The sequence below is a fragment of the Schistocerca serialis genome, chromosome 12 (genome assembly GCF_023864345.2).
Source record: "Schistocerca serialis cubense isolate TAMUIC-IGC-003099 chromosome 12, iqSchSeri2.2, whole genome shotgun sequence".
In the NCBI taxonomy this organism is placed as follows: domain Eukaryota; kingdom Metazoa; phylum Arthropoda; class Insecta; order Orthoptera; family Acrididae; genus Schistocerca; species Schistocerca serialis.
In genome coordinates this window covers 18803931-19024778 of record NC_064649.1, presented here as the reverse complement: position 1 = coordinate 19024778, position 220848 = coordinate 18803931, and the positions used below count along the sequence as shown (strand labels likewise).

The 220848-nt window shown below is 43.2% G+C and overlaps 1 protein-coding gene across 1 annotated transcript; it reads right to left on the bottom strand.

The window, feature by feature from the left end:
• Positions 1-40956: 40956 nt before the first annotated feature.
• On the bottom strand, positions 40957-206115 carry LOC126428258 (platelet endothelial aggregation receptor 1-like). The gene is made up of 10 exons (XM_050090170.1): positions 205901-206115; positions 188803-188881; positions 181137-181255; positions 168037-168173; positions 117223-117364; positions 95615-95944; positions 91666-91947; positions 80703-81271; positions 49158-49319; positions 40957-42316 (listed from the first exon to the last, which is right to left on the bottom strand). Exons 1-10 carry the CDS (start codon positions 205999-206001, stop codon positions 41235-41237), a joined length of 3003 nt encoding a protein of 1000 aa, XP_049946127.1. The 5' UTR covers positions 206002-206115; the 3' UTR covers positions 40957-41234.
• Positions 206116-220848: the final 14733 nt, after the last annotated feature.

The following is a 220848-nucleotide window of genomic DNA, read 5'->3' as shown; positions in this document are numbered from 1 at the left end:
AGTCAGTCTCATATTCCTTAGATCATTTTTCATGATAAATCATTACATGGAACAGCATTTATAGGTTAATTTGTTGACTTTATTTTCAGATGTGAGTTATTCCTATCCACTACATTTTACACACTACAATAATACAAATTATTCTGCAGAATAGGAGTTGTTAAGGAGAAGCTTTTTAAGTTTGTTTTCAAATTTTACTTTGCTCTCTGTCAGACTTTTTATATCCTTTGTAAATAACAAAAAATTTTTTTTGTTGCAGCATTGTGCTAAAGACAACCTTGATGTGAAGTAATGAATGTCATTTTTCTTTCTGTATTGTACTTATATACATAGCTGTTTCATTTGAGTTGAAGTGGATTATTTACAACAAACTTTGAGAGAAGCTGACAGAATACGTGTCGCCGAATGCTCGAACTTCAACAGTGCAAATTCTCAACGTTAATGCTTTTGAACTATCAAGTAGAAACAAACAAAATAAAAAGACATTTAAAACACTCTAATCCTAACAGAAGTGCCAAGCTTGTGTTCAATGATACTGATATCATCATAATCCAATACACTTCCAAAACATTCTATGTGCTGCAAAATATTTTCCTGTGCATACATTACATTGTTATGCAATTTAGTGATGATTCTACCGTACAGGAATACTTGAGCTGTTGTATGTATGTACTTACTTTGTCAAAACAGTTAAAAACTAATCTCCACACTAAACTTACTGCATTCTTTTGATAGTTAACCCTCATGGATGAATTTTTAGAAGGGGATACCCATCACAGGGACAATAGTCGGTAGGGTTTTTTGCCAATGTGTTAATTCAGGGTATAGGCTATCACCCTTCTGATGTTTGTCCAAATCCATCCAGCCAGTTCAGCGTGAAGGAGTAACAAACATACTAACTTGACAAAAAAAGAAAATAAGCAGTTTCTAGTCCCACAGCACAAATTTCATAATATCTGTATGTGAAACATAATCTGCCCTCGCATGTGCCTGATACCAGCAGGTACACTCCCATATGATCAAATCAAGACTTACTAAAACCCCATCACATTCTACATGTAAAGGCTTCACTTCTGTCTGTTCTACAGCATTTAAGTGACATCACTGTAGTGTCATAAAGTGTCTGGGAAGCTATAAGATCTGCCTGATGTTCAGCAGCTAAACTACAGTGGGCTTCATGGAAGTATAGAGAAACACGTTGAGCAGTGTATAGCCATTGTATTGATTATGTTGAATTATGTGACACACATTAAACAAGAAAAAAACATTCTCACAAATATGATACATTTAGATCAAAGAGTAAATAGCATTTTCTAAGAGTAATTATTGTTCCACATTTCGTGCTATATTTTTCAGATCAGTAAATATCTTGTGCTACACAAGTCCGTGTTAACTTAGGGTATAGGATACTTTTATTCCAAATTCTGTTAAAATCCATCCAACTATTTCAGTCTGAAGTAGTGACAAACATACAAGGGTAAGTCAATTATTTTCCACAATTTAGTTATATTTTTGTTTATTTTGGTATCAATATAATAGAGGGAAACATTCCACGTGGGAAAAATTATATATAAAAACAAAGATGAGGTGACTTACCGAACGAAAGCGATGGCAGGTCGATAGACACGCAAACAAACACAAACATACACACAAAATTCAAGCTTTCGCAACAAACTGTTGCCTCATCAGGAAAGAGGGAAGGAGAGGGGAAAACGAAAGGAAGTGGGTTTTAAGGGAGAGGGTAAGGAGTCATTCCAATCCCGGGAGCGGAAAGACTTACCTTAGGGGGAAAAAAGGACAGGTATACACTCGCACTCACGCACATATCCATCCACACATACAGACACAAGCTGTGTGGATGGATATGTGCGTGAGTGCGAGTGTATACCTGTCCTTTTTTCCCCCTAAGGTAAGTCTTTCCGCTCCCGGGATTGGAATGACTCCTTACCCTCTCCCTTAAAACCCACTTCCTTTCGTCTTCCCCTCTCCTTCCCTCTTTCCTGATGAGGCAACAGTTTGTTGCAAAAGCTTGAATTTTGTGTGTATGTTTGTGTTTGTTTGTGTGTCTATCGACCTGCCAGCGCTTTCGTTCGGTAAGTCACCTCATCTTTGTTTTTATGTTTATTTTGGTAGTTTCACATTGAAGATGATTCATGCTTTGTTTATCTGTTGTTATATCTTTGCAATTTTCAAGCTCCTAGGTTAGTTTCGTTATCGCTGCCGTGCTGTTAATCATGGCTGCTCCGCTGTCTATTTGCACCAAAGAAGAGCAACAGTCAGTGATCCGTTTTTTGTGGTCGGAAGGTGTATCAGGGGCCGAAATTCATCGAAGACTTTCGGTTCGGTACAGGAACAGTGTTTTACCGCAATAGAGTGTCTACGATTGGATTGAAAAATTCCGAAATGGTCCCACAATTGTTACGCATGGTGAAGCAGCCAGACGACCGTTTACCACCACAAATGAAGAAACTGTTGAACATTCACATAAAATGATTCTCTTAGATGATTAACTATTGACGAAGTGGCACATTGTCTGCAAATTAGTCAGGGTTCTGCCTATGAAATCGTCCACAACAGACTTGGGTTTCATAAAGTTTGTGCAACATGGGTCCCAAAACAACTCTCACACTTGCATACACAAATGTGCTTGGACAGCTGCAAAAAAACATTTGGATCGCTATGGTAATGAAGGGGACAACTTCTTAGGATCATCACTGGTGACAAAACGTGGATCCATCATTACGAGCCAGAGAGTAAATGGCAAGTATGGAATGGAAACATCCAAATTCGCCGTGCAAGGAAAAGTTGAAGACCCAACTGTCTACAGGAAAACTGATGCTTACGGTTTTTTTGGGACGCACAAGGTCCAGTACTGGAACATTATAGAGAAAAGGGCACAACAATATAAACAGTGTACGTTACAGTGAGATGCTTACTGCCAGGCTAGAGCCTGCCATTCAAGGCAAACGCCGAGGATTGCTGTCACAAGGTGTTGTGTTGTTACACGACAATGCCCGTCCGCATAGTGCTGCCCACATTGCTAAAATCGCATTCGGGAGGACGACGGTTCAATCTCGTCTCCAGCCATCCTGATTTAGGTTTTCCGTGGTTTCCCTAAATCGTTTCAGGCAAATGCCGGGATGGTTCCTTTGAAAGGGCACGGCCGATTTCCTTCCCTAACCCGAGCTTGTGCTCCGTCTCTAGTGACCTCGTTGTCGACGGGACGTTAAACACTAACCACCACCACCACACTGCTAGAACACTTCAGAAACTCAAATTTGAAGTACTGGATCATTCTCCATATAGTCCCGATCTTGCCCCTTCTATCACTTGTTTGGTCCAACCAAAGGGCCGTCGATTTGCCTCGGACGAAGCAGTGAAAGAAGCAGTGCATTCCTGCCTTGCAGCTCAACTGAGAACTTTCTTTTATGAGGGCATCAGAAGCTTGTACAATGATGGACCAAGTGGTGTTGACATGCAAGGAGACTATGTCGAAATATGATGTTCTTGCAAGTTTCCTATTTGATTACAATAAATTTTTATAACTGCTTTGCGGATAATAATTGACTTACCCTCGTACTTGCATACAAACTTTCACTTTTATAATATACTAGCTAGGAGTTTTCAGATGTCAATGTATATAGTGGTGTAGAGATGCACGAATAAAAAAACGTGCAGTGCTGCTCTCTTGGTACATAATAAATATGTTTCTATTATTTTGCTGTGTGTCAAATATGAAAGCAGGCATTATATTTTCTAATTCTATTTTTTTTTAAAAAAAGCCTCAATTCATTAAATTTCTGCAGAAGTAGTTTTTATGGGTCTCTCTGGTTCACTTAGCACTAGAGGGTAGATTTTGCCACCAGAACACCACCCCCTTTCATTTTAATGTGTTATGGCGCTCACATTTTTGAGGCAGTTCCCTGTGATGGCTAATTTATGATTAACATAGTTAATAGATCATAATAAAATGCAGCCTCGCTAAGATATTCCCACTTTCCCCATGTAAAGGAACGACGCTCTTTTGTCAAAGCCTTCAAATGGCGCCGTCGTTGAGTCTTCAGGTACCTTGGAAGATGTAAAAAACGCGTGAGGCTGAGCACCTAAAATGCGACGGGCTGTTCTAGTGTCTCTGTAGTTCTTAAGGAAGCCTGACGTTCTGCGGCCAAGTTCCGACGGACGGGAGTTTGCTGGATTCGAGTAAATTTCGAAGCCTCAGCTCTTGCAGAACTAGCCCCGGATCTATATTATTTCCACCAGACAAAAGCTGGATAGTGTCCCCCCCCCCCAAGCGTTTGAGAAAGGACGTCAAAAATTTAAAAAATTGATTTTTCAAAAATATATTAATTTTATAGCGCACATCTTTGAATTTGTTACGTAAAGCGTACATATTCGAGGAAATGCAAGACATGTTGTTTGATTGGTTGGCTGATTTGGGGGAGGAGACCAAACAGCGAGGTCAACGGTCCCATAGGATTACGGAAAGATGAAGTAAGTCGGCCGTGCCCTTTAGTAGGAACCATCGCGGCATTTGCCTAAAGCAATTTAAGGAAATCATGGAAAACTTATATCAAGATGGCCGGATGCGGGTTTGAACCGTCGTCCTCCCGAATGCGAGTCCATTGTGCGAACCACTGCGCCACCTCGGACGGTGTTATTGGCCTTAAGTGTACCAAAGGGCAGAGCTACGCCTCTTCACGTAGCACACTGTATTTTGCTCTGTGGAATTCAAACGTGTATATTTTATAACGGTAGGGATCAAACCTCTATTCAGGATATGGAAATTAAAACGTTTTGTGGTGCCTCTCCTGCTCCCTGTATGTCTGTTTGACATCCTACACCCCTTAAAAAATTAAGCTAATACTGGTTGGGATTATTTATTACCGGAAGAATAAGAAATCTTCAGAAAATCTGCACTCTCTATTGCCTATTAGTTAATAACTTTCTCGTTTGTTTGACATAAATTTAAATATAGGAAACACAAAAACAGTAAAGACAAGAGACAAACAACACAGTACACATTATTTTCTTCGACCATTAGGTCCCAGCAAAATTTTTTTCTCTCTAATCTTGCTACAGCTTTATACGGCACGGTTTCCTTTCTGCGAAAGAATCTATTATCTCATCGTCAAATGTTTTGCTCCAAGAAAAATCAAAATGTCGTTGTCTAATGCTGAAAAAGAATAGCACCCCAAGACTGGTGTGGTTTCTGGATTTGATTACGTCTGTTTTTCCACTGTCTGCTAGATAAAACGAAATAGGCCTTTCTGATATTGCAGAAATTGTACCACATGCCAAATAAGCGAAACTGTTTTGGCACAAATGGTCATTTTTATCTACCTCATTTACATTGATAACACGTCAGAATATAATTCACGAAGTACCAATATCAAATGCCTATTAGGCCTACTACAAGCAAAAAGTTATATGTTAGGAAATGTTTCACATTTCATTCATACGCTCCAGTTTCTAAAGCATGAGATCGAAGTGTAGTCGTCCGAAATTCTTATATAAATTTGGACTCCTCATATTCTTCCATATAATTTATGTGATGTCCCCGTTTCTTATCCTTTCTTGTTCTGAGAAACAATCATGTCTTCACTTATTCTGTAACTATTCCTGCCATTGTCAAAACTTATTCTGCGGTTAACTTCGCTAACCCTGCCAGAAACACCAGTTTAGTTACCGCACGTTTATTCTCCGGTTGGGCGTTATTACGTCTTCATACAATGCGTTTTCCGCTCTATTCCGAGAATAGAACTGAAGCGGGGATTGTACAACTGCCTCTTGATAGTGTAGCGATCTGCCAAAACTTTGCTGTCAAAATTGTCATTTTCTTGGATACAGCGAGAAGATTACATATTAGCCTTTTTTTACCTGTGATTCCTGTTACTCGTTTATTTCCACTCTGGTAGTCCGAATCTGTGGATTTCGCTAATAATTGTAACAGCACTGGTCATTCGCACACCCGATCAACCACATAAACAGCGATTGGAATTCAGCCGTTCGGATTTATTCGTCTCAGCTCGTGTAGCTCCGTCCCCTTTTGTCTGTGGGAAAGTTTTTTTTTTTATATATATATATAAATGCGATGGGGATTCCCCTGGCAGAGACATCGGTAGGCCTATACTGTGCACGCATTCAAAAAATCAACTTATGATTCGCTCAGGAATCAACTTAGAATGTGTCCAAAAATGTTCGAAGATCAACAGCGATGCGTTTCAAAATCATACGAATAGTTGAAAGACCAACGTGCACTGGACACTAGGTGTTTTGTGAAACAAGATTTTTTTCTTTCAAGAATATGAAGTTCGGTTTGCTCCCCCCCCCCCCCCCCCCCCCCCCCCCCCCCTGGTAGATCCGAGCCTGCATAGAACTATGCGCTAAATCTGACTTACATTTGCGAGGCTTATAGATCTAAGTATGATCCTTGGGCTTACCGTCCGCCAAAACTCTCCAATTATGGCCGGTGGAGTAGGAACGATATCATAAACCATGTGTGCAATAACATTAGATTTGCACTGTCACGGAGTAATCTGTAGACACTGAGTCGCCGGATATCCAGCGAGCGTCATCTGCATCTCACTCACGTAAAATAATACTCAAAAGACAGAAAGACAGAATCCTGTGGTCCTTCTCAGGATTCAAACCATCTCCATACCAAATTACATCAGATTCGATTCAGCGGTAGAGTTGTGAAAATATAAGTGACAGTTACTTTTGCAGTATGGATGACATGGATTAAACACGTTGAGGGTTGTATACTATGCTTAACTGTTACCAAAGGCTGCACACGCGTATCGGTAAAATGAAATGAAGCGTGCTTATAACTTTATTGGCCTGGAGACCCCGGTTGAGATGTTCGGGACGTTGATGCAAGTTTTTTTATTTGATGCCGCTTCAGCGAATTGCACTTCGATGATAAAATGGTGATGACAATGCACACATCCAGAAGCGAGCAGAAAAAAATAATCGGCGCGCGCGTGAATCGAGCCCGGGAACCCATTATTGTTAAACAGCAACGCTAACTGCATGACCACGGTCTGTTCAGGCAAATTTGAGCGTACCAAAAAAGTTAAAGAGATGCATGACGCTCAGCAGCTAAAATGTGACGGGTTTGTGACTGAATATTAAACAGAAGCGCCAAAGAAATTGGTATAGGCATGCGTATTGAAATACAGAGATATGTAAACAGGCACTGTGGTCGGCAACGCCTGTATAAGACAAGAGTCTGGCGCTGTTGTTTGATCGGTTACTGCTGCTACAATGGCAGGTTATCAAGATTTGAACGTGGTCCTACAGTCGGCGCACGAGCGATGGGACACAGCATCTGTGGGGTAGCGATGAAGTGGGGATTTTCCCGTACGATTATTTCATAAGTGTACCGTATCAGGAATCCGGTAAAAGATGAAATCTCTGCGGTTCGAAAAAGGTCCTGCAAGAAAAGGACCAACGACGACTGAAAAGAATGTTCAGCGTGACAGAAGTGCAACCCTTCCAGAAACTGCTGCAGATTTCAATGCTGGACCACCACAAGATCGCGAACCATTCAACGAAACGTCATCGATATGGGCTTTTGGAGGCGAAAGCCCACTCATGTATCCTTGATGACTGCACGACACAAAGTTTTACACCATACCTGGACCCATCAACACTTAATTTGGACTGTTGATGACTGGAACCATTTTGCCTGGTCGGACGAGTCTCGTTTCAAATTGTATCAAGCGATGGACGTGTATGGGTATGGAGACAACCTCATGAATCCATGGGCTCTCCATGTCAGGAGGGGACTATTCAAGCTGGTGGAGGCTCTGTAATGGTGTGGGGCGTTTGGAGCTGTGGTGATATGGTGTCCCTGATGCGTCTAGATACGACTGTGATAGGTGACGCGTACGTAAGTATCCTGTCTGATCACCTGTTTCCATTCATGTCCATTGTGCATTCCGGTGGACGTGGGCAATTCCAGCAGGACAATGCGACGTCCGGAATTGCTACAGAATGGTTCCGGGAACATTCTTCTGAGTTTAAACACTTCCGCTGGTCACCAAATTCCCCAGACAGGAACATTATTGAGCATATCTGGGACGCCTTGCGACGTGCTGTTAGAAGATATCTCCAGCCCCTGGTACTCTTACGGATTTATGGACAGCTCTGCGGGATTCACGGTGTCAGTTCCCTCCAGCGCTACTTCAGACATTAGTCGAGTCCATGCCGTGTTGCGGCACTTTTGCGTGCTCAAGGAAACTCTACACGATATTAAGCAGGTGTATCAGTTTCTTTGGCTCTTCAGTGTAGTATAGGAGAACAGATTCAACACAAGGATTGTATGAACATCGTATTCATAATGTTGAATCGTATTAGGTAGAACACATCAAACAATAAAAGCATTTTCACGAATATGATAAAGTTCTTAAGTCAAAGAGTAAATAGCTTTTTCAGAGAGTAATTATTATTCAATACTTTTTGGTTATATTCTTCAAATTGTTGTATTACAAACTTTCTAAAGTGTTCAGGATATGTCCACACCAAATTTTATCAATTCGTTTAATCTGTTTAGTCATGAAAGCGTATCAGACAGTTACTTTCGCATTTGTAATATTACTATGGGTATGGACTATCTTAGCGGCCGCTATTTCACTTAGGTAGACTGTATGGTCTGCACAGAATATTTGTTTTTCTTTAATCGAATATTCGTGTTGTTCACAAACTGTGACATCATCGAAACTTTGCGCGTCAATTAAGACCATAGAAGAATGGTTCCGTCCGGATATGCTTCTGACCAAAAAGCTATTTTGGTAGCTATACTCCGAAGGCTCTGTTAATTTTGCGTTTTGGGTTCGTGCGGTGATATTTCCATATAAACTTTCATCCCTTAACCCATACTTGAGTCATATGGAATTTTTTAAACTTTAGCTTTATACACTCCTGGAAATGGAAAAAAGAACACATTGACACCGGTGTGCCAGACCCACCATACTTGCTCCGGACACTGCGAGAGGGCTGTACAAGCAATGATCACACGCACGGCACAGCGGACACACCAGGAACCGCGGTGTTGGCCGTCGAATGGCGCTAGCTGCGCAGCATTTGTGCACCGCCGCCGTCAGTGTCAGCCAGTTTGCCGTGGCATACGGAGCTCCATCGCAGTCTTTAACACTGGTAGCATGCCGCGACAGCGTGGACGTGAACCGTATGTGCAGTTGACGGACTTTGAGCGAGGGCGTATAGTGGGCATGCGGGAGGCCGGGTGGACGTACCGCCGAATTGCTCAACACGTGGGGTGTGAGATCTCCACAGTACATCGATGTTGTCGCCAGTGGTCGGCGGAAGGTGCACGTGCCCGTCGACCTGGGACCGGACCGCAGCGACGCACGGATGCACGCCAAGACCGTAGGATCCTACGCAGTGCCGTAGGGGACCGCACCGCCACTTCCCAGCAAATTAGGGACACTGTTGCTCCTGGGGTATCGGCGAGGGCCATTCGCAACCGTCTCCATGAAGCTGGGCTACGGTCCCGCACACCGTTAGGCCGTCTTCCGCTCACGCCCCAACATCGTGCAGCCCGCCTCCAGTGGTGTCGCGACAGGCGTGAATGGAGGGACGAATGGAGACGTGTCGTCTTCAGCGATGAGAGTCGCTTCTGCCTTGGTGCCAATGATGGTCGTATGAGTGTTTGGCGCCGTGCAGGTGAGCGCCACAATCAGGACTGCATACGACCGAGGCACACAGGGCCAACACCCGGCATCATGGTGTGGGGAGCGATCTCCTACACTGGCCGTACACCACTGGTGATCGTCGAGGGGGCACTGAATAGTGCACGGTACATCCAAACCGTCATCGAACCCATTGTTCTACCATTCCTAGACCGGCAAGGGAACTTGCTGTTCCAACAGGACAATGCACGTCCGCATGTATCCCGTGCCACCCAACGTGCTCTAGAAGGTGTAAGTCAACTACCCTGGCCAGCAAGATCTCCGGATCTGTCCCCCATTGTGCATGTTTGGGACTGGATGAAGCGTCGTCTCACGCGGTCTGCACGTCCAGCACGAACGCTGGTCCAACTGAGGCGCCAGGTGGAAATGGCATGGCATGCCGTTCCACAGGACTACATCCAGCATCTCTACGATCGTCTCCATGGGAGAATAGCAGCCTGCATTGCTGCGAAAGGTGGATATACACTGTACTAGTGCCGACATTGTGCATGTTCTGTTGCCTGTGTCTATGTGCCTGTGGTTCTGTCAGTGTGATCATGTGATGTATCTGACCCCAGGAATGTGTCAATAAAGTTTCCCCTTCCTGGGACAATGAATTCACGGTGTTCTTATTTCAATTTCCAGGAGTGTAAATGCTTTCATAATGAAAGAAGGAAAACTTGCTATCTCTCTCTCTCTCTCTCTCTCTCTCTCTCTCTCTCACACACACACACACACACACACACACACACACACACACACACACACACACAAAAACCGACACTACCCCCACGAAAGCATACCACCTGCCACTGTCAGTCTAGCCTTAACCATGTAGGGGCGTAGGCGCGAACGTGCGTGCGTTTGTGTGTGTGTGTGTGTGTGTGTGTGTGTGTGTGTGTGTGTGTACTCTAGCTCGTCAAAGGATGAGTCCGAAAGCTAACAAGATTTCCTTCTTTAGTGTGTGCCTATCGATGACTCAACCCCTCTGGTTTTCTGTGAGTGGTCGCCTTAAATCTTAAAGTATTTACATTCTACAAGAACTTTCATAATGAAACATATTCATAACAATTTTCATTTCCTGTTTGCCCCACTTAGCAGTTGAATTTCCAAAAACAATGAAACACGTATTTTTTATTTCCAACAGAGAAGACAATTACCAATTGTAATAGGTGTAGCTTTAAAATGCTTTACTAGTACTTTAATAACGATTTAATAATAAAAAAAAAAAGCTTTCACTCACTATCTCACTCTGTAGGGCTTAAATAAAAAAAAAATGCTGAAACGTATTTATTTCTGACTGAAAAGCCAAATACTAATTTTACTAGTTCTGGTTTCAAATTTACTTTAATAGTGACATATTTTGAAAAAAAGCTTTTCGTTTCCTACTTCACCCCCTTAGAGGCGGGATTTCGAAAAACTCCTTGTTATACGATATCAACAGTATGAGATCAACATCGCCTCCTAATTTCAAGTATCTATCCTTAGCGGTTTTGGCTATATGGGCTATTGGATTTATATTACAAAATATGCAAATCTTTCTGATTATATTAACATACAGACCTTCCGAATCCTTAGTTTTCACAGAAGTGGTACTTATAACGCCTGTGATATTATTGCGCTTGTTACAACTGCATATTAAAGTATTTCTTAACACTGTAGTCACAAACCTTTTCGATTTAACGATCAGAAATGACGCCTTCATGTCGTTAAATGCAGCGTATTCAATGTATGAGGTAATGAAACTAGAAAATATTCACTAATGATATTTTTATTCATATATCAAGAATGTTAGTCTGACTCTGAACCTTAAAAATCCGAAACAGAAAAAAATATCAGACTGGAAAACCCTTTGTTGGACAATCAACAAAAATAACCATAAAATTAGCACTCTTCGAACCGGAAAAACAGAAAATAAACTTGAAAAAAAAAGTTTATTCAATTCTGATACACGATATAACACTGTTTGCTTACGAACTTCGCATCTGTTCATTTTAAGGGATTTGTTGGATTACTTGCGTGTATACCATTTTTTTCATGTTGAGTAGTAGAACTGAAACTGAATAAAATGTATTATGAAAGCTACGAGAGTGGATTGATAAGTCTGGCAAAAAAGTAAGAAAGTATGTTCGTTTCGTAAGCAACTCACCTTAATTCTTGACAGTTTCCTTTGAGGAATATACACTGGATCCAGCGATCCTCCAGCTTTTTCATTCACTCAGAAAAATACGTTGTGTCAAACTCTACAAAAAGCGCTTTGATTGCAACTGTCACTTCCTCATTTGATGAAAACTTCTTACCAGCAAATCAACGTTTCAAGTTAGCCCCAAGCGACTTCTTCCTATTCGGTAAGTCTGGTGAGCAGGGTGGCTTTGGAACCTGTTCAAAGCCCATGCAGGCACTGTCGCCATTGTTATCGCTGATGTTTGGGATGGTGCACTATCCTGATGAAACAGTAATATTTTGCGTGCCTTCCTTGGTCTTTTTTTCAGCCAAAGCAAGTTTCAAACGATTCAACAATGAAGGACATTGGGTTCCATTTATGGTTCTGCCTATTTCTAAGTAATCGTTGAGGATTATTCATTCCGTGCTCATCACCTCATTTCGGACTCTGTGGCAATGTTGGAATACGTGGGCAACACTGACCCTACGACGTATCTTAACAGATAGATTAAGGAAAGGCAAACCTACGTTTATAGCATTTGTAGACTTAGATGGATCCAGGTTTCATCAACAGTTACAAATGAGCGCAAAAAGTGTTGCGGATTACCATTAAACATCGATAGAGATGGTGCCGAAATGTTGTGCTGGATGCGCTTGTCGTGTGACTTGTCGACTGTGAGCAATCGTGGTACTCAACTTGCACACAGCTTCTTCACAGTCAATTCCCCGTACAGGAAATTATGCACTCACTCCGCTGAGATGGCTACAGTCTCACCATTCTTACGAATTTTTACTGGGCGAGGTTTCGTTACCATATCATGGATTTTGTCAATGGTTTCCTTTGTAGTGACCTGACTGGATGGGTTGGATCTCGTCCGACCACGTTTAAATTCATTTGTCCCAAAGTAAAGGGTCTTCAGCGACGGTAGAGAGTCTACATGAACTTCATCCCATTCTGTTCTGATCTGCGCGGCAGTCGAACACTTCAAATGAATATTTTCAATCTCAATCGACACATTGTCCAGTTCAGACGGTTGTCAACAATCAGTTGTGCGCTGTACATTTTTGAAATTGTTTATACGACCCTTGGAATAATCATGCTTACCAGCCATGAAGACGCAACATGGACACTGACTAGACCTATCACCACCCTCACACTCTTTATGGGTTGTTTTGGTAAGAGTAACTCACTCCCAGTATTCGAACCTTCCAAAACCACACTCAAATATCCGGTAAGCGACTCTTTAACAGTGTAGCACTGAGTCAAGAGAGTCTTCGGTGTGACACGTTATTGTGCTGCTGTGCGAGCAGGACTGGATTAATCCATAACTGTGTGGTAGTGTGATTGGGGGACCCATGGCCTAGGGCGCCGGCACCGTAGCTCAGCGTGTTCTCTGTAATGAAAAACTGAGTGAAAGGATCAACAATGAACTTCGACGGATATCATGTGACGTCCGCTTCCACCAAATACAACGAACAGTAACGAACAAACTGCAAAAAAAAAGGGGGGGTAGCGTTTCGGACTAGTAATCAAAACTTCGTGGGTCGCTGGTTCGAGCCTAGCCACTGCTTGAATTCTGAATAAAATAATCAGCCAAAGATTTTCAGCATCATAAGTCATCCTCGTTCTGCCAAATTCCTTGCTAAACAGGGCAGCCGAGAGGACTCTCTTGTCCTAGGGATTGGAAAATGCACTTGAAAGGCAGAAGGATCAGCAATGATCAGCGGCATGTGGATGCATAAGACAGTGGAAACCACTGCACTAAATCGCCATAATCTGTATCCATAGGAAATGTGTTCTGTAACTGAAAAACTGTCATGATGACTTCACCATTGATTCTGAGTTAGACCCCCATTCATATCTCCAAGTGGGAGGTGACCATGAGAAAAAGACGTAATACCAACACTGGGATAATATTCTACGAGTTGGAGCGTGGGATGTCAGAAGTTTGAACGTGGAAAGCTGGACAATTTGAAAATGTAAATGTAAAGGGTCAATCTGGGTGTTGTAGGGGTTAGTGAAGTGAAATGGAAAGATAAAGATTTCTGGTCAGACGAACATAGGGTAATATCAACAGCAGCAGAAAATGCTATAGTTGGAGTAGGATTGTGTAAGAATAAGAAAATCGGGCAGAGAGTGAGTAACTGCGAACACTACAGTGATAGGGTTGTTCTCACCAGATTCGACAACAGACCAACGCCTGCAACGATAGTTCAGGTACACATTCCGGCGTCACAAGCATCAGGTGAAGAGATATAGAGAAAGTATATGAGGATATTGAACAGGTAATTCAGAAAGTAAAGGGAGATAAAAATCTAATAGTCACAGGGATTGGAACGCGATTGTAGAAGAGGGAATAGAAGAAAGGGTTGCGGGAGAATATGGGTTTGGCGGTAGGAATGAGAGGGAAGAAAGACTAATTTAGGTCCGCAATAATTTTCAGATGGCAGTAGCGAATACTCTGTTCAAAAATCAGAAGAGAAGAAGGTATGTTTGGAAAAGACGGATAAACACTGGAAGGTTCCAGCTGGGTTACATTATGGTCAGACAGAGCCTCCAGAATTAGCGGATCGTATGGTGTACCCAGGTCCAGTGATGAAGAGTAGGCCGAAAGAATCAGTGTGGGCGGAAGAAGGACAGTGAAGTATTGAGGAACGGCGAGATGTGTTTGAAGCTCGGTGAGGATGTGGGTACTGCGATAAGGAAGACCAAAGCAGACAGTTCAGCTGAAAAGGGTAATCACAGCAGTTGTAGTGACAAGGAAGGTAACTGATGAATATTTCAATTGAACAAGGAAAGAAGGAAGTACACAAATGTTCAGGGAAAGACAGGAATACAGCCATATAAATCACTTAGGAAGGAAATAATAACAAGTGCATAGGAGCCAAGTCGAAATGGCTGCAGAAAGCATGTGAAGAAGTCTAAAAAGAAATGGTCGTCGGGAAGACTGTCTCAGCGTACAGAAAAGTTAAAACAACTATCGATGAAATTAAAAGTAAGTGTGGTAACATTAAGAGTGCAATGCTAATTCCACTGTCAAACACAGAGAATAAATCACATAGGTGGAAAGACTGAAGAAGAAAGAGGAGTCTATAGGGAAGAGATTGGGGAATCAGTATTAGAAACAGAATTTCAGAGAGCTTTGGAAGGCTTAAGATGCAATGAAGCAGAAGGGATAGTTAACATTCCATCTGAATTTTTAAAATCATTGGGGAAAGTGGAAACAATATGACTATTCCCGTTGGTGTGTAGAATCTATGAGACTGGCAGTATACCGTCAGACTTTTGGAAAAACATCATCCACACAATTTCGAAGGCAACAAGGGCAGATAATTGCGAAAACTGTAGCACAGTCAGTTTAACACCGCATGCATCCAAGCTGTGACAAGAAATTCCACAGCAGAATGAAAAAGAAAAATGAGGATGTGTTAGATGACGATTAGTTTGGTATAGGGAAAGATAAAGGCACTAGAGAGGCAGTTCTGATGTTGCACTTGATAATGGAAGCAAGACCGAAGACAAATCAAGACGTATTCATAGGATTTGTCCACCTAGAAAAAGCGTTTGACAGTGTAACATGGTGCAAGATGTTCGAAATTCTGACAAAAATAGGGGTAAGCTATAGGGAAAGAGGGGTAATATACAATACGTACAAGAACTAAGAGAGAATAATAAGACTGGAAGACCAAGAATTAAATGCTCGAAATACAAAGAGTGTAAGACAGGGTTGCAAGAAATAAAAGAAAGATTGAAGAGTGGGCTTAAAATTCAGTCTGAAAGGATTTCAGTGATAAGATTCGCTTATGACATTGCTACCCTCAGTTAAAATGAAGAAGAATTGCAGGATCTGTTGAACAGAATGAACAGTGTAATGAGTAAAGATCACTGTTTGAGAGTAAACTGGAAAAAGACAATAGTAATGAGATGCAGCAGGAAGGAGAATAGCGAGAAACTTAACATCAGAACTGGCGATAATGAAGAAGACGAAGTTAAGGGATTCTGCTACTTTCGAGGCACAGTAACATGTGACGGACAAAGCAAGGCAAAGAACGTATTCCGTCCACAAGAAATCTATTAGTCTGAAATAATGGCCTTAATTTGAGGAAGACATTTCTGAGAATGTCCGCTTGGAGATGTGATGCTACAGAGAAATGATGAGAATTAGGTGGACTGATAAAATAAAGAACGAGGAGATTCTCCACAGAATCCGAGAAGAAAAGAACGTAGGAAAATACTGCCAAGAAGACGGGACAGAATGATACGACTCTTGTGTGGCACCAGGGAATAACATCCATGGTCTTAGGCAGAGCTGTAGAGTGTAAGGAGTGAAGGGGAAGACAGAGATTTGGATAAATCAAACAAATAACTGAGTATGTAGGCAGCAAGTGCTACTCTGAGACGAATAGGTTAGCGAAATTGGGGATAAAAAAGAAATAGCCAGATGTGAGTAGTACTCGCGCTCTGAGCGCAGACTTAATTACGTATGCGGGGCGTTTGGAAACTCTCGTTACAGATGTGTAAGATTTGTAGAGGGGTGTGAGTACATGATATTTGTAATAGGAAACCAAGAACAAAACGTACCGTTTCCGTGCTGCAGCCATTTGAAATCATGTTGGTAATGCTACCATTTTTGCAAGTAATTTATTGGGCGGCACTCAGTACCGTTAACAATCAAGAAAACAAAAAGGAAACATAAGCAGTTTTCACAAATACTGTTTCACGTGACGCAGAGCGGTCTCTTCCACTTCGGGCGTGCGGCGTCTCCTCGTAGCACAACAGTCAGGTCTGCTGACAATCAAGGTATCCAATTCTCGAAGCAGTTGCGAATTATGGCGGGAAGTGTACTTCGTTCTACTCCTGCTTACCGGTCCGTTAATTGATATTCCGGCATCAAGCCTGCCTATAAATTAAGTAAACTTGCATGTAATAGACTTCCGCAGGCAAGCCACTGAAAGAAGTATGCGTAAAGAGAATAAAATATTGACTTTGCATATACTTTTTGTTGGCGGATTCACTTTTATCATACAAGGTGCCTAAACAGTTTGTATGTTCTAAGAGTCTTTCATTCGTAGTCAAGGCCAAAGCTGCTGTATCTAAAATATTGAATCAGTGCTTAACTGAATTACCATTCTTTGAAGAAGAATAACTCTTTGTGATTAAAAAGAGACTAATGGGAGAAAACGAAGAAGTTCGTGATTCTGGTAAGCAAGCGTTGTCTGTTTGTCCTAGATCTGAATTTCGTACTTTGCATACACTGTACAAAATATTTCCTTGTCTAACTGTATCTATTGCTACAGCGGAAAGAAGTTTTTCAACATTGCGGCATACAAAGACATGGCTGAAATCGACAATGAACATGTATTGTCTTAATGGCTTAGCTCTGTTGAACACTCACCCTGTCATTGATTGTCCTGTTGACGATGTAATTAAACAATTTGTCAAGAAGAATAGGTGTATAGAATCCATCATTTAAGGAAGAGAACCACAACTGTAACTTTTTTACATCATAAGATGGCATTGTCTTGCCTATGTGTATAACTAATTTAAATAAAACTTTCTTAAACCTTGCATGTGACTTGATTATTTCTTATTACAGTAAAAGTAAAGATAGCTCAAGATACCTTTAGCGCCCCCTCCTTGAGGATTTTCTGTATCCCCCACTGCCGCCACCTGATGTATACGGTAGTGTATATCACTGTCGTTGCTGGACAGCCGTTGTACTGCAGATTCATACCAACCCTATTTTCGAAATATTTTTTTTAATGAAGTGACGTTGCCGGCCGCTGTGGCCGAGCGGTTCTAGGCGCTTCAGTCCGGAACCACGCGGCTGCTACGATCGCAGGTTCGAATCTTGCCTCAGGCGTGGATGTGTGTGATGTCCTTAGGGTTAGTCAGGTTTAAGTAGTTCTAAGTCTAAGGGACTGATGACCTGAGATGTTAAGTCCCACAGTGCTCAGAGCCATTTCAACGATTTTCTTTTTTTTTTTTTTTTGAAGTGACTTTACAATTAACTACGATGCCTCATTTCCTTAAAAAGGTTAAAGCTTTGCCTGCCATTTCTATGAAAGAATAAAAGATGAACAAAATTATGGTAACAGTAACAAATCAAAAACTTAACAACAGTTGTCACAGCGTAGAATAAAAATAGAAAGTAACTAATTCGCTGCCTGTGTCCATACAGGGTGTTACAAAAAGATACGGCCAAACTTTCAGGAAACATTCCTCACACACAAATAAAGAAAAGATGTTATGTGGACATGTGTCCGGATACGCTTAATTTCTATGTTAGACCTCATTTTAGTTTCGTCAGTATGTACTATACTTCCTCGATGCACCGCCAGTTGGCCCAATTGGAGGAAGGTAATGTTGAATCCGCACGCAATTGTGCAATCACGTCATCAACACAGATTTTCTGTGAACGTTTGGGCAGGCATTGTTGGTGATGCCTTGATTGGGCCCCATGTTCTTCCACCTACGCTCAATGGAGCACGTTATCATGATTTCATTCGAGATACTCTACCTGTGCTGCTAGAACATGTGCCTTTACAAGTACGACACAACATGCGGCTCATGCACGATGGAGATCCTGCACATTTCAGTCGAAATGTTCGTACGCTTCTCAACAACAGATTCGGTGACCGATGGATTGGTAGAGGCGGACCAATTCCATGGCCTCCACGCTCTCCTGACCTCAACCCTCTTGACTTTCATTTATGGGGGCATTTGAAAGCTCTTGTCTACGCAACCCCGGTACCAAATGTAGAGAGACTCTTCGTGCTGGTATTGTGGACGGCTGTGATACAATACGCCATTCTCCAGGGCTGCATCAGCGCATCAGGGATTCCATGCGACGGAGGGTGGATGCATGTATCCTCGCTAACGGAGGACATTTTGAACATTTCCTGTAACAAAGTGTTTGAAGTCACGCTGGTACATTCTGTTGCTGTGTGTTTCCATTCCATGATTAATGTGATTTGAAGAGAAGTAATAAAATGAGCTCTAACATGGAAAGTAAGCGTTTCCGGACACATGTCCACATATTTTCTTTCTTTGTGTGTGAGGAATAATGTTTCCTGAAAGTTTGGCCGTACCTTTTTATAACACCCTGTATAATCTGCTTGTAGTCCTTGAAAACCTACAAATTAACACGAAAAATAGAGTTCTTCAACCTCAATTTTCACCCTTTACCACTGACTATTCGTGGTGCCGAAATACTGGTATGTTCTTCGTTCGATTACAACACGATTTCTGAGCAAAGTGTCAAAAAATTAGGACCATTAGGTGAATGCTTTTCGAGGAGCGAATGATGGAGAGGCGACGTCTTTTTTTTATTTATTTATCTGTTTAATTTAATATGTTGATTCTATGTGTCTTGAAGCAGATAAGAGTGAAACTTTTTGAATCTTTGTTCGATTTCTACGTTTCAGTAAAAAATAGGAATAAAAACCCAACAGCGTTCATCTCAGAACCTGGTTATTTTGAGCGGTTTTAACAGGCAGGTTAAACTGGCGTGAATAAAAAACGATATAACTGAAAACCGGTTGCTTCAGCGCGATAACCGCCGTCCCTAGGGATGACGGCGTTAGGGTTGGGCGCGAGGCGCCGCCGCTGTAGCCGCGTCCTGAAGCTGCCGGGGCCAGGGGTACAGCCGGTGCGAGGAGGTGGCGCGTAAGTCGGCGCTGGCGTGACCTGCGCAGTGCGGCGGAGACAGGCCGTCGCGCCACCTCCTAGCGGCGGCTGCTGCCCTGGCCGTAGCAGCCGCAGAACGCTAACGTGGAGCTGGAGATGCATGCGCGGGCAGCACAGCCGCGTCCAGAAGCTGCGGGGCCAGGGGTACAGCCGGTGCGAGGAGGTTGCGCGTAGGCCGGCCCTGGCGTGACCTGCGCAGTGCGGTGGAGACTGGCCGGCGCGCCACCTCCTAACGGCGGCTGCTGCCCTGGCCGTAGCAGCCGCAGGACGCTGACGTGGAGCGCAGCAGAGGCCGCCAGATTATTTTTTATTTAATGGACATCATCACACCATTTCAGTAAAACGGAATACAAGCAGTTCCAAAAATATGGTAGTGCTCTTTCTTCTTCATGTAGCCTACCCCCCAAAAGAACTTCTACACTTGCTTAAATTTTTGCTCCGAGCCCCCCCCCCCCCCCTCCCACTCATGCAGACGCCGAGAAGAACGAAAAAAAAAAAAAACACAGAAAATGCGCCGGCAACAATAATAAAATCATGATGTGACGTATAGTAAATAAGGTATTAAGAAATTATTCACGGAAACAATATTTGGAACTAAACAGTACACATACAAAAATGTTTTACAGTGCATTCTGCATGTTTTAGAATCAAAGAACTCACCACTGATGATGCCGACATTTGTTGCTGAAACTAGTTTCGGGGAATAACTAAAAAAATAACAAAAATCGAGGCCAATCCACAATCCCACATTGTTTTGCAACCTTTTTCTGTTATTCGTTACGCGTTGGGGATGGGAAGAACGGACCGCTTCAAATTTTATGATGCTGGCGGAAAAGGAACACAAAGTCAGTTCTGTTTACTCTTCGTCAAAAGTAATTAAAAAAACAACGTTTGTTGGTCTGGACGGCTTTGTTACTACGTTTCGTCTTCCACTGCTGCAACATCAACGACGTAGCATTGTGGCATTGTAGCAGCCCGGTAAGCGTGTTTTACTGCAAGTGGACTATCTCCAACTATTAAACATGAACGCCCATTGAATGCGATTTCATGAAACGTTGTTACTTCCCTGTCTCATTTTTACCATAGCTCCTGATCGATAGGCAGGGATAATTTTAGATCTTCACGTACTGGAAATTTTAATGTGTGATAAAGAAGGTATCATCAGAGTTACGTATGAATATGAAAGCATCTACTTCCTTTTACCGCTTGTAATCGTTACGTACACACAGTATTTGTTCTTTTTGCACATATATGGCGAAGTACCTTTTGAATCATATAAGTTTCCTTGGCCTCCTTCGACAACTCATATTAAAAATTGGTGCTTCAATTTTCGTGTTCATGTATTAATATTATGATGCACATCATCACACCTTACCAGTAAAACGGAATGAAAATAGTAGCATAAATTTCACAATGTTCATTTCTTCTCCATGTACTCCTAAGGGAACTACTAGCTTGCTGAACTTTGTGCTCCTAAGGAAGCTTTTTTATTCGTCAAGTGTTAATTGCACGTGCAACGGTTTAATACATAGCAATCTATTTGTCGGTTTTAAATAGTGAAAAGAAGAGTTAGTTCTTTACATGTTGTTGTTGTTGTGGTCTTCAGTCCTGAGACTGGTTTGATGCAGCTCTCCATGCTACTCTATCCTGTGCAAGCTTCTTCATCTCCCAGTACTTACTGCAACCTACATCCTTCTGAATCTGCTTAGCGTATTCATCTCTTGGTCTCCCTCTACGATTTTTACCCTCCACGCTGCCCTCCAGTGCTAAATTTGTGATCCCTTGATGCCTCAGAATATGTCCTACCAACCGGTCCCTTCTTCTTGTCAAGTTGTGCCACAGACTCCTCTTCTCCCCAATTCCATTCAATACCTCCTCATTAGTTACGTGATCTACCCATCTAATCATCAGCATTCTTCCGTAGCACCACATATCGAAAGCTTCTATTCTCTTCTTATCCAAACTATTTATCGTCCACGTTTCACTTCCATACGTGCCTACACTCCATACAAATACTTTCAGAAACGACTTCCCCACACTAACATCTATACTCGATGTTAACAAATTTCTCTTCTTTAGAAACGCTTTCCTTGCCATTGCCAGTCTACATTTTCTATCCTCTCTACTTCGACCATCATCAGTTATTTTACTCCCTAAATAGCAAAACTCCTTTACTACTTTAGGTGTCTCATTTCCTAATCTAATTCCCTCAGCATCACCTGACTTAATACAACTACATTCCATTATCCTCGTTTTGCTTTTGTTGATGTTCATCTTATATCCTCCTTTCAAGACACTGTCCATTCCGTTCAACTGCTCTTCCAGGTCCTTTGCTGTCTCTGACAGAATTACAATGTCATCGGCGAACCTCAAAGTTGTTTCTTCTCCATGGATTTTAATACCTACTCCGAATTTTTCTTTTGTTTCCTTTACTGCTTGCTCAATACACAGATTGAATAACATCGGGGAGAGGCTACAATCCTGTCTCACTCCCTTCCCAACCACTGCTTCCCTTTCATGCCCCTCGACTCTTAAACTGCCATCTGGTTTCTGGCTTGGCTCTGAGCACTATGCGACTTAACTTCTGAGGATGCGAACCTGCGACCGTAGTGGTCGCTCGGCTCCAGACTGCAGCGCCTAGAACCGCACGGCCATTCCGGTCGGCCCATCTGGTTTCTGTACAAATTGTAAATAGCCTTTCGCTCCCTGTATTTTACCCTTGCCTCCTTTAGAATTTGAAAGAGAGTATTCCACTCGACATTGTCAAAAGCTTTCTCTAACTCTATAAATGCTAGAAACGTAGGTTTGCCTTTCCTTAATCTTTCTTCTAAGATAAGTCGTAAGGTCAGTATTGCCTCACGTGTTCCGATATTTCTACGGAATCCAAAATGATCTTCCCCGAGGTCGGATTCTACCAGTTTTTCCATTCGTCTGTAAAGAATTCGCGTTAGTATTTTGAAGCTGTGACTTATTAAACTGATAGTTCGCTGCTTACTTTAACTTTCGGGTATCCACTGAAATGTCTACACATACACATGGGGTGATGGGGCTACCCTCAGATGGTATGTGTATACCCTGGTTTTTATTGCAATACCACTACTTTACACTGAGATGATAAAAGTGATGAGATTTCACCTAATATCGTATCAGACCTCCTTTTGCCCGGCATAATGCAGCAACTGGACGTGGAATGGACTCAACAAGTCATTGTAAGTTCTCTGCAGAACTATTGGGCCATGCTCCTGCTATAGCTGTCCATAATTGCGAAAGTGTTGCAAGTGCAGCAGTTTGTGCAGGGACTTTATGTCCCATAATTATTCGATGGGGTTGATGTCAGGCGATCCTGGAATCAGTCGCTCGAAATGTCCAGCAAACAAGTCGTGAGCAACTGTTAGCCAGTGACGTGGCGCAATTTCATCCATAAAAATTCATCGTCTTTTGGGAACGTAAAGTCCATAAATGGCTGCAAATGGTCTCCGAGTAACCAAACATAATCATTTTCAGTCAATGATCAGCTCAACTAGACCTGAGGACTCGGTCTATTCCATGTAAACACAGCCCAGAACATAATGGATCCACATCCAGCTTGGAAAATTCCTGGTTGACAACCTGGCTCCATGGCTTTGGGGGATATGCGCAACACTCGAATCCTACCATCAGCTCTTACCAACTGAAATCGCGATTCATCTGCGAGGCCACAGTTGAAGTCGTCTAGGGTCCAACTGATAGGATCACAGGCCCAAAAGAGGCGCTGCAGGCGATGTGGTGCTGTTAGCAAAGGCACTCGCGTCGGTCGTCTGCTGCCATAGCCCACTGTTGCCAAATTTCTCCCCACTGTCCCACATTGAATTCTGCAGTTATTTCACTCAGTATTGCTCGTCTGTTAGCACTGGCAGCTCTACGCAAGCGCCACAGTTGTTGGTCGTTAAGTGAAGGCCATCGGCCACAGCATGCTCCATGGAGAGAGGTAATTCCTGTAAACTGTGTGACGGCACGTCACATAAATATTGACATTTTTAGCGGTTGTAAATCGTAGTTTACGTATTTTATGAATATAATTAGTGTAAAAGATATAGTTAATGTTCTTGAAACAACTGATATGCAGCGATAGCATCTCTATTTAATGTCTATGAAAACAAAAAAGGATCGAAAGAGACGCGATTGTACGGCCAAGGAGGAAGGACGTACTTTATGGTACACACACTGTTTTGTTTCGCTATACGGAAGGTAGCCATTGAGCGGCTACACATATTTTATGTAAGTTATTCGTATTTATTGCTAAAATAAACTTGTTATTATTATTACAAAATGAATTTCTTTGTAGTAGTTGTCACCTCAAATGCTCGCAGTGGCTAATTATTTTTAATAAGCATTTTTTCAGTAATTTGCGCTGCGAGAAGCTCATCTTCCGATGCAGCCTCTGGTCGGCCATTACGCTCCGAAGTGTTAATTTATTTTTCAGTGTTAACAGTAACTGTAAATGCGAGAGATTTCGTTATAAGAACCTTTTTAAATTGCAACAGATAATTAATTTACGTTGAAGTTCATGTTTTTGAACTATACGGATTCCATGAGTTCGGCAAGTTTTATGTTGGCCGCTCCACGGCAACAATCAAAATTCTCTCAAGCCTTGCTTTGCAATCGATAAATAGAAATTAACAAAATTACATTCAATTCAGTTAACGGCAACTATATTTTAGTCATCACGTTCAAAATCTAAAGTTGGTACATGAATAACTGAGGCCCTTCAAGAACCCGTTTCATATTTACTTATGCACGTAAGTAAAAGTGATAAGAAAAGACAATATCCCTGAGAGAAAGAATCATGCTGACTAAAAATAAAAAAAAATATATAAAATATATATAGGTAATTTCCTTTGTACATAACGAATAACTTATCCCAATGGACGTCACAACTGGTATTCTCAGCACCTTCCTGACGCTGTGAATCTGGGAATATAAAACTCCCTAACGATTACCAAAGTGGAATGTCCTATGCGTCTACCTCCAACTACCATACCACATTGAAAATCTGTTAATTCCCGTCGTGCGGGCATCTACATGTCGGAAACCTTTCCACAAGACTCATCTGAGTACAAATTATAGCTTTACCAATGCTGCCCTTTTCTACCGTGTGTACGTGTTACTACCACCATCTCTATATCTGCATATCGCTGTCCCACGACTTTTGTCACCTCTATGTACTTTACCTAAAGGAAGGACTACAGACTGTTTTCTCTCGGAAGAATAACTGAATAACTCAGCCAGCTAAACCACTAAACAATGCTTTCAGTTGAATAAACGAATGGATACATGTTTCAACCCAAAGAAAAAGTAAAGACAGGTATAACGTGAAAAGAAAGAATAACTCAGTCTGTGTTTAAGACGTGGCCTTGTATTGCTCTCTGTCCTGAGACCGATATGCAGTCTAGTCTTTCGAAATAAGTGACTTATTTTGTCAGAAACGTGACCACAGTGTGGTAAGGATACAAAACTAATTTTTCCTACTTGCTTGCTCTTTTTCTAATGTAATCTGATTTCTACTCTTAATATCTTATTTCTCTTTTCTTTGTGTATAATCTCATAACTGGTTCTGGGTCATAGCCACAGTGAGATGGTACCTTCTCCAGTGCATGTAATTCAGCATTAATACTCTTCTTGTTTGATGGGTCAATTGTTGAGCTGAAATAAGCCTCTTTATGGGATCACGACCGGCAAGAACTGCTGTGATTTACGCAGTCAGATGTAGTGGGTTTACAGAATATATTGAAAAGGTTGATATCCCCTTGTCTTTTAATTGTCAGGTAAAAAGTTAATATTTCCATTTTCTTCATGTTCTATGTTGAAAGTGAGATTCTTTTGCAACTGATTAAGTCTTTGGTAACAAGTATTAGCTTCGTCAAAAGGGCGATCGAATATGACTGGTGTATGTCCTACATGATGACGACACTATATGAATTTCCAAGTTAGGTCATCGGAATTTTCAGAAAGTTTGTTTTCGATGAGCTGTTAATATATATTTGAAATACTTCCTGACAGGCAGCTTCCGAACTTATTCCAAATCAATAAAATTAGTCAAATAGAAATTGATGAGTTAGGTGACGTTATTGAATTAGTTCTGTCACACAACTATTTTACCTAGAATGGCCAGTTATATGAACGGAAAGAATGCCTAGCTATGGGAAACTGCCTGTCATTGCTATAGAAGTGCACAATGTAAGTATACTTCTGTTACTGCTATACATTTACAGTTATCATTTTGCAGAAACCGAAGAACACACAATTGTTTGTTCCTCTGCATAATATTCCACTGAGGATGGGTTATAATCCTGAAAAAACGGTTTTGGCGAATAAATCGTTACTAGTGCAGCTCATGGTGCATAGAAGATATCTTTTAATAACCATCTGAAAGTAGCAGAGCATTAATCTTCCAAGATTTTTTTACATCGAATATTGCAGAACATACTTCTATACATTCTTAAGATAGTCCTAGAATGCTTTAACAACGCTAAGAGAGAGAAAAAAGTATTTACATGTGGCGGGATGCGAACCTACATCTTTCAGCTTCTTACGGCACAACGCTATCTTTTTTTTTTTTTTTTTTTTAAAAAAAATTCACATTTAGTTCGTTGCATTTGCTCGGGGCGGACGTTGTAAGACATCCGTTTAAATTCGTTGTTGATCGATTAGCGCTATTGTTTTATTACAGAGGTCTACTAACTCTCTGACCGAACACGCTGAGCTACCGTGCCGGCTGTGTTATCTAGGCTGCGTTCACACTGCCGGCCGGGCCGGGCCGGACTGACGCGTACTGGCTCGGCTCGTGCCTAGCCAGCTCAGGCCGACGAATAGTGCATTCACATTGCGCGCCGCGCCGAGCCCGGACGGCGAAGAGGGGGAAAATCCACTTATCCGATTTTCATGTTTTAAAAATTCTTAGCGGTATATAAGACTTCGCCATATCGTTTTATGAACTTTTTTCCTTAAAAGCGTTACTTACGTCGTGAAAAAAGAAAGTCTACTTTTCGTTTCGCGTGATTTCTTAGTTTCGTAACGCTTCCCAACCGAATTTGAAGAAAGTATGCGGCTAAAAAATCTGATTTTTGTACACGTGATAGTGTAACATCTTAGCTTCGTATTGAAACAATTATCTTTCCATATTTCTTAACAGTCATTGTGAAATGATGCTATTTGTCAACGTTGTGCACTTGATTTACAAATCTTGTAGTGAAAAAGTTATGTAGCGGGTAGCTTACTGTTAGATCCGTTTTAGACCATACATTGTTGGGAATGAAATGTAGCTAAAAGTGCCAAAAAGTTTTTGGAATGGTAATGATACTGATATCTGTCTCTGGTCACAAGTAATGCGAGCTATTCAGTGGCGTCAGTGCCGCGTCCGCAAGCCACGGAGTTCGCGCGGTTAGAGCTTGGTTTAGTGTAGTCATATAATGCAGGACAGAAAAAAACTAATTACCAGTGATCAGCACAGACCCAGTGTCGGTCCCTAGTATCGTTTTAATGGTCTCATTGTCTACATAAATCCAAATGTATAAGAATTTTTCCCTCGGCTACTGGACAATCATCTGCTATGCTTTTATAATTGGCCACACGTTGCATCACGAAAGACAATCAATTACTTGTCATCAACACCCTACAGTTAGTATAATGTACATTTCGTATTTCGAACTAAAAGGTAAGAGTATATTAATCTAAGATGAGATCTTGCTCCTGATGCACTGTAATAAAAGCTTGCAACATTCTACGTGATTTCTTTCTAGTTGCATATAATAAACAGCAGATGTTAAAAAATATAAATACATTTACAGATGTTTCTAAGTTTGACTAAGGCGCAAAAAGTTCATTTTTTTGTATTATCGCTTTTGCAGTTCACGTAAGTGTAGTACTGCAAGCTGTAAATAATTACATTCTTTAGATCGACCCTATCTCCACTTAGAAAGATCTGTGCACAGCTCTTACAAGTAGTCTACTTTAGGAAATGAATGCAATGAAACCAAGGCTGAGTGGGACAGCGTTTCAATCAACGCTGTGCTGGATGATTTGACGACGAAATGATTAAGTTATCGTTTTCTGTAAGGTGCTGCCATTTCGACTTTTCTACTGTAACTGAAAGAAAATGCGCGGATTCAGCATGGCTCAAGCACAGCAGGACATGTAAATGAATTATTGTCGATTGATGTGTTGGATTCTCGTCTAGTTCAAAGCAGTGTAAAGGATGAGATGTGCGTGTCACTGCTTGCTTCTGTGTATTTTTTCCCCTTGGTGGTCTTGTCCCCAGCGGCAAAGGGATCTTAATTCATTAGCAGCTGAAGGTCGAAGATAACACAGGTGCAGCCAAACGTTGTTCACCACTATCCAATTAGAACCGCCGTAAGTAACAATGATGTCATCGTTATCTTAGTTATGTTTTCACATTATGGTGACTCGTCGAATTTTGAGCACATTGTAATAGGGTGGACATTGACTCTCCCTAAGAATATCGACTGGCATTAAGTAAAGGTTTTTAATTTCAATAAAAAAGAATGTTCCTGAAAAACTTTTATTTATATTGCAGATTGAGTAATAACATGCATCACTATCAAAGAACATTTCATGCAACAATTACAAAACGGAATACAGTTTCACATTAATATAATACAAAAAGCAAAGTTGTCTGTAATGAAGAAGTAAGTTGAATTAGCGCAGTCATTGTTTTGAAGAATCTGGCACTGCACTCACTGCCTCCAATTCATTATAAACAAGCTCTTGTATTTTAAGTTTCACAAACATTTGCCGCTGAACTGGAAGGTAGTTTATTGCACTCCTCAGACTCATCAGGAAGTGGTATGTATCATCGTTTTGGGTCATGTCTTGATGTGCCTTCATCACAGCTAATTTGTCCTTTTCGAGCTTTAAAAATTTTTCTTCAATATTTGGCCCACTACTTCTTTTTTTTTTCCCCTGTGCCTGCCAGTGGCGACGTTTCATCAACTGATAGCAAATTGACGGACACAAGTTAATGTCATGTGTGTTATTCTGCATTCATTAAAGTAAGAACATCGCAAAAAGATGTCACAGACAACAGCTTATAGTAACGTACCGCAGCATGACTTTACAATGCATTGTCATCTGGTAGGGACACATTTCCGTCCCTCAGTGACACATCTGTCTCCGTTTACAAGTAAATGCGAATTATTTAGTGGCGGCAATGCCGCGGTCGCTGGCAAGCTATTGTTCTAAATGCATGTAAATACGGTAGGTTAAATAAAAGAAATAAAAGTAATTTCGCATGTATCATTATAATGAACGTAATTCTTCCTCACTGATTGTGAAATGTGAGGTAACATCTTAAAATAAAAGACGTGTGCAGTCACACAGAAGGGAGACGAGTGATGCGTGTACTGCAGAAGCTGTAGTGCTGCTCCACAGGCTCGCGCCTGCGGTCGGCTCGCGCCGGCAATATTAAACACTCGGGATGTCGCCGGCTCGGCTCCGGGAGGCTCACGCCGTGTCGGCGCGGCCCGGCCGCCGGTGTGAACACCGCAATCCAAAACCATGTGTTTGATATCGAAGCGGGCGGCGGCCCGGCCAGGCTCGGCTCGGCCCGGCCGGCAGTGTGAACGCAGCCTTTTAACGCTCACACTTCATCTCATAAAATAATAGTCCTGTCTTGGTGATGATACTACTATTTCTTCAAAGCTTTGAGCCTATATTTTTGACTCGTTATTAACTTTTAATGATAATTGTAACGGATTTATGATAACACAAATATGCTTCATGCTTAATTTACCTAAGATATTGGCGATTACAACTCAATACTGAGAGAGCACTCTTATGTGAAAGCATCAACCATCGATAACTCATTATGTTTCGTTTTATTACAACAATGATTGTAATAAATCGTACCAAGAACAAGGTGTTTTTGTAAATCTCCAGTACACTTGCATGAAGTCTTTTTTTTATTTATTTACTCGTGCGACAACTACAAAGGCATTCATCACATAACGTATTAAGTAAAATATTCTAACATCTCTATCCTAAGTTACAATATTCTTTAAACGTGTTCTTATAATACTACACAGTATCAAAAATATTCTTGAGCTACTCTATGGATGAGACAAAGCGCCTGGGTATGTACTTCAAGTCAGCCTCATGGCCATGCACTGGACACACAAGTAAATGTTCCATTGATTGGATTTCCTGCGTTCACATTCAGGACTGTCCAATAAGTCCCAGGGATGCAAAAATGAACCGAAAGGATTATCATGTCATTCTCCAGCGACATGCTAAGACATCTGGTTTGCGTCTGATTGTGGAAGGGTTTGTCTTGCAGCAAGACAACGACCCGAAACATAGACTACGTCTCGCTTGTGTCAGAACTATGCGAAGTCTCTAGAGGTTCGTAAAATATTGAAAAATATGGAATGGCCGCCCCAATCCCCTGATTGTAACCCAATCGAGATGCTATGGGATGAAATGGACAGGAGGATCCGTATACGGGAAATCATGAGTGCGTGAAAATTTAATCGAAAATTTAATTGTTGAGGAATCGAAAATTTAATTGTTGTATCTTCCTGTGTATTATTTGAGCTGAATAAACGTTTGGAAAACAACAAAATGCATTTTTATGCTGTATTTCCTTTCCATTGTCTATAATTACTAGGTGTTTCCAAACTTATGGAGGGTAGTGTGCTAATGTACATGTCCTGTGAATATGAACGTCCTATCTTTAGTCGTTAAAGGTGTTCTGTTTTTTTTTTTTTTTTTTTTTTTTTTTCTGGACGTGAGTGTATTCTTAACACATTTACCTCTTAAAATTTATCGTACATTTCAGCCATTTTACACTTTATAGTAAATGTTGGACCATCCTACCGTCAGTCTCAGTGGATTTGTGCACTGTTGCGAGACCACATTGTGTGGGTTGTCTAAGTGCCTCTGCACGTTCCCTGATGAGGGCAGCAGCGTGCACGATGAGACCATCCCGCGTATTCACCTTTCTTTTTGTACACCTCAGACTTCATCCAACCCCATGGCTAATGGCGTAAGGTCCGAAGATCTCAGGCGCCAGTTAACTGCACTAGCACGACCAATCCGGCAATTAGGGCAAGACGCGTACGTGGGTACCACTAGCTCCTAAAGCAAATGTACATTATGGAAAATGTGTTGCGGTACGTCACATAAATGGACATTTGGAGAAAAGGAGAAAAAGGTTTTTGCTTGTGTCAAGTGTGAATTACAAATTATTTCAAGGCTGTGTACGTGTGCGAGATGTATAAGAAAGATTAAAAAAGTTAAACATTCTGCGTGGTGTCTGTTTGTTCTAAGTCGTGTCTCCCTACCACTTTCGTGCAACGACGCTATGAGCGTGTTTTTTTAGGGAATTACTAGCTTGAATCTGGGACCTGGTGCTGGTAAGGAGACGCCAGACCACACATGACATGCAAAGTTCAGAAGAGTTCAGTGAGACTAGCGATGATATAACCAAATACTTAGTGAGTTCAGCGTCAGCTGCACTGCACTCCCTGTAAAAGAATCTTAATACTAACTAAATTTAGTGGAAGGGGTTCAAGGCTTTCCTATCTTTAGTTTGCTGGTAAAATAACGTCGAAAAAGCAGTTAAGTTTACCACTGGAATTTTTATTCTACTTGCAAAACATTCTTTATAAATTGCGCTATTGATGAAAGAAAATACTTTAATACAGGATGATAAAAACGAACTACGTTCAACAAAAATGTGAACGAATATTCCCTGAATGGGTTTCCAACTTCTACAATGGATCGAAGGATGACCTATACCATATCACATCTATAATCTAGGTTTAAATTAAGTTTCATAAAAGACACACTCAAAGCACTCCGTCTTCAGGCCACAAGTGGCCCATCGGGACCATCCGACCGCCGTGTCATCCTCAGTTGAGGATGCGGATAGGAGGGGCGTGTGGTCAGCACACCGCTCTCCCAGTCGTTATGATGGGTTTCTTTGACCGGAGACGCTACTATTCGGTCGAGTAGCTCCTCAATTAGCATCACGAGGCTGAGTGCACCCCGAAAAATGGCAACAGCGCATGGCGGCTGGATTGACACCCATCCAAGTGCAAGCCACACCCGACAGCGCTTAACTTCGGTGATCTCACGGGAACCGGTGTATCCACTGCGGTAAGGTCGCTGCCTCATAAAAGACAAAATATGAAAAATGGTCTACAGTGACCATCAATTATCTTTAATTACTTATTTAACTTGTCGTAAATTACAGTGGCTGATGTGGTTTCTCAATAATTACGTAACAGAAAAATCACTGCGTTTCAGATTTTAACTTCTAATAGCAAATGTGAATACCACGAGCTTTAATTGACGATCGACACTAGTATTACGTAAAAAGGGGATGTAACAGATGAGACTTCTGTAGTTCTGAGTGAAGCCTTATGCGCTCAAAAGTGTGGCATCGCGTGTGTTCATTACCTTGTTGGTGTTTAGGCAGTGTCAGGGGGCGGTGGGCGGCGCAGCTCCACGCATCTCGCCGTCTCGGAAGCAACTCTCTCTAACTTCTCTTTACTACAATTTCCCGAAGTTGGTTTAAGAAAAACTATCGGGCTGTGTTTTCAGCTGACCAAGCAGGGTCTCAATGTTAACCTTAAGCTCCGCCTACAAAAATTCTGTCTATCCAATGAGTAACGTTATACTTTTTGTGGTGGGGCAATGTTTTTAACGTTTGCAACGTGACAGAGACGCGTATAGCCTCACGCTAAAACTTGCAGCTGGTGTGGCCCTTTTAGTGTTATCGTACGATCTGTACTGTTCTTCTGGAGGTCTCTATCTTTTAACATGGGCTGGGAGGGGGGTGGTCTTGGCGGTCGGCCGGAGATGTGGGTGTCCATCCCTTATCGTAGGGCCTTCTAGCTTAACACGGTTCTGCTCTCGGCTTCTGTTTTCGTTTCTTCCCTCGGAACTGTGTCTGTTTCACGGTGGGAAGGTATGAAATGCATTTAGGCGTTCTTATGTTTGTGGTATTCCATTTGCTCACTCGTTGATCGTATTACTTCGGTTAATTTAATGTCAGGATTTATTCGGAGCTATGTTACATACTGCCGGATTTGCTATCATGTCAGGGTTTTCATGGAAGGTGTTGGATATGCCTGACACCTTACAATAATACCACCAACAACCACAAACAGCGATGTGTTATAAAAATAAAAGAACACTCTTTTTATCTGTATAATGAAAATGAACATGACCAGAGACTACTGCTTTATTGAAAGCGCTCCTGTTTTTGTTTCGTCTACCGGTAGGCCGCCATTGTAGTGCTGCTTGATAATTAACGTAAGTTTTATCTGTATCTTTGAAAAATATAACAGAAATTGTTATTAGAAAGTGTGTATTATTGACTTACTTGTCACCTCTCATAATCGTAATCATTAATAATAATTAACAAAATTTTTACATAACTTCGTAGTGCAGGGAGCTCATGTCCCCTAGCAGGATTTAGTCGGCCATTACGCTGACTGTATTATTTAACTAAAATTTCATGTCATAATATTAAATGTAAATGCGAGAGACTTCTCAATTAGAATCTTTAATTAATTTCAAAGTTAAAAAAGTAGTGATACATTTCATTTGCTGAAATTCACAGCACTGAATGAGTTCAGTATGTTTCATTTTGGCCGCCTAACGGCAGACGAGATTCTCTCCAGCTTTACCTTGTAAAAAATGAACAAGAAATATTGAAAATCATTACACCCATTAAGCTCCGCAGTATCGCAGTTAATCTTTGTGACATTTGGTACATAAATAACCAGTAGCCCCTGAGATCCATATTGATAATTACAGTTTGCGTAAGAATACGCATATTTTCTTTTCTAAATAGCAGCGCTCACGCAAACTATTTATTAGAAGGCGGTGAGTCGCGCGTTGTGTTTAAAAAATATTATATCGTACGTACTTCGGGGCAGCCGATGTCCGTACGAGTGTTATCGCAGTATAAGTTAATTAAAAGTCTCATGCTAGCCCACAATATTTAAAGCCATCCCAACCAAAATCATAAAATATAATTATAAAATCAAAAATATATAATTGCCCCGTGATAAGTGCACACATACATATACACTTACACCGTGATAACACGTACGTTGGTACCACTAGGTCCTACAGCCAATGTACACTACTGGCCATTAAAATTGCTACACCAAGAAGATGACGTGCTACAGACGCGAAATTTAACCGACAGGAAGAAGATGCTGTGATATGCAAATGATTAGCTTTTCAGAGCATTCACACAAGGTTGGCGCCGGTGGCGACACCTACAACGTGCTGACATTAGGGAAGTTTCCAATCGATTTCTCATACACAAACAGCAGTTGACCGGCGTTGCCTGGTGAAACGTTGTTGTGATGCCTCGTGTAAGGAGGAGAAATGCGTACCATCACGTTTCCGAAGGTCGGATTGTAGCCTATCGTGATTGCGGTTTATCGTATCGTGACATTGCTGCTCGCGTCGGTCGAGATCCAATGACTGTTAGCAGAATATGGAATCAGTGGGTTCAGGAGGGTAATACTGAACGCCGTGCTGGATCCCAAGGGCCTCGTATCACTAGCAGTCGAGATGACAGGCATCTTATCCTCATGGCTGTAACGGATAGTGGAGCCACATCTGTATCCCTGAGTCAGCAGATGGCGACGTTTGCAAGACAACAACCATCTGCACGAACAGTTCGACGACTTTTGCAGCAGCATGGACTATCAGCTCGGAGACTGTGGCTGCATCACAGACAGGAGCGCCTGCGATGGTGTACTCAACGACGAACCTGGGTGCACGAATAGCAAAACGTCATTTTTTCAGGCGAATCCAGGTTCTGTTTACAGCATCATGATGGTCGCATCCGTTTTTGGCGACATCGCGGTGAACGCACATTGGAAGCGTGTATTCGTCATCGCTACACTGGCGTATCACCCGGCGTGATTGTATGGGATGCTATTGGTTACACGTCTCGGTCACCTCTTGTTCGCATTGACGGCACTTTGAACAGTGGACGTTACATTTCAGACGTGTTACGTCCCGTGGCTCTACCCTTTATTCGATCCCTGCGAAACCCTACATTTCAGAAGAATAATGCACGACCGCATGTTGCAGGTCCTGTACGGGCCTTTCTGGATACAGAAAATGTTCGACTGCTGCCCTGGCCAGCACATTCTTCAGATCTCTCTCCAATCGAAAACATCTGGACAATGGTGGCCGAGCAACTGGCTTGACACAATACGCCAGTCACTACTCTTGATGAACTGTGGTATCATGTTGAAGCTGCACGGGCAGCTGTACCTGTACACGCCATCCAAGCTCTGTTTGACTCAATGCCCAGGCGTACCAAGGCCGTCATTACGGCCAGAGGTGGTTGTTCTGTGTACTGATTTCTCAGGATCTATTCACCCAAATTGCATGAAAATGTAATCAAATGGTTCAAATGGCTCTGAGCACTATGAGACTTAACTTCTAAGGTCATCATTCCCCTAGAACTTAGAACTACTTAAACCTAAGTAACCTAAGGACATCACACACATCCATGCCCGAGGCAGGATTCGAACCTGCGACCGTAGCGGTCGCGCGGTTCCAGACTGTAGCGCCTAGAACCGCTCGGCGACAACGGCAGGCAAAATGTTATCACATGTCAGTTCTAGTATAATATATTTGTCCAATGAATACCCGTTTATCATCTGCATTTCTTCTTGGTGTAGCAATTTTAGCGGCCAGTAGTGTACGTTATGGAAAATGTGTTGCATCTCGGAAATCTTTCGGAATAGGCCATACGCATGTATGAGGGAATTTGCTTCAAATGAGCTTTCCTGTCTTAGGCCTGAATACTGAACATCCTCCCGGGATACCCCATGTAGAGCAAATGGCGCGCACTGTTCGGAGGTGCATCATGGGACACCTGCAGCATAATCGCCTCCTGCTGACTACCCCACTATCTTCCTGCTGACGACCTCACTATCGCTGGACACTGTATTTCTACTGGCCTTTCGGTTAAATACGTGGTCTAAACACATTAATATGACTAACGTCTGTGTTCGATGTCAATGTACAATAACCACTCACAAATGTCAGGTGGCAGCACGAGCAGTGGAGGGTGTATAGAGCAGGTAGGGAAGTCGCTGAAAACAGTGGAGTCGTCGTCGTAATGTGAGAACGGAAGGATTTATTTGGTGTCCCAATTGACTTACGGGCTACAGGTGGAAGCATTTTCGAAAAGGCCGTCGCTGTGGTTGAAGTATGCCGTGCATGGCAAAACGACGCTATCCAAATGGTTCAAATGGCTCTGAGCACTAAGGGACTTAACTTCTGAGGTCATCAGTCCCCTAGAACTTAGAACTACTTAAACCTAAGTAACCTAAGGACATCACACACATCCATGCCCGAGGCAGGATTCGAACCTGCGACCGCAGCGGTCGCGCGATTCCAGACTCAAGCGCCTAGAACCGCTCGGCCACTCCGGCCGACGACGATATCCAAAACCGGTGCCAAGGCAACTGTGGTGCACCGCGAGCCATAGACGACAGGGGTGAACGATGGCTGCAGAGACGTGTATGGGCCAACAGACGAGCAAGTGTTGAGCGAGTGTCCGCCCAGATGAACCAAGGAGTTACTAACAGCATCTCTTCGACGACTGCTCAGCGAACAGCTTATCAGCCTCCGTAGTGGGCACCTGGTTCATGCCCTGATACTGACTGCTGTTCACCGGCGACGAAGGTTGGATTCTGCACGCCAATTCCGCAACTGGACGTCCAGTGAGTAGGGACAGGGTTTGTGTTCCACTGGACGGATGGTTCTTGGTGTGTGCAGCGTGAAACGTCTGAAAGCAAACAACCTGCCATAACCTAGGGAGCTTTATGGTGACAGGAAGGTTGTTGTGGCATTCCCTGGATGGTCTTGTCATTGTGGCACAATGGTTCAACACAAGTATTGATCTATCCTTGGGGACCATGTCCACCCTTATATGCAGTATGTTTTACCTCAGCACGGTCATATCTTCGTGCAGAAGAATCCCACATGTAACACAGCTCTAACCATATGTGAGTGGTTCGAAGGGCACCAGGATGAGTTTACCACAGTCCCCTGGCTACCAAGCTCGTTGGATTTGACGGACCATCTGCACTGGGCTGTTCACACTGTGGATCCTCAACAGAGGAACCGAAAGCAGCTGGCCACAGCACTGGAATTGTCACAGCTCCACATCCCTCTCGGTATCTTCCAGAGCCTCAATGACTCTCTTCCTGCACGTTTCACAATGGTCTACTACTACTACTACTACTACTACGAGATCAGGCCCAGAGGACCGCACGCTTTTACAAGTTTCCTCCTCCACTGTATTCTGTCCATTGTTGCTATCCGCCATCCGTTCACATCTCTTGACACTTGGTTTAAATCTTCATGGAGGTCATCCCCCCAACACTTACTGGGTCTCCCTGGGGGTCTCATTCCAGTAGGTGTGAAATCCAGGAGATTCCGAGGCCATCTGTGATCCTCCATCCAGGCCACATGGCCGGCCCACTGCATCAGTTTGGCTTTAACAGTTCCTGCTATGTTGGGCTGCTGGTATCGTTCCTCAAGCTCTTGGTTGTATCTGATCCTCCATTACCCAGTATCTGCATCCAGAACCAGACCGGAGATCTTCCGAAGCTTCTCTCAAAAACCAGGAGCTTCTGGAAGTCCTGTTTCTGGATACTCTATGTCTCAAAGGCATATAGAACAAGATGGATCAGGGTTTTGTACAGTCGAATCTTGAACTGTCTGGAGAGATATCTGGACCGAAGCAGTTATGCTAGGCTGTGGTGAGATCGGTTTCCTGCTTCACATGACGAGTTCTCAGTGACAAGTGCCCCTAGGTATTTGAATTCATGCACTCTCTTGTAGGACTGGTCCCCAACCTGCAGTGATTGTAGATGACCAGCAGTCTGACAATGACTACGCGTCATAACAGTGGTCAGCATTGCAAAAGGTAGTTTTCCAGGCCTTTGACAGGCGGACACATTAATGTGACAGAAGGTCCAAACAGGCCCTGGAAGGCCTAACGGTACCGACCGGCCGCCGTCTCATTATATTATAGTAGAACTGACATGTGATTACATTTTCACGCAATTTGGGTGCATAGATCCTGAGAAATCAGTACCCACAACAATCACCTCTGGCCGTAATAACGGCCTTGATACGCCTGGGCATTGAGTCAAACAGAACTTGGATGGCGTGTACAGGTACAGCTGCCCATGCAGCTTCAACATGATACCACAGTTCATCAATAGTAGTGACTGGCGTATTGTGACGAGCCAGTTGCTCGGCCACCATTGAGCAGACGTTTTCAATTGGTGGAGATCTGGAGAATAATCTGGCCAGGGCAGCAGTCGAACATTTTCTGTATCCAGAAAGGCCCGTACAGGACCTGCAACATGCAGTCGTGCATTATCCTGCTGAAATGTAGGGTTTCGCAGGGATCGAATGAAGAGTAGAGCCATGGGTCGTAACACATCTGAAATGTTACGTCCACTGTCCCGTCAATGAGAACAAGAGGTGACGGAGACGTGTAACCAATGGCACCCCATACCATCACGCCAGGTGATACGCCAGTATGGCAATGACGAATACACGCTTCCAATGTGCGTTCACCGCGATGTCGCCAAACACGGATGCGACCATCACGATTCTGTAAACAGAACCTGGATTCATCCGAAAAAATGACGTTTTGCCATTCGTGCACCCAGGTTCGTCGTCGAGTACACCGTCGCAGGCGCTCCTATCTGTGACGCAGCGTCAAGAGTAACCGCAGACACGGTCTCCGAGCTGATAGTCCATGCTGTTGCAAGCGTCGTCGAACTTTTCTTGCAGATGGTAGTTTTCTTGCAAACGTCCCCATCTGTTGACTCAGGGATCGAGACGTGGCTGCACGATCCGTTTCAGGCATGCGGATAAGATGCCTGACATCTCGACAGCTAGTGATACGAGGTTGTTGGGATCCAGCACGGAGTTCCGTATTACCCTCCTGAACCCACCGATTCCATATTCTGCTAACAGTCATTGGATCTCGACCAACGCGAGCAGCAATGTCGCGATACTATAAACCGCAATCGCGATAGGCTACAATCCGACCTTTATCAAAGTCGGAAACGTGATGGTACGCATTTCTCCTCCTTACACGAGGCATCGCAACAACGTTTCACCAGGCAACGCCGGTCAACTGCTGTTTGTGTATGAGAAATCGGTTGGAAACTTTCCTCATGTCAGCACGTTGTAGGTGTCGCCACCGGCGCTAACGTTGTGTGAATGCTCTGAAAAGCTAATCATTTTCATATTACAGCATCTTATTCCTGTCGGTTAAATTTCGCGTCTGTAGCACGTCATCTTAGTGGTGTAGCAATTTTAATGGCCAGTAGGGTATCTTGACTGCAAGATATAGACATACAGCAGTTGGCCCACAGTGTCTTCAAACAATCTACGAGGGGCGTTCAGTAAGTAATGGAACACACTTTTCTATTTTCTGAAAGCACGTTGGTTTAATTCAGGATTCCAATACATCATCTTGCTCCCCCATTCATTTCGCCTCAAAACCCTATTTTTCAACATAAATTCTGTTCTATGCGACGGCCTTACGTCTCCTTACTTGGAGGTCGTGTGTGCCAACATGGTACCACTCAACTACTTGCTGCCTAAGTAACCTCCCCATCACGCACATACTGATCCCGCGGGAAGCATCTTTCAGTGGACCAAACAGATGGAAGTTGCGAGATCTGGGCTGTTGGGTGGGTGAGGAAGAACTGTCCAGTTAAGTTCTGTGAGCTTCTCTAGGGCGCGCAGACTTGTGAGAGCCCTTGCGTTGTCATGGAGAAGGAGATGAATCCTTTGTGGTAACGAACACTCTGAAGTCGTTTCTTCAGTTTCCTGAGGGTAGCACAACACACTTCAGAGTTGATCGTTGCACCATGAGGGAGGCCATCAAACAGAATAACCTCTTCAGAGTCACAGAAGACCATCTCCATTACTTTACCAGCTGAGTGTGCGGCTTTGAACCTTATCTTCGGACGAGAGGTCGTGTGGTGACACTCCACGGATTACCGTTTCGTTTCCACTTCGAAGTGATGACCTCATGTTATCACGATTAGCGTCGCAGCAGCACAGATGGTCCTTCATTGTTCTTTATGGTCTTCTGTTAGACGACGAGGATCCAAGTGGGCACACATCTTTGAGTGGTGGACGAGTGTGTCACCAGTATCAACGGATTACGTCCAGTTGAGCAGCGGGTTGTGTCACTGTGATCCTTCGATCGCCACGAATGAGAGTGTCCGCACGTTCCAACACTGCAGGAGTCAATACTGTGTGCGGTCGGCTGGCGTGCGGGATATCAGACAGGTTAGTGCGACGTTATTGCGACGATGAGAGATGCCGCGCCCAACAGCTCACTGTGCTTTTGTTCACTGACAGGTCTCCGTAGACGGAATGACGATTAATCGAAACCCGTAGCTGCCGACGGGCGTTGTTGATTTACCTCAGTCCGCAGCTCGTGGTCGTGCGGTAGCGTTCTCGCTTCCCGCTCCCGGGTTCCCGGGTTCGATTCCCGGCGGGGTCAGGGATTTTCTCTGCCTCGTGATGACTGGGTGTTGTGTGATGTCCTTAGGTTACTTAGGCTTAAGTAGTTCTAAGTTCTAGGGGATTGATGATCATAGATGTTAAGTCCCATAGTGCTCAGAGCCATTTGAACCATTTGATTTACCTCAATGAGGACAGTTGAAAATGTGTGCCCCGACCGGGAGTCGAACCCGGGATCTCATGCTTACATGGCAGACGCTCTATCCATCTGAGCCACTGAGGACACAGATGAACAGCGCGACTGCAGGGAATTATCCCTTGCACGCCTCCCGTGAGACCTACATTCCCAACTGTCCACAATCTACATACCTAATGTACCTAATAGATATTTGCCCATCCACTCATTACTGGCGCACACTAAGGTGACACTTCTCGTAAGAGCTCGGGCAACCTGTGCACATTCGCACAGACGATGGTCAATGGGTAGCCTTTAACTATATATATGAAGATAGTAACTGTTCTCTAAAGAATAGATACCATTGGTGACCGTGCAGCTTTTCTGTAGGCCTTCTGCAAGCTCCTATGAATGTATGCGATGCCTTGGTTTCTACCAAAATAAAATCAATAACAACTGCCTCGAACGCAGACGATATTTTGAAGGCTACATACAGTGCCGCCACCTTTCGGAACTTTATGAAACTATAGGGGCTGAAGTGGAGACATTCCATAATGTTCTTCAAAAAATTCTGCATTTTTTTCGATTGGATCTGGCCAAGAAAAAAATTTGTTGCATTACTTATTGAACGTCCGTCGTATACACTGAGAAAGTTTTAAATTCGACAGGCATAAAATGTATTGAATATTGAACAATGGTTTAATGTGTAGTACTCAGTCAACGTATATTTACATGCACAAACAGGTACAAATTACAAGTTACTGCCTTAACTAAACTGCATCAGTATAGTCCTCTGTCCTCTTCTTTCTCTCTCTCTCTCTCTCTCTCTCTGTCACACACACACACACACACACACACACACACACACACACACACACAGTCTGTCCCAGTCTCTCTATCTGAAGTAGGCACACATTACGCAGCAGTTTTTTGGCCAGCAGTTAAGCTTTCCTGAGTTTCACGACTTCTTATTTCCTTTCCTCTTCATTATCTTAGTATGTAGATAACGGTTTTTCTCCAGATCCGTGGCGTTCGAGCTGTACAAGTCATTCTGAATGATCTCGGTTCCCACACTGCACCCTCCACCACCACCGCCTGTTTGCGCATACAGGCTGTTCTCAACTATCTCACCTGGACTCCCGCCAGCTCTGTTGTCAATTTCCGCATAGTCCGCCTCCACCTCCTGGCGAACAGACTTAGCGTTCACACCACTACCAGAGTCTTTGTACAGATCATTATCGACTATTTCACTGAGCACTTCGGGTCGGGTATCGCCAATTTCTTCGTAATCCCGTTCTTCTTCCTGTTTAGCGAGCGCGTCCTTTCGGATCTCTCGCAGCTCCGCTGCACGTCCGAACTCGTCGGACACGTCTTCGTAATGCCCTTCCGGTTCCTGCGCGATCTGTTTCTGACGCAGAGCCCTGAGAGGCACATCACTCTCGACCACTTTCCCAAAAGTGTTCTCCTGTTCGTTTCTGCTGGGCTGGCCGTAGAAGTCATTGTCGACTAATTTAGCCGAATAACCCTTCTTACCCTTTTTAACGACTTTAGCGTACATTTGATCGAGATCCGTTTCAGTTAAAGTATTCCTCTCCGGTTGCTTGTCGTACGGCATGTACAAGTTGTTATCGATCACCTGTACGGAAGCTCGAGACCACTCTTTTCCACTGGGCTCCTCATACAACTCGTTTTCAGCCATTTGGGAGGCGAAGGGACTTACTCTTTTCGTCCCCGCTCCAGTGTTTGCATTATTTGGTTTCAGCTCACTGTAATGACTAGACGAGTTGTCGTCACCTATTTCGCCGTACACGGGGCTGCATCGCCCTCCACAGACTCCTTCGTACAGACCGTCCGCATCGTCGGTGATTTGGCCGCGTGCGACTTCAGTGTTTGGGACCCGTCGTTCGTTGACACGTTTGACTAGTTTCTTTGTGTCCGCTGCGAAGTAACCACTGACGTCATCGTACTCGTCTGACGTGGAATGCTTTGATGACGTTGGCTCAGAAGCCGCGGGCGACAGCCTTTGTGGTGGCACATTTCCTGGAACACAGCGAACAAAACACGAGTTTATTATTTATTTCTATTTATTGACCCGTGTCTAACAAGGGGGGGCCACGATGTTTGGAACGCGGATTTACTGCAAACTCCGTACACTCGTTGTACTCCATGACGACAACAAAATGTGTAAGCAGTAGCGCGTACTTCTCAAGCGTTACTGAGAAAATCGCAAGATAATTTCGGCCGTCGAATATACAAAAAGGTACGGCCAAACTTTCAGGAAACATTCCTCACACACAAATAAAATAAAGATGTTATGTGGACATGTGTCCGGAAACGCTTAATTTCCATGTTAGAGCTCATGTTAGTTTCGTCAGTATGTACTGTGCTTCCTCGATTCACCGCCAGTTGGCCCAATTGAAGGAAGGTAATGTTGACTTCGGTGCTTGTGTTGACATGCGACTCATTGCTCTACAGTACTAGCATCGAGCACATCAGTACGTAGCATCAACAGGTTAGTGTTCATCACGAACGTGGTTTTGCAGTCAGTGCAATGTTTACAAATGCGGAATTGGCAGATGCTCATTTGATGTATGGATTACCACGACGCAATAGCCGTGGCGCGGTACGTTTGTATCGAGGCAGATTTCCGGAACGAATGTGTCCCGACAGGAAGACTTTCGAAGCAGTTGATGGGCGTCTTACGGAGCACGGAAAAATTCCAGCCTATGACTCGCGACTGGGGAAGACCTAGAACGCCGAGGACACCTGCAATGGACGAGGCAATTCTTCGTGCAGTTGACGATAACCCTAATGTCAGCGTCAGAGAAGTTGCTGCTGTACAAGGTAACGTTGACCACGTCACTGTATAGAGAGTGCTACGGGAGAACCAGTTGTTTCCGTACCATGTTCAGCGTGTGCAGGCACTATCAGCAGCTGATTGGCCTCCACGGGTACACTTCTGCGAATGGTTCATCCAACAATGTGTCAATCCTCATTTCAGTGCAAATGTTCTCTTTACGGTTGAGGCTTCATTCCAACGTGATCAAATTGTAAATTTTCGCAAACAACATGTGTGGGCTGACGAGAATCCGCACGCAATTGTGCAATCACGTCATCAACACAGATTTTCTGCGAACGTTTGGGCAGGCACTGTTGGTGATGTCTTGATTGGCCCCATGTTCTCCCACCTACGCTCAATGGAGCACGTTATCATGATTTCATACGGGATACTCTACCTGTGCTGCTAGAACATCTGCCATTACAAGTATTGTGAACGGCTGTGGTACAATACGCCAATTTCCAGGGCTGCATTAGCGCATCAGGGATTCCATGCGACGGAGGGTGGATGCACGTATCCTCGCTAACGGAGGACATTTTGAACATTTCCTGTAACAATGTGTTTGAAGTCACGCTGGTACGTTCTGTTGCTGTGTGTTTACATTCCATGATTGATGTGATTTGAAGAGAAGTAATAAAATGAGCTCTAGCATGGAAAGTAAGCGTTTCCGGACACATGCCCACATAACATATTTTCTTTCTTTGTGTGTGAGGAATGTTTCCTGAAAGTTTGGCCGTACCTTTTTGTAACACCCTGTATATTTGTGCGTGGCCATTTTAATCATGAAGCGGCTGCCGCCTTGTGGTGATGGCACGGTAGCTCAGCGTGTTCGATCACAGCGTTAGCTTCCCTTTCTAATAAAGAAACTGAGCGAACGGATAAACGAACGAATTGAGCGGGTGTAATCGGATGTCCGCCCTGAACAAATTTAGCGAACAAGATAGAACAAAAAGTATTTTTAAAAAAAGAAAGTGGTTGACGTTCAAGCCGCTGGATCGCTGGATCGAGTTCCGTTCGTCAGTTGTTTTTTTTTTGTTATTTTCAGCACAGTCATTTTCTTTACTATTTATATTACAATTGATGTAATGGGAGAAATACGTGTAATCGGATGAACTTTTATTAAATTTACAATGTTATTTGGCAGTCTACTAATTTTTATTACCACAAATAATATAATATCCGTAACTATGGATTAGTAAACGACCAAACTCATACAGTGATACTGAAAATGTGTGCTTGTCCGTGTCTTCAAAACTGTTCGTATTTAATCGAAAGAGAACGAGAAATTGCTTCTCGGAAGACGCTATTAAAATACACTCGATACTGCATAACCAATTATCAGCGCCGATTTTTAGGGAAATACTGCGTTATGCATGGTTTGTTTCCAAACTATCGTCTGAAAGAGAGGTTTTTGAAAATGTTAACAAGGTTTGTTTTTCCACATAAAACGTCGAAAGACCTTGCGTATGCGGAAACACAGCATTTATTCGATGCAGCTGGTGCCGTTAAACTTTATGTTTTCCATGTTTATACGAAAAATACCATCCTGCAACTTCTACTCGTAATGTCGAAGGCGACGATTAATTGTACATCTTTCGAAAGCCGTCTGTGCCGGTCAAAACTTGGAGGTAACAAGTCGTTTCGGGCTCCTTCCAGGTATAAGGGATTTCTCAATACACGGACAAGCATTCACTTTCAGTATGACTTTATGCATTTGGTTGTTTACTAGTCGATAGTTATGAATATTACATCATTTGTGACAATAAAAATTGGCAGACTGCCAAATAACATTATAAATTTAATAAAATTTCATCCGATTACACGTATTTTCCCCATTATATCAATTGTAATATAAATACTAAAGAAAATGTGTCGAGAAAAATAAAAAAAAACTGACGAACGGAACTCGATTCAGCGATCCAGCGTCTTGAACGCCAACCACTTATTTTTATTTTATTTTATTTTTTTAAATACATATTGTTCTGTCTTGTTCACGGAATCTGTTCAGGGCAGACGTCCGATGACACCAGTTCAAGTTTGTTCGTTCATCCGTTCGCTCAGTTTCTTTATTATAAAGGGAAGCTAACGCTCTGACCGAACACGCTGAGCTAACGCGCCGACACAATTTTTTTTTTTTTTTTACTCATTATGTTCGGTTTTGTTCGTTGCATCTGCTCGGGGCGGACGTCATAAAACATCCGTTTAAGTTCGTTGTTGATCGATTTACTCAGTGTTTTTATTACAGTGGGAGCTAACCCTCTGACCGAACACGCTGAGCTACCGTGCAGGCGCACTCGGCTGTAACCGTTTCATGGTTAAAATGGCCACGCACAGTTATATATTGGACGACCGAAATTATCTTGCGGTTTTCTCAATAGCGCTTGGGAAGTACACGCTACTGCCTACACATTTTGTTGTCCTCATGGAGTACTACGAGTGTACGGAGTTTGAAATAAATCCGCGTTCCAAACGTCGTGGCCTCCCCTTGTAAGAATATGCAAATTTTAAAAATAACTTTTTCATTGGAAATATTCATGGTAGAGATTACAAGGTTACTTACTGTATAATACATACTGTACATGATATAAATAATTGTTTACAACACACCACAGCGGTGCAAAGGAAGTCGCGACAATGCTAGAACAAGTGAAGAAATGCTCCTGTTGGAGCACAAAATGGGCAGGGTCCGCCAAGAAAAACATACACACTTTCAGGAACGAAAAGTATTACACTACTGGCCATTAAAATTGCTACACCACGAAGATGGCGTGCTACAGACGCGAAAATTAATCGACAGGAAGAAGATGCTGTGATATGCAAATGATTAGCTTTTCAGAGCATTCACACAAGGTTGGCCCCGGTGGCGACACCTACAACGTGCTCACATGAGGAAAGTTTCCAACCGATTTCTCATACACAAACAGCAGTTGACCGGCGTTGCCTGGTGAAATGTTGTTGTGATGCCGCGTGTAAGGAGGAGAAATGCGTACCATCACGTTTCCGACTTTGATAAAGGTCGGATTGTAGCCTATCGCGATTGCGGTTTATCGTATCGCGACATTGCTGCTCGCGTTGGTCGAGATCCAATGACTGTTAGCAGAATATGGAATATGGAATATGGGTTCAGGAGGGTGATACGGAACGCCGTGCTGGATCCCAACAACCTCGTATCACTAGCAGTCGAGGTGACAGGCATCTTATCCGCATGGCTGTAACCGATCGTGCAGCCACGTCTCGATCCATGAGTCAACAGATGGGGACGTTTGCAAGACAACAACCATCTGCACGAACAGTTCGCCGACGCTTGCGACAGCATGGACTATCAGCTCAGAGATCGTGGCTGCGGTTACCATTGACGCTGCGTCACAGACAGGAGCGCCTGCGATTGTGTACTCGACGACGAACCTGGGTGCACGAATGGCAAAACGGTGAACGCACATTCGAAGCGTGTATTCGTCATCGCCATACTGGCGCATCACCTGGCGTGATGGTACGGAGTGTCATTGGTTACACGTCTCGGTCACCTCTTATTCGCATTGACGGCACTTTGAACAGTGGACGTTACATTTCAAATGTGTTACGACCCGTGGCTCTACCCTTCATTCGATCCCTGCGAAACCCTACATTTCAGCAGGATAATGCACGACCGCATGTTGCAGGTCCTGTACGGGCCTTTCTGGATACAGAAAATGTTCGACTGTTGTCCTGGCCAGCACATTCTCCAGATCTCTCACCAATTGAAAACGTCTGGTCATTGGCGGCCGAGCAACTTGCTCGACACAATACGCCAGTCACTACTCTTGATGAACTGTGGTATCGTGTTGAAGCTGCATGGGCAGCTGTACCTGTACACGCCATCCAAGCTCTGTTTGACTCAATGCCCAGGCGTATCAAGGTCGTTATTACGGCCAGAGGTGGTTGTTCTGGGTACTGATTTCTCAGGATCTATGCACCCAAATTGGGTGAAAATCTAATAACATTGTAAATTTAATAGATGTTCATCAGAGCACACTTATTTTTCTCATTACATCAATTGTAATATAAATAGTAAAGAAAATGACTGTGTTAGAAATAAAAAAAAAACTGACGAGCGGGACTTGACCCAGCGATTACAGGGATTGATCGCTAAACATTCTTTTCTTTTCTTTTCTTTTTTTTTTTAAAAAAAAAAGTATCATTTTGTTCATTTTCGTTTGTTGTATGTGCTAGGGGCGGACGTCAAAAATGGCTCTGAGCACTATGGGACTTAACAGCTGTGGTCATCAGTCCCCTAGAACGTAGAACTACTTAAACCTAACTGACCTAAGGACATCACACACATCCATGTCCGAGGCAGGATTCGAAGCCGCGACCGTAGCAGTCGCGCGGTTCCGGACTGCGCGCCTAAAACCGCGAGACCACCGCGGCCGGCGGCGGACGTCACAAGACACCCGTTTCAGTCCGTCGTTGATCCATTAACTCAGTTCTTTTTTATTGCGGAGAACAGCTAACCCTCTGACCGAACAAGCTTTTTTTTTTAATCTAATTTTGTTCGCTTTCATTCGTTGCATCTTCTCGGGGCTGACGTCATAAGAGGGCTGCTAACCCTCTGACCGAAAGCTGAGCTACCGTCCCAGCAAAGGACCGCTTCATGATAAACATGGCCACACACAGGTTTATATTTGACAAACGAAATTATTTTGCGATTTTCTCAATAGCGCTTGGGAAGTACACGCTACTGCCTACACATTTTGTTGTCCTAATGGAGTACTACGAGTGTACGGAGTTTGCAGTATATCCGCGTTCCAAATGTCTTTTTTTTCATTATTGAATTTCGATTCCCCCCAAAGGAGACGGGCTGGCAGCAGTTTAGTATGCCGCTCTTCAGCCTACAGACTTTGTTTTAAGAAGATGAAGATAATAAATAATAAAAACAGGCGATAAAATCGGGGACTTAAATGGTAACATGGCGAAAAAATCGTGGAACTTAAAATATAGAACAAAGGGATGATGGTGCTAATAAAATACATATGAAGCAGACAGGTAAAATAATACACAGACAATTAAAAGACATGGCGACAGTCTGGTTACCGTTTGCAAAAGACATAAAATTCACACCCAGCGACAGCACGGTTTCTGTTCACAACACGGGAAAAGACGAAACAACACTGAACATTCAATGGAACACTGCACGAAAATACGACATACCACAGCCGAGAGCAGGTGGGGAGGAAACTGGACGGATGATGGGAAAATAAAAAAGGGGGGAGGTGAGGAAAAGCGAAGGGGGGAAAGGAGCCAATGGAGGATGAGGACCCATAAGAGGGGTGGGGGGTGCTGGGCAGATGCGACAGGGAGTGGGGCAGGCAGAGGATGGGAATACAAAAGGACTCTGGGGGGGGGGAAGGGAGGTAGGGAGAGGTTAGGCGGGGAGAAACACAGGATGGAAGGGGGGAAGAGGGAGCACAGGGAAAGGATGGAGGAAAGGAGGGGCGAGTGTGAGGATCAGAGTTGATAGGAGGGATAAATGGAGGGGGAGAGGGAGTTGACGGAAGCCACCTTGGGGGAAAGGAGATGAAGGGTGTAGAGATGGAGGGTAGGGGGGACACAACAGTGAAGACGTGGGAGGGGGCAGGGATGGGAGAGGAGAGGAGCAACCAGGGGGTGAGGGGGATCAAGGCGGCGGGAGGTGTAGTGTATGGGGATATGTTCAAGGAACAGGAGCAGATGGGGGAAAGGAATGAGGTCATAGAGGATCTGCGTGGGGGACGGGAGGCGTATACGGAAGGCGAGGCAGAGTGCATGATGCTCAAGGGTCTGGAGGGACTTACAGAATTTGGGGGGGGGGATGTTCGGACAAGACTGGCATAACAGAGGATTCCAAACGTTGTGACCTCCCCTTGTTACAGTTGCTGAGCTATGCTATGCAAATGCAGATCCGACATGATATTAGGAAGTATTCCGCGACTTTTGTCACCTCAGTATAAAAGACGGGTTTACTATTCTCTGTTTTAGTGGTGTGCGGTGCGAATGCGGCCCCCGCTACTTTACAGTCATACGTACCAGTTGCTGACTTCCTCCGCCTGTTCCTGACGCAGAGGAACGCCGCCAGCGCCACAGCGGCCACTGCAGGAGGCAGAAGGAACAGCAGCAGCCAGGTAGCCTTGCCCCCGGTGGACGCTGGGGTCCTGCGCCCCTCACTGCTGCAGAGAGGGCGCTTCCTGCCTGCAACAACACGTGGGGCGAGCGAGTGGTTATTCACGGCTTGGGCTGCAGCCGCACTAGGCTGCATTCACGAGAATCGAAGGATCTGATGCAGGGTGACAATTATTCAACACATGCAGTTCAGAACTAGTTGTAAGATGGCAAGAACTATGACCCTTACCTGAAGTCATTAAAGATCACCTAATTCAAGTTGAGCGAACAGTAAGGCTGAACAAAAATGACTGATAAGGCACAATGCATCTTGTAGAGGGTATAGTATGGACATATTGGAATAATTAATGTCGGGTGATGGTTTTAAAGTAATTCACACGACATGAAAACTTTGTGGAAACGCATTGATTTACTGGAGGCTAGTTTATCCCAGGGAAGTATTCAGAGTTGACTGTGGCCAGCTGGGGAGCAGCGAAGGGAAGTGACAATAGGCAGCTTATGGCGACTCAAGCTCTGAGAAAGCGGTAATGGGGCGTGGCCTCCAGCTGCCTTAAGATGAGTGACAGTGAGCGGGTGGCTGACCCCATGCTGGTGTATCGGGAAGCAGATGGAGAACTTGTACACCTGTTGATAAATGTCCGTGGTCCCGTTTTCAGTGAAACATGCGAGTAAGCCGTACAAAGATACGGTGGAGCGGTCAACGGAGGGCAAAATATGCGTGTTCGTGACTATAGCAACTTCATACTGAATTCACGGTCCGCAGTGTCTGAAGTAAATCAGGTGAAGAGCGACAGAATGAAATACACTGGCCTCCGATGGGAACGTAGGACCGAGGAATTTGAAGTACTCTCCTGGGAGTCAGAATTCCGGAAAAATTGGTGTTTTTTGCAGACGATAACCTTGATGGATGGCCTGGGAGGAGCTAAATAGCAGAAGTTGAGAGGAAGGGAAATTTTGTGGGAATTTGTTCACTTCCCAGAGCAGGCATTGGTCAGCGCTAGGAAGCGACGCATAATTAACGCGACTTGCTCTGCAATTGGCGTAAGTGATTTTGCTGGAGGGAAAACCGAGGCGAAGAGCAGACTGGGAGAAGTCTCCATAGTAGTCTTCCGTTCCCAGCTTGCATAGAGTGCGGATGTGGTTTACTCAGCTTGCCTGAGAAAGAGTGAGCATCTCTGCAGTTTAGGACTTAGCAAATGGAACGATTGAGCTTGGAGATGGAAAGTTTTGGTTCAGCTATGTACTGAGCGAGATAGCTAGGAGTGAATAGACGAGCGCAGCCTTGCAGCACCAAGAGGTCAGCCGACATCCTCACAACGACGACGCTCCGCCACGATGAATTCGGTGATACTGTACCCGCTCCGGCTTGAATTAGGCCACTGATTAATTTGTTGGATCACGTCGGCAAAGTTTCCATGGGCCATGTATTGGAGAATTCTTCTCACACTTCGTATTATGCGTGGGTCAGTCGATAGGAATTAATTTTGATTTATCATGCTTTATTCCACGTAAACGCAATTTATTACCACTGACTGATAGGAGAGTCATGTAGTGTGATGATTGAAGGTTGGGAGTTAAAATAAATTTGTGCTAATCAACTGCATCTGTTTTCAATCAAGTAGTTGAAATCCCAAGTCACTTCCTTAATTCATTTTATGTTCAACATTTGCACCTGGTGTTCAATAGCTGAATATAACATCAATGTGCACCCCTTTTTAATTAAAAGTGATAAATTCTGAAGCAATTACTGTCAACACTGCCACCGATGTTCAATCAGGAGTCACAGGGCCTTATTACTTTCGTTGCGTTACCTGATATTGCGGCAGTTTTGCACTCTCTGTTGATCTGTTAGTCAATTAGCTGGGGTGAACACACGCCAAAACCAGATAAGTGACGGGTGGGGTTTTACATAGTAAGGGGTGTCGCACGAGTATATGCCAAACATACGATGACAAGCAGATAGAAGAAGTGGACAGTGTTATGTTCCTGGGATTACAGCTTGATAGTAAATTCAACTGGGAGGAGCACACCACAGAACTGCTGAAGCGTCTTAACAAATCTCTATTTGTAATGCGAATTGTGTCAGACATAGCGCATAGAAAAATGAAAAAGCTTGCATACTATGCTTACTTTCATTCCATAATGTCATATGGGATTATTTTTTGGGGCAATTCATCAAGCTAAGCTAAAGTTTTCCGGAGACAAAAATGTGCATTAAGAGTTATATGTGGTGTGAACTCAAGAAAAAATGGTTCAAATGGCTCTGAGCGCTATGGGACTTAACTGCTGTGGTCATCAGTCCCCTTCAACTTAGAACTACTTAAACCTAACTAAGGACATCACACACATCCATGCCAGAGGCAGGATTCGAACCGGCGACCGTAGTGGTCACGCGGTTCCAGACTGCAGCGCCTAGAACCGCATGGCCACTTCAGCCGGCGAACTGAAGAACATCTTGCAGAAGCCTGTTTAGGGAACTAGGGATACTAACTATTGCTTATTCCTTAATGAAATTTGTCATTAAAAATATATCACTTTTTCAAACCAACAGCTCATTTCATGGAATCAATACTAGAAATAAGAATAATCTTCACAACGATTTAAAGGCACTTACTCTTGTACAAAAAGGTGTGCATTATTCAGGAACACACATTTTCAATAACTTGCCAGCAGCCATATGAGGTTTAACAACCAATGAAATTCAGTTTAAGGGCAGCCTAAAGGATTTATTGGTGGCCAACTCCTGCTACTCCATTGATGAATTTCCCAGGAGAATCAACTGATTTGCACAATTTCAGTGCAGTAATGCGTTCATTGTAAATAAGTGTGTGTGTGTGCGTGTGTGTGTGTGTGTGTGTGTGTGTGTGTGTGTGTGTGTGTGAGTACAATCTAACTTCTGCACCAGTTCAGTGCAGTAATGTGTTCATTGTAAATAAGTATTTAGTACTTGTATTACACGTTTATTACCTTATAAATAAATAAATAAACTTTTTTTGTTTTAAATTCAGTGCATTAGTATTTGTAAAACGATTCTTTCATATAGCGTTCATTAAAAAATGACGACCATGCCACTTCGGACCTGTGCAATGGTACATTAGCTTATTTGTTTTAGTTGTAAATATTTGTCATGTATTGTTGTTTTTCTGACATGTTCTACATCCTGGAGGACCTCCTCACTACGGATCAATTGGAATGAAAGTAAATCTAATCTAATCAGCTACGCACATCAAAAAAAGTTTTGCAACCCCTTGTTTCCGAGTGTTCCGGGTAATTAGAACAGAGATCAACGTAAACATCATTTCCGTCCTTTTTTCTGCTCATGAAAACCACACATTGCATGTTATACCTCCATACAGTGAGACATTCAGAGGTGGCGGTCCAGATTGCTGTACACACCGGTACCTCTAATACCCAATAGCACGTCCTCTTGTATTGAGGCATGCTTGTATTCGTCGTGGTATACTATCCACAAGTTCATCAAGGCACAGTTGGTCCAGATTGTCCCACTCCTCAAGGGCCATTCGGCGTAGATCCCTCAGAGTTGTTGGTGGGCCACGTCGTCCATAAACAGGTCTTTCAATCTATCCCAGGCATGTTCGATAGGGGCCGGCCGGAGTGGCAGAGCGGTTCTAGGCGCTACAGTATGGAACCGCGCGAGCGCTACGGTCGCAGGTTCGAATCCTGCCTCGGGCATGGATGTGTGTGATGTCCTTAGGTTAGTTAGGTTTAAGTAGTTCTAAGTTCTAGGGACTGATGACCTCAGAAGTTAAGTCCCATAGTGCTCAGAGCCATTTGAACCATTTGATGTTCGATAGGGTTCATGTCTGGAGAAGATGCTGGCCACTCTAATCGAACGAAGTCGTTATCCTCAAGGAAGTCATTCACAAGATGTGCACGATGGGGGCACGAATTGTCGTCCATGAAGCCGAATGCCTCGCCAACATGTTGCCGATACGGTTGCGCTATCGATTGGAGGCTGGCATCCACGTATTGTACAGTCGTTACATCGCCTTCTACGACCATCAGCGGCGTTTGTGGGCCCCACGTAATGCCACCCCAAAACAGCGGGGAACCTCCACCTTGCTGCACTTGCTGGACAGTGTGCCTAAGGCGTTCAGGCTGACCAGGTTGCCTCCAAAAAGGTCTCAGACGATCGTCTGGTTGGAGGTATATGCGACAATCATCAGGGAAGAGAACGTGATGCCAAACCTGAGCGGTCCATTCGGCATATTGTTGGGCCCATGTGTACCACGCTGCATGGTGTCATGGTTGCAAAAACGTCGGAGTGAAGTTGTGCATCGTGGAGCCTATTGTGCACAGTTTGAGTCGTAACACGACGTCCTGTGGCTGCATGAAAAGCACGCCATCTCCTTCAGCACAGAGTTGTGAGGCTCCAAATTGGCATTCATTTCAAGTCTATACGTACGAGGGCGGTTCAGAAAGTAACCTCCGATTGGTCACAGTGCGGGTTGTGGGGGGAGTAGCGACGCCATCTGTGCGTTCACGCACTCAACAGGTCAGTCGGCATCAAGCCGTGGTCGAGTGAACGTCGTACCTGCGCTAGTTTAGTTTTTGTGGCAGTTTGAAATGTGTGCTGCAATAGAAAACCCCGCCAAATGTGAAGTGCGTGCTGTGATAAGGTTTTTTACAGCCAAAGGATATTCTGCAGCAGCTATTCATCGTGAGCTTTGTGCCGTGTACGGACCAAGAGTTATGAGTGAAGGAGTTGTCCGTGAATGGATACGTTTATTTAAAAGTGGACGAGAAAACGTTCATAATGAAGAGAGTGAGTGGTAGACCATCGTTGGTGACTGACGAACTCGTTCAGACACTTGATGCAAAAGTTCGTGAAAATCGACGTTTCTCAATGTCGGAGTTGTCTACCGGTTTTCCACAGATTTCTAAGACTCTCTTGTACGAGATAGTGACAGCAAGATTGGGTTACCGTAAGTTCTGTGCACGATGGGTGCCCAAAATTCTTACCGACCACCACAAAACTCAAAGAATGGCCTCTGCATTAGACTTTCTGTCACGTTATGAGGATGAAGGAGAACCATTGTTAAACAGAATCGTGACCGGTGACGAAATCTGGATTAAGTACGTGAACCCTGAGACAAAAGAACAATCAAAGATGTGGGCACATTCAAATTCGCCTACCAAACCAAGAAAAGCCTCGCAAGATTTTTCTGCCAGAAAACTGATGGCAACGGTGTTTTGGGATGCCAAAGGGGTGTTGTTGGTTGAATTCATGGAACCATTAATCAAGACGCGTACTGTGAAACAATAAAAAAGTTACGACGGGCTATACAGAACAAACGCCGTGGTATGCTGACTTCCGGTATCGTTTTTTTGCACGATAACGCCCGTCCTCACTCTGCTCGCAGAACAACGGCCCTTCTTGAGTCCTTCAAGTGGGACGTTATCAACCATCCACCTTACAGCCCAGACCTGGCGCCAAGTGATTATCACCTCTTCATGCATTTGAAGAAATGGCTCGGGTCACAGCGGTTTGATGACGACGAAGAGCTCAAAGATGCGGTCACAGGCTGGCTCCAGGCACAAGCGGGTGATTTTTATGCAGAAGGAATTACAAAGCTTGTGAAGAGATACGATAAGTGCCTCAATCGCTATGGAGACTATGTAGAAAAATAGTGCAAAGTTGTAGTTGTAAGATGTATATATTAAAATATTTTTATTTAACTTGGTGTATTTTTTTAAATCAACCGGAGGTTACTTTCTGAACGGCCCTCGTATATATGCCGTTCCTGAGCAACAACAAATTGAGAATCACTGGAAAACCCGTTGTTAACTGTGTAATTCGTTCCAACAAAATAATGAGTAACATCATATTCGTGGAAACAGAATTATTGCAACTTGCGTATTATGAGAGTATGCTATTTGAAGGCAGCAACGCACTGAAGATCCAACCAAAACCCATTGTTCTTGGTACAGTTTGTTGTAATTAAATTTCAATCAGTAACATATCTATGATTAAAGTTTTCAGCAACTGGGAATACGTTATGATTGGTCATCAGCAGAGCATTGTTGCTTTAATGACGCAGGCACGGTAGCTCAGCGTGTTCGGTCAGAGGGTTAGCTGCCCTCTGTAATAAGAAAACTGAGTTAACGGATCAACGACGAACTGAAACCAGTGTCTTACGACGTCCGCCCCGAGCAGATGAAACGAACAAAAGCGAACAAAATGAGATTTAATAAAAAAAAAAGAGGGTTAGCTGCCCTCTGTAATAAGAAAACTGAGTTAATGGATCAACGACGAACTGAAACGGGTGTCTTACGACGTCCGCCCCGAGCAGATGAAACGAACAAAAGCGAACAAAATGAGATTTAATAAAAAAAAAAGAGGGTTAGCTGCCCTCTGTAATAAGAAAACTGAGTTAATGGATCAACGACGAACTGAAACGGGTGTCTTACGACGTCCGCCCCGAGCAGATGAAACGAACAAAAGCGAACAAAATGAGATTTAATAAAAAAAAAAGAGGGTTAGCTGCCCTCTGTAATAAGAAAACTGAGTTAATGGATCAACGACGAACTGAAACGGGTGTCTTACGACGTCCGCCCCGAGCAGATGAAACGAACAAAAGCGAACAAAATGAGATTTAATAAAAAAAAAAGAGGGTTAGCTGCCCTCTGTAATAAGAAAACTGAGTTAATGGATCAACGACGAACTGAAACGGGTGTCTTGCGACGTCCGCCACGAGCAGATGCAACGAACGAAAACGAACAAAATAGGATTTTAAAAAAATAGGGTAATGAGTAACGTCACTGATATGTTTAAGGATTGAAATCTAGGGCGGCGATTCGCGTCCCGGAACTGTCGAATTTTTTTCCTAACATTTGCGTTTTTATTAGGTTCTGATACTTTCTTTTTAGTTTAATATAAGTGTATACTATAGTATTTGATGTTATGTAAATGTAAGTTCACCTTATTTTGACGAGTGAGTTTGTTCAATTGGCTTAATCTGCAGGACAGATATTTTTGCTCCTTTCTCTTTTACGCTTCGTAATTCACATGTTGTAAAGATTCTGCCACTGGGTAGGAACAGTGATCAAGTAAGACTGACCTTGGGGTTTTACTAAAATGTGGGAATGATGAAATAACGTTTACCTTGTGTGGAGAAGTATTCCAAATTTGTAATGGAACTTTTATAAGCCTGTGTCCTTATTGATTGGACATGGTACTTTCCTTTTCGTGGACAATGGAGGAAACGTGCGTTTTAGTAGAGCTAATTTGGGAATTTCACGCGCGCCCGTTTAGTAAACAGTGTGATTTACGAGGTAGAAACATCCCGCAACTGCCGCTGGAGTGCGTTGTGTTCGCGTATAAAACTTTGGGGCCGACGTACCGCATGCACAAGTCGCATCGTTCCTGAGCGTTCAGCAGCTCGTTCAATTCCGCACGCTCAACGTAGACGTTCGACAGCACGGGCCTTGTGCCGGTGGGTTAAGGCGGCCGGAAATAGCGTGTCGGCTGGCTAGCAGGCCCTCGTGCAAAGACATCTACATGGATACTCTGCAGACCACACTTAAGTGCCTGGAAGAGGGTTCATCGAACCACCTTCACAATAACGCTCTGTTATACCAATCTCGTACAGCGCGCGGAGCGAACGAACACCTATATCTTTCTGTGCAAGCTCTGATTTCCCTTAGTTTATTATGATGATCATTTCTCCCTATGTATGAGCGTCACTCCAAAACAAATGCACCCTATTTTTTTAAAAATCCATCTTTTATTCTTCATGTTTGAAAGTTTTACAGTGAGTAGATACAACCCTTAGGAATAATATTTTCATTTCTCCACATAATTTCCATCCCTCTCAACTGCCTTACGCCATCTTGGAACCAGCGCCTGTATACGCGCACGGTAAAATTCTGGACCAACCTGCTGGAGCCACTGTTTGGCAGCGTGCACAAGGAAGGCATCATCTTCAAGCCTTGTTCCACGAAGAGAGTCTTTCACTTTCCCAAAGAGGGGATAGTCACATGGAGCCAGGTCAGGACTGTAAGGTGGGTGTTTCACTGTCGTCCATCCGAGTTTTGTGATCGCTTCCATGGTTTTTTGACTGACATGTGGCCGTGCATTGTCGCGCAACAGTAAAACGTCCTGCTTTTGCCGATGTGGTTGAATACGACTCAGTCGAGCCGAAGTTTCTTCAGTGTCGTCACATATGCATCAGAATTTATGGTGCTTCCACTTGGCATGATGTCCACAAGCAACAGTCCTTCGGAATCGAAAAACACCGTATTCGTAACTTTTCCAGCAGAAGGTGTGGTTTTGTATTTTTTTTCTTGGCTGAATTTGCATGATGCCACTCCATTGATTGCCTCTTCGTTTCTGGTGAAAAATGAAGGAGCCATGTTTCATCACCTGTCACAATTCTTCCAAGAAATTCATCCCCACCATTTTCGTACTGTTCCAAAAGTTCGCTGCATACTGTTTTTCTTGTTTCTTTGTGAGCCACTGTCAAAGTCCTGGGAACCCACCTGGCACAAACCTTTTTTAACGCCAACACTTTCAGTATTCTGCAAACACATCCTTCCCATATCCCAACGTAGCGTGACAATTCGTCGCTATGGATCGGAGGAAATCCTCTCTGGCTTCCGGCGGCTATCTGATTTGGTGAAGACTGCCAGTCTCGCTAGCGGGATGAAAGCAGAGCTCACCATCTGCAGCATCGTCGACAGGACTGACTGCGGACCTTTGGTACAGAGCCGAGTGGAGGGTCTGAATCAGAGGCTGAGACGGTTCTGCGACCGTGTGGGCTGCAGATTCCTCGACTTGCGCCATAGGGTGGTGGGGTTTCGGGTTCCGCTGGATAGGTCAGGAGTCCACTACACGCAACAAGCGGCTACACGGGTAGCAGGGGTTGTGAGGCGTGGGCTGGGCGGTTTTTTAGGTTAGATGGCCTTGGGCAAGTACAGAAAGGGCAACAGCCTCAACGGGTGCGGGGCAAAGTCAGGACATGCGGGGACCAAGCAGCAATCGGTATTGTAATTGTCAACTGTCGAAGCTGCGTTGGCAAAGTACCGGAACTTCAAGCGGTGATAGAAAGCACCGAAGTTGAAATCGTTATAGGTACAGAAAGCTGGCTTAAGCCAGAGATAAATTCTGCCGAAATTTTTACAAAGGTACAGACGGTGTTTAGAAAGGATAGATTGCATGCAACCGGTGGTGGAGTGTTCGTCGCTGTTAGTAGTAATTTATCCTGTAGTGAAGTAGAAGTGGATAGTTCCTGTGAATTATTATGGGTGGAGGTTACACTAAACAACCGAACTAGGTTAATAATTGGCTCCTTTTACCGACCTCCCGACTCAGCAGCATTAGTGGCAGAACAACTGAGAGAAAATTTGGAATACATTTCACATAAATTTTCTCAGCATGTTATAGTCTTAGGTGGAGATTTCAATTTACCAGATATAGACTGGGACACTCAGATGTTTAGGACGGGTGGTAGGGACAGAGCATCGAGTGACATTATACTGAGTGCACTATCCGAAAATTACCTCGAGCAATTAAACAGAGAACCGACTCGTGGAGATAACATCTTGGACCTACTGATAACAAACAGACCCGAACTTTTCGACTCTGTATGTACAGAACAGGGAATCAGTGATCATAAGGCCGTTGCAGCATCCCTGAATATGGAAGTTAATAGGAATATAAAAAAAGGGAGGAAGGTTTATCTGTTTAGCAAGAGTAATAGAAGGCAGATTTCAGACTACCTAACAGATCAAAACGAAAATTTCTGTTCCGACACTGACAATGTTGAGTGTTTATGGAAAAAGTTCAAGGCAATCGTAAAATGCGTTTTAGACAGGTACGTGCCGAGTAAAACTGTGAGGGACGGGAAAAATCCACCGTGGTACAACAACAAAGTTAGGAAACTACTGCGAAAGCAAAGAGAGCTCCACTCCAAGTTTAAACGCAGCCAAAACCTCTCAGACAAACAGAAGCTAAACGATGTCAAAGTTAGCGTAAGGAGGCCTATGCGTGAAGCGTTCATTGAATTCGAAAGTAAAATTCTATGTACCGACTTGACAGAAAATCCTAGGAAGTTCTGGTCTTACGTTAAATCAGTAAGTGGCTCGAAACAGCATATCCAGACACTACGGGATGATGATGGCATTGAAACAGAGGATGACACGCGTAAAGCTGAAATACTAAACACCTTTTTCCAAAGCTGTTTCACAGAGGAAGACCGCACTGCAGTTCCTTCTCTAAATCCTCGCACAAATGAAAAAATGGCTGACATCGAAATAAGTGTCCAAGGAATAGAAAAGCAACTGGAATCACTCAATAGAGGAAAGTCCACTGGACCTGACGGGATACCAATTCGATTCTACACAGAGTACGCGAAAGAACTTGCCCCCCTTCTAACAGCCGTGTACCGCAAGTCCCTAGAGGAACGGAGGGTTCCAAATGATTGGAAAAGAGCACAGATAGTCCCAGTCTTCAAGAAGGGTCGTCGAGCAGATGCGCAAAACTATAGACCTATATCTCTTACGTCGATCTCTTGTAGAATTTTAGAACATGTTTTTTGCTCGCGTATCATGTCATTTCTGGAAACCCAGAATCTACTATGTAGGAATCAACATGGATTCCGGAAACAGCGATCGTGTGAGACCCAACTCGCCTTATTTGTTCATGAGACCCAGAAAATATTAGATACAGGCTCCCAGGTAGATGCTATTTTTCTTGACTTCCGGAAGGCGTTCGATACAGTTCCGCACTGTCGCCTGATAAACAAAGTAAGAGCCTACGGAATATCAGACCAGCTGTGTGGCTGGATTGAAGAGTTTTTAGCAAACAGAACACAGCATGTTGTTATCAATGGAGAGACGTCTACAGACGTTAAAGTAACCTCTGGCGTGCCACAGGGGAGTGTTATGGGACCATTGCTTTTCACAATATATATAAATGACCTAGTAGATAGTGTCGGAAGTTCCATGCGGCTTTTCGCGGATGATGCTGTAGTATACAGAGAGGTTGCTGCATTAGAAAATTGTAGCGAAATACAGGAAGATCTGCAGCGGATAGGCACTTGGTGCAGGGAGTGGCAACTGACCCTTAACATAGACAAATGTAATGTATTGCGAATACATAGAAAGAAGGATCCTTTATTGTATGATTATATGATAGCGGGACAAACACTGGTAGCAGTTACTTCTGTAAAATATCTGGGAGTGTGCGTACGGAACGATTTGAAGTGGAATGATCATATAAAATTAATTGTTGGTAAGGCGGGTACCAGGTTGAGATTCATTGGGAGAGTGCTTAGAAAATGTAGTCCATCAACAAAGGAGGTGGCTTACAAAACACTCGTTAGACCTATACTTGAGTATTGCTCATCAGTGTGGGATCTGTACCAGGTCGGGTTGACGGAGGAGATAGAGAAGATCCAAAGAAGAGGGGCGCGTTTTGTCACCGGGTTATTTGGTAACCGTGATAGCGTTACGGAGATGTTTAATAAACTCAAGTGGCAGACTCTGCAAGAGAGGCGCTCTGCATCGCAGTGTAGCTTGCTCGCCAGGTTTCGAGAGGGTGCGTTTCTGGATGAGGTATCGAATATATTGCTTCCCCCTACTTATACCTCCCGAGGAGATCACGAATGTAAAATTAGAGAGATTCGAGCGCGCACGGAGGCTTTCAGACAGTCGTTCTTCCCGCGAACCATACGCGACTGGAACAGGAAAGGGAGGTAATGACAGTGGCACGTAAAGTGCCCTCCGCCACACACCGTTGGGTGGCTTGCGGAGTATCAATGTAGATGTAGATGTAGATGATGCGTCTGTCAGCAGTCGCCAGTTCGTTAACCCTCTGCACATTGTCTGGAGTGTGTGCAGTACGAGGCCCGCCGCTGCGAGGACAATCCTCAATATTGCCGTGCCCGCTTTCATCATGTAACCTGCTTGCCCATCGACTAACTGTACTCCGATCGACAGCAACATCTCCGTACACCTTTTTCAACCTCTTGTGGATGTTTCCCACTGTCTCGTTTTCACAGCACAGGAATTCTATGACAGAACGTTGCTTTTGACGAACGCCAAGTGTAGCAGCCATCTTGATGACTTGCTGTGACGGCGCCACTCACGGGAACATGTTGAACTAAGTTTGAAAACAAACGGGAAGGATGTATCTATACACTGTAAAACTTTCACACATGTAGAATGAAAACTATTTTTACAAAAATAGTGTGCATTTCTTTTAGTGACCCTCGTAAACAACGTCAACAAAATATTAACGCATTCGGAGGAGAAAGTTGGTAATCGAAATTCCGTGAGAAGATTCCGCCGCAACGGAAAACGCCATTGTTTTAATGATGTCCACCCCAAATCCTATATCATTTCAGTGACACTCTCTCTCCTATTTCGCGATAATACAAAACGTGCTGTCCTTCTGTGAACTTACTCGTTGCACCCTTCAGTCTTATCTGGTAAAGATCCCACACCGCGCGGCAGCATTCTAAAAGAGAACGGACAAGCGTAGTGTAGGCAGTCTCTTTAGTAGACCTGTTATACTTTTCTAAGTGTCCTACCAATAAAACGCAGTCTTTGGTTCGCTATCCCCTCAACATTTTCTATGTGTTCCTTTCAATTGAAGTTGTTCGTAATTCTAATTCCTAGGTATTTAGTTGAATGTAAGGCCCTCAGATTTGGTTGATTTCTCGTATAACCCAAATTTAACGGTCTCGTTTTAGCACCCATGTTAATGACCTCACACTTATCGCTAGTTACGTTCAACTGCCACATTTTGCGCCATTCAGGTATCATTTCTAAATCTTTTGAAATTTGTTTACATCTTCTGATGACTTTACTAATCGATAAACGACAGCATCAGCTGCAAACTACCTAAGACAGCTGCTGAGATTATCTCCAACATCGTTTATACAGGTAGGGTAAGGAAAAGGGCCTATAATACTACGCTACTTGGCCATTAAACTGGCTACACCACGAAGATGACGTGCTACAGACGCAAAATTTAACCGACAGGAAGAAGATGCTATGATACGCAAATGAATAGCTTTCCAGAGCATTCACACAAGGTTGGCTCCAGTGGCGACACCTACAACGTGCTGACATGAGTAAAGTTTCCAACCGATTTCTCATACACAAACAGCAGTTGACCGGCGTTGCCTGGTGAAACGTTGTTCTGATGCCTCGTGTAAGGAGGAGAAATGCGTACCATCATGTTTCCGACTTTGATAAAGGTCGGATTGCAGCCTATCGCGATTCCAGTTTATCGTATCGCGACATTGCTGCTCGCGTTGGTCGACATGCAATGACTGTTAGCAGAATATGGAATCGGTGGGTTCAGGAGGGTAATACGGAACGCCGTGCTGGATCCCAACGGCGTCGTATCACTAGCAGTCGAGATGACAGGCATCTTATCCGCATGGCTGTAACGGATCTTGCAGCCACGTCTCGATCCCTGAGTCAACAGATGGGGACGTTTGCAAGACAACAACCATCTGCACGAACAGTTCGACGACGTTTGCAGCAGCATGGACTATCAGCTCGGAGACCATGGCTGCGATTACCCCTGACTAAGCATCACAGACAGCAGCGTCTGCTATGGTGTACTCAACCACGAACCTGGCTGTACGAATGGCAAAACGTAATTTTTTCGGATGAATCCAGATTCTGTTTACAGCATCACGATGGTCGCATCCGTGTTTGGCGACATCGCGGTGAACGCACATTGGAAATGTGTATTCGTCATCGCCATACTGGCGTATCATCCGGCGTGATGGTATGGGGTGCCATTGGTTATACATCTCGGTCACCTCCTGTTCGCATTGACGGATCTTTGAACAGTGGACGTTACATTTCAGATGTGTTACGACCCGTGGCTCAACCCTTCATTCGATCCCTGTGAAACCCTACATTTCAGCAGGATAATGTACGAACGCCTGTTGCAGGTCCTGTATGGGCCTTTCTGGATACAGAGAATGTTCTACTGCTGCCCTGGCCAGCACAGATCTCTCACTAACTGAAAATTTCTGGTCAATGGTGGCCGAGCAACTGGCTCGTCACAATACGCCAGTCACTACTCTTGATGAACTGTGGTATCGTGTTGAAGCAGCATGGGCAGCTGTACCTGTACACGCCATCCAAGCTCTGACTCAATGCCCAGGCATATCAAGGCCGTTATTACGGCCAGAGGTGATTGTTGTGGGTACTGATTTCTCAGGATCTATGCACCCAAATTGCGTGAAAATGTAATCAAATGTCGGTTCTAGTATAATATATTTGCCCAATGAATACCCGTTTATCATCTGCATTTCTTCTCGGTGTAGCAATTTTAATGGCCAGTAGTGTACCTTGGGGAACGCCAGAAATCACTTCTGTTTTACTCAATGACTTTCCTCAATTGCTACAAACTGTGACCTCTTTGACAGGTAACCACGAATCCAGTCACATAACTGTGACGACATTCCATAATCAGGCAATTTGACTAAAGGCTGCCTTTGTGGTGTAGTGTCAAAAGCCTTCCGGAAATCCAGAAATATGGAATCAATATGAAATCCCTTGTGAATAGCACTCAACACTTCGTGTGAGTAAAGGCCTTGTTGTGTTTCACAAGAACGATGATTTCTAAATCCGTGTTGACTGTGTGTCAATAGACCATTTTCTTCGAGGTAATTCATAACGTTGAACACAACATATTTTTCAAAATCCTGGTGCATATCGACGTTAAGAATACAGGCCTGTAATATAGAGGATTACTCCTACTACCTTTCTTGAATACTGGTGTGACCTGTGCAACTTTTCAGTCTTTGGGTACGGATCTTTCGCCGAGCGAACAGTTGTATATGATTAAGTATAAGCATATTCTGAAAGGAACCTAATTGGTATACAGTCTGGACCGGAAGACTTTTTTTTGTTAAGCGAAGGAAAAGAGGACGCAGTGGTTACGCGAAGAAATGTCTTCTTTACTTTAAAAAAAAAGCGGCAGTTGGAATCTTCTCCGGAAACTGAAAGACGCGGCGTCTCAAAGGGTGCTTTGGAACCTGGCTAAGAAGACACCTAGTTTCTGTCCTTGTCCCCGTTTAAAAATAAAACAAAAGGTCCCCCCCTCTTGCAACGCTCTGTCGAAATCTTGAAATTTCGTTGGGCTAGCGGTCGCAGTCTCGACAAAACCTGGCTGGAGACTGGACGATGCTCAGAATCATTAGTGTACTTGGTGGATAACTTGGAACTAGAGAGAAGTTATAACTTTGGTAAAGACGCACTCAGCCACTTTGCTCCGAGAATGCCGGTCTTGCTACAGCCTCTCGGGCCGTAATGCTAAAATGGGTCCCCGAACGCTGTTATCTGCCTTATGCAACTTCCGCGTACGAATACTTGAACTTATTTGGTGAGATTCGGGCAGCAATGACTTTCCGTGGTCTAACTGAAGTGGCGCAGTATTTGTTAACTCTGCAGAGTTAGTGATTCCGGTAACTGATGACTGCAGTTAGTTGCTTGATTTGCAGGAAGCATTCACTTATCATTAGCACTTTTCGAAATGTTTTTTGTCAGACGACAGACAGTGTTCATTACGCAATCCAAAAACTGGTACCAATATTAAACATTATTGTTTCTTTAACTTTACATTCGCTGTCACCTTGTTGAAGGTCCTTGTGGTGTCACCGCCAGACACCACACTTGCTAGGTGGTAGCCTTTAAATCGGCCGCGGTCCGTCAGTATACGTCGGACCCGCGTGTCGCCACTATCAGTGATTGCAGACCGAGCGCCACCACACGGCAGGTCTAAAGAGACTTCCTAGCACTCGCCCCAGTTGTACAGCCGACTTTGCTAGCGAAGCTACACTGACAAATACGCTCTCATTTGCCGAGACGATAGTTAGCATAGCCTTCAGCTACGTCATTTGCTACGACCTAGCAAGGCGCCATAGCATTTGATATTTATCTTGTGCAACATGTACAGTCAAGAGAGATGTACACCAATTATGGATTAAAGTTAAGTATTCCAAGATCTTCGTACTTTATTTGCAATTCTCAAGACATTGTCCTGTTCCAGACCTCACGCCAGTCTGCGTGAGCTAAACGCGTGCCTTTCGGCTACCTCCGAGTGGCTTGGCTGTCTTGCCAAGTCACTACAGTCCTCCCACTTGAACGCACATGGAAGCAAATGGCATCCTGTGGAAGCATGCATTTTCATTCAGTAGTCAGATGCCTCCATTAACCTATGTACTTCATGCATGACTATTGATTTTTAAAGGTGGGCCCACCCATGTTAAATTCATATTTAATTAGACGTTATATGATGCGCATCTTGTTTCATTATCTTTTAAAAGTAAAATCACGTCACTGTATAGGGAGCTTCACTCCATTTTACGAACACAGTGACTTTTAATGTTAAATATCTCAAAGGCATGCACTACAACAATCACAGCCTCCCCATCTCATAACATTCCCGATATTATGCAGCCTCTATGTTGGAAAAGTAAATTGAGGATATTAACAGATGACGATCAGTTTGTGTTTGGGAAAGGTAAAGCCAGCAGGGTAACATACCAACAGTTACAACAGGGTACTTGGTAATGTGGGCAAGGCTTAACAAAAATCAAGCAACATTCATGGGACTTGTCGACCTAGAGAAAGCGTTCGACAATACAAAAGGGTGCAACACGTTTGTGATTCTAAGGAAATTAGATGTAATTTGTATGTAAAGATAGATAACAGACATATTCTACTGGGTACTTACTAATGGTGGAAAAATCGAAATTTGTTTATGACTTTATAAAATTCTAAAGCCTTTCCTGATGACATTGATATATACATTATAGGGTTTCAAGTGAAAAATGACGTATATATTCCAAAGTCTTGTATGCTGCACGCCTCCTTTATTTCTGTTACAGAAACCAGTATTATTTCGAAAAGAAATATTTATCGTGATACCTTGGTAATAAAACTGAATTGTTGTGTACATGCTCAAAAGAGGATGGGTGCTAGACTGAGGAAGCTATCAAGAGAAATGAAAGGAAAGTTGCTATCTGAAGCAAAAGTCTCTGTCCTGCCGAGGCAGATTGACAGAAACTGAAATAGACCTCATTCAGAGTTATTATGAATGGGCCATTAGACGAACTGCACCTCTGAATGATGTTACATCAATGAGTAAAGCTGTATGAACCAACTACTTCCATCAGTTGTCGACAGATGACCACCCTGTTCACGGACTTTGCCCTAAAGGAGCAAATTCTTGGAGTGGTTACCAGAAAGCAAAAGAAAGTGGTCAAATACACCATCATAAGCATTCTCTTCCTGAACCTGTTATGAATGAAATAAAACCAATTTTTAGAGACCTGAGTGGCCCTGTTTTGCTTCGTAAATGTCATCTTGGGGGCACCCAGAACACAAATGAAAGTTTCAACCATTGCATATGGGGAACTTTGCGCAAGAATATTTTTGTAGGACTAAGTACATTAAAAGTTGGTGTACTAGTGCAATGATATGTTTCAGTGATGGAGTGATAGGAAGGTTGGAAGTCCTGAGAAATTTAGGCATAAAATGTGGCTCTAATATGGAAGATCAATTATTTGTGTGTGGCAGACAACGAGTGCGTGAACCTGAAAGATTCGCTATTCAAGCAAGAAGTGCTAAAAGGAATGCCAAGAGGAAGCCTGAAGATGAAGAAATGCTGCAGGATGAAGACTATGGTTCAGGAATGTTCTGAGGCACAGTTTAATTGGAGTTATATCTTAATTCGCAATTTCCCGCATGTAGTATTTTTCAGAATTCAGGTACAAATATTTCCTAAAATTTATAATGCATTGCTCTAATTTTTTTCTGTAACTTGCAATACTCCATATATATGTAGTAGACCTAAGCTTTATTCCAGAATCAACTAAATTATAGAAAAAATAACATTTTGATTAGGAAAAAAATTATAAAAATTAAAATGTAAAATGCGATATTTTTTATACTTGTAATATACGTAATAGCTGGAATTAAATAGGTCTAGTACGTTAGCCATCATGTCATGAATATCTGGTAAAAATGTGGTCTCCTTCAAATGTATAACATTGGATTAAATGGTACCTCTATTTGAGGAACCATTTTGGAAAAAAAAATTGCATCGGTATCTTTGTAATTTTTTTAAATAACCCTAAGCAGGTTCAAGAATATTCAAAATACCTCTAATTTGTTTAGAATGTGTGCTGCATTACCTGATATCAACAAAAAATCTGTAAAACATATACATTATAAACAATGCCTGGGCCGGCTGGTGTGGCCGAGCAGTTCTAGGCGCTACAGTCTGGAACCGCGCGACCGCTACGGTCGCAGGTTCGAATCCTGCCTCGGGCATGGATGTGTTTGATGTCCTTAGGTTAGTTAGGTATACGTAGTTCTATGTTCTAGGGGACTGATGACCTTACAAGCTAAGTCCCATACTGCTCAGAGCCATTTGAACCAATTTGAAACAGTGCCTGAAAAAAATAGGTGTTGATTTTTACGTAATATTGAGCCGGAAAAGTGCCCTGTATCCTTAATGCGACCACCGCCCATGTTAGACATCACCGGGCAATAACCGCTCACAGACAGTAGGTGGTAGCACTAGCGGAGGAGGGTGTATAATGCGTGTCGTGGAAAACAGTGTAGTCGGCGTCGTAATGTGGAAATTGGGCGACTTATGTAATGTCCAAGAGGGGTTGGCTTTTGGGCCTAAGCTGGAAGCATTCCGAAACGACTATGTTTCTAAACAGTTCGAGTGTCACTGTTGTTCAAGTACAGGGTGGTCAAAAAGTCAGTATAAATTTGAAAACTTAATAAACCACGGAATAATGTAGATAGAGAGGTAAAAAATGACACACATGCTTCGAATGACATGGGGTTTTATTAGAACCACCATCATCATCATCATCATCATCATCATCATCATCATCATCATCATCATTTAAGACTGGTTATGCTTTTCAGCGTTCAGTCTGGAGCATAGCCCCCACATAAAATTCCTCCATGATCCCCTATTCAGTGCTAACATTGGTGCCTCTTCTGACGTTAAACCTATTACCTCAAAATCATTCTTAACCGAATCCAGGTACCTTCTCCTTGGTCTGCCCCGACTCCTCCTACACTCTACTGCTGAACCCATGAGTATCTTGGGTAACCTTGCTTCTCCCATGTGTGTAACATGACCCCACCATCTAAGCCTGTTCGCCCTGACTGCTACATCTATAGAGTTCATTCCCAGTTTTTCTTTGATTTCCTCATTGTGGACACCCTCCTGCCATTGTTCCCATCTACTAGTACCTGCAATCATCTTGGCTGCTTTCATATCCGTAGCCTCAACCTTATTGATAAGGTAACCTGAATCCACCCAGCTTTCGCTCCCATACAACAAAGTTGGTCGAAAGATTGAACGGTGCACAGATAACTTAGTCTTGGTACTGACTTCCTTCTTGCAGAAGAGAGTAGATCGTAGCTGAGCGCTCACTGCATTAGCTTTGCTTCACCTCGCTTCCAGTTCTTTCACTATGTTGCCATCCTGTGAGAATATGCATCCTAAGTACTTGAAACCGTCCACCTGTTCTAACTTTGTTCCTCCTATTTGGCACTCAATCCGTTTATATTTCTTTCCCACTGACATTACTTTCGTTTTGGAGATGCTAATCTTCAGACCATAGTCCTTACATTTCTGATCTAGCTCTGAAATATTACTTTGCAAACTTTCAATCGAATCTGCCATCACAACTAAGTCATCCGCATATGCAAGACTGCTTATTTTGTGTTCACATACCTTAATCTCACCCAGCCAGCCTATTGTTTTCAACATATGATCCATAAATAATATGAACAACAGTGGAGACAGGTCTTGTCTTACCCCTGAAACTACTCTGAACCATGAACTCAATTTACCGTCAACTCTAACTGCTGCCTGACTATCCATGTAAAGACCTTTAATTGCTTGCAAAAGTTTGCCTCCTATTCCATAATCTCGTAGAACAGACAATAACTTCCTCCTAGGAACCCGGTCATATGCCTTTTCTGGATCTATAAAGCATAGATACAATTCCCTGTTCCACTCATAACACTTCTCCATTATTTGCCGTAAGCTAAAGATCTGGTCCTGACAACCTCTAAGAGGCCTAAACTCACACTGATTTTCATCCAATTGGTCCTCAACCAATACTCACACTTTCCTTTCAACAATACCTGAGAAGATTTTACCCACAACGCTGATTAAAGAGATACCTCTGTAGTTGTTATGATATTTTCTGTTCCCATGTTTAAAGATTGGTGTGATTACTGCTTTTGTCCAGTCTGATGGAACCTGTCCCGACTCCCAGGCCATTTCAGTTATCCTGTGTAGCCATTTAAGACCTGACATTCCACTGTATTTGATGAGTTCCGACTTAATTTCATCCACCCCAGCTGCTTTATTGCACTGCAATCTATTGACCATTTTCTCCACTTCCTCAAATGTGATCCTATTTCCATCATCATTCCTACCCCATTGTACCTCGAAATCTGAAACATTACTGATCGTATTTTCACCTACATTGAGCAACTCTTCAAAATATTCCCTCCATCTGCCCAAGGCATCCACAGGATTCGCCAGCAGTTTTCCTGACCTGTCCAAAATACTTGTCATTTCCTTCTTACCTCCCTTTCGAAGACTGCTAATTACACTCCAGAATGGTTTCCCAGCAGCTTGACCCATAGTCTCCAACCTGTTTCCAAAGTCTTCCCAAGATTTCTTCTTGGATGCTGTAATTATCTGTTTGGCTTTGTTTCTTTCTTCAACATAACTTTCTCTGTCTACCTGAGTTCTAGTATGTAGCCATTTTTGATACGCCTTCTTTTTCCTTTTACAGGCTGCCTTGACTGTGTCATTCCACCAAGCTGTTTGCTTCATTCTACTTTTACACACTACTGTTCCAAGAAATTCTTTAGCCACTTCTAGTACTGTGTTTCTGTACCTCGTCCATTCCTTTTCCAATGACTGTAATTGACTACATTCAACTAACTGGTACCTTTCTGAGATCGCTGTTATGTACTTGTGCCTGATTTCCTTATCCTGAAGTTTCTCCACTCTTATCCTCCTACATATGGACCTGACCTCCTGCACTTTCGGCCTCACAATACCAATTTCGCTGCAGATTAAATAATGATCAGTGTCATCAAAGAATCCCCTGAATGCACGTGTGTCCCTCACAGCCTTCCTGAATTCCTGATCTGTTATTATATAGTCAATGACAGATCTGGTTCCCCTGCCTTTCTAAGTATACCGGTGAATGTTCTTATGCTTAAAAAAGGAATTTGTGATTACTAAGCCCATACTGGCACAGAAATCCAAGAGTTGTTTCCCGTTCCTGTTGGCCTCCATATCCTCTCCAAATTTACCCATAACGTTTTCATACCCTTCTGTTCGATTTCCAATCCTGGCGTTAAAATCACCCATGAGCAGAACACTGTCCTTGTCCTTTACTCTAACAACTACATCACTGAGTGCCTCATAAAAACTATCCATATTATCTTGACCTGTCCCTTCACAATGCGAATATACTGACACAATCCTAATTTTCTTGCTAGACACTGTCATATCTATCCACATCAGTCGTTCGTTTACATACCTTATTGCAACTACGCTGGGTTCCATTTCTTTCCTGATGTAAAGCCCTACACCCCATTGTGCTATTCCTGCTTTGACTCCTGACAGGTAGACCTTGTATTCTCCCACTTCCTCTTCTTTCTCACCCCTTACCCGAATGTCCAGCCCCATCTTACTTGCAGCCTCTGCCAGCTCTACCTTCTTCCCACAGTAGCCCCCATTGATATTAATTGCTCCCCATCTCATTACCATTTGTTTGCCAAGACGTATCTTAGGAGTCCCTGGTTTGTCAGTTCGAGGTGGGACTCCGTCACCTCCAAAGGTCCGAGGCATTTTGCTCTGATTGTTGCCAGCATCATATTTAAAGTACCAGGGAAGCAGGTTGCTAGCCTTACTTGCCCCGAGTCCCATTGGGTTTTACCCCTAACGGTTGAGGGACTAACTGGTGGATTTGGTAGTCTTTGCCGTATGAGCACAAAGGTGACCACAACTCAGAATATGTCCGAGATGCCCAGCCTTCTTCCAAAATAACTGGTATCCCGACTGTCGGGACCACTGACTTGGCCACTCATACGTTGCCCGTGGTTCATGAACTAGGACATGACTACAGGAACCCACACCATGAACCAAAAACAAAACAGAATGTCCGACAGATGGCGCTGGACAGCAAAAGTGCTACCGTGACGGGTGAGAGGTACGCCGATATGTTACAGAATCGCATCATCCCCACCCTGGCTGATAAACACCTGCTGGAACGTACGATGTTTATGCGGGATGGTGGTCCACCCCATATTGCTAGACGCGTGAAAGATCTCTTGCACGCGTCGTTTGGTGATGATCGTGTGCTTAGCCGCCACTTTCGTCATGCTTGGCCTCCCAGGTCCCCAGAACTCAGTCTGTGCGATTATTGGCTTTGGGGTTACCTGAAGTCGCGAGTGTATCGTGATCGACCGACATCTGTAGGGATGCTGAAAGACAACATCCGACATCTGTGCCTCACCATAACTCCGGATATGCTTTACAGTGCTGTTCACAACATTATTCCTCGACTACAGCTATTGTTGAGGAATGGTGGTGGACATACTGAGCATTTCCTATAAAGAACATCATCTTTGCTTTGTCTTACTTTGTTATGCTAATTACTGCTATTCTGATCAGATGAAGCGCCATCTGTCGGACTTTTTTGAACGTTTGTATTTTTTGGTTCTAATAAAACCCCATGTCATTCCAAGCATGTGCGTCAATTTGTACCTCTCTATCTACATTATTCCGTGATTTATTCAGTTTTCAGATTTATACTGACTTTTTGATCACCCAGTATATTGTGCATGGCGAAACGGTGCTATCCAAAACCAGCACTGAAGCAGCCATGATGCACCATGGGCCATAGATGACAGGGGTGTACGATGCTTGTGAAGATGTGTACCGTAGAACAGATTTGCAACTGTTGAGCAACTGACCACCCAGATGAACCTAAGGGCTACCAACATAGTGTCTCCTCAACGAACTGTTCAGCGAACGTTGTTATGTATTGGTCTCTGCAGATGGTACCTGGTTCATGTACCAATTCTGACTGCTTTTCATCGGCGGCGGTGGCTGGAATTTGTCCGCAAGTATGGTAACTGGATGTTCACTGTGTGACGACAGGTGGCCTTTTAAGATGAATCACATGTCCTGAAAGAAAATACCCTGCAACAATCGTCAGAAGGGTACAGGTCGGAGGATGGAGTGTCTGGGGAATGTTTTTGTGGCGTTCCCTGGATGATCTCGTCATTCTAGATGGCACAGTGGATCAACAACAAGCACGCATCTAGCCTTGGGGACCATGTCCACCCCTACATGCAGTTTCTTTTTCCTCGTCAGGATGGCAACTACCAGCGGGACAATACATCGTATCTCACAGCTCGCCCTGTACGTGCGTGGTTCTACGAGATCAAGACGAGTTTACCATACTCCCCTGACCACCAAACTCCCCGGATTTAAACCCAAGTTAGAACCTATGGAACCACCTCGATCGGGCAGTTCGCGCCATGGATCCTCCACCAAAAACCCAGCTGGCCGCTGCACTGGACTCGGTATGGCTCCACATCCATGTTGGTACTTACCGGAACGTCACTGACTCAATTCCTGTACGTCTCACCCTGCAATACACGGTTATTTTGCTTCTGACGTGTGGCCACAGTAACGTGACTGGACAGAGCACATTATGTACAGGAACAAAGAGAGGAAAATGAGAATGGAGACCAAGGAGGCGCTCTGATGAGGCAGGAAGTAAAAGAAGGGTTTAGTCTTTTGTCGCCTAGTGTTCAATCTATACAGCGAAGAAGTAAAGGCGGAAATATTTAAAAAAATGTTCAAGAGTGGAATTTATCGGTGATAAAATTCGCTGATGACATTGATATCGTCAGTGAAAGAGAAGAAGAGTTACAGGACCCATCAAATGAAATGAAGGGCCGAGTGAGTAGAGAGTATTTATTGGGAGAGATGAAAGTAATGAGGAGTATTAGGAATCAGATTGAGGGCCACAAAGTAGACGAAATGAAGGAGCTCAGCTACCGCTGAAGAAAAATCATACATGCTAGTAAAGCAGACCATCACAGACCAAGAGAACATTCCAGGCCAAAAGATGCAGATTAGTATCAAGACTCAGCCTTAATTTCAGAAAAATTTCTGAGTATAAACGATCGGAAAACACCTTTGTCTGCAACTGAAACATTGGGTATTGGAAAACGAAAAGAAGAGAATTGAAGAGACCGATATGAGTTGGTGTAGAAGGATGTTCAAAATTAGGTGGAGTAATAAGATCAGAAATGAAGAGGTTCTCTGTAGGAGCATTTGTAATACATTGACAAGAAGAAAGGACTGAATTATAGGGCTTGCGTTAAGAAGTCAAGGAATAACTTCCAGGTGCAAGAGGGAGCTGTAGGGGGAAAGGCAGTAGGGGAAGACAGAGATGGTAATATACAGGGGATAGGCAAAATAATGTGAGTAATTTTAGTAATGGGATGGTTGTATTTGACTGTCAACAACGCAAGTAAAGCCGTCGGCACACGGACCGTGTTGTCGAACGTTAACGTTGAGCGTGCCAAGTTCAGCGTGCTGCTGAACGCTCGGGAACGATGCGACTCGTGCATACGGTACGTGGGCCCCAACCTGGTATACGCGATCGCAACGCACTCCAGCGGCAGCTGAGGGATGTTTCTAGTTCGTAAATCACACTGTTTACTCAACACGCGCGCGTAAAATTCCCACGTTAGCTTTATTAAAATGCACATTTCCTCCATCGTCCACGAAAAGGAAAGTACCATGTCCAATCAATAAGGACACAGGCTTATAAAAGTTCCATTACAAACAGTGCGGTACAAATTTGGAATACTTCTCCGCATAAGATAAACGTTATTTCATCATTCCCACATTTTAGTAACATCCCAAGGTCAGTCTTACTTGATCACTATTCCTACCCAGTAGCAGAATCTTTGCAACATGTGAATTACGAAGCGTAAAAGAAAAAGGAGCAAGATATCTTTATACAAGTAGCGCAAGCTGTCCTGTAGATTAAGCCAATCGTACAAAGGCACCCCTCAAAAAAAGGTGAGCTTATATTTACATAACATCAAATATTATAACATATACTTATATTAAACTAATAATAAAGTATCAGAACTTAACAAAATCGTGAATGTTAGGGAAAAACATTTAGAAGTGCTAAGACGCGAACCACCACTTCAAGCTAAACTCATTACTGGATAGAGACGCTACTCTTTACGCTAAACCAACAACACGTTCCTCGCACTTAGCCATATTGTGTTACCCCTAGCTAAAAACGTAAATCGTAGATAATTATGTTAGTAATTGAAATTTAATTATAACAAATTGTACCAAGAACAATGCGTTTTGGGTGGATCTTCAGTGTGTCGCTGCCTTCAAATAGCATACTCTCATAATACGAAAGTTACAATAATTCTTTTGCCACGAATGTGATGTTTCTCATTATAATTTATTGGAACGAATCACACGACTAACAACGGGTTTTCCAGTGATTCTCAATTTGCTGGTGCCCAGAAACGGCATATATACATATAAGCTTGAAATGAGTGCCAATATGGCGCCTCACAACTCTGTACTGAAGGGAGACGGCGTGCGTGTGACGCAGATGGCGTTGTGACAGCTCATTGGTCAACGCTCAGACGCACGCTCAGAATATCTGACATGCCAGATATTCCTCTGCACGTTCGGAAAGACTCCCGAGCGTGCTATTCCATGCTGTGACGCCGGAAACTCGGCACGCTCAACGCTCAACGTTCGGATGCACGGTCCGTGTGCCGACGGCTTAAGGGACGTGTCGCGCTGGACTGTGCGTGTTCAGTACGGCATAGGCATCAGTGCAGGTTGTTTACGAGTAGTGCCAACACCGAATCAAAGGAAGGCCTCGGCGCTTGTTCGTGACGTCACGTCAGCTAGGCACGGCGAACGCCAGGTCTGCTGCAGGCATACTCATAATGGTGGTGTCTCCCTCCCTAACACAGGAAAATGTGAAACTATTGGCGGTAGTTGACCAACACACATTGTTCTGAGAGATTTCTGCAATCAATTAATTGTGCAATTCATTACACTTCTTAACAAATAGTGTACTCCTGAACGTAAAATTTCCACCTGTTTTCAGGATTAACACACAAAAACAACTTCATGGTCCTGCAGCAACAGAATTCGTGCTTCTTCACCTTATTTGTAAGTCTGAAGAAGTTACGTTTGTACTGCGTTGCTTTTACAAGAAACTGTGAACATATTGGTGCTCTTCTTCAGGTATCTTGGTTGGCTATGGGGTGAGGGGCACTGAATGTTAATGAAATATCTTGCGATTGTACACGTTGGTGGAGGAGAGGGGGACAGAAGAAGAGGCAAAAGAGAGATACTTCTTTTATCAAATGAAATTTTGATCTTATGAAGTTTCTCCTTTCAGTTGCAAGAGGGGAATATTTATCTTTTCTAATGTGCATGTTTAAAAAAGTTTAAGCTCAGCAGTATTTTCGATGTATGAAGCTATTTTGTTTCCTGTTTAGAATTCCTTTCGTTGAAAACGACTGTAATCTAATGACGTGCAGCAGTTTGACATTTACACACGTAAATTAGTTCACATTTCCAGTGACGATCTCAAACGAAAATAAATAAATAAATAAAAGAAACGAGTTCATTGTAAGGGGGTTGGGGTAAGTTTCGATAACAAAATGGATCAAGTAAATATAGTTACTTGAATGTAAAATTTCCGAAGCTTGCAATGGGGCAAAGCGTCTTCTCATATTGATCTACGTTTGTTTCGACAGGATTCAGTAACACAGAACTATGATCTTCATTTGTAGCTTTACGATAGTAAGAAAATCTTTCATCCAAATAAAACTGCAGAATCCAAAACAATACCAAACATTTTGTCCGAAAATAAGAGATTTGTAGTGATAAGCACGCCCAGGCATTTCTGCCTGCAACAGACTTGGCGTTCGCCGTGCCTAGCTGACGTGACGCCACCAACAAGCGCCGAGGCCTTCCTTTGAGTCGGTGCTGGTAGTGCACGCTTCGTATTTGCATTCAGAGGCCGAGGTCGAAGTGCAATGAAAGACGTAACAGAGTTCCAAAGAGGGCAAATTGTGGGGACCGATTTATTGAATGTTTCAAGAGCAACTGTTTCAGCAGTCATGGAAAGACATCATGATGTAAACGTAATAGTGGGCGTAAATCAAAACTAAATGACAGAGATCGTCGTACGCTAACACGAATTGTCTCAATACAACGCAAAGCTACGTCGGCAAAAGTGACATCTTCGAGACCCCGTAGCCATCGACACTGTCCGCCGGGATCCATAAAGCGAATATTCATGGACGAACTGTTATACCGAAACCATTAGTGACGACAACCAACGCAAAGAAGCGTAAAACATGGTGTCAGGAGCATCAATCCGGACGGCTGTCAGTAGAAATACATCATACGGTGCGACGAGTCAACGTTTTCGTTATTTCCAACATCGGGCAGGCTTAATGTCTGGAGAACGCCAAAAGAAGCCAACAATCCTGATTGACTGACTTAAGCGTGAAGTGTAATGGTGTGGGCATCCATACCATGCTATTCTGCTGATCTCACCATTCCTCTCAGTTTCCGTGTTCCAGCCAATGATTATGTGAACATTTTAGGTGATCAGGTGCACCTCATGATTCAACTGTTTCTCGACAATGATGCCATATGCCAGGACGATAAAGCACCCATTCACACAGCTAGTACAGTACAACTGTGGTGTCACCGCCAGACACCACACTTGCTAGGTGGTAGCCTTTAAATCGGCCGCGGTCCGTCAGTATACGTCGGACCTGCGTGTCGCCACTATCAGTGATTGCAGTCCGAGCGCCGCCACACGGCAGGTCTAGTCTAGAGAGACTCCCTAGTACTCGCCCCAGTTGTACAGCCGACTTTGCTAGCGATGGTTCATTATCTACATACGATCTCATTTCCCGAGACGACAGTTTAGCGTAACCTTCAGCTACATCATTTGCTACGACCTAGCAAGGCGCCATATTCAGTTACTATAAGTACTATGTGAACAGATAATATTGCGACTCATGTATCATCAAGATCGACGTTCATCATTAATGGATTAAAGTTAAGTATCAAAGTAATTACGTCCGCTTTCTGAATTCTAATTCCTTGTCATGTTCCAGACCTCACGTCAGTATAGTCCATCCCTCCTCACGCCAGCCTGCGTGAGCTAAAACGCGTGCATTTCGGCCTCCTCTAGTAACACGGTGTTGGCTCATCAGCCAACACAACAGGAAGTGTGATGGTGTGGGCAGCAATATCATGGTATTCTTCTAATCCTATCATTACTCTCAAAGGCCGTGTTACAGCCGACGATTATGTGAACATTTTAGGTGATTAGGTGTACCCCCATGATTCAAATGTTGTTCCCCACCGATGGTGCCATATTTCAAGAAGCTCTTCATTGCTAATGCATCCATTCACACAGCCAGGACAGTACGACCATGGTATGAGGAGCATGCAACTGAACTGCAGCTTCTTCCCTGGCCAGCACAGTCCCCAGACTTGAGCATTATCGAACCCTTGTGGCCGGCCGGAGTGGCCGAGCGGTTCTAGGCGCTACAGTCGGGAATCGCGCGACCGCTATGGTCACAGGTTCGAATCCTGCTTCGGGCATGGATGTGTGTGATGTCCTTAGGTTAGTTAGGTTTAAGTAGTTCTAAGTTCTAGGGGACTGATGATTTCAGATGTTAAGTCCCATAGTGCTCAGAGCCATTTGAACCATTTGAACCAGAGCAAATTTCCACCTGCCTCGTCACTACAGGAGTTGGAAGATGTTCTGATCGAAGAACAGCATAACATTCCACTAGAGGATATGCAATCACTACATGCCAGTATTCCAAGAAGAATCGCAGCTGTATTACAGACAAATGGGGATTCAACCAATTATTAATAAACCATTCTCAAGTAAGTACAGGTGTTCACATTATTTTGCCTATTCTCTGTGTCTAACAAATGATTGAGGCTACTGGGTGCAAGTGTTTCAGTCAGGTGAAGAAGTTGGCACAGGAGAGGAAGTTCTGGTGGGCCACATTGGCTGATGACAAAAAACCATCACGAAGTACTGTGTGGTGTGGCTGAATTTTGTCACATTCTATTGTTAAGTGGGACAGGAGGGGTGGGGCAAGTGATAATGTTACCATAAGTACTCTCAGACACACGCTGTAAGCTGGTCTGCACACTATATGTATAAATGTAGGAGGAAGGCTCTTGTCACATTTATCTACATCTACATCTACATCTACATACATACTCCGCAATACACCATACGGTGCGTGGCGGAGGGTACGTCGTACCACAACTAGCATCTTCTCTGCCTGTTCCACTCCCAAACAGAACGAGGGAAAAATGACTGCCTATATGCCTCTGTACGAGTCCTAATCTCTCTTATCTTATCTTTGTGGTCTTTCCGCGAAATATAAGTTGGCGGCAGAAAATTGTACTGCAGTCAGCCTCAAATGCTGGTTCTCTAAATTTCCTCAGTAGCGATTCACGAAAAGAACGCCTCCTTTCCTTCAGAGACTCCCACCAGAGTTCCTGAAGCATTTCCGCAACATTCGCGTGATGATCGAACCTACCAGTAACAAATCTAACAGCCCGCCTCTGAATTGCTTCTATGTCCTCCCTCAATCCGACCTGATAGGGATCCCAAACGCTCGAGCAGTACTCAAGAATAGGTCGCACTAGCGCTTTATAAGCGGTCTCCTTTACTGATGAACCACGTCTTCCCAAAATTCTACCAATGAACCGAAGACGACTATCCGCCTTCCCCACAACTGCCATTACGTGCTTGTCCCACTTCATATCGCTCTGCAACGTTACGCCCAAATATTTAATCGACGTGACCGTGTCAAGCGCTACACTACTAATGGAGTATTCAAACATTAGGGGATTCTTTTTCCTATTCATCTGCATTATTTTACATTTATCTGAATTTAGAGTTAGCTGCCATTCTTTACACCAATTACAAATCCTGTCCAAGTCATCTTGTATCCTCCTACAGTCACTCAACGACGACACCTTCCCGTACACCACAGCATCATCAGCAAACAGCCGCACATTGCTATCCACCCTATCCAAAAGATCATTTATGTAGACAGAAAAAACAGCGGACCTACCACACTTCCCTAGGGCGCTCCATATGATACCTTCACCTCCGATGAACACTCACCATCGAGGACAACGTACTAGGTTCTATTACTTAAGAAGTCTTCGAGTCACTGGTGAAACGCTTTCCGGAAGTCAAAGAATATGGCATCCGTCTGATACCCTTCATCCATGGTTCGCAAGATATCATGTGAAAAAAGCCCGATTTGCGTTTCGCAGGAGCGATGCTTTCTAAAGCCGTGCTGATGCATGGACAGCAACTTCTCTGTGTCAAGGAAATTCATTATATTCGACCTGAGAATATGTTCGAGAATCCTGCAAACAAACCGATGTTAATGATATTGGTCTGTAATTTTGAGGTTCCGTCCTTCTACCCTTCTTATATACAGGCGTTACCTGCGCTTTTCCCCAGTCGCTCGGGACTTTACGTTGGTCAAGAGATTAGCGATAAATGCAAGCTAAGTAAGGAGCCAATGCTGTTGAGTACTCTCTGTAAAACCGAATTGGAATCCCATCAGGACCTGGCGATTTATTTATTCTCAACCCATTCAGCTGCTTCACAACCCCAGGGATGTCTATCACTATGTCCCCCATATGGGAATCTGTACGAGACTCAAACGGCGGTATGTTTGTACAATCTTCCAGCGTGAACGATTTCTCAAATGCTAAATTTAAAATTTCAGCTTTCGTTTTGCTGTCTTCCGTTGCCAGGCCAGAGTGATCAGTGAGTGACTGGATGGAAGCCTTCGACCCGCTTACCGATTTTACGAAAGACCAGATTTTCCTTGGGTTTTCAGCAATAAATTTTTGCTAAGGTATGACGGTGGTAGTGCTCTTTTTACAGCAGCACGAATCTCTACTAACTTTTGTCTGTCCTCATTCTCGCGATCTTTCTTGTACCGCGAGTGCAACTGTCTTTGCTTCCTGAGCAATTCTCCGAATTGCGCTGTTGAACCACGGTGGGTCCCTTCCGTCCGTAACCCACTTTTTCGGGACATACTTCTCCAATGCGTGATTTACAATGTGTTTAAAATTTGCCCATAATTCTTCCACGTCCATCGTACCGGAAGTAAATGAAGTCGATTCATTTTACTAAGTGGGATGCTAACAACTGCTTATCTGCATTTATCACTGAAGTTATTTGGTAAAACAGAATCCAGTGCTTCAGCATTTGTAACACCGATCCTTACCTTTTTCACACACGCAGTCTTGATCCTCACCAGCCATGAGGCATCCATTTTCCCCTCGAAGCTCCTCAGAACACAGGTGGAGGGGGCAAGGAACCCCGCAGACAGCTCCGGTGGTGTCTCGGCTGTCGCGCACAAGCCCCTCCAGGCACGTACACGTGTTCGGGGCTGTACAGGTGGCGTTGACACACGTGGTATTGCACGTGGGCTGGCACACCGAGTTGGTGTCGTCCTCGGGTGCGGGGCTGAATCCGTCCCAACAGCGACACGTGTCCGGCTCCACGCAGTCTGCGTTGGTACACGGCTGCGCGCAGACCGGCTCGCACAACGAACCGTTCTTCCGGTACCCTCTCCAGCACTTGCAGTTGTTGGGTGCCGTGCATTCGCCGTGGACGCATGCGGGTTTGCACTGCGGGACGCATGTTACCTGCCCTGTCTCGTCGGTCGCCAGTTCGTATCCCGTCCAGCATTCGCACTTGTCGGGAGCTACGCAGCTTCCGTAGCCGCAGTTGCTTTTACATTTGGGTCTACATCTTCCGATGCGCAGTTCGTACCCTTCTAAGCAGATGCACCTATGATAAAAAAAGAAACAAAACAAAAAAGATTGCTATGTTGTTGTGTTGTAGTGATCTCTCCATCATACGAGGGTCACTCTAAAAGAAATACAAACTATTTCTGAAAAAATACAGTTTTCATTCTGCATGTGTGAAAGTTTTACAGTGTGTAGACACATCCTTCCCACTTGTTTTCAAACTTAGTTCAACCTGTTTCCGTGAGTGGCGCTATCACAGCATGTCTTCAAAATGGCTGCTACATTTGACGTTCGTCACAAGCAACAAAACAAAAGAAGAAACAAAACAAAAAAGATAGTTATGTTGTGGTGTTGTAGTGATCTCTCCATCATACGAGGGTCACTCTAAAAGAAATACAAACTATTTCTCAAAAAATACAGTTTTCATTCTGCATGTGTGAAAGTTTTACAGTGTGTAAACACATCCTTCCTGCTTGTTTTCGAACTTAGTTCAACCTGTTCCCGTGAGTGGCGCCGTCACAGCATGTCTTCAAAATGGCTGCTACATTTGACGTTCGTCACAAGCAACAAAACAAAAGAAGAAACAAAACAAAAAAGATGGTTATGTTGTTGTGTTGTAGTGATCTCTCCATCATACGAGGATCACTCCAAAATAAATACAAACTATTTTTAAAAATTACAGTTTTCATTCTGCATGTGTGAAAGTTTTACAGTGTGTAGACACATCCTTCCCACTTGTTTACAAACTTAGTTCAACCTGTTCCCGTGAGTGGCGCCATCACAGCATGTCTTCATGATGGCTGCTACACTTGAAGTTTGTCACAAGCAACAAAACAAAACAAGAAACAAAACAAAAAAAATGGTTATGTTGTTGTGTTGTGATCTCTCCATGATACGAGGGTCACTCGTAAAGTCCGGTAAAAATATCTGGATCATAAAGGAGATATTAAAATTTGTTGATGAAAGGAGAAAATATAATATGAAACGACTGGAAGAAATGAAGACTAAAATCACTTGATGGTTGACATCCGCCACTTGTTGTCACATCGGCTGCCAGCTACTGCTCGTTTAAAGCTGAAACACTAACAGGGCGGGTCGCTTCGCAAATGCTGTTAATGTGTAACCGTGGAACTGTGTTGGATGCCGCAGCCGGGAGCTACGACGAAAATGCGACATGCTCTGCCGACAGATGCTTTGAGGCGTTACTTTCGTTTTGCCTCAGTTTACAGTAGGAAGTAATTATGATTTGTTTATCGAGATAGAAGTTTTTCTTTGATTGCTAGCAGCTTCAATACTTCGCTGTGTGAAAGGAATATTTGACGCATTTATTTCTTTTCATCATTTCACAAAGAGGCCACACGCCGTTCATATGTATACTCCTTGTTCCATCCTGTATGAGTGTGCATGGGTATGAATTGAAGTCAAATGTAGCGGGAGCATGGACCAAAGGGAACAGTTTAAGGGAATAGCAGTCATTGCCAACATTACAAGAATAACGGCAGGTAGGCCAGAGCAGCAAGCAAAGATGAAAACAGGCACGAGGGTAGGTTACAAAGTTGGTGCGGGGGTGCGTTTGAATAGGAACGTTGGTCGGATTTTGGCGCGTGCAGAGCACTGTGGGGCCAGCCATGAGACGGACCGGACGCGGGAGCACAGCAGCTCGCAGATTTGGTGAAATGGTTCAAATGGTTCTGAGCACTATGGGACTTAACTTCTGAGGTCATCAGTCCCCTAGAACTTAGAACTACTTAAACCTAACTAACCTAAGGAAATCACACACATCCATGCCCGAGGCAGGATTCGAACCTGCGACCGTAGCGGTCTCGCGGTTCCAGACTGTAGCGCCTTTAACCGCTTGGTCACCCCGGCCGGCGCAGATTTGGTGAGATAGAAATGAGGTAATATGGCTAAAAGTTGTTTTCAGTGACATATTTAACTGTTATTACTGTGCTACTGTGCTTTTACCTAAATATTTTATGAATCTGATGTAGTTTCTTCGATCTCATATGATCGACCACGTGTTTGCGCCCTCAGCGTAGCAGATGCTAAAACTGAAGTTACCTGTGTTCATTGCATAGTGCTTTCAATTGAAACAGACAGCGGCGTATAAATTATTGTAAAATCTACAAAATTTTTAGTAACATTTTACCCAGAATCTTTTCTTTGGTTGAGGTTTTCTACCTTCAACAATGGCTGACCTTAAATTTATAGTGTGTAATTCACGCATGATGAAACGTGAGTTTTAAGGAATGAATGACGATTATCCCGCTAAACACGGAGTGCCCCACTTATGTATTTTTTGTGTCATGAGACTATGATGAAATTATTCGTGTAGTGTTTTCGTTTTGTCATTGTCCTACCCATGAGAGGTTTAACGCTAATTCAGACATAAGTTTTGTAACTAAAGAAAAATTCTGATGTGTCGTTTTCTAAAATATTTTCATCAGAGTAGAAAATAAATCTATTAAATGAGAGTCGGCATTTCAATTAAGAATTATTACCCCAGTCACCTGATACATTAAATGGATAGGATGTATTTATTCAGTTCAATTAAACCTCGCAAGCCTTTTCAGTTCGATTTTCTGAAGTTAATGAAAGATAGAAATAATCTGCAAATGGAATTTAGATAGGCTACCAGCTGCTATATTGACGGCATTGAGTTCAACCTCCCCATAACGTGTTATCTTAGACAAACTGGCACCAGTTTCCGTTGCGCACATTTCTAAAATAATTAAATTGTTTACCAAGTTAATCAAATAAGGGTCACAATATGGACACCATTTCTTATCGGCCTGGTGTATTAGCAGCCAGGACGCAAAGTCGAGTATAATTCTCTAAGGTAACGCGAGGAGATGGTCACACAGGTTCAATATAAATTAAAAATATATAAAGAACCAGCATACATCCAACGAGTAGCCATATAGCAGCTTTTAAGTGACCAGGGACTGAAATGTAGCAGACGTCGTGTTTTGCAGCCGTGTATTAAAACTCATGTCCTAAGAAAACTACAACCTCCTGATGTGCAATATATTCGAGAAAACGGCGGTAACAATCTGCGGCCGGCCAGAGTGGCCGAGCGGTTCTGGAACCGCTACGGTTGCAGGTTCGAATCCTGCCTCGGGCACGGATGTGTGTGATGTCCTTAGGTTAGTTAGGTTTAAGTAGTTCTAAGTTCTAGGGGACTGATGACCACAGATGTTAAGTCCCATAGTGCTCAGAGGCATTTGAACCATTTTTTGAACAATCTGCGGCACAACTGAAATAAAAAAATGGTTCAAAAACCCCTAAGCACTATGGGACTGAACTGCTGAGGTCATCAGTCCCCTAGAACTAACTGACCTAAGAACATCACACACAACCATGCCCGAAGCAGGATTCGAACCTGCGACCGTAGCGGGCGCGCGGTTCGAGACTGTAGCGCCTAGAACCTCTCGGCCACACAGGCCGGCAACTGAAATCACGATCGCTTCGTTCACGGCGATTAAAGCTAACCTTGATGAGCACACTCAAGACGGAAAAAATTCAGTTTCAGCGCAAAAAGCAAACAGTAACTTGTGCTATCATTGGTTACTTGAAACTATACTCACACTTGCTACACGATCTGCCACGTCACCAACCGGTGAGCAGTCCTGGCTGGCACTTGGTTGCAGGTTAAAGGCGACTCAGGCAAATTCCAAACGAAAACAGAATTATACGAAGAAAAGTAAGAGCAAATAAAAGAGTCAATGCGATGGTGAAAAACGATGCGGCAAAGAATTAGAAACAAAATAATTGCATCTGAATCAGCTAACCGAATAAAATAATAATTAAACTATTTTGGTGAAATTTAGAAGTAAAAAAATTACACTACATTTGATGAGATGTGAACCTACGACCTTTTGTTCATGGGATTAATGCTCTAAAGATTCTGCTACACCCCATCACGGGATAGAGAGCATTTCTATTTATGACTAAAGTTCCCCAGTCACGACGAGGAACTGCAGCCTTAAAAAATTCGGCTTTACGCAACGTCTTGCAAAGCTTATCTCATGATATATATATATATATATATATATGTGTGTGTGTGTGTGTGTGTGTGTGTGTGTGTGTGAGAGAGAGAGAGAGAGAGAGAGAGAGAGAGAGAGAGACAGAGATGTAAAGAGGGGTGGGGAAGAAACCAAGAAGACAAGATTTTTAAATTTTTTTTTTACTGTTCACCTTTGTATAGTTCATTAAGTGTTCCAAACAGTGTTTTGTTGCACAGTGTTGTATTTTCATTCAGGACTCTCTTTCCCTGTATTACTGCTTTTTGTATGTGGTAGTTCTCTATTGTGACCGAGCGAGGTGGCGCAGTGGTTGGCACACTGGACTCGCATTCGGGAGGACGACGGTTCAATCCCGTCTCCAGCCATCCTGATTTAGGTTTTCCGTCATTTCCCTAAATCGTTTCAGGCAAATGCCGGGATGGTTCCTATGAAAGGGCACGGCCGATTTCCTTCCCAATCCTTCCCTAACCCGAGCTTGCGCTCCGTCTCTAATGACCTCGTTGTCGACGGGACGTTAAACACTAACCACCACCACCACCGCTCTCTATTGTGAGTTTTTGATAGAGACTTTTGCTTTCTCTGAAGATCCTAAGATCAGTGTCCGTGTTTTTTGGGTGGTAGTTTTCTTGTATTAGAGAGTCTGCAAAATTGGAGTGTGTTCTGTCCCTTCTTAGGTCTCTGACGTGTTCAGAGTACCTCGTTTTGAAATTTCTGCATGTTTGGCCTATGTATACCGACTAGCATGAACTACAGATTAAATGATATATTCCAGCTTTGGAGAATTCGTCTGCAGAGGTGTTCTTAGATCTTAGATTCTTATGTACTGTGCATTTTGTGCGGAATGATATTTGTAGCCCATGTTTCTTTAGTATGTTTCCCACCATGTTGACGTTTTTGTTACTGTATGTTAGTACGTATCACGCTGTACTCTTTGTAGGGCTTACCTGGTAGCCTGTGTTTGCCTGGAGCTTGTGTTTTTGGTTCTCTGTTGTGGCTGGTGATCTGTTGATGGTTTGTTCTCTTTTAATTTGTTTTTTAATTTTGTTGTTCAGTTTGTTTATCATTTGTGTGTTCTACCCATTGTCTCTGGCTATTTGGTGTATTGTATTTAGTTCCTGTGTGTAGCTGAATGTGGCCAGTGGAGTTCTGTTGAGCCTGTGTATCATGTGGCTGAAGCTTGAGAGTTTGTGTGCTTGGGGGTGGTTGGAGTTGATGTGAATGGTTTTACTTGTGGCTGTAGGCTTCCTGAAAATTCCAAAATTATGTTTGATTCCGTGTATGGTAATGTCTAAGAAATTAAGCTTCATTTCCTCTTCTGTCTCAATGGCGAATTTTATTTTTGGGTGAACTGTATTTATGTAACTGTGTGATTTTTTTAATTGGGCATCTGCTTCATCAATCAAAAAACTGATGTCATCTACATATCGGTATCAGTATATAATCTTACACTGTTTTGGATGTATGATTTCATTGAATATTTCGTTTTCAACGTGGTTTAGAAATATGTTTGCAAGTAGACCACTGATGGGTGAGCCCATTGGTAGGCCATGTTTTTGCAGATAGAACTCCTTCTTGAAAGTGAAGTAGCTGTGTTATAATCTTTAGGTGGCTTATATTTCATCTATGTGTGTACTTGTTATGCCTCCTTGATACGGCAGTTGTTTTTTTAACAATGCTGATTGTTCCTTCTGTTCGCACATTTGTGTACATGGATGTGATGTCAAAAGATGCCATGGTTGATGCTGATGGTATGTTTATATCTTTTATTTTTCTATCAGTTCACTGGCAATTTTTAGGTTTCTGTTGTTTGTGAAAGTTAATAACTTCTGTAGTAGTGCATGTAAGTGTCTAACTAGGTGGTAAAATGGTGTATTTTTGAAATTTATTATGGGCCTGATTGAACAGTTATTTTTATGTATCTTTGGTAAACTATTGAGACAGGATGCTTTGAGATTCTTTTGTGCCATGTATTTGGCTTGAATTTCCGTGACAGTGACTCTGTGGGTTTTATGACTTTTTGAATGTTTCTTTGGTACTCATGGTAGGATCATTGATTAACTTGATTATGTTGTTCTGTTCTATAAATTCTTTTGTTTTCTTGATGTACTCTGCCTCATTCATCAGCACAGGTGTGTTCCCTTTGTCTGCTCTGGTGATGATTGCATTGTGTTTTTGGAGTTTTTTGTTTAGTTTTATAGATATATTTTGCTCTGTTATTTTTGTTTTTGAGATGATGAGGGTCTTGGTCTCCTTTATTATGTGTTTTATCTCTTCTGCTACAAGTTCCCATGTCAAGCTGGCATCGAAGTTTGGGTTCTCAAACTTTCCTTGTTGCTTTATTATGTATTACGTTTCTATGATTTTGTGTGACAGGTTTGTGTTTATGTTGTGTTTAGGCCCCTTTTCAAGCAATTATCTTTCTTGTTTTATGTCAGTTAAATTGACAAGTCTGTCATGGAACAGATGTTGGGTCCCTACTCTGTCTTCTTTATCTATTGTTGTGGCAGATCTCATGAGGTGATTCAGTTGTTTATTTTGTGTTTCTTTCTTTTTGTTCATTAGTGTTTCTGTGTAAGACCTTATTTCTTGAGTTATGTCATCGAAATGGGTTGGTGTTTTTAGGAGATTGGCTAATTCAAGGTGTGTTTTGTACATCTGAAGATTAAGCTGCTGTTTTTTCAAAATCAGCGCCATAACAAACACAAGACCAACGATGAAAAAGTGGGCAACGACAATAACATAGCACCTGTCACTGAGTGTATTGTCAGAAGTGTCCGCTCAGATCACATTTTCGCCATATTTTGTGTAATTGCATGTGAGGTGAAGTAGCGAGCGAAAATTCGTGAAAAACTGAGTGAAAACAATGTACTAAAGAGCAGTTGTTTGAGACACAAACCAGGGACACGAAACAAGGCGAAAAATGTAAGTACAGAAACGTACATAACCTCTACCTTTGAAACAGCTCTCCACAAATACGCAATAATTTTCTTCATGGCTAGTTTGCAGATGGCATGCTGTCAAAAATACGACGAAAAGGAGCACTAAAATCTATGTATAATAATACAGTGGAGTTAGCGAAGTGATTTTAAGGTGAGTGTCTAAACAAAACTAAGCAAATTGCAAATACTGTAATTCTTAGGCCTGCTGCAGTTAAATTATTACAAATGTGATTTATTACTTTACAGAAATAAAAATTTGACCCACAGAAGATGACACATCGGTGTCGAAACATGTCTGGGTGAATATAAAAACAAACTAATTATATTTGCGTGAGGCTGATTTACAAAAATCCCAGTTTTTAAATCGCAAACACGGAAGAACTAAAAGAGGAGCTTCAAACCTTAGTGAAATGAGGTATGATTTTATGTGTATAGACTGATGCGGCGAGTGAAAACTTGTATCTAGGCTGGGAATATGTAAGTTCTTTCACATGTGTTTCAGGATGGGTTCTCCATTTACATTCGATGCTGACGTGCAATTCCAGAGCATGGAGAGCCTCGACAATTCTGCTTGTGTGTAAGTTGGAATTTAAAAGTAGACTGAAGCGGCAGTGAGAATTTGGATCGAGGGGCGAAGCATGCCAGGGTCATTCTTGCAGTTTTGTGAACTGCTGTGCCAAGGTGGTTCAGTGGCTTACGTACCTGCAGGAGGCCCAGGTTCGATTCTCGGCATTAGTCCACGTTTTCACACGCTGCTTCAATCTGTATACATAAAACCATGTCTGCATGAGACTGTGCTGGCGTAACCTGTCGCCAGCACATCCGTCAGCAAAGATTAAGCGCGAAGTTCGATAGCAGGCACTGGATGAAACGCGCCTCATACAAGAGAGGACAGAGACACACCCGCAAGCAACGCCCTCTCGACAGCGTGTATTTAGGCAGCCGTCTCTGACTGGAGGGGAATAATGACTCACTCATCCAGTGTGGTGTCTGTCAGTCTACTCGCGGAGCGGGCCTAGTTCATCTCAGGTTATGACACTACACAGCGACCAGATTAGTGAGTACTGCAGGACTTTTATTGTACCAGCAGTGAGACTAAAGTTTTTAATGGAAATATTAGAGATATTGTCTGCAAGAGGACTACTACTGATGAGCTTGTACCTCAACACATGGACTCTATTCATATTAAGCAAACGTTCATGTAAATAAAGAACGAGATTGATCCACGTGTGCATTTGTATTATAGAAAGAGGATACCAGCCACCCTTAACAACATCCTCTCCCTTGCTTCTTTGCGGTACAAGGCTCTTCAGAGACCAGTTAGGTAACTGAAATTGTGTCACTTCATTTGTGTATGTACCTCAAATTACACTTTTTCTGTGATCTGATTTTGACAAAATAAAGTCTATGTGTTGCCCAAAGCTATGATGAAGTTATACCTATTTTTCCATGATCCAATTTTGATTAAATGAACACTATATGAAATAGTTTTGAAAATTAGCGTGTTCAGACAGACAAACACACTGGTAAAACTTTGAATTACGACAGGTGATCCGATTTTTGACATTTAAATCCTACACGGCGCCACAAACAACAATCAAGTTACCTGCGAAAACCGCATGAAACCTCTTCTAGTAGTTTTGGCGATTAGCGTGTTCAGACAGACACGACAGATTTACAGTTTTATTAATCGTACTCTACTGGCCATTAAAATTGCTACACCAAGAAGATGTTGTGCTACACACGTGAAATTTAACCGACAGGAAGAAGATGCTGTGATATGCAAATGATTAGCTTTTCAGAGCATTCACATAAGATTGGCGCCGGTGGTGACACCTACAACGTGCTGACACGAGGAAAGTTTCCAACCGATTTCTCATACACAAACAGCAGTTGACCGGCGTTGCCTGGTGAAACGTTGTTGTGATGCCTCGTGTAAGGAGGAGAAATGCGTACCATCGCGTTTCCGACTTTGATAAAGATCGGATTGTAGCCTATCGCGATTGCGGTGTATCGTATCGCGACATTGCTGCTCGCGTTGGTCGAGATCCAATGACTGTTAGCAGAATATGGAACCGCTGGGTTCAGGAGGGTAATACGGAACGCCGTACTGGATCCCAACGGCCTCGTATCACTAGCAGTCGAGATGACAGGCATCTTGTCCGCATGGCTGTAACGGATCGTGCAGCCACGTCTCGATCCCTGAGTCAACAGATAGGGACGTTTGCAAGACAACAACCATCTGCACGAACAGTTCGACGACGTTTGCAGCAGCATGGGTTATCAGCTCAGACGGCTGGTCCCGGCGGAGGTTCGCGTCCTCCCTCGGGCATGGATGTGTGTGTTTGTCCTTAGAATACTTTAGGTTAAGTAGTGTGTAAGCTTAGGGACTGATGACCTTAGCAGTTAATAAGTCCCATAAGATTTCACACACATTTGAACATTTTTTTTTATCAGCTCGGAAACAATGGCTTCGGTTACCCTTGACGCTGCATTACAGACAGGAGCGCCTGCAATGGTGTACTCAACGACGGACCTGGGTGCACGAATGGCAAAACATTTTTTCGGATGAATCCAGATTGTGTTTACAGCATCATGATGGTCGCATCCATGTTTGGAGACATCGCAGTGAACGCACATTGGAAGCGTGTATTCGTCATCGCCATACTGGCGTATCACCTGGCGTCATGGTATGGGGTGCCATTGGTTACACGTCTCGGTCACCTCCTGTTCGCATTGACGGCACTTTGAACAGTGGACGTTACATTTCAAATGTATTACGACCCGTGGCTCTACCCTTCATTCGATCCCTGCGAAACCCTACATTTCAGCAGGATAATGCACGACCGCTTGTTGCAGGTCCTGTACAGGCCTTTCTGGATACAGAAAATGTTCGACTGCTGCCCTGGCCAGCACATTCTCCAGATCTCTCACCAACTGAAAACGTCTGGTCAGTGGTGGCCGAGCAACTGGCTCGTCTCAATACGCCAGTCACTACTCTTGGTGAACTGTGGTATCGTGCTGAAGCTGCACGGGCAGCTGTACCTGTACACGCCATCCAAGCTCTGTTTGACTCAAAGCCCAGGCGTATCAAGACTGTTATTACGGCCAGAGGTGGTTGTTGTGGGTATTGATTTCTCAGGATCTATGAACCCAAATTGCGTGAAAATGTAATCGTATGTCAGTTCTAGTATAATATATTTGTCCAATGACTACCCGTTTATCATCTGCTTTTCTTCTTGGTGTAGCAATTTTAATGGCCAGTAGTGTATTAGTATGGATTTATCCTGATATGGTGAGATATAATGTTAAGTAAACCGATTCATAGTGAAGTGTCTCTGTTATCTAGAGACAGTCCAATTGGTCCAAAAGAATTTGGCATCTTTGAGAAAATTATAAAAAAGTTGTAAAATGGTAGTTACCCAGAGGCAGATTCTTTTTTTTGAAACGTTTCGCCTGACAGTACTTACTGGCCAGGTGCGACGCAGGTGCCGTTCTCGCACGGTGGGTCGCAGTGTGGCCTGCACCTGTTGGCCTTCCCTGGGACGCTCTCGTAGTTGGGCCAGCACCTACACGCGCCTGGAGCGTGGCACCTGGCGTTCACACACGTGTATATCTGCCTCACCTTCAGCGGATTGCTGCACTGGCACTTGTTCGGAGCGACGCATCTCCCTTCGCCACAGCCATGTCTGCAGACGGGCTCACAGCGGAGGGGGTCGTTCCTCTCGATCTCAACAAATAATCTCTTGTCGCTGCAAATAAATTACACACATTAATCTAGGGTAATTAATTACAGACCGAATTAAAAATGACAACTGAAAAAAAGCGGCATTTTTTTCTTCACTTGGGCTGTTGGTTACACTGAAGAGGCAAAGAAACTGGTACACCTGCCTAATATAGTGTGGATCCCCCGTGCGCACGCGGAAGTGCCGCAACAAGACGTCGCATGGACTCGATTAATGTGTGAAGTAGTGGTTCAGGATGGTTCAAATGGCTCTGAGCACTATGGGACTTAACATCTGAGGTCATCAGTCCCCTAGAACGTAGAACTACTTAAACCTAACTAACCCAAGTACATCACACACATCCATGCCCGAGGCAGGATTCGAAGCTGAGGTCGTAGCGGTCGCGCGGTTCCAGACTGGTGAAGAAGTGCTGGAGGGAACTGACATCATGAATCCTGCAGGAGTGTCCGTAAATCCCTAACAGTACGAAGGGGTGGAGATCTCTTCCGAACTGCACATTGCGAGGCATCCCAGATATGCTCAATAATGTTCATGTCTAGGGAGTCTGGTGGCAAGCGAAAGTGGTTAAACTCAGAAGAGAGATCCTGGATCCACTGTTTAGCAATTCTGGACGTGTAGGGTGTCACATTATCCTGCTGGAATTGCCCAAGTCCGTCAGAATGCACAATGGACATGAATGGATGCAGGTGATCAGACAGGGTGCTTACGTACGTGTCACCTGTCAGAGTCGTATCTAGACGTATCAGGCGTCCCATATTACTCCAACTACAAGCGCCCAACACCATTACAGAGCCTCCAGCAGCTTCAACAGTCCCCTGCTGACATGCAGGCTCCATAGATTCACGAGGTTGTCTCCATGCCCGTACACGTCCATTCGCTCGATACGATTTTAAACTAGATTAGTTCGACCAGGCGACATGCTTCCAGGCATCAACAGTCCAATGTCGGTGTTGACGGGTCGAGATAAGGCTTTCTGTTGTGCAATCATCAAGGGTACACAAATGGATCTTCGACTACGACAGCCCGTATCGATCATGTTTCGTCAAATGGTCCCTGCGGTGACACCTGTTGATTGCTCAGCATTGAATCTGCATCAGTTTGCTGAAGAGCTGCACTTCTGTCACGTTGAACGATTCTCTTCGGTCGTCGTTGGTCCCGCTCTTGCAGGATCTTCTTCCGGCCTCAACAATGTCGGAAATTTGTTGCTTTACCGTATTCCTGATATTTACGGTACACTAGTGAAATGGTCGTACGGGGAAATCCCCACATCATCGCCGCCTCAGGGATAATGTGTCCCATCGCTCGTGCGCCGACTACAACAATGCCGGCTGGAGTGGCCGAGAGGTTCTAGGCGCTACAGTCTGGAACCACGCGACCGCTACGGTCGCGGGTTCGAATCCTGCCTCGGGCATGGATGTGTGTGATGTCGTTAGGTTAGTTAGGTTTAAGTAGTTCTAAGTTCTAGGGGACTGATGACCTCAGAAGGTAAGTCCCATAGTGCTCAGAGCCATTTCAACCATTTCGACTATAACAATATGTTCAAACTCACATAAATCGTGATAACCTGCTATTGTAGCAGCAGTAAACGATCTAACAACTGTCCCAGACACTTGTTGTCTTATGTAGGCGTTGCCGACCGCAGCGCCGTATTCTGCCTGTTTACATATCTCTGTATTTGAACAGACATGCCTATACCAGTTTCTTTGGGGATTCAGTGTTGTTTGGTGCCTCAGACACCACCTAATCCTTTAGACAAGCAACAGAAAAGGGCTGACTCAAATTCCAGGTATGTCGATGGGTTAACTCTCATTTTTATCTATCTAGACAATTATCAGTCCAAGGTTGATGAAGAACCAGCTGCTGGAAGTGCGTAGCACTCTCCTGTATTCATCTATACAAGCAAGAGACCAGAGCTGGCTCGAGTACCAGCTGTGTCAAACGAATTAACTCTCATTTTTATATACAGGGTCGTGCATTGGTCGTGACCAGGCCAAATATCTCACCACATAAGCGTCAAAAGAAAAAAAACTACAAAGAACGAAAGTCTAGCTTGAAGGGGGAAACCAGATGGCGCTATGGTTGGCCCGCTAGATGGCGCTGCCACAGGTCAAACTGATATCAACTGCGTTTTTTTTAAAAATAGGAGCCCCCACTTTTTATTGCATATTCGTGTAGTACGTAAAGAAATATGAATGTTTTTCGCTTTGTGCGTGTGCTATGTATGCTGCTCGGTATTCTGGACAACATCATCCAAGTGTCCGGACCGTTCGCCGGATAGTTACGTTATTTAAGAAAACAGGAAGTGTTCAGCCACATGTCAAACGTCAACTACGACCTGCAACAAATGCTGATGCCCAAGTAGGTGTTTTAGCTGCTGTCGCGGCTAATCCGCACATGAGTAGCAGACAAATTGCGCGAGAATCGGGAATCTCAAAAACGTCGGTGGTGAGAATGCTACATCAACATCGATTGCACCCGTACCATATTTCTATGCACCAGGAATTGCATGGCGACGACTTTGAACGTCGAGTACAGTTCTGCCACTGGGCGGAAGAGAAAGTACGCGACGATGCCAGATTCTTTGCACGCGTTCTATTTAGCGACGGAGCGTCATTCACCAACAGCGGTAACGTAAACCGGCATAATATGCACTATTGGGCAACGGAAAATCCACGATGGCTGCGACAAGTGGAACATCAGCGATCTTGGCGGGTTAATGTATGGTGCGGCATTATGGGAGGTAGGATAATTGGCCCCCATTTTGTCGATGGCAATCTAAATGGTGCAATGTATGCTGATTTCCTACGTAATGTTCTACCGATGTTACTACAAGATGTTTCACTGCATGACAGAATGGCGATGTACTTCCAACATGATGGATGTCCGGCACGTAGCTGGCGTGCGGTTGAAGCGGTATTGAATGGCGTATTTCATGAGAGGTGGATTGGTCGTCGAAGCACCATACCATGGCCCGCACGTTCACCGGATCTGACGTCCCCGGATTTCTTTCTGTGGGGAAAGTTGAAGGATATTTGCTATCGTGATCCAGCGACAACGTCTGACAACATGCGTCAGCGCATTGTCACTGCATGTGTAAACATTACGGAAGGCGAACTACTCACTGTTGAGAGGAATGTCGTTACACGTATTGCCAAATGCATTGAGGTTGATGGACATCATTCTGAGCATTTATTGCATTAATGTGGTATTTACAGGTAATCACGCTGTAACAGCATGCGTTCTCAGAAATGAACAACCGAAATAAAATGTTCAAACGTACCTACGTTCTGTATTTTAATTTAAAAAACCTACCTGTTACCAACTGTTCGTCTAAAATTGTGAGCCGTATGTTTGTGGCTATTACTTCGCCATCTACCACAAAGCGGAAAACATTCACATTTCTTTAGGTACTACACGAATATGTAATAAAAACTGGGGTTCCTATTTTTTTAAAAAAACGCAGTTGCTATCCGTTTGACCTATGGCAGCGCCATCTAGCGGGCCAACCATAGCGCCATCTGGTTTCCCCCTTCAAGCTAGACTTTCGTTCTTTGTAGTTTTTTTTCTTTTGACGCTTATGTGGTGAGATATTTGGCCCGGTCACTATCAATGGACCACCCTAGCAGTCCCAGGTTGTTTGTAGAAGCGGACGAGGAGAAGGGTACTCACTCACCTGTAGCCCTTCATACACCTGCACCCTCCGGGTCCCTTACAGACTGTGTAAGGTCCACACAGAGCCCCACAGTCGAGCCGGCACTCGAGTAGCCCTCCGTCGCTCAGCGTCAGCTTGTACCCCGCGACGCACTGGCACCCCTGGGAGCCGTTGGTCCAGCAGCGCAGCGTCGCCACGCACGTGCTGAGGCCGTCTTCTGCCTCGGCCTGGTGGTAGCCTGCATCGCACTCGCAGCTGTTCGGCGCCGTGCACCTTCCGTCAGGGCAGCCAGAGGCGCACGACGGCTGACACGTCCGCAGCCCGCTCGTCCCATTCGGTTTCAACTCGTACCTGGCGGGGAGAGAGAGAGACACAACGTGAGCACAGCATCCTGCAATGTTCCTGCCTAACGAACTACTCTAATTACTGAAACTTCCTGGCTAATTAAAACTGTGTACCCGACCGAGATCCGAACTCGGGACTTTTGCCTTTCGCGGGCAAGTGCTCTACCACCTGAGCTACCCAAGCACGACTCACGACCCGTAATCACAGCTTTACTTCCGCCAGTACCTCGTCTCCTGCTTTCCAAACTTGACAGAAGCTCTCCTGCAAACCTTGCAGAACTAGCACTCCTGGAAGAAAGGATATTGCGGAGACATGGCTTAGCCACAGCCTGGGGGATGTTTCCAGAATGAGATTTTCACTCTGCAGCGGAGTGTGCGCTGATATGAAACTTCCTGGCAGATTAAAACTGTGTGCCGGACCGAGACTCGAACTCGGGACCGTTTGCCTTTCGCGGGCAAGTGCTCTACCACCTGAGCTACCCTAGCACGACTGACAACCCGCCCTCACAGCTTCAATTCTGCCAGTACCTCGTCTCCTACCTTCCAAACTACACAGAAGCTTGAAAGACGTGCACTTCATTCACCATTCAGTCCTCGTATTTCATATTTCTAATCCACGCATTCTGGTATTCGGTAAAATAATAATTCAGGCTATATTAATAATTTCTATGGGTTGCCTGATTTATTTGACGATTTTTACTGCTTGTCTCACACTGATCTGTGAGAGGAGCTTGGCGGTAGGAATTTTCTTTATTTATGGGCGAGGCCAACAGTCTTCCTATACCCGGGCCGCTGAAACATTGCACTTGACGTTTGCGCATGAAGTTGGCAGCGTAACAGAGTAACAAGTGAAGAACGATAGGCGCTAGGCGTTCAGCGTGGGGCGCCAGCCAATCACGGCGCAGTGAGCGCAGCTGTTATTCACGTGCTGTGACGTCAAAGTTTCCGCGTTGCCGGCTTTGTTTAGTGAATGTGTATACAACGTGAATTGTATGTTGTTTACCGCGTGTTTTCGTTGTACTGTGTGCTATATAGTTGTGACTTTTGTTACGTTGTGAGTGTACATACTTGGAAAATGCCACCGAAAAGACTTCGTTCACTTAGTGACAATCCTTTGCGTCGAGGGGTGCCGCTAAACAGCCAGGCACTGGAGTTATTACGCAGAACTCGTGAGTTTTACGAGCAGGAGAAAAACTACGTAAGCATTCATGGACAGCCATCAATTCCTGCCGACAAAGTTGTGGAACGTACGTCGAAAACTCTTGGTATTAGTGCAAGAACTGTAGTAAGTAAGGGAGTATTACTACAAAACTTGGAAGATACTGAAGTGAGCCGTAATGATTCCGAGCTGTCTGGATCAAATAATACATTTTTATCAACCCCGGGAAAGAAGAAAAAGCGGCCTAGTCCTATCACAGATTCAGATTCTTTCCAGACTGATGCAATTCGTAGGCATGTTTATGCTTACTACAGCAGAAAAGAGTATCCGACTGTAGCTAAGTTATTAATCTCTTTAAAAGAAAGTGAACTCTTCAGGGGTGGTAAAACATCACTAAAAATTGTGCTAAAAATATGGTTCAAATGGCTCTGAGCACTATGGGACTTAACAGCTGTGGTCATCAGTCCCCTAGAACTTAGAACTACTTAAACCTAACTAACCTAAGGACATCACACACATCCATGCCCGAGGCAGGATTCGAACCTGCGACCGTAGCAGTCACGCGGTTCCGGACTGCGCGCCTAGAACCGCGAGACCATCGCGGCCGGCTAAAAAATATGGGTTTCCGTTACAAAACGCTAGACGGACACAAAGTACTGTTAGAGAGGGCACATATTGTTACCGCTCGTAGTATTTTCTTGCACAAACTTGTGGGCAGAGACATTCATTCCATAATTTGGCTAGACGAAACGAGGGTTAATGCCGGGGAAGCTGTCAGTAAATGTTGGACGGATAACACACCCAGCAGTAGCGGCCATCAGCCAATGGGAAGAGGAGCTAGATTAATTGTGGTTCATGCAGGCTCCTCCAGTGGTTTTGTCCCTGACGCACTTTTAGTTTTTAGATCGAAAAAGACTGGTGATTACCATGAAGATATGGATCACACACGATTTGTTGAGTGGTTCAGGAACCTTTTAAAACAATTTCCTGTCCCTACAACAATTGTAATGGACAATGCTCCATATCATTCGGTGATACAGAACAAAGCCCCAACCACAAATGATCGGAAAGAAGTTATGGTGCAGTGGTTACAGGCTCGAAATATTGCAGCGGATATGAGTATGACAAAGGTTCTGTTGTATTCTCTTGTTAAAGAAAATAAGCCTACGACACCTACATATGTAGTAGACGAAATTGCCAAGGAGCAGGGTTATACTGTAATAAGGCTGCCACCACATCACTGCCATTTCAACCCTATTGAGTTAATATGGAGTGATGTAAAAATGTATGTAAGGAACAACAACAAGTCCTTTACAATAACAGAGGTGGAAAAGCTGTTGCGTGAAGCTCTTGTGACTGTGGATGCAGCCTCATGGAGAAAGAAATTAGCGCACATCGAGAAGCTTATACGAGCAGCACAGACAATAGAAGGCATTATCAGTGGCCATGAACAATTAATGATTTGTCTTGCTGATGACGACGATGAAGACGGTTTTGGCGATGAGTCGGACAACAGTGACGATGGCGAGCTGGATGGAATTGCGTCATTATCGCTGTAAATTGGTGAGCGAAAAATTACTAATATTGGTTATTTATTGCAATCTCGGTTATTACTTATTTTGTAAACTACGTACATTATTGATTTGAAAGTACCAGTCGTCAGATGCTTGTTTTTTGTATTTCTTTGCTCCGTTATCGAAAGGGTGCGCATTGTTATGCTTTTACATGTATTGTTATACGGTTGTTTACTTCCTGTCATTGTAGTACAACTAAAAACGAGTTTTTATATACACTGTAATTGCTCAATCGCTTGCATTTACGAGACGGGACGGAAAACTGTATCGTCTGCTGTGTGTATAGAGGCTGCTGTTGCAACATCGCTATTACAGTGTAGCCAACCTAAATAGACAAAGAGCGAACTGTCAAGTGCAATGTTTCGCCGGCGGGGGTATAGCAGCCATGATGGCTCCCCGTTTCCTATCCTTTTCCCGATCGCCAGGGTAGCACGTGGTGGCGTTTGAAAGTTCAGTAGTGGCCTTACCAACCTTGTAGCTGATATTTCTTCTCAATTTTAACGTCGCGAGGTCGCCTCCCTGTGAAATTCCGGCCCTATGATTGGCCAGTTTAGGTGCGCGCCCGTTTTTCGCTGGCGGGCGGCAACCGCCCTCCGCGGATGGGTGGTGGACAAAGGGGCAGTAGCGGCAGTTATAGTGTGGCCATGCTGGAGACCGGAGGCGCCGCTTCCAGGAGATGGAAGTTCGGTAAGCAGGAGCGCCGACGTACACTGTAGATTCACGCCCTGCGGCCCAGAGGGGACCTGATAGGTCATTGTGAATAGTTTCGCATCTTTCGGGTTTTATTGCTTTAATACGGGAGGCTACCGAGCGATTCACGCACGGTAGCATCTTCTTAGTCTTGGCTAATTCCTGGTGGTGGTCGTTGCGCGCCTGCAACCCCTTCCTTTACTAAATGGTATTCTGTTTGATCGTTACTAAAATTCCTCTCCTCGTGCTATTGTGGCGTGTTACGAACGTACGTTGGGGCAGGCTGCTGAACTCGAATCTTTCTTCCCTCCACCCCCATTTGGTTGTATTATTGTTCGATTCTCAACTGTTTAATAAATGAGTCCGTAAATCTTACATTCTCTCTCTTTCCTTACGTGAACTGACCCCTAGTGTAACACAAGAATGCGGAACTATAACGGTTGCTATAAGGTCTCGCGCCACTAACGATAGGATAAAGATTCAATATCGCGCGCCTGGCACGACCATTACACGCATGGCATCGATGACAGTAATAACCATTTTCAATTATTCCCCACTGATAAACTGGGAAGTGTTTATGGCTCAGCGTGAGTACGTGAGCACTAAATCCACTTGATGTGGTGGAAGTAGTGGCCTCTGTTTTGCTTGCTGGTTTAGACAAAAAATCATAGCCCCTACTGCAAGGAATAGTAACTTGAAAAAAAAAAAAAAAAAAAAAAAAAAAAAAAAAAAAAAAAAAAAAAAAAGGAAACGAGCCACCGCTTTTAAGCTCTTCAGCATCCCTTGCAGAACAAGCAAACCTGGAAGAAAGGCTGAGCCATGTCTCCGCAATATCCTTTCTTCCAGGAGTGCTAGTTCTGCAAGGTTCGCAGGAGAGCTTCTGTCAAGTTTGGAAGGTACAAGACGAGCTACTGGCGGAATGAAAGCTGTGAGGACGGGTCGTGAGTCGTGCTTGGGTAGCTCAGTTGGTATAGCACTTGCCCGCAAAAGGCAAAGGTCTCAAGTTCGAGTCTCGGTCCGGCACACAGTTTTAATCTGCCAGTGAAACATCCCTTTAGAAAAATTTATGAATGATTGTGCTGATAAACCTCTACGTTATTTGATTTTCAAACAGCTGAGCAAAACTGAACGTACTCAGACATTAGTCTCTTTACTTATTCTGATCAACACTAAACTGACACACAATATTTTTAATGCAACGCAATCTGACTTTCAAAAATTCCTACAAAATAATAGCCCTGACTAACAATAACCTATACCTTTCATGAATCACTTACAAAAATCTTCGTTACTCGAACTACTGCAATACAGCGAGCGCCACTACTGCCAGTTAAATAATAGATTCTAACTACAGAAGGCACTAACTACTGATAGGCATAGTTAGCAAATGAAAGATTTTGATAGAGAGCAAACAATGTATCTACCTTAATAGTGTTCAAAAGTCATAATATACATATCAGTTCATGACATCCAGTCTTACAAATTTACTGTTTCTGGCGGACACACGTCCAGATCATTCGCTCTCAAAAGTCTGTCATCTCTCTCCCCGCATCCACCACTGCTGGCGGCTCACCTCCAACTGCGCAACGCTACGCGCTGTTCACATCCAACTGCCCAACACTACAATAGCGAATATTCCAACAATGCCAACCAGCCACAGACTGCACACAGCACAGTCAGTGATTTTCATACAGAGCGCTACGTGGCATTACCAATAGAAAAACCTAAACAGCCTGCTTACACCAGGAAGTTTCATATCAGCGCACACTACCCTGCAGAGTGAAAATCTCATTCTGGTACCCTAATTACTATTCCCATTACCAATCTTCTTGGAGACTAAGTTCACAGCTGCAATTAACTGTGTAAATGATTTGGTGCTGCCTTCAACTGTCGTTTATCGTTATTGGTTGTACATTTGTACAATGTAAGGGAGCAGTTTGACAGAGATTTAAATGAATGTTCTATATGAACACACGAAATGAGAAATTTCAATTTTGCGCATGTTCTGCAATGAATTATTGCAGGACCAGTAGACAGCTTTCCGCTCGGAGCGTTACGTTCACGTTAGCTTTATTTACTTTTATATTTTTTTTACTTTATTTATTTATTTATTTCTAATACCACAACTTATTGCGTTTCAGATACAGTGACATAAAAAGTCCCAACCAAAAAATAATTAACGTAGTATAATGCATCTGAAAGCAAGGGCAAACTACAGCCGTAATTTTTCCCGAGGGCATGCAACTTTTCTGTATGGTTAAATGATTATGGCGTCCTCTTGGGTACAATATTCCGGAGGTAAGCAAAACGAGGATAATGGAATGTAGTCGAATTAAGTCGGGTGGTGCTCAGGGAATTAGATTAGAAAATGAGACACTTAAAGTAGTAAAGGAGTTTAGCTATTTGGGGAGCAAAATAACTGATCGCGGTGCAAGGAGAGAGGATATAAAATGTAGGCTGGCAATGGAAAGGAAAGTGTTTCTGAAGAGGAGAAATTTGATTACATCGAGTATAGATTTAAGTGTAAGGAAGTCGTTTCCGAAAGTATTTGTATGGAGTCTAGCCATGTATGGAAGTGAAACAGAAGGATGCTGAAGATTAGATGGGTAGATCACATAACTAATGACGAGGTACTGAATAGAATTGGGGAGAAGAGGAGTTTGTGGCACAACTTGACTAGAAGAAGGGATCGGTTGGTAGGACATGTTCTGAGGCATCAAGGGATCACCAATTTAGTGTTGGAGGGCAGCGTGGTGTGTAAAAATCGTAGAGGGACACCAAGAGATGAATACGCTAAGCGGATTCAGAAGCATGTAAGTTCTAATAGGTACTGGGAGAGGAAGAAGCTTGCACAGGATAGAGTAGCGTGGAGAGCTGCATCAAACCAGTCTCAGGACTGAAGACCACAACAACAACAATAATTCATCTTCAGGAATACATTTGTCTAGGTAACATAATTCAGTGTTAACTTTGCAAGATCGCAGGTTAATGCAAGCGCGAGGTAAGTCATTACCCATGAGGATAAAATCAGAGAGATTAGAGCCCACACAGAGGCATACCGACAATCCTTCTTTCCACGAACAATACGAGACTGGAATAGAAGGGAGAACCGATAGAGGTACTCAAGGTACCCTCCGCCACACACCGTCAGGTGGCTTGCGGAGTATGGATGTAGATGTAGATGTAGATGTAGATGCAAATGTGGAATACTGATAGATTTATAACCGGTGTAACATCCAGTATGTTGAATGAAAGCACGTAGACACGCATGTATTGTGCAGATGCCGGATGTTAGTTTGCGGGTGGTTCCATGCCTGTTGCACTTGGTCAGTCAGTACAGGATGCTGGAGTTCCCGCCAGATGATGTACCATTTCTGCCCGACTAGAGACAGGTCTGGTGACTGAACAGGCCAAGGCAACATGTCGACACTGTGTAGAGCATACTGGGTTACAACAGCGGCGGTCGTTCGAGCGTTATCCTGTTGGAAAGCACCTCCTGGAACGCTGTTCATGAATGGCAGCACATGTGGACGAATCACCAGACAAACCTACACTTTTGCAGTCAGGGTGCGTGGGATGACTACGAGAGCGCTCCTGCTGTCATACGAAATTGCACCTCAGACCAGAACTGCAGGCGTAGATTCAGTGTGTCTAGCAAGCAGACAGGCTGGCTGCAGGCCCTCAACTCGCCTCCTTCTAACCGACACACGGCCGTCACTGGCACCGAGACAGATGCAGCGGAAAACACAACAGACCTCCACCCTGCCCCCATATGAGCGCTCGCTTGACACGGTTTAAATTTGCGTGTACGACGATAAGAATGCAGTGGGAATGTATTCACACCTGTTGGACGAATGTAATAAAACAAACACTCCAAACCGACAGTTCACGTAAGTCACATCCAATCAAAATCTGTAACGGAACCATCTGTGTGGATTGCTTACAATTATGTATTATTTATATTTCAGGACAATTAATCTACGTAATCTACTTATATGGTTTCCAAGTTTCGTCCTCGAAGCACTAGTGGACGTGTTCTTATTATGTGTCTGTGATTCAGATGTATACTGGATTCCATAGGAACTTCGCTTCTTAAGGGGATCCGGAACGCCCTATACTTGCAATGTTAAAATAACGCTTATAAATTACATCTTTCCTCACAAAGTATTTGAGGTAGGATGTTGAACTTTTTACAGATTATTTATTGGAATATGGGCTACAACTTAACACAGGGATTTTACAAAATTTTAGTTCAGTTATTAAAGATGATTTTTTTCAATTGTAATGAAAATTCACAACATTTTTTTGCAATTTTTTATTTATATATTCAAAAACATACAGTTTTTTGGAAAAAGGCTGTGTTAAATTATGCAGAAGGTACTGTGTAACATTTACTGAAAGTTTGAAACAAATATGTTTTGAAGATCCTTAGAAAACATGTAATTAGTATGAGAAAATAAAAGTTTTGGGAATCGAGCAACAAAGATTGGATTAACTTTTTAGTGCACTCCAGGTCCATAGGATGGATTATCTTCATCCTCTGCAAACTCCTCCTCCAGCTTCCTCTTGTTCCTCCTCCTGTTTACTCTTGCTTGTATTTCTAGACTCTTTACAGCCCTGTCTGCAGCCCGAAGGCGTTCCTTGTCTAAAGCAAGCATCGCTCGTTGTTGTGTTCGTAGATTTTGCTACCATTTTCTTCAGTTGCAGTTACTGCAACACTGTTCCAAAAGGTGGTCATGTATGAACACTTATCACATTTCAGTTGTATTTCACTAGCAAGTCCTGCGTGCTTTATTATGGAGAGTTCTGGACCAACTTCACTACAATGAATACATCTTACACAGTTTGAAAAAATTCCTTTGAGAACCGACATATCAAATATTTCATTCACATCCGATTCGCCCATAAAACATTCATAGTTTTCACTCATTGAACCAAGCTTCTTCTGTGAAGTATTTTCTTTCCCACTTTGACTGCTATGGGCAGGTGTACTTGAGAGGTTAGGTTCACTCACTTGGTTATCGTCTTTATTGTTTACAGTAATAACACATACCTTTGCCTTTCCAACATTTCTCCTTTTCTTAAAAGCCTTCACAGGATTTCTAATAACTTTACTTTTACTCATTATTATACTTCAACAAAACAGAGACTCAAGAAACAGAATTAATTACGAATATTTTCGAGATAACGACAGAGTAAATAAACATGAAACAATCGACAATCACACCAGCGATATATATTGAACCATCACAGGTTAGCCACAACACATACTTTATCTCACATCACTAAAATGTACCTGATGAACACGGACGTTAATAATAACATCATTTGACAGCAGTTTAACAGCGCCACAGTGGATCACGCCCATGTAGAACACATTTCAAAAAAAAATTTAAAAATTGTTGTAGTCTTCGGAATTGAATAAATTATATATCTATTAAAAGGTAATAGTCTGCAGATTCAGAAAACGCAAAAAAGAACAAATTGAACTTTTCATGATTTTGACCCTTTCCGGAGCCCCTCAAAGCAACCCTCTTTTTCGACATGCTGAAAAGAGGTATAAGAACGTGTAATAACACACCATACTATGTATGACACACTGCATCTAACCTCTTAACAAAAAAAAAAAAGTGTTTCAAATGGTTCTAAGCACTATGCGACTTAACATGTGAGGTCATCAGTGCCCTAGACTTAGAACTACTTAAAAATAACTAACCTAAGGACATCATACAAATCCAAGCCCGAGGCAGGATTCGAACCTGCGACCGTAGCAGCAGCGCGGTTCCGGACTGAAGCGCCAAGAGCCGCTCTGCCACAACGGCCGGCTAACCTCTTAACAGCTGAAAACGACAGCCTTCTAGTGTGAATAGTTCCAGAGATAGAGATACTTAAGGTAGTCAGTGGAGAACGACTAGATCTTTTTACGCCTGCACTATTTACTTTGGAGTAATAAAAACTACACTTCCAATTGGAATTAATCGGCAAATGATGCATCAAATTGTTCAGGAGGGATTAAATATTATTAAGAGATAATAATCGGAAAATGTCACTTTTTGACCAATTTCACCGTACCTACTCCCCTTAAATAGTCCAAGTCTGCTGAGGGAAACGGAATAGTCTCAGAGTTGCCTATCCTGGTGGGCAGAAGGCTAGACAGGATGACGTGTACTGCGTCAGATGGTCGCCTGATTTCATTTAACGCCGTGTGCGAAGTTTCATTTGCGAGACTTCTGTAGAGGCAGAGGAAGATTCGCTGGCACGAGTTCTGACCGCTGCGCCAGAAACTGAAGAGACACCAGGTGGGGTGGACAGTGCGTACCAGAACACGCTTCGGACGTACAATGTCTGTGAACAACGTTGGTGGGTGCTACATCATCCACTGTAGTAATGCATCAGTACTGTTCTGTACGTACAGTGCGCTGGTTTTTTGTCTAGAAATAATGTAAACACGTAATGTTTGGGCGTTAATACAAACGAGTGTGCTTAAGTAGTAAATGGATATTTCGTTATGTTTCCTTTCGAACTGTTACTTAATAATTGTATTGTGTCACGTCTAATTCAACTCCTCAACCAAAAGTAGATGAGCTACACAACTGAATTGAAACCTTCGTAAAACGGAAACAGCTCGTTTCCAGACGTGGGTTCCTATTCAAAATATTATGCACTCACTCCCCTCTACAAGTCTTTGAAATTTGTAACGGGAATTTCCGAACACCCTGCATAATATATGTATGTACGTATATGGTAATGAGATGGTTTACAATCTTTTTAAATTCTCATATGCTAATATATAATTCTCCTATAAATTACTATAATAATTATTATTTTTTATTCATATGTTTAGCCTTCGGGAATATTTAGTGCATTCCCATGGATGATACTGATCGTAGAAATATTCGAAACACAAAAATTCTGAACACCACAAGCATCATGCGAATGCAGGTTTGCCACAGCGACATTTATTCGTATGAATCTCCCTCGGGAAAGAAACGTCGTTAACACTGCTCAAGATTTCAGGTGCTGGCAATGATTTGTGTAAAGTATTACTTTTCCGAAAAGTCGCGTTTGCAACCGATAGTGACTCAAGATTCACTTCAGCAATTTCACTAAAAAAAATTCAAGTAATTTACTTTTTTCTTCATCCATTCATCTGATATGCAATTGTTAGAGGAATCAGGGCAACGTTATTTCAGTATACTCTGGAAAACAATAGTGTAACAATCTTCTACAGACTCAGGTACATAAATCAAAAACAAAAATAAAAATAACGATCGGGTTTCGAACACAGGGTACAATGCGAAACTGGGACACTGAACACTGTGCCATCACTGCAGCCGAACTATTTGCTCGCTAAATGGCAGATAAAGTACCCCAAAGACTTTGGCCGTCGTTATCTCAGAATCGATAAAGTATCTACGGACAAGCAGAGGCGTGTTCGCATATTTTGACCCTTCTCATACTGAACAAAGTTTCTGGGAAATTGGATTATGGCACTTTTTTTGTTCTCCTGCTAATGGCATTCCCGCCAGATCACAAAAGTTAAGCGCTGTTGGGCTTGGCTAGCAGTTGGATGGGTGACCATCCGAGTCTGCCGAATACTATTGGCAGGCGGGGTGCACTTAGCCCTTGTGAGGTACATAACTGAGAAGTAGGGGCTTCAGTCACGAAAACATTTGAGAGAGTGCTGTGCTGAACACACGCTCCTTCACATCGGCATCCAATGACGCCTATCGTATGAGGATGACACGGCGGTCGGCCGGTACTGTTGGGCTTTCCGCGGCTTATTCGGATGGAGTTGTGTTCTCCTTGTAAGAGGTAAAAAATCCTGTAACAAATTCGTTAAGCAAATTTAGCAGACTCAGTTCGGACATAACGAATGGCATTGTGGAGCATAGCCTCTCCTTGATGAGATAAATACTCCACCCCACTAGCTTTTGGCACTATCAGCAGGATCGCTGCCGTTTGTGTCATTTGCGCTCGATTCTCTTGTTATGGTACGGTAACACCTTGTGTGTGAGATCGTTCCAGTGTTGATCTTGCACTTACTGCTCTCCAAGACGATCAGCGAACTGAAGCTGCGACTGGTGGAGTCCAGCATCCAATACTGATGCCGGCACAGGAGCCAGCGCTGATGAGTAGACTGAGGGTCTACCAACACCTGTCTGGTCTATGGCAGAAGCTACCTTAAACTCCTGTGTGGCTCTGATGGCTTATAGTGCTGACAGGCCACGTTCAGCATTCAGCGTGTCTCCACGGCATCTGACACCATGGTCGACCTGTGGGGAAAGCGCAGGTAGTGATATGGGAGAGATCGAAATGGTGTGAATTGAAACACATACTTGTTGGTCACAGTCATGTCCGAATGCAGAGCTACTAATGGGTGTGAAGCCCATCGTACCAGTAGCCAGGTTCAGCATTCAGCACGACTCCACGGCACTCGACGTCGCGATTAACCTCAGAGGACAACGTGGGCAGTGATCTTGGAGGGATCGAGAACTCCCCAAATGACGTGTGAATCGAAACACACGCGTCTTGGTCACTGACATGTCCAGAAGCAGAGATATGGACAGATCTGATGGCCTAGATACCAGTGGGCCAGGTTCAGCATTCAGCACTACTCCATGGCATCTGACGTCACAGTCCACCTGATGGGACAACGTGGACAGTGATCTAGGAGAAATGGAGAACTCCGCAAAATGGTGTGTGCGTCTTAGTCACCGCCATGCCCAGAAGCCGAGCACCCACTCCAAGCTGACGCAGCGCCTTCGACAGCTGTGAGTCTCGCATTGGATTCAATAGAGTCTCCTCCGGATTACATAGCCTCCAATCGGCGAATAAGAAGCAGCAACAACTTGTATTTTCGGCAATAAATATACACCATGTAATCTGAGGAATGAAGTAGTGAAGGCAGCAGAAGATCAAGTAGGTATAAAGACAAGGGCTAGTAGAAATCCTTGGGTAACTGAAGAAATATTGAAATTAATTGATGAAAGAAGAAAATACAAAAATGCAGTAAATGAAGCAGGCAAAAAGGAACACAAACGTCTCAAAAATGAGATCGACAGGAAGTGCAAAATGGCTAAGCAGGGATGGCTAGAGGACAAATGTAAGGATGTAGAGGCGTATCTCACGAGGGGTAAGATACACTCCTGGAAAATGGAAAAAAGAACACATTGACACCGGTGTGCCAGATCCACCATACTTGCTCCGGACACTGCGAGAGGGCTGTACAAGCAATGATCACACGCACGGCACAGCGGACACACCAGGAACCGCGGTGTTGGCCGTCGAATGGCGCTAGCTGCGCAGCATTTGTGCACCGCCGCCGTCAGTGTCAGCCAGTTTGCCGTGGCATACGGAGCTCCATCGCAGTCTTTAACACTGGTAGCATGCCGCGACAGCGTGGACGTGAACCGTATGTGCAGTTGACGGACTTTGAGCGAGGGCGTATAGTGGGCATGCGGGGGGCCGGGTGGACGTACCGCCGAATTGCTCAACACGTGGGGCGTGAGGTCTCCACAGTACATCGATGTTGTCGCCAGTGGTCGGCGGAAGGTGCACGTGCCCGTCGACCTGGGACCGGACCGCAGCGACGCACGGATGCACGCCAAGACCGTAGGATCCTATGCAGTGCCGTAGGGGACCGCACCGCCACTTCCCAGCAAATTAGGGACACTGTTGCTCCTGGGGTATCGGCGAGGACCATTCGCAACCGTCTCCATGAAGCTGGGCTACGGCCCCGCACACCGTTAGGCCGGCTTCCGCTCACGCCCCAACATCGTGCAGCCCGCCTCCAGTGGTGTCGCGACAGGCGTGAATGGAGGGACGAATGGAGACGTGTCGTCTTCAGCGATGAGAGTCGCTTCTGCCTTGGTGCCAATGATGGTCGTATGCGTGTTTGGCGCCGTGCAGGTGAGCGCCACAATCAGGACTGCATACGACCGAGGCACACAGGGCCAACACCCGGCATCATGGTGTGGGGAGCGATCTCCTACACTGGTCGTACACCACTGGTGATCGTCGAGGGGACACTGAATAGTGCATGGTACATCCAAACCGTCATCGAACCCATCGTTCTACCATTCCTAGACCGGCAAGGGAACTTGCTGTTCCAACAGGACAATGCACGTCCGCATGTATCCCGTGCCACCCAACGTGCTCTAGAAGGTGTAAGTCAACTACCCTGGCCAGCAAGATCTCCGGATCTGTCCCCCATTGAGCATGTTTGGGACTGGATGAAGCGTCGTCTCACGCGGTCTGCACGTCCAGCACGAACGCTGGTCCAACTGAGGCGCCAGGTGGAAATGGCATGGCAATCCGTTCCACAGGGCTACATCCAGCATCTCTACGATCGTCTCCATGGGAGAATAGCAGCCTGCATTGCTGCGAAAGGTGGATATACACTGTACTAGTGCCGACATTGTGCATGCTCTGTTGCCTGTGTCTATGTGCCTGTGGTTCTGTCAGTGTGATCATGTGATGTATCTGACCCCAGGAATGTGTCAATAAAGTTTCCCCTTCCTGGGACAATGAATTCACGGTGTTCTTATTTCAATTTCCAGGAGTGTAGATACTGCCTACAGGAAAATTAAAGAGACCTTTGGAGAAAAGAGAACCACTTGCATGAATATCAAGAGCTCAGATGGAAACCCAGTTCTAAGCAAAGAATGCAAAGCAGAAAGGTGGAAGGAGTATATAGAGGGTCTATACAAGGGCGATGTTCTTGAGGACAATATTATGGAAATGGAAGAGGAGGTAGATGAAGATGAAATGGGAGATATGATACTGCGTGAATAGTTTGACACAGCACTGAAAGACCTAAGTCGCAATAAGGCCCCCGGAGTAGACAACATTCCATTAGAACTACTGATGGGAGAGCCAGTCCTGACAAAACTCTACCATCTGGTGAGCAAGAGAGGAGATGTATGAGACAGGCGAAATACCCTCAGACTTCCAGAAGAGTATAATAATTCCAATCCAAAAGCAAGCAGGTGTTGACAGATGTGAAAATTATCGAACTATAAGTTTAATAAGCATCAGCTGCAAAATACTAACGCGAATTCTTTACAGACGAATGGAAAAACTTGTAGAGCCTGACCCCAGGGAAGATCAGTTTGGATTCCGTAGAAATGTTGGAACACGTGAGGCAATACTGACCTTACGACTTATCTTAGAAGAAAGATTAAGAAAAGGCAAACCTACGTTTCTAGCATTTGTAGACTTAGAGAAAGGTTTTGACAATGTTAACTGGAATACTCTCTTTCTAAATTCTGAATGTTGCATTGGTAAAATACAGGGAGCGAAAGGCTATTTACAATTTGTACAGAAACCAGATGGCAGTTATAAGAGTCGAGGGGCACGAAAGGGAAGCAGTGGTTGGGAAGGGAGTGAGACAGGGTTGTAGCCTCTCCCCCATGTTATTCTATCTGTATATTGAGCAAGCAGTAAAGGAAACAAAAGAAAAATTCGGAGTAGGTATTAAAATCCATGGAGAAGAAATAAAAAGTTTGAGGTTCGCCGATGACATTCTAATTCTGTCAGAGACAGCAAAGGACGTGGAAGAGCAGTTGAACGGAATGGACAGTGTCATGAAAGGAGGATATAAGATGAAGATCAACAAAAGCAAAACGAGGATAATGGAATGTAGTCGAATTAAGTCGCGTGATGCTGAGGGAATTAGATTAGGAAATGAGACACTTAAAGTAGTAAAGGAGTTTTGCTATTTGGGGAACAAAGTAACTGATGATGGTCGAAGTAGAGAGGATATAAAATGTAGACTGGCAATGGCAAGGAAAGCGTTTCTGAAGAAGAAAAATTTGTTAACATCGAGTGTAGATTTAAATGTCAGGAAGTCGTTTCTGAAAGTATTTGTATGGAGTGTAGCCATGTATGGAAGTGAAACGTGGACGAGAAATAGTTTGGACAAGAAGAGAATAGAAGCTTTCGAAATGTGGTGCTACAGATGAATGTTGAAGATTGGATGGGTAGATCACATAAGAAATGAGGAGGCATTGAATAGAATTGCGGAGAAGAGGAGTTTGTGGCACAACTTGACTAGAAGAAGGGATCGGTTGCTAGGACATGTTTTGAGGCATCAAGGGATCACAAATGTAGCATTGGAGGGCAGCGTGGAGGGTAAGAATCGTAGAGGGAGACCAAGAGATGAATACACTAAGCAGATTCAGAAGGATGTAGGTTGTAGTAGGTACCGGGAGATGAAGAAGCTAGCCCAGGATAGAGTAGCATGGAGAACTGCATCAAACCAGTCTCAGGACTGAAGATCACAACAACAACAACAACAACAACAATCAAAATTATCCGGACATCTGACTGAAAATGACTTAGAAGTTCGTGGCGCCCTCCATCGGAATACTGGAATTGATTATGGTGTTGGCCCACCCTTAGCCTTGATGACACCTTCCACTCTCACAGGCACACGTTCAATCAGGTGCTGGAGGGTTTCTTGGGGAATGGCAGCCCATTCTTCACGGAGTGCTACACTGAGGAGAGTTATCGATGTCGGTTGGTGAGGCCTGGCACAAAGGCAGCGTTCCAAAACATCCCAAAGCTGTTATGTAGGACTGAGGTCAGGACTCTGTGCAGGCCAGTCCATTACAGGAATGTTGTTGCCGTGTAACCACTCCGCCACAGGCCTTGCATTATGAACGAGTGCTCGTCATGTTGAAAGATGTAATCGCCATCCCCGAATGGCTCTTCAACAACGGGAAGCAAGAAGGTGCTTAAAACATCAATTTAGGCCCGTGCTGTTATATTGCCACGTAAAAAAAACAAGGGGTGCAAGCCCCTCCATGAAAAACACGACCACAGTATAACACCACCGCCTCCGAATTTTAAAGTTGGCACCACACACGCTACAGTATATTCACCTGGCATTCGCCATACCCACAACCTGCCATCGGATCGCCACAATGTATGCCGTGATTCGTCACTCCACACGACGTTTCTCCACAGTTCAATCATTCAATGTTTACGGTCCTTGCATGAAGCGAGGCGTCGTTTGGTATTTACTGGCGTGATGTTGGGTTTATGAGCAGCTGCTCGACCATGAAATCCAAGTTTTCGCACCTCCCACCTAACTGTCATAGTACTTGCAATGGATCCTGATGCAGTTTGGAATTCTTGTGTGATGGACTGTACAGCTGTCTGCCTCTTACACATTACGACCTTCTTCAACTATCGGCGGTCTCTGTCAGTCAACAGACGAGGTCGATCTGTACGGTTCTGCGCTGTACGAGTCCCTTCACGTTTCCACTTCACTATCACATCGGAAACACTGGTCCTAGGGATGTTTAGGAGTATGGAAATCTCGCGTACAGATGTATGACACCAGTCAGTCACTTGACCACATTCGAAGTCCATGAGATCCGCGGAGCGCCCCATTCTTCTCTCTCTAATGTCTAATGACTACTGAGGTCGTTGATATAGAGTACCTGGCAGTAAGTGTCAGCAAAATGCTCCTAATATGAAAAACGTATGTTTTTGGGGGTGTCCGGATACTCTTGATCATATAGTGTATCTTCCAGTTTACTGGCTGACATCTGTTTCCAAAATATTCAGAAAAGTAATGCACTTAAGTCTGGTCGCACACTTAAGTGAAAATAATCTACGTAGCGTATAACAGTTTGGATCACAGAAAGGTTTCTCGACTGAGAATCCTAACTATACATTCAAACGGTACAAACCTCAAATAATAACATAACGCCAGTTGGTATTTTTTGTGATGTTTTCAAGACCTTCGACTGTGTAGATCATGGTACTCTCTTAGAAAAATTCAAGTTTTGTGGAATTGATGTTTTTATGCATTGCTGGCTTGAATGATACTTGACAAACAGAATGCAAAAGGTTGTGCTTAATAATTTGGACGATGTCAGCAGGGGGGAAAATTTTAGTTACTGGGGAAAAAGATCACAAAGGGAGTCACACAGGCTGCTGTTTTGGGTCACTCCTATTCCTTAAATATGTGAATGGCTTTCCACCTAACACCCAACAACCAAAATTTATGCTTTTTGGAGACAATATTACCATTATAACAAACCACATTAGAGAGAAAGCAACGGAAGAGTTAGTACGTGATGTTCTCCAGAGAATTATGAAGTGTTTCTCTGAAAACTGACTCTGCCTAAATTTTGGAAGAAAGGACGCTACATTCAGTTCTGTACAACAAATAGAGTCATACCAACAAGATGTAGCACATGAACAATAGTAAGGTAGAATGTACTAAATTTTTGAATGTGGGTGTTGATGAAAACATGACCTTCTCAAACAATTAACATCAGCTGCTTTTGCTCTTCGTATAATTGCTAATCTTGGAAACAAACGTATCAACCTACCGGCATATTTTGCATGTTTACACTCAATAATGTCGCACGGAATGATTTTTTGGGGTAACTAATTACTTAGAAAAAAGGTGGTGACTGCACAAAAGCGATCAGAAAGAATAACATGTGGTGTTCACCCAGTAACGTCATGTAGGTACTTCAAGGAGCTAGGCACTTTAAGTGCACCGTCACAGCACATATTTTCGCTAACGAAATTCGTCATAAATAATCCGTCACAATTTGAAAAGAACAGTGATGTACGTACCTACAACACTAGAGGGAGAAATTACCTTTATTAACCACTGTTACGGCGATCAGTGGCTCAGCAAGGATTTCAATAAACAATAATAAATTTTTTTATGACTTGCACAATATCATAAAATGTCTGGCAGGTAGCGAAGTAAGTTTCAAATTTAATTGAAAATCATTTCTCCTTGACAACTCCTCGTATCCCATGGTCGAACTTCTGCTGGTAACTGGCAGCCAGTAAAATAAAATTAAAAAATAAAAAACTTATTTTTGGTGTATTTGCACGAGTAGGAATAAAATAACAAGAGTTCATTAATGTTAACACTAATCCTGTATACATATGCTGTAAAGTGACTCGTCCACATCATTTCGATAAAACATCGTTCTGATGATATGGAACTCCTAACTAACTAACTCACTTGGCTACTAAGTAGAGACTTGGGACAACATACACTGTTAAACAGTTGATGGGCACAGACCTAAAGCGAAACCTGGCGCCGCGCGGCTGCCCCGGTCGGAGGTTGGAGTCTTCCCTCGGGCATGGGTGTGTGTGTTGTCCTTAGCGTAAGTTAGTTTAAGCTAGATTACGTAGTGTAATTCTGAAGGTGACAGGGGTAAAATACAGGGAGCGAAAGGCTATTTATAATTTGTACAGAAACCACATGGCAGTTATAAGAGTCGAGGGACATGAAAGGGAAGCAGTGATTGGGAAGGGAGTGAGACAGGGTTGTAGCCTATCCCCGATGCTATTCAATCTGTATTTTGAACAAGTAGTAAAGAAAACGAAAGTTCGGAGTTGGTATTAAAATCCATGGAGAAGAAATAAAAACATTGAGGTTCGCCGATGACATTGTAATTCTGTCAGAGACAGCAAAGGAAGAGCAGTTGAACGGAATGGACAGTGTCTTGAAAGGAGGGTATAAGATGAACATCAACAAGAGCAAAACGAGGGTAATGGAATGTAGTCGAATTAAGTCGGGTGATTCTGCGGGAATTAGATTAGGGAATGAGACACTTAAAGTAGTAAAGGAGTTTTGCTATTTGAGGATCACAATAACTGATGATGGTCGAAGTAGAGAGGATATAAAATGTAGACTGGCAATGGCAAGGAAAGCGTTTCTGAAGAAGAGAAATTTGTTAACATCGAGTATAGATTTAAGTGTCAAGAGGTCGTTTCTGAAAGTATTTGTATGGAGTGTAGCCATGTATGGAGGTGAAATATGGACGATAAATAGTTTGGACAAGAAGAGAATAGAAGCTTTCGAAATGTGGTGCTACAGAAGAATGCTGAAGATTAGATGGGTAGATCACATAACTAATGAGGAGGTATTGAACAGAATTGGAGAGAAGAGGAGCTTGTGGCACAACTTGACTAGAAGAAGGGACCGGTTGGTAGGACATGTTCTGAGGCATCAAGGGATCACCAATTTAGTATTGGAGGGCAGCGTGGAGGGTAAAAATCGTAGAGGGAGACCAAGAGATGAATACACTAAGCAGATTCAGAAGGATGTAGTTTGCAGTAGGTACTGGGGGATGAAGAAGCTTGCACAGGATAGAGTAGCATGGAGAGCTTCTAACAACCCTACCACAACAAAGGTCAAAAATTAATTATGATTGTAGTGTTGCTCACGCTGCTAAATATTGCATTTTCGGGCAACAACAAAGTTATATTATGTGGCAGGTGTCATTGGAGCACAGTTAATAAAGTCATTTATTGGACTAATGGATAAACTAGGCACTCATCTTTTCGTGTTTCCTACGCTGGTCTCGTTGTGAACTCATGGCTGAATCGTCGAAAATCTAGGTGTTGATGATTCCAAGCTCGGATGCAAAGAGGCCTAGGTGTTATTCTGCTATATTCAAAAGTTTTATAGATGTGTTTCATAAACCATTCATTTGCAAGTTAGTACAATGGTGATGTGAAAAAGTAATCAGCACACCGAATTTAAGTTACCCTTCTTTTTTATTACTTTTGTTGCACCAGCACTTCACAATATAAAACATACTTGAAAATATCTTCCTCACTGTTAAAGTTTAAATTTCATAAACTGACTACAGTTTACGTATTTTCAACATGACGACCAAGACTTGACTCTCTAATAACCGCTTACGCGCCCAAAAATCAGAGTTACAAGTACGTCAAAGGTCATAGTGATAAAAGAAAGAATACACATAAGAATAATATCATTGCAATAAAAACGTATCGATGTATCAAAGTACCTCTACATTAATGAAATCAAATCTGAATGTTGTCACAGAAATATGTTAACTATTTTACTGAAACACAGTAGAATATTGCTGGTATCGAGAGGTTGAGGTGAGGTGCTGTCATGGTTACGTAATTCAAGTACCATTACAAGCTGCATCAAACCAGTCTCAGGACTGAAGACCACAAGAACAACATACGGAGTCCAGAATGAGATTTTCACTCTGCAGTGGAGTGTGCGCTGATGTGAAACTTCCTGGCAGATTAAAACTGTGTGCCGGACCGAGTCTCGAAATCGGGACGTTTGCCCTTCGCGGGCAAATGCTCTACCAACTGAGCTACCCAAGCACGACTCACGCACCGTCCTCACAGCAGAGACGAGATACTGGCGGAAGTAAAGCCGTGAGGACGGGCCGTGACTCGTGCTTGCATAGCTCAGTTGGTTGAGCACTTGCTCGCGATAGGCCAAGGTCCCGAGTTCGAGTCTCTGTCCGGCACACAGTTTTAATCTGCCATGAAGTTTCAACATACGTAGTGTGTAAGCTTCGGGGACCGATGACACTACCAGTTTGATTCCACACAATCTTACCACAAATTTCCAAAACCTGGGGAGACTGTCCTATGATTGACAGCTAATGGGCTCAGTGGTGAAGCTTCAGGTTTTATTTGGAACATCAGTAGGCGATATCATTACAAACCAAATCCAACGAATCGCCATCCGAAATGACCTTGGGTGGCCCTAAAGGTACCGTCCGACCGCCGTGTCATCCTCATCTATGGGTGTCACTGGATGCAGATATGGAAGGACATGTGGTTAGAACACCGCTCTCTCGACCGTTGTCAGTTTTCGTGGCTGCTGCCGCTACTTTTCACTCAAGTAGCTCCTCAATTCCCCTCTCAAGGGCTGAGTGCACCCCCAGCGCTCGGCAGGCAGGACGGTCACCCATCCAAGTGCTAGCCAGGCCCGAAAGCGCTTCAGTCATTGGACTGGAACCGGCGTCACCACTGCTGCAAGACCGTTGGCAGGAGACATGATTAGTATAGTAAAAGTCACCTGGTAGGACGTACCCTTTTGCACAGCTGACGGGCTCACAGCCAATGTGGTTGGGTGCCTTCCGGAAGCCGGGGTCGCAGACGCAGCTTTTGGGAGCTGTGCAGCGCCCACCAGTTCCGCAGCCGCCAGGACACTCGGGCACGCACTGGCTGTCACCTGTGGACCAACAACTCACATCACGTGTCGTCACGCAGAAGCGATAGATAACATTCCATCAGAAATGACAAACTCACTGGGCTAAGTGGCAACCAAACGACCATTCAAGCAGGCGTGTACGACAGGGCAGCCAAAAGAAACCAAACTAATTTTTTCTCTGTCAGAGCTTTTCTAGTACCGCGTTTTGCCGCTAGCAGCGTATAGCGCGAACATACCATCGTCAATAGGCCGAGCGCCGTCGCTGAAGAAAGTCAAGACAGCAGCTCAATTCTTTTATCTTGGCGGTTCGCGCATGCCAGCCCAGACGCGGGCGATTGCTGCGTTGCCAATTATACGCGCCAAGAGAAGCAGCGCCATAGCATAAAAAAATGGCTCTGAGCACTATGGGACTTAACATCTGTGGTCATCAGTGCCCTAGAACTTAGAACTACTTAAACCTAACTAACCTAAGGACATCACACACATCCATGCCCAAGGCAGGATTCGAACCTGCGACTGTAGCGGTCACGCGGTTTCAGACTGAAGCGCCTAGAACCGCTCGGCTACCCCGGCCTGCCGCCATAGTATAGTTCGCAAACTTACGTTTAGGGGGGAGCGCGCAGTTTATGAAGTAAAGTCACCACGGCCGCATTAACCCTTTTGCTGCTACACAGACGTGCTCCCCGCATTCCGTGATGTGCGCGATTTTGTCATCAATGCACTGGTCGCCTGTGCAGACACATGGTGTTTCGACTGCTTTGACACAGTTTATCATTCGATTTCATAAAAACTATTTGCTCCAAAAGTTTGATTTTTACACATCTTCTTGACTGATACCTTCCCCCAATAAATGACTTAATTTTGTTTCGATGTTCAACGCAGTTATTGTGCAGCATTAGATGTAGTAAACCATTGCACGAAATTTTGAAGAGTTTGCAGAGGTAAAAGTCCAAAGCGTATAATTTCCATATGGTCGATTTTAGTTGCCACTAGAAATTTTAAAAAATTACATTCAAACGAATAAAATTCATGAAGTAAGACACTTCGATATTGTTTTTAAATAAACAAAATATAAGCACCCAACAACGTTTGAACTCAGAACTTTCCCTTAGCAGCCATACACTTTAACCATTACACTAATGCAGCTCGTCATTCAATGCATCTCCCAGAGGACTTTAAAATATCGCGCAAAATACCGACAAACACTGTTGGTATGACTATGAATTACTCACGTTTCGCTGAAGTACAACAGGAAATAACAATTACCGCTGTTCTTTATTATGAAAAAGCGGTTAGTGAGAATGATACAAACACCTTTCCTTGCTATCGCCTGAATTAGGAGGCTTATTGCTTGTTTGGTTTAATTAATTAATAGAATATGAAGCAATTGGTATAAATAATGCTTTTTCCAAACTTTCTATAAAGTTAAGTCTGCTATCAAGACACGGTTTTTGTTCAATTACTTTATTTATGACTGAACGATTCTAAAACTAAAGACACTTGTCCGTGCTCTGCACTGCAGTGGAGCTCTGGCAACGTCGTTCTCTGTTCATTGGCTGACTGTGTTTTGTGACGTCAGATGCGCAGAACGAACCTAAACTCGGCCGCCGTCATAAATGACGCGCACTTTAGTATCGGCAGAATTTATAGTGACAAATGTTTTGTGTGATTGTCGCCGTTATAATGGCTGATTTTCGTGAACAGTGTGCGAGGGTGAAATTCTGCTTGTTGCTTGAAAAGCTGGAACAGAAACTCCTGATATGTTATAAACGGCTTGCAGGGACGATGCTATAGGGAAAATTGGAGTATTTGAGTGGTTTTCCCATTTCCTCGTTCTGGTCGTCCTTCCACGGCTCGAACACATGAAACTGTTGAAAACATTCGTGAAATCATCGGTGAAGATTGACGACGGACCACGTGGACGATACCTTCTTCGTCTGGCCGCATGGACGTGATGCTCTTAACAGATTTTTGGACCACTTCAACTGTCTTCATCCCCGCATTAAATTTACTATGGAGGTTGAAAATGATGGGATGCTTCCATTTTTAGACGTAATGGTTCATAAAAAAACAGATGGAACTTTGGCACACAGTGTTCACCGAAAGCCTACACACACAGATTGGTATCTGCATCCTAAGAGCTGTCATCCACCACACCAACGCAATAGCGTCCTTAGGGCTTTGGTACGGGGAGAATATGCCATTTCCGACGCAGACAGCTTAACTCAAGAACTTGAGCATTTGATGACTGTTTTTAAGGAAAATGGATACACCGAGAAGCAGTTTCGTCGGGCTATGGAGTTTGGACCATCTCCGGAGGTGTACGAAGAGGATCATGGATCTGTGGCCTTTCTTCCTTATGCTGTAGGATTATCGTTTAAGATTGGACGAATTTTAAGGAATTTTAACATTAAGAGTGTGTTCCGTCCACCTTCTAAGATTAGGGCTCTGCTCGGCTCTGTGAAGGATGATTTGGAGCTTAGGAAACCTGGGTGTACAAAATTCCGTGTCAATGTGGGAAAGCTTACGTTGGCCGTTCTATTCGTACAGTGCATGACAGGTGTGTGGAAGATCGTCGTCACACGAGGCTACAACAGCCGGAAAAATCGGCGGTAGCAGAACACTGCCTAAATGAGGGACACAATATGAAATTTGAGGAAACTGGTGTGGTTGCCAACATTTCCGGTTTTTGGAACAGTGTTTATAAAGAGGCGATTGAAATTAGGTTGGCTGATAATTTAATCAACAGAGAGAATGGGTTTCCTCTTAGCAAGACGTGGAATCCTGAATTATCTCGCATCAAAACTGAACGTTCTTCGGTGCGGCCTTGATTGCGATATATCGTTGCCAGCAGTGTTCCACTAAGTGCGGCGCCACCTCCCTGTCTTGGAGGGCAGCAACCGTGATGGGCGGCGCATGCGCCGTGCACTGAACGGGTGGCCTATATAGGACGTCGATTTGCAGCCTGGCGTCAGTTCTCAGCGGGACTCATCAGCAGAAGCAGCATTTTCCTGAAGATGGCGACCACTTGGATCGCCGAAATATCGAGTCAAGTTGATTTTAGGATCCGGTAGCAAACCCGAAGAGACTTTTAACACTGAAGACAGTGTGAAGCTATTGGGAGTGAGCTGTGCCAGAGGATTTGGGAATGAGAAGTTTGGCTTCCACATTCGTACTACGACTGCTGACTGCTAAACAAAAACGAGGTCACGTGAAAGCATGCTTTGGAAGAAGAGTCCCGAAATGGTTGAAACTATTCTCTAAAAATTAACACAGAGGACGAAACTTCGTGCTATGCTTACGATCCATAATCAGAATAACAGTCATACCAATGGAAGACTTTAAGTTTGCCTCGCCCTAACAAAGCTCGTTAGGTGGAATCACACGTTACGACAATGATGATTTTTTTTTTTTTTATGTGAGAAGTATCGTCCATTCAGAGTTTGTTCCATACGGGCCAGACAGTCAACTAGGCTTGGAAGTTTTGCAAAGATTCCGCAACATTGCGACGCGGAAGCGGCCTGATTTTTTGGCTGTCGGGTGACAGGTTTTTCCATCATGACAATGCCCCAGCTCACACACCCCTGTCGGTACGGCAGTTCTTGACCAAAAATGGAATTACACCTGTTTCTCATTCCCCATACTCATCCCACCTTTCCCCATTCGACTTTTTTTTTGTTTCCTTGAATGAAATGAGACATGAAAGGAAAACGTTTTGTTGATTTTGCTGAGGTGAATAAAAAACGATGGAGGTGCTCTCAAACATTATAGAAGATAAATTTCAACAATGTTTTGAGAAATACGAGAGTCGTTCAATTAGTAATGCACCACATTTTTTTTCTCAGAACATTTTTATGGTTAAGATTCAGAAATTGGCGACAATATACATGTCTTGTCCATGTCCTACTGCTCTACGTAGTCCCCATCACGTTCTATGGCCGTACGCCAACGTTGTGGAAGAGCATGTTATTCCCTGCTGATAAAAGCTCTTGTCCTGTGGACGTAGTCATGTTTTCACTGCGTGACTGACACTCTCGTCATGTTCAAAGTGTGTTACGCCTAGAGAATCTTTAAGTGGCCCAAAGAGATGAAAATCAGAGGGTGCCAGGTGTGGACTGTAGGATGGATGAGGCAGTGATGTCCAGCCCAATTTGGCGATGTGTTCCCGGGTTCCCAGACTTGTGCGTGGGCGTGCATTATCGTGTTAGAGCAGGATTTCAGCTGGATTCATGTCCAAACACGTCGGAAACGGTTCTTGAGTTTATTCAGAGTCTTGACGTATGCCTATGAAGTGATGGTTGACCCTCTTGGCATCAATTCCACGAGAATGACACCCTCACAATCCCAGAAGACTGTCACCATGACTTTTCCGGCAGATGGGGTCGTCTTGACTTTCTTCTTTTGTGGCGATGCCACTCCATTGACTGCCTTTTTATTTCCAGCGCGAAGTGGTGCACCCAGCTTTCGTCCGCCATAACGATCCGTGACAGAAAGACCTCTCCGTCGGTCTCAAAACGCCCCAACAATTCAGATGAAATGGCCTTTCTTCGAATCTTATGGTCCGCTGTGAGCATTCGTGGAATCTATAGTGAGAACCACTTCGAATATCCGAGAGTCTCGATCACTGCAGTCGCACTTCCAATGAGGAACGACAACTGTAGACCCAATTATGGAGTTGTGATGCGCCGGTCGGCACGAATAATGGCATCCCACGATTCAGTATATCTGGAGCAGTGACTGGGATAGGACGTCCCGAGCGTGGCTGACGGTGGAGCCCTGTTTCTGCACTTCCTGAAGCTGTAACTTCCTTTACCCATCGCCCAACTGCACCCTTGTCAGCTACAGCATCGCCATACACTGCACACAAACGTTTGTGGATGATCACCACGGTTTCCATTATGACGTTGTACTACGGCTCTGTCTTCTGCGAGAACAGTTCGAAACTTCACCAGCGCACAGAACAAGCATTAGATGTGAAGCACCAACAAGAATGTTTGTATATTAATGGCTGTTAAAAAAACTGGGGCATTACTTACTGAACGACCCTCGTGGATGAAAAGATTACAGAAATGTATCTACATCTACATCCATACTCCGCAAGCCACCTTTCGGTGTGTGGCGGAGGGTACCTTGAGTACCTATATCGGTTCTCCCTTCTATTCCAGTCTCTAAATGTTCGTGGAAAGAAAGATTGTCGGTATGCCTCTGTGTGGGCTCTAATCTCTCTGATTTTATCCTCACGGTCTCTTCACGAGATATACGTAGGAGGGAGCAATACACTGCTTGACTCCTCGGTGAAGGTATGTTCTCGAAACTTCAACAAAAGCCCGTACCGAGCCACTGAGCGTCTCTCCTGCAGAGTCTTCCACTGGAGTTTATCTATCATCTCCGTAACGCTTTCGCGATTACTAAATGATCCTGTAACGAAGCGCTGCTCTCCGTTGGATCTTCTTTATCTCTTCTATGAACCCTATCTGCTACGGATCCCACACTGGTGAGCAATATTCAAGTAGTGGGCAACAAGAGTACTGTAACCTATTTCCTTTGTTTTAGGATTGCATTTCCTTAGGATTCTTCCAATGAATCTCAGTGTGGCATCTGCTTTACCGACGATCAACTTTATATGATCATTCCATTTTAAATCACTCCTAATGCCTACTAGCAGATAATTTATGGAATTAAATCCTTCCAGTTGCTGACCTGCTCTATTGTAGGCAAATGATGAAGGATCTTTCTTTCTGTGTATTCGCAGCACATTACACTTGTGTACATTGAGATTCAATTGCCATTCCCTGTGCCAAGCGTCAATTTGTTGTAGATCCTCCTGCATTTGAGTACAATTTTCCATTGTTACAACCTCTCGATATACTACAGCATCATCCGCAAATAGTCAACTTCCGATATTATCCACAAGGTCATTTATGTATATTGTGAATAGCAACGGTCCTACGACACTCCCCTGCGGCACACCTGAAATCACTCTTACTTCGGAAGACTTCTCGCCATTGAGAATGACATGCTGCGTTCTGTTATTTAGGAACTCTTCAACCCAATCAAACAATTTGTCTGGTAGTCCATGTGCTCTTACTTTGTTCATTAAACGACTGTGTGGAACTGTATCTAACCCCTTCCGGGAGTCAAGAAACAGTGCATCTACCTGGGAACCCGTGTCTATGGCCCTCTGAGTCTCGCGGACGAATAGCGCGAGCTGGGTTTCACATGATCGTCTTTTTCGAAGCCTATGCTGATACCTACAGAGTAGATTTCTAGTCTCCAGAAAACTCATTATACTCGAAGATAATACGTGTTCCAAAATTCTACAACTGATCGACGTTAGAGATATAGGTCTATAGTTCTGCACATCTGTTCGACGTCCCTTCTTGAAAACGGGGATGACTTGCGCCCTTTTTCAATCTTTTGGAACGCTACGCTCTTCTAGAGACCTACGGTACACCGCTGCAAGAAGGGGGGCAAGTTCCTTCGCGTACTCTGTGTAAAATCTAACTGCTATCCCATCAGTTCCAGCGGCCTTTCATCTTTTGAGCGATTTTAATTGTTTTTGTATCCCTCTGTCGTCTATTTCGAGATCTACCATTTTGTCATCTGTCCGGCAATCTAGAGAAGGAAGGACGTTTATCTATGTGTATTAATGGCTTTATAAAAAAAGTGGGGCAGTGCTTATTGAACGACCCTCCTAGATGAAAAGATTACAGAAGTGTATTAGTGCAAGTGCAGGGAATTTTGAAGAGGATTGAAGGTTTCTGCTTAAAAAGTGTATAAATAAGTTTAAAAAATAAGTTCGGTTTGTTTTTGTTATCTCCTAGTATAAGAGGCGATCAAAAGTTCCCATTCTAAAGCCGTACAGTCCAGAATCGGTACGCCAATCAGGCAGAATCACGCTGAGTATTCAACAATCGTGCCACTGACGTACCAGGTTGAAGATATCCGCGTAGTGAATCGCCGAGTCCTGCTGTGTGAAGCAGTCCGTAACTGACTATTGAAAATCCTCGTTCGACAGGAATCATCGACCCTTCAGGGACCTTTCTAAGGGGCCTAAGGTGTGATGATCGCGTAGGGAGGGATCAGGACTAAAGGGCGTGTGCTCGGGTGCCTTCGATTTGAGTCGGCGTAACTTCTGCGTTACGACATTTGCGATATTTGGAGGTGCGTTATCATGATGCAGCCGCATCCCTTGGCGTACCATTACACAACTTCGATTTTCGACAGGCATACTGTCCCACACACATTCTTCATTCTACGATGGATGCCTGCCGGTGTTTATCGTCAGGTAGCCAAGAAAAGAATAACAGGGCGTTGCTCCTGTTTGGATGCATTTGGTAATAACATTGCCATAGTTAACGTTTTCGCATTTACCTCACACAAATGTCACACTATACCCTTGCCGACGTGTCGGTACTTATATACCCGCAGCGCTTCGTTGGACATACGCCGCAGCAACGCGTATAGTTTTTGATCGCCCCATATAGAACACACAGGCTAACTTATACTGTCACGAGTGTACAGTGAATATCAGGATTCCGGCAAAACACCAGATCTATGAAAATTTGTATGTGGTTTCTCGACCATAAATTTAAAAAAAATACGTTTTTCAGTGTTTTTAGAAATTCAAGCCCTAAGGGTGCGAAAGGCAATGTTGAAAACTGGTATTTGGTTTCTCCATCAGAAATAAAAAAATACCTGAAATTTCCTGGCAGATTAAAACTGTGTGCTGGACCGAGACTCGAACTCGCGATCAATGCCTTTCGCGGGCAAGTGCTCTACCATCTGAGCTACCCAAGCACGACTCACCCCCCGTCCTCACAGCATTACTTCTGCCAGTACCTCGTCTCCTACCTTCCAAACTTTACATAAGCTCTCCTGCGAACCTTGCAGAAATGCCACTCCTGAAAGAAAGGATATTGCGGGGACATGGCTTAGCCACAGCCTGGGGGATGTTTCCAGAATGAGAATTTCTCCTTCTGGAAAAAAATTTCCTGTTTCAGCGTTTTTGGAAAGTCTACTTCTAAATGGCCGGGAAAAAGATCCTGGAAGAACAGGACCAACGACGACTGAAGAGAATCGTTCAACGTGACAGAAGTGCAAGACATCCGCTAACTGCTGCTGATTTCAGTGCTGGGTCATAAACAAGTGTCAGCGTGGGAAACATTCAACGGAATATCATCGGTATGGGCTTTCGTAGCCGAAGGCCCACTCGTGTACCCTCGACGACTGCACGACACAAAGCTTCACACCTCGCCCGGTCCCGTAAACACAGACATTGCACTGTTGATAACTGGAAACATGTTGCCTGGGCAGACGAGTCTCGTTGCAAATTGTATCGAGCGGATGGACGTGTACGGGTATGGAGACAACTTGATGAATCCATGGACCCTGCATCTCAACAGGGGCTGTTGGTGGAGGCTCTGTAATGGTGTGGGGCGTGTGCAGTTGGAGTGATATGGAACCCCTGATACGTCTAGATACGACTCTGACAGGTGACACTTACGTAAATATCCTGTCTGATTACCTGCATTGACTCGTGTCCATTGCACATTCCGACAAACTTGGGCAATTCCAGCAGGACAGTGCGACACCCCACACGTCGAGATTCGCTAGAGAGTGCCTCCAGGAACATTCTTTTGCGGTAAACACTTCCGCTGGCCACCAAACTCCCAGACATGAACACTATCGAGCATATCTGGGACGCCTTGCAATGTGCTGTTCAGAAGAGATCTCCAACCCCTCGTACTCTTACGGATTTATGGACAGCCCTGCAGGACTCATGGTGTCAGTTCCCTTCAGACATTAGCCGAGTCCATGCCAAGGCATGTTGCGGCACTTCTGCATGCCCGCGGGGGCCCCACACGATACTAGGCAGATGTACCAGTTTCTTTGGTTCTTCGGTCTATACACATGATGTTTCAAATTTGGAAAAGTCTCTGGAACCAAATAGCTTCATTTCATTGAAGCACCCATGCCTGTGTTTCAGGCAGGATACTGCGTTTTGTTCTATGTCGGTTGTGACAGTCAAGCCGTAAAGCGTATGCCTGGAAACGTTGATTGTATCTCGGTTGGACCATGCATTTTTATGTCTTCGTTTTAACTTGGCCTTTACCTCTCAACCAGGAGACGCCAGAAACAATGCGTAGCTGGGATTCCACGTTAAACTATAGGTCGTTTTTCCCCTGCTGGATAACTGGGATAAGTTAGGACAAGCACGTGACCGAAGTGGCCTCCAGTAGAAACACTCGCACTTGGTAATTGAGCCACACGATATAATAATAATAATAATAATAATAATAATTCCGCGTGGAGGCCCGGGAAAAGAATAGGCCTTCGGTATGTTTTGCCAGTCGTAAAAGGCGACGAAAAGAACAAACCACTAATAGGGCTAACCCCCCTTTTAGTGTGATTAGTTGGTTCAGGACAGAACTAATGAAGCCTCGGACAAGCGCTGTCATGGTCAGGGACGACGCTTGAACCCTATGCCCGTCCACAATGGTAACGACACTGCTAGCCACACGGAAAATGATTTAAACCCAAATAGAGGTGTTTTGCAGGATATGCTTCCTGCAACCACGCTAGAAGGAAAACAAAGACAGAGGATGAGATGGTCAGATGAAGTTAACCGACACGTCATGTTCTGTTATTACCAAGCAACAAACTTAGGGACCAACACAACTGGATACAGATCACAAGTATACACAAAATTTATTACCAGATACCCAGAATTAAAATTTTTAACAGAACAACGACTAGCTGATCAGATCCGTGTAATAATAAAAAATAACAGGATACCCCAGTCAGAATTAGAAAACATCAAACAACAAGTACAACAAATACTAGAACAAAATAATGTGCAATCAGAAGAAGAAGAAAATACAGCAATGGACTCAAACATCCCAGTGCAAACAAACAAAGAACACATCAATTAAACAATCAGAGGAAAATGAAATCTTAAGACAGCCACCAGAACAAGCACAAATAGAAGTCACGCACATGTTAGATATAGAAGAAAAATATCAGCTAACATATATAGAAGACAAAGACACAAATACAGACATTAGACCATTCTTGCATAGACCACCAAATAACCCATAAGTCGAAACAACAATAACAACTATCAACACAATCATACACAACAAAATAAATGAAAACACAACTATGGAAGAGTTACAACTACTGGTTTATATAGGAGCACTCACTACACTAAATATACACACTAGGCAGAGATCAGAACAAACGAACACACAGAAGAAACGCACAAAACCAGCATGGCAACACAGGCTACAGATCAGAACAGAAAAACTGAGAAACGACATCGGACAGCTAACACAATTTATAAGAAATGAAATATCAGACAAAAATGAAAAAGGTTAGGTAAAATCTCACAACAAGAAGTGATAGAGCAGTTACATGAAAAGAAGCAGAAATTACAAGCATTGGCCAAACGATTTAGAAGATACAAAAAAAGTGAAAATAGAAGGAAACAAAACCAAACATTCAACTTAAACCAAAAGAAATTTTATCAGACAATAGATAACACACACATTAAAATAGACAATCCACCAAACATAACAGACATGGAACACTTCTGGAGCAACATATGGTCAAACCCGGTACAACATAACAGGCATGCACAGTGGATACCAGCAGAAACAGACACACACAAGATGATACCACAAATGCCTGAAGTGATAATTTTGGAACATGAAGTCACCCAAGCAATTAATTCTACGCACAATTGGAAAGCCCCTGGAAAAGATAAATATCAAATTTCTGGCTAAAGAAGTTCACCTCAACACATTCACATCTAACTAAATTATTTAACAGTTACATTGCAGACCCATACACATTCCCTGATACACTTACACATGGAATAACTTATTTGAAACCTAAAGATCAAGCAGACACAGCAAACCCAGCAAAATATCGCCCCATAACATGCCTACCAACAATATGCAAAATATTAACTTCAGTCATTACACAGAAATTAATGACACATACAACACAGAACAAAATTATAAATGAAAGGCTGTTGCAAAGGAGCACGAGAATGTAAAGAGCAACTGATAATAGATGCAGAGGTGACATATCAAGCTAAAACTAAACAAAGGTCGCTACACTACGCATACATTGATTACCGAAAAGCTTTTGATAGTGTACCCCACTCATGGTTACTACAAATATTGGAACTATACAAAGTAGATCCTAAATTGATACAGTTCCTAAATGTAGTAATAAAAAATTGGAAAACCACACTTAATATCCAAACAAACTCAAATAATATCACATCACATCACAGCAGAAACTAGTAAAATACACAAAGCAATCACTCATATAAATACTTCAGCTACACCACTGCAATTTCATAACCGCTTCTGCAACCCTTTAGATCCCATAACACCAACAGATACGAAGGAAAAAAATTGGAAAAAGAAAACACTACATGGCAAGCACCTGTATCATGTAACAGCCACAGATCGATCAAGACGCATCCAAAACATGGCTAAGAAAAGGCAATATATACAGTGAGACAGAAGGATTCGTGATTGCAATACAGGATCAAACAATAAACACCAGATATTACAGCAAGCATATTATTAAAGATCCCAATACCACAACAGATAAATGCAGACTTTGCAAACAACAAATAGAAACAGTAGATCACATCACAAGCGGATGGACAATACTAGCACATACAGAATACCCCAGAAGACATGGCAATGTAGCAAAAATAGTACATCAACAACTTGCCATACAACATAAACTAATAAAACAACACGTTCCCACATACAAGTACGCACAACAAAATGTACTGGAGAATGATGAATACAAATTATACTCGAACAGAACCATTATAACAAATAAAACAACATCACATAACAAGCCTGAGAACATACTCACCAATAAAAAGAAGAAATTAACACAATTAATCGAAATATCCATACCCAATACAACAAATATACAGAAGAAAACAGGAGAAAAAATTGAAAAATACATTCAACTGGATGAGGAAGTCAAAGATATGTGGCATCAGGATAAAGTTGACATCATACCAATTAAACTATCAACTACAGGAGTCACACCACACAATATCCACCAGTACATCAACGCAATACAGCTACATCCAAACGAATATATACAACCACAAAAATCTGTAATTATTGATACATGTTCAATTACCCGAAAGTTCCTAAATGCAATGTAACATATACCGTACAGATAAAAACAACTACGCTGCTGGTATCTCGTGACCATTTTAGTAAACTCTTGAAGCAGCTGATGACCATGACTTTGTGGCAATTAAAAGATATATAAAAAGGAGTGATATTGTGTGCTTGCCTACAGAGTATACAATGAAAGTAGCTGAATCAAGTTCAAAATGTAAATTTACTAGCGTACTGCATGAAAAATCGTTCAGTATTGATTATAAATGGTGGTGGGCAAAATTTTACAAAACGACAACCAAGTCTACTGAATCTTTGGGCAATAGGGTGCCAAAAAAGGACAAAATTGATTTTAATATATCAAAGTATTTCATGTTGCAGTGTGAAAAATTTAATCCAGGTGTTTTAAAAGTTTATGAACTTATCGACGGGTTAAAAGTACACCACTTTACTGTGGCTAAGTTAGGAAACATTTCCTCACCAACAGAGGAGGCTTACTATAACAAGTGCCCAATCAACCATTAGAAAGATGAAGATATTAAAAAGTTGGTAAAGTACATTCCACAGGAGCATCTCCCCTTTTATGAAGACATATGTGAATGGCCAACACATGAGGAAGAACTCAATGATGGCTGAATATCATATATAACCTTAAACTACACACATTTTGTTATTTTTCATTGATAATCCAAATAATTAATAATTTTTGGTACAATGTTAACATATTCAAATGCAACATTAAATAAAAACACATTTTCTTACAAAGTTCCATTAATCAAATTTTCTTTTTTTAACAAAAGGGCTTAAGTGCACTTACTTTAAACTTTTTTAGCGAAAACAAAAAAGATAATCACTTGCAATTTAGGTACACAACAAGTGTTAAATATATACATTAATGAAAAATTCTTAAAAATATAAATCAAAAACTTTTTCAAAAAACAGTTATAATCGATTTCCAGAAAATTGCTTCTTGTGGACTCGTGCCATTTTCAAAACCACTGATTTAATTATGGTCAGGCCACATTGCTTATTATACAACCTGATGGAACAATGATGTAACATTACCTATAAGACACACTGAAACATAACGATATATATAGTACTATCTTAATACCCGCCGCTTTGATCGCATTTGAGCAGAAATTTCAACAAAAATAATGTTGTAAACGTATAGTAAACTCATTGAAAAATTAGTGTATTAAAGAGTTGTTTCTTTTTCTACGCAATTATGACAAAGCCAATTTGTCTTGGAGACTGTTTAATAGCTTACTTTGATTTAGTTTACAAATTTCAACTCCTCCTAAAATTTTCAACCTAATTAAGGCATAATAAGCATGGTATTTGCCAAATGTACTTCTGACAAAAAAGCAATTCTGGAGGTTTTTATTAATCGTGCCTATTGACTTCTTGCGGTGATGTTTCCCCTAACAGATATTTCTTTATTTGCATCCGTGAAGTTAAACATTAATTTCATAGGTTAGGTTCAAAATATTTTAGTATAACGAAATATTTTCATATATATTTTGAATATTCAGAAACATGGAGACATGTATTTTTTTAAATTTATAACTGAAAACTCAGATACCAGTTTCCATAGACACAGCTTTAAAGTATTTTACTAGTTCTTTAATAATAATAAATTTAAAAACTTTCACCCAGTATTTCGCCCATTCAGAGGTAGACTTTTCAAAACCGCTGAAACTGGTATTTTTTAAATTTCTGATCGAGAAACCAAATACAAATTTTAGTAGTTCTAAGTTCAACATTGCCTTTCACGCCCTTAGGGTTTGAATTTACAAAAAACGATGAAGCCAAATACAAATTTTCATAGATTTAGGTTTAAAAATGCTATTGTAAGGAAATATTTTCATAACACTTTTCATCCCCTTTTTCGTCCCCTTAGGGGTTTTATTTCTAATCGAGAAGTCAAATAGAGGCTACCAATAAGTATAGCTTTAAAAGCGCTTTAGTAGTTCGCTAATAATGATTTATTTTTAAAATGACACTCACTATGTCACCCCCTTTGCGGTTGCACTTGCAGTAATGGCGAAATACGTATTTTCTAATTTCTGATTAAGAATTCAAATACTAGTTTTCGTAGTTCTAGCTTCAAAGCTGCATTAATAGCGACATATTTTCAAAAAACCATTCATCGCCTACTTCAGTCCCTAATCGATATAATATCGAAGAATCCATTCTTAAACGATGCCTTCAGTATGAGATCCACGCGCTCACCAAATTTCAAGTTTCTCAGCGATTTGGGCTGGGCGGTGATGACTCAGTCAGTCAGCCAAGACATTGCCTTTTATACACAGACAGTGCATGAATAAACAACAAAAATGTAAGTCTGAACTACAATTCTTACGAGGTAGTTGAATGTAATGCATAATAACAGAACCAAACATTCTCCACATGTGTACAGCAAGAATGTAACTGCCACGCTGTGTCATTGTTAAGACGTGACACGAGAACTGATGTGTAATGTTGACTGCGTTGTAAGAGATTCACTATGTAAGCCCGTTACTAATTAAGCTCTGCACGTGAACGTAAACATCATAGGTTGCTCGTGACACACAAAGTCGGTACAAATCAAGTGCCCATACCGTAGTAGGCAGTTGACTAACTGATCCCATGCGTCAGAACTTACAAGCAAGAAATCTCCACCTCATGGCGTTATTAGGGGGTGTTGACCGCAGCCGAAGCTACTGAACGATTAACAAACTGTATTCATATAAGAAAGAATAATTTGAACAAATGGATAACATAAAACTATGTATAATTAAAATTAGTTTCCCAACTGCCAAACCTGCGGCCTATCAGTACACTAAAAGCGGCAGTAACTTACGGGTATAACCTATACTGAAGCGCCAAAGACACTGGTATAGGCATACGTATTCAGATACACAGATATGTAAACAGGCAGAATACGGCGCTGCGGTCGGAAACGCCTATATAATACAAAAAGTGTCTGGAACAGCTGTTGGATCGGTTGCTGCTGCTACAACGGCAGGTTATCAAGATTTAAGTGAGTTTGAGCTTGGTGTTACAGTCGGCGCACGAGCGGTGGAACACGGCATCTCCGAGGTAGCGATAAAGTGGGGATTGTCCCGTACGACCATTTCACGAGTGTACCGTGAATTCAGGAATCCGGTAAAACATCAAATCCCCGACATCGCTGCTGTCGGGAAAAGATCCTGCGAGAACGAGACCAAGGATGACTGAAGAGAATCGTTCAGCGTGACAGAAGTACAACCCTTCCTCAAATTGCTGCAGATTTCAGTGCTGGGTCATCAACAAGTGTCAGCGTGCGAACCATTCAACGAAACATCATCGATATGGGCTTTCGGAGCTGAAGGCCCACTCGTGTACCCTTGATGATTGCGCGACACGAAGCTTTACGCCTCGCCTGGGTCCGTCAACACCGACATTGGACTGTTGATGACTGGAAACATGTTGCCTGGTTGGATGAGTCTCGAATTGTATCGGGTGAATGGACGTGTACGGGCATGGAGACAACATCATGGATCCATGGACTCTGCATATCAGCAGGGGACTGTTCAGGCTCGCAGAGGCTCTGTAATGGCGTTGGGCGAGAGCAGTTGGTGTGATATGGGTCCCGTGATACAGCTAGATACGACTCTGACAGGTGACACGTAAGTAAGCATCCTGTCTGATCATCTGCATCCATTCATGTCCATTGTGCGTTCCGACGGACCTGGGAAATTCCAGCAGGACAATGCGACACCCCACACGTCCAGAATTGCTGCAGAGTGCCTCTTCTGAATTTAAACACTTCAGCTGCCCAGCAAACTTCTCTGACATGAACATTGTCTCGTGAAATGACCGCGACGAGAAAATTCCAGAAATTAGGGTCAATAAAGAGGCTTATAATTCTTCCCATGTGGCATTCGCGAGTGGAATAGGACAGGGGGGATTAATTAGTGGTACCAGAAGTACCCACCTCCCCCCCCCCCCCCACCACCACCACCACCACACCGTCAGGTAGCTTGCGAAGTACTGTCCCAGATGTAGGAGAGCTCTGCCGAGTAGAACTGAATGTAGAATTTCCACAGATAAGCTGTAAGCTAACTTGGTGGTTATAATTACACTGAGAGACTTCTGTGCAGTTCAGGCTGTATACACTGCAGGACGCTGAAACATCGTAGGTATGTTCATTAATCGGTGAGCTCGTGGAGTATGGTGAAAAAATAATAAATCGACTTTCTGCCACCAGGCACAAATATGGCGCTGTAAGCATTCGAAATAAGGTGTGTGTGCAGTAAGACGGGACGAACGACCAGAAACATGACAGCAACGCTCCTGGCACATTTATCAGGATATGGCCACAAGTTACAACATGTGTCTTGTATGGTCTGCCAACTCAGCAATATGCTGCATCCATAACATCATATGGTCGACAGTTGCTCGCAGCATATCTGGTGTAATCGGAACTATATGTTGTCGTATGCTATCCTTCAGATCAGGAAGAGTCCAGATACATTCCTGGTACACACCATCTTTCAGATATCTTCACAGACAGGAGCCACATGAATTTGAGTTGGGTGACCTGGAAGGCCATATATCTTGAAATTGCCTAGAGATAATGTGCTCGTTACTGAAGGTTTGTCGAGGCAAACCTTTCACCTGGTAAGCGATATGTGGTGTCGCCTCACCTTGCATGAAAATGGTGGTGTGGACACAGTTTTGTTCTGGCGAAGTTGGAATCACTTGTCAAGGAGCTCCATAAAACATGTAAATGTCACTGCATAGCTAACAGGGCAGCGAGGTGTCGTTCTCTCGAAGAAAAACGGACCGAGAAAACACACCACACTGTCACATTCCTGCACAACATATGGCGGAGTATAAACCCACACGCGATAGTCTGAGCATTCATGGCAATGTACAGAGTATAATGCCCCTTGTCCATCCGAAGAATATTACGCAGCCCTATGCCATACATTTCCACATGTGCCAAAAAAAGAAGGACGAAGTCACGGCATTGTAACCTGTCTTAGGGTTTCATTTGGTGCACATTCTGAATTGTGCAGGGAAGCCAGTGTAAAATGCTCCACACAATCTTTTGAACTGTTGACCACTGGAAAGATAATTTCCGTGACGCAACTCAAACTCTGACGGTTGTGTTACACGGTCGGCTATACCTACCACAAGTTCATCAACAACTGCCATGGGAATGGGCTGCACCAACTAATTCACCTGCTCCTTCAAATATCTTTATCATATTCTTTAGTCCTTTTATTGACATGGGGCCTCTTTGCAGCTGTTTCTGTCGGCGATATTCCCGCAGTGCAGCACTGCTATGGCTACCATTCATATAAACCAACTTTACCAGCAATGTACAGTCTTTCTTCTGAACAGCCATCGTGCCATACTCTTTCGAAGGAACCATCCCAGGTGGGGTTGGGTTGTTAGGGGGAGGAGACCAGACGGCTAGGTCATCAGTCTCATCGGATTAGGATAGGAGACAGGGAAGAAAGTTGGCCGTGCCCTTTCAAAGGAACCATTTCAGCATTTGCCTCGAGCGATTTAGGGAAATCACGGGAAACTTAAATCAGGATGACCGGACACGGGATTGAACCGTCGTCCTCCCAAATGCGAGTCCAGTGTGCTAGCCACTGCGCCACCTCACTCAGTAGCCATTGCGTTTTGGAAGGAAAAATTCAACATTCTTAACTCTTTATACTAACATTCATTTCACAGAAGATGTCCACACATGACACAAAGCGACAAGCAAGATACTGAAGTCAAAGCAGGAAATATATCACATACTGGTTGCTTACAGCGAAATACCCTCAGACTTCAACAAGAATATAATAATACCGACCCCACAGAAATCAGGCGCTGCCAGATGTGAAAATTACCGAACAATCAGTTTAATAAGTCACGGATGCAAAATATTAACGCGCATTCTCTACAGACGAATGGAAAAACTGGTAGAAGCTGACCTCGGGGAAGATCAGTTTGGATTCCGCAGAAATACTGGAACACTTGAGGCAATACTGACCCTACGACTTATCTTAGAAGCTAGATTAAGAAAAGGCAAACCTAAGTTTCTAGCATTTGTAGACTTAGAGAAAGCTTTTGACAATGTTGACTGGAATACGCTCTTTCAAATTTTGAAGGTGGCAGGGGTAAAATACAGGGAGCGAAAGGCTATTTACAATTTGTACAGAAACCAGATGGCAGTTATAAGAGTCGAGGGGCACGAAAGGGAAGCAGTGGTTGGGAAGGGAGTGAGACAGGGTTGTAGCCTATCCCCAATGTTTTGCAATCTGTATATTGAGTGAAGGAAACAAAAGAAAAATTCGGAGTAGGTATTAAAATCCATGGAGAAGAAATAAAAACTTTAAAGTTCGCCGATGACATTGTAATTCTGTCAGAGACAGCAAAGGACTTGGAAGAGCAGTTGAACGGAATGGACAGTGTCATGAAAGGAGGGTATAAGATGAACATCAACAAAAGCAAAACGAGGATAATGGAATGTAGTCGAATTAAGTCGCGTGATGCTGAGGGAATTAAATTAGGAAATGAGACACTTAAAGTAGTAAAGGAGGTTTGCTATTTGGGAAGCAAAACAACTGATGGTGGTCGAAGTAGAGAGGATATCAAATGTAGACGGGCAATGGCAAGGAAAGCGTTTCGGAAGAAGAGAAATTTGTTAACATTGAGTATTGATTTAAGTGTCAGGAAGTCGTTTCTGAATATACACTCCTGGAAATGGAAAAAAAGAACACATTGACACCGGTGTGTCAGACTCACCATACTTGCTCCGGACACTGCGAGAGGGCTGTACAAGCAATGATCACACGCACGGCACAGCGGACACACCAGGAACCGCGGTGTTGGCCGTCGAATGGCGCTAGCTGCGCAGCATTTGTGCACCGCCGCCGTCAGTGTCAGCCAGTTTGCCGTGGCATACGGAGCTCCATCGCAGTCTTTATCACTGGTAGCATGCCGCGACAGCATGGACGTGAACCGTATGTGCAGTTGACGGACTTTGAGCGAGGGCGTATAGTGGGCATGCGGGAGGCCGGGTGGACGTACCGCCGAATTGCTCAACACGTGGGGCGTGAGGTCTCCACAGTACATCGATGTTGTCGCCAGTGGTCGGCGGAAGGTGCACGTGCCCGTCGACCTGGGACCGGACCGCAGCGACGCACGGATGCACGCCAAGACCGTAGGATCCTACGCAGTGCCGTAGGGGACCGCACCGCCACTTCCCAGCAAATTAGGGACACTGTTGCTCCTGGGGTATCGGCGAGGACCATTCGCAACCGTCTCCATGAAGCTGGGCTACGGTCCCGCACACCGTTAGGCCGGCTTCCGCTCACGCCCCAACATCGTGCAGCCCGCCTCCAGTGGTGTCGCGACAGGCGTGAATGGAGGGACGAATGGAGACGTGTCGTCTTCAGCGATGAGAGTCGCTTCTGCCTTGGTGCCAATGATGGTCGTATGCGTGTTTGGCGCCGTGCAGGTGAGCGCCACAATCAGGACTGCATACGACCGAGGCACACAGGGCCAACACCCGGCATCATGGTGTGGGGAGCGATCTCCTACACTGGTCGTACACCACTGGTGATCGTCGAGGGGACACTGAATAGTGCACGGTACATACAAACCGTCATCGAACCCATCGTTCTACCATTCCTAGACCGGCAAGGGAACTTGCTGTTCCAACAGGACAATGCACGTCCGCATGTATCCCGTGCCACCCAACGTGCTCTAGAAGGTGTAAGTCAACTACCCTGGCCAGCAAGATCTCCGGATCTGTCCCCCATTGAGCATGTTTGGGACTGGATGAAGCGTCGTCTCACGCGGTCTGCACGTCCAGCACGAACGCTGGTCCAACTGAGGCGCCAGGTGGAAATGACATGGCAAGCCGTTCCACAGGGCTACATCCAGCATCTCTACGATCGTCTCCATGGGAGAATAGCAGCCTGCATTGCTGCGAAAGGTGGATATACACTGTACTAGTGCCGACATTGTGCATGCTCTGTTGCCTGTGTCTATGTGCCTGTGGTTCTGTCAGTGTGATCATGTGATGTATCTGACCCCAGGAATGTGTCAATAAAGTTTCCCCTTCCTGGGACAATGAATTCACGGTGTTCTTATTTCAATTTCCATGAGTGTATTTGTATGGAGCGTAGCCATGTATGGAAGTGAAACATGGACGATAACTAGTTTGGACAAGAAGAGAAGCTTTCGAAATGTGGTGCTATAGAAGAATGCTGAAGATTAAATGGGTAAATCATATAACTAATGAGGAGGTATTGAATAGGATTGGGGAGAAGAGAAGTTTGTGGCACAACTTAACTAGAAGAAGGGATCGGTTGGTAGGACATGTTCTGAGGCATCAAGGGATCACCAGTTTAGTATTGGAGGGCAGCGTGGAGGGTAAAAATCGTAGAGGGAGACCGAGAGATGAATACACTACACAGATTCAGAAAGATGTAGGTTGCAGTAAGTACTGGGAGATGAAGAAGCTTGCACAGGATAGAGTAGCATGGAGAGCTGCATCAAACCAGTCTCAGGACTGAAGACCACAACAACAACATTTTCTCCTGGTGGCAGAAAGTAGAACTATTTTTTACCCCTATTCTGATCAATTAACATACCTACTATGTTTCAGCATCCTGCGATGTATACAGCCTGCACTGCACCACCCATAACGCTGCGCAGTCTAAATAGAGTCTTGTCACAGTTTGCGCGGCATCCTCCGTTGTAGGTTCAAGTCCTGCCTCGGGCATGTGTGTGTGTGTGTGTGTGTGTGTGTGTGCATGTGTGTGTGTGTCTGTGTCGTCCTTAGCGTAAGTTTAAGTTAGATTATATAATGTTTAAGCTTAGGGAACGATGACCTCAGCAGTTTGGTCCCATAAGACATTACCACAAATTTCCAAATTTTACCACTCAGAACACCATCAGACGATTTATAACCACCTGATGCTGTTAGCCTTCTGATGTGCATCAAGTTGGTTGGTTGGTTTGGGGAAGGAGACCAGACAGCGTGGTCATCGGTCTCATCGGATTAGGGAAGGATTGGGAAGGAAGTCGGCCGAGCCCTTTCAGAGGAACCATCCCGGCATTTGCCTGGAGTGATTTAAGGCAATCACGGAAAACCTAAATCAGGATGGCCGGACGCGGGTTTGAACCGTCGTCCTCCCGAATGCGAGTGCAGTGTCTAACCACTGCGCCACCCCGCTCGGTGTGTGCATCAAGTGAAAGGACATTTCTGAGGAAGCTAGGAATGGATGACAGGCACCTATGCAGCTGCCATACTTGTATTGTACTGGAACCTGCAGCTTGAAAAGGGCTGTACAAGGAAGGGACGAAGACACAGGCGACAATGTTTCAGAATTGATCTATAGAGGTTCGCATCCATCTTGACTGCTGAAAAGAGCCAAAGATGTCAATACAGCAAGGAGTCAGGGTATCTTCTGGCGAATTTCGTGAAAACGAAAAACAGCTCCAAGACATGTTGTCATTGCTAAAGTCACATGATTTCCCGTCGCACCACACAGTGTTAATCTGCAGTTTTCAGAAGAGTTGCAGGCAGTCATTGCTAGAAATTCGAGGGAGTTATGTAATAAGTAAAAAGCCTGTACCATCTAGCACTGCTCCTCTCTATATGCATTTAAAAGCCATTGCTATGAAGTGTGATAATAGTTAACTACATTTTTTCAGCTAGTTATATAGCTGTGTAAATGCGTAGTAATATAGTATGAAAAACAACAACGTAAAAAAAAACAGGCAGCTGCGAGAGCTGCAAGTAGAATTCTGGCTCAAAGGGTTCCATACAAACTATATATATATAAAACAAGAAAACAGCAGTCGAACAGGTACAAACCCTTAAAGAATGTGATGCGCAGAGAAAGTTGGTCTGCAAATATCTTTCCTAAAGTCTGAGTTCATCGCCACAAAAACTGGCACCCAAACCTTGACTACAAAATACGGTCATATCAATAGAGTCCCATATTTTAAATACTTAGGTGAAGACCTTGAACCTACAGGGCGAGAGAAAATAGCAAAAAACTTTAGCCTCAAAGTAGGGAGAAACTATGCAAGAACCTACAAGTTGTATAATTAAAAATGTTTGTCCAAAAGCACTAAAATTAGCCAGTATAATACAGTATCAAAACCTGAAGTCCCGTATGCCAGTGAAACCCTGATGGTCCACATAAATGGTGACCTAGAAAACTTATTAAAGGAAGAACGTAAAATCATCAGAAAGATACGAGGGCCAAAGAAAACTGAAGAGGGCTATAGACTACAATCTCTTCAAACAACTGGGAAATTGTCCAACCCTGCAGCAGAAAAAGGCCATTAAAATTTTATGGGCACGTCTCTAGGCTTCCCAAAACAAGACTTACGCACAAAATTCTTAAATACATAGAAGGACTTAAAACTAAACCCTGGATACAAGAGGTCAAAAAAGACCTACAAAAAGCTCAGATAAATTATTCAGATTTTTGCACAGAAAGGTATTCAAGCAGAAAGCTCACAGAGAACGAAGCTCCGAAGAAAGCAGGAACAAAATGGACACAGGAAAGAAGAAAGCCCATGCAGAAAAAATGAGAGCAATGTGGAAAAAAAGGAAAAAGAATCAAGAAGTTTTGCGTGATCCAAGAGGGTGTAATCGCGCACATTATATATATAACACTTATATCAGCTGGTCTGCCTCATGTATCGTTATATCCAAATGGTTTGTAAATGTTAATCTACATTCAGATCATCATCCCGATGATGGCAGCTTTAGTGTGTTGAAACCGCTTATCCAGTATTCAATCGATTTCAGATTTTTAGGACTGGAGAATCTCGACAATTTTGGCCAGTTATCGACATTCGGATCGGTACAAGGAATTCCACGATTTCCGAGAATGTTTTACGTTTCACGGCGGATAACAAATGACAAAAATGTTTTTTCGTGTTATATAGGTAAAGCATAGGTTATATAGGTAAAGCATATATTTTCCTATGCCTGTATTGTGAAACCTTCCTTCTTGCCAAATTTCATGATCCAATGTCAACGGGAGATACCCTATAAGCATTCATGAGTGAGTTTTCGAGTATCAAAATATGTGACATTAATGGCAGTAACTTTTGATTGAACTATCTTAGAAGCTTATGCTTTTTACATAGACAAGGGATCATATGCCTTACTATGTGATACGAATCTCAGCTTCATACGTTTACCCGTTCCTGAGACAAAGAGGTCTAAACAGATGGAGGTATCGCGGGATAACAAATAAAAAAAATTCCTTGTGATGCAATGAGAAATTCACAATTTTCGAATTTTTTGCCTTTACTTGAACTGTGCAACCTTGCTTCTTGCCACATTTCATAATGCTGGGTCAATGGGAAGTATCCTAAAGGTTTTGATGACTGAGTTTGCTAGTGTCAAAATATGCGGCACAATTGACTACATCCTTTGGTCGTATTGATTTAGGAGCTTAAGCTTTATACACCGCCAAGGGATCATAGGCCTTAATATGTGATATAAATCTGAACTTCATATCCGTTCCTGAGACAAAGGGGTGTTAACAGATGAACGGATCGACAGCTAGATAACAAATGAGAAAAAAATTTTCGTGTGATATAATTGCAAATTAACAATTTTCGCATTTTTCTCCTTTAATTGTACTGTGATAGCCTACTTCTAGCCAGATTTAATGATTCTAGGTGAATGTGGTGTACCCTAAAGGTTTTGATGAGTGAATTTGGAAGTCTCAAAATAAGTGACTTAAATGTTCGTGTCTCTTTACTGCATCGACTTACAAGCTTAAATTTTCTACATCGCCAACGGATTGTAGGCCTTATTGTATTACATAAATTTCAAATTGATGTGTCGACTGGTTCATGGGGAAAGGGATTTTTAACAGTTGGACAGACAGACAAACAACAAAGTTATCATATAAGGTTTCCGTTTTTACCGACTATGACACGCTAAAAACAGTTCTGAGTTGAATGATTACTTCGTAAATATGTTTATGGCTATCTACATCTACACCCATACTCCGCAAGCCACCTGATGGTGTGTGGTGGATGGTACCTTGAGTACATCTATCGGTTCTAGCTTCTATTGCAGTCTCGCATTGTTCGTGGAAAGAAAGATTGTCGGTATGCTTCTGTGTGGGCTCTAATCTCTCTGATTTTATCCTCATGGTCTCTTCCCGAAATATACGTAGGAGGGAGCAATATACTGCTTGACTCCTCGGTGAAGGTATGTTCTCGAAACTTTAACAAAAGCCCATTCCGAGCTACTGAGCGTCTCTCTTGCAGAGTCTTCCACTGGAGTTTATCTATCATCTCCGTAACGGTTTCGCGATTAGTAAATGATCCTGGAACGAAGCGCGCTGCTCTCCGTTGGATCTTTTCTATCTCTTCTACAACCCTATCTGGTACGGATCCCACACTGGTGAGCAGTATTCAAGCAGTGGGCGAACAAGTTCGTCTTGTCTAAGTTTGTCCAGGATTAATGGAGGAACACATTTTCTTTTATCTCCCATTCTGTCATGACAAAGGAATGAAATTTATGCAACAGTTTTCCACACATAGCTAAAGATCATGTTTTTGAGCACATTCTGTCCTCAGCACAAAGATTAACTTACTTCTCCGTGTCTGGAAAAAGACTGTACCTCACGTGCTCGGCACAAAGACTGACTAACTTTTGGCGTGTATGACAAAGCCGGCCGAAGTGGCCGTGCGGTTAAAGGCGCTGCAGTCTGGAACCGCAAGACCGCTACGGTCGCAGGTTCGAATCCTGCCTCGGGCATGGATGTTTGTGATGTCCTTAGGTTAGTTAGGTTTAACTAGTTCTAAGTTCTAGGGGACTAATGACCTCAGCAGTTGAGTCCCATAGTGCTCAGAGCCATTTTTCGTGTATGACAAACGAGGCATTACAGCATGAAGTTCCAGATTGCTCCAGACCGGTAAATGGCCAAATTAACTTTTGTACATAGTTTCCTACCTGCACGAGTGAAGAGTCACACAGAAAACATACCTCTTGAGAGTTGTAGAATTTACAAAAAATTGATTAATTATATATTACTGTACATTATTTTGAAACAGAACTTTGTAAAAATTACAGCGTACAAATACACCACAAAAATTGTAATCATTTTATATTTTACTTGTTGTGTACATAGTTCCGCGTAGTCAGCGTGTACACAACTTTCCCACTACAGTGCACTGCGCTAAGCACAACAGCGCAGGCGCAGCGCTCGTCCATCTCCGCACTATGAGATGGCGCTGCCATAGAGACGGACCAAATTCTGCTTCCGCCGATCCGCGTATTAATATGTAACGCAGCCAATGAGATTGCTGCTAATGTAGAACCTTTTCTCCTCGTGGATCACACTTGCGCAGTGATACATGAACGCGCGAGGTACTATAACGAGTGTACAGACCTCTGATTTGTCAGTATCCATTTGTCTGCAACAGTCTGTACGAGTTCAACATTTGTTTGTACCAGTCTATAGTCAAGTTTCAGTCTGCCCCTAATAAGATTAACATATTCCTGTACATAGCCATGAAGATAAATGTATAGACACTTTTGTCAAGTATCAGAGATATATGTGAGAATAAGATTAACGTACCAATACTAACGGAACTTCAGATTGTCAATTGTAAATAGCATCCAGAACTATGTTAAGTAATTCTTATGCTTGTTATTATTTTAATAAATGTGTGTGAAAATTGATCAAGTTCTGTTTAAAGTCGGTCACTGTCAATCTGCTACTCTAAGCGTGCAAGTGGCATTTCTATGGTCTGGCCTAACGGCAGAAGATAAACATGCCACATTAAGACCACGAGACATATTGCTGACACTCGCCTATTTCGTTAGAGCGACAAGTCAAATAATCTGAAGGTCTTACAGTATACACACCACATTATTTTTTTTTTTTCGAAAATGTATAACAGTTCTTGATTTAACAGGAATGAAGTTTTATAAGAAATCTGACAAAAAAATATTGTTATGTGCGAAATATATACCACTTACGGTAAAATAAAACAATGGGATTTTTACGATAGTTGTTTCAAAATCAAAACTCAAAATAATGTCCGAAAGTATTTAGGAACAACTTGGAAAATTGTGAAATTTAAATAAATATTTGCATACAATATGCTGATCCCATAGACTCGTCACTTGTACTTGAGACCTGCAGTTTCAGGTAAAACATAGCGGGGAAAAAGGAATGGAATCCTATATTCCGTGAAACAGGTGTAGTATCGTAATCTACTATTGATCAAAGAGCCCCGTTGCTCTGGGTCGCTATAACCCAGATTCCAGGAGGGCGGGAGACCCCATATTCCTCCCCCCCCCCCAAAGCCACCCCCCCAGCCCGCCAATGCCCCGAGGACGCCTATGGCAGCGAACTACGCAAATTAACGAACTGCAAGCGATGGCTCTTCTGATGAGTGCGTATTGTACGCAGTAACGCAGCGAGTTGCTTTGCCAAGAGATGGAGGGACCGCACAAGGAAACGGGAACAGCTGTGAGGAAACGCGGAGAGATAACCGCTTATCGCTTGGCTGTAGGGAGACGAGGAAGTCAGTCAATAAAGTCTGCGCTGACTCACGATGAAACCGGTGCGTCATGTACGACATGGAGAGAACCAAGAAACCAACATCGGAGCTCAACGAAGCAGACACAACAAGAGATTGTCACAGACAGAATACCAGAGACAAACACAGTTATACGACTTTGTCACTGATATCTATCTGCTGTAATATTAGCGAAATACACTCGGGAAGATCAGTTTGGATTCCGCAGAAATACTGGAACACTTGAGGCAATACTGACCCTACGACTTATCTTAGAAGCTAGATTAAGAAAAGGCAAACCTAAGTTTCTAGCATTTGTAGACTTAGAGAAAGCTTTTGACAATGTTGACTGGAATACGCTCTTTCAAATTCTGAAGGTGGCAGGGGTAAAATACAGGGAGCGAAAGGCTATTTACAATTTGTACAGAAACCAGATGGCAGTTATAATAGTCGAGGGGCATGAAAGGGAAGCAGTGGTTGGGAAGAGAGTGAGACAGGTTTGTAGCCTATCCCCGATGTTATTCAATCTGTATATTGAGCAAGCAGTAAAGGAAACAAAAGAAAAAATCGGAGTAAGTATTAAAATTCATGGAGAAGAAATAAAAACTTTGAGGTTCGCCGATGACATTGTAAGAGCAGTTGAATGGAATGGACAGTGTCTTGAAAGGAGGGCATAAGATGAACATCAACAAAAGCAAAACGAGGATGATGGAATGTAGTCGAATTAAATCGGGTGATGCTGAGGGAATTAGGTTAGGAAATGAGACACTTAATGTAGTAAATGAGTTTTGCTATTTGGGTAGCAAAATAACTGATGATGTTCGAAGTAGAGAGAATGTAAAATGTAGACTAACAATGGCAAGGAAAGCGTTTCTGAAGAAGAGAAATTTGTTAACATCGAGTATAGACTTAAGTGTCAGGAAGTCGTTTCTGAGAGTGTTTGTATGGAGTGTAGCCATGTATGGAAGTGAAACGTGGACAATAACTAGTTTGGACAAGAAGACAATAGAAGCTTTCGAAATGTGGTGCTACAGAAGAATGCTGAAGATAAGGTGGGTAGATCACGTAACTAATGAGGAGGTATTGAATAGGATTGGGGAGAAGAGAAGTTTGTGGCACAACTTGACTAGAAGAAGGGATCGGTTGGTAGGACATGTTCTGAGGCATCAAGGGATCACAAATTTAGCACTGGAGGGGAGCGTGGAGGGTAAAAATCGTAGAGGGAGACCACGAGATGAATACACTAAGCAGATTCAGAAGGATGTAGGTTACAGTAGGTACTGGGAGATGAAGCAGCCTGCACAGGATAGAGTAGCATGGAGAGCTGCATCAAACCAGTCTCTGGACTGAGGATCACAACAACAACAACAACACTCGGACTTCAATAAGGCTGTAATATATGCATCTACATCTACACTAGCACTCTGCAATTCAGAATTAAGTGCATGGCAGAGGGTTTATCAAACCACCTTGAACCTGCGACGAAATATGCCTTTGTTTTAATGATTACTACCCCAATTCACGTATCATATTGAAGGCACTCTCTCCCCTATTCGAGATAATACAAAAGGAGCTGTCCTTTGAACTTTTTCGATGTCCTCCGCCAGTAAGCTCCGACTCATATGGATCCCAACACCACACAGCAGTACTCGAGGGCGGACAATGGTAGTGTAGGCATCTCTTTACTAGACCTGTTGCATCGTCTAAGTGTTCTGCCAATAAATCGCAGTTTTTGGTTTGCTATAACCACAACATTGTCTGTGTGATCGTTCCAACTGAAGTTACTCGTAACTGGAATCCGTAAATATTTAGTTGAACATACAGGATTTAGATTTGGGTGATTCATCGTGTAGTAGAAATTTAGCGGATTTCTTTTAGTACTAATGTGGACGACCTCACACTTTTCATTATTTAAAGTCAACTTTCACTTTACCCACCACACAGATATCTTGTATGAATAATTTTGCAATTGGTTTTGATCATCTGATGACTTTACAAAGCGTTAAATGGCGGCACCATCTGCAAACAATTTAAGAAGGCTGCTCAGATTGTCTCCTAAATCGTTTATGCAGATTAGGAACGGCTGAGAACCTATAGCACTTCACTGGGGAACGCCAGATTTCACTTCTGTTTTATTCGATGACTTTCGGGCAGTTACTACGAACTGTGAGATTTCTGACAAGAAATCATGAATCCAGACCCACAACTGAGACTGTACCCCATAGGCAGGCAATTTGATTGAAAATCGCTTGTGAGGAGCGGTGTAAAAAAGGCAGCTGAAAATCTAAAAATATGGAATTAATTTGACATCACCTATAGATAGCACTCATTACTTGGTGAGAATAAAGAGCTAGTTGTGATTCACAAGAACGATATTTCCTGAATCCGTTTTGTCAACAAATCGTTTCCTTCGGGGTAATTCATAACGTTCGAACATAGTACACTATTGGCCATTAAAATTGCTACACCAAGAAGAAATGCAGATGATAAACGGGTATTCATTGGGCAAATATATTATACTAGAACTGACATGTGATTACATTTTCACGCAATTTGGGTACATAGATCCTGAGAAATCAGTACCCAGAACAACCACCTCTGGCCGTAATAACGGCCTTGATACGACTGGACCTTGAGTTAAACAGAGCTTGGATGGCGTGTACAGGTAGAGCTGCCCATGTAGATTCAACACGATACCACAGTTCATCAAGAGTAGTGACTGGCGTACTGTGACGAGCCAGTTGCTCGGCCACCATTGACCAGATGTTTTCAATTGCTGAGAGATCTGGAGAATGTGCTGGCCAGGGCAGCAGTAGAACATATTCTGTATCCAGAAAGGCCCGTACAGGACCTGCAACATTCGGTCGTGCATTATCCTTCTGAAATGTAGGGTTTCGCAGGGATCGAATAAAGGGTAAAGCTACGGGTCGTAACACATCTGAAATGTAACATCCACTGTTCAAAGTGCCGTCAATGCGAACAAGAGGTGACCGAGACGTGTAACCAATGACACCCTATACCATCATACCGGGTGATACGCCAATATGGCGGTGACGAATACACACTTCCAATGTGCGTTCACCGCGATGTCGCCAAACACGGATGCGACCATCATGATGCTGTAAACAGAACCTGGATTCATCAGAAAAAATGACGTTTTGCCATTCGCACACCCAGGCGGTCCTGTCTGTGATGCAGCGTCAAGAGTAACCGCAGCCGTGGTCTCCGAGCTGATAGTCCATGCTGCTGCAAACGTCGTCGAACTGTTCGTGCAGATGGTTGTCGTCCTGCAAACGTCCCCATCTGTTGACTCAGGGATCGAGACGTGGCTGCACGATCCGTTACAGCCATACGGATAAGATGCCTGTCATCTCGCCTGCTAGTGATACGAGGCCGTTGGGATCCAGCACGGCGTTCCGTATTACCCTCCTGAACCCACCGATTCCATATTCTGCTAACAGTCATCGGATCTCGACCAACGCGAGCAGCAATGTGCGATACGATAAACCGCAATCGCGATAGGCTACAATCCGACCTGTATCAAACTCGGAAACGTGATGGTACGCATTTTTCCTTCTTACACGAGGCATCACAACAACGTTTCAGCAGGCATCGCCGGTCAACTGCTGTTTGTGTATGAGAAATCGGTTGGAAACTTTCCTCATGTCAGCACGTTGTAGGTGTCGCCACCGGCGCCAACCTCGTATGAATGCTCTGAAAAGCTAATCATTTGCATATCACAGCATCTTCTTCCTTTCGGTTAAATTTCGCGTCTGTAGCACGTTATCTTCGTGGTGTAGCAATTTCAATGGCCGGTAGTGCATATGTTTCTAAGTCCTACTGCAAATCCCCGTTAGTGATATGGATCTCTAATTCGGTGAATTACTCCTATTTCCTTTCTTGGGTATTGGTGTGATTTGTGTAACTTCCTAATCTGTAGCTGCACGGTGTAGCCGCGCCGTCTTGGGCACCTTGCCACGGTTTGCGCGGATCTCCCCGTCGGAGGTTCGAGTCCTCCCTCGGGCATGGGTGTGTGTGTTGTCCTTAGCGTAAGTTAGTTCAAGTTGGATTAAGTAGTGTGTAAGCCTAGGGACCGATGACCTTAGCAGTTTGGTCCCATAGGAACATACTACTAATTTTCTAATCTGTAGGCATTGATCTTTCAATGATAGCGGTTGTACATGACTACTAAGTTTAGAGATACAATCTGGACCGGAGCCGTGCCTTTACTGAAAGACTTAAGATGCTTCACTACACAGTGGATATCTACTTCTAAGCTGGTCGTGTTGGCAGCTATTCTTGGTTCGAATTCTGGAAGATTTACTTCGTCTTCTGTAGTGAAAGAGTTTCGGAAAACCGCGTTTAGTAACGCGGCTTTAGTGGCGCAGTCATCACTGACATCGGAAGTTTTATCGCGCAGTGAAGGTGTTGACTGCATCTTGTGCCAGTGTACATATGGCCAGGTTCTCTTAGGGCTTTCCGCCAGATTTCGAGACATCCTTTCGTTGTTAAAAGCATCTCGCATCGAATTTCGAGCTTCTGTAAAACTTAGCCATTCTTGGGGGTTTTGAGTGCTTTTAAATTTGGCATTATACTAAAAAATAATTCAGATTCTCAACAGTGTTGCAGCAAATAGTCGTAAATACAGCGCTACTATAAACCTATACCTACGTTGACATCTTAACTCTGAGAGGCACTACATCACAGAGGGAACATCCCTTTCAGTTATTAGGATTTTTTCCCTTTCCATTCACCGACGGAGCGCGGGGTTAATCTAATCGAGTCCTCACGACCCCTGTGTGAACGATACGTAGGAGGTTGCTCATAATTTGATGCCGATTCTTGAAACTTTGTAAGAAGTCTTTCTAGAGATAGTGTACGTCTACCTCCAAGAGTCTGTCAGTTCAGTTTCTTCAGCACCTCTGTGACACTCTCCCACGGGTCAGATAAACCTGTGACCATTCGTGCTGACCTTCTCTGTACACGTTCAACATCCCCTGTTTGTCCTGTCTCGTGCGGGTCCCACACACTTCTGCAATATTCTGGGACAGGTCGGACGAGTGACTTGCAAGCAACCTCCTTTCCACACAGTCAACATGGGTTTAGAAAACATCGTTCCTGTGAAACGCAAATAGCTCTTTATTCACATGAAGTGTTGAGTGCTACTGACAAGGGATTACACGATCGATTCCGTATTTCTGGATTTCCGGAAGGCTTTTGACACTGTACCACACAAGCGGCTCGTCGTGAAATTGCGTGCTTATGGAATATCGTCTCAGTTGTGTGGCTGGATTTGTGATTTCCTATCACAGATGTCACAGTTCGTAGCAACTGACGGAAGGTCATCGAGTAAAACAGTAGTGATTCCTGGCGTTTCCCAAGGTAGTGTTACAGGCCCTTTGCTGTTCCTTATCCATATAAACGATTTGGGAGACAATCTGAGCAGCCGACTTAGGTTGTTTTCAGATGACGCTGTCACTTATCGGCTGATAAAGTCATCAGAAGATCAAAACAAACTGCAAAACGATTTAGAAAAGATATCTGAATGGTGCGAGAAGTGGCAGTTGACCCTAAATAACGAAAAGTGTGAGGTCATCAACATGAGTGCTAAAAGGAACTCGTTAAACTTCGGTTACACGATAAATCATTTCAAACTAAAAGCTGTAAATTCAACTAAATACCTAGTTATTACAATCACGAACATCTTAAATTGGAAGGAACGCATAGAAAATGTTGTGGGGAAGCCTAACCAAAGACTGCGTTTTATTGGCAGGACACTTAGAAAATCTACTAAGGAGACTGCCTACACCACGCTTGTCCGTGCTCGTTTAGAATACTGCTGCGGAGTGTGGCATCCTTACCAGATAGGACTGCCGGGGTACATCGAAAAAGTTCAAAGAAAGGCAGTACGTTTTGTATTATCGCGAAATATGGGAGAGAGTGTCACAGAAATGATACAGGACTTGGGCTGGACATGATTAAAAGAAAGCCATCTTACGTTGCGACGGAATCTTATCACGAAATTCCAATCACCAACTTTCTCCTCCGAATGCGAAAATATTTTGTTGACGCCGACCTACATAGGGAGTAACGATCACCACGATAAAATTAGGGAAATCAGAGCTCTTACGGAAAGATATAGGTGTTCATTCTTCCCGCGCGCTATACGAGATTGGAATAATAGAGAATTGTGAAGGTGGTTCGATGAACCCTCTGCTAGGCTCTTAAATGTGATTTTCAGAGTATCCATGTAGATGTAGATGTAGATGTAGATTGCACTCGCCTAGTATTTTACCAATAAACCGAAGTCTTCCACCTGCTACACCAACGACTGATCTCATGTGACCGTTCCACTTAACAAAGTATTCCGCTCAGGTATTTGTTTGACTTTACCGATTCCACCTGTCAGTACTGATATTTTTAGTCATAGGATACTATAACTGTTCGTTATGTGAATTTCACATTTCTAATTTCTGAACATTTAGAGCAAGTTGCCAAGACTTGCACCATTTTGAAATGTTATCAAGATCTGCCCGAATATTTATGCAGCTTCTTTCAAACAGAACTTCATTCTAGGTAACTGTGTCATCTGCTAAAAGCCTGAGGTTGGTGTCCATACTGTCTGCAAGGTCATTAATAAGCGACATGAAGCTACATCTACACCTATTGATGACTCAACATCTACATCCATACTCCGCAAGCCAACTGACGGTGTGTGGCGGAGGGTACCCGGAGTACCTCTATCGGTTCTCCCTTCTATCCCAGTCGCGTATTGTTCGTGGAAAGCAAGATTGTCGGTATGTTTCTGTGAGGGCTCTAATCTCTCTGATTTTATCCTCATGGGCTGTTCGCAAGATATACGTAGGAGAGAGCAATATACTGCTTGACTCGTCGGTGAAGGTATGTTCTCGAAACTTTAACAAAAGCCCGTACCGAGCTACTGAGCGTCTCTCCTGCAGAGTCTTCCACTGGAGTATACCTATCATCTCCGTAACGCCTTCGCGATTACTAAATGATCCTGTCACGAAGCGCGCTGCTCTCCGTTGGATCTTCTCTATCTCTTCTATCAACCCTATCTGGTACGGATCCCACAACGGTGAGAAGTATTCAAGCAGTGGGCGAACAAGCGTACTGTAACCTACTTCCTTTGTTTTCGGATTGCATTTCCTTAGGATTCTTCCAATGAATCTCAATCTGGCATCTGCTTTACCGACTATTAATTTTATTTGGTCATTCCATTTTAAATCACTGCTAATGCGTACTCCCAGATAATTTACGGAATTAACTGCTTCCAGTTGCTGGCCTGCTATATTGTAGATAAATGATAAAGGAGCTTTCTTACTATGTATTCGCAACACATTACACTTGTCTATATTGTGATTCAATTGCCATTCCCTGCACCATGGGTCAATTCGTTGCAGATACCCCTGCATTTCAGTACAATTTTCCATTGTTACAACCTCCCAATACACACAGCATCATCGGCAAAAAGTCTCAGTGAGCCTGCGATGTTATCCACAAGGTCACTTATACAGGGTGTTACAAAAAGGTATGGCCAAACTTTCAGGAAAACATTCCTCACACACAAAGAAAGAAAATATGTTATGTGGACATGTGTCCGGAAACGCTTACTTTCCATGTTAGAGCTCATTTTATTACTTCTCTTCAAATCACATTAATCATGGAATGGAAACACACAGCAACAGAAAGTACCAGCGTGACTTCAAACACTTTGTTACAGGAAATGTTCAAAATGTCCTCCGTTAGCGAGGATACTTGCATCCACCCTCCGTCGCATGGAATCCCTGATGCGCTGATGCAGCCCTGGAGAATGGCGTATTGTATCACAGCCGTCCACAATACGAGCACGAAGAGTCTCTACATTTGGTACCGGCGTGGCATAGACAAGAGCTTTCAAATGCTCTCATAAATGAAAGTCAAGAGGGTTGAGGTCAGGAGAGCGTGGAGGCCATGGAATTGGTCCACCTCTGCCAATCCATCGGTCACCGAATCTGTTGTTGAGAAGCGTACGAACATTTCGACTGAAACGTGCAGGGGCTCCATCGTGCATGAACCACATGTTGTGTCGTACTTGTAAAGGCACATGTTCTAGCAGCACAGGTAGAGTATCCCGTATGAAATCAAGGCGGTGAATCGAGGAAGTACAGTACGTACTGACGAAACTAAAATGAGCTCTAACATGGAAATTAAGCGTTTCCGGTCACATGTCCACATAACATCTTTTCATTATTTGTTTGCGATGGATGTTTCCTGAAAGTTTGACCGTACCTTTTTGTAACACCCTGTATATATTGTGAATAGCAACGGTCCTACGACACTCCCCTGTTGCACACCTGAAATCACTCTTGCTTCTATTTCGAATCTACCATTTTGTCGTCTGTGCGACAATCTAGAGAAGGAACTACAGTGCAGTCTTCCTCTGTGAAACAGCTTTGGAAAAAAGACATTTAGTATTTCCTCTGTTTCAGTACCATTTTGGTCACAGAGTGTCTGGACATTTTGTTTTGATCCACCGACCGCTTTGACATAAGACCAATATTTCTTAGGATTTTCTGCCAAGTCAATAGATAGAACTTTACTTTCGAATTCGTCGAACACCTCTCGCACAGCCCTCCGCACACTACATTTCGATTCGTGCAATTTTTGTTTGTTGGCAAGGATTTGGCTATGTTTATGTTTGCTGTGAAGTTCCCTTTGCTTCCGTAGCAGCTTTCTAACTCGGTTATTGTACCACAGTGGCTCTCCAGCCAAGATACCTCGCTACGCCCACCCTACCAGAATATCCTCAGTCCAGTCACAAATTTCGCTTAATGTCCCATTTGGTCGTACTTTTGATAATAAGCGTACTTGTGGTACTGAGTGAAATGCTTTTCGGAAATCAAGGAACACTGCGTCTGCCTGGTTACCCTGACCCATGGCTTTGAGGATGTCATGTGAGAATAGTGCGAGTTGGGTTTCACATGATCTGTGTTATCGAAATCCATGCTGGTTGGCAGGTAGGAGGTCGTTTTGTTCGAGATACCTCATTATATTTGAGCTCAAAGTATATTCTCTGAGTCTACAGCAAATGGGTGTCGAGGATATTGGATGGTAGGTTTTGTGGATCACTTCTGCTGCCCTTCTTGTACACGGGAGTGACATGTGCTTTCTTCCAGCTACGGGGCATTGTTTTTTGTTCGAGAAATCTACAACGGTTACAGTTAACAGCAGGCCTGAATCATTCATTCGTTTCAAAAGCTCAATATTTTTCGAAGTATTACTTGTACAAACATGACTGAAGCAAAAATAGAAACGTAAATTCACCACGTCTGCATTCTACCCACAACTTTGTGTTAGAAGTGCAGTGCTTGCCAAAGCAAGGGAAGCTTACCGAATATGCGAGACGTTTTCCTGTTAGTACGATGCAGAAGGAATTATGGAAAATAACCGACACGTAAACATCGTGCGTTGATGTCGACAGTGTAGGGAATATGGTTGTCTCAGTAACCAGAAAAGGTGAAAAATAGCGAGACACGGTTTAATAAAGCCTTGTATTGTAAAGAGAATTTCTGTGATTTTATGACCATGTTTTTCTGAGACAGTTGCTAGATAAGTTAGCAAGTGTGTGTGAGTTAACAGCCAGTCAGTGTTTACATACTTGTGCTATGTTCATATGCAGATAAAATTTATACATGGAAGTCTGATTAATTTCCTCTGATTTATGCGGGTTCTCAAGCCCTCGTGTGTATCTAAGTATTTCTGCGTGAGACAGCTTCCTGTGTAGTATCATCGTAACGTAATTAATTAGAACAGATTCGACAATATGGATCAGTGCGATAGACGGCGTAAAAAATATATCACATATAAAGTGGAAATATATCACATATAAAGTGGAATCTGAGCTATAATGCTGTGGCGCAAAAGCATAGTTCCTTTGCACTTCACATCTTTAAGACGGTCGCGTAAAACCCAGCTCGCGCTATTCGTCCACGAGACACAGAGAGCCATAGACACGGGTTCACAGGTAGATGCCGTGTTTCTTGACTTCCGCAAGGCGTTCGATACAGTTCCCCACAGTCGTTTAATGAACAAAGTAAGAGCATATGTACTATCAGACCAATTGTGTGATTGGATTGAAGAGTTCCTAGATAACAGAACGCAGCATGTCATTCTCAATGGAGAGAAGTCTTCCGAAGTAAGAGTGATTTCAGGTGTGCCGCAGGGGAGTGTCATAGGACCGTTGCTATTCACAATATACATAAATGACCTTGTGGATGACATCGGAAGTTCACTGAGGCTTTTTGCAGATGATGCTGTGGTGTATTGAGAGGTTGTAACAATGGAAAATTGTACTGAAATGCAGGAGGATATGCAGCGAATTGACGCATGGCGCAGGGAATGGCAATTGAATCTCAATGTAGACAAGTGTAATGTGCTGCGAATACATAGAAAGATAGATCCCTTATCATTTAGCTACAAAATAGCAGGTCAGCAACTGGAAGCAGTTAATTCCGTAAATTATCTGGGAGTACGCATTAGTAGTGATTTAAAATGGAATGATCATATAAAGTTGATCGTCGGTAAAGCAGATGCCAGACTGAGATTCATTGGAAGAATCCTAAGGAAATGCAACCCTAAAACAAAGGAAGTAGGTTACAGTACGCTTGTTGGCCCACTGCTTGAATACTGCTCAGCAGTGTGGGATCCGTACCAGATAGGGTTGATAGAAGAGATAGAGAAGATCCAACGGAGAGCAGCGCGCTTCGTTACAGGATCATTTAGTAATCGCGAAAGCGTTACGGAGATGATAGATAAACTCCAGTGGAGGACTCTGCAGGAGAGACGCTCAGTAGCTCGGTACGGGCTTTTGTTAAAGTTTCGGGAACATACCTTCACCGACGAGTCAAGCAGTATATTGCTCCCTCCTACGTATATCTCGCGAAGAGACCATGAGGATAACATCAGAGAGATTAGAGCCCACACAGAAACATTCCGACAATCCTTCTTTCCACGAACAATACGAGACTGGAATAGAAGGGAGAACCGATAGAGGTACTCAGGGTACCCTCCGCCACACACCGTCAGGTGGCTTGCGGAGTATGGATGTAGATGTGGAAGCCAACTACTGTTCATGGTATCAAATCGTTAAGATGTTTCTAAAACTCATATATAACGTTTTACTGCCCTTCAGAAGGTGCTCTGCAGCAGCGAATAATAACACTCAAAATGTGCTAAGCACTATACGGGCTAGGACGGGCCATCCCAAAATCTCTTTACTAGAGCTGCAGCTTATGTTGCGGATAGAATTCCCGTTGTGCGCATCCGAATGCTCACCCTATAGCTAGTTATACTCTATGGAATTTGTGCTGTTAGTTTGTTGAAAGCTTTTGACAGTGTTGACTGGAATACTCTCTTTCAAATTCTGAAGGTGGCAGGGGTAAAATACAGGGAGCGAAAGGCCATTTACAATTTGTACAGAAACCATATGGCAGTTATAAGAGTCGAGGGGCATGGAAGGGAAGCAGTGGTTGGGAAGAGAGTGAGACAGGGTTGTAGCCTATCCACGATGTTATTTATTCGATATACTGAGCAAGCAGTAAAGGAAACAAAAGAAAAATTCTGAATAGGAATTAAAATACATGGAGAAGAAATAAAAACTCTGAGGTTTCTCGATGACAATGTAATTTTGTCAGAGACAGCAAAGGGTCTGGAAGAGCAGCTGAACGGAATGGATAATGTCTTGAAAGGAAGGTATAAGATGAACATCAACGAAACCAAAACGAGGATAATGGAATGCAGTCGAATTAAGTCGGGTGATGCTGAGAGAATTAGATTAGGAAATGAGATGCTTAAAGTAGTAGATGAGATTTGCTATTTGGGATGCAAAATTATTGACGACGTTCCAAGAAGAGAGGATATAAAATGTAGACTGGCAATGACAAGGAAAGCGTTTCTGAAGAAGAGAAATTTGTCAACATCAAGTATAGATTTAAGTGTCAGGAAGTCTTTTCCAAAAGTATTTGTATGGTGTGCACCCATGTATGGAAGGGAAACATAGACAATAAACAGTTTAGACAAGAAGAGAATAGAATCTTTCGAAATGTGGTGCTACAGAAGAATGCTGAAGATTAGATGGGTAGACCACGTAACTAACGAGGAGGTAATGAATAGAATTGGGGAGAAGAGGAAACTTGACTGGAAGGGATCGGATGGTAGGACAGGTACTGAGGCATCAGGGATCACCAGTTTAGTACTGGAGGGAAGCGTGGAGGGTAAAAATCGTAGAGGAAGATCAATACATGAATACACTAAGCAGATTCTGAAGAATGTTTGTTGCAGTAGTTATTCGGAGATGAAGAGTCTTGCACAGGATAGAGTAGCATGGAGAGCTGCATCAAACCAGTCTCTGGACTGAAGACAACAACAACAGTGTGTCGATTCTTTTCGATGCCAACTTTGGCGATCAAATGATACAGGTGTGGTTACTGAGTAACGAAATCTAATTGTCTAATTGTTTTCACGACACGAGTTAGAATCTGCATTTAAGTTAGAAAGTCCGATAGCCCAGTCTATTACCATTATTACGAGATCTAACATTTTTTAAACATTGTTAGCACCAAACAGTACGGCCGTGGCTACGAATTATCATCGAGGTATTTTTGACTGTATCACTGAGAAACTTCAGTAACATTACTAAATTCAATGTAAACATGTTTTCGCGCTGTATGACGCCAGTACTCATGAACTTTATAGCAGCAGTGAGCCGCAAAAATATTCTGAACTTAGTCGCGCAATAGTAAACAATGAAGAATTAATTCTGAGCACATACCGAGCGAGGTGGCGCAGTGGTTAGCACACTGGACTCGCATTCGGGAGGACGACGGTTCAATCCCGTCTCCGGCCATCCTGATTTAGGTTTTCCGTGATTTCCCTAAATCGTTTCAGGCAAATGCTGGGATGGTTCCTTTCAAAGGGCACGGCCGATTTCCTTCCCCATCCTTCCCTAACCCGAGCTTGCGCTCCGTCTCTAATGACCTCGTTGTCGACGGGACGTTAAACAACACTAACCTAATTCTGAGCACATACGTGTGTTTAACTGTTATCAAATGTAAAGTGTGTAATCTATCCCTCCTTTATTGTTGCAACTGTCTGTATTGTTAACTCTTTTAATAAGTTTCGAGAGGAGTTGTTGTCGTTGTTGTGGTCTTCAGTCCTGAGACTGGTTTGATGCAGCTCTCCATGCTACTCTATCCTGTGCAAGCTTTTTCATCTCCCAGTACCTACTGCAACCTACATCCTTCTGAATCTGCTTAGTGTATTCATCTCTTGGTCTCCCTCTACGATTTTTACCCTCCACGGTGCCCTCCAATGCTAAATTTGTGATCCCTTGATGCCTCAAAACATGTCCTACCAACCGATCCCTTCTTCTAGTAAAGTTGTGCCACAAACTTCTCTTTTCCCCAACCCTATTCAATACCTCCTCATTAGCTATGTGATCTACCCATCTAATCTTCAGCATTCTTCTGTAGCACCACATTTCTCTCTTCTTCAGAAACGCTTTCCTTGCCATTGCCAGCCTACATTTTATATCCTCTCTACTTCGACCATCATCAGTTATTTTGCTCCCCAAATAGCAAAACTCCTTTACTACTTTAAGTGCCTCATTTCCTAATCTAATTCCCTCAGCATCACCCGACTTAATTAGACTACATTCCATTATCCTTGTTTTGCTTTTGTTGATGTTTATCTTATATCCTCCTTTCAAGACACTGTCCATTCCATTCAACTGCTCTTCCAAGTCTTTTGCTGTCTCTGACAGAATTACAATGTCATCGGCGAACCTCAAAATTTTTGTTTCTTGTCCATGAATTTTAATACTTACTCCGAATTTTTCTTTTGTTTCCTTTACTGCTTGCTAAATATACAGATACAATAACATGGGGGAGAGGCTACAACTCTGTCTCACTCCCTTCCCAACCACTGCTTCCCTTTCGTGCCCCTCGACTCTTATAACTGCCATCTGGTTTCTGTACAAATTATAAATAGCCTTTCGCTCCCTGTATTTTACCCCTGCCACCTTCAGAATTTGAAAGAGAGTATTCCAGTTAACATTGTCAAAAACTTTCTCTAAGTCTACAAATGCTAGAAACGTAGGTTTGCCTTTCCTTAATCTTTCTTCTAAGATAAGTCGTAAGGTCAGTATTGCCTCACGTGTTCCAGTGTTTCTACGGAATCCAAACTGATCTTCCCCGAGGTTGGCTTCTACTAGTTTTTCCATTCGTCTGTAAAGAATTCGCGTTAGTATTTTGCAGCTGTGACTTATTAAACTGATAGTTCGGTAATTTTCACATCTGTCAACACCTGCTTTCTTTGGGATTGGAATTATTATATTCTTCTTGAAGTCTGAGGGTATTTCGCCTGTTTCATACATCTTGCTCACCAGATGGTAGAGTTTTGTCAGGACTGGCTCTCCCAAGGCCGTCAGTAGTTCCAATGGAATGTTGTCTATTCCGGGGGCCTTGTTTCGACTCCGGTCTTTCAGTGCTCTGTCAAACTCTTCAACGCAGTATCATATCTCCTATTTCATCTTCATGTACATCCTCTTCCATTTCCATAATATTGTCCTCAAGTACATCGCCCTTGTATAGACCCTCTATATACTCCTTCCACCTTTCTGCTTTCCCTTCTTTGCTTAGAACTGGGTTTCCATCTGAGCTCTTGATATTCATACAAGTCGTTCTCTTATCTCCAAAGGTCTCTTTAATTTTCCTGTAGGCAGTATCTATCTTACCCCTAGTGAGACAAGCCTCTACATCCTTACATTTGTCCTCTAGCCATCCCTGCTTACCCATTTTGCACTTCCTGTCGATCTCATTTTTGAGACGTTTGTATTCCTTTTTGCCTGCTTCATTTACTGCATTTTTGTATTTTCTCCTTTCATCAATTAAATTCAATATTTCTTCTGTTACCCAAGGATTTCTACTAGCCCTCGTCTTTTTACCTACTTGACCCTCTGCTGTCTTCGCTACTTGATCCATCAAAGCTACCCATTCTTCTTCTACTGTATTTCTTTCCCCCATTCCTGTCAATTGTTCCCTTATGCTCTCCCTGAAACTCTGTACAACCTCTGGTTCTTTCAGTTTATCCAGGTCGCATCTCCTTAAATTCCCACCTTTTTGCAGTTTCTTCAGTTTTAATCTACAGGTCATAACCAATAGATTGTGGTCAGAGTCCACATCTGCCCCTGGAAATGTCTTACAATTTAAAACCTGGTTCCTAAATCTCTGTCTTACCATTATATAATCTATCTGATACCTTTTAGTATCTCCAGGGTTCTTCCATGTATACAACCTTCTTTCATGATTCTTAAACCAAGTGTTAGCTATGATTATGTTGTGCTCTGTGCAAAATTCTACCAGGGGGCTTCCTCTTTCATTTCTTAGCCCCAATCCATATTCACCTACTATGTTTCCTTCTCTCCCTTTCCAGTCACCCATGACTATTAAATTTTCGTCTCCCTTCACAATCTGAATAATTTCTTTTATTTCAACATACATTTCTTCAATTTCTTCGTCATCTGCAGAGCTAGTTGGCATATAAACTTGTACTACTGTAGTAGGTGTGGGCATTGTATCTATCTTGGCCACAATAATGCGTTCACTATGATGTTTGTAGTAGCTTACCCGCATTCCTATTTTCCTATTCATTATTAAACATACTCCTGCATTACCCCTATTTGATTTTGTGTTTATAACCCTGTAGTCACCTGACCAGAAGTCTTGTACCTCCTGCCACCGAACTTCACTAATTCCCACTATATCTAACTTCAACCTATCCATTTCCCTTTTTAAATTTTCTAACCTACCTGCCCGATTAACGGATCTGACATTCCACGCTCCGATCCGCAGAACGCCAGATTTCTTTCTCCTGATAACGACAGGAGGAGTAAAGGAGAGGAGTAAGATTCACAATAATCTTCTTATTTATCTTGTTTTCTCGTAGTTGGCTCCAGTTCTTCATGTCTAAGGGCTGATTCTTGAAGCTTACGTTTTCATATTTTAAGATCTCTTGGTTCCAATTGACATAATTAACTTTGAAGATATCTGCAATGTATTTTTTGTTTTCACGAATATTTTATTCTCACATTTCTCTATATCACGTTATCTTTCCAATTTTCACATTAACAAAACCGAAATTACATTGTTCTTCCCAAATATAAAAAAACACGTCCGATAACATCAGAGGCATGCCCACTACTACCTCACTCTGTGGTTATATCAATGTTCAAGAGGGTTTACAAATTTTCTTGACAAATGAATTTCTATTAATTTAGAAATGAATCCAGAAATAAACACAATAAATAGAATCAGATTGCGTAATTAATAACAAAAATTTTAAGTGCGCCAAATATTTCGTCATTTCAAATTTTTCTAAAAAAAAATATTTGTAACTGTGAATTCAGAGCTAGTACATATCGATTGTAACAAAGAAAATAAAGTAATTTGTTTTTACAGATTTTAACTGGAAATGTAACACATCGTGTTCAAGAATTTTTTTTTTAGAGAAACAGCTGAGACAATAATGACCTATCCAAAATTCGAAAATATTTCTGGTATCGACTTCTTCTGTTGAGAAAAAGTACTTCTAGCGGAGGGTGTCCCTTTACAAGTGCAACTGGTTATTCCATAGAAGGATTTTCAGAATACATGCCAGCGTATTTTCGAGTTTGTGGTACGTTATTCGAAACTCATCCTTCTACCTATGCAGTTAAAACTTTCAGGTACGGTCTGTTTCAATATCGACAGTGACCGCTAGCAGTCTATGTAGCATCTAAAGGTGAGTGATAAATATAAATTGTGTACTGCCCTCGTTGGACATAATTGGACATACAAAAGGAAGAGACACGTTTCATTTCGTAATATGCCATATACAAGTATAGGCAATGCAACCAAATCCATGCAGATTGCAAAAGTGTATATGTATGTGTGTGTTCACATCTTTTAAACCACAGGGCCGATTTAAACGAAACTTCGTACACATATCCCTTACTGACAAGCAACAATCGCTAAGGGCGTATTAACCAGCTACCTACCATAGTTCAGGAGATATTACGGCATAAAGAATGAGCTGCGTGAAAAATTGCTGTATCACGACTGACGTTTGCATGTTTTACTTACGTGATACTATCTGTATTCGTAACATACACTACTGGCCATTAAAATTGCTACACCACGAGGATGACGTGCTACAGACGCGAAATTTAACCGAAAGGAAGACGATGCTGTGATATGCAAATGATTAGCTTTTCAGAGCATTCACACAAGGGTGGCGCCGGTGGCGACACCTACAACGTCCTGACATGAGGAAAGTTTCCAACCGATTTCTCATACACAAACAGCAGTTGACCGGCGTTGCCTGGTCAAACGTTATTGTGATGCTTCGTGTAAGGAAGAGAAATGAGTACCATCACCTTTCCGACTTTGATAAAGGTCGGATTGTAGCCAATCGCGAGTGCGGTTTATCGTATCGCGACATTGCTGCTCGCGTTGGTCGAGATCCAATGACTATTAGCAGAATATGGAATCGGTGGGTTCAGGAGGGTAATACAGAACGCCGTGCTGGATCCCAACGGCCTCATATCACTAGCAGTCGAGATGACAGGCATCTTATCCGCATGGCTGTAACGGATCGTGCAGCCACGTCTCGATCCCTGAGTCAACAGATGGAGGTGTTTGCAAGACAACAACCATCTGCACGAACAATTCGACGAGGTTTGCAGCAGCATGGATTATCTGCTCAGAGACCATGGCTGCGGTTACCCTTGACACTGCATCACAGACAAAAGCGCCTGCGATGGTGTACTCAACGACGAACCTGGGTGCACGAATGGCAAAACGTCATTTTGTCGGACGAATCCAGGTTCTGTTTACAGCATCATGATGGTCGCATCCGTGTTTGGCGACATCGCGGTGAACGCACATTGGAAGTGTGTATTCTTCATCGCCATACTGGCGTATCACCCGGCGTGATGGTATGGGGTGTCATTGGTTACACGTCTCGGTCACCTCTTGTTCGCATTGACGGCACTTTGAACAGTGGATGTTACATTTGAGATGTGTTACGACCCGTGGCTCTACCCTTCATTAGCCGGCCGAAGTGGCCGTGCGGTTAAAGGCGCTGCAGTCTGGAACCGCAAGACCGCTACGGTCGCAGGTTCGAATCCTGCCTCGGGCATGGATGTTTGAGATGTCCTTAGGTTACTTAGGTTTAACTAGTTCTAAGTTCTAGGGGACTAATGACCTCAGCAGTTGAGTCCCATAGTGCTCAGAGCCATTTGAACCAATCTACCCTTCATTCGATCCCTGCGAAAGCCTACATTTCCGCAGGATAATGAACGACCGCATGTTGCAGGTCCTGTACGGACCTTTCTGGATACAGAAAATGTTCGACTGCTGCTCTGGCCAGCACATTCTCCAGATCTCTCACCAACTGAAAACGTCTGGTCAATGGTGGCCGAGCAACTGGCTCGTCACAATACGCCAGTCACTACTCTTGATGAACTGTGGTATCGAGTTGAAGCTGCATGGGCAGCTGTAGCTGTACACGCAAACCAAACTCTGTTTGACTTAATGCCTAGGCGTATCAAGGCCGTTATTACGGCCAGAGGTGGTTGTTGTGGGTACTGATTTCTCAGGATCTATGCACCCAAATTACGAGAAAATGTAATCACATGTCAGTTCTAGTATAATATATTTGTCCAATGAATACTCGTTTATCATCTGCATGTCTTCTTGGTGTAGCAACTTTAATGGCCAGTAGTGTAATAAAAGAAACATTGTCGATATCATAAAATTAAAACGTGAGCTCGTAAATTAAAGTAACACTTTTTAAAATTAATTATACAAGGAGGACAATGAAATTTACTTATTTCGAGAGGTACTTTACCACAGTTGTTCACAAAGAAACCATGTGTTTTCATATACATTAAGAGACTTAAACGGAAGTAGACACACGCACATGATAAATATTTCCCCCTTGTCTCTCACACTGCTACCAAATTCCACCATGCGTACCGATCAGGTGTTTTGGCAGAAAGGACACAGGAAAAAAACAAAGTTTCGTGAATTTGCGTTCTAGGGACGTTCATGTTTAAATGTTGCAGATAGTTCATTTGCAATAACACATGCATACCGGATAGCTACAATGCCGCAAATGTTGCGTCGTTCATGTTGTCAACAGTGGAAAACGAAGCGCCGTTTTTTTCACTTACTTTGGTGCAAGAATAAACGGTGTAAGGAGTGTGTCAGAACTCTTCATTACATTGATTAAATATTGCACTGAGCATTGAAAACAATATAGCCAACTTAACGTTGTTCTTTGTATTGTGCAATATTCTGCGTTCTCTACATAAATAAATAAGCACTCAGATATCGATAGTAACAATGTGAGGGCGAAACATGGTAGGCGATTCTAAGCATTGTTGTGAGACGAGGTCTGTCTGCAAGAATGGAAGTAGTATTGCAGTCGGGAGCTCGGGGACAGAAGACGTCGGTGATGGCAGATCTTACGACACTCAAGGCCTGGTTTAATTTACATGGCCAGGAGAGATTTAGATGGCTTGGTTACGCATGAAGATGGATTAAAGGTAAAATTCGCAACCATAGCGTAAAGTGCAATTGGAGAGTTAGGCTCGTGATTGTTAGTCCGACTTTGCAATAATCTCATGTTTTGCTTGTCAGTTAAAGAAGCCTCCTTACTCTCCAAATAACAATAATTATTCTCCACATCGAATTCATAAATATTCTGTGGTTATCAAAAGTTAATGTAAATTTCAAATTGAAATACTTTGTTAATCTGGCACTCAGACATTATTGATACTTATAACAACTTTAAACATAGCTGTGTGCAGCAACTGTGAAAATATTTTTTGTAGTAAAGAACAGCCCACTGGTTGCAATGGATTTTATAGTCGAATTGACCATGGATTCTACTCCGAAACTAAGGGAGTCTTCATCAGAATTTATATTACCTAAATAAGGGGGATACAAAGTTAGTCATAAATAAGAAAAATACGGGACAGTAATAATTAATATTGGCATATAAAGATGTACTTACATACGTAAAACGTTCAGTATTGCATCTCTCGTCGTACATTTTTAACACCAAAAAGGCCACATCACATAATAAAACATCCTATGTAAAAGTTTTACTGTCATTTCTCGTTAAGAATTAAAAGATTGCCGCTAAGGGCTGCTTGTGTATACTGAAACAGGTGGCGTCAGACTGGGTGGCGCGTGCGCCGGCTATAGTGCGATGTGGACATGAGGTGTCTCGCCATCTAGTGATGAAAATTGGTAACATCTGCTTTACGTGATAGAAAGGTTACAGCAGTTTGTATAACAGATGTGTCTACAACTTTTAAACATTTTTTAGTATGAAGACATACTATAATTTAAACAACAACAATTACTGAACAAATTTTTCATAATTTCTTACTGCTTTTAAATACTATAAAATGTTTAAAAGTTGTAGACACATCTGTTATACAAACTGCTGTAACCTCTCTATCACGTAAAACAGATGTTACCAGTTTTCACCACTAGATGGCTAGACACCTCATGTCCACATCGCACTATAGCCGGCGCACGCGCCACCCTGTCTGACGCCACCTGTTTCAGTATACACAAGCAGCCCTTAGCGGCAATCTTTTAATTCTTAACGAGAAATGACAGTAAAACTTTTACGTAGGATGTTTTATTATGTGACGTGGCCTTTTTGGTGTTAAAAATGTACGACGAGAGCTGCAATACTCAACGTTTTACGTATGTAAGTACATCTTTATATGCCAATATTAATTATTACTGTCCCGTATTTTTCTTATTAATGACTAACTTTGTATCCTCCTTATTTAGGTAATATAAATTCTGATGAAGACTCCCTTAGTTTAGGAGTCGAATCCATAGTCAATTCGACTATAAAATCCATTGCAACCAGCGGGCTGTTTTTTTACTACAAGAAAAAATTCTTATAAGGTCATTGTCAGGCGTTTTGCCATTATTAATACTTGTGAAACTATTATTGGTCATGGTGATTTCTGAAGTTTTTAAATAGACTTAATTTATGAAATTCCTTCTTACAAGTTATTAAGTAGTTCACAGGACCCAAGCAAACGCCTTTTTATTAAATTCATTCCGAGTAACAATAAGCTTTAGCCACTGCTGCTGCTGCAAATTGCTGTAAACCACATGGAGAAAGGCAGTCATCTAAATAGGTGAGTGCAAAACTTAGGGCCAAAATAGAGACACTGACACACCACAACATGTCATGTACTCTAATCCAGTAAATTCCGTTGCACAGGCCAGATTCTGTATCACTTGTAAATTGTTATTCAAATACGCAGTCAGATAGCTTATCGAAATGCTTTAAGTTTTTCATGTAAGATCTGTTGAGGGCTTAAATGACAGTGAAACTGACAGTCATACAACACGCACACAGCGTTATACAGGTTAGATCCCCATTACTTATCGAGTCCATTTTCTCAGACGTAAATATTTTTTATTTCTTGTAGTTACGTTACAACGGAACTAACTCTGTGTTCGTTTGCTGCCGTCACCGCAAAAATTTAGTGTTTCTAATTTTCAGTATCTTCATTTTGAGTAGTTACAATGTCTCTTGTTATACGGAAACATTATCTCTTTTACGTTGTGCCTCGAAGAAGGACGCTAATGGCTCGCACTGAAAGCTGAAGAGCTAGAGTGAAACAATTTTTACGTAGACAAGGTAATAGGAATAATGTAGACGTTGATAATGATAATCCTTTTTTGTTTTGAAAGATACATTTTAATGTTCACTGAATGTAACTGCAAATAATTTTGAGGCCTATAATTGCGATATGATGAATTTACACTCCAGATTGCGTGATGGAGGTCATTACGCATCTGAGGTTATCTTGTGTAATACAATGCCATCCACGTTATGTTGTCGTAGGTTAATCTGTCACCGTTAACACAAAATTTATTTTTCAACACACTGCATCTAGGACTCACTTCAAATGGTCGAACAGCTACAGAAAAATCAAAGAATTATTTCAAGAGTACTCGTAGCTACAATGCAGCATTTGCTATGGGTCGTTTGTGAGGGTAGATTTCAGTTTTACGTGGAGTGTATCCCTTGAAGAAAGGTGACCCTTTTTTTATCACAGGTCAGGTCTACTTACACAGTAGGTCGAATTTCGACCACAGGTTATACTAGTACAGTAGAACCTCTCTAATCCGTCACCTTCGGGACCGGGACCATGGTCGGAACGAAGAAAATGTCGGATTATCCGAAAATCTAATATTTATTGCAAAAAATACAAGAAGACATTTGGTACAAAAATTAAACGATTTAAAAACTAAAAGACGTCTACAGTAATAAAAAAAAGATCTTTTTTTACTCAGTGTTAAACAACAGATTAACTAAAAAACGTCTCCACACACTATAATATGTATTGGTTTTAAAAGGAAAAACGATAAACAAATTACAGTACTGTACTGTACTTAATAACGTATAAACGATATATACTGTAAACTAAAAAATGTCTAAGCACTGTATATAAAAAACGAATTTTTTTTACAAAGAAATAAACTACTGGATTCTGTTCGATGTATTGAAGGGCGATGTCAAAAGCGTTTTTTTGCATCGTTGTGTGAAATCCGGGTGTGGGGATCGTCTTCGCCGTCCGAGTCCTCATTCACAGTTTCCTGGATAACAGAGGCAACAATCTGGTCGTCATTGAGCTCTTCAAAAGTGTCACAGACTTTGTCACATTCGTTGATTCACTCTTCAACTTCATTGGCAGGGACGTTCGGCCCCAGAGTTTGTAGATCTGTAACGATTTCCAGTGCGTCGTTCGTTTGCTCAGCTTCGGTATGCTCATTTTCAGTCATAACTTGTGGCCAAAGCTTACGCCACGATTTTCGCAGTGTGTCAGGTTTCAGTTCAACCCATGCTGCAGCGATTGTGTAGATAGCATCTACACACGGATTCATTTGAAGCTGCGAGCGTTTTTGTTGGCCACATTTTAAAGTTCAGCCCTGTCTCGTCGGTGTTATACACTTGGCAGGGTAACAGTTCATTTTCTTCTACAGTTTCTTGAAACTTAACGGAAAACTCCTTAGCAGCTGCGGCATCGGCAGACAGTTTTTTTACTGGAAATGGAAACAAATCGGACACCATGACGAGTTTTCCAACGATCAATCCAGCCTTCACTGGCAGCAAATTTACTTTCGGCTTCCAGTTTTTTTGTGCAAAACTATCGCTTTTTCTTTGAGAATTGGCACGGATATTGGAGTTCCTTTCCTTCCTTCTTGACAAAACCACATCCACAATGCGTTATCAAGCAGTTCAAGTTTCGGCTTTTTTAATGTTTTGAGATTCTTCAGAGTGTTTTCACCATCAATCGTAACTGTATAGGATTCAATGTCTTTCCGATTCTTCCTCCAATCGTTAATTGTCGTAACACCTACATTCAGTTCCTTTGCAATTTTTTCTAGCACTGCTAATTTTTCATTTAGTGAAAGAGTTACGTATTTACATTTGAATCCAGACATGTTGAAAAACAGACAACTCTACACACAATGGATCTACAGTAATAAGTACTGTAGAGAACACAGAATAAAGCAAACAACGACGTTTTTTAATCCCAACAAAGGCTAAAACTGCACAATAGCGTACAGTATAACAATATGCACAGCGATAGACACCGCAACAATGGCGCGACAGGCGTCCAGTCAGTGACAAGTCAGCAAACGCTCGCGAGCCTGAGCATGGTCGGACTAACCGGAGTGACGGACCATCCAAGGTCGGATTAGAGGGGTTCTACTGTACTACCAATACTCAGATTTTCCAGTTGGTCCTTTACTTTCACAGCAACACACACTGACATGTCTTACACTGTACTTACAGTTGTTTCCAGTTGCTTACCTTGTGGACGGTAGCCACTTTTACAGACACAGAAGCCCTTTGGGTTGCACGTGCCGTGTTTGCACTCCCGATTCAAACACAAACGCTCAACACACTGCCCACCACTGTCCTCGACCAGGTGACTGGGACACACACAACTGCGTGAAAGAGCATCAGCAAACAGTCAAAAATTGCTTTATTAAGCCAACTGCTAATATTATTCGAAATCCATTCACACATTTAAATTATGGTCATTCTGTTTTTAAGTCTCGAAATCTAACCATATTTTGAGAGGCCAGTCAGAATCGTTTCTTGAGTGTTTTTATATTAGGAAGCTATGGACCCCATCGGCTCGTTACAGAGTAGTTCATTCTGTTTAATAGACTGTTAATCCTTGTGGCCGTTTTGCATTGAGAATACTTGCAAGGAGCGCAAGCGGACGTAATACACAATGTGTGTGACGTCGCTAAAGAATAAATTTCCATTCCCTCACGACAGTCATTACTGATAACTCAGATACTTCTTAGCCCCCATACTCATTTCCCTTAACGGAGCGAAGTCGCAATGTTTACAGCAAAAGGTAACGAAATAAATCATAATGTAACAATTCAGTTAAACTGAGGTAACAAAAGTCATGAGATTTTATTTGTTACTTATTTACACATCTAGCTCCGTAGGACCAAATTGAGGGGTAAATCTCCAAGGTCATGGAACCTGTCAGTACATGAAATTACAACATAAAAGTAATAACAGATAAAATTAAATGTTTATGAAGCCATAAGTTTAAGTAAACCCTATCAACAACATAACATAAGAATGAGCCTAATTTTTCAAGTAACTCCTCAACAGGAGTGACCCATGAGGAAACTCTTCAGTTCCGATTTGACAGAGCGTGGATTATTGCTGAGATTTTTAAATTCTTGTGGTACCTCATTAAGAATGGATGCAGCAATATACTGCACACCTTTCTGTACAGGAGTTAAGGATGTCCGATCCAAATGCAGGTTGGACTTCTGCCGAGTATTAACTGAGTGAAAGCTGCTAATCCTTGGGAATAAGCTGACGTTGTTAACAAGGAAGGCAGTAAAGAATGTATACATACGGAGGCCAATGTCAAAATACCCAGACTAGTGAACACGGGTCGACAAGAGGTTCGCGAACCTACACCACTTATTGCCCAAAATGCCCATTTCTGAGCCAAAAATATCCTTTTAGAATGGGAAGAGTTACCGCAAAATATACTACTATACGACATACGCGAATGAAAATAGGCAAAAGTAGACTAATTTTCGTGTCGAACTATCAATTACTTCAGATACTGTTCGAATAGTAAAAATGGTAGCATTAAATCTTTGAACAAGATCATGAACGTGGCCTGTCCACGACAGTTTGCTATCTATCTGAACATCTAGAAATTTGAACTGTACAGTTTCACTAATCATATGTCTATCCTGTGAAATTAAAACGTCGGATTTTGTTGAATTGTGTGTTAGAAACTATAAAAACTGAGTCTTACTGTGATTTAGCGTTAGTTTATTTTCTAGAAGCCATGAACTTACGTTATGAACTGCACTATTTGAAACAGAGCCAATGTTGCACACGACATCCTTCACTACCAAGCTAGTGTCATCAGCAAGCATAAATATTTTAGAAATACCCATAATGCTAGAAGGCATATCATTTATATAAATAAGGAACATGAGTGGCCTCAACACTGAACCCTGGGGCACCCCTCATTTGACCATACTCCACCCAGACCCCACATCACAGCCATTTTGCTGTCTGTTGTTAAAGTAAGAGGTGAAGCAATTGTGAGCTACTCCCCGTATTCTGTAATGGTCCAATTTCTGGAGCGATATTTTGTGATCAACACTATCAAACGCCTTAGTTCTTAGTTAAATAAAAAAATATGCCTAGATTTCGAAACCTTTTGTTTAATCCATCCAGTACCTCACAGAGAAAAGATAACATAGCATTTTCAGTTGTTAAACCACTTCTAAAGCCGAACTGTACTTTTGATGGCGAATTATGTAATACTCGTATAAAATGATCAATTATGCTTAGATAGACAGCCATTCCAATAACTTTGGCAAACACTGATAGCGCAGAAATAGGTCTAAATTGTCTACATTATCCCTTTCTCCCTTTTTATAGAGCGGTTTTACTACTGAGTATTTTAATCGCAGGAAATAGACCATTCTTAAAGGAAAAATTACAAATATGGCTAAATACAGGATAAGCAATACATCCTAATATCGCGCCGGACCTCCTTTTGGCCAAACAGCTCGACGTGGTATGGACTCGTGAAGCCGTTGAAAGTCCCCTGCAGAAATATTGAGCCATGCTATCTCCTTAGCATTGCGAAACAGTTGCCTGTGCAGGATTTTGGGCATGAACTGACCTCTCGATTATGTCATACAAAGGCCCGGTGTGTTTCATGCCAGGCGATCTGGGTGGTCAGATCATTTACTCCCGCTGTCCAGAATGTTCTTCAAACCAATCACGAACAATTGTGGCGCGGTGACATGGTGCATTGTCATCCACAAAAATTCCATTGTCATTTGGGAACATGAAGTCCATGAATGGGTGAAAATGGTCTCCAAGTGGCTAAATATCCAAACGACCAAGTCTATTGCATGTAAACACAGCACACACTATTATGGAGCCACAACTGTTTCCAGTCAGTTGTCGCTTTAGTGGTACCAGAGGACTCTGAATTCAGCCAGTGGCAGAATCGGTGATTGGGGAGTACCAGGGAGGTTTCCGGCCAGGACGGTCAACAGTAGATCACATCTTCAGTCTCCGGCAGCTCACTGAGAAACTGGGTGAATATGATAAAGACTTGCACATTTTATTCGTTGATTTTAAGAAGGCCTATGATTACATACATCGCAAGGGCCTGCTCAACTGTTTAAGGGAGTTTGGCATAGCAGAGAAACTCATCAATCTGATAAAGATCTGCCTGAACGAAACACGTGCAAGGGTGAAGATGGGAAATCGCGTAACTGAGGAGTTTGAAATTGTGACAGGACTCAGGCAAGGAGATGGGTTGTCCCCTATCCTGTTCAACTTTGCCTTCGAGAAGATCGTACGCGAGACCTTCCAAGAGAACGAAGGGATTGAAATCGAAGGAAAGAGACTGGCATACTTAGCACATGCAGACGACATCTGTTTACTCTCTAGGTCGGAAGAGGAGTTGGAGCAAATGACCAAAGCACTAAAGGAAGCTGCCATCAAATTTGAGCTAAACATAAATGAAGCCAAGACAGAGTACCTTGTTATGACGCGTAGTCATTGTCAGACTGCTGATCATCTACAATCACTGCAGGTTGGGGACCATTCCTACAAGAGAGTGCAAGAATTTAAATACCTAGGGGCATTTTTAACTGAGAACTCGTCATGTGAAGCAGAGATCAATGCCAGAATACAAGCAGGAAACCGATCTCACCACAGCCTAGCACAACTGCTTCAGTCCAAATATCTCTCCAGACAGTTCAAGATTCGACTGTACAAAACTCTGATCCAGCCTGTTGTTCTATATGGCTGTGAGACATGGAGTATCCGGAAACAGGACTTCCATAAGCTCCTTGTATTTGAGAGAAAAGTGCTTTGGAAGATCTCCGGTCTGGTTCTGGATGCAGATACATGGGAATGAGGATCAGATGCAACCAAGAGCTTGAGGAACAATACCAGCAGCCCAACACAGCAGGAACTGTCAAAGCCGAACGAGTGCAGTGGGCCAGCCATGTGGCCCGGATGGAGGATCACAGATGGCCTCGGAAGCTCCAGGATTTCACACCTACAAGAAAGAGACCGTCAGGGAGACCCAAGAAGCGTTGGAGGGATGGCCTGCATGAAGATTTAAACCAAGTGTCAATAGATGTGAACGGATGGCGGATAGCAGCAATGGACATAATACAGTGGAGGAGGAAAATTGTAGATGCGTGCGGTCCACTGGGCCTGATCACGTAGTAGTAGTAGTAGTAGTAGTAGTAGAGGACCCAGTTGATTCCATGTAAAGGCCGCCCTCACCATTATGGAGCCACCACCAGTTTGCACAATGGCTTGTTGACAATTTGGGTCCATGACTTTGCGGGGTCTGCCCCACACTAGAGCCCTACCATGAGCTCTTACCAACTGAAATCGGGATTCAGCTGACCATTCCACGGTTTTCCATTCGTCTAGGGTCCAACAGATATGGTTAGGAGGCGATGTCGTGGTGTTAGCAAAGGCCAGCGCGTCGGCCGGGTGCTGCCATAACCATTAACGCCAATTTTCGCCTCACTGGTACTATTGGATACGTTCGTCGTACGTTCCTCATTGATTTTTATTTATTTATTTATTGTTCCGTGGGACCAAATTAAGGAGAAGTCTCCATGGTCATGGAACGAGTCAATACATGAAATTATAACACGATTGTAGAAACAGATAAAATGAAATATAAGAAACATATTAAGGCGAGAAGTCGTAAGATTAAATAAAGAAAATCAACAATGTAGCACTGGAATTTGCTTAATTTTTTAGCTCTTCCAGGAGCTCCTCGACAGAATAGAAGGAGTGAGCCACGAGGAAACTCTTCAGTTCAGACTTAAAGGCGTTCGGGCTACTGCTAAGATTTTTGAGTTCTTGTGGTAGCTTATTGAAAATGGATGCAGCAGAATAGTCCACTCCTTTCTGCACAAGAGTCAAGGATGTGCATTCCACATGCAGATTTGATTTCAGCCTAGTAGTAACTGAGAGAAAGCTGCTAACTCTTGGGAATAAGCTAATATTGCTAACAACAAACGACATTAAAGAAAATATATACTATGAGAGCAATGTCAGAATTCTCAGACTATTGAATAGGGTTCGACAAGAGGTCCTCGAACTTACACCACATATAGCTCGAACAGCCTCTTTTTGAGCCAAAAATACCCTTTTTGAATCAGAAGAATTACCCCAAAAGATAATACCATACGACATAAGCGTATGAAAATATGCGAAGTAGACTACTTTTCGTGTTGAACTGTCACTTATTTTAGATACTGTTCTAATAGTAAATAAAGCAGCATCTAGTTTCTAAACAAGATCCTGAACATGGGCTTTCCACGACAGCTTAGTATCTATCCGAACACCTAGGAACTTGAACTGTTCCGTCTCGCTTATAATATGCCCATTCTGTCTGATCAAAATATCGGTTCTTGTCGAATTGTGAGCTGGAAACTGTAAAAACTTAGTCTTATTGTGATTTAGCATCAAATTATTTTCCACAAGCCACGAACTTACTTCATGGACTACATTATTTGATAATATTTCAGTATTACACACAAGATCCTTCACTACCAAGATGGTGTCATCAGCAAACAGAAATATTTTTGAATCACATGTAATACTAGAAAGCATATCATTTATATAAATAAGAAACAGCAGTGGCCCCAGCACCGACCCTTGGGGTATGCCCCACTTAACAGTGCCCCATTGGGACTGAACATCACTACCACTCTCAATATTGCGGAGAATTACCTTCTGTTTTCTGTTCTAAAAGTAACAGGCGAACCAATTGTATGCTACTCCCCTTTCTCCATAATGGCCCAACATCTGCAGTAATATCTTGTGGTCAACACAGCCAAAAGCCTTCGTTAAATCAAAGAAAACACCTAGCGTTCGCAACCTTTTATTTAATCCGTCCAAAACCTCACAGAGAAAAGAGAATATAGCATTTTCAGTTGTTAAACCATTTCTAAAATCAAACCGTACATTTGACAGCAAATTATGTGAATTTAAATGCTCCAGTAACCTTGTATTTAGAACCTTCTCGATAACTTTAGCAAACACCGAAGGCATAGAAATAGGTCTAAAATTGTCAACATTATCCCTGTCTCCCTTTTTATAAAGTGGCTTCGCTACCGAGTACTGTAATCGGTAAGGAAACCGACCACTCCTAAAGGAAAAGTTACAGATATGGCTAAGTACTGGGCTAACATACATGGAACAATACTTCAGTATTCTGCTAGATACCCCGTCATATCCATGAGAGTCCTTGGTCTTCAGTGATTTAATTATTAACTCAGTCTCCATCTTGTCAGTATTTCTGCAGTTACATCACGCAGTATTGCTTGTCTGTTGGCACTGACGACTCTTGAAAACGCCGCTGCTGTCGGTCGTTAAGTGAAGGCCGGTGGCCACTGTGTTGTCGGTGATGAGAGGCACTGCCTGAGATCTGGTGTTCCCACTCTTGACACTGTGGGTCTCGGAATACTGAATTCCCTACCCGTTTCCGAAATTGGTTGTCCCATGTGTCTAGCTCCAACTACCATTTCGCGTTCAGAGTCTGTTAACTTCAGTCGTGCGGCCCTACTGACGTGGGAAATCTTTTCACACGGATCACCCGAGTACAAATGACAGCACCGGCAGTGCATTGCCCTGTTATACCTTGTGTACACGACAAGACTGCCGTCAGTATACATGCATGTCTCCAACTCAAGACTTCCGTCTGCAGCTCGTGGTTGCAGCTTGTGGTTGCGTTCTCGCTTCCTGAGCACGGGGTCCCGAGTTCGATTCCCGGCGGGGTCAGAGATTTTCTCCTACCTCGAGTTGACTGGGTGTTTGTGTTCTCCTCATCATTTCATCAACATTCATGAAAGTAGTAAAATTGGGCTGAGCAACGTTTGGGAATTTGTACGGGCGCTGATAACAGCTCATTTGAGTGCCCTACAATCCAAACATCATCACCAACATCAAGACTTGTGTCACCTCAGTGTATGTATGAGTTGCTACTCACAACGTCAGTCCAAAAAGATACGAGAGTAATTCTATCCTTGCGTAGGTAAGCGAGATCAGCACAGTAACTACGGGGATAGCTTCTACCATCAACTATAAACAGTAAATGCACATCTCTCCAGTCAGCTGCGAGGAGGTATACGGCCGTACTGTGTCAACGTTGCTGTCTCACAAATCTCTACTGAGCAACGTCTCAAGACATACTCCAGAATCAAATGAAACTATATGAGTTCGGAGACCTCTTGACGTCTCAAACGTGTAAGATGTATATACGCTACTGGCATTTAAAATTGCTACACCACAAAGATGACGTGCTACAGACGTGAAATTTAACCTACAGGAAGGAGATGCTGTGTTATGCAAATGATTAGCTTTCAGAGCATTCACACAAGGTTGGCGCTGGTGGCAACACCTACAACGTGCTGACATGAGGAAAGTTTCCAACCGATTTATCATACACAGACAGCAGTTGACCGGCGTTGCCTGGTCAAACGTTGTTGTGATGCCTCGTCTAAGGAGGAGAAATGTGTACCATAAAGGTCGGATTGTAGCCTATCGCGATTCCGGTTTATCGTATTGCGACATTGCTGCTCGCGTTGGTCGAGATCCAATGACTGTTAGCAGAATATGGAATCGGTGGGTTCTGGAGAGTAATACAGAACGCCGTGCTCGATCCCAAGGGCCTCGTATCACTATAAGTCGAGATGACAGGCATCTTATTCGCATGTCTGTAACAGATCGTGCAGCCACGTCTCGATCCCTGACTCAACAGACGGGGACGTTTGCAAGACGACAACCATCTGCACGCACAGTTCTATGACGTTTGCAGCAGCATGGACTATCAGCTCGGAGACCGTGGCTGCGGTTACCCTTGATGCTGCATCACAGACAGGAACGCCTGCGATTGTGTACTCAACGACGAACCTGGGTGCAGGAATGGCAAAACGTCATTTTGTCGGATGAATCCAGGTGCTGTTTACAGCATCGTGATGGTCGCATCCGTGTTTCGCGACATCGCGGTGAACGCAAACTGGAAGCGCGTATTCGTCATGGCCATACCGGCGTATCACTTGGCGTGATGGTATGGGGTGCTATTGGTTACACGTCTCGGTCGCCTCTTGTTCGCATTGACGGCACTTTGAACCGTGGACGTTACATTTCAGATGTGTTACGACCCGTGGCTCTACCCTTCATTCGATCCCTGCGAAACCCTACACTTCAGCAGGATAATGCACGACCGCATGTTGCAGGTGCTGTACTGGCCTTTCTGGATACAGAAAATGTTCGACCGCTGCCCTGGCCAGCACATTCTCCAGATCTCTCACCAACTGAAAACGTCTGGTCAATGGTGACCGAGCAACTGGCTCGTCACAATACGCCAGTCACTACTCTTGATGAACTGTGGGATCGAGTTGAAGCTGCATGGGCCTGTAGACGCCATCCAAGCACTGTTTGACTCAATGCTCAGGCGTATCAAGGCCGTTATTACGACCAGAAGGGTGGTTGTCCTGGGTACTGATTTCTCAGGATCTATGCACCCAAATTGCGCGAAAATGTAATCACATGTCAGTTCTAGTATAATATATTTGTCCAATGAATACCCGTTTATCATCTGCATTTCTTCTTGGTGTAGAAATTTTAATGGCCAGTAGTGTATGCTGACTGAAATTTTTCGCTGTCCCAGAGTAAACTACTTCATAAATGCGGCTTTCTTCTGCATCGTATGACGAGTTGTATTGCATATAGCATCGTATATTGCATCGTCTCACTGCGAACAGCACTGAACGACAATGGAAATGACTGATAGTGGTATAGTGTACTCTCCGCCACGCACCATACAGAGACTTGCATGTGGATCTATGTTGATGAACAGTGAGGCGACAAAAGTCATGGTATAGAATACACCCACATATACGGACAGCGGTAGTATTGCGTACACAAAGCCTAAAAGGGCAGTGGATTGATGGAGCTATCATTTGTACTCAGGTTATTCATGCGAAAATGTTTCTGAAGTAATTATGGCCACACGTTGGGAATGCAGAATGGCAGTTCTACACACATTGAACAATCCATTTCCGAAAGCCACACTGTCAAGAGTGTGTCGAGAATACCACATCTCAGCCATTACCTCTCACCACGGACAATACAGTGGCCGACGGCCTTCACTTAACGACCGAGAGCAGCGAAGAGTTGTCAGTGCTAACAGACAAGCAACACTGTGTGAAATAACCGCCGAAAGCAACGTGGTATATGCGAAGAACGTATCCGTTAGGACAGAGTGGTGAAATCTGGCGTTAATGGGCTATGGGAGCAGATGCTAACAGCCAAGTGTCACCTGGAACCCCTGTCCTGGGTTCATGACCCTATCGGTTGGACCCTCGACGTCCGGAAAATCGTGGGCCGCTCAGATGAGTAACAATTACACTTGGTAAGAGCTGACAGTTGGGTTCGAGTGCGGCACAGACCCCTCGATGACATAGACCTAAGTTGTTCAAAATGGTTCAAATGGGTCTGAGCACTATGGGACTTAACATCTGTGGTCATCAGTCCCCTAGAACTTAGAACTACGTAAACCTAACTAACCTAAGGACATCACACACATCCATGCCCGAGGCAGGATTCGAACCTGTGACCTTAGCAGTCGCGCAGTACCTAAGTTGTCAACAAGGCACTGTGGAAGCTGGTGATGGCTCCATAATGATGTAGGGTGTGTTTACATGAAAAGGACTGGTCCTCTGGTACCACTAAAGTGATAATTGACTGGAAATGGTTGTGTTCGGCTACTTGGACACAATTTGCAGTCATTCGTGGCTTCATGTTTCTTACGATGAAATTTTTATGAATAGCAATGTGCTGTGTCACCAGACCACAATTGTTCAGGACTGGTTTGGAGAACATTCTGGACAAGAAACTTCCTGGCAGATTAAAACTGTGTGCCGGACCGAGACTCGAACTCGGGACCTTTGTCTTTTGTGGGCAAGTGCTCTACCAACTGAGCTACCCAAGCACGACTCACGTCCCGGCCTCTCAGCTTTACTTCTGCCAGTACCTCGTCTCCTACCTTCCAAACTTCACAGAAGCTCTTCTGCGAACCTTTCAGAAGTAGCACTCCTGGAAGAAGGAATATTGCGGAAACATGGCTTAGCCACAGCCTGGGGGATGTTTCCAGAATGAGATTTTCACTCTGCAACGGAGTGTGCGCTGATATGAAACTTCCTGGCATATTAAAACTGTGTGCCGGACCGAGACTCGAGAATGATTTGGCCACCCAGATTGCCTGACATGAGTTGCATCGACGATATATAGGACATAACCTAGATGTCAGTTTGTGCACAAAATCCTGCACCAGCAACACTTTCACTATTATGACGGCTATAGAGGCAGTATCGCTCAATATTTCTGCAGGGAGCTTCCTACGAGATGTTTAGTCCATACGATGTCGAGTTGCCGCACTATACCGGACAACATCTACATCTACACTCCTGGAAATGGAAAAAAGAACACATTGACACCGGTGTGTCAGACCCACCATACTTGCTCCGGACACTGCGAGAGGGCTGTACAAGCAATGATCACACGCACGGCACAGCGGACACACCAGGAACCGCGGTGTTGGCCGTCGAATGGCGCTAGCTGCGCAGCATTTGTGCACCGCCGCCGTCAGTGTTAGCCAGTTTGCCGTGGCATACGGAGCTCCATCGCAGTCTTTAACACTGGTAGCATGCCGCGACAGCGTGGACGTGAACCGTATGTGCAGTTGACGGACTTTGAGCGAGGGCGTATAGTGGGCATGCGGGAGGCCGGGTGGACGTACCGCCGAATTGCTCAACACGTGGGGCGTGAGGTCTCCACAGTACATCGATGTTGTCGCCAGTGGTCGGCGGAAGGTGCACGTGCCCGTCGACCTGGGACCGGACCGCAGCGACGCACGGATGCACGCCAAGACCATAGGATCCTACGCAGTGCCGTAGGGGACCGCACCGCCACTTCCCAGCAAATTAGGGACACTGTTGCTCCTGGGGTATCGGCGAGGACCATTCGCAACCGTCTCCATGAAGCTGGGCTACGGTCCCGCACACCGTTAGGCCGTCTTCCGCTCACGCCCCAACATCGTGCAGCCCGCCTCCAGTGGTGTCGCGACAGGCGTGAATGGAGGGACGAATGGAGACGTGTCGTCTTCAGCGATGAGAGTCGCTTCTGCCTTGGTGCCAATGATGGTCGTATGCGTGTTTGGCGCCGTGCAGGTGAGCGCCGCAATCAGGACTGCATACGACCGAGGCACACAGGGCCAACACCCGGCATCATGGTGTGGGGAGCGATCTCCTACACTGGCCGTACACCACTGGTGATCGTCGAGGGGACACTGAATAGTGCACGGTACATCCAAACCGTCATCGAACCCATCGTTCTACCATTCCTAGACCGGCAAGGGAACTTGCTGTTCCAACAGGACAATGCACGTCCGCATGTATCCCGTGCCACCCAACGTGCTCTAGAAGGTGTAAGTCAACTACCCTGGCCAGCAAGATCTCCGGATCTATCCCCCATTGAGCATGTTTGGGACTGGATGAAGCGTCGTCTCACGCGGTCTGCACGTCCAGCACGAACGCTGGTCCAACTGAGGCGCCAGGTGGAAATGACATGGCAAGCCGTTCCACAGGACTACATCCAGCATCTCTACGATCGTCTCCATGGGAGAATAGCAGCCTGCATTGCTGCGAAAGGTGGATATACACTGTACTAGTGCCGACATTGTGCATGCTCTGTTGCCTGTGTCTATGTGCCTGTGGTTCTGTCAGTGTGATCATGTGATGTATCTGACCCCAGGAATGTGTCAATAAAGTTTCCCCTTCCTGGGACAATGAATTCACGGTGTTCTTATTTCAATTTCCAGGAGTGTACATGATTACTCTGCAATTCACATTTAAGTGCTTGGCAGAGGGTTCATCGAACCACAATCATACTATCTCTCTACAATTCCACTCCCGAACAGCGCGCGGGAAAAACGAACACCGAAACCTTTCTGTTCGAGCTCTGATTTATTTTATTTCGATGATCATTCCTACCTATGTAGGCGGGGCTCAAAAAATATTTTCGCATTCGGAAGAGAAATTTCGTAAATAGATCTCGTCGTGACGAAAAACGTCTTTGCTTTAATGATTCCCATCCCAATTCGCGTATCATATCTGCCACACTCTCTCCCCTATTACGTGATAATACAAAACGAGCTGCCCTTTTTTTGCACCCTTTCGATGTCCTCCGTCAATCCCACCTGGTAAGGATCCCACACCGCGCAGCACTATTCTAACAGAGGACGAACGAGTGTAGTGTTAGCTGTCTCTTTAGTGGACTGGTTGCATCTTCTAAGTGTACTGCCAATGAAACGCAACCTTTAGCTCGCCCTCCCCACAATATTCTCTATGTGGTCTTTCCAACTTAAGTCGTTCGTAATTTTAACACCCATGTACTTAGTTGAATTGACAGCCTTGAGAATTGTACTATTTATCGAGTAATCGAATTCCAACGGATTTCTTTTGGAACTCATGTGGATCACCTCACACTTTTCGTTATTTAGCGTCAACTGCCACCTGCCACACCATACAGCAATCTTTTCTAAATCGCATTGCAACTGATACTGGTCTTCTGATGACCTTACTAGACGGTAAATTACAGCATCATCTGCGAACAACCTAAGAGAACTGCTCAGATTGTCAGCCAGGTCATTTATATAGATCAGGAACAGCAGAGGTCCCAGGACGCTTCCCTGGGGAACACCTGATATCACTTCAGTTTTACTCGATGATTTGCCGTCTATTACTGCGAACTGCGACCTTCCTGACAGGAAATCACGAATCCAGTCGCACAACCGAGACGATACAAAATGGGTTCCACGCGAAATTAGGATGTATCTAATGACTTTTGTCACCTCAGTGTTACTACACTGATGAACACAGGCTTGACAAAATAAGGAATGGACTCCATAAATAAGACATGGCAAGCGATTTAAATGAAGAAAGAAATGAGGGTAGCAGGAAGAGAGCAATGAAGGAAAGAGCAAAATTTGTGAGTGCTAATAGAAATAGATTAAGGGACTAAATGAAGGCAGTAAAATACGGAATAGTGGTTGAGGCTGCTATGGAGAGAGAATTGGATAGAAGCAGAAGGAGAGGAAGGGTGGGAGAAGTTAGGGAAAGGGAAAAAAGGGAAAAGCAACATGAGAGGAAATTAAGGAAGGAAAGGTGAGGAAGAAGAGTGGTACAGTTAAAGAGGTGAGGAAGGTGGACGTGAGAAAACGGAGGTAGTGGAATACCAAAACACTGAAGGGAGGGAGGGGGAGAGAGAAGAGAGAAGCTTCAACACACCTGTTTGGAGCAACACAGACTTTTGGGGGTGAGCAATCAGGCTTGCAGACTGGTTCACATTCTCCATTGAAGGCTGAGCGATATCCATGGCAGCAGCCTGCCTCTCTCATCGGGACTATCTGTGAACAGAAAACAGCGTTCCACACAAACTTTCGTGTATACCCTGAAAGTACCCACGATACGTCTTTTTCTTTTCACCTGACTCTACTGGCAGATACAGCTACAGAAACAAAGCAGAAGCGAGTGCTGCTTAATTAAATCACGCAAAGGAATTCAATAAAATGAGGTCAGTTATGGGGCCTCGACTACTGTATCCTGAATAAGTCTCAACTAAATTTCCATTACTCCTACCTATGGACATGGAATTCGTTAACTCTCTCAGCGTCAAGTCTGTACATTCTACAGGCCAGCGTATTTTTCTGATTAAAAACCGCTTTGCGTTGTTCGCGCACCCCTGACTATCAATACATGTTGTTTGTACTATTAGAAGATAGACAGGAAAAGTTATCACTGGGGTAGGTAGTATTACTATTAAAGAGAATGAGACCATCTTAACCAGCAGTACACAAGTAGCTAAAGTATTTAAGAACTGTACAAGCATCATTATCAACCCACTAAAAGAAACTCCAATACAAAATGATACAAATAATGTCTTTGAAAAAGTTATTGATTGGTTTCCTGCGATTGCACTTGCTCTGAACTCCGAAAAAACACAGTGCATCCAATTTTCTACTGCAACGAGTGCACTTCCTGTAGGTGAAAAAATTGCTGAGAGTAGTTCAAAAGAAAAAGCCAAGCAGTATATGGAAGAGTCACTTTTGAGAAATCCCTGCCAAATTAATTTTCATCTAACAACCTCATATGAAATAAGGAAAATCATTAACTCTTTGAAAAACAAATGTTCTGTTGGAGATGACATCTCTAACAAGATATTAAAACAATATAGAACAGTTACAGCTGATGTTCTGAGTCACATCTGTAATGCATCGCTAACTCAAGGTATTTTCCCAGACAGGTTAAAATATGCCATTGTTAAGCCTCTCTACAAAAAAGGGGACACCACAGATGTCAAACAGTGTCAGTTTAGTTTCTTATTTCAGATAAGAAGGGAGGTCATTCACATATATCAGAAATAGATGGGGACCCATGATCGAACCCTGTGGAACACCTCATGTAATTTCACCCCAATTAGATGAACAAGGAAACTTTCCTAAATCACTTAAACCATATAAAGAAACTTTTGGCTTCCTGTTCTGTAAGTATGACCTAAACCACTCACATGCTGTTCCATTTATATCGTAGAATTGTGATTTCTGTTGCATAATGTCACAGTTCACACAATCAGATGCTTTGGATAAGTCACAGAAAATTCCTATTGGTAAAATTTTACTATTTAAAGACTCTATTATGTGAGCGGTGAAATTGTATATTGCTGTTTCAGTAGAACAGCGTTCCTGAAATCCAGACTGTGATTTACTAAGTACGTCATTACTGTTGAGACAGCTAACCACTCTCGAGTACATTACTTTCTCGACGATTTTTGAAAATACTGTAAGCAAAGATACTGGCAAGGAGAACACAAAATGAAGACTACCCCTTGCCAAAGGGGCGTTCCTGGTCAATAGAATTCTTCTAGTATCAAACAAAGAGAAAATCTGAGAAAGTGCGTTTCGAGCACGGCACCGTATGACAGTGAAACACGGAGTTGGAAAAACTGGAACAGAAGAAATTCGAAGCGTGGTATTACAGAAAAATGTCGAAAATTAGGTGGACTGGTAAGATAAGGGATGAAAGCTTCTCCATATAATCGGCAAGGAAAGGGAAACATGGAAAACACTGACGAGCAGACGGGGCAGGATGGCTGGACATCTGTTTCCTCGGTTTTTTGGAAAATACTCGTTTGCGTACCCCATGTATCATAATGAAAAATGCTCAGATTTCAATTACCTATCAGTCCTGTCACTTTTGAAACGATCGAGCGTTGTCCGTTAAGTGTGCCTTTCTCAATAAACGAGATTTTAAGCCGAAATATCTTAGGCTGCACACATGCGAACTGTCAGGAATCGTTTGTCCGTCTTCTGAGGTCTTCCCCTTATAAATGGTGAGTTACCCCAGAAAATCATTCCATAAGACATTATTGGATGGAAATACGTAAAATATGACAGAACGTTGACTCGTTTGCTTCCAAGACGAGCAATTGTATGGAGAGCAAAACTGTTCGAGAAGCTCAGTAATATGCTTCTTCCAGTTCAAATTTTCATCAGTATGCACAGCCAAAAACCTGCTTACCGACTCCTGTTCATGCGCTACATAAACTGCTGGTATGACACCACTTGGTGTACCGAACTGAATACAGTGTGTTTTCTCAAAATTAAGGGAGAGACAACTTTCAATGTGAAAAATAGCATTAACAGTTGATTAATTTCTCATGGTTGGGATTCACAGTCATATAATATTTCTTAAAGGACATCATAGTCGCCTTGACTGTATAAAATATTTATTATTACGACTGCAATTTCTGCCTTATGGCAATTTTCAAATAGCACTGCAAAAGTTACCTAAACACAAAAAATACGAAAGTGAAGCACAGGGTGTATATACATAATCAAGCAAACATTTCATTAAGATAGTAGCGCACTTATAAAAATTGGCGAGAAATGCTCATTACTTACATTCTGTCAGAATATAAGACTATCTGACATGAGTACATGTCGTCGTGAAAATGCAGCCTTTTGACTGTGAGAGTCTCACAAGATCCGATGATTACGACACTTATTAGCACCCTGACATTTTGTATAGACAAGCGTGTAAATGGGGATCCTCTCCCTAAAAAAAAAAAAATAAACACGTGGATACTTCAAAATTATATTAGTAACTGTGTAATGTCATATCCGCTACCACTTGCAATGTATCTATTCTCTTATTTTATATATTTTAAGATCGCCAATTTTTATGTGATTTTTCTGACCAGTTTTGTCTTAAATCATAATTAACAAATTTTATCAGCAATCCTGATGTATTTTACTGTAAAGAAAAGTATATTGACTATAACGAGGGAAGAAAAGCATACTACAATGTGTTTTATTTTTGTATATTTTATAAATGACATGCAGCCTCGACATTTCATTGTATCCGGAGAAGTGATTCAACAGTGATTCATAGAACTGTACAGTCATTTTAGACACTTATCGAAAACATTTTAAGCAATTTCGATCGAATAGTATACATATTTACTTAGTCCTGTTTGCTATAATAGAGCCTGGTTGAAGGATGCATCCTGTATTTGTACGGAGGCATTGTGATGTTTTGTCCCAATCTGTGGTGCAGCACTGTGAATTGGGTTGCTGGCCAGCGTCTTAAGCCATTCATATTCGTAAAATGTATACGAATACAAAAAATTATATATCAGAGCTCTGTCTTCATCTCATTTAGGTCAATGTCAGAGCTTATTAACGGATAACACATGTACTATCCTCTGTTATGTTATAAATAAATATTCCCATCCTATCCTACTGCCCCTTACAATCATAGCACTATTTAGAAAACTGTATGACGTCGACAGATGAAAAGACTTTACGATATAAATCTTATAAGTTGTATCCTTGGTGAGCACTATCTTTGCTACGTGCATAGGCAGTATCTTTGGTAAATGTATTTTCGCGCCAACGGACTTAGCTCCACATGTTGTCAGTGCACCTGAGCTTGTATGTGTGATAGGTTATTAGAACGATGGCAACATGGACTGATCAGTACATATTTAACAACATATTACGATGTAATAAGTGTCGTTCTCTTCAGATCTTGTGGGACTCTCACAGTCAAAAGGCTGCATTTTGACGACGACATGTACTCAGACAGAATGTGAGTAATGTATATTTCTCACCAATTTTTATAATTGCGCTACTATCTTAATGAGTAGACAACATTCCATTAGCACTACTGACAGCCTTGGAAGAGCCAGTCCTGACAAAATTCTACCATCTGGTGAGCAAGATGTATGAGACAGGTGAAATTCCATCAGACTTCAAGAAGAATATAAGAATTCCAATCCCAAAGAAAGCAGGTGTTGACAATGTGAAAATTACCGAACTATCAGATTAATAAGTCAGAGCTGCAAAATACTAACGCCAATTCTTTACAGACGAATGGAAAAACTGGTAGAAGCCGACCTCGGGGAAGATCAGTTTAGATTCCGTAGAAATATTGGAACACGTGAGGCAATACTGACCCTACGACTTATCTTAGAAGAAAGATTAAGGAAAGGTAAACCTACGTTTCTAGCATTTGTAGACTTAGAGAAAGCTTTTGACAATGTTGACTGGAATACTCTCTTTCAAACTCGGCAGGGGTAAAATACAGCGAGCGAAAGGCTATTTACAATTTGTACAGAAACCAGATGGCAGTTATAAGAGTCGAGGGACATGAAAGGGAATCAGTGGTTGGGAAGGGAGTGAGACAGGGTTGTAGCCTCTCCCCGAAGCTATTCAATCTCTATATTGAGCAAGCAGTAAAGGAAACAAAAAAAGTTCAGAGTAGGTATTAAAATCCATGGAAAAGAAATAAAAACTCTGAGGTTCGCCGATGACATTGTAATTCTGTCAGAGACAGCAAAGGACTTGGAAGAGCAGTTGAACGGAATGGACAGTGTCTTGAAAGGAGGGTATAAGATGAACATCAACAAAAGCAAAACGAGGATAATAGAAAGTAGTCGAATTAAGTCGGGTGATGGTGCGGGAATTAGATTAGGAAATGGGACACTTAAAGTAGTAAAGGAGTTTTGCTATTTGGGGAGCAAAATAACTGATGATGGTCGAAGTAGAGAGGACATAAAATGTGTACTGGCAATGGCAAGGAAAGCGTTTCTGAAGAAGAGAAATTTGTTAACATCGAGTATTGATTTAAGTATCAGGAAGTCGTTTCTGAAAGTATTTTTATGGAGTGTAGCCACGTATGAAAGTGAAACATGGACGATAAATATTTCGGACAAGAAGAGAAAAGAAGCTTTAGAAATGTGGTGCTACAGAAGAATGCTGAGGATTAGATGGGTAGATCACATAACTAATGAGGAGGTATTGAACAGAATTGGGGAGAAGAGGAGTTTGTGGCACAATTTGACTAGAAGAAGGGATCGGTTGGTAGGACATGTTCTGAGGCATCAAGGGATTACCAGTTTAGTACTGGAGGGCAGCATGGATGGTAAAAATTGTAGAGGGAGACCAAGAGATGAATACACTAAGCAGATTCAGAAGGATGTAGGCTGCAGCAGGTACTGGGAGATGAAGAGGCTTGCACAGGATAGAGTAGCATGGAGAGCTGCATCAAACCAGTCTCAGGACTAAAGAGTACAAGAACAACATCTTAATGAAATCTTTGTTTAATTATGTATATACACCCTGTGCTTCAGTTTTGTATTTTTTGTGTTCAGGTAACTTTTGCAATGTTACTTGAAAATGGCCATAAGGCCGAAATTGCAATCGTAATAATAAATATTTTATGCAGTCAAGGCGACTATGATGTCTTTTAATAAAAAAAGCATTAATAGTGTCTTTGGTTTACTTCTCTCCAATATGTTCTATTACACCACTGGTATGGTCTGGAAAAATTATCCGTGTATTGTACCACAATGGGCCCGAAACTGAACCTTGCGGGAATATCTTCATGATTTACCCGTCACCAAAATTTTCTGTCTTTTTCAAAGTTGTTTGAATTATTTAGCATAGCGTTTTGCCTTTTATTTGTAAGTATTATTCAAACCAGTTCAGTTTAAAGGCATTAATTCCTAAAACTTAAGTTTTTTCAAGAATGTAACACGATCTGTGCAGTCAAACTCCATGTGAAAACCAGAAAAAACACGAACTGGCGGTATTTTATTATTTAAGGCTTGTAATATCTGGTGAGCGACTGCATAACTACCATTCTCAGTCGCGCTTCAGCTCTGAAAGCCCATATCGATGATGTTTCGTTCAATGTTCCGCACGCTCACACTTGTTGATGGCTCAACATCGAAATCTGCAAGAATTTGCGGAAGGGTTGCATTTCTCTTACGTTGAACGATTCTCTTCAGTCGTCGTTGGTCTGTTTCTTGGAGGATCTTTTTCCGGCCGCCGTGATGTCGCAGATTTGATGTTTTACCTGATTCCTGATATTCACGGTACACTCGTGAAATGATCGTATGGGAAGGTCCCCACTTCATCGCTACCTCAGAGATGCTGTGTCCCATCGCTCGTGCTCTGACTGTAACACCACGTTCAAACTCGCTTAAATCTTGATAACCTGCCACTGAAGCAGCAGTAACGGATCTAACAACTGCGCCAGACACTTGTTGTCTTGTATGGGCGTTGCCGGCCGCAGTGCCATAGTCCGCCTCTTTACATATCTCTGTAATAGAACACGCATGCCTGTACCAGTTACTTTGGCGCTTCAGTGTATATTATTCTTGTTACCTCACTTACGAGTAAAGGGAGAGTAATACTTTTTTTACAATGCCGACGTTAAAGCCATATGTTTTGCCTTAGTAATGTATTTATTTTCTTGTTATTTGTTTCGGTTTGATAGTTTGATCTGTGATCCATTAATGCTGACATGGCATTCGATGGAGAAAAGCCGCCAGCCAGTTCGGCCAAGGTGGTCTCCTAAACTGCATTGACCTTGAAGCTTAAATATTTTATACCGCCAAGAGATCGTACACCTTAGTAATTGACACAAATTTCAATTTACCACTTCTAAGAAGAAGGTGTCTTATCAGAAAGATAGACAGGCAGGCGGATAAAAACTAAAAGCAATTCTTGTGTGACATATTTAGAAATTAACATTTATCGGATTTTTCCTTTACTTGTGCCGTGTAACCTTGCTTCTTGCCAGATTTCATGATTCTAACTCAACGTAAAGTGGCCTGTAAGTTTTGATGAGTGAGTCTGCGAGCATCGAAATACTTAACATACGGGGTAAAAGGGCATACCTTTTGACTGCATTGACTTAACAGCTTAAATTATTTACATCTCCAAGGGGCTGTAGATCTTAGTATGTGACAAATCTGAACTCAATATTTCTGCCATCTCGTAGAAAATGAGCTCTTAACAGTCGGACATATCGACAGACTTGCAAGAATAGTGCTGTAAGTCAACCGTTTTTGCCGACTGAGGTAAAAAAGAAAATCTTCACGAAAATAAAAATTCTGGCTTCAGCAACGAACTACACAACACGTAAGAAGTGAAGGACTTAGATTAATGGCAAGAGATTTAATTCGTCATATGTCTTTCGGATTACAATAGTCTTCTAAATAGTCGTTGTAAACAGGCAGTGGTGAGGTCACATTGGAAGCCTTCTCATGAAGCAAATTACATGCTGTGAATATCTGTGGCTGTATAAGTTGTAGATCGATTTGCAGTAAATGTATAGTAGTTTCTATCAATTACAAGTTCGGAATAAACGACCCTAATAAGAAAACAATAAATCACTAAAGTTATGAATGTCATACCCTGGTTACTACTGTGTAGGATGTTCAGATATATAATAAAAGAAACATAAATAAACTATTAGTATGAACCTGATAGATGTAGACGGCCATTACAAAGTAATCCAGATATGTTTGTGGGGTAGAGCGATCGTGTTTCACCGACACAAATCTTCTGAAAAGAGAACAGCTATGCAGTAAGAGGTGGCTTACCTTGGTCACAGTTTGCTTGTAATACTCCGTTTTCCAACCCCAACTCCTTGATTTCACTTCGGTGACTACTTTCTTGTAGCTGCAAACCAACAACAAACTTTCAGAAAAAGAGGCATCTATGTTGCTTTCAAACATTCAAACTCTCAAATAGCTTTATTATGGCAAACTTATAATGGACAGCTTAAATTGAGTTAAAAATTCATAAAAATATTGTAAAATTAATCTTTGAAAACAAAAGAAATATCAATTTTACGGTCTGCTTTCAAGTCTACACTAGCAAGAAGTAAATGAAGGGGCAAGGATAACTATTTGTTAATCATTTACTTAGCATATCACAGTTTGGGCTCCAGAAGGGTTGCTCGAATGAGAATGTTATTTATACATTCATCCATCGGAGAGTACAAGCCTTAAATAGTAATATATCGCCAGTTGGTATTTTTATGAGCTTTCCAAGGCGTTTGATTGTGTAGATCATGCTATTTTCTCAGACAAACTCAAATTTGTTGGCAATGATGGCTTTAGACACAGCTGATTTGAATCATAATAAACAGAACGTAAAAGTTTGCGCTGCATAATTCAAACAATGTCGGAAAACTAGAAAATTTTAGTGACTAGGGGAGTCTCACAGGGTTCAATCTTGGGTCCACTCCTATTCCTTATATATGTGACTGGCCTTTCACTTAATTCAACAAGCGCAATGGGTACTTTTAGCAGATGATACTAGTGCTATAATCAATCCCATTACAGAGAAAGAAACAGAAGAGTTGGTAAATGATATTTTCCAAAGAATTATTAAATGGTTCCCTGAAAATGTACTCTCCCTAAATTTTGGAAAAACGCACTACATTCAGTTCTGTACAACGAACATGTCATACCAACAAATTATGTAACACGTGATCAGAAGTCGGTAAATGGGTCAGAATGCTCCAAACTTTTTTTAACTGTAAGATGCATATTACAGAGATGCTCAAACAATTTTCACGTAATTCTTGATCTTGGAAACAAACGTGTCAACCTCCTGACATATTTTGTATATTTCCATCCAATACCTCTTATGGAATAATTTTCTGCTGTAACTCATCACTTATTGATAGCACACAAGCGAACACTAAGAACAATATGAGATGTTCACCCATCGCCATCATGTAGATATCACTTCAAGGAGTCAGCCATTTTAACTACGCCTTCACAGTACATATATTCGCTAGTGAAATTCGTCATAAATAATCCATCACAATTTGAGACAAACAATGATGTACATGCCTACAATACTAGAGGAAAAAATGATCTTTATTACCCATTGTTACCGCAGTTAGTGGAGTTCAATGTTGTTGTTGTTGTGGTCCTCAGTCCTGAGACTGGTTTGATGCAGCTCTCCATGCTACTCTATCCTGTGCAAGCTTCTTCATCTCCCAGTACCTACTGCAACCTACATCCTTCTGAATCTGCTTAGTGTATTCATCTCTTGGTCTCCCTCTACGATTTTTACCCACCACGCTGCCCTCCAATACTAAATTTGTGATCCCTTGATGCCTCAGAACATATCCTACCAACCGGTCCTTCTTCTTGTCAAGTTGTCCCACAAACTCCTCTTCTCCCCAGTTCTATTCAATACCTCCTCATTAGTTACGTGATCCACCCACCTTATCTTCAGCATTCTTCTGTAGCACCACATTTCTAAAGCTTCTATTCTCTTCTTGTCCAAACTAATTATCGTCCACATTTCACTTCCATACATGGCTACACTCCATACAAATACTTTCAGAAACGACTTCCTGACACTTAAATCTATACTCGATGTTAACAAATTTCTCTTCTTCAGAAACGCTTTCCTTGCCATTGCCAGTACACATTTTATATCCTCTCTACTTCGACCATCATCAGTTATTTTGCTCCCCAAATAGCAAAACTCATTTACTACTTTAAGTGTCTCATTTTCTAATCTAATTCCCTCAGCATCACCCGACTTAATTTGACTACATTCCATTATCCTCGTTTTGGTTTTGTTGATGTTCATCTTATATCCTCCTTTCAAGACACTGTCCATTCCGTTCAACTGCTCTTCCAAGTCCTTTGCTGTCTCTGACAGAATTACAATGTCATCGGCGAACCTCAAAGTTTTTACTTCTTCTCCATGAATTTTAATACCTACTCCGAATTTTTCTTTTGTTTCCTTTACTGCTTGCTCAATATACAGAGGCTACAACCCTGTCTCACTCCTTTCCCAACCACTGCTTCCCTTTCATGACCCTCGACTCTTATAACTGCCATCTGGTTTCTGTAAAAATTGTAAATAGCCTGTCGCTCCCCGTATTTTACCCCTGCCACCTTCAGAATTTGAAAGAGAGTATTCCAGTTAACATTGTCAAAAGCTTTCTCTAAGTCTACAAAGGCTAGAAACGTAGGTTTACCTTTCCTTAATCTTTCTTCTAAGATAAGTCGTAAGGTTAGTATTGCCTCACGTGTTCCAACATTTCTACGGATGGAGTTCAATATGCAGTAACAAAAATGTTTGATCACCGAAGCAAGTTTTAAATCTAATTTAAAATCGTTTCTCCTGGACAAATCCTTCTATCCCACTGAAGAATTTCTGCTTAAAAGCTGGTGGTAGCCAGTAAAAAAACTTTTTGTTGCATTGTTGCATGAGTAGGACTAAAAAATAATCAAGTCCCTGTGAGTCCATCATTTTATAAAGATGGTTGCTGGACCTCGGCTGCTCAGTGTAAAATGTCAAACCGAATCACATTCAGCCGTCTAAATTTCCAGCTTTCTTTTATTTCTGTAACGAGTTTCAGCTTTACATTACTCCCGCTTCAGGGCCCCTAGTGACGTGTTGGAACAATCTCTTCTCTTGTACAGTCCAAAGTAAAAAAAAAAGAAAAAGAGTTGGCTGTACTCTGGCTCCTACACTGAAGAGCCAAAGGAACTGGTACACCTGCCTAATATCGTGTAATGCCCCAGCGAGCACACAGAAGTGTCACAAAACGACGTGGCATGGACTCGATCAATGTCTGAAGTAGTGCTGGAGGGAACTGATACCATGAATGCAGAGTATGAGGGGGTGGAGATATCTTCTGAACGGCACGTTGCAACGCAACCCACATATGCTCAATAGTGTTCATGTCTGGTGAGTTTTCTGGTCAGAGGAAGTATTGAAACTAAAAAGGGTATTCCTGGAGCCACTCTATAGCAATTCTGGACGTCTGGGGTGTAGCATTTTCCTGCTGCAGTTCCCCAAGTCCGTCGGAATTAACAATCGACATGAATGGATGCAGGTGATCAGACAGGATGCTTACGTACATGTCACCTGTCAAAGTCGTATCTCGAAGTATCAGGGGCCCCATATCACTCCAACTGCATACGCCCCACACCATTCCAGAGCCTCCACCAGCTTCAATAGTGCCCTGTTGACATGCAGGGTCGATGGATTCTTAAGGTTGTCTCCATAACCATACCTGTCTATCTGCTCGATACAATTTGAATCCAGACTCGTCCGACCAGGCAACATGTTACCAGTCGTCAACAATCCAATTTCGGTGTTGACGGGCCCAGGCGAGGCAAAAAGCTTTATGTCATGCAGCCATCGACGGTACACGAGCGGGCCTTCGGCTTTGAAAGCCCATATCGATGATGTTTCACTGAATGATTCACACGCTGACACCTGTTAATGGCCCAGCATTGAAATCAGCAGCAATTTGCAAAAGGGTTGCACTTATGTCGCGTTGAACGATTCTCTTCAGTCGTCGTTGGTCCCGTTCTTGCAGTTTTTACTCCGGCCGCAGCGATGTCGGGAATTTGATGTTTTACCGGATTACTGATATTCACGGAACACTCGTGAAATGGTCGGACGGGAAAATCCCCACTTCGTCGCTACCTCGGAGATGCTGTGTCCCATCTCTCGTGCGCCGACTATAGCACCACGTTCAAACTCACTTAATTCTTGATAACCTGCCATTGTAGCAGCAGTAACCAATCTAACAGTTGCGGCAGACACTTGTCTTATGTTGGCGTTACCGACCGCAGTGCCGTATTCTGTCTGTTTACATATCTCTGTACATGAATACGCCTGCCTACCCCAATTTCATTGGCGCTTCAGCGCATTTCGATTGTGCAAGATGTGAGATTCTTCCTACACATCAGTCAGGAGCCCGGAGGTAGAGTAATGTAAGGCACACGTAACATAAAACTGGGAATCTAGATGGCTGAAGATGTTCCGATTTGACATTTTAAAAATAATCATGTGTTCCTTAATGTAAATACATGTTTCACATCATGTCGATAAAATAATCGCGCAAATGATCTACGGAAATATAACTATCTAACCATTATATGATCGTCATGAATGTTCAATGTATTAAATGTGACTGTAATATCCTTAGGCTCTGAGCCGCGCTCTCTCCCAACTATGCGTTTTCGTGAACTTCGGTGTCTATCTGTGTTCGGTTTCCCGACCTTGTCGCGGTTACATTGTGCTTCTTCTTCCTTCTACGTGTGGCAGCAGTGATGTGTATGGATATTTGCGCCGTGTACCATCTTTAGTTTGGTGCATATAGTCTCTGGCAAGGAGGTCTGGAGTCAGTCGGTTGTTGCGGACGATGGAAGTTATCTCCGCCAGGTGCAGTCGGCTGGGACTGCTGGCAGTGTGTGTGGAGCTGTCCGATCGCTACGAGCTTCGTGATCCGCCGACTCAGGACGTCAAAATTGAGTAGTGGTTTCAACTACCCAAGCCACGTCCCTTCATGTTGTGGTGGTTCGCTTCGGTGAGATACACCGAGTGGTTCTACTGCTGAGATTTAGCCACCATATGGTCCAATTACACTACTGGCCATTAAAATTGCTACACCACGAAGATGACGTGCTAAAGACGCGAAATTTAACCGACAGGAAGAAAATGCTCTAATATGCAAATGATTAGCTTTTCAGAGCATTCACACAACGTTGGCGCCGGTGGCGACACCTACAACGTGCTGACATGAGAAAAGTTTCCAAGCGATTTCTCATACACAAACAGCAGTTGACCGGCGTTGCCTGGTCAAACGTTATTGTGATGCTTCGTGTAAGGAAGAGAAATGAGTACCATCACGTTTCCGACTTTGATAAAGGTCGGATTGTAGCCTATCGCGATTGCGGTTTATCCTATCGCGATATTGCTGCTCTCGTTGGTCCAGATCCAATGACTGTTAGCAGAATATGGAATCGGTGGGTTCAGGAGAGTAATACGGAACACCGTGCTGGATCCCAACGGCCTCGTATCACTGGTAGTCGAGGTGACAGGCATCTTATCTGCATGGCTGTAACGGATCGTGCAGCCACGTCTCGTCGATCCCTGAGTCAACAGATGGGGACGTTTGCAAGACGACAACCACCTGCATGAACAGTTCGACGACGTTTGCAGCGGCACGGACTACCAGCTCGGAGACCAAGGCTGCGGTTACCCATGACGCTGCATCACAGACAGGAGCGCCTGAGATGGTGTACTCAACGACGAACCTGGGTGCACGAATGACAAAACGTCATTTTTTCGTATGAATCCAGGTTCTGTTTACAGCATCATGATGGTCGCATCCATGTTTGGCGACATCGCGGTGAACGCACATTGGAAGCGTGTATTCGTCATCGCCATACTGGCGTATCACCCGGCGTGATGGTATGGGGTGCCATTGGTTACACGTCTCGGTCACCTCTTGTTCGCATTGACGGCACTTTCAACAGTGGACGTTACATTTCAGATGTGTTACGACCCGTGGCTCTACCCTTCATTCGACCCCTGCGAAACCCTTGAGAGCGGATGATCTGGACGTGTGTCCATCAGAAACAGTACATTTGTAAGAATGGCTGTCATGAACTGCTATATATATTATGACTTTTGAACACTATTATGGTAAATAAATTGTTTGTTCTCTATCAAAATCTCTCATTTGCTAACTATGCCTATCAGTAGTTAGTGCCTTCAGTAGTTTGAATCATTTATTTAGCTGGCAGTAGTGGCGCTCGCTCTATTGCAGTAGTTCGAGTAACGAAGATTTTTGAGAGGTAAGTGATTTGTGAAAGGTATAGGTTAATGTTAGTCAGGGCCATTCTTTTGTAGGGATTATTGAAAGTCAGATTGCGTTGCGCTAAAAAAATATTGTGTGTCACTTTAAGCACAGTCATGTGTAATTTTTCTAAGGGGACGTTTCACCCTACATTTCAGCAGGATAATGCACGACCGCATGTTGCAGGTCCTGTACGGGCCTTTCTGGATACAGAAAATGTTCGACTGCTGCCCTGGCCAGCACATTCTCCAGATGTCTCACCAACTGAAAACGTCTGGTCAATGGTGGCCGAGCAACTGGCGCGTCACAACACGCCAGTCAGTACTCTTGACGAACTTTGGTATCGTGTTGAAGCTGCATGGGCAGCTGTACCTGTACACGCCATCCAAGCTCTGTTTGACTCAATGCCCAGGCGTATCAAGGCCGTTATTACGGCCAGAGGTGGTTGTTGTGGGTACTGATTTTTCAGGATCTATGCACCCAAATTGCGTGAAAATGTAATCACATGTCAGTTCTAGTATAATATACTTGTCCATCTGCATATCTTCTTGGTGAAGCAATTTTAATGGCCAGTAGTGTAACTATTTTGGTCGAGTGCACCAGTGGAATTTTCTGTCTTGTGGCCGTTAGTGTTCTGGTTACCTGCCACGGGCACTGACGTAAACTCAGGCAGTGTTCTTTTGAGCGAAGTTAACTATATTACCGTGTTTCAAATTCAAGTGTACCAGCGGACTTTTCTGCCTAGTGGTCGTTAGTGTTCCAGTTAACTGCCCTGGCCACTAACTTAATTTCAGGCAACGTCCTTTCCTCACCTGTTGTCGCTGTCCAACATGGTGTGTAGTTTCGACAGCTAATACATACTCCATTGTGGATTTTCACGTTTGTAACATTGCCGATTTGAGTTCTCATGTACTGATTGACGGGAAGCAACTTGTTGTGTCGGTCGGTCCGTGGCTGTCCCCTGGATGTGTTCCGATGGATCAAGTATAGCTGGACTCACCACCTGTCTCACCTAAGTGAACGAGGGCAGACCGACCTCTCTGGAGGTTTTCTGGGTGCCACTGGTGTTTAATTATCTGTATTGAACTACTTAAAATTTAAGGCTTATGCTTATTTGTTTTGCTTTCTTAAAAGTTTTGCAAAATTAATTTTTAAATTTATCTTTCAAGCTTAAACACTGCGGCTTTCTGCCTTTAAAGGTCATGGTAATATATTTTAAAAAATTTGAAGTTTAATTGTGTCCCTCAGCCATTTTCTTTGCATCTTGCATGTATTGCTTTTTTGGGATTTTTGGGGTATGCTATCGTAATTCAATTTTGATTTTTTAAAGATTTCTTGTTGGCCTTCTGCCTTCAAAGGTCTATGGTAATATATTCAAAAATTTTGGAATTTCATTGTGGTCCTCAGCCATTTGCATTGCACCTTGCGTGTGCTGTTTTTTGAATTGTTTTATTGCTATCTTAATTGGATTTTTATCTTGTTAACATTTCTTGTTGGAGACCTTCAGCCGTGAAAGAGATGCATTCGGTAAGGACTCGGCTATGTGCCGCTTTGGTTGTAAAGGTTATTAAATTACAATAAATGACAATTAGGAGCAGAAATTGACCGCAACCCTTGGCGCTTTCTATAATCCTACTACCTTTCCTGCCCAGCGGATTTAGCGGGCCTCTCAGGGTCAATAATTATATATTAACATTTTGGAATGAAATGTAAGTAAGACGATACAGTTCCGCACTGTCGCCTGATAAAAAGTAAGAGCCTACGGAATATCAGACCAGCTCTGTGGCTGGACTGAAGAGTTTTTAGCAAACAGAACACAGCATGTTGTTATCAATGGAGAGACGTCTACAGACGTTAAAGTAACCTCTGGCGTGCCACAGGGGAGTGTTATGGGACCATTGCTTTTCACAATATATATAAATGACCTAGTAAATAGTGTCGGAAGTTCCATGCGGCTTTTCGCGGATGATGCTGTAGTATACAAAGAAGTTGCAGCATTAGAAGTAGCGAAATGCAGGAAGATCTGCAGCGGATAGGCACTTGGTGCAGGGAGTGGCAACTGTCCCTTAACATAGACAAATGTAATGTATTGCGAATACATAGAAAGAAGAATCCTTTATTGTATGATTATATGATAGCGGAACACTGGTAGCAGTTACTTCTGTAAAATATCTGGGAGTATGCGTGCGGAACGATTTGAAGTGGAATGATCATTTAAAATTAATTGTTGGTAAGGCGGGTACCAGGTTGAGATTCATTGAGAGAGTGCTTAGAAAATGTAGTCCATCAACAAAGGAGGTGGCTTACAAAACACTCGTTCGACCTAAACTTGAGTATTGGTCATCAGTGTGGGATCCGTACGAGATCGGTTTGACGTAGGAGATAGAGAAGATCCAAAGAAGAGCGGCGCGTTTCGTCACGGGGTTATTTGGTAACCGTGATAGCGTTACGGAGATGTTTAATAAACTCAAGTGGCAGACTCTGCAAGAGAGGCGCTCTGCATCGCGGTGTAGATTGCTCGCCAGGTTTCGAGAGGGTGCGTTTCTGGATGAGGTATCGAATATATTGCTTCCCCCTACTTATACCTCCCGAGGAGATCACGAATGTAAAATTAGAGAGATTAGAGCGCGCACGGAGGCTTTCAGACAGTCGTTCTTCCCGCGAACCATACGCGACTGGAACAGGAAAGGGAGGTAATGACAGTGGCACGTAAAGTGCCCTCCGCCATACACCGTTGGGTGGCTTGCGGAGTATAAATGTAGATGTAGATGTAGACACTCCATTACGCGTTTTATATCCGGTTGTTTGGATGACGGAGGGCGCAGCGTTTGGTGAGCTGGCGTAGCAAAAGGCAGGAGTTGAGAGCATGTGTTCACTGAGTATAGACGTGGGTCTGTGTCATGTGTGAGGGGGTCTAACTAATAGTGCACACACGATGTGTACGGAAGTGAGGTTTGATGTGTGTATGATATTAACACCAAGTGATCAAACGTATCAGGACACCTGGCTGAAAATGACAAGTTCGTGGCGCCCTCCATCGGTAATGCTGGAATTCGCTACGGTGTTGGCCCACCCTTAGCCATGATGACAGCTTCCGCTCTCGAAGGCATACGTTCAATCAGGTGCTGGAAGGTTTCTTGGGGAATGGCAGCCATTCTTCACGGAGTGATGCACTGAGGAGAGGTATCGATGTCGGTCAATGAGGCCTGGCACGAAGTCGGCGTTCCAAAACATCCCAAAGGCGTTCTATAGGATTCAGGTCAGGACTCTGTGCAAGCCAGTCCATTACAGGGATGTTACTGTCGTGTAACCACTCCTCCACAGGCCGTGCATTATGAACAGCTGCTCGGTCGTATCAAATTCTTGTCGGGTTTCCAGCTGGATCAAACTGTCATCTGAACACAATATTTCAGCTGTCCATCTGGCCGCCATCATCAGGTGAGAAAAGCTATGCTGGTCTCGCTCTCTCTGACTTCCAATGCATATAAAGGTGAAGTCATTTGCGAGTGGAATCAGTTATAGGCGAGAGCAGTGAAGTTTTTCTCACCTGACGTTGGCGGCCAGGTGGACCGCTGAAATATTGTGCTCAGATGACAGTTTGATGCAGCTGGAAACCCGACAAGAATTTGGTATGTAATACGCCAGGAAAGCCTACACAGTCACAGGTGCTCGGTCGTGTTGAAAGATGCAGTCGCCATCCCCGAATTGCTCTTCAACAGTGGGAAGCAAGAAGATGCTTAAAACATCAATGTAGGCCCGCGCTGTGATAGTACCACGAAAAACAACAAGGGGTGCAAGGCCCCCACCATGAATAACACGACCACACCGTAACACAACCGCCTGCGAATTTTACTGCTGGCGCTACACCCGATGGCAGATGACGTTCACCGGGCATTCGCCATACCCACACCGCGTCATCGGATCCCCACATTGTGTACCGTGTGCACTCCACACAATTTTTTCCACTGTTCAATCGCCCGATGTTTACGCTCCTTACACCAAGCGAGGTGTCGTTTGACATTTACCGGCGTGATGTGTGGCTTATGAGCAGCTGCTCGACAATGAAATCCAAGTTTTGTCACCTCCCACCTAACTGTCATAGTACTTGCAGTGGTTCCTGATGCAGTTTGGAATTCCTGTAAGATGGTCTGGATAGATGTCTGCCTATTACACATTATGACCCTCTTCCACTGTCGGCGGTCTCTGTCAGTCAACAGTCGGCCTGTACGCTTTTGTGCTGTACGTGTCCCTTCACGTTTCCGCCTCACTATCACATCGGAAACAGTGGACCTAAGGATGTTTAAGGCGTGAAATTCTCGCGTAATATTTGTGACACAAGTGACACCCAATCACCTGATCACGTTCGAAGTCCGTGAATTACGTGGAGCGCCCTATTCTGCTCTCTCACGACGTCTAAATGACTACTGAGGTCACTGATATGGAGTAACTGGCAGTAGGTGGCAACACAATTCACCTAATATGTAAAACGTATGTTTTTCGGGGTGTCCGGATACTTTTGACCACACAGTGTACGCCGACAGAGAATGCGTAAGAGGCTTGCCTGACTCACGCCACTTCCGCGTGCGATTGCGCCGGAGCTAACGTGCACACCAACTGCAACAGCAGAAGACCATTAATTTCTGCCTCTTGTGTCGTCACTTGTTTCTTTCCATTACGTCGTATAGGTGTTATACTACCACTTTCGCGTAACTGGTTGAAGAAGTTTATAGATAACTGCCGAGGTGGTTAACGTCTTCTGAGATATCTTACCACACTTTTTTTTTTTTTAATACCATTTTGTTCGGTTTCGTTCGTTGCATCTGCTCGAGGCGGACGTCGTAAGACATCCGTTTGAGTTCGTTGATCGATTACTCAGTGCCGTGCCGGCTACCACACTCACCGTACGTGAACGAACTGTATTCTTTCTGCACTATTGGTACACCATGAACATTACAGCTGAACAAACGTACATGTAAATAACAAGTCTGTTTGGATGGCCATTTACAAAACAAGTTGTACACGTAAATGTTCCGAAAAACTTCTACTTCTGCCGACGTTCGGATGTATGAAATTTTGAACAAATGAACATGTAGACATTGATACAAAATTGCATTAGAATACGCTCCTGTTTTTATACACCTATTTTCAATACAAATGGTTCAAATGGCTCCGAGTACTATGGGACTTAACATCTATGGTCATCAGTCCCCTAGAACTTAGAACTACTTAAACCTAACTAACCCAAGGACAGCACACAACATCCAGTCATCACGAGGCAGAGAAATTTTCAATACATATAATATACAGGGTGAGTCACCTAACATTAACGTTGGATATATTTCGTAAACCAAATCAAATACTGACGAATCGATTCCACAGACCGAACGTGAGGAGAGGGGCTAGTGTAATTGGTTAATACAAACCATAAAAAAATGCACGGAAGTATGTTTTTTTAACACAAACCTACGTTTTTTTAAATGGAACCCCTTTAGTTTTGTTAGCACATCTGAACATATAAACAAATACGTAATCAGTGCCGTTTGTTGCATTGTAAAATGTTAATTACATCCGGAGATATTGCAACCTAAAGTTGACGCTTGAGTACCACTCCTCCGCTGTTCGATCGTGTGTATCGGAGAGCACCGAGGGATCCAAAGGGAACGGTGATGGACCTTAGGTACAGAAGCGACTGGAACAGCACATTACGTCCACATGCTAACATCTTTTTATTGGTCTTTTTCGCTGACGCAAATGTACATTACCATGACGGGTGAGGTACACGTTCGACGGGCGTTTCATAGGACGTGGAGGACGCACAAATTGGCCAGCCCGTTCTCCTGATCTTACACCTCTGTACTTCTTTCTGTGGGGTACGTTAAAGGAGAATGTGTACCGTGATGTGCCTACAACCCCAGAGGATATGAAACAACGTATTGTGGCAGCCTGCGGCGACATTACACCAGATGTACTGCGGCGTGTACGGCATTCATTACGCCAGAGATTGCAAGTGTGCAGCAAATGATGGCCACCACATAGAACATCTATTGGCCTGACATGTCGGGACACACTCTATCCCACTCCGTAATTGAAAACGGAAACCACGTGTGCACGTGTACCTCACCCCTCGTGGTAATGTACATGTGCGTCAGTGAAAGAGACCATTAAAAAGGTGTTAGCATGTGGACGTAATGTGCTGTTCCAGTCTCTTCTGTACCTAAGGTCCACCACCGTTCCCTTTGGATCCCTACGTAATTCGGTGCTCTCCGATATACACGATCGAACAGTGGAGGAGTGGTACTCAAGCGTCAACTTTAGGTTACAATATCTCCGGATGTAATTAACATTTTACAATGCAACAAACGGCACTGATTACGTATTTGTTTATATGTTCAGATGTTCTAACAAAACTAACGGGGTTCCATTTAAAAAAACGTAGGTTTGTGTTAAAAAACATACTTCCGTGCATTTTGTTATGGTTTGTATTAACCAATTACACTAGCCCCTCTCCTCACGTTCGGTCTGTGGAATCGGTTCGTCAGTATTTGATGTGGTTTACGAAATATATCCAGCGGTAACGTTAGGTGACTCACCCTGTATAAACAGACATATAATAAATAAAGGGGAAATGTTATTACAAAAATTTGGAAAAGTTCTTGACCGTTTTACTGCAAATTTTTAAAAACTACTCTGATGAATAGTAGGGCGGATATACACACGGGATGATTTCTTTCACCGTGTACAAAGTCTAGGGATTGATCGATGAGAGGGTACGGAACAAAAAATGTCTAATGAACTTATGCCCGGACATGCATGGTTTCCATGCTAGAGACCATTTATGCAATCATACGCTGTTACAGAGACTACGGTCCAATACGTGCTGTACCACGCAGCCACAGTTGCAATAGGCATGGTTTCCTCGTGGAGGGTTGTACTGTTCCTTATACTTCATGTTCTAGCACCTTCTCCTGCCATGGTAGTTGGTAGTATTGTGTCCGATGGTGTGGATGTGTTGCACACAGAGGCTGCGTATTCGAATCGAGAGCTTGCCGACGTAGAGTTTAAGTATGGAAAGGCAAATGGCAACGGGCGGCGGGCAGCAAGGTTGTGTCAAGAGATCTATTCCCTCCGAAAACAGCCACAGCGTTCAATTTTGCAACAGTGTTTCGCCGTTTGTCTGAGACAGAGTCGTTTTAGGAAGCAGGGAATCATGACGTATGTACACCAAGTCTTGGAGGGAAATGTGATTAACACTGTGGAAGGTGACCGCCGTGTCAGTACCAGACAGTACAGGGTGAGACAGACGGCCGTGTGGAACAATCTCCGTGACAATTGTTACTCCTTTATCCCTTACATCGTGTGCACGGCTTACTAGCGACAGACTTTCCACATCGAGAGCAATTCTGTGACTTGTTTCTTCACCAGCCAGCAACGGTTCCGGGATTTGTGTCATCCATCCTATTCACAGATGAGGTCGCCTTTACGCGGAGTGGTATCTTCACGTTTCATAACAGTCATCTTTGAGACAGAATGCAGAAACTCTACGGTATGGTGACAGCTAATCATCAGCATCGGTATAGTCGGAATGTGTGGGCCGGAATAGTTGGCGGCCGTTTGTTTTGGGACCAGTCTTCCTTCCACGTCGCCGGAACTATCGGGGTTTCTTCCGGGTGGCGTTGCCTCCCCTGCTGGAAGAAATGCACTGATGATTCGGTGGGATGTGGCTGCTGCATGATGGTGCTCCAGCCCACTTTGCCGTTAACGTCCGGACGCATCTCAATTGTATCTTTCCTGATAGAGGGATCGGACCAGGGGGTCCAGTTGCATGGTCTGCTCCTTAACCGGGTCTCAACCCGTGCGATTTCTGGTTATGGGGCCATCTCAAAAAGTATCGTGTATGTAGAGCCCATTCCAGGTGTGGAGGCAGGGGAGCAGCGATTTCATGCTGCCATTGACGCTGTTCGGATGAAGCCAGGCCGATGTGAACGTGAGAGACAGAACATGCTACAGCACATACACACATGTGTTGAGGCACATGGAAATCATTTTCAGCACATACTGTAACTATGCCTGAATGGTGCAGCGCATACTAGTCCACAATAAATATATATATATATATATCATTAGATTGTGAATTGGCAATAAAAATAAACAAGTTTCAGTGTCAGAGAGAGCGAGAGAGAGAGAGTGAGGGGGGGGGGGGGGGGAGGGGAGGGGAGGGTGGAGAAACGGACATAGAAAACGGAAAGGAAGAGACGGAGAGCGTGGAGAAGGTCATGTACAGAGAGAGGAGGAAGGAGGGGATGGACAAAGAGAGCGGCAGGAGTAGTCGGACAGAGACAGGGAGATAAGGAGTTTAGGGTGTGTATACAATTCGCATTCATATTACAAACGTGTGCTTTATGTTCCTTATTTTCCATTTAATCGGGACGAGCGACAGCAACGCGTTGCAGGAAACAGCTAGCAACACATAAAATCTCAAAAGCGGTACAATTTGGTGGCTCTCCCCTACTTCTACATCTGCCTCTGGCTCTTCAAATGGTTCAAGTGGCTCTGAGTACTATGGGACTTAACATCTGAGGTCATCAGTCCCCTAGACATAGAAACTACTTAAACCTAACTAACCTAAGGACATCACACACATCCATGCCCGAGGCAGGATTAGAACCTACGACCGTAACAGCAGCGAGGTTCCGGACTGAAGCACCCAGAACCCCTCGGTCACAGAGGCCGGCCTTCTGACTCTCCATTCAATGTAACATACTGCATCCTCCCTAACAATAAATCGTCACTCCAGGCACAAATTTCGCCAGGTACGCCATACGTTGTTGCTGTTATTGTTGTGGTCTTCAGTCCTGAGACTGGTCTGATGCAGCTCTCCATGCTACCCTATCCTGTGCAAGTTTCTTCATCTCCCAGTACCTACTGCAACCTACATCCTTCTGAATCTGCTTAGTGTATTCATCTCTTGGTCTCCCTCTACGATTTTTACCCTCCACGCTGTCCTCCAATACTAAATTGGTGATCCCCTGATGCCTCAGAACATGTCCTACCAACCGATCCCATCTTCTAGTCAAGTTGTGCCACAAACTCCTCTTTTCCCCAATTCTATTCAATACCTCCTCATTAGTTATGTGATCTGCCCACCTAATCTTCAGCATTCTTCTGTAGCACCACATTTTGAAAGCTTCTATTCTCTTCATGTGCGTACTATTTATCGTCCATGTTTCACTTCCATAAAAATACTTTCAGAAACGACTTCCTGACACTTAAATCTGTCCTCGATGTTAACAAATTTCTCCTCTTCAGAAACGCTTTCCTTGCCATTGCCAGTCTACATTTTATATCCTCTCTACTTCGACCATCATCAGTTGTTTTGCTCCCCAAATAGCAAAACTCCATTACTACTTTAAGTGTCTCATTTCCTATTCTAATTCCCTGAGCATCACCCAATTTAATTCGACTATATTCCTCGTTTTGCTACTACATACGATCGTACTACAATAATAACCGTTGTTGCAGTTGTGAGTGAAATGCTTTTCGGTAGTTCAGAAATACTACAACCACGTCAATGCGTCGGCTCTCAGGATCCCATACGAGTTGGCGCGATTTGGATTTCGCACATTTGATGTTATCGGAATCCGTCCTGTTTCGCACGTACGGCGACGTTCCGTTCTTGATGCGTGGGTGTAGGACGTCCGAACTGCGCGAGGTGGTGCAGGGGTTAGCACACTAGACTCGCATTGTGGAGGAATCCAGCGATCCTGATTTGGGTTCTCCGTGATTTCCCTAAATCGCTTCAGGCAAATGCCTGAATGGTTCCTTTGGAACGGGACGACCGACTTCCTTTGCCATCCTTTCCTAATCCGATGGGACCGATTACCTCGATGTTTAGTCTCCCTTCCCCGTATCAACTTGTTGTTGTTGTGGTCCTCAGTCCCGAGACTGGTTTGATGCAGCTCTCCATGCTACTCTATCCTGTGCAAGCTGCTTCATCTCCCAGTACCTACTGCAACCTACATCTTTCTGAATCTGTTAAGTGCATTCATCTCTTGGTCTCCCTCTACGATTTTTACTCTCCACGCTGCCCTCCAACACTAAATTGGTGATCCCTCGATGTCTCAGAACATGTCCTACCAACCGGTCCCTTCTTCTAGTCAAGTTGTGCCACAATCTCCTCTTCTCCCCAATTCTGTTCAATGCCTCCTCATTAGTTATGTGATCTACCCATCTAATCTTCAGCATTCTTATGTAGCACCACATTTCGAAAGCTTCTATTCTCTTTTTGTCTAGACTATTTATCATCCCCCGGGTTCCCGGGTTCGATTCCCGGCGGGGTCAGGGATTTTCTCTGCCTCGTGATGACTCGGTGTTGTGTGCTGTCCTTAGGTTAGTTAGGTTTAAGTAGTTCTAGGTTCTAGGGGACTGATGACCATAGATGTTAAGTCCCATAGTGCTCAGAGCCATTTGAACCATTTATCATCCACGTTTCACTTCCATATATGACTACACTCCACACAAATACTTTCAGAAGCGACTTCCTGACATTTAAATCTATACTCGATGTTAACAAATTTTTCTTCTTCAGAAACGCTTTCCTTGCCATTGCCAGTCTACATTTTATATCCTCTCTACTTCGACCATCATCAGTTATTTTGCTCCCCAAATAGCAAAACTGATCTACTACTATAAATGTCTCATTTCCTAATCTAATTCCCTCAGCATCACCCGACTTAATTCGACTACATTCCATTATCCTCGTTTTGGTTTTGTTGATGTTCATCTTATACCCTCCTTTCAAGACACTGTCCATTCCGTTCAACTGCTCTTCCAAGGCCTTTGCTGTCTCTGACAGAATTACAATGTCATCGGCGAACCTCAAAGTTTTTATTTCTTCTCCATGGATTTTAATTCCAACTCCGAATTTTTCTTTTGTTTCCTTTACTGCTCGCTCAATATACAGATTGAATAACATCGGGGATAAGTTATAACCCTGTCTCACTCCATTCTCAACCACTGCTTCCCTTTCATACCTCGTATCAACTAGGTGCTTTGAATTGACTTACTTGGCTGTGGTGTAGCATATGTTTTGACCTCGCTGTGGAGTACAAGACATGGTGCTGACTGCCATGAAGACGATGACGTAGACGAGCAGCGACGGCGCCATGCCTCCCCAGAGTCCTCCTTCCTCAACTCTGGCAGCCTAACAGTCCGTGTCGCACTCCGCCGTGTAGAAACATAACCGTGCGGCGTTGACGGTTCGCATTCCACTGGGCGAAGACGGCTGTCCGCGCCTCGAAGAGGAACAACTGACGCAATGAAAGTTCCGGGTTGTGTGCAGCGGCCGCAGATAGCTCTATCAGGAAGCCAGACTCGTATCCTGTCCACACACGTTTCCTCATCCATGCAGCTGGTGCGACGCAAAACACCCTCAGCTCTGAAAGGATTTTTTTTTTTTTTTTTTTTTTTTTTGAGTCATCAGATGCGGCCCTCCACGAATTCATCTCCTCTTCCAAACTCCTCATCTCTGATTAGCACTTGCAACCTGCGTCCTCAATTATTTACTGTCTTCCTTTCCAATTTTTACCCTCTACAACTACCACTAGTACCATGGAAGTCATTCCCTGATGTCTTAATGTTTTAACAGATGTGCTATCAAAAATGGTTCAAATGGCTCTGAGCACCATAGGACTCAACATTTGTGGCCATCAGTCCCCTAGAACTTAGAAATACTTAAACCTAACTAACCTAAGGACATCACACACACATCCATGCCCGAGGCAGGATTCGAACCTGCGACCATAGCGGTCACGCGGTTCCAGACTGAAGCGCCTAGAACCGCACGGCCACACCGGCCCGCAGATGTGTAAGTAGGCTGTTTAGGTTTTTATGTTGGTAGCGCCATGTAGCGCTCTGTATGAAAATCACTGACTGTGCTGTGTGCAGTCTGTGGCTGCTGGACATTGTTGAAATAGTCGCTATTGTAATGTTGGGCAGTTGGCTGTTAACAGCGCGTAGCGTTGTGCAGTGGGAGGTGAGCCGCCAGCAGTGGTGGATGTGGGGAGAGAGATGACGGAGTTTTGAGAGCAGATGATCTGGACGTATGTCCATCGGAGACAGTAAATTTGTAAGACTGGATGTCATGAACTGATATATATATATATATATATATTATGACTTTTGAACACTATTAAGGTAAATACAATGTTTGTTCTCCATCAAAATCTTTCATTTCCTAACTATGCTTACCAGTAGTTAGTACCTTCAGTGGTTAGAATCTTTTATTTAGCTGGCAGTAGTGGCGCTCGCTGTATTGCAGTAGTTCGAGTAACGAAGATTTTTGTGAGGTAAGTGATTTGTGAAAGGTATAGGTTATTGTTAGTCAGGGCCATTCTTATGTAGGGATTGTTAAAAGTCAGATTGCGTTGCGGTAAAAATATTGTGTCAGTTTGCTGATGATCAGAATAAGTAAAGAGAGAAATCTCTGAGTGCGTTCAGTTTTGCTGAGATGTTTGAAAATCAAATGACGTAAGGGGTTAACCAGCACAGTAATTCATAAATTTTTGTAAGGGGACGTTTCAGATGTTCTATCGTACCGTCCCTTCTCCTTATCAGTGTTTTCCACATACTCCTTTATTCTCCAATTCTGCGTAGAACCTCCTCATTCCTTACCATTCCAGTCCACTTAATTTTGAAAATTCTTCTGTAGCACCACACCTCAAATGCCTCGATTCTCATATGTTTCGGTTTTCTCACAGTCCGTGTTTCACTACCATGCAAGCCTCTGCTCCAAACGTACATTTTCAGAGATTTCTTCCTGCAATTATTGTCTATGTTTGATAATAGTAGATTTCTCTTAGCCAAGATACCCTTTTGCCAGTGCTAGTCTGCTTTTCATGTCCTCCCTGCTCCGTCCGTCATGGGTTATTTTACTAACTAGATAGTAGAATTCCTTATCTTCATCTACTTCTTGGCCATCAATCCTGATCCTACTTCTCATTACTTTCGTCTTCCTTCGATTTACTCTCAGTCCATATTCTGTACTGATTAGACAGTTAAATCCATTCAGCAGACCACATAATTCTTCTTCACTTTCACTGAGGATAGCAATGTCATCATCGGAGCCTACCCTTGATATCCATTCATCTTGAATTTTAATTCCACTCCTGAACCTTTCTTTCATTTCCATAAATCTGCTTTTACGATGTATAGATTGGACAGTAGGGGACAAACGTCAGAAATGCCCCTCTGGTGCCTTTCCCTCTCCCAAAGCCGAACTGATCGTCATATAAAAGTTACTAGACTGAAAAAAATAAAGGAAATATAAAAAGATAAAATATATAGGGTGATTCACTAACCATTGCCACCAAAAATAACTGCGAAAGTATGATAGGAGCTGAAAAGTTTGTGGGACAGATGTTCCATGGGACAACGGGGGCCATAATATGACGGTTTTTTGTTGCTAGGTGAGGTCGCTTCACAGATATAAAGATCAACTTTGTTTTTTTAAACGGGATGCTACAGTTTGGTACTTCTTTTCTGAGAGCGGCTATCGAGACGAATACAATGATGTGTAACAGTAAATTCTTTGAAGGTCAACGAAGGTCACAAAGGTGGCATTAACGTCCATTTACAGAAGATGTTGGAGGTCATGACCATTGGTATCAATGCAGTGCTGCAATCTTCTTATCATGGATTGAGTGGTATTCCTTATCACATCGACACTTATCGAAGCACAAGCTCCGACAAGTTTCTCTCGCATATATTCAGGTATAGTATGAACGTCTTTATAAACAATGTCTCTTACGAATCTCCACAAGAAAAAAATCCAGGGGCGTCAATTCTGGCGAACGAGCCAGCCACGACACATCCCCTCAGCGTCCAACCCAACGATTTGGGAATTGTCTGTGCAACTCATTTCCGGCCATCAGCGAAAAATGTGCCGGACACCCATGTTGTTGATACCACATTCTGTTCCTCGTTCCTAAAGGTATTTCTTCCAACAACAGACCTAATGTTTCTTCCAGGAATATGGTCTACTTCCTACCATTAAGATTTCCTTAGATGAAATAGGTTCCTATAATTCTGTCCTCCAGAATCCCACACCATACATTCACCGACCACGGTTTTTGGTGTGCAACTTGCCGCAGCCAACATGGATTTTCAGTTGCCCAGCAATGCATGTTATGCAAATTAATATTTTCATGGTTCGTGACTGTAGCCTCGTCAGTAAATAAAATCAAATTAAGAAATGTGTCATCCCTCTGAATCTGAAGTTGAGCCCGTCGGCAGAATTCAATCCGAATCATACAATTCGCACCAGTTAATTCTTGGTAGAGACTGATATGGTAAGGATGATACTTACGGCGATGCAGAACACGAACATTACTACTCTGGCTTATGCCATATTTCCTTGCGATTTGACGCGAACTAACACAAGGATCTCGAACGACAATGGCAAGAGTATCAACTTCCGTTTCCTCGTCAGTAACTTTCCTTTGCCGGATATATTTCCGATGCGTTAAAGATCCAGTTGTTCTCAATTTATCATACATATATTTAAATGTACGACGTGTAGGGTGAGTACGTTTAGGATACCGTTCAGCGTATAAGTCTCTAGCTCTCACTGAATTTCATTGGCATGCTCCGTAAATGAGAAGCATATCGACTTGTTCTTCGGAGGAATACACCATTCACATCCGCTTGATTCGACGATACTAGTCTTACCGTTCCTATTAGTGTTGTATTGCGGAACAGTCGAATGGTGTTAACATGTCAGTGGCACGTTAGATGGATACGCCGCATTCGGCGAATATTTACTATTTGCTTCTGTAAATTGATGTTCATGCCACCTTTGTGACCTTTGTTGACTTTTAAAGACCTTACTGTTACACATCATTGGATTCGTCTCGATAGCCGCTATCAGAAAATAAGTGCCAAACTATAGCATCCAGTTTAAAAAAAAAAAGAAAGTTTATCTCTGAAGCAACCCCACCTAGCAACAAAAAACCTGCGTCATATTATGGCCATCGTCCCATGCAGCTTTTGTCCTACAAAACGCACAAAATTGTCAGCTCCTATCATACGTTCTGAGTTATTCTTTCACCCACCCTGGGAATCGACACTCCCATTTTTTTTGCCTGTTATCAATATGAATACTGGCAAGATATCGGTTCCGGGAGTTCCAAGACCATGTCGAAACCTCAACTCCTCAGAGGAGCTCGGACATACAAAAAAGAGCGAGCAGGGGACTTTATATGTGTAGATAAAAAAGATTTAATAAAACATTCTTTTATTTACTTGCTAAAACGTGACTACAACTTACTGTTTAAGTTTGCATGCGATAATGTTGGTCTGTTATGCTTCTGACGGACGACGAATGCAATGAATGTTTAAATGGCAAAAGATGTTTTCTATGTGATATAATTACAATTTAACAAGTTTCGGATTTTTTTCTTTACTTGCAAATGTGAAACCTTATTTCTTGGACATTTGCACGATCCCTAGGTCAACGGGAATCACCCTATAAGTTTTGATGATCCAGTTTCCGAGTATCAAAATATGCGGCATAAATGACAGAATCTTTTGACTGCATTGACTTAAACGGCTTAAAATCTTTGCACCGCCAACAGACCCTAGACTTAAGTGTGAGACATAAATTGGAACTTGATAGGTCAATCTGCCCCATATGAAAAGGGATCTTAAAAACGGACAGACAAATTGACGGAAAAAAATTACATTTTTTTATTTTCATGTGACATAATGGCAAGTTAAATTTCGGATTTCTCCGTTTACTTGTACTGCGAAATCTGACTTCCTACCAAATTTCATGATTCTGGGGCAAAGGGAAGAACCCTATCGCTTTTGATGAGTGAGTTTTCGAGTATCAAAATATGTGGCATAAATGACCGAATCTTTTGACTGCATTGACTTAAAAGGCTTGAAGTCTTTGGAACTTGATGGGCCAACCTATATAGAAAAAGGGATCTTAAAAACGGGCAGACAGACTGACGGAAAAAAATTATAATTTTTTTTTCATGTGAGATGACAGGTTAAATTTCGGACTTCTCCCTTTAGTTGTACTGTGAAATCTTACTTCTTGCCAAATTTCATGTCTAGGGCAACGGGAAGAGCCCTATAGATTTTGATGATCGAGTTTTCGAGTATCAAAATATCTGACATAAAGTGCCATATCATTTGATTAAAGTAACTTAAAAGCTAGAAAATTTTCACGTCTGCACGAGACGGTAGACCCCAGTACGTGACATATATTTCAATTTAATACGTCTACCCGATCCTGAGAAAAAAGAGTTTTTAATGGACAGACTGGCAGACTGGCAACAAAGCGTTCGTATAATGGTTCCGATCTTACATACTGAGGCACAGAACCCTAAAAATACAGAAAAGTTACTCGCTCCTGTGAACGGGAACGCGTTATGCAGGTCTTGGAGCCACCCGCGTCCATCTAGAAAAGTTTTTTTCTGAGTTTAACGAAGGCGATGTTGGCCTGATGTATTAGACGATGCCCTTTGGCTACACTGTCTAAAGGATCGTTCTAAGAAATACCAAATTAAGATCAACCTGAAGATGCCTAAATAAGTCGAAACGCGCAGTTGCAAAATAAAAAAAACTAAAATTGAAACCAAGACTGTTTTTAACCAATACTGTTAAGCACTGGTTTGCTATATGCCACATATGGATTGGAAGAAATGTTAGGGTGGTGATTTTAACGCTTGAGGTGTTCTACATTGTCTCCCCTAACTTGAGTACAACACAGCGAATGTTAACAAAGTGAACCTCTCAGAAACAGCCTTCTTTGGGATGTTGTTATTATTTGTATTTCGCGGATCGTTCGCACGATAGATCGTAACAGTGTCGAACCAGTTATTTTACATTCACATCCAAATTAATTTTTAAATATGGCAGCATGCTGACTGTTTGTGAGGTTTTTTTTCGGTTCTGTACGTCAGTCAATAAAAACAAGGAACCCTTTCTTGTCCAGCCGTCGGTCTTTTAGTCTGTCCGTCCGATTGGTAAAGAACGTCTCAGAAACGGGTAGCCGTTTCAAGCTGTAATGTATGTCACACTGTCACACACACAATAAAAGGAGGGTGGGGGGAGAGGACGGCACACCGCGAATTACCTGAATGGGACGCAAATCTGTAGAGTGAAATATATATACAGACAAACAAATGAGTACCATTTCAGAGAAAAACTGCGTATTTGATTCAACAGTAAGAGATTCACAATTTGAGCAAGACAATAACGCGGTTGTCTATCTCTGGCCCTTTATGAGAGGAGTTATTCGACTTGGCATTGACTGATAGTTATTAGACGTCCTCCTGAGGGATATCGTGCGAAATTCTGTCCAAATCGCTAGCTGGTGGGAAGAGCTTGACCATAACACTCCAAACGTTGTCAATTGGGGAGAGATTTGGCTACCCTGTTGGCCAAGGTACGGTTCAGCAAAGCACGAATACAAGCAGTAGAAACTCTCGTCGTGTGTGGGTGGCCATTGTGTTGATGGAGTGTAAGTCCAGGATGGCTTGCCGTGAAGGGCAACAAAACGGACCGTAGAATGTCGTCGACGTACTATTGTGCTGAAGGGTGACGCGGACGACAACGAAAGGGGTCCCGCCCTGTAAACAATTGGCAGCCCAGACCATGACTCATGGATGTCGGTCCGTATGGCGGGTGACAGTCGGGTTGGTCTGCGGAGTCTTCACACAAGTCTTTGGCCTGGACCTCATTGACTGGAGCAGAATTGTCTTCTGTGATGAGTCCCACCTCCAAATGAACCTCGATGACCAGCGGTCAAATGTTTGTCTGCGTATCTACATGTACATCTGTCCATCTTATTTGGCACCTGGCAGGCCGGTGTGGCCGAGTGGTTCTAGGCGCTTCAGTCCGGACCCGCGCTGTTGCTACGGTTGCAGTTTCGAATCCTGCCTCGGGCATGGATCTGTGTGATGTCCTTAGGTTAGTTAGGTTTAAGTAGTTCTAAGTTCTAGGGGACTGATGATCTCAGATGTTAAGTCCCATAGTGCTCAGAGCCATTTGAATCATCTTCGGCTTCCTTTCTCTTTTCATCCTCGTCTTGTCCCCTCTCGCTGTCTCTACCTCCACCCTGTCTCTGCCTATCTCAACCTTCTCCTCCCTCTTTCTGTCCACATTTTTTAAGTGATTAATAACTATAAAAGAGGTATTTTTATTTTAGGAAACTTGTTATGTTCAAGAAGGATTCAAGGAAACAAGTTTCCATACAAACTTCATTACCTATGTACACACTGTATACACCGTGCCAACTGAGGTTTTCGAGGATTTTTCCTGTTATCGCTGTCGATACTGGCAAGTTATAAAAATTTGTGACATAAATGTCCGCATCTTTTGACTGTCTTGACACAGAGTCTAAAGTTAACACGAAGGGACTGTACACTTTAGTATGTGAAATAAATTTCAGCTTGATATCTCTATCCGTTCCTGAGAGAAAGGAGTCTTTAACAGTCGGATAACAAATTACCAAAAAATGTGCTTTTCGTGCGACGTAATTACAAATTAACAGTTTTCGCATTTTGCCACTTATTTGTACTGTGTAACCTTGATTCTTGCCAAATTTCATGATTCGAAGTCTACGGAAGTACCCTATACCTTTCAGACTCATTGGCTACAACTTCGTACCATAATTTTTAGAGTGTTTCAGCTACAACAGAAATATTTTTCCTCAATGGAAACTTTATCTACGCGCCCGTGAATGTTCAGTCTTTCGATTATGCGCAAGTTCTCCCAACTGTTTGGCATCACTGTAAAGTATCGATAAGCCAATGTACAGGTGCGCAGCAGCATGTAACCACCAGAAATCATGCAAGTTGTTGGTTGGTTGAACTCCACAGTACAACTGGATATTATCATTGTTTTTCGTGGTAGTTATGCACTTATCAGTTATTACAGCAATGAATATTTCAAAATTATTTCAGCCCATAAAATCAAGCCAAGTGTACAAAGTATATACTGAAAACGGCTACATACATTTGTATAGATCTTGTATCTACAGTCATTAAAAAAGTCACCTAAGAACTTTACAGCAAAAAGAAAATTTAATTTTGCAGAAAACATTCGAGTCTAAAAGGGCTATAGATTTCGATGAGTGAGTTTTCGAGTATTATAATATCTGACATAAACAGCTGTAAGTTTTTAGTGCATTGACTTAAGGGCTTAAATGTTGTACACGGCAGGGGTACCTTACAGCTTAGAATGTGACAAATTTCAAATTATACCCGTTCCTGAGAAAAATCAATCGATCACACAGAGACAGGCAGGCGGATAACAAATGAGAAAGAAAATATTTTTTCCTGTGATATAATTACAAATTAACAATTTTCGGATTATTTGCTTTACTTGCACCGTGGAACCTTTTGCTTGCTGCCAAATTTCATTCAACTTGATGCCTCTCCCGTTACTGCAAAAAAGTGTCTCTAAGAGTCGGACAGACAGACAGACGAAGAACAAAGTGATCTGTAATGGTTCCCTTTTTACCGACTGAGGTACGGAAGCGTAAAAAGTTTAATTTCGATTTGTAAATTTATTGCGGTATTTAAGTAGAAGAAAACAAATCATTACTATCGAGATTCGAACCAGCCAGCTTGAGATTACAAGACTCTGATGCTACAGACTCAAATACTACAATTATGTTAATCGCGAATGTCCTGGACTCTACAGCGCTCGGAAACCTTGAAATGCTCCAGAAAATCGATAACACTAACACAACAGCCACCGCAGTTTCCGTGCGGTTCTAGGCGCTTCAGTCTGGAACAGCACGACCTCTATAGTCGCAGGTTCGAATCCTGCCTCGGGCATGGATGTGTGTCATGTCCTTAGGTTAGGTTTAAGCAGTTCTACGTTCTAGGGGACTGATGACCTCAGATGTGAAGTCCCATAGTGCTCAGAGCCATTTGAACCATTTGAGCCACTAACACAAGACATCACGTTCCACCACGCCTGCCACACAAAAACACTTGCATCGTATTGATCTGGGGACATTCCCATACGCGATCGACTGCGATACGAAAAAGCATGACAACCACACCTTCCTGTGCTGTCCCAACAACACAACCAGAGCTATTCCACCGGTTCAGCGTGGACGTCCGTCTGGTGACTTTTGTGACCGTGCTGCTATGCCTGAAAACCGTTAAGAGTACACCCTCCGTCATATTCATTATTAATTGAAGTGCAAGCATCCCCCAATGTGGTGGGACTGTACTTTCCTAAGTCGATGTTGGTAAACCGCCAATCTTCTTCCCACGGAGGCTCTGAATATTCAGCGCTTACATGTGCACTACATCTACATAGTTACTCTACAATTCACACTTAAGTGCCTGGCAGAGAGTTTATCGAACGATTTTCATACTACTTCTCTACCATTCCACTCTCGAATGACGCGTGGGAAAAAGGAACACCTAAATCTTTCCGTTCGAGCTCTGATTTATTTTACTATGATGATCATTTCTCCCTACGTAGGTGGGTGTCAACAAATTACTTACGCATTCGGAAGAGAAAGTTGGTGACTGAAATTTCGTAAAGAGATCTAGCCGCAAAGAAAACCGCCTTTGTTTCAATGACTGCCACCCCAACTCGCGTATCATACAGGTATCAGTGACACTCCCACCCCTGCTGCGCGATAACACGAAACGAGCTGCCCTTCTTTGAACTTCTTCAATGTCGTCCGTCAAACCTACTTGGTAAGGATCCCACACCTCGCAGCAGTATTCCAGCAGACAAGTGTAATATAGGCTGCCTCTTTAGTGGGTTTGTCGCATCTTCTAAGTGTTCTGCCAACAAAGCGCGTTGTTTCGCCTTCCCCACAATATTATCTATGTGTGTCTTTCCAATATAAGTTGCTCGTAATTGTAATTCCTAGGTATTTAGTCGAATTGACAGTCCTTAGATTTGTGCAATTTATCGTATACCCAAAATTAATCCGATTTCTTTCAGTACCCATGTGGATGACTTCGCACTTTTCTTTGTTTAGTGCCAATTGCCGCTTTTCGCACCATACAGAAATTCTCTCTAGATCATTTTGTAACTGGAATTGATCATCTGGTGATTTTACTAGACGGTAAATTACAGCGTCATCTGCAAACAATCTAAGGGGGCTGCCCAGATTATCACCTAGATCATTTATGTAAGTCAGGAACAGCAGAGGGTCTATGACTGTACCTTGCAGAACGCCAGATATCACTTCTCATCTACTCGATGATTTACCGTCTGTCACTACGAACTGTGACCTCTCTGAGAGGAAATCACGAATCCAGTCACACAAATGAGACGATACTCCATATGCACGCAATGTGATTAATAGTTGCTTGCGTGGAACGGTATCAAAAGCCTTCTGGAAATCTAGGAATATGGAATCGATCTGAGATCCCTTGTCGACAGCACTCATTACTTCATGGGAATAAAGAGCTAGCTGTGTTGCACAAGAACGATATTTTCTGCATCCGTTTTGGTTATGTATGGGTAGCCATGTGCGGGATGAGGAAAACCCTCGGACTGCAGTATAGCCACACCATCTAGTACGTTTCGCTGTGAACATCTGAACCGACATTGTTTGCGACTCTCTCATCGGACCACGTCTTCCACCCAGCCGTCTGAATGGTCACCCATACTTGAGGTTCGTGGAAAGAGTACTGCCTGAGCTGTTGGAGAACGTACCCTAGGCTCTTTGTGACAGGATGTGGATTCAACATGGCCGTGCTCTGACTCACTTCAGTGCGGATGTCCGTAACCATCCGTATGCTTTATGTCCTGGTCGCTGGATTGGAAGGCGAGTTCTTATTCCATGGGCTGCGAGGTCACCTTGATTATGTCCTCTGGTGATACCTAAAGTCATTTGTGTACGAGACACCAGTGGATACGGACATGGAATTAGTTGCCAGAATTGTGGCTTCCTCTGATGTGATTCGAAACACACCAGCAATATTTGTCGGGGTTTGTCAGAATCTTGTTCGCCGGAGTCATGCTTGCATTGAGGTTGATGGGCGTCAGTCTGAGCACATTTTGTAAGGCACGGTACAAATGGTACGTTCATTGTGTCAGTGACGGTATTTGCAATGAAGCCGCGTGGGATTAGCCGAGCGGTCTAAGGCGCTGCAGTCATGGACTTTGCGGCTGGTCCCGGCGGAGGTTCGAGTCCTCCCTCGGGCATGGGTGTGTGTGTTTGTCCTTAGGATAATTTAGGTTAAGTATTGTGTAAGCTTAGGGATTGATGACCTTAGCAGTTAAGTCCCATAAGATTTCACACACACACATATTTCCAATTAACTTTGAAACGTCCCATTAGAAAATTTTATGAATTACTGTGCTGATAAACCTCTTACATTATTTGATTTTCAAACAGCTGAGCAGAACTGAACGTACTCAGACATTTCTCTCTTTACTTTTTCTGGTCAACACTAAACTGACACACAATATTTTTAGCGCAACGCAATCTTTCAATAATCCCTACAAATGAGTGGCCTTGACTAACATTAACCTATACCTTTCGTGAATCACTTACCTCACAAAAATCTTCATTACTCGAACTACTGCAATACAGCGAGCGCCAATACTGCCAGCTAAATAAAAGATTCTAACTACTGAAGGCACTAACTACTGATAGGCATAGTTAGCAAATGAAAGATTTTGATAGAGAACAAACAATTTATTTACCTTAATAGTGTTCAAAAGTCATAATATATATAGCAGTTCATCACATCCGGTCTTACAAATTTATTGTCTCTGACGGACATACATCCAGATCATCCGCTCTCAAAACTCCGCCATTTCTCTCCCCACATACACCACTGCTGGCGGCTCACCTCCAACTGCGCAACGCTACGCGCTGTTAACAACCAACTGCCCAACACTACAATAGCGTATACTCTAACAATGCAAACCAACCACAGACTTCACATCGCACAGTCAGTGATTCTCATATAGAGCGCTACGTGGCGTTACCAACATAAAAACCTGAACAGCTTACTTACAACTGTAACTAATGTAAATAAAAAAGTACACACTATGTCATTTTTTTCCTATTATGTCCTTAAGCTGGCTCCTGCGACCCCAGGTTCCCTACCTCGAATTGTTCTGTGGAGCATCCTCTGTTCCCAGCTAAAGTTTTGCACACTCTTACGAAAACAGCCTGTGAGCCGCGCTGGCCTGGGCTTATGCCCTGGTTTCAACTTTGACTGTTACTCTGCGTTTGGTTTCCCGCGGTTATTGCGGTTATGCCGTGGTTCTTCCTCTTTCTACATGTGCCAGCAGCGGTGTGTATCGGTATTCGCACCTGGTGCTTATAGTTTCCGGCCAGGAAATGTCCGCGCGGCGCAGTGGGCCGGGCCAGCTGGCGGTCTCTACGCAGTGTTGGAGTGTGTGGGAGCTGTTCAGATTGCTACAACATTCCTGGCTCACCGACCCAGGACATCAAAGTTGAGTGGTGATTTAATTACCGAAGCCAGTCTGTTCACATTGTGCCGTCGGTTTTCATGGTTGGCTGTTGGAGGGTATTCCCGTGAGCAACAGCGAGTGTTCGAGTTGGCGAAAGTTTGGCCACCATCTGGTGGGGTTTAACTGTATTCTGGTTATTTGAAGTCCAGTGCACCAGCGGAATTTTCTGTCTTGTGGCCGTTAGCGTTCAGGTTACCTGCCCTGCACTGGCCGCTGACGTGAAATTCAGGCAGTGTCCTTTCCCCACCGTGTTGTCGCTGTCCAACACGTGTGTGTAGTTTTGGCAGCTTATGCATACTTGGTTGTGGGCGGCTACGCCTTTCACGCTTCGGCTTTGGAGTTCCTTGTGTGTACTGGTCGGGTGGAAAGCGTCTTGTCGGTGGGTCCGTTGAGTGTCTCTTTGTTGGGTTGCCTGTGGATCAGATATAGTTGGGCCGACTACCTGTCTTCCCTCAGAGAACGTTAATATTTCAAATGCAGACCGACCCCTGGAAACTTCTGTCCGCCACTGGCTGTACTGCCTTTTCTTATTGGTGTTTGATTGTGTATTTTAATGGATAATAGGCTATGGTTTGAATTTTTATGCTTTTAGTTGGGTTTTAAATAATGGTCCTTCTGCCGTTTTAAAATTGAAAGTTCTTTACTTGTCAAGCCTTGCATTGTTTGGGCCTTCAGCCTCATTTAAAATTTTTTTTTGGATTAAGCTTTCGACCTTCTGCTTTTTCAAAATTTATTGTAGTTGTGTTTTTCAATCATGGGCCTTCAGCCATATTAAAATTTAAATTCCTTACTTGCTAAGTCTTACATTGTTTGGACCTTCAGCCTCATTTAAAATATTTTTTCTGGATAAAGCTTTGGGCCTTCTGCCTTTTGAAAATTTATTGTAGTTGTGTTTTCAAATCATGTGCCTTCAGCCATCTTAAAATTTAAATTCCTTACTTGTTAAATCTTATATTGTTTGGGCCTTCCGCCTCATTTAAGAAAAATTATTTGAGGATAAAGCCTTGGGCTTTCTGACCTGTAAAAATTTATTGTAGTTGTGTTTTGAATCTTGGGCCTTCAGCCGTTTTAAAAGTAAAATTCCTTACTTATCAAGTCTTATTGTAGTTGTGTTTTTCAATCATGGGCCTTCAGCCATCTTAAAATTTAAATTCCTTACTTGCTATGTCTTACATTGTTTGGGCCTTCAGTCTCATTTAAAATACCTCTTTATCGATAAAGCTTTGGGCCTTCTGCCTTATGAAAATTTATCGTAGTTGTGTTTTCAAATCATGTGCCTTCAGCCATCTTAAAATTTAAATTCCTTACTTGTTAAATCTTATATTGTTTGGGCCTTCAACCTCATTTGAAATATTATTTAAGGATAAAACCTTGCGCTTTCTGCCTTTCCAAAATTTATTGTAGTTGTGCTTTAAATCATGGGCCTTCAGCCGTTTTAAAAATTAAAGAGGTTGTGCCCTCAAGCCATAAGATTGTGTGATGCATTCAGTCGATAGCTAAGCTCGGAAATTTGCGCTGTAATGTTTGGGCAACTAAATAAAGTTGTATGTGTTCGAGTATAACTGACAGCCGCTCATTTTTGGCCCCTTCCCACAATTCCAACTACCTGTTCTGTCCTGCGGATTTAACCAGGCGTTTCACCCTGTACATTTTTGCAATATGTATGGATGTTCCAGTTGTTGCGGAAAACGATGTACTGGCTTCACGGTAACTCTAAAGATGTATTCTGTGGTTCAGGTAACTGAAGAAGCTAACTGCGTATGAGACAGTAGGCTTGTGAGTTTCTACAGAGTTGGTCTCCAGTTGTCAAGAGACCAGCACGAAAGCAATTGCCAACCAAAACGGTTGATGATCTCTGGCGTAGAGCCGGATCGCCATTTAATGTCAACAGAGCTCAGTTCGGTTCGATGTCCATCGGTTGGCTCTGAGCACTATGGGACTTAACATCTATGGTCATCAGTCCCCTAGAACTTAGAGCTACTTAAATCTAACTAACCTAAGAACATCACACAACACCCAGTCCTCACGAGGCAGAGAAAATCCCTGACCCCTGCCCATCGGTGTGGGAGCCACTGTTCCTGTAAGATGTGGGAAGGTGTGTCTACAGAATCGCTCACCCTCTTGACCTGCATATCACTTACAGGTTTAATGACCTATTTCTCCTAACGGGCTGTCGACCGAAGAGCGAGGTGCCAAAGCAAGGTTGGTACCTCGCAACGCGTCAACAATAGAAGCCGCGTCGACGAATCAGAGGCACTGGTGTAGCTAGCCCACAATCGTCTCGCTACGCCGCCGGCAACTGTTCGCCCTGATTACTGCTGAGCACAGAACTGCTCTGCCTCAGTAATCGACGAAGATGACAGAATTGTCTTCCAGCCAGTAGCGGATACATATAGGGCGCACCCCCCCCCCCCCCCCCCTCACAGCCGTTGCGGGGCGGAGCGCATTGCCAACCGTCACGCACGCTATTCGTTCGTTCCTTTCGTCACTCGACTCGACTAAATCGAGTTATCGACTAGTCGTACTTTCC

What these genes read in the sequence shown, in the direction of transcription:
- LOC126428258 (XM_050090170.1), bottom strand. Translation starts at nt 206,001, where the DNA reads ATGGCGCCGTCGCTGCTCGTCTACGTCATCGTCTTCATGGCAGTCAGC. An exon ending in AAGTGGCTACCGTCCACAAG is followed by an intron (nt 117,365 to 168,036) that starts GTAAGCAACTGG and finishes GTTGGTCCACAG; the next exon opens with GTGACAGCCAGTGCGTGCCC. An exon ending in AGACTGCGTGTGTGAAAAAG is followed by an intron (nt 49,320 to 80,702) that starts GTAAGGATCGGT and finishes GTGTTGTTGCAG; the next exon opens with GCAGGAAGCGCCCTCTCTGC.